This window comes from Polypterus senegalus, chromosome 13 (genome assembly GCF_016835505.1).
Source record: "Polypterus senegalus isolate Bchr_013 chromosome 13, ASM1683550v1, whole genome shotgun sequence".
NCBI classification, from domain to species: Eukaryota; Metazoa; Chordata; class Cladistia; order Polypteriformes; family Polypteridae; genus Polypterus; species Polypterus senegalus.
Genome location: NC_053166.1, coordinates 67,757,288 through 68,002,125, shown reverse-complemented (window position 1 = coordinate 68,002,125; position 244,838 = coordinate 67,757,288). Strand labels below are relative to the sequence as shown.

Below are 244,838 nucleotides of genomic sequence, written 5' to 3'. Positions count from 1 at the left end.
AACCTGTGGCTAAAAGAGTTCCAAGAGAGCGCCTCTTGGAGGGAATGGAGGAGATTTTTTATTATGGCATCCAATTTTGTCAATCCTCTTTTTCACAACATCTTCCTGTATGTCCAGGGTTAGTCAGGCTTTATTGATAACTTTGTCCAAGCATTGTGCATCTTTTGAACTTGAGTTACTTCCCAAGGAGGCAACAGTGTAGAACAATACATTGGCTACTTCAGACTGGTAAAACGTCCCCAGGAGCATGCTGCACAAATCAAATCAAAAGACCAGAGCCTCCTAAGGAAGTACAGTCTGTTCTGGGCCTTCTTGTACTGCATCACTGTGTTGTCAGACCAGTCCAGTTTTCTCTTTATGTTGAACCCCCATATATTTAGAGCTCTGCCCCACTTCCACATCCTCTCTTTGAATGGTGACTGGTCTCAGAGGCTCTTTGGCATGCTGGAAGTGCACCACCAACTCTTGTCCTGTCTTGTCTTGCTGATGTAGAGCTGTAGGTGGTTTTCCCTGCACCACAAGATAAAGTCCTCTACAAGCCTCCAGTACTCAGATTCATCTCTATTATTAATGCAAACTGTGGTGGAGGAGTGGCAAGCACTGGTATTGTACCGGAAGTCCATTGTGTAGAGGGTAAACAGGAGGAGGGACAGCACAGGTCCCTGAGGTACCCCAGTGTTACACACCATCATTTCCGACACATAGCCCTTAATCCTCACAAACTGCTCTCTGCTGGTCAGGTAGTGAATGATCCAGGAGATTGTGGAGGCAACAAGATGAATAGCCTTAAGTTTTTTTCCAAGTTGATGAGGCAAAATGGTGTTAAATGCATTGGAAAAATATTAAACATTATCCTGACTGTGGTGTTGGCTTTGTCCCCAGACTCATTCATTTATCCATCTAGTATGGGACTGTTTATCCATCAGTAAATGACTGTAGAAAATCCAGAACTGCAGGGCATTAGCAATTAGGAAAATATTTAACAACAACCAAGTTATATTAAAACAAGTCATCCAGAAATTAAAAGAAAGGAAATCAGGAAATTTTACGAAAAAGTCAGTGCCAGCTTGGCAGCAATGGTGCCCAGAGATGAAAGGCTATGTTGTATAATGTTGAGGGGGGGAGTGGAATGGTTCAGGAGGCAAAAGAAAAGAATTTGAATGTTGGCTGAGGCACTGTCTGTGCAGAGTTTGCACATTCTCCTTATGTTTTCATGTGTTGGATTAAATATTACGCAGAATTGACTTGGTCTAAATGTGTGCATGAGTGGACCCTCCAGTAAACTAGCATGTCCTCTGGGATTTGCCTTGAATATAAAGCTGCTGTGATAGGAACTGATGCTTCGTTAGGCTGAATAGTTCAAAGGTTTTTTTAAGAAATGGCAGTACAGCAGTCCCATATACTGTTGCCCACACCAACAGTGGTCTGGTTTTTGAAAAACCACCTTTACATTTTCTTTTAGGGATGATTATATTTAATTTAAGATGGACACATAAGATGGATGCTTATTTAACTTAGATCTGATAAACGAGTACTGCACTACCTGTTACAAAACAACAAAAATTAATAGTAGGTAAAACATTGGACAGCAGTCGCCACTGTAGAGATATTTACATCCACAGTAGATTAATAGCTCATTTCCTTAACATTTATTCCTTCTTTTTAATCACGTTTTCAATTTATAATCAAACACAACCAGAGTTCACTGCACTTTCCAATTGAATCTTAAATTTGGATAGAACACTGTTATAATACAAGAAAAAAATTTAAATTCCACAATGAGAATTCCATATTTTTAAGAAATGATAATGTGGAAAAATGTCTGTGTTCATACAGAGAAAAAATCCAGAAATGTATCTCATAAAATATCTTCTACTTTTAGGGTATTGATCTGGAAAACAGTAAAATCGCAAGGCACAGACTATTAATATGCTGCACTGACTGACTCCATTCATGTTAGGCCAATAATGGCTATGTGTGGAATGGACAGACATAATCAGTTTGCTAGTTCATTAATGTTACATTTTTACTGATGCAAATTTAGTCACAGGATTTGTTAAAATGAGCAATGCAAATTAACTAATATTTTTACACTCTGTAGCAAATTCAGTTGATAATATTTACACACCAATTGTTTTGTAAACTGTGTAGTAAAAGATAAATTCTGAGTCTGAGTGTCTAGGCCTATGAGTGTCCTGGATAAAAACCAAGATCCAGGCCTTTAATGACCTTTTGGGCACAGTCATCAGCAGTGTGTCTCTCTGTGGAGAGTGTGTCGACCTTGTTGAGAGGTTTACTTACCTTGGCAGTGGCATTCATGTCTCTGGTGACTCTTCCTATGAAGTCAGTAGATGGATTAGGAGAGCATAGGGGTCATGAGGTCACTGGAAAGGGGTGTGTGGCTCTCCCAATATCTTTGCAAAAGGACGAAGGTCCAAATCTTTAGAGTCCTGGTGTTTGCTGTTTTGCTGTATGGTTGTGAGACATGGATGCTAGCCAGTGCCTTAAGATGAAGACTGGACTCCTTCAGTACTATATCTCTTCAGAGAATTCTTGGGTACTGATGGTTTGACTTTGTGTTGAAAGAGCAGTTGGTCTTGGGGTCCCGAATGAGGAACATCACCTGCATTGTGAGGGAGCATCAGTTACGACACTACAGCCATATGGCACAATTCCAAGAGGGTGATCAGGCTCACAGGATCCTCATTGTTGAGGACCAGAATTTCTAGACAAGGCCCTTGTAACACCTGGCTGTGGCAGATAGATGGTCATTTCTGGAGGGTGGGACCAGACCGTATGTCTGCCTTGGTGTTTGCCAACCAGGATCCCGAGCTATTTCATTGTGTGGTGGGTGCGGCAACGCGCTGTACCAGTATATGCTCCCCGACCTGACCTGTGTATTATACATTATATTCTTGTATATTATATGGAAAAGTTAAAGGGCTCATCTGTCATTGTATCATTCTTCTGCTGCTACAGCCAATGACATCTTTCTCTGTTTACACAGAAACAATAAATGACATAGTTAGGGCAGATAACTATTAATACTTAAAATACAATTCTGATAAAAGTCTATGGACTGTGATCTGGTTACGTAAATTATATATATATACTAGGGGGCTTTGCCCCCTGCTCGCTTCGCTTGCCAACCACCGTTTTTGTTTTTCCGGATACACACTTTTCTTTGAATTGTTGCTATTTCATTAGTTTCACTTTTATTTCAGAACTTCTATAAAAGCAATATTTGGTATCTTTCAAGTCCCAATGTGCTGAATCTTTTTAATAAGATCAGTGAGACATGTGTTTAATGACTTTGTACCATAAGTCAGGATAGGTTTCTCTGTTTGGAATTTCAGCACAGACAAAACGATCTACATCATCAGAAGTTAATAATTTTTTTTGCAAAGTAAAACAAAAATGCATGTAAGGTAAATTCTGCCTTTTCGTTATTTCTCCGAGTAATAATTTCTCTTTCTTTGTGCTAATGCGATGTTTACTTTCTTTGTTTTGACCCTGTTGTTTTTTTCTGCTTTTATATTCTGTATCTTGCTCTGCATGTGTTTTACGCCTACGTTTTTTTTTGTCTTTCGAATTCCAGTTTTCATTATCTCTAACCTGCTCTGCATGTGTATAGCACCAACATTCGGATTGGACATACAGTACTTTTTTTTCAATACCACTTGTTCCGGGTTGATAATTACTGTACTTTCCTTATTTTTCTTTTTTGTCTCTCCAACGCTTTTGAGTCTCTTTTCTCTACGCTGCTTTCTTCTTCGCTTAGTCGTGTACATTTCATTTATAACGTATTGTCCTTCTACGCTTTATATGCACTGAGAACCCTGGATATGTGTGTGCTCAAAACCAAAACACGACTGAGTGTGTTACTACCCGTTCTCTTATTTGATATTAGTTGTTAGTAGGGCGTGTCTTGCAAGAATCTCATCTTCTACATCATCGCAAGACGGTCCTGGGTCAATCTCTTGGCACAAAGTCTCATGTTTAAGATGCCCGCGAGACGCTTCATGGCCAATCTCTTTAATCTCGCTGGTCTTTTAAGTGTCTTCCGTGATTTTCATGTGAAGATCACGTCTCGTCGCCCTAGTGTTTCTCTCCAGGATTTTTTTTATAATAGAGAGATATAGAGAGATATGTTCTTGCCTTCAGTTCTTTTGAATCTCTTGTATGTCAATTAAATGGACATATTCCTACTATCATTGTTTACCGGCCCCCTAAACCAAATAATGACTTTCTGAATGACTTTGCTGTTTTCCTTACACACTTTTCTACTGTTTCATCAAACATAATATTTCTGGGGGATTTCAATATACTGTACATATGGATAATATCAATGTCCCTATTACTAGAGACTTTACATCCTGCCTTGAGAGTTTTGGATTCCAGCAGCACACTGATGTTCCCACTCATTCCAAAGGACATATCTTGGACTTGATTTGCTGTTCTGGAGTTACCCCACTTGATTGCACTGCAGATGAACTCCCCATAACTGATCACTTTCTTATTTCATTCAATGTTAAACTTGCACTTTCCAACACTAATCTTTCCCGTCTCATGTCTTTCCATAATACAGTATTAAGAATATTAACTTAGACTCTCTTTTCTCTACTATTGATTCCCTTATAGACATTGATAATTTAGCCACTCCTGAAGAACTGGTCTCACACTATAACACTGGACTTAATGGTATTCTTAACTCTGTCGCTCCATTAAAAACTAGATCTGTTTCTTTCTCCTTTTCTGCTCTCTGGTTCACGCCTGAACTTTTGAAAGCCAAAGGCTGGCAACTTGAATGGTTATATAAAAAAACTGGACTCTTTGTTCACAAAGAGATGTACGAAAACCATATACTTTATTACAAGGACTGTATTGCCCAAACTAAATACAGTACAACTATTATACTCTCATTATTTCTTCCAATGAACGAAACATCAAGTCATTGTTTTCACTACTTAACAATATCACACAACTCCCGGAATTCTTTACCTTCTTACCTTTACTCAACTGAATTTTGCAATTCCCTTATGTCCTTTTTAATGAAAAAATCCAGAAGATTCACCAGTCTCTCTGTACGGATTCCTCCAGTACTGCATTTGAATTTCACCCACCAACTGATTCATTTTCCTCTTTTCAACTTCCTACCTTCTCAGAAATCTCGGATCTTGTCTGTAAGTCTAACCCATCCACCTGTCAATTGGACCCACTCCCTACAGTTCTGGTCAAAGCCTGCCTACCTTCTCTGGTTCCTCTTATTTTTGCTATAATCCACTCTTCTCTCACTACTGGTACTGTTCCTTCATCTTTTAAAACTGCTGCAATAACCCCAATACTGAAAAAACCTGGTGCCGAGCCGACTAATTTCAGTAATTTTCGTCCGATTTCTAATCTACCCTTCATTTCCAAAATTCTTGAAAAAATAGTGACTATTCAACTTCATTCTCATTTATCTCAAAATAATTTATGAACAGTTCCAGTCTGGTTTTCGTCCCCTCCACAGTACAGAAACTGCACTTATAAAAATTACTAATGACCCCCTTATGGCAGCTGATTCTGGTTTAATTACTATTCTCATCCTTCTTGATCTGAGTGCAGCCTTTGACACTATTTGTTACACTATTCTTCTCAATAGATTATCTTCGATTGGCATTACCCACACACCACTAGATTGGTTCAGATCCTACCTCTCTGGCCGCACTCAGTTTGTTCAGCTTAAAACTTTCACATCCTAACCCACCGCTGTTACCTCAAGTGTGCCCCAGGGCTCTGTCCTGGGGCCCCTCCTTTTCATTATTTACCTCCTTCCCCTTGGCAATATCTTTCGTAAATATAACATTAGCTTCCACTAGCAGACCTACTGTTTCCTTTCCACCCTCCTCCCTTACTGATTGCATAGCAAAAATCAAATCCTGGTTTTCTTCAAACGTTCTTAAATTAAATAGTGACAAAACTGAGGTTCTCCTCATTGGTACAAAATCAACATTTTCCAAAACTGATCATTTTTCATTTGTTATTGATAATTTCTCTGTCTCCCCTTCCCCACAGGTTAAGAATCTGAGTGTCATCCTTGACAGTACTTTATTCTTTCAGTCCCACATCAATAACATCTTCCAGGTCTGTATATTTCCACCTGCATAACATTAATCGTATTCGCCCCTCCCTCACTCCCCAAACCACTGCTATCCTTGTTCATAGCCTTGTCACTTCTCGTCTGGATTATTGCAATTCCCTTTTCTTTGGTCTTTCTTGCAGATCTCTTTATAAGCTTCATCTGGTCCAGAATTCAACTGCCCGCCTCATTACTAGAACCCCCTCTATTCACCATATCACTCCCGTTTTGCAGTGGCTTCATTGGCTTCCAGTTCAGTTCCGAATTCAATTCAAAATTCTCCTACTAACTTTTAAGGCTATCCACAACCTTGCCCCTCCATATCTGTCCGACCTCCTCCATGTTGCCATTCACTCCCATACCCTCAGATCCTCTTCCTTCATCCACTTGACTGTCCCCTTCATCCGTCTTACCACTATGGGGAGCAGAGCATTCAGTTGTTCTGCTCCTCAGCTTTGGAACTCACTACCACCTGAGCTTAGAAATATTGAATCATTTTCACTTTTCAAATCTAAACTTAAAACTCATTTGTTTAAGACTGTTTTTTCTCTTGATTACAATTGCTCTGTCTGATTTTAACTTCCGTATTTTTACTTTTGTTTATAATCTGTGTTTTGTCGATTGTTCAGTGTCCTTGAGTGTTTAGAAAGGAACCTACAAATAAATAAAATGTATTATTATTATTATTATTATTATTATTATAATAGATAATGATACTCTGACTACAAATAAATAGCTCCAAAATAAATGTATGTTTTCCATTATTGCAAACCATATTAAAATTTAGAGATATTTCAAAATACATTTAAAATATCTTAATTTCACTTATAGATATCTAATAATGCTTCTATTTCATTATGTCTTAAATGCATTTTCAGATATTTCAGATGTCTTTTTAAAGATATCTTTAAATGACTTCCTGGACAAATTTTTACAATTTTCCTGGGGTTAAAAAAGTGCTCGGGGGGGCTAAGGTGGAAGAAGCAAGACCAGAAGATGATTTTCTTAGTAGCAGGCAGGGACATTATCCCAGGAACTGGCAAAGGTCAATATGATAACAGGAAAATGATTGTGAAACTTGAGAAATCATTAGACAAAGAAAAAAAAAATGCCAGTGAGAAGTTCGGGACCAGAAAGCAGACCTAATAAATTTATCAAGTATAAAGAGAAAAGCCAAGCAAAATTACACCTTTTATTGGCTAACTAAAACGATTGCAATATGCAAGCTTTTGAGGCAACTCAGGCCCCCTCTTCAGGCAAGATGTAATCATTGATAATTGCTGAGAGCACAGGAATTGTGTCTGACAATAGCATTCACACAAATGAGAGGTGAGTGGACTGCGGGCGTGGTTAAATCTCTTGGCACAAAGTCTCGTCTCGTGGGACTTGGAAATTATCTCTCTGAAAAAGTCTTGTCTCATCCTAGGATTTTTTTTTATGTAATAGGGAGATATTTTAAAATACAAGGGTAATTATTTTTAGATGCCTGCACAGAACTGCACCATGCATTATATTTAAGGGCAAAGTGTGCCAAGTGTCTAAAATAACAGCAAAGCTGTCAATTTATGAGGTGCACAGCTAGCGTGAGTTTAGCATGAGGAATGGAAAACATGTGAGATGTCACATTGTGCGCAGAGAGATCTGTGAATTAATGCAGCACACTTGCAATGCATTCACGAACAAGGTAGGCATGACAGTGTATACCAATTCAAGAATAAACATTTAGTTTTCTTTGCATGTGTACTCATCTGTCATCAAAACATGTTTGATTCAATTCATGCAATTTTTTGTGTATGTAATTTGATACATGCACCAGCATTTCAGTAGTGCTCTACTCAAATAGTATTTTTTTTCTCCTAAAAGGTAGCTCTTTTATGGTGAAATACCACATAGCATTGGTTCTTTCATTTCTACAAAGAAAGACCACCATTTTTTCTAACATTTGCACTCTTAGTTGAGTTTGCTGTGGTTGTGAAAACTACTGCATATTTCACTAATAGCTTGACTGCTCCATCTACTATGTGGCCCTTCACATGTTCTCCCTTCCCCATATCAAATTTATTCTGGCTCTGTATTTCATAGTATGTAATAAACTTTACTATGCCAGTTGAAGTGAGTTTATGGTATTTTTTTTACCTAATAGAAATAACTGGCACACCGACAATTTTCAGATTTGTTTTGTCTTCCTTAAGCATAGTAAAACAATCTGAGTGATTATAAGTGTGACAATTTCCATTGATTATTTCATTTTTGTCTGCTGAGGAAAAACACCAGTTATGTCCAGTAATGTCAATAACAACAGCAGGAGAAGATTTGTTGAGGTAAAAAGGATAGGGAAATGAAGTGAAGTGCAAATCAGGAAAACGAGAGAGCAATTCACACTCTGGTACCAACATTGCAACAACACAGGCAATTGAAGTACAGTAATTTAGGAGCATGATATGCAAACTGAAAAAGATTTAAAAACACAACATAAATTTATGTTAGCTGTGATGCTTCTAGTGTTACTTTTTTCTTTCTCTGTACTTTTTGCAGTGTCCCTTCAAGGAGGGTACTATGGTACACAGTTTGAGAACCACTTCCGTAGAGAGCCAGAAATGCATGATGTAATGTGAGATATTGTGAGTGACCACATCTTATCTTGCATTTCTCTTATGTCTATCTGTGTGTAAGTGTGTTCTTGTTAGTTTGCAGGCACAAGCAAGTGACAATGCAGCCTGATATTAAACATATTATCTGAGGGTGGCATGGTGACACAGTGGTTAGTATTAATGGCTCGGCAATCAGGTCAGATTTTTGGCCAACATAATTTGACCAACATATTTGGCAAACACGTTCCTAGCCCTCAGGGACACTTAAAGGAATATTGCACCATTATAGTCCCCTCAAAACTAGTCCAGTTTCGCCTTTCCTATTGACTTTAATGCATTTTACCGAAATTCCCAAAATGTCTGTGTTTTTGGCAAACTCAAGGTAAAGAGAATTCAGTGGGTTTTGCTCATCACTAATCAATTGTTTAAATCTTTCTACACACACAGCCACACATACATCTGAGTATTGGGGAAACATGGTGACATATCATAATAGAACCCAGGCCCAGCGCCACTTGTAACTACAGCACCAGCATGCTGCCGTAATGTACTTTATTTAAATGAAACTCAAAATGATATACACCGCTGAATTTTATAACCAACTTGTAGGCACCAGCTCTCCCAAGTTCAGGATTACATCAGGAAAATTATTTGAGATTTGAGAACTAATCTTGGCCAGGAGAGCAATAATGATATTCAAAGTATGATTTTTTTGATAAGTACTGTCACTCATTTTTCATAATGTTAACATTATATGCTACTGTATTCCTTATTTTCTGTCATAATGGGAAGTTTGTAGTTGCACTACATATTAAAGGACTCCATTTCCCAAGTGCCTTGAGGGTATTACCCTTACTGGACATCTGCAACGGATGCTGGAGACAAGGGCAGGCGTGAACTTTGAAAGGGAGTCAACTAAGCAGCAAAGGACCCCTCCTTGTTCGTGTCTGCAATACCACCTGTGGTATGTCATTTTTATCCTGGATCGTCAAACCTGAAAGGATGTATGGACTGTCTTGAGCCTGCCTATCATGTGAGTAAGTGTTGGATTAGTCATCGTACTTCATGAGAGGGAGCGCTCCCCAGATCTCTTCACCCCTCACCGCATCAGGACTACCAGTAGGACTGTTTAATACATTACTTACAGAAGGCGCTTTCCTAGATTGTTATCTTTTCCTCTATTCCACTTCATACACTACCATTGAATTTGGACTGGGTCATGTTTATTGTTGTATTAGTATATAATACTGTCGTGGGGAAAAGTGAAGGTTAGCCGTTTGTTTGTTGTTTGCATTTTTGTTTCATTCAACATACCGTATACTTGTTTGATTTGCTGTGTGTGAGTGGGGCCAAGGCTGGGTGCGTTCCTGGGATCCCCACCCAAAAAAAAAATAATTCACCGTCCCTTCGATGGAGTGAATCGGAGTGGCACCGGACCACTACAAGGGAAATACTTATATCAAAAATGTGGAAATTTCCTTTAAATACAGAAGGTTAGAATAAACAAAGATAACTCAAAGCACAATAGAAAGGACAAAGACAAAACAAAATTAAACTTGCTGCCCATTTGAAATTTTCTACACAAATGGGATGACTTATTCTTGAACTAGTCTTGACTGCAGATTAAATTAAACTTCCCCTCATTTCACATCCAGCCTCAAAGTGCAAAGGCTACTCCTAAACAGATGTCTGTGGCTTTAGCACACACTAATGCTTATTGGTGTACCTGCACTTCTCTGAAAGTCGGAAAGGCCCAATTAGCCAGATATTTTCCAGCTATCCATTCACTTTAAGAGGCAACATTGTCCTTCTCAAAGTTCTTGACCAGTCCAACCATTCTGGCGCGGATTACGCGCATTGCCACACACACACCACATGACAAACCACCCAGATTGGAATACAAGTGCAGCCATGCAATGGGTGACACCTCAGCACCACACTGAACAGTGCAAGGCTTTTTTAAATGTATTTATTTTTAGAAACAGCGGCTGGAGTCCCAATCCTGTCACAAGAACCCACATTTTCCCTGCAAGCGCTGGATGCAGATTAATGTCATACCCAGGATGGACCAATTGCTATTTTGTAATTACATTTAAGTGTTCAGGACAACATGTTACTGTCTGTCAGCCAGGTCTCGTAACTTCTTGTTAGACCTACATTTCAGGTAAGTCACGTACACCAATATCTTCTTGGTCACCTACCCTCTATCAGGCTTTAGGCACAGGTCATTTCATTTCAAAAGGATAAGATCACAGCTTCTATTCCATTTGTCCTCTTAAGTGTTAAGAAAAATGGTGGAAAAATGCAAGTGCAAATAAAATGCAGACAGTGCTTTCTATTTGATTATTCTAAGACTACACTGCTCCACACATACACCATGGGCACATTGTTTTGCCTCCCTGCGCTGTTTCCATAATAGTCTAACACAGTACAGCAGTAAAACCAATTATATATTTTATGGTTCTCATTCACAACGAAGGAACAAGGTTAAAATTTAACCTGAAACACCATAATATACATGTATTAAGAAAACAAATGTATTTGAAGCCAAATAATTGAAAAAGGCATTCAAATTAACAAGACTAGTGTGTAGATTTAGTTTGTAGCATAAGTGGACTTTCTGCAGCTTTAACTTTGACAAAGCAATCAGCTGTGAGAGAAAGAATACATCATTCACAAAAGACTGTCTCAGTAATATTTTATATATGTGAAGTTGAATGCGGGTGTTTCACAATATTGACAAATAAAATGACATCACAGAACACATAGTAAAGGTAAACTTTATTCAAATTTAAAATAAATTCATGTGTGCAAGAGTGGTTAAAAAGATTGACCAGGGCGAAAACAAGTTCTACCATAGAAAAAAAAAATATATATATATGGTGTATATATACACATACTGGTATATATCAGCCTTACAGTAGTCCCACAAACTAGTTTCCACCAAATGGACCAGCAGAAATCTAGAACAATGTTTTATTTCACAAAAATACTGACATGCCTAACAGTTAAGTGTGGGCAGTGATAAATGGATACAGTAAAGAATCAAGGCTCCGAAATGGAGGATTGCGAGCAGTCAAGTAATATAAAAAGCATTGTTTAAGTTTCCAACTGATCTCCTAGTAGTTAATCAAGCATTTCTACACAGATGGTAAATGGGGTGAAGAGAAATACCTGTATATAAAAAGGACCCTTTTTGAAACTGCACATTAGTGCAAATAGCCTTACTTAGAATACTGTTGTAGCCACTTAGGTTAGAAATACATTGACTCATTCCTGAATTGTCTCAAACAGCCAATATTAACAAAAATGAAATAAAAAAATACAAGTGGGAAATCTGTCCTGATATGAAAATACTTTAATTCTGGACAAATTACTTTAAACAGACATTTTAGAAACAACCATTGTTGGGCCTTAAGGGTAAAGACACTAGGACAAAAAAAGGCCAAAAAAAAGAAAGGTCTTTAAAAATACAAGCAGCAGCAAAATATCCCAATAATCTTTATTTTTTACTTGACAATATTAAAAATCTTGATCATTTCCATCATTGCATCATCCTGCAAAAACATGATCGACTTTTCATTTACTCCCAATATTTTTTGTCCAACAACTTTCCCTTTTCTTACAAATCAGAATTTCATTCTAAAAGCTAAGGCATCAGTTTCAGACACCTTTGCCTTGAGCCAGGAGAAGGTGCAAAATGTCTTAGTATTTAAACAAGTCTTGAAACTTTCAGGTCACCTAACTTTCTAAATAAAAACATCACTGTTTTTATTTTTTGTTTTTACCCCCCATCACATTTTGTAAACTGTATGAAAAAATGCAACAAGGAACATAAAACATGAAGTGCTGTTCGGAAATATGTTTTGGTGGGGTGCTTGGATTAGAATTTGGTAGCTTGGTGATCAAGACCAGCTTAGTGCACTGTAGTTAAATTCTTTAAGCACATAGCATGCAAGACCACTCTGAAGTATTTGGGATTCCAAATGGAATAACAGGAGCAGAGGCGTACAATTAGCATAGTGAATGTAGGTGAGCAGTTTAACAAACAAAAAAAAAATGAAAAATGGAGATGGACTATCCACAGGGTCCAATACAACAGCATGGGGCGATTTAGGGTACAGAGACTTGATAGGGACTGCCAGGAATGTGTTCATCTCCCCACTTCACCACCAGGATGTAATCTCCTTTGTCCTTCAGGAGGTATGTGACGTTGTAGTTTCTGTTGCCTAGGTGCTTAACCACAATCTCTTCACATGGCACTTTAGGTCCATGCACACCAACCAACAGCATATTATTTCCTGAAACAAAGCACAAGTAAAACAAAAAGTTGAGCTTTCCATTACCAAAACTTCGGAATGATGCCTATCTAAATTTTACCACTATGATTCCTGCTATAAGTAGTATATCCCAGACTAGGTATGACTATTAAACTGACAATTGCTATTACGAAGCTGTCAAATATAGAAGCCTATTTTGGCCCACCAGTTACAGTACAAAGCTCTGACTAATCAACTAAACTGAAAAAAGTGAGAGGAAGAAAAAAAAAAAAAACTTCCCTAATATGTGTCCATTATACAGGTTAAAAAAAAAAAATAGGTCACAACTTAGCACAACAATTTTGTATACTGTATGAAAATTAAGTAGTCAGCCTACAGTTTTTGCAAAATGTAACAATGAATAAAATATAAACAATAAAACTGAAAAGTGAAAAATATATTCAGTATCATACAATTGTATATTTTTAATGGGAAAGTAGACAACAGTTATTCTGGGAGGAAAAAAATAAAAGTTAAACTGAACATTATGTTTTGGCTGTATAACAGCAGGTAGGTTAAGCTTATTTTTTCAGTGAAGGTATAACCTTGACAGATTTTTTTCCCTCCTTTATGCAGATGCAGCCCTTCACTAACCATCCATCCTTCAATGCAGAAATAAAGGGAAACGACAAAAAAAAGCATGATAGAAAGTATGATAGAGAGGGTTAAATTTCTGTGACAGTGCTACAAAGTTGTAAGATTTACTCTTAAAATTGGATTAGGTGCAAGCTATTTTGTAGTTATATATGCACTTAGCAAAATAAGTAGTAATACAGCCTAGCCACCCCCTAAGTGTGAGAAACATGGGGGTTGATGTTAATCTATCTGTTGTGGGGTCACTAAAGAGTAAGCATTGTTCAGAAACTTTTTGTGATGTATTATACCAGTTTGGTTCACTTGAATTGATCCTTTAGACCACAAGTACCTTATCAAGGATGCTATAAGTGAGAGATGAACCGTAACACTTTCAATAGTTAACATAAAAAGTCTGATATCCGCAACAGTTGACATCAAGGGGTAAGTGGCTAATCACAGAGGAAAACAAAGTCTCCTAAAAATGTATTTAGATTTATCTACTACCTGTAGATGGTAAAAACGACCACAAGATACTGCCATTCATTTTCTTTGCTGCATAGCATCAAATACAAACATTCATTCATCAAAAGAACGTCTGCAGAAGATGTTGTGTATTGATGACTCTGCACTGTCTAATGAGAATTTTGACGTGTCAGAAGGGACAATGGGAGTGGTAGTGAAAAAAATGCATCAGCAATGCAACACGAACTGAAAACAGTGTGTATTAGTGTTGCAATAAATTGGTTGCCTTGAATGGTATCACACGATTCCAAATTATCACATATAATTTATAATGTAATAATCAACAAAGTAATAAAAAAGCAGCAAACATTATTGCATTAAAAGTGAATTTTAAAATAGACACTAAGGTCTCCTCTCCCTCCATTTTGTTTTCATTTCTATGCCCTTGTTTCTGTTGGTCTTCTTACAAAAAACAATTTTCAAAATATGCAAAACTGTAGAAAAATTGTGCTGTAGATTTAAGTCAGAACTCAGGCTTCAGCCGGTTACATTTTAGTGGTGACAAAAATAAAGTGCTGAAAAGGAGAGAGTGAAATGCTTGCTTACTGTAAACAATGGCTACAGGTGAATAAACACATGCTAAATGTTATTTGACCTACAGACCATTTTATACTGCTAGCTGATTCAAGCTGCTGTCTAGAATTTTGTATCAGTGTGGAAAGAGACTGTCTCACCTGCTTTGCTGCAGTCAACACTGAAGCTGTTTTTCTGTCCCACTACTGCTTTACTGAGGCCAGGTCCTTTAGCCACTACCTGGCTAGCATCTGATGCACCTCTTATAAGAGCTCCCTGCTGCAGTGGAACTGCAGAACGAGAAACAGAGTCCACCAGGAATGAAGAAGTCTCATGCAGGCTGTGACTGCTTGCCAAGCGAGGACCTGCACAATACATGCAAAAGAAGAAAAAAAATGTTAGATACCCTTTCTTCTGACTCGGAAATGTAAAAAAATAAATATTCTCAGACTTAAGTGATATATATTATATATAAGCCACCAGGACTGGCATTTCTGAAAGTAGAAGGAAGATCTATAAAAAGGACATGATCATCATAAATTTCCCTCATACTAATTTTCTGAGCCCACTTATTCCTCTACAGGGTTGCAGGTAGCTAGAGCCTATCCTGACAGCACAAGGAATGTGACAAGTGAATAACCCTGAACTGGGCACTCAATATATCACAGGGCATATTAACATTCACTCTGGCTCATACTAGGCCAATTTACAGACAGGTTTAAACTTAACTTGTTTTAAGCAACACACTGTCCAGATTGAAACCCAAGTACGAAGCAATAGCAACACCAAGGCATATTCTTTATTAATATTTCCTATGAATGTGTTTATGGATAATTACAGTAACCAAACACCTTACATTTCTATTGTTCAGTTTTCCCCTTATAGAGAACTTGGTATACCAGAAGTACTTGACTCAAAAGCCTTACCTGTAATCTTAGCCTTGAAAGGACTACCAACAATGTGATATGGACCACCATATTTTATGGAAATCAGGTAATTGCCAGGAGCCATGGGTGTGTAAGTGACTCTGTAACCTTCCGGACATTCCTGACAGTCCATTTTGACCTTAGAGGGCCCATCAATTGTGACAGCAAGAGCCCCTGGTCCAGCAGCACTATTATTCACAATAAATTCACAAGGAGACCCTGTTCGACAAACGAGAAAATTTCAACAATGAGTGAACAGTGCACTTTTGTATTGTAAAATTTCTGATTTAGTGGAATACAAAATTTAAAGAGAAGCACAGGACAACACTATTTTCCCCACTCAAATCTAGTTAATATTCTACAGACTTAATCCCCACTACTAAAGACAGAAATCTGGAAATGCTTCAAGCCTGCAGACCTGTTGTTCCTCTTTCTAGTCCTGCTCCATATGCAGATACCATCCCAGGATCTCCTGATTGACCAATCTCTCCCACACGAATCTTAAAAGGGCTTCCAGGGATGTGTGATCCATTAAACTTTACATCAATTAAGTAGAGACCATTCTCACGGGGAATGAACCGCACTGCATATTTGTCTGAAACAGTCAAAGTTGATACATTCAGAAGGTGAATCTTAAAGGATAGAATTTTAACAAGTAAAAACACTCAAGAAAATGTTGTTAGTAGTCTGCATGTGACAATTCTGCTTATTGTGTCCAGTGCTTACAGATCCAACTAGTCCTGTAAAAGGTTAAAATGTGAAATAAAACTAAGGATTTTTCCAGGACAAATGCATTACTTTTGGGCATCAACACTTAAAATATTGAATTTTCTGCGGGAAACGCAAGGTTCACGTACCTTCATCAATCTCAGTTACACAGCATTCTTCTAATGCCCCAGATGGACTGTGCACTTTTGCATCAATTACACCCTTAGCACCATTAAGGCTCACCGCAAAGGAAGCGGGCTGGTTGACCTTTAACCCTGACTCCTAAAATGACAAACACTTTACATTCAAAACATTTCAAAATTTTCTAAACATTACATTTTCTATGGAATATACATACCCTCTCTCTCCACCGACTCCTACCAAGTGTAATTATGAACAATACAATAACCACAGTGTCAAACTTAAAGCAAGCAAATACATAAAAATTGAGGTTACCCTTATGAATAGCCACAAACAGATTACCTGCTTAGAGCTGCAGCCAGGTTTAATGAGGGAGGTTTAGGAAAATGCAAAGAACAAACAATGACCAGATAAAAATCCAAATGGTGCAACATCTCAGTCCATTAAAATTAGAACTGCAAATGTAAAAGGCTCAACATTTTCTTCACTGTAGTTTTAAAACTACCACTCTTTAAACCACAAGATTTGATATCCCTTATGAATCCAGTTGTGTTGTATGGTGTTTGATCTATAGTTCTATTTTACCATAATAGTTTATGGCCTTGAAATATGGTTATTTTGCTTAAAATGGGCAACCTTAATACATTCTTATTTCAACTATTGGTTTGAAATGGACTGCACTGGTGAAAAAGTACTATCATTTTAAGCTAAAAAAGCAGAGAAAATTCAAACTTTCTTTCATCCATAGGTCAGTACTCTACACAAATAATGACTGCAAAAATTTCCTTAAGACCTATTTGAAAAATGAATGAGAAACAAAACTTTTGAATAGGGGGACAGGTGGGGGGATTTTTATAATTCCAAGACAACAAAGACAAGACAACTCTCCCTCTCTAAACCATAGCTTCAGCTCTGGTAGTTCAGAAGAATCTGTTAAAAGCCTTTAGACAGAGACACGAGAAAAACACTGATCATTGTTCGACAGGCTGGTCCAAGTGACAAGACACTACTACCCAACAGTCAGCAGCAGACTTCTTGTGTGACAAACTAAACTGGTGTACTACTACAACTTTCTAACATTTTTTTAAGCCATTACCTACACTTTTTAAAAGGACATTCAACATTTTAATAGTACTACTACAAAATATTTCTTCCCAATCAACAGAACGTAAGCTACAGATCATAGACTGCATACATTTTAACAGTGGTAAAGAGTAGAGGACTGATATCTACAGTATTGAGAGAACACTGTATAAAATTTTTCAGATTAAATATATAATTAATGTTTTGTCATCTGCAAATTAAATATTTCTGCTGAGTAAACACAACAAATTTGCTAACATGCTGCACACTCAGCTTGACTGAACTGATTTAAATATGAGGCAACGTACACTGTTGCAATCTCAAAATTAAATAGAATTGGAATTCAATTAAAATTTAAGATTCATCATTGTGATGATTGCAATAAACATCCAAAGACTTTTTTCCATCCTCTACATGCACATTTGCATCTGTCCAGATCCAATCTTTCTAGCGCTCAAAATATTTTATATAAATTTCCAAAGTAGTTTGCTGTAATCTGTGAGCTAAAAACCATATATTGCTCCTCAAGTGAAGTCTGCTGCTGAGCTGGGTGGAGGAAGGCACTGTAGACCGGCAGGTGTCTTTCTCGATGCCTCACCTGAAGACTAGCAACAGTGAGCCGACGGGCATCATCAGAGGGAGATGCCACTGGAACAATGAAAGGGCTGTCTGGAATGTGCTCGTCATTAAACTTGATGGACACTTCATAGTCTCCTGTAAAATAAAAAGGCACATTTAATAGAAACCCCAGAAAAAAAAATACATAAAAAATGTATACAACAGTTGCAAAAACACCATGTCTTGATATCAATATAAAAAACATTCTTGAATAGTCACACATTCCAAGAAACAATCCGGGGATTAAAGAGATAAAATATCATAATTCATACACGAGAGACGTTCAAAACGTTTATGGACTTTTTTTTTTTTTTAAAAAGCTATTAAGAACTTCAAAAACAAATTACATCACTTTTCTACATAGTCACCTTCCTTTGCAATGCTATTTTCCCAGCGTCATACCAACTAGTATGACCATTTTCAAACATTTCAATCCACTCCCATACTGAGCATACATGTGGAGATGAATTTGTGCTCCCAGCACACCTTCTGCCCACCAAAAGCATTATGATATAAATTGCACCAATGAGGAACAGTGTTCTAAGTTTTGCAGCCATCTTCACCACAGGGTGACAACTCTTAAACTGCAAGGGCATTCAGCTTGCCAGACAGAACTAGCCACATGACACTCAGACACCACCAACTACTACTCCTTCCGCCTTCACCGTTTCCAACGAAAATATATAAAAGTGTGGAAACTTTTTGAACGTCCCTCGTAAATAAACTATGTGCCCATAAACTTCAAGTCTCCCTAAGTTTACAGTTGTGCAAGTATGGATACATTTGACATCAGTGACCAGAGTCTACAGTTAACTTGCCTGGTTCTTGAACAACATAGGAAACTCCACAAGAGCCATCCTTTCGGTCCTCAAATGCAATTTCTGCTTTGCTGGGTCCTTCAACAGCAATAGACAGGCCACCAGCGCCGGCTTCACGTGTCCAGATACTGAACTCCGCTGGGGAGTAACAAAAATACAGACTTTTAGTCATGAAAACTTGTCAAAAAGCCAGAAGTAAGAATTGATGTGTGGTTTATATGGTGTGGCATTTTCAATACCACATTATTATTATTATTATTATTATTATCAGGGTACAGAGGCTTACAAATCTACTAGACAGATTCAGAAGAAAATATGGCACACAATGTGTGACAAATAAAATTTGGCTAATGTTGCATTTTTTACAGGAGTCAGTATGAACTCCTTATAAAACACAAATGAATACTGAAACAAAGAAACAAAAAACAACTTCAATAATAGACTATTTTATTCAATGTAAAATCTGCATACTAATATTTTTAAATGGACAACTTTTTTTTCAAACAAATACCTGTTTAAATGATCAATTTATGGTCAGTCATATGACTAGTTTAATTGTATACGGTTGCTCTTTCTATAGAACCACTTCTTTATTTTCCTTATACACAAAAAAAAAAAAAATGTACTTTAAGGCTGATATGTACTTTAATTCATGCGTCCCTTTTTTAGTACCTAATGTATCCCCAGTGACATTTTATCTAGGATGCAAACGGCACAAAAGTAAATATCCATATTAAAAGGGACACAAGCAATTGTCAATTTACTAATTTATGCACCACCTACTGTAAGTTGTGATTATTTGGAGTTGTTTCTTTGTATAATTACCTGTGTCACAGTTACATTTATACAACATTGTTCTTCATACAAGGATGTCCAGGATATATATTTTTTTTCCATCCTTAATAGGTTATAATATGTAGTTTGTATGCAATAACTACAGTTGGTGGAACTATCTATATAAAATAAAACAAGGGCTAAAGTCAGAGCTGTTACCTGGAAATCCTGCCTCTGCCCGTTCAAGTCCTGGACCTCCTGCACGAACCTTATGGGCACCACCTTCTCCAAGAGGGCCCACTGTAAACTGGAAGGGGCTGCCGGGAACATGATGACCCTGATACTTGACGCTGACAGTGTGCACTCCCATCTCTGTAGGCACAAAGCGGATGCAGTAGGTGTTGTTCTCGCCTTCCATGATTTCAGCCTTGTGTATTTTCCCTGAAGGGCTGGTTACTTGAGCAGTCATCTCACTCACATCAATCTCTGAATTAGGAAAAAAATTACAAATTCATGGAGGAGACAGGAAGTAAGCAAGAATCAATTCGAAAAGAAAAAAAATAAGGTAAAACGGTTCACAAATTCTATGTAACTAAAAAAAAAAAAAACACTAAAATGAATATATGTCAAGAGTTCTTAAGGTTATAAATGATTATGATTAGTTTAGGATGAAAATTAAAAAGCAGCTTAAAAAAAAAAAAAGTCAAAAATCTTGCACTTAAAATGACATAAGGATATGAAAATAACCTGGAATTTTGAGGCTGAGGTCACATTGGCTTCCAACATTTGCTACTGATGCTGCCCTCCGTTTACGAGTGATGCTTTCCTTCATGCGTCCTTCGCCAGTCACCTTAACAGTGAATGCACTACCTGTAAGGAGATTTAAAACAAGTTGCTGGTTACCTAGAACACTTTTCAACCTTTAATATTTATCAAGTTATTTACTGTTAGGGGGGGCAGATTTGTAACAGGTAAACTCCCAATTCAATAAAAACAAAAACAAAAAAAAAAACAAAAACAAAACTAAAGCGTACCATTCTGCTATGGGACACAAAATACAGGTTTATCAAACAAGAGAATCTGACATTTAAATTTAGCATGCAGAGAGAGTTTGTTTGGACTGTCGAAAGAAACTCACCAGAACACAGGACAACATGCAAATAATTCACAGAGCCCAGTAATCACGAAACAATGTTACAGACTTCTCAGAATCCCAACAACTCTAGCATAATGCCCACAAAGAAAATGTCCCTTACATAGGTTTAAATAAAGAAATGTATTCCTTATAGTAAAACCGGAGAACTTTTAACTCCAGGGACTGAAATTTTTCAGTGCACCTATATTATTACACATTAAACAGTAAGGTTAGTCTAAATTGCTGACCTACACCAAGTCACTCTTACCTGGCACATGCTGATCTGCAAACTTTATGTTAATGATATAGTTTCCAGGTTCTGTTGGGCAGTATGTCACCTTGCATGTTCCATCTTCTTGGTCCTCTGTATTTATGTCCACTTTGCTGGGTCCCTCAATTGAAAGGCTAAGACCACCATAACCTGATGGAAAACAAAGTGATTGCAGTGGTTGAATTTAAAACTATAAATTGTTCAATAACTAGCATAGCAATTTCAGGAATTTTGACACTTTCTGAATCTATTTTATACCTTCAGGCAACAAACATTCGCTAAATGGATGAACACACTTAAGATGAGTACACTTCATTATCTGAGGGGATGACAGGGTAGCTGGTGGCTACCACTGCAACAATGGGCACAAGGAATAAAGCACAATTACAATTATAGTGTTTAAAAGCAGCTACATCTATTGATATGGTAAAAGAGCCATACCTGCTTCACGCGTGTCAATGATGAATTCTGCTGGTTCAAAGGTGCGTCCCTCTGTCAGGCCTGGGCCAGACACCCTAACACGGCTAGCATCACCAATTTCTGACTGACTTATCAAGACGCTGATAGGACTGCTGGGAAGATGGCGACCATTCTTCTTGATGTTTACTAGATGTTCTCCAATCTCTTTTGGAACAAAGGAGACCCCTGCAAGAAGCCCAGTATTTACATGTTTACCTCCTACCGGATTCAAATATTATTAAGTATTGGTAATCTCAACTCCTTTGGAAGCTAACAGAAATGGGCAAAAATCAAAGTCACAATTGACACAGTATTTATATACAATGAAATTAATTTTTTGATGCATCTGTGCTGCTCATCTATTTTAGAGAATGTGCCTGTACTCACCAACGTGACCATTTCTTAGCATTTTAAGTAGACAGGGTTCTTCACGTTTGGAGGGTGTGGTAACACTGGCGGTCAGCTGACTGAGATCTGCCTCGCCAATATCCAGTGGAATGTCAGCAGATGAGCCTACTTTGAGTTGGGACATTCTCATGGTATCATCTCCTACAGAGCATTAAGGACATTAAAGTCTTTGTAAGCCTCTGCCACAAACTTTATACATTCAAACAACAACAACATTTATTTATATAGCACATTTTCATACAAAAAGTAGCTCAAAGTACTTTACATAGTGAAGAAAAGAAAAATAAGACAAAATAAGAAATTAAAATAAGACAACATTAGTTAACATAGAAAAGGAGTAAGGTCAGATGGCCAGGGTGGACAGAAAAAAAAAAACTCCAGACGGCTGGAGAGAAAGAAAAAAAAAAACAAAAATCTGCAGGGGTTCCAGGCCACGGGACTGCCCAGTCCCCTCTGGGCATTCTACCTAACAAATGAAATAGTCCTCTTTGTAGTTAGGGTTATCATAGAGTCACTTGATGTTCAAAGGGAAAACCAGTGACCAGAAAAGGTAGAATGTATTTTCTCTCATTACTTTAAAACATATATTTTAATAAAGCAGATGGCTAAGAAATAATTTATGTTAATGTTAATTTAGTTATTTGTTCCAAAAATATTCATTACCATAAAAGTGCTAACACGACGTTTGTTTCACTGAAACATATGGCATTTAAGTTTGTTCAATTTGGAATACAATTAATCCCATATATCCCAGAAACAACACTAATTACAAACCACACTAGACCTCACCTACACAAAACAGAGCTAATTAGTAATACGTTATCCACTGTGTTATATAACCTCTTATTAAATAAAATAGGAGTTTAGCTGGGATACTGGCAGGGCAATGTGGAATACATTCTTAATTTCCACAGAAGCTGTGCATAGTTCTACACAAAAATAAAATAAATAAATTGGAGTACATATTAGGAGTCTACCAATTGAGCAGAATTAATCATCATCACATCAATGTTTTATTATAGGAAATAATAATTAGCTTATCACAAGACAGTCTAAACGTGTCTGAAATAATTCCAAACACTGCTGCAACAGGTTTTAAATTGAGAATAAATCCTTTGCTGTCAAAGGAATTGCTCAAAATTAATTAATTTTAGACAGCTCTTAAAACGTGCCTCAGTGAGGCTACAACTGCCTGGCATTGTTCATTTTAAACCACTCAAAAAGTGGGTATGACAGAACAATTGTGACCAGATTTGGATTCAGCACCTACAAGTCTACAAAGAATCCCTAAAATTTAACAGTAGCAAAAAAATCTGGAGATGGGGATTAGGTGTGTTTTGGAAAGACACCCAGTGATATAGCTGAAAGTCAGGTAGCACAATGCTACTGTTTGCTCTCAATCTATATAATGTTAATTTTACATTTTTTTTTTTTTAAAGAAAATCTCATTCTATTTTAATTATATTATCTGTGCCCACTGGAGTGAGGTAAAAAAAAATGTTGACCATTTGTTGATATCTTGTTTAATGCTTTCCATCAAACTGCTAAAGGTGAATTGAAAGAGATCTTGAAGCTTCCTTGTACTTCATTCTTCTAGCTTATAGCTGTGAATTAAATAACTATTTGCTAAGAATATAAATAATAAATGTTAAACTGTTGAGTTAACATTAGCTACACTGCATAAACTATAAACAAGAACAGAGAAAAAAAAACTTTAAATCACTGATGGGCACAGTTTGAACTTTGTAGATTTAAGCTTTTACCTGCCTTTCACAAACAAACAGTTTCAATTTTAAAATTAGTAATTAGTAAGATGTGAGCCGATATGGCTCAAAAGAAGAGTGGTTTAATGTTTACCTGTGATTTTAGAAACAAAAGGGCTTCCAGCGATATGTTTGTCATTGTACTTCACAAGAATGTTGTAATCGCCAGGAAGTACTGGCAGATAAGATACTGTACAAGTGCCATCTTGGTTATCAGTGCAACTGATGTCAGCTTTTGAAGGTCCTTCAATAGCCAAAGAAAGTCCACCTTAAAAGAAAAATGACTTAATATTAACACAGTTCTAGCAGGACAGTTTTATCCAGGCGAATGTCATACTTATGGATTGGCCTTGACTTACCTTCTCCTGCGTCTTTTGTGTTGACAGTGAAGACAGCTGGTTTGTTAACTGTGCCATGAATCAATCCAGGTCCATAAGCAGTTACATGACCACTATTCACATAATCAACATAGAACTGAAGAGGGCTTCCTAAATTAAAAAAAATAAAAATAAAAAAAAAAAAATAAAAAAAAAAGCATACTGTAGATTTACTGAGAAATACAATAAGCAGGTAACCAGTAAAATAAATAGTTGAATCAATCACTGAGATACTGTTATCTGGTGGACTCAAAGTATTGTTTGTAGTACTAGGGTGTTGTACCATGCTGGCCATTATGAATGTAAGGAGAAGTCAAGTAAAATGACACCTTGTATTGGCTAACTAAAAAAAATATTACAATATGCAAGCTTTTGAGATGTAATCTTCCCTGAAGGGGCCTGAGTTGCCTTGAAAGCTTGCATACTGTAATAATGTGTAGTTATCCAATAAAAAAAGGTGTCATTTTACTTGACTTCTCACTTTAAGCATTTGAAACTGATTTTTTCTGTTCATGTCCAAGTTAATTTTCACACCTCAACCTTCTGTAATGTATACTCCCTTAGATCTTTTTACTGAATAAATGGGACCATTTTGTTTCACATATTGTACAAGGTTTTACTCTATGACAATTCGGTCCGAACAATTAGAATAAATTTCATGACAGGTAAAAGATTTTCACAGAGACTACTTCACTTTGGTTTTCAAATGAAATCAACAAAAGAATCACAGGATTTGTGTATGAAACATTAAGACAATGTAATTTGATTCCTATCGATTTAAAACTAATGTAAAAGGGGACCCAGTGTCCACAATTTTATCAAAGGCATGGACAATTCTATAATCCAACATTTTGGAAATATCTTTATTTGTTTGGGCAAACGTCATACAAGGACAATCAATCTGCAAAAGATTATTACTTTGCATGCTAATTTTCATGTGCTTTAAAATACTGTCTTGCTGTACAGTATAGGTTGTATACAGTATGTTAGCTATGCAAGGTTTGCCATTTAATATGAAAGACTTCAGTTGTGTCCCTCAACAGAAAATGTTTATTATATACATTATTATACTATTATTATTACTATTATATATTATACTATTATAATATTATTATACTAATAAAAGGCAAAGCCCTCACTCACTCATCACTAATTCTCCAACTTCCCGTGTGGGTGGAAGGCTGAAATTTGGCAGGTTCATTCCTTACAGCTTCCTTACAAAAGTTGGGCAGGTTTTATATCGAAATTCTACGCGTAATGGTCATAACTGGAAGCTGTTTTCTCCATTTACTGTAATGGAGATGAGCTTGAACGCCGTGGGCGGAGTTTCGTGTGACATCATCACGCCTCCCACGTAATCACGCAGTACATAGAAAACCAGGAAGACCTCCAAAAGCGCTAAAGAAAACATGCATTATATAATTGAGAAGGCAGTGAAACAATAAGAAGCGGCGAGTGACATATACAACCATGTTCATGAGTTCTGCTACTTGAAACAAAGCACGATGTAAACCTACACTTTAAATTAAGTTCATAGACAGGCTGCGCTGGCGTTTGTAATTTAGTGCCTGCCCATATAAGGCCGTCCGTCAGCGGCAATCCAATAGCAAACTCCCACTAAATATTCACGGGTGAAGGACTGTGTTTATGGAGAGGAAGATGAGATGGTCAGGGTGGTGTTTGACACAAACTCAGCGAAACTGCGAGAGAAAGTTTTAAGTGCCAGGACTAAGGTAACATTAAATACAGCCATGGACATAGCACGAGATGGCACCAGCACAGCTGGGAACCTTCGATGCATGTACACCGGCGGCTCACGTGAACTGACGCGCGTGCACAGATAAAAGGCAACAGTTCCAAAGAGCGCTGAACAAAAACCGAATTACACAATTGAAAAGGCAGCAAAAAATATGAAGCGTCTGATAAGCATATTCATAAATCCAACTACTGCGGAAACAAAGCACACGGTGGAAAAAGTCAATGTCCCGCTAAAGGAAGACAGTGTAAAAAAACCCGTGCATGCAGTGTGTCAGGTCTCAGATAAAGAAGAAGGCGAGCTGTTTATTGATGCAGTAAGAAACGAATCGATGAAAGAAACCTGTCATCTTTACAACGATTGACAAACACGGAATGTAACTTGAACACAACACATCCTACAAATACGAGCCTGATTGAAAGAAATAATGATAATCAAATCCTTGATGACAGCAACACTCAGTAACACTCACAAAACAAATACTGTATATTGACAGTCATGTTACGTTATTTTTAAAATGTTCCCTTTTCTTTTTCTAGCTTTTTTAACACACTACTTCTCCGCTGCGATACGCGGGTATATATATATATGTATATATATATATTCCGATCTACATACTCGAATAATGGATACTTTATTCGCCATCAATGATTGTTTTGGTAAAGCCATACTCAGTGTATTCATTAGATGAGCGGTAAAAAGTAAGAGCGAGGGAGGATGCAGGCTGTAGTGCTTCGCGTCAACTCTATCTGAATTGCGCGATCACATTTCAAAAAATATATCTTTTCAAGTTCTATTTAGTCCATATTTGTCAAACTCAAGGGCCACATCCGGCCCGGCGTGTAATTATATCCAGCCCGCGAGATCATTTTATATACTGTATTATTGTTATTAATGGCCCAGGTATATGAAGTGCTGGTAACACAATAAACTACAGATCCCATAATGCAGCGCTTCAGCTGCCTTGCGAACTTACGCGTTAATCAAGTCTAGCTTATGATGCTGCAAGTTATTGCGGCTAGCTCACACGATGCTGGAGAGAAAAGTTCATTCTGAAAATAGAGCCTTTAAAACCGATGGGAGGCTGAGTATATGTTTACTGAACCCGTGTGTCTCATTTGTGGAGCTAATGTGGCTGTAATTACAGAATTTAATCTAAGACGGCACTATGAGACAAAACATCAGGGTAACCTGAATGCAATGCAGAAGATACAGAAAGCAGAAGAATTAAATAAGAATCTGACACTTCAGCGGACGTTTTACCGTGCACAATCACAAAGTGATTTCAAGTGAAAGCTGCTTTTATGGGAGACACAAATGCACCTTGCCCCACTTTCCCTGTTGCCAAGTAATGTTAAACCAAGTCGTCACTACGGTGTTCCCAAATCGCACTTTGCTGATAAACTGAGCGCACTGAGTTTGCGGGCGCTTTGGTGACTTTGAAGAACAAAAAGTCCGTCTACATGCGGCTCGAACCTTGTGCATGTTTGGTAGCACATATCTGTGTGAGAAGCTCTTCTCAGTGATAAAGACTAACAAAACAGCACACAGGAGTCGCCTCACTGATGAGCACCTGCAATCCATCCTGAGAATCTCCACAACACAGAACCTCACACCAAACATAAACGAACCTGTTGCCAAAAAAGATGCCAGGCGTCCAGCTCTAAAATGACATATGAGCAAAGACAACTGAATGATTTGATTTGTTATTGCTGAAAGGAACACATTTTATTTATATTTCCAGGTTTTGTTATGCAGCATGTTCATATTTGAATTTGTATAATTTTGACAGGATATATTTTTATGGAGAGCAAAATCTTTTGGGATATTTAAAATCTAAGTTTATTTTTATATAAAATTACATAAGAGTAAAGAAATTTGAATGTTTGTTCTTTTAATGTTTACTTTATTTCTAACTTGTATAATTTAGACAGGATATATTTTTATGGAGAGCAAAATATATAAGTTGTTTAAGGTTTGAGTTGATTTATTCAGGAATAATATTCCTGTCTGTTTTACCATTCCTACCAAAGATATTTCTGTCGACTAAATAAAAATTCCTTCTATTTAAAATTTAAATAGAACTTGAACAAATCGATAGTTCATAATATCCACGCAGACTTGCATGTAAGGCGGGAGTTATCCATTTTAACAAGCAGCGTATTGCACTGATCTGAAATAGCTGTGTGTGTGTGTGTGTATATATATATATATATATAAATAAAATCAGCATTTAATACAGAGTTTCTTTTGCTTCAAGAACAGCCGTTGGAGGCTTTATCACATTTGAGTTTTCCAGAAATTCAGCTTTAGCCTCCATTTGCATAGTCAAATCGAAGGCAGCTGATGAAGCGCACTTGTGAAACCACTCATCTAGTCAACACGGGTTTGATTTTGTCTTTAGTCATGGGGTGGGCTTATGTTCAAGAAAGCTAACAAATGAAAGCTCATTGGAAAGTGAAATGCATATAATGCAGTGGTGAGGAATAAGGAACACAAGGGCTTTTGACCTCACAAACCAAACACAAGCTTGACTGTATCGTGTTGTTTGTACCATGTTAAAATGGAAGGTAAAGGTAACTTAAAATTGCAGCTGAAACTACCATACCTTCGTATAGCATTGGCTCCATAAGGCAGCAAGTTATTGGCCATCAGAAAAAAAATGGCAAACTCGACTGTGCTGGAAGTTGGTCACACATTTGATAAATGTGACATACCTAGTGATTGATTTTCAGACATTTAAATTGACATGGCCCAGCAACGAGATGGGCAACTCAGTCAGCAAATCTGGCAAAATGTGACATAGGCCTTAAAGATATACTTATTCAGTTTTCTGTATAGCACATTGAAATCTTACCTAGTCTGATCATTTGGCTATTGAGGCAGTGGGGTTAAAATGCCAAAAAAAAAAAAAATCAGGAGTAATTCTTTAAAAAACCCATTAAATAGTTATCAGTTACACCATTTCCAAATTGCAATTATAGATTAGAAATAGTTTAAGGGGGAAGTTATTCAGAGTATATTTGTAGGGGGTTAGAAATCCACTCACTGTGGTAATTAAAAAATGTTACATATTAAATTGGATGGTTCTCCACCACATTTGTTATTTTCCAACTATCCTTACTGATAGTCCATTTGTTTTAATTATGTTTAAAAATTGTGATTGCTTTTAGTGGCCAAATTAAAAATGCTAGTAAAAATAACTGTCAGTCTAGATTCTTGCAATTTTAACAAAGTTTTAAAGTTGCGAACCACACTCTGAAAGCATGTTAGACTGAAACGTATACTAACTGATAGTGGTGAAGGCTGAACATTTGAAGTAGCGTTAAAGTAGTTAAGGTGTAAAACAATCTGTGCTGTTCAAATGTAGGCACCAAAGATATACCTAGCTTGACTATTTCTATGATCTTTTATGTAGATGAAAATGCTACCTGGAATATGCATTCCATCATATTTGATGTCCATCTCATGCAGACCAGCCTCGGTGGGGGCATACTTCACGGTTACTGTACCATCCTTGTTATCTGTGATATCTGGTTTGGCAATCTTACCCGAGGGCATTCTTACATCTCCTTAAATAAAAATGAAACCACAAGTTAGCTGATGTGAAAAGATTTATAAATGCTAATAAAACTAAAAATTGCCCTTCGATTTTTGACTAACCTGTAATTTCACCCTTTTTAATGGTGAAAGGAATAACTAGGTCAAAAGGCCGCAGTCCTGCCACATCTAGACCATTCATGCCCATGGAGCGGTCTGTAGCCTGCAAAATGAGAAAGAGGAGGAGAAACAGGACATGGGTTATTGATTACATTTACCTTAGGATTATTCTGAAGCCTTGCCCAAGTAGAAAATAAACTTCTTGACTCAGTGCTAGATGGAGTCTCTCCATAAACCCATTTTAGAAAACTTGTTTTATTTGACAATTTCAAGACAGTAGTTTATTCCTTAATAATGGTTGCTTATTTTTCCTCAATGCTCAATTTTTATTCCAAGTGTACTCTGAAAGGACAATTGAGTCAAGAAGTTGATCACCTACCAAGGGCCCATTAGGAGAATATGAATATCAAATAAGATTCCCGATGCTTCTAAGGAGATGGAAAATAGGTAGAGACAAATAAAGACAGACAAAAAAACAGTAACATGCGATGGGATTACCAACACCAGACACGAACAGTGATATAGACTACTTATTGATGACAGATATTAACCACTCCCAAAGCTGCAACTAAAGGAAAGCTTGCATGTAACAAATAATAAAATGAGGGAGGTGGGGTGGAAATTTGGGCGGGAAGAAAAAAAAAAAAAAAAAGCCCCAACTTTCCAAGGATCTCTCTCTAATGGCAGAAAAATCAGAGTTAAGAATCCTGAAACACAACCTGCAGACAGAATGGAAAGGAAATAGATAAAAGAAAAAAAAAAATAAAAGAAACTTAAGTTCTTCCATAGCTCAGCAAGTCTCCAATGTAAATGATACTACTACTTTCCTAAAGCAGAATTCACTGCAATAAACCACTCATTTGTTAATATCCAAATTGGGTAACAATCTTCAAAATGCAATGGAGAAATGTTCCCAGGGGCTTGGGAACAACCAAAAACACAGCAACCAAAATATACTACTTCTACAAGTAGTACTTTTATTCTAGAGATTTTACTACTCTCTGGGACTATCTTGTTTTAACAAATGATTGGATGGATGTTAGAGATTCATAAGCTTCACCCTTATATTTCGTAAGTTCATTCAGCAAAACAAGATGGATACAATTCCTGTTGTACTCAAAACCTTTGAAATATCTGACTTGTGAGTAATTCTGGCAACAGACAATACTGAACAAGCTGTAACAGCAAGGCTACTTATATGCTTTTTCATCTTCTCCTTTAAACTGGAATATTTTTACACTGTGGCATATAGTTTAATGATTCTTGCATTAGAGACAGAGTTCTTGTGGGTCAAAACCCTGTTGTTCCCCAAACCATAATGACTAAAGGATTAGCTGGAGCACTTCTGCATGCCCTTAGCTACTTTACAATGCTCTACACCCTTCCCCCTGCCTGGCTGAAGGAGAAAAAAAAAAAAACAAACAAGACAGATATGGTAATGTTTATGAAGACAGGTTGGCTGCTGATGACATGGAATAGGGAAGAAAAAAGAAAAGAAGTAATTTTTTAATCTGGTGTGTACCCAAGGCTGTCTGCTAGGTGAACCATAATTGGGGGCTTGTCTCTGCTGCAAGATCTGATCCGGTTCCTGGCTGTCCAGTGCCTACAGTGAAGCGGGAAAGACATGGTGAGTCTTCATACATAAAATGAATGAAAAATAAGTTAATCCACCTAAAATCAAAGAAAATGATCAAGTTGCAATAAATTGCAACATTAAAAAAGTCAATTAAATTAGGACATAAAGCTGTGTTATTCAAAGTTTTCTCTGCTGGGAGAAAGAAAAAAAAAAAGTTGACATCAGAACGAATTTAAAAGTACTTTCTCTGCAGTCTTTGCATCACCCTAGTAATGAAACTGAAGCAGAAAACGTCAAAATTAAAAAGGAACGATTGGCCCACACATCATTACACCAAACAAAAGCATGTTGGTAGGATTAATTTAAAACAAAACATTGGATATACAATAAAAAAAAAAAACAAACAAAAAAAAAAACACATATTTACATTCCACACACATGGTATATGAAAATAAAAAAATGTCAAAAACAATGGATGTTCGAACCAACAGGTACTGCCTCCCTCCGTTGGATGAAATATAAATAAAGAAGAAATAAATTCAATTGTAAATTGCTTAAATATGTATAATGTTCAACAACACTTACAGTAACTTGGAATGGACTGTTGGGAATGTGCTCCCCACCAAAACGCACGCAGATGACATATTTGCCAGGCTGGGGTGCAGTGTAGAAGATGTCAAAGGTGCCATCTGGATTCTCAACAACATCAACATCCACCTCTGTGCCATCAGGGGTGCAAACTGTACAAGTCACCTTCCCTTTGCCTGCTGCCTTGGCATCTACTGTGATAACAGTTTGTTCTCCAATCTGAATGGTAGGACCCACACCAGCACCTGGGAAGGAGGTGGGTGGAAAATATTGCAAAAAAAAAAAATATATATATATATATAAATAAAATAAAAATCATTGGACAATTCTGGGCAAAAATTCTGTTTCAAAGGCACCCACAAATCATCATCCTCATGCGATGAACATGACAATGCAGAGTCTGAATAAAAAGACTGTAACCCGGCATTCAGAAAATGGAAAGGAGAGAAGCTGGAATTGTAGGGTGATTAAGGCACTGGCATCAATGAGTGCCAGATGAGAAGAATGCTTAAGTTGGTGTGTGTATAGTATGCTGCTTCCTAATCACATTCCATTCAACCATAATAACCATTTCCAGGACAAAGCTTTTTTTTTTTTTATATATAAAAATATAAGTTTTGCTTATAAATAGGTCAGTAACAAAATGCTTTATATGAGCAAGGTTTATGTAATGCACCTTGCATCAAGAACAACTATGTACATAGTGCCCAAGTATTGCTCTATTAAAACTACAGCCATGAATCTCTGACAGCAAATAATGCTGCCATAGCTTATGTAGCCGAGTAGAAGGAACAAACAACAGCATTATATACCACCTGCCCATTATTTATGTCCAAGGCTGACAATACTTTGTTCTATCACAACAGAAGGGCCTCCTATGCCATCTACTGCTAGTACTAGTGTAATACTAGAAGACCAAGATAAGGATTGAGATGCGGCTAGGCAGGGTGGGAAGGACATAACTTACTGATACAGGGACAATGGGCTTAAAGTAATATTTCAGATCTCCGTTTGTCTTGTCCAGACAGCATCCCAAAAGCTAGCGCTCGGTAACAGTCATTTGGGAGCCAAAAAGTTAACTACTAACTAGAAGGTGTGACCAATAAGTAATAGGTACTTCACTGTAGGAGTAAGATTGGCCATTAATATGATGTCTTACGAATGTTTTGTTTAAAACTACAGCAGACATCCAGAAGAAGAGAGTCTTGGCCAAAATAAACAGATCAAAATGTTGGCAAAAATTAAAATGTTTTCTGTTGAATTATCTAGACAGCACTCTTCTTGAATGGTTTTCAGTAAATAGTTCTAATTGTGAAAGGGGACTTAACATACATTTTTAATCCTTGATATATCCTGCCCCCACAAATCTAAATAATTTTACATGCATGCATACATGATAGCAATTCTTTAAAAGGTGTTTTATTGCACTACTTGTGGTTTGAGGATGCTTCATAAAGGCTTTTGTGCCTTTATCCCAGTTTCAACTTCTTTCCAGTTTCCAGGCTACTGATGGGGAAATAAATAAAAGAGACAGTCCTGGCAACAGGTACATGCTTTCAATTAAATACACAGCAAGTGGGAATACATTCCCAGAGCCATGCAGCCAAACGGAATGCAGGTTGGTTAGTCAGTCACCATGGTTACAAGCCAAGAGAGGCAGGCAAAAAGACAACACAGCCAACAGTCAAGGAGAAGGGGGGAAAATAAGAATTCCTCAAACATTCTTCCCATCATTCCCTTCCCAACCAACCTGCCACCCCATTCTGAACAACCCAAAAAGGACTGGAAGTGTATTGTGAACTATTTGTAAAAGGCACTACTGTATATAGAATGCATGTTCTATGGGGGGAGTCTAAAAGGGTGCTGAAATCGTGCAATTCCCCCCAACAAATTGTAATAAAATGATACAGAATTGTTTCACTTTTTTTTTTTTTAAAAATCATAGGACAAATCTCCTAAACTGGTCATTGTATGGAACCAATCATCATACACAAGCGGAAGAATAATGCAATCTTTGTTTCTTTTTTCTTCATCTCAACAGCTTACCTAACCCTAACTCTCACCTAGCAGTTTGCGGAAAGCATAATTCATGCTCCATACATTAAGTCAATATGGAACACAGTCACAAGCAGATCTGAAGGCAACAATAGAGCATGTCTTAGGAACTGGGTGAACATAAGTTGACAATATTTGCTATCTAGAGTTAAAAGGTTTCTACATGGGCAGTACAGGTGAGTGCTGTTTTTCATTCACCAGATTCAAGGTTGAAGATTCTGTATTCATTTTTCTCCACCTTCACTTAAATTACTTGTTAGTGGAAGACCTTTGTGCAACTTATTTACAAAATCCAGACTCTATGCATTGGAGTACTCTTGTCCTGTAACAGACTTTCTCCTTTCTGAGCCTACCTCTCTCTTTATATGCTTTATGAAAAAGCTAATATGTGGAAATGGAACAATACTAGAAAGTTTAATGGGCTTAAGGACCTACTCATATGGGTGTACATGTGCACCCAACAGAGTATGTAAATGGACTCTTCTGCCCATGACCCTGAAGTGATTTAAGCCAGTTTGACAAAAGGATGGGTAGTTTGCTTAAACAAGTTATAAAAATTAAATTTCAATGTTTTTGACTCTTGAGCTCCATCTACCCTTCTCATGGATTGCTGGACAAATGAATTAAAAATCACAGACCTTAAAAACCACAAATATTACCAGATTTTGAAACGGAATACCTCCCAAAATAATCGGTTCGTTAAAAACGAGAGATGTTCCGGGGGAATTGAACTAATTAAATTCACTTGTAGCTAAAAGCCTAAAGTTAATGAATTTGAGGTGGAGGGGGACAAATAAGGATTGATGTTCATTCTTTATTAATAGAAATACTAAGGTTTCAAATTGAGGTATTTTGCAGAATCAGTAAAAACCATGTAAGAATGTTCACCATAAGTTATCAAAGCCTCAATGTTTCAAAATCCAACCACCCCCCATCACTCCAACAACCAAAACATAGATATTAAAAATGCATGTTAAAGTTATTTTGAAATGAGACTTTGCTTTATTCCTCATGGAAAATTAAAGCATCTTACCTAACCCGTGACCTCCAATTGAAACTGATGGTGAGGGAAAGAGAAAAAAAGCACAGAGCAGAAAGATTGTGAAATTACAAAATTAAAAAAAAAAATGTGCTCCAAATGAAATGATAAAAATAGGTGATTTTAAAGTGCACAGCAGAATGTGAACATGTCATTGTGAAGCGTGAATCCTTGTTAATTATTGATGTAATTCAACTTAGAGAACCAATAAAAAGAAAGGAGGGAGAGACTGGGGGGGGTCACTACACACATTCATAAACTCCACCCCCTTCACACATATAAGCACACAACATATCAACCACAGACTCTGGCATCCCATTAAAAGAATACATTGTTCAAGCATCATCCTAGTTTGGGACAGAATTTCAGCTTTTGTTGATGTAAAGGCTAAAATCAAGACAATTTTTTTTGTTATATGGCACACTGCATTAATGCCTGAGAGGAAATTGTCTTGTCTTTTCGCATGACCTAGATTTTTAACCCTTTTTCAATTTTAATAATAACCTGGCAACTAGCAATATTAAATGGAACTACTGTATCACTTTTAGGATTTTATTTTGAACTTTGACATAAAACTGTGCATCTGACAGCTGCTAGACAAAAAGTTAATGTCAGCATTTCAGATGAACTATTAGTTTGTTTTCTGTTTTAATGAGCATCTCAATTTTACATTTTTCAAATATGGAGAAACAATTCTAGTACTAATGTTTTAGAAGAATAAACAAAAAAGCCAGTTAGCCAAACCTATACATCTTTAAGGATGTGGGAACAAGACCAGCGTACCTGGAGAGAAACTTGTACAGATGCAAATAAGATATGCAAGCTCCAAATGGACCACAACTGGTTACGAGATTTAAACTCGGGGTGTTGGATCCATGAGGCAGCAATACTAACTAGATTGCCTACTAATGCTGTGGTGTTAGATACAAATTTCTACTTTAACAAGTTCAACAATATCTGAATAGATTTACTTTATTATTAAATACAAGCAAGCAAACCTGCTATGGTATGGGGTCTGCATCTGTGAACTGTGCTTATTGAAGTTCATTTGATGATGGCATAGTAATCGCCACAGGCACACAGCACAGTTATTTGAGGTGTTAATTGTGGTGTATTAATTGCAAAAGTATATAAAAAACAGTTTCTTAAAAGTTATCAAAAAAGTAGTTAATATCTGTGTTGTAATAAAAACCTGCATTTTGTACACTGACTGTGTGCAGGATTAGATATCCTAGACAAGATGAACTTTTAAATACCTTGAAATTTACTTTTAAAATTCTTTACCATTGCAAGTAGATCATATATTCTTCAATGTATAAGCATTTCTGCATTTTACAGAATCTACCATGTGAAAGAGCTGTTCTACATCAATAAGGAAAAAAATTAAAAGAAAATATGAAAAAGTTAAATTGTTAGTGGTTCCTCTACCAGTGCTGCAGGTAAAGTTCAAACTCTCAGGTTTTGAGCCACTACGCATTTTTTTTCTGCAACATATACTGTATAATCTAGACTGTTGATTCTTGATATACACTAAATATACTCTATTTTCCAGAACACTTTGCCGTGCACATAAACCCACCGGAGAAGATGTACTGCACAATTCTGATATATTACCTGTAACTGTGCACTTGCTGGCATCACCAGTAGGAAGTGCTCGGATTCGGTAAGGAGAATATGGGATTTCATCTCCTCCATATTTGATCAGGATAGTGTAACGACCAGTCATGTCAGGAACATATGACACTAGGTATGTACCATCCTGATTGTCTCGGATGTTTGCTTTTTTGGGCTTTCCTTCTGGGTCCTACACAAGAAAGGAGGTTCTATTACCAAAAAGAAATGTACATACACCACTGTCTTTAGTATATAACAGTGCTCATTTGTTATTCCCCCTCTGTGTACTGTATGTCATAATTGTTTTTCAAATCTACAGCAGTGTTTTAAAATAAACAAGGATACTAGAGCTTTGGATCTATAGAGAACACAAACCGTTATCTGCACAGCCAAGAGTCCCTCTCCTGCATCCTTTGCATCAATGGTGAACTCCACTGGCAGACTAGCAGTTACTCCAGTGGTGTTGAGTCCTGGGCCACTAGCTTTCACCTTGCTGGCATCGTGAGTGGGAAGAACCTTGAACTTGAATGGACTGAAAAGAAACAAAGGTAAAGTTATAAAGAAAGGATCAAACTATATAAACTTGAAACAAAAAAAAATGGCTACTGAGCTTTAACTGTGGTTTCGTCTAAGCGAAGCACAACTTTCCTGTTATTTAAAGGTTCAGTGAAAAAAGGTACGATTTAATAATCTTGTACAGCCCTCACAGAATTTGTTATGAAAAACTTATTCAGTACTGAACTGTCCTTTCACATAAAACTGGGCTAGGTCATCACCACTCAATCAATAGCACCACATTAATGCCCTGCAAACAAAAACTAAACTTCTATCAAATGCATTTTTTATTCTGTAATGGAAAAAGCAGTAGAAAGCTTGGCCAGTACATTAAAATCCTTCTAGGAAAAAAAAAGCAGCATAAAACCTTCAAAACACATACACACACCCAGTCCTACATACCTGCGTGGGATCTCCTCATCACCATAAAGAACATTAACGGAGTAGGGCCCTTCACGAGTTGGAACATAATTAACAGTGTGAGTCTGGTCTCCATTATCCACCACCTCCACTGGCTCTACCACACCTGTTTGCAGACACCAAACAAACATTTCTAATTTAAACTCACAGCACAACACAATCTAGCTGTGCTTTTGTGGGCACTCTAAATAGAGAAAAGTTGCCTCCCAATTAACACTACACAAAAGTTGAAAAACATACTCCTCCAGTTATATGAAAGTGCAGTGGTATTAAATCAAATTATGACAATAATGGGCCATGAACATGTCTAGGTGTGCCATTCTTGACTCTGATAATTTTCACCAATTCTGAGTAAATGTATACCTAAAAAAATGCTGCATTATACAGAGTTGGGGCGGAGGGGGTCATTTGCAGAAATAAAATCTCCACAGCAGGTACAGGTTATCCAATCTGGACATTAAAATTTTCAGATCACAAGTCTCAAAAGGAAATCTTCTGAACCTAGATTAAGTGTCAAATTTTAAACACAATTACCTTTAGGGCCTTGCACACGGACTTGCAGTGGAGCAACTCCTGCTTTACTGGCGTCTACTGTGAATGTCTGTGGGATGTTGGCACGCACATTGTTGCCCAAGCCTAGTCCTTGACACTTGACCTTGGTGGCATCAACAACATCATGGACTGGCACAGAGAAAGGGCTACCTGAGAGGCACAAGGCAGATGAACAAATTACAATAGAATATGGGCAATTCTATTTTGAGAAGATCTGTAACAATGCAGAAAAGCAATAGCCATTCAAAAACAAAATCACTCAACTCACCTCTAACTGGATGTCCACCATAGGTGATATTCAAGTTGTAAGTTCCTGGCTCGTATGGAATGTACTCCACTGAACAGCTTCCATCTTTGTTATCTGTACAGGACATCTTTGCTTCAGAGGGACCCTCAACTGCTAAGCCAAGACCACCTGTACCAGCACCCCTTTAGCCAAACGTGAGAAATGAATCGTACACGGAATGAAATAAGCAAGCAACAAACTACACAAAATGTTTTTGCAAAATAAACATTCCCTCCTTCCAAAATTAAAAGATTCTGCGCCTACTGCCAAAGTTTCATAATTTATAATAGGTTTCCTCCCATTTCAAATTGAAGACTGCTGACATAAGTGAATGGTATACCTAGAGCCAATGCAGTGCAAACAAAAACTGACTTTAAATGCAATGGTTTCATAACAGCAATCTTATATGTGGACATAAATCACAAGATGTCAGCACGTACTGTAGGAGTTAAAAGTTTCCTATATGTACAACACTTCCATTATATTATATTAAAATTTAAAATTATATATAAAAGAATGTTCACTGAGAACAATAATGCTACATCATAATGGGTCTACGTTTAGCTTTAATTTATTGGATTATAAACATTACATAATGCAAAGTGCAATCCACAGACACAAAGGCCACATTCGTATAGAAGTACATAACTGCCGAGGTGAAAGGTAACAACAGCCTGCCTTTGCCATAAGATGATTTACCTGGTCTCAACAGTGAACTTGTTGGGTTTGTTAGTGGTGCCACTCTGCAAGCCTGGCCCATGCACTCTTACTCTGGAGGGGTCACAGCCTTCAGTCACTGGTACCCGGAAGGGGCTATTGGGTACAGGTGCTTCATCATAAGCTACTTCCACAGAGTGAATGCCTTTGGTGTTGAAAAGGAAGATGTTTATCATCATCTGGTGTTGAACACAAACTCACAAATGTAGCCTAATTATTCAGGCATGTGTTACAGAGACCAAGAATTTTACACAACACTTCATTAGCAACATGTTCAGGACACCTAGTAGATGAAAGAAACTATCTGTATCATCTTATTTCTTCCACAAAGAAAGCCAGCTGCTTTCCAGTATACTACAAAATTATACTATTACAAGTATCTCTCTTAAATACAAGAACATTCTGTGAAAACTGGAATCAAAGGGGACAATTTATGTCAGTGTTGTAAGGGGCATCTAACAAAAAAAAAAAAAAAAAAAGAATACCTTGAACAGCCCATTAAAGAATGTTTTAGTATTTCAAAAGCAGAACTTCAACTTACCCTCCTCATAAGGGGTGTATTCCACCTGGTATATACCATCTCCAAGATCACGGATGAGGGCATCAGTGCGGTTGCCAGAGGGGTTGTTAATGCGGGTTTTGATGTGGTTGCCACCAGTTTTAGTTAAAGCACGTGCATCCACAGTGAAATCTGTTGTTGCCTCTCGATAAACTCCTAAGATAAACAGATATACAATTTTAAACTTGCTCAGTGTTAAAGATTATCAAGGTCAAGGACAATCTGACCACTTCTACAAAAGGATAGAATTCTTACTAAGAGACTAAAGGGCTCAAATGACATCAGTTTACCAAGTATTCAATCGACAATTTATGTACTAAGCCACTTATGATCTCATTAAGTAGAGTGAAATAAAAAACCACTGACCTTTTCCCTCAACACCTGGTCCAAACACCTTGACACCACTGGAGTCAATTGCAGGCTCCACAATGACACGAGTGGGAAAGTTGGGAACATCTTGCCCACCATATCGAATTGTGATGGTGTATACTCCAGGGTACAGTGGGATATATGTGATTGTGTATGTACCATCTCCATTATCCTGGATGTGTACCTCAGCCTCCATGCCATTGTCTGAAATGATCTCAATAGTCAACTCTGCAGGGCCAGCATTGGTGCAGTCAACGATGAATTTACCAGTCTCTCCAACTTTTGCATGCTCCAGACCAGGACCGGAGCAAAGCACCTATTGAAGCAGAAATGAAAGTATTTATTGGTGTTCACACATGGGAGTGCCATCCAAGATAAGGCGTTGGAAAAAATTCTTACTTTGCTAGGATCTGTAGGGGGTACTGCCTCAACAGGGAAGGGGCTTCCAGGCACAGGGACACCATCGTAAGCTAGTTCAACCTCATGTGGTCCTTGATCTCGTGGAATAAAACGCACCACACTGTTGTCTGGGCTCAGGCCTGGTTCAACCTTGCAAGGTACAGATTTGCCCAAGGGTCCAGTTATCTTAGCAGTAACCTTGCCCTGTCCACCAGCACCCTTAGATTTAACTGTGAATTCCTGGTCTTTGCCCACTTCTAACTCTGCAAAAAAATTAACAATTCATGTTCAGGTGAAATTTCCATTTTGTGTATATGTACTATAGATTCCTAGTAATATGCTAATGTAAAAGCAATATACTGTAGGCATAAACAAGTGTATTGATAAGATACCGCTAACTGTTATGACTTAACCAGGGTGGGTGGGGGGAAAAAATGAAGTTCCATAAAAAAAAATAATAATAATTGCTGTACCCACAACAATGATAGCAAAGTGCTCTATGGCTCCTGGACAAAATCATGCTGAAAAAGTTAAAACTCAGAGAGGCCGAGATCAGTAATGAAATATGGATTGTTAAACTTTGAAATAAGACACAATAAATGGATCATCTGTATGAAGTTACTTACTGTCTCCAAGGCCTGCTACCTTGATCTTGCTGAGGTCAAGTGCTGGTGCCACCCAGCAGAAAAGGGACTCTTTGGAATGGGGTCTCCTCCATAAGTTACATTTACTCCCATGCTTCCCTATTAACATCGACATTATTTGTTATTTCCTTAACTTCCAATACAGAAAATTAAACACACAAGGGTGCTCCATTTAGACTTAAAATCGTATGTATCTATTTTATAAAGTAATTTATAAAATGGAACTGCTCACCTGTTGCACTGGTGTGTACTTGACTGTATATGTACTATCATGATTATTGACAATCTCAAAATCTTTAACAGCTTCTCCTTTATTTTGCCCAGTGAACTGCACATCCAGTTTTGCTTTTCCTGCAGCCTTGGTGTTTACTGTGAAATGGGTTGGCTTGCACAGCTCAATGCCTATTTATAAAGAGCAAAACACCATTAGATAACCAGGAGTTGGTACATACTGTACTGACACTGTAAGGCATTAAAATATTTTTTTGGGTTAGGGAGTAAGATAAGGCAGTTCATGTATACTCCTACAGCATGCTTTAAATGTGCACTGCAGCTTCAATTAAGAAAGAGATAGACAAAGGTATTTGTAGGCAATAGATGGTTAAGTTGGGCATGGGATCAAATTCACATAAGCAGCAAGTTTGTATTTTCATATTGCTCATCAACACACATTTAACTAAAATTACTAAATAATGAGCAATATAATCACACGCCTCAAACTTTTAGTCTAAAAGGGGGATAGCTTTTGGCAAGGTTAAATGCCTCATCTATGAAGCTCTCATTATGAAGAAGTCTCTAATAGGAGACCTTTTGAACTTGGTTTTAGGAATTATTTTAACATGCATATCAATGTCACATTAACCTAGGTAAAAGAATTCCAAACATAAGCAAATGGTGGGTGGTGGCAGAGCTAAAACTACTTTTCCTTTTAAGTAAATCTAGAGTGTCAGGACACAGATGGTCTTCCCCCACACCCCTGCACACTCACCGCTTCTGTTTAGCCCTGGTCCTTCAGCTTTCACTTTGCTGGCATCGTGTGATGGATCCACTTTGACTCTGACCGGGCTCATGGGAATAGCCTAAAAAGAGAACAGTTCGAGAACCAAGTGTCATGCAAAATTAACATTTACATTTATTAGCATTACTTGGTACAAATTGTAAAACTTGGGTGTATTACATCTCCTACAAAAGGTATGTAAAACATGAATTACATGTTATTAGTTAATTTCTTCCACCTTTAGAAACTTTATATACTCCTGACTAAGGAAGTGAAGTGGATGCAATTGCTCATGAGGGGTCAGATTCAGATTTTCCTCTTTCAACAGTCTTTATGGGTTTGGTAGATACAGAATTGTAGCAGAAAGCCATTTACCCAGACAGTTTGCAAACATAAGTAGAAAAAGAAATAGCTAGAAACTAAAACAAGATATTGCTTGAAATCACAAACAAATCCAGATCAGAGTTTTGCACATTTTAAAGGTTGGATTTTCAGAATGACAGTTTCCAGGCCTACAACAGTCAGCTTGTGTGCATGGTTTTGGAGGCTGCATGGATTCAAAGTGTTATATATTGCTGCCTCACAATCTAGTGCCTGCTTGGGATTTCTTTCCCATGCTTAAAAAAAAAAAAAAAAATATGTGTGCATGGCAAGTTAACAGGCAACTCAAAACTGGCCTGATATATTAGTGAACAAGGGTCTTTTCAAGTGTGTACTCTGTTATGTGCATAACGCTGCAGGATAAACTCTGGCTTGCAGTGTTCCAGTAGTTCAGAAACATGGATGGATATTTTACCATTCAAATTCTACTATGAATATAAATTAACTTTCATAAAAGCACTGAACAATAAATAGATGCATTTTAAATTAGAGGAATTCGTACACCCAAATTTGAGTTTTTATAGTTCCTGTTTAAACTCTGATTGACTTGCAGGGTAAAGTGTTAAAACACCACATTCAGTATTACATTAAGCACCAGTCTAATGATGCAAACTAACTCATTCTTCATATCACCACCTAGTAACTTCACAGAATGCTTTCACTTTTTTGGCTGCTTGAAGTTTGATGATGTACTGTCCCAGAAACTGGTACACAGTTGGTAACTAAACTGGTTTACTGAGCCAGTAAATATGAAGACTAAGTGCAAAATGAAGCCGGTGTTATACATGAATTGACTTGAAATGGAAAACTTTATATTAACTATATTGTAAATTACCTATATATTTTCTTACGTGTGAAGTTTTTAAAAAAAAAAAAAAATCTTAGTTTAAAAACACCCAATAAAAAACCTCAGGAATTACTTTTTAAAATATTAAATCATGCTTTCTATCTGAAACAATTGCTAAGACTGCCTGACACTCCAGCTGGAGTTTTAACTAGAATCACTGTATAAATATTTCCCAACTTTCTCACTATTTTGTAGATAACAGGATAAGAATATGAAATGGATGAGGATATGGCAGGAATATTGTATTTATAAACAAAGTTTGTAGACTTACTTTGTCTGCAAATAGCACCATGATAGTGTAACTCCCAGCACCAGGGGGAGTATATTTTACTGTGAAAGTGTCATTGTCATTTCTGATGATGTCAAAGTCAATATCTGCCTCTGCCGGGCCAACAACCCCAGGAGCACACTTAATTCCAATGCTAATGTCTCCTGTAAGAAAAAGCACACAAGTTAACCCTGATGCAAGATCAGTAAAATACCACAAATCATCTAGATAGTCCCATTCATAAAAGTGGAATATAATACACAACTTCAGAATAGAAATGGGTTACCTTGCCCAGCTTCTGCACAGTCCACTGTGAAGTATGTAGGCTCATGTGCTTTCAAACCAGTCTTGGCCACACCAGGTCCAGATACTTTTACTTTGTTGGGGTGACTGCCAGCACCAACGTTCATCTGCAGGGACCAGAAAATCATTAGAAACAACTACTACTACGTACTACAAATATGTCATTCCTCTTCACACAGACATTTGACATTTAATAAAAATAAAAGCAACAGTACTGACTCTGAATGGGCTGTCGGGGATGTTCACACTTCCCCAGGATACCATGGCAGTGTGCTTCAATGGCTTGCGAGGAGTATAGGAGCAGCTGTATGTACCGTTTCCATTATCCTTTACCTGCACGTCAACTGGATTTCCTTCACCATCCTAAAAGGGAAAAAGGAACATATATAGATTTTACTACAAAAAAGCAACAGCACAGCCACAAGAACAAAAGCTAACATTAGCATGATTTGGAGAAGAATTTAAAAGAACCCTGCCAGGGGATTTGTGTTTTAGCATCAAAAAAAAATACAATTATACAACAACAAAAATCAAGTCACTGAAAGGCCATATTAAAAACAGCACCAGCAATACAACAGGCCCTAAATACCAGGCTGCAAAAGCATCTAGATTTACCTGTGCTTGAATCTTTAGAGGAGCTTTGCCTCCCTGCTTAGCATCCACAGTAAACTCTGCTGGCTTTCCAACAGCTAACCCAGTTTTCTCTAAACCAGGACCAAAAGCCTTAACCTGGAACAGAAAGAAAATGTTCAAATTGGTACATCTGAACAGAAGGATACATTTTTAAAAACTTAAACATTTTGCATGCTAAACTCTGAAAATTACAGGTCAGAAAAAACAAACACCACCACATCTTAGTGTGAACACCATGCTTGCCAAACCAATGAGTTACCTTATCAGGATAAAAGTCTTTGGGGGCTGCTTTGATATCTGCCATGAATGGGCTGTACTGTATATCTTCATTATTGCAGAGAACATGCACAGCATACTCTCCAGGCTCAGTGGGCCAGTAGCGGACGTCACAAGAACCATCACCTTTATCATCACACTCTATCTTTGCCTGTGATGGTCCTTCAACTGAGAAGCCTGAAAAAAAAAAATACAAGAATCACGATTTGAGAGCTACTCTCCAGTTGCTATGCCTGGTTTAACAACACTTAAAATCATACACTGTTTAAATATTGGAGCAGTTGATTTTAAATACAATTTATTTTTTTGATCATCTAAATTGCTAGGCAGTCTTACATTACTGTGACTATAAAAAACATAAGTCTTTTCCAAAACTCTGTCTAAATGAAGTACAGTTTATAAACCGAAACTTACCAAGTGTTCCAACATCATCACCAACAGCTTCCACCACAAAATCAGCCGATTTGCCAACGACTCCACCTTCAAGTCCAGGACCCCAAGCACGAACCTTCTGTGGGCCTGCTTCTGTACCCACTTTGACCTCAAATGGGCTTGTGGGAAGAAGTGCAGAGGTTAGTATTTCAGACTTAAAACAAAATGAGGACTCAGAGAAAAGTAGAGAAGGACCTCACCTGCGAGGAATTTGCTGGCCACCCCAGGTAATTGTAACAATGTAGTTCCCAGGAGTTTTTGGGTAATACTCATAAGCATAGACACCATCACCAAGATCTTTCTGCTTCACTGGCTCTTCTAGCCCCTCTGAAAAGAAAGCCTCTGTGAGTCCTCTGCCAAATACAGCACATGCACTACTGTTAAATACATGCATATATACATAAATTATGCAAAAGCTTGGGAAGGGAATTTAAACCACCAAGATACGTGTTATGAATAATCTAATCTCAAATATAATCTAGTGTTTAGACAGAGAAGACACTTCTGTCACACTGACTAGAAAACATCAAGACAATGTGTTGCCCACAGAGTCTTCAAGTTAACAGTCTACAAATCCAGTTGGTTCACTTACTCCTTTTTTTTGCTTAGAGGAAATCCAAAATGCTTACTTGGCCCTTTGATGGTAACTTTAAGGTCTCCAGTGCCAGCTCCTTTTGTGTACACCTTGAAATCTGCAGTCTCTTTAATACGAACACCCTTGGGTTGTAATCCACGACCTTTGGCACGACACAGTGATGGATTGCAAGCTGCAGGAGAGGAGACATACTGAAACTTGTTCTTTCAGTCACTTTATATTGAAAGTAAACAAGGAGGAAAAACAGCCATTACTACTGCTTGGTTTCATGAGAATGCAAATTCTTATAGTCACTCACAAGGCACGGCACAGCACAGCACAATGAGAATTACAAAATAAAGACTAATACAATAAAAATAAAAAACACCACACATACTGGGCAGTCTGCATGCATAAATCTCAAAAATATCAAAATGCACCGTTTTATAATTCTTCCCTTTTATGCTTTATCACATATTTTCAAATTGAAAGTAAACTGTCATCATGGCACAGAAATGCTTTTGATCAAAACATGATGCAGCAGAATACCAGTATTGCGATAATCAATGACACCTACAGAAAACAGTCGGTTGCTACTTTATAACGTTTATGGTAGAGTCTTTCAAACTGCCATTAGTCTGGTGTTGTCACTCCAAAATTTCAAATTCCTGGGAAGGTATGCAGCAGGTCAGAAGTATAACACTTCATCCATCTTTAAATTTATTCCAGTGATGATAGAGCACAGCAGGCTCCTATCTGAGGTGTACAAGACTGCTTGAAACTTGTGGTTTCATTTCAAATTCCCACTCTACATCTACATAAGTCCCATTTTATTTAAAGTTCTATATTAAAAAAAAAAAAAAAATCAGCACAATGTCTTGCTTTGTTACAGACCCTAGTGGATGAAACCCCTATACCATAGAGGTTAATATATGTAAAATGACTATACTAGTGCTCCTTGTTTAAATATAAATGAAACAGTGATTATGTGGAGGGTAATAATTTTTTTTTTTTTCCCAAAGAAAGGAAAAAAGAAGTGACATTCAAACATGTAAGGTTTGGATTAAGAAAAATGAAATACTACGGGGAACACATATCCCTCACCTTCCCAGGCATTCAAGCTCCAAGATTAAGAGGAAAGCAGTGATTGGAGCTGTTAGGAAGCCACATTCCTGGCTAAAACATTAAAAACATTCTACTTTAAGCATCAACTGATTAAATCAGAATCCCCAAGTCTGCCCATCACAAAAAATTGGATTGTACCTACATGTCAAAACAATGCAAGCAGGGGCATTGTTGTCTCTGTGACACTCGGTGTGCCGTTGCCAGCTACTAAGACAGGCAGTTCATAAAGTACTGCTTTGTTTATATTACTCCTCAGAGTACATTAACACAAGGCCTTAACAATTCTATCCTTTCCATTTACTTTGTAATCTTACTTGAGAAGGAATCTAACAAATTGTCCCATCAAATACATTACAACTTGTAGAAATGTATGAAGATGAAACCTACGTGCAGCCTAGAGGTTACAATGTTGAACTGAAAAGTACAATGCTGCTAATGAAATCTGTATCACAGATACACTACAGTCTACACAGCATTCAGAGAGTTGAGTGATGTTCATTTTGTGCTACACATCCCTGCTTGTAGATCACTACATAAAATTGATATATAGTAAGGCTGTTTAGAATGGTTTTTCAAATGCAGCTTCAGTCTGTTTGGAAGGTTCTGAAAAAAATAGAGTACGCCATTAATCCTAAAACTTCTGTAGAAAGCCCTCTCTACACCATAAGTCACTGCTCAATTCTGTGCCCAAGCAGCGATAAGCCAAAATGCCAACTTTTCAGGCTTCATAAATGTGGCACTGAAACTAGTGGACAGCATCCAAAGCCAATCTAGACTAACAACCTTTGTTTCTGATACAATACATTTCAGAGTGAGAAGCATGGCACATCACAGAAAGGTTTAAAAGTGAAACCAAACTATTTTCACTTTATGTCAGTATTCTCTAACCTACTCCATCTCTCTCTGAGCTCATAATAGGAGGCTCAAACCATACTTTCAAAACATATAAAGCCACCTATGAAATTCCTCATCTTCACAAGAGGCTCATTACACCTTTCATCAGTTTTTGGTAATAAAAAGCAACACACCACAAATGAGTTCTGTACTGAAAATGCATCACCCTTGCTCTTTTGTGCCATTATTCTGGAATAGTGCAACAGTGTGGTGGCAGCTCCTATTTTATTATAACAAGGCTTATTCGCCCTTTGCAAGTGGGGTTGCACCAATTATACCAACATTTGCCACTATAGGGCCATAAAAACTTTCATTTCACTTACTGTAGTAACGCTCATAAAACTAAACAGAAAAATGTGTTGACATAAACCCATTTACTTTGTACATTAAACAGCCACAGTTCCACTGACTCACTTGTACCTTTTCAGCTTGTCTTGTAGAAAATGTTTTGCTACGTCACTGCCCTTTTTAGTGTATACATTTTGTTTACAATAATTAACATAGGTTTGTCAAAATTGGCAGTTAACGTAAACCCAATATGTACATCAGGAAGTGGCAAGAGACAGTTGTACTCTGAGAAAACCCAAGCAACCCTGAGGACAGCATGCAAACTGAAATCAAACCATGGTCAGGAAGGTGACCCAAAAAAAAAGTCTCAAATTATATAGCTGTCAAGTTATCAAAAGACCAGTAAAGTCTAAGCTATATTAAAACAAAACACTGCCAGAGTAAAACCATGAGAAATATATATCACTTATCATAAACTTGGTGGGTTTACAGGTCACCACTTAGAAGGCTATCATCTGGTTTAGCAGCATAACTTAAAACTCCTATTAACAGAACCTTTGAGAAATGTACCATTTACATCAAGGGACAGGTGTAAGTATGCTGCTCTACAAATTCCATCAGGCATACAGTAAAGCACATACAAAAACATGCAGTGGGAGCAGAGAGAAGATACCGAAAACAGGAGAAGATCAGCAGCAGGACAGGGAAAGGCATCATCAAATAAAGGAAGTGACATCAGAAGAAGGTTAAAGCCACCCTTATTGGCTGTTGATACACAGTAGCCTAAAGAAGAACATGTTGAACAGAGTGAGAAAAAAAGACAAGTGATTAAATCAACAAGGAAAATGGCTTCTGCATGAACTGAGGTCTAAACCTGCATAAGTTGGCTGAATGGGTGATTACAACAGTGGCATAATATGGTTTTGGAAAATCTGATCTTCTCTTAACTCTGAGAAACAGTAAAAAGTCCAAAGAGAAAACAAAACCCTACAGTTTCCTAAAATATGTACCAATACACCGTCTCACGTTGCATTCATCCATCCTGGAAGCATAAGGCTCAAGCCTGGAACCAAAACTGAAAGGAACAACTACCCAGGATAGGATTCAACCAAAACAAGTCAGTTTTGAGTCACCAGTTAACCTCATACACAGATTTACAATGTACTTTTTATGCTTTCAGCACCCACCCAAATTCTTACCTTCCCCAATGGTCACAGTGAATGGACTCTTGGGAATTTGTGCACCACCAAAGTTGATTATGATGGTATGGGGGCCCTCCTGCTTTGGCTTATAGGTGCAGCGGTAGGTGCTGTTCCCTTTGTCCTCCACCTGACATTCAACGGTGTCCTTTTTGCCACTGGGATCAATAATCACTACTTCAACATCTCCTACCCCGGCACCTGAGATGGATTAGAGTGAAAGAAATGCTTTCTGATTAAAATGCCACTAACTTGATCTCATGAAATACTAAGGTAGTATTTTGCCCACATTTCAATATAGCAACAAAAAAGGCAAAAGGCAGACTGTTATATACCTGCAGTGAAGATTTCAAAGTAGGTAGTCTTGTTTGCAATGTTCCCACTAGGCTCAAGTCCTGGACCCTGGGCAGTCACCTTACTAGCGTCTCCCTGGGCCATACTGACATCAACCTCAAATGGGCTTTTGGAAATGTGTTGCCCAGCAAACAGTACTGTCACCTTATTGTGGGAGAGAAATATGTTAAACAGAACGAGACACAACCAGAACTTAAGCAGACAGAAGCTAAACCAAAAACGTACCTTGTGCGGGCCTGTAACTTTGGGAATATAATAGACGGAATATGTTCTGTTCTTGTCGTTATTGGCAGTGACCTTAGCCTAATAAAAAAGTACAAAAATTTCAAACTGGATTAAAAACTATTCTGCAAAATATAAAGATTAACAAAGATTTTACAGCCGTTTTCAACTAGGAGGACATTATTCCCTCATGATCCAAGTGAGAATACTACCTACAGATATGTATATGTTTTGAAATAATGGACTTTGAGCAATGTATAGTATGCTCTGTAATGCGATTAAAAATAAGTGGTCTTCAAAAGGAATATCGTTTGATACCTCCTCCTTATGTCCTGCAGGATCCTCTACATACACCAACACCTCTCCTAGACCAGCACTGATGGTTTCCACTGTAAACTCGGCACGCTTCATTACCATGTTTCCAGTTGGTTCAATACCTAACAAGAAACACACACACAAGACCAGTAAACATCAGGGGATTACCACAATTTCCTGTTACAGAACAGATGATATTTCACCACAATTTAAGTTTAGTTTATATGTAGATTTCATCCATATCTATTTAATTGCTATCCCCATACTTCATCTTTTTATTAGTTTGATCTGTAAAACGCTTTGTGTTTATCCATAATGTTATTGGTGTGAATTATGTAAAATGAAGATTAACAAGCAAGCAGCTTAAAGCCTTTCATATACCCTGTGCCAAAAGAAGTCTTGATGAAAACCAGAAAAGGCTAGCATTATCCTAAACGTTTTATTTCAACTCAAGTATAGGATGATCTCTTCACAAGCTTATGTTTAAAATATTGCCCGGTTTTAAATTGAGATAAAAACCTAAACCGCTGCGTCTAGCAAATCAGCTTCTGTTGCAATATTTTGACACTTATTGAACGTGGTCTACAAAGCACTAGTAAAATTTCTGTCTCAATATATTTAGAAGATAGACATTTGAACTGGACCAGCATCTAACAGTAAAAATATGACAGACTAAATATGGAAACTTGTCACATATGGTTTGAACAAAAGCATCACTGAATAGATAATGAAAATTAATAAAATATGACCGGAGCATTATAAAATATTTCAACTAAGTAATATTTAGTTCATCATACATTTCTGTTAGGAATTAAACATGTAAAAATGTTAAAGGTAACCGGTTTTAAGCGGTTTTGTCTGAAAAATAATTAAAATCCTCCGTATATAGACAGCCCGTGCTTTTAAAGAGGCTTCACTAATTATAAAGTGCTTTAAAATAGGTATATTCTATTACGCTGTGCTACCATATTCATTCATAATTGTATACTATTAAAATATGGAATTTACCACACAATAATGGAACGGTTTTGCATAGTAATGTAATCTGGAAACGCCCAACCAGCACAAAAACGATCAACATTGTTGTTTATTTGCAGTATGCCAGGACAATGTTCTGAAGTATAATTCTTACTTTTTTTAAAAATGCACAAAGACACCACCACCTCATGTTAAAATTTATACTGTACACTATAACACTGTATATGTATACAGTGACAATCCATTTAGTATAACATGTTAAATATTCAATAAATTATTAAAGTAAACCCTTCATGACTATGCAGGTTGTTACATGGTAGTGGTAAAACTATGATGGTTGTTTCCAAAAGTCGAATAAGAAATCCAAACTGTGCATGCTTAAAGATGAAACACAAAGTCTTGAATAGCAGTTGTTCAGTTTTCTCATACAACTTAAACTTACCTGGGCCATAGGCACGGGCTTTCTTGGGGTTGAGCTTGGGGCGCAGGGGAGCACCTGGCTTTAGTTTGGCTTTAGGGAACTGAGATAAGTAGGTCATCACAGAGTGTTCATCTACATTGGGGTCCACAATTTCTTCAGGGGTGATCACCTGATTAGGCAAGATAAAGTGAACCAAGTAAAGATTTTATCCATCCAGATTATACACATGCAAACAAATGATATATACTGTTCAAAAAAATTAAAGGAACACTTTTTAATCAGGAGTATAGCATCAAGTGAATGAAACGTCTGGGATATTGATCTGGTCAGTTAAGTAGCAGAGGGGGGTGTTAATTTCAATAACACCAAAGAAATTGAAACTGATTAACAGGTGCACTAGAGGGGCAACAATGAGACGACCCCCAAAACAGGAATGGTTTTACAGGTGGAGGTCACTGACATTTACCCCACCCCCCCCAGTTTTGCATTTGGCTATGGTCATTGTCACTACTTGTAGCATGAGGTGATACCTGGACTGTACAGAGGTTGCACAGGTAGTCCAGGATGGCACATCAATACATGCCATTGCCAGAAGGTTGGCTGTGTCTCCCAGCACAGTCTCAAGGGCATGAAGGAGATTTCAGGAAAGAGGCAGTTACTCTAGGAGAGCTGGACAGGGCCGTAGAAGGTCCTTAAACCATCAGCAGAACTGGTATCTGCTCCTTTGGGCAAGGAGGTACAGGATGAACAATGCCAGAGCCCTACAAAATGACCTCCAGCAGGCCACTGGTGTGAATGTCTCTGACCAAACAATCAGGCCCTCGGGCCACCCTCAGGCTGTTTCTGACATCCTCTAGTGGGCCCTGTGCTCACTGCCCAGCACCATGGAGCTCTACTGGAATTTACCACAGAAAACCAGAATTGGCAGGTCCACCACTGGCGACCTGTTCTTTTCACAGATGAGCAGGTTCACCCTGAGCACGTGACAGACGTGAAAGGGTCTGGAGAAGCCATGAAGAATATCATGCGGCCTGTAACAACGTTCAGCACGACTGGTTTGGTGGAGGGCCAGTGATGGTCTGGGGAGGCATATCCATGGAGGGATGTACAGACCTCTACAGGCTAGACAACAGTACCTTGCCTGCCATTAGGTATCCGGATGAAATCCTTGGACCCATTGTCAGACCCTGTGCTGGTGCAGAGAGTTCTGGTTTCCTCCTGGTGCACGACAATACCCGGCCTCATTTGGCGAGAGTATGCAGGCAGTACCTGGAGGATTAAGTAATTGATAACATTGACTGCCCATTCCCCCCCAAGCTTGCCTGACCTAAATTGAATAGAACACCTCTGGGACATTATGTTTTGGTCCATCCGACGCCACCAGGTTGCACCTCAGATTGTCCAGGTGCTCAGTGATGGATGGTGTCCTGGAGGGGATCTCCTCCCAGATCTGGACCAGGGCGTTTTCTCATTAGACATACAAGAACATGGAGGGGAAATACAAACTACCGAGTATGATTTTGAGTCGCTGCAATGAAATTTCTGCAAAATGGACTAGCCTGCCTCATTTTTTTCACTTGATTTTCCTGGGTGTCTTTGAATTCAGCCCTCTGTACGTTGATAATTTTCATTTCCATCAAACAATGTGGCATCCTTTCGTGCCTAACACATTACCCAGTCCATATTATTATAGATATCCACATTTTTTTTCCCGCCCCATTGAGATCTGATGTGTTTTCAAAGTGTTCGTTAAAATTTTTTTGAGTAGTTTTTATTTTTTTTTTATTTAAAAATGAAGACTTGACATATACTTAAAAGTTGTTTTTTTTTTGTCATAAGTTCATTTTTTCTCACTTTAAGGTTATGGGACATCTTTTTCCAATTGTGTTAAAGGTGGTGAGTTAGGATACTTTCTGTTGAGCAAGATAAGATGGCATTGCTAGAAATGTAGTGCAATTTATCAATCACACTGTTTAGTCGTTCTCCCATTCTCGGATCCTCTCCCCCCGATTAAAGGGTCACTAGGAACAAGAGGCTCATGCCACTAACTGTAGGAAATCCTCTTGCATATTTGCATATCCATCAACCTGCTTAACTCAGTTCAAGGTCACAGGGGCTGAAGTTCATGCAAGCAGCATCAAGGATAAAGTAGGAACCCACCATGGACAGGGCACCAGCCCATCGCATGGCACTTGTGCACATTCACACAAGTACAACTGCCACAGGGTCAATTTGTGGTTGTCATTCAGCCTGACTTCGCACTATTTTTGGTGGAATACAGAACCTTATGTTGGACAAAAACTATAACACCCAGAGAAGAATCCCAAAACACACACAAGGAGCATCTGTAAAGTTTACATAGACGGTGTCTAGTCCAGGTCTTGAATCCAGGACTCTGCTTTTTTTTTTCTACAGGATTTTCTTGGGCGTTGCAGACTGTACACAGTATAATCAAATGACAGCTCCTACAGCTTTGAGGCACCATCATAATAGCACAGCTATTTTCCCCAAAAATGGTTTCACACGTATAGCTTATGGTAAAACGTCAGTGGCTGTGCCATGTTGGTATGTGGTGGGAATATACTATTGAATTCCTGAAAGATGGGGCTAAGCCCCTGCATGAGGCATTTGTGGAGAATGAAAATAAACATTGCTGCCAGATAGATCAGATGTTTAGTATTCCTGCTCTTGCATCATAATATTAAAAGACTAGCAGCAGATTCTTACTGACAATGTCTTGTTGATGTCTTAGACAGGCAGTAATACTAATATACCAATGATGGTGGCACTGACCAAAATACAGGTGACAGACCTGGAGGTGGCAGAGTTAAAGACGCTAAGATTTGCATTGGGTGTGACGAGGATGGATAGTATTATAAATGAGAACATTAGAGGATCAGCTCAGGTTCAGCAGTTTGGACATAAAGTCAGAGAGGTGAGATTTTGTTGGTCTGGACATGTGCAGAGGAGAGATGCTGGGTATATTAGGAAGAGAGTGTTAAAGATAGAGCTGCCAGGCAAGAGGAAGGCCTAAGAGAAGGTTTATGGATATGGCGAGAGAACATGCAGGCGACGGGTGTGACACAGCAAAATGTAGAGGGCAGAAAAGATATGGAACAAGATGATCCATTGTGGCAACCCCTAACAGAAGCAGCTGGAAGTAGTAGTAATACTAATACTACACATTATTCCTCTTGCACACACATTTCTGTCAGACTGAAACCCACAGTATGTCTGCACAAACTGATTAACAAGCCAGGAAACTACTATGCGCAAGCAGTCAGTATTCAGTTTTTTCAATTTGGCATCTAAAAATAAACAGGCTTTATGTTACCGAAAACAAGTTTGTATCGTATGGTGGGCTGTTCCATCAAGGGTTTTCTCCAGCTCTTAAGGCGGCTGGTGAAAATAGAAAGGGTACAGAATATTTACTGCATATGTTGCTATTGCACTAATTAGCAAATGGCAATTAGATTAATTAGCACGTCTCTCCTTTCAGTTTTTCATTCTTACTATTGGAATAAGATGAATAACTGTTTAGTGGAAGGGTCTTGCAGCACTGCCTGGCTGCTTTAAGTCCAAGGTTAGATCAAACTGTAGGTGAACAGTGTCCATGCTTCATAACATTTAAAACATCCTGACCTGTGGGATGCCCAGCCAGTCATCAGCCTGCTGCATGGCTTCACGAGCGTTGTCAACTGGTTTAGTCTGATCCCATGAATCCCAATCAGGACACAGGCCTGCCAAAAAATAAACAGATAAATAAATAAAGTACAGGGTTATGAGCAGAGCTTTAAGAACCAGAGATCAAATTATACAATTCTCTGTGTGATGGCCATGTGAAAAATTTTCCTAACAGAGAAAGGCATACTGTTACTAAATTATAAAAAGACTGAAGACAACCATTACATATACCCAATTTAAAAAAAAAAAAAAAAAAGAAAAAAAACGTATGCATAAAAGATAATTCATAGTACCCACAAAGAACAGAATATCCTGGCCTAATCACACCAGCAGTTTAAGATTTTGGGACCTTAAGTGTTCATATGATGGAAAATAAATGGCTCAGCTGCCCAAAATTGTAATCTCTTCTGCATAAAGACAAACACAGTTTTCATGGGTTGTGTCAATCAGGACAATCACCTTTGTCTACATTTGTTTATGGTCAAAGCACATCAAGTATTGTAAATTAGGGGTCACAAAGAAAGAATTTTCAGGGATTGTACAAGTGGCAGTGTAGTTTTGAGTATTCACTGATAAATCTTTAGCAAAATTTGAGTACGCTTTGGATATACCTGGAGCACAGCTGTCCACGAGGGCCCCAAGTGCTCGGCCAGACTGCCAGTCCTTGCTGAAGTTGGTAATAGGCAGCTGCGGCAGCTTGTTCTGGATCCAGCCCAGAAGCCTTTGCTTTGGAGTCTGCTTCTTAACCTCCTCATCTTCTTCCTCATCCCACATAGGCATGGAAATGGAGTAATGCAAGATGAGGGTCCATATCAAGCCAAGGATCAGCTTCAGGTTCCCGTCTACTATGGCTTTAGAGTCTGAAAGGAAATAAGGACTGGCATCAGTGTGCAGTATTCAAGTTAAAAAAATGACATGCAAGCTTAAAACATTTCAATAAAGCCCCATATATAATACATGATCAGATACTGTTAGGAAAAGGTCTGGAATCCAGAAAAGATAGAACCCTTGGCAGTGTGGCAAAAAATACTGCATCTGAAAGGACTGCCAAGAATGCCAACCAAAGCCCAGAGTAGCTTTCCAAAGCACCACTCCCAACAAGCCCCAGGGCCTCCTTAGTAAAACAGATGCTTATCAAAATACTCATTCTGTTTTCCACAGATACGAGACGGCAACAAGAAATATTTATCAAGAGAATAATGAAAACAGCAGAATTTCAGTAGTCTAGCCAAACCAGCACTTAAAAAAGCAGGATTGCTTTTTCCTTCTTATGCATATGTTTAGGCAGACTATGATTTTTCTATGGGGTGGGTCTATGTCTGATAACTCCTAATAGCAAAACTTTATACTAAATTTCTTAATACTTTACTGTTTAAACACTATGTGAAGGCAACTGTCTTCCATATTATAGTAAAAAAAGAATACAGTACTTAAAACTTGACTAGCCAGATATAGTTCATGGTGCACCAAAAGTTACAGAAATGCATTCTTACACCAGAGTAGTTCCTGTTGTAATTTTTCTAGGCTCAACTTTCTTGGAACACTCCTGGACTTGGAAGAGTGACTTTCCAGTAGTGAAGTCTACTGTTAAAAGCCTGGATCACAATAACTAGAGTTTAAATTTTCTAACTTGACACATGTCCAGTTTTTTGGCTTGGGCTGAGAAGTCACGTTTTGTGCAAAGCACTGAAGAAGGGCACAGATAGGTGCTATAAATATTTTTTTCCTGTGGTCTTGGTGTTGCAGTGCAGAGATTCTAATAAAGTCCTGAAGCAGATGTCTAGAGAGGCCAAGAGTAAAACTGAGTTAAGGTTGTCTTCCAGACTTAAGCATCCGAGTTTAAATTCAAGAAGAATTTCCAGCAGCATTCCTCTTAGGACAGCCAAATTTATATTTACCACTAGTGATGAACAATAAAATAGTTAAAACATAAAATCTAGCAGCTTCCTTCTTCACTGTATCAGAGATTAAATGCTAATGTACATTTTACAGCAAACCATGATAAAATGATAAGCAGTCACAGCAGGCTATGCAAAGTCAATAGATCATTTTACTTTGATGCTTTGCTGAAATAGTGAGTTTTACTTGTCATCCTGTTCTTAAAATTAAGAGGCTCTGCATGGAAGATATGTTGACATGCATTCAAACTGCAGGATTATTTCTCTTCTCATCCAGCTCCAAAAGGGAGTAGGATCAAAAGAGGGTTAGGGGAAAAAAAAACTTCATGATGATGAACAGGCAACCCAGAATATCAGCTTCATATCCGACAGCATTCTGTGGGGGCCACAAGCACCTACACACACCGGTGACACTCTTCAAATCTCCATTATCTTATCAGCCACCTCTTAGCCCTGGAATTCAAAAAGAATTCTGCTATTCACGTTCTTGCAGAAGCCGCTTTCATAAACCAAAATGTCTGACCACTGCAAAGCATCCTGCAAGTCTATATTCAATATACTTGTGCCCTTGCCACTTTACCAGTTTCCTGAACAATAACAGCAGAAGCAGTGCAGACTGGCCAGGTACATTTATGGTGCCATCTTATACTGAACTAACCCATTTCTGGGGTAAAGACTAGCTCTTCTTGGTGGTAATCAGATGCACACAGATGTCATACTGTGATATTAACTTGTAAGCAACTAATGAGAATGTGCAGAATATACCATGTTATTCCAATAACTGGTTTAAAAAACAATAAGTAAAACAAGTTGTTCTGCCAATGCAGGTATTTCATTCAGAATTACAATAAGATGCACATGGCCAGGTGACCACAAGATATAGATGGATTTGTATATCTTGTGCTAATCAGTATACCTGGATAACATCAAAATACAGATTAATGTAGAGCATTAAACACGCAGAGCAAAAAGTGTTATATGTGTCGGTTTACTGCTGACTCCCAAATATCAGGAAGAACTGCTCTCACAATGTTGGGTATTGGAAATGCAGTTTGAAATGGTGAGCCATGACATCTTTCCGTAGTTTCAATTATTTTCCCTTTTAAGACGATCACAAGTTCATTCATTTACTGAGCTTCATCGGCTCACTCAGGGCTGCAGGAAGTCAGAGCTCATCCAGACATCACTGGCTTTTTAATGGGAACCAGCCCCACATAGAATTTGATAATGATGTTCAATCATCTAACTTTCACCAAGTTCCTTCAACTTTTAGTTCTTTGTACAGGGTTGTATCCTTAACTAGCCTATGTCTTAAGCTGGATAGGTGCAGCAAGTATATAAGCAAAGAAAAAAATATATATATGTAAGGCTTAAAACCCGAGGGCTGGCAGCTGAGAAGAAACTATGAAATAGCTACTTGATCAGCATCTGTATACAAAAACACTTTAGACTTCAAAACTATTATACAAATTAAAAAAGTTAAAGAAATTAACATTTATTAGGACAAATGTAAAACATTGTCAGGGAAACATTCTTCTAAATAGCCTCCGTTGCTGGGCTCTTGGAAGGTTACCTAATTCCATCCTTAACCTGCTTTAATCTAGGTAGACCCAAGCAGAAATTTAGACAAACTGGCCCAAGAAAATGGTAAAGCTCCAGGCAACCACTCTTGGCTGGACACCTTTCTTCTACAACAAAACCAAAACCTTCACCAGTTACCCTAGTGAAGCAAATACATGTATACGAATATTCAGTGGATAACCGTACCGGTTACAAGCAATGCCCTTTTCCAAAATTCTGCCATTTACCTAACCCATTAAAAGAAAAAAAAAAAATAAATATTCATGAAGACTTTTGAGTAGAGGTGGGGAAGGGAAACAGCAGTGAGCCACAAGATCCTTTGCCTCATACTTGAGAGAGGACGAATCCAGCAAAGAAGCAATCATGTTTCAGCCTTTAAGCCTATTACAGACTTGGCAGAAAAACCAAGGCAGAGCAGAGGAGGCCAAACTGATGGGAAAAGAGCGCCTCAGCTACAGAAGGGTGTGCCTTTCAGCTGTGAGTCACACACTGCCAAGTACAGGATTAGGCCTGTCAGCAATTCTTTTTCTAAGACATAAAACTTATAAGAAAGTTTGATTTTTAAAATGGGGGGCTCTCTCTTGTTTGGGAAGAGGTGGCCCATAGAGGAAGAGCATAAGAGAGATTTAAAACTATTTTTACATATACTTGTGTGTGGATATTTATTCATATACAAATACACAGAAAGTACTATATATCCAGACAGTTTATTTTATCTTATCTTGATTAAGCATCCATCACTGAACCCACTTAATTGAGTTCACTTTGGCCTATGGGTTAGAACTCAACCAGTAAGCACAAGCAACAATAAAAATCTGGACAGGGCACCCATCCATTTAACCATACAATCACTGGGCACAATAAAACTTACAAAGGGGAAGGTCATGGTATATCAAGAAACCACATATGGGGACAACTCATAAAACATTGCCCATTCTTATATCTAGCATTTGGATGTATGAGGCAGCACAGCTAAATTTGTGGCAAGAGGCAACCAGCACCAAACATACACTGGGAATCTGAGAGGTTACCATAATGCTTGTACACAAGCAGCAATAGCAGACGAATGAAAGAGCACCTACCATGCCTAATCGTAATTTTAGCCCATAGAGAAAATGAGTGCTCACTCCCTCCAAGTTAAGGCTTTTCATCACACCATCTTTGTTGAGCATGCAATTCATGATCAAATGGAACAACATGCAAGCCTGAACTGAAGCCAAGAAATGTTTCCTAGACTGTAGATGCTAGCTGGAAAGTGCTACGTGTCAGAATAAAGTATTTACAGCCAATAATCAACACAGCACTGGCCTGACCACTCTATATTTCTTAGACAATAAACAGTCAGCTTGATGCACAAACACTTAAAACTCCTGTTATTTTATTCACCCATTTCTCATTTGTTAAAAGCTACTTTATTGCAGTAGGGGAGACTTGGCTGACTTTTCTATTATTACATTATATGAAGAGGAGAAATGCAGTATGCTTTACATAGTAGTGGTGATGGGCCTTTTAATCTTAGGAAAACCAAGTAGGATAATCCACTAGCAATAAACTGGCTGGCAGACAAGTATCTGAAAGTGAAATGAAGTGGACATTGTCAAAGTAAAAACTAAAGTAAAAAAATTCCATCCAGCTTTTTAAAATTAAAACAAAAAGCGTAATGTCCCTCTCCTAATGATTAAATCACACTTTAATGACAAAGCTTTAAGACATTACTGTACATCAACAGAACCTACTAAATAGTAAACTACAGGTATAACAAAAAAGCGCCCAAACCCCAATGTCCTATACATCAAATCATACTCTTACTGTACTATTGCCGATTGAAAGGAAAAGCAGCATCCTTACATATGGCCGTTTTTTTTCCCCGTCTCAAGAGCCAGTAAGGGACAAAGGCCCTGATTCCAGGTTCATTACAGCCAACAGGCCTGTGCAACAGTGACCCAATTTTTCAAATATGTACTACACAAAACCAATTATCCAAATAAAATCCCACCTACCACCAGGGTAAGTAGCCAAAAAAAAAAAAACACACCCATAGACCTAGTGTTTCCAATAGTCGTGTCACCTGCATGATAGACAAGCCAAATCCAATTACTGAATGGCAAAGTGACCTTTAACAAAGCAACATCAATTATACCCACTGCTCTAATAGGATGTACTGAAACATCAGCAAGACCCCACAAAAATACATCTGGTTTGCAAGTCCATAAAAATCATCATTGTTAAGTGGCAATCTTCACTTTGATCTTTATTCTGATGATTTCAGCATCTCAAAGCATATCTGGTTTAGTGTCTTGCAACAATTTTGAATGGTGCACTTGAGAAAGGAAGGCTTCAACCCTTTCTCAAAGTACTGGTGTTGTAAGAGTCTGTTCAACGTAGAGGCCGACTTGGATCAAGACTTGATAGCTTAACGTGAATTAAATGTGAAAATGCGTGGTCGGTGAATGAAACCTGTGACTTTTTAATTCAATTAAGCCTATCCTGGCAGCTTTGGGCACAACTAAAGAACGACTCCAGGATGGGGTGTCAGTCCAGTGCCCAGACACACCAACAACAACATACATGGCTACTTTAGTGACCAATCCTAAAGAATTCTAACCTTGATCCTTGATCCATTAGAGTATAAATAGATAACAAGCTCCATAATAACTGTTATTGTGTTGCTACCCCAAACCATAACAAATAATGATCACTTTCAAATGAGGCCACAGTGCATTTCAATGAACTAAAATGAAGTTTCCAATTTTTCCATTATGAATGAACTTACCCTTTGCTTCTTTTTGCAGACTGCACATCGATGTCTCTTTTCCAACATCTGTGGTAATAAACATGCCTTTTGAATAACTAAGAATTTATTTATTCATCAGTTTAGTGTGTTAGTTCAAAACTGAAAGTTGAGGCTCTTGGCAGTTCCTATGGTATGAAAGCTGGGGGGTCAGGGAGGTGCAAGACTATGGAAGTGTAGCACTCGTGGAGAGCAGTCTGTGCCATGTGCATTATATTAATTTGTCCTCCACACACAATCTGCATGGGCTCCCCGCCTTACTGAAATTACCGATGATCTTGAGTAAATCTAAAACAGATCAAACAATGGCCGAGGTTCTTCTGTACAGTTTCAAAATACTGGCAATGGCAGTGGCAGGCTGGCACAGAACTCTGGTAGCACTTTTTCAAAAATTTTTGGTCATATCATGGATTGCTTAACTTCTATCTTTAGTTCTAAGCTTAACTTCTGCAAGGTAGAAAAAGTTGTTCCAAATTCAGAGGTAGAGCATTGCAAAGACCAAAGGGGAAGAAACATTTCAATGTACTTCCCAATGCATACTATTCATTTTAAAAAGTAATTTAATAAAGACAGCAATTCACTCATCAGTTACTTATGAGATCCTAAACTGAGCCATTTAACCTGAACATGCTAAGTTGTTGCACTGGATTTACAAGTCATCTGGTATTAAGGTGGCCAGTTTTAGTTATTTTTCATTCCAAACATTCATTTCCAAGATCCTTTTGACTCAAATTGAACAAATGCATCTAAGATAATCATTTAAAAAACTGACTTTCCTGTATTCAATTTGTGACCGTCATCTCACAAAGTCACTCTTGTGGTATTTCTCTTATTGTCTTTATAAAGCAGTTAACAATACAAACACAAATTACTCTATAAACTTACTTGGAAGCTGGACACGGTTATATAAATAATAATTTCGTGACTACTCGCATTCAGAAGGGCACCATAGAAGTGAGTGTAATGGACTAACACTATTAAGTGGAATTCCAGGAAAGTAGCTACTGTACTTCATTACTTATTCCTCTATTATTCTAAGCTTAGATATGTTAACATCAATTTTATAGATAGAGAAAGTGAAAATCGGGAGCAGGAATACTGAAAAGGAAAGGCTATTTTAGTCACTGCACTAAAAATTAAAGCTCTCAAAAAACATGACCATGCTCTCCCACTACCCAAGTAATTTTCTGTACCTACATATTGCATTACAGAGTCACAAGAGACAAGAATATATTCTGACAGCATTCATTGTACTGTAAAAGACCAACTCCTTTTCCCGATGACATCCTTATAGCACAAATATATGCTGCACTACGTCTGCATGCACTTCAGTTTAATATTTGACAGACAGCTTCCAGTATTAAGTTTCTTAGTGTGGAGGTTTGTATCCACTCAAGTTTTATTGAATGGCTACACTTTACTCTTAATGGCAATGGTGAATTAGCTTAACAATTAAAACTCAAAAGTATAAAACCAGTTTGGAAACAATGTTTTGTGTCCTTTTGTTGATTTGCCAAGGTTTGATTTAGAGATATGCATTCAATGGTGATATACAAGAATAGTATTTCTAGCTGATGCAATGGTGTTGGTCAAGACCATTAAAAACGTCAATTAAGGTGAAGGCAAATTTCATGCAAGCAATGTGTGAACATGGATACACACTAGATTTCTGAACTGGTCAAGTGGGCATGCTATGTATAAAAGCAACAAAGAAAAGCAAACTGTTCTTTCCGGTTAAGGGAACTTAATGCACAAACCTATCACTGTATCATCAGCTGAAATACTATTGGGTAGAGGGCAAGGCAAAACCACTTACCAAGTATATCTTTAAAGAAAGAAAAAAAGAAATTCAACTACTTCTGCCACTACATTAGTTGCATCAGAGTGAAGAGGGTAGTGTCCCACTGCCACTCACTGTAGGGCAGAGCATAGATGCCAAGAAAAGAACATGCAATGTAAATATTTGCTGCGAAGGGTGTTGCATGCATCTCTTAGGGAGAGCTCATGAAAAGAAAATGGAGTAGGAAGGAGAGAGAGAGAGAGAGAGAGAGAGAGAGAGAGAGAGAGAGAGAGAGAGAGAGAGAGAGAGAGAAAATAAAAAAAAAAAACCCACACACGTCTCACAGTGTTACAAGTTTAGCCATCTTAAGAGGACATCGATGGGATAGCAAAAACCACACGGTCCAGTTCCACCACTGCATGCTCAACATACATAATCAATCTCCCTAAATTACAAGGTATGGTTAGGCCAACAATAGCTTTTTAGTAGCATATTAAAAAAACACACCACTTTCCAAATACAGCATTGGTTTTTAAATTGTGCAATTAGTTAACGGACATCAAACAAGTTTAATACAGCCTTGCTATTATGGAGGGCTGAGAGAGATGGAGTGCTGCAAGCTGAAAGAGAGAATAATCCCAATTAAAGTAAGAAGCCTGCATATATGTCAGCAATGAAATACTGACATCAAGATAAAAGGAAAAGCTTTGAAATGTGCCACTCCTGCAAAGCACTCTGGGTGACTCAACGAGAGCAGGAAGTCGACATGCTGGCAATGACTAGACATAACTTTTACCCAAATCTTCTGAATGAAGAATACGACAAATGACCAAAATTAAGCCATGTGCTTGGTCTGTTAAACTGCAGTTTCAAAAAACTACACTTAAGCTAGAAACATGAACCTATTTCTAAAAACCTGATCCACAAATCAACAAGCTCACTTTTTAACCGCAGTTTTATAGCAGTTTGGCTTACCACAGACTCCCTGCAGACACTTCACAGTAAAGTTGCTTTATACAGTGGACTTCACTTAACATGGGTTAAAAATCTCATTATACAAAAATCACTCAGGTACAGGACAGCACCATAGTCAAAGCATACAATCATTAATTGCCAAGAAGGAACATCTGTAAAAGGATCAAATTTCATCGCACACTCTTTGAAATGACTCCCAGTACAAAAGGAAACATCTGCGACTTTAAATGTATATTGAAATACTGTTGTGCAAGGATAAGAGAAACAGTCCTGCATAACTGCCTGTATGAAACTGTGAGGGTTAACAGCAAGTGTGTTGGATTTTAAATTACAACACTGCCAGTTCACCTTCTTCACTCAGTGTGCAGACCTGAGCAGATCATTTAAGAGGGCAGTAATCCAGATGTAGGAGACATGGAACAACTTACAGAACAGTTAAGTACAGAAAAGCTCTGGATTAGAGTTTTTTTTCCACATGTACTGTATACTGTATAACTCGAGTATACAGTGAAATGTAGCTCAGTGATCAGCCTGTACTGTGGAATTAAATTAATAATTATATATTAAAAAGAGAAAATATCAAAAGCTGCAAATAGAGGTATAATTGCTAAATAATTAATAGTTGTAAAATAAAGTAAAAAAAAAAAAAAAAAAAACTGAGGAATGCCTGGCAAGATGACAGTTATTTTCATAGCCTAGGAAATTAAGTATTTTTGTTCTTAATTTGAGGCAATGCTGCTATATCTTAACTATTTAAACTGGCTGCTGAAACAGTGAAAGGAGATTATGTCATAACAGCTGCTTGGTAGTGCACCTTAAGGCATAGAGGCTCTGTAGGGATGGTACAGATATCCTCAAGATGTGCTCAACTCTACTGCACTGTGGTATTTTGAGCCATTTCCATACCAGGCAGTGACACATTAAATACAAAATTGGCAAATGGGTAGATTCACAGAACTTATGATAGTATGGTATGTCTCTTTTGATTAAAAAACAAAACTTTTCTCTCCTTCACAGCATTCTAATACACATTTGTTTTTTCATTGTCCTTCTGCCAAGCATGTATTGCCTTCATGGACATCCTTTACTTCACTAGTACAAAGCAGAGTTTTCTGTGAGCAAGGTTCAACATTTTTGCATAACCTCCCTGGTTCCTGTTTAAATGTAGCAGCTTAAAACAAAATTAATTTATATTACCCCACAACGATGTTCAATTTTTAAAGGCTAACAGAAATACAAATTTGAAGCAAGGCTTCCATTTTGTTTCTTGGGTTTACACACCACAGAGCTGCATTTCCAAATTATACATGTTATCATGTAACTGGCAAGCACCTGGTGCAACAGAGAACCATCTCAGTATTCAGTCATGAAGACTATGATTAGATTAAAAACATGTCAATTTTCCAACTAATTTCTCTAGTTCAGGGTTGAGGCTACCTATTCCTTAAGCAATGGGCAAGAGAAATAACTCCAGACAGAGCACCAACCAACTAAACAGCAAGCAGACTTACACACTAACTCACCCTCACCACTGGCACCTAAATATTAGCCTCCATTAAAGTTCTCCCCATCTCACATGCTCTGGGAAAAGACACCATTAAAAGAGAAAATGTACAAAGGTGTGGGTTGTATATCAGAATTATAGTAATATACTCGTATAAACAATTATTGATATGCTTTAACCATACTGGTAGAAATCATAGCTTAACTGCCAAAAAGTAAGATGTGACACTAAGGTTTCTGGATCAACAAGTGATATGAGGCCAATTTTGTCGATCTACTGGCACACCATAGACACAAATAAATGAATGGAGTGAAAGGCGTTAAAATATGTATTTCTTTGTTTATCCCTTCCTTCCTTTTCAGAAGTCATTGCTTATTCCTGTAACATAGGCCACAAAAGACATTTAACTTAAATGTGAGCCACATCAACAACAAAAAAAAGGGTATGTATTTAAATAGACACCCACATTAGTCATAAAAAGTAGTCATCTAAAGTGAAAACAAGAAAGGATAAGCTCCAAAGGTTTGGATTGGTAACACCTGAACATGAGAAAGAACTAAGATGAGAAAGGCTGTGTCCTGAAACTTAAAGTACAGGAGCTATGAAAATCTCACTTCCTACTTTTCATCTTTCTATGATGATTTGGGAGTTTCAGCCTGTAAAAAAGCAAGATTTTTAAAAATACAGTTTTAAGCAAAACAATGAGGCTTACAAAATACCTGGGGATGAGGTGGGCGAGGGATAATATGTATTATAGAAAAAAAAAATCCATCCTTTCTGGAAAGTGGTTAATTCTGTCACATAGAATCAAAATCTCAGTTTCACTTTGGGGCGTTGTAATGTAATACTAAAATTTCCAGTAATGGAACTATAACTTTGAAATACTCTGCATTTGCTGTGAGAATCAAATGAACAAAGGCTTTATGTTCTTCCAAACATGAAACATGCTCCTGTATAACAAGCCTTCTTTATAAGTTCTCTTCATTCGGCATTTTGAGAATTCACCCAAAAAAACATAATGAGTTTTCCATATGGACTCATATGCTACATTACACTTAAAGTCGGGCCGCACACCTCGGCAGGCCGAGTCTGCGGTCAGCACAAAAGCAGAGTTGCAGAAGCGTTTGGCCTCCGCCTTACTCCCCAATACCTCCTCAAATTTGCAGCTCTCTCTTGTGCATACCACAAGCCTCTCTGCCCCTCACTCAAACACAGCCTTTCCAGAGATTTTAGCCTTATAAGGACAGGAGATACTCTGGTTGGTAGAGCTCCGACACTCTAAGCTCAAGCTGCTGCAGCCTCAAATTACAGGAAGACATGGATAGTGGTAGAAAGAACCCATTGGAGTGGGGGAGTTGAGGGGAGGGAGGCGGGGTAAGGAAATCAGAAGAAGCACTGGTGTTTGACACAGGAGGATCAGAGAGGAGTCAATGAAAGGCATAAGTGGTGCAAGCTAGCATACACGGAAGGAAAAGAGGTCCTTAATATTCTGCTCCATCAAACCTAAGAAGTTATCCTGTTGTCTTTATTTTACCCAAGGTATTAATTACAGCCTTATATCCTGTAGATATAAAAATCAATCTATATTAACTAGTTAATTTGCATAGGTAGGCTGCAAAGAAACAATGTGTGTTGCAATGCACAACAATCTGAAAAGCAAAAGGAGCAAATACAGTAGCAGGCCCTTTCCAATCAAACAGAACCTGGAATTTGTAAGTCACATACTCTGAGCAGGGTATATATTCTTTTCTGATTATTAAAGCCAGAGATTAAATTGGCATCTGTTACCTGAAAGACCCAGCAATTACCATGCCAGAGTTACAATTTCAGACCACAGCTGTCGAGGAGAAGATTCACCATGCAGGATTAGACAAAGAAAATAGGGATGGGCACATCAGGAGTTAATCAGTAGACATTCTGGAGATTTTTGGAATCATACCAAAAATTTAAGAAATAGGACAAGTATCACCAATATGACTTTAGATGCATGCCCTACTCAAGCACTGCAAATGCTGAAGTATTATTTTGACAAATACAGTACAATACCCCAGTCTTCAACTAGCAAGAAAATAGTAACTTTTTGTAAGCATTTGCAACAGGAAAAAAATTAGTAATCTTTTCCTGTTTAAATATACCACAACTGGTAGAATATCTACACTAAATCACTTCTAGGTCATGAGCATTTTAAGCTAACCACCCTACTCTACCCACCTTGTTAAGAGCATCATGTTATAGTCTATTTCAAGATACCAAAAATATATGCAACCTGACAGGAAGGGTGTGGATTCAGAGTACGTAGACCTGCCTTGCACCTTGTGCTGGGTACACTTGTCAGCTATAAAAGAATTCTGAACCTTTAGTCAAAAAAATCTGTGGTCGTTGCTTATTGTATTTGAGTGAAGTACGACTCCAAATCCATGACAGGAAAGAAAAAAAAAAAAAAAGTTTGTTTCCAGGAAGTTCTATTTTATAGTGCCTCACTTTACAGACATTTTGAGTCAAAAGGTAGGTAGATAGATGGGTAAAAGATTAGAAATAAAGAAATACCCTTGGCACAAATGAACACTGGAAATGGGGTGTTGACAGTATGGTGCAAGACTCCACACCCTCATGTGTTCTGTGAAGTGCAAAACCATCCATGAAAAGAAAAAAGAAGACTTATTGCATACAGCAGCTATTGCACAAAAAAAAAAAAAAATCAGATCATTTCCTATAAAGGGGGGGTGTCTGTAGGCACAAAATCGCGTGCTTGTGGTTTACATGGCTGCCCACATGATGCCATGTGTGCTTTCTGTTCATCTCATCTGAAACCGCTATAAGGTGCCAGCCATCAGAATTCATGATCTTACCAGGGGATTTCTGAGAACTGTTAAAAAGGAGAGGGGAAAAAAAAAAACCAACACAACGTCTGCAGCCCTGGCACACTGCACAACCAGAGATGCAACATAAGTGGATATAGTGGGCTCCTCCACAGTTGGTCAGTTTAGAAATCTGTAGCACTGCCCAAGATTACCTTATGGCTTATCATGCTTACTCTTTTACAGTTTTTCTTTATTATACTTTTATACATTTAATTATACCTACACAAATCTATCCATGGTTTTGGACAGTGATGTATTTCAAGACTTTAGTCACTTCAACTGTCCACATTACTTTCATATAACTGTGAACAAAAGAGTAAGTATGAAAAAAATATGGACTCCATAGAAACAAAAAATTCATAGGTACAAAAAAAAAAAAAACAAAAACATGCATGCACTCAGATCATAGTTCACAAATATATCAGTACTAAGACACAGACAATATGTCAACTCCTCTAAATATGCAATACAAAACAAGGATTAAAAGTCATTTTCCCCCCCAATACTTTACTTGCAGCCTGCTTCAGCACTTTTCCAACTAATGGATGGACTTACTAAGCATAATCTGATACCATACACTAGATGTGCAGAGAGCTCAGTTGTGACAAAGTGATCAAATTAAGCCATTTAACACAACAAATGACGAAGTAAAGAATTTAGGCAGGAAAAGAGAAAACTGGACAACAGACAATCAGGTCTAGCTAAGCTTCAACAAATCACCTCCACTTGCATACCCAAGTACAGCCGACCTTTGCATTGCTTTTCAATCTGTGTTAGACATTTCCTGAGCTGTACACTCACTAATGACTGTTCCTCTAAAAGTCTGCGAAGTAGTCTGCCCCCAACCAAGTTTCCAGTGAGCCTGCTAATACCCTAAGGAGTACAGAAAACATGCAACTCAGAAGCTTGCATTGTTACCAACAGGATGTATAGGCTACAGGAAGAACTTGAAGGATGAAACTTGCATCAAATTATTACACTGGAAATGAATAAAAGGAGGCACATTACAAGGAGTCATGGAACAGAACCAGTCAGCTACAGCAAAGCCAAAAAATAAATCATTTAAAACACACACACGGCAGCATAACTGTCAAGTCTCGTATATTTGTACAGCTTATTAAACTAACAATTTTTCCACTTCCCAAAAGTGGGAAGGCAGAGGTTTAAAAGACAAACTACAAGTCATTCAGGATATAAAAACAGTTTTGGGGTGAAACATTTTGTTGATTTCATTGCCACAACATGGTTATGCCAAGTATGTTTCTGAACATTGAATATGTAGATTCTTGATCAACAGTACATCCAGATGGTCAACTATCAGTATACTTGGTGTGTCAAGAAGGTCTAACTTAGTTATACAATTTTCTAGAGTTGTACTTTTAATTTTACCCATATGGATCTCACACCTTTGACCACTCTGCCATCCTGGGTTGGCACATACCTTGTTCCTCCACATACCTCATGACCTTGATGGTATAATGGATACACTAAGAAAGAAAAATGCACACAAACTTTGTCACCACCTCCACTAATACTAATACTACTAATACTAATGATAAATAAAAAACTACTGTATAGGGTTTTGAAGAAAGTTATATTTGGTCAATCATGTCTAGACACAGGAGAGATGTGGCAAGCCACAATTAAAATCTAACTTGCATAAGAAGGTTGTACTTTAGTAGAACTCATGTCATCAGATTTTAATATATAACAAAGGCTTTTTTAGGACAGCCTTAATTTCCCAGCATGCTTATCTCCAACTTTGGACTCTTCTCAAATCCCACAAAGCACATTTTGAAGGAAAAAAATCCACTTTATTTATTTATTTATTTTTAATAAGCTTTAAGAATATTTCCAGGTTTTAGGCATCACTGCAAACCTGAAATTGAACCTTCCAGAGCTGCCCTGCTGAGAGAGGGAATTTGATCCCTATTTGAAGTCTACATGTTGCACACTGATTGCCAAGCTAAATAAACCACATCATTTACTTTGCATCCCTCACTCATTTATTCTCCATCCTTGGGGAGACATTGGCAAATAAAGACTCAGCAGGTATGTTATAATCCCAACTTAAGCACACAACTCCAAAGCACAAACTGGCCAATAAAGTCCTTATGACTGTGTAGATATCCAAGACCATTCTTCCATCATAACTAAACCTTCTAATATTACCCTATCCCCCATCCAGCATGATTTATAGTGTAGACAAAGAAAGGAAGGAACTTAAAACTGATGGACAAGTAAATTTGCTTGCACATCCACTTCCCTGAATTTCATTGCTCTGGTCCTGAATCTTGAAAAGCAAAGCCTTAACCCAGAAGCAATGTCAACAAGTCAAGAAACGGCCCATACTTAATGGAACACTAGTCCTCCATAGCAAGTACTCCAAAATACTTCACTACTTTCCCAGCCACCTCTAAGATGCCCAATAACTTAACACCATGTATTACAAATGTCACAAGTATTTATATGTATCAAAAATATATACATTACTGATCACTAGTCTACATGTGCAGAATGTAAGCACTTCAGAAATAAACATTCACTCCAGCCTTTAAAAGGGTTTGTTTTCCTCAGCCTTTAGAATTAAGATACAAATATGCTCATACAGATCAGGAAAACAAAACGACAGAAAAAAAAATCCAATGTTCGTCAAATCTCAAATTTACAGTGCAATGGACAGAGGAAACCAGAATATACAACACATCCTGGTTACTCAATAGGACAAAGCACCATATAATTAGAACTTATGGATTTATAAATGTTTGAATGTCTCTAGAAAAATACCAAATATTTGTATGATGCATCATAAACTCTGAAACTAGTGCAAACAGATGTTCAGTGTGCTTTCACGTATGGGTTTACATCTGACACAGAAACAAAGGAGAAGGCCCGAGTGGATTTTTAGTACATAAATTAATAACTGGATCACATTTCCCCAGGCAAATACTTTTAGTGTGTAGCCAGCATAAACAAACCACTTAGCATTAACGCTCCATCCCACGTCTACTTTGCATCCACATTTGGCATAAATTGGCTTTTGTGTTATGGCATCTGTCCAGTAGGACATTTTTATAAATGAAAGAAACAAAGAAAGGTAGCTTAAAACAAATTAAACTTACTTGGCACTAATTGCTAACTCAACATTGATCTAATAGGAGTGAGTGTGAGTGTAAATAGCAAGAGTGCCCTACAAAGATGTTCAGAATTGTTTCCCACTTTGCACCCAGTGTGGCAAAGACAGGTACAGGCTCTATGAGACCCTAAATTAAGCAGAAATAAGCAGCTATCAAAATGTATTGTGTGTAATAACTGCACACTATACTATTACTGGAGTTCAATATTGACTTGCCACACTTTTTTAAATATATTAGATCTGTAAAAATAGGACACTGGTTTGCATTGCCTCCTCACTGCACTCTGCTCCAGCCCAAATATTTTAAAGGGATCTAATGTTCTCCATTTGGGATTTGAGTAGAAACCACAGTAACCACAGAAGGAATAAAAACAACTTGGGTTAACTGGCAAACCTTAGATGACCTGTTAGGAGGATGCTGCCCTAATGGAGACTCTATTTAGGACTGATTCTGGCATTACCCAATTGCTGCCAGTATGGGCCTGGGTATGTTGAAAGCTTAGAATGTATTGATGGCCCAAGACCGAGAACATAAACCCACATCTTTGATCTACTAGTTTTCCCTGTATGATTGAACATTCCTTTTAACACAGGTTCATGTGTTATACAACTATTACCTTATTATATAATGACAGTATTTGGCACAAATAGCATCAGTTGTAATTGTTATTAAAGTTTACTCTAAATCCACAAAGAATAAGAGGTTTTACAAAATACATGTAACATTTTAAACCACTGATCTCCTCCCTTGACATTTTATACCAGCAGCATTACATCATCATAATACCTCGATGTGACTGTGACAGTCAAGTTAGAACTTTTCTTTATAATGTTCTTGCTTTATAGTCATTTTGGTGTGTTTTCTGACCAAAGTGTGTGTGTGTATTTATTTATTTACTTACTTATTTACGTATTTAATGAGCTTCTGTAAAAAAAAACTTTTTCCCCACAGAGGAAAATTTCTATATATTCATTCTCTAGTAAACAATTTTTAAAACTACTTGATTATAAATTATACCATTATCAAAAATTTAAAATCTAAATATATGTAATATTATACACAAATTGACATGCATTGTGCCATCATATAATACTTGAACATGAGAAACTCTGTATTATCAAAAAGTGTCATATAATAAATATTTTAGCTTGCTTAAAAGTCTATAAAAGACAAACCCATCAGAATATGGTACTGGAGGCTTTATAGGTCAGTTCATAATTTAGAAGTGTTGCATGCTTTTACGTAAATTGTTTCACATTAAATTATTTTATTCCAATAGACTTAATTAAAAAGAATACTACTTTTATACACAGTACAAATCACTAGAAATTGGAATAAAAGTCATGAAATTCAAAATATTTCCACTTTCATCAAGACATCAAGGGTTCTCAGATTTGAGTGTGTCCACATACACATTTTTTTTTTTGTGCAGTTTACCACAAAGGCCTTCCACATTTCCTTTATTTCATTTTTGGCCACCAACATTTGCATGGAAAAAAGGGAGAATGGTCAAATCTACAATTGATTTTTACAATCTGGGCAGTAATAAATTTGGCATCCCATTACTTGTTCTCTATGTAACTTGTACACAATAAAGTAAAAGATTTCAAAGAAAAGAAAGCTTTATCAATTTGAATTCTTTCCTCAGTCAAAGGCTATGCATCCAGAATTAAGGTGTGGAGGTTAGTCCATTTAATCACATGAAAGCTGTTGAAGGCAAAAGGTGGATGCACTTAACTATAGCATGCAATTAAAAAAAAAAAAAAAAACACAACTAAGGCAAATAAAATGCATACCTACATGCACCACTCAGTGTATCCAGAGGTCTTCATTAAGGTCTTCTTAGCATATCATCCTTAATCTCTCACATCTTCTTGGACTGCATGTAGCCCTATTCTATTGATCTGCCCCAGCACCTTTCCCAATGGTTCACTGTAAGGTGCAGAATATATAAAACTGACCTCCAAGCAGTCTTCAGATTTACATTTCTAAGCTCTGTGTAACACTCTGAAACCCACATTTACAGTTTAGCACCAAACTTCTTTGCCCATTAAGTCAGTTTGTGCTTTAACTTTGTGAGCCGTAGTATACTTTATTTTGTATAGTATCAATAATAACCTCTGGAATTGAGGGATAACACAAATAAACTATTAATTAAGCACTCACAATTTTGAATTCATGCCAGTCAACAAATAGCAGGAACAACTGTCATTTAATTAGAGGACAAGTTCAGGTAGCTGCAGGGACTGTCAGAATTCTCATCTGAACAAGAAAATTGTCATTTGATGAAATTAGACAGAAATTCAGAACCACTGATCTGAAAACAAAACAAAAACTCTTTCAGGATCATTAAAGAATTACTGCCTCCTTGGAATATTAGGTAGGTCTCAATGGGAGGATACCCAGGAAATGCAAGTTTTTGTTTTTTTTTTTTTTTAAAAAGTTGACAGCACTTGGAAATTCCACATTTGCCCCATCCCAGACAGCTAGATTGCACTATTGCATCAATTTAATAGCAATATTCTACATGGACAAGAAGCTACTGGTTTGCTACTTGAGAATGATAAACCATCTTTGAACAGTACTCCTAAAAACACCAAGGCTGCAATTGCTACTAGATGTTTTCACCAAAACATGTGGAGAAAATTAAAATAGCTATCTGGGAATTCCATGCATTTCAGACATTACTTTCAAGGGACAAGGTCATGCCGACCACCTATGTGCTTGGAGGGTGTCTACAAAAGACAACACCAAGAATAAGCTTTAAATAAAAGGAAACCGCAAGACCAATTTTTGTAAAGGTAGTCGGTCATTTTAAATAAGACCATTCTACCACCCCTTAATGTCCCCTCGACAACCCTTACCCAAGGAAATGCCCATTCCCAAACCCCCTCTCCCCCCAAAGTAGCATTTGGAATGTTCTTTTAAAAAAAAAAAAAAAAAAGAAAATGTGTTTGCTGATTCATCATCCAACTTCTGTGGTTTGGAAAACATATCACTTCTATGCTGCTTACGTGCTGAAAAGCAAGAGGCCCCATCAATCCCATTCTTGATATACACGGAGGTGTAATTTGCATTTATGTGGCATCACATGAATTCTTTTCTATGATTTTCCCACACTATTTTTCCCCCAAACAGCGCATAGGAACAGTCAAAGCCCATGTGCTAAGGGGATTAGAAACTCTTACTTCCTCTTCCTACAGACAATTCCAGTGGCAGCATTTTTAAACATCTGTATCCCACTCTCAAGAGGGAGATGTGAAAATGTGTCGCCTCTCACACCTTTGTTCAGATGTCCTCCAATAAATTAACCATATGCAGGTCTTTATTCCCCCTAAACTTATGTATTGCAGAAATATTAAGGCTTGAAATTGCAGTACACAGCATTAACTCCTAATTTATGACTTTTGCATTTAAAAACTGTTAAAAACTAAATTGAAAATTAATTCTTAGAACATAGCCTTTTGCTACATTACCAAAATCAAGGATGCAACAACAAAGTCTTAGCAATAGAACTTTTTTGTGTGAGAGCTGCCATACTTTTTACAGCACAGGTTTTCAGCCATGGTGGCACAGTAAGGTCTAGGAGAACAAGCCCACAGTAATACAAAAAATATGTATACAAAATAATAACTGCACAACTCTGAAGCCATTTGTACACCAGCATATAACTACAGAGAAAGCACACAAACAAAGATGCATCATAAATTGGTGGACTTGGTGTTGCTTCTCCTTTGAAGTTATTCCTCTTGACTTTGTAACAAAACCTCCAAATGGAAAGCAGATAAATAACACCCGATGCAGAATCTGGCATCAGATAGTTTTGGGTTTCAGGTCATGACCATTTGCATGTGTTGTAGTACTTTATAGAATCTGCAGAGAAGTGCTTGGGGTTAATTTCTGACAGAAATAGGGCTCATTTGCCTTTTCTTAGGTGCCAGAAGGGCCGTATTCTGCCATGCTTATCCACCGTTTGGAGTCGCGTACCAGAAAAAAAATATTTATATAGATAAAATACATATACTATTCATTGTATGGTGCTCTCTGCTCTACAATTACTACTCTACATTAATATGCTAGTATAGTGCTGCCCATCAGATCCATTATAGATAACTATTTACATATATTAAAATTAATTTAAAGGTTGGAGGTGTAAAAATGTGTGTGGATAACAAGCCAACCACCCACCAAATACTACCATTCAGAATTCTTACTGCTCAATACCTCTATACTGAAACAGAACACAAGTCTACAAAAATGCAAAAGCCACAGTAGCACTACCTATTACCACTGAAAATAACCCTGGGCTGAAGCACAAGTCATCCTTTGACAGGTTAATAGAAGGCACTGGTGAAAAATAAGTAGAAATACATTGAAGGAGGAAAACCAGAACCATTTCCCCCATGCAACAGATCATATGACTCTCTAGCAACATATTTATGATAATAGCATAAACTGCAGGATGAGTTATTAGGACCGTTGAACTATTAGTCAGGCAAATTAGATAGTTAGACTGGTCTCCCCTTATTTGCAATTTTGTAATGGGTCTACAGGCTCTGGATGAAAACATTTAATGCTTCTGCCTATCTCATTTTATTTACTGATGAACAGTACAGAGAGGGACTTTTCCTGTGGATATTTTTGAACCTCAGGTCACCTTTCTGTGAACTGACTGCAAAAGGCAATCCTATACAGGGCTACACCAAGGGAAATGCATCCTGCTGTTAAGAAAACAGTGAAAAGGAATGCCGTCTTCACAATTCACAAGAGGAAGCAGCAGACCCTCTGCTTCCGAATGCAGCGCTCCCTACCATTAGAATTACACCCGCACCCACTCTGCTCTCCTTCCTGGCAATTATTTAGACTTATCATATGAAGAACTGCGAGTTTAGTTTTTGGGCCACTCTTTAAACTTTGATGCTAATGTTTTATTGAAAACAGAACAGTTGTAATTTACTATTCTGAGCCCATTAATTGAAAACTGAACCAACAGAAATTAACTTAAAAAAGCATTTGGCATGTGCACGCTGTTTGCATGTGGCTCAGGAGACATTAAGAAAACTGCAACACTCATTTTGCAACTAGATGGATCTAAAAGCTTCAAGACTCTTCTTAAATGTACCAGCCATTCCCACCACCATACAAGAGGTGTTAGGTGGTACTATAATGCAAAAAAAAGAAAATCAGCTAAGAGCTTGTCTTAGCAGAAGTTAAAAATGTACAGTTTTCTTGAACAGAGCCATCAGAAGAGCAAGAATGTTTTGCAGACGGCCGAGTAGTGTTAGTTTTAGGTGTGTCATAGCAAGCGGAAAAAGTAGGGCAGGTCTTTGTGAAAAACCACACCCAGCCTCAAGTGAGTCACCCAAGCCAAGCTGTACAGCTGAAAAATGCAGTGCATCTCACTTGTAAACTGAGCCTCTCCAGTGTTTGCACAACCTCACTGAAACATATTGCTGCATGCTCAGTAAAACAGTGTGTGCTGGCTGGTGTTCTATGTGAAAGACACCATATGAAAATGACGGACATTTTCCTCAGGTAATAGTTCAATCTGTGATGGAAACCAAGAACTTGCACACAGACTTTCAATTAATTAAAAAAAAAAAAAAAAAGCATCATCCAAAAATCATAGTATGCACATCCCAGGGTATGCATGGGGTAGATGGAAGGACTTGTCTCTATTCTACATCAAGAGCATCAGTAAATTGCTAGCAGCAGGATCTCAGAGCTTAATGGATAAACAAAGATATCTACTCACTCACCAACTGTCAACCTAAACAAATGAAAGTACAATTGCATTTACAAAATATTTTACATACGTAGAGATTTGCTCAGAGCTGCACAAAATACACAATATTCCTTTTTATTTCTGAGAAAACTAAATACAAGAACCTTCAACATACCCACTATTTTATTTTGTTACCAACTGCATATTAAGAAGAAAAATTAATGTAAAGAGTAACCAAATATTTAAAAACAGTCACACTTTCCACCATAAAACAGCAGCAACAATGCTAGTCAGTCACCTGACGGTAAAGGCACCTCGCAAATACACAATAAAAAAAGTAACAGTATTTACAATATTAGCAGTATTTAATACAATATTAAAAGCATACAAAAAAACTTCTTCCAGCCATATTCTCCACTCAGATATTCTAGGAAAAGGGAAACAGCAAACCAAAACTAATGCTTGCAGAATAAGACAAGGCTTGTAAGAATCAGGAATGTAATTCCACACCACCACCCACCACAAGGTCAAGGTTTATGGGGCAGCCTGATCACTGGTATCTTAAAAGAATAATACTAATTCTGCAAAATCTGTTACTACATCAACGTGCATTTCACATCTTGAAGTTTTTACTAACTGAACTTGTGCAACATATTCATTCACTTTCTAGGCCTGCATTTCCCAATTGGGGGCCACTGGCAGCCTTGCATTTATGGCACAAAGCATAAGCCGACAAAGGGAGGGACACACACACAGTGAATTTAGAGCCCTCAGTCAGCTTAAACATATCAAGTTCACAGACTAATAACTGGCATTTTCAGTTTCACACCACACCCATAACACTGTGGTCAAACATTGCATTACAACATATGGAAGCCACAAACAGGCTCCTGCCCAAAATGATGAATAGGACATTGTCATAGCAGATCATCTTTGTCACCTAAACTCCTATCTAAAGACCCAGATGCTTATTTTTGTGGGAACCACCAACATTACAGAAAACCTGGAGACAAGGCTGTAATTCCAAGTTTTCCCTGCAAACCAATGCCTTTGTGGATCTCTACTTGAGTACAGAGTTACAAGTTCTGTGTAGATGCACCACTGGACAAATTATGCTGCACATTGCCAAAGTGGCAGACTAATTGTCAGCAATATCAAAAATGACTTTAGAACATATTTTCAGACCACAAATGATGCACAATGGAGGTCAACTGAGGCAACAAACTGAAGATCATTTAACCATCAGTGTCTGTATGGTGCAATACCCACAGACAAAGAGGAGTGAACTAAACTGTCCTTTAGTTTAGCAAAGAGTGTCAGACTGCTTCATATCCTTGTACTACTACTTGGTTAATCTGTTTGGCAGTATCCTGCTATCAGTGGTTTACAATTTGAAAGTGTTAATGTACTTGGTATGCACAATATTGGGGTTCAGGAAATGTACTTCATGTTTCTAAACGAAAAGAACCATGGTAGTGAAGTCCGATCAAAATAACAGTGAGGACCCCTCGTTTTATTTGGGCTAATTGTACGTTTAGGTACCCATTTCTTATTACAGCAGAGACACATATTAAATATACAAAAGAAAAAAAAAGTTCCAGCACTTGTTTATTCAAAAACATTCTCCATTAACTACACTGACAACCACACAGAAGCAGATTCCTGACTTCTGATGTAATAGCTCACTGCCGAATTAAAAAGGTGCCACGGCAAAGCAAGAAAAGTAACAGAGGTGGGCGGGGCAAACTTGGGTTAATTAGAAACACAATTAAGTGTTCTCCAGATCCTATCCAATAAGTGGCCATGTTTAGATTAAAATTCCCCGCTTGGGGCTTGCGTTTCCCACTGCTTTCATTTTTCTCCCCCTTTCTCCTGCTGCAATCCTTTGTTTCGTGATAGAATGTCTGAAACTGAAAACCGGTCATTTGTGGTTTTATAGTTTCTTCAAAGCGGCCAATTTCGCGAATGGTCTCTGAAGGAAAAAAAAAGTAAGGAGGGTGCTTTTGGGTGAACCAGTTTACAAAGTCAACCCCATGCGGGGCGCACACACACCCCGACAGCCCCCCAAGGTGCAGAGGCAGACTCGCGAATAACCACAAGCGCACGAAAGGATCCGCCCCGCATACTTCTGGGCAAGTTTCGGAAAACTCAGACTGGAAAAGCGGGGGATGAAGGGATCTGGACTCACTTATACTGACTCTGATGATACAAACCCAAAAAGGTCGATATACACAAAAGGAATGTTAGGGGAATAGTTTAAAATGATGGCAAGTGTGTATCTAGAGGTATTTTAAACAAAAACGTGCGCAGTGCTTAAAAAATGAATTGTTCAATTCATACCGAGAGGCTCACAGGAGCCCCCCTTTCTCTCTCTGCCTCCCTCCCCTCTGTGCGGCGATCCCAACAATGAGGGCTCGACAAGTCACTGTCAACTCAGATTACAAAAAAGAAACGTAAAACTGGGTCTAGGCAAATAGGGGGAGCCTCTCAACGCAGTTTACGGCACCCAATGTTAGAGCTGTGCAAAAGCTCAAAAAGAAGACACCAATGAAATCTACTTAAGCAGCATTCACACACCATACCACACATCTAAAGAACCTGCCAGCATTACTTTCAACAGGATTTCCAAAAACAAAGACGACAAATGCTATATATATATATATATAATAGCAATCTTGACAGTTTCAAAGTATAGTTTTTTAAGAATGAATCTATTACGAAACCCCGGCAACTGCTACATACGATTAAAACCATGCGCACACCGGGCCACGCCGGTCATGCCGCACTTACAACGCCCAAATGAATTGATAAGCAGGGTCCTAATTCACACTTTCCTTAAGGAAAGGAAAAAACAAACGGAAAACGTCAGTGGAGTAGCCGCCCCTATATGAGTAAAGCAACAAACTTAATTCATTAAGCAACTGGATACAAATGCAAGATTTTCTCCCTACAAAGGTTTGTATTTAAGTTGCAAGACAACGTGCAAATATGAGAGCCCCCTATTTCTTACCTATAGACACCAACTTGATATTTTCTCGGTCCAAAAACTCCAATGCCACGGACACGTTCTCCAGCTGCATCTGCCTGAAGGTGGGGCGCTGGTTGTACTTGCGGAACATCTTCTTCTGGCTCAGCACCTCTAGCAGCGCGATGAGCCGCAGCCCGTCACTTAGGTCGGTCTGCAGGTTGGCGATACGCTTGTTGACACATTTCAGGTGTTCGTTGCACCAGCGGGTGAACGTGTTTTGCTGGATCTTCTTCCAAGGGGCATCCTCGGCGAGGTCCTTCTCTGTAGCGGGCATCTCGGCGTCCTTGTCTGTGTTCGCAGCAGCAGCAGCAGGGCTGGCGGCGCTCGACTGGTTCAGCCGTGGGTGTGTACTACTCATTTTAAAGGCTCTGGTAGGTTGGGGGCTGTAACACTTCCTCAAAACTCACTGAAGTCTAAGAAAAAGGAGGGAGAGAGAGAGAGAGAGACAGAGAAGGGATTTAAAGTCGTAGTCGCAACATTCCACATTTACAGACGCTCAACTTACTTTGAACGTTTCCACGTCTTTCAGTCGTGCCACAATAAAAAAAAAACATACAGTCACTGAAAAAAAGGTTATTAAAGGAAATGATCAAAAAAGAAATCCTAGTTTGAGTTAAAATAAACGTTATTACTACAGTTCTATGAGTTGAATTTTTAAGAACAGATTTATAATTAAAGTTAAACAATTCATCCAGCTAACACGTTGCTATAAACTAAAACACCTGTATTTCTTTTAATGGCCAGTGCTTTTCACTTTTAAGAGTATTGAATCTACTAAACGTATTGTGAATTGGCTTTGTGCTGAAAAAAAAACAACAGAAATTTTCTAAGTTTTACACTTATTTTAAGATTTTACAATAACTTAGGCCAGGCCCAGCTCCAGGGGTCATTTAGCAGGGCTAAGCCCCCTCCCCGCCCATATCATTGTCAAGCTCCCACATCCACTATGTCAGATATAATGTTAGTTGCTGGATTTTTGGGATTTCATCACATCATGCCTCCTTCCAAGTATTTCAGATGCCAGGGATGATTTAGACTGGGTGGCACAGCAGTTAGCATTGGTGCCTCAAACTATCAGTATCAGATGCTGCTTTGTGCCCACAGCTGCTGGACTAGGCCCTGCCCTCTGTGACAATGAAATGAATTGGTTTCAATCCCAGATGGTCAGGCAGGATTTAGACACTGGCTTGCCTCCCAGGTGGAGTGTTGTAGGTGTGCATAGGCAGTAGAACTAGTATAAATTGTATTCTTTTGCTTTTGTACAATGCCTTTTAAGGGTATGTTCATCATAAAACAAAGACTGGCAGCAGGGATAGGCTCCAATAGTCTCATGACCCTATAATTGGACAAGAAGTATTTAGAATGGAAGAACTGATTGCTTGATAGGGTACCAACTCTTCAAAATCCTGTAAAGTACCTTCAGAAAAATGGAAGAATACCTAACATCCAAATCTAAGTCAAAGAGACAAAACTAGTGGAAAAATGACTCCTACTGCAAACTAAATGCCACAGATTTTTTTGGCAAGAATAAAACACCCTGATGTGATTTAATATCAATGCAAAATACAACTTTGTGGTGGAGATACGTATTTCACATAAACATGGAATATGAAAGCTGTAACTAACATCCATTCCATCTGTCCATGTTTAAACTTGGAAGCACTGACCTCAAGGTGTGAACTAGCTTGACGATGTGCCAGGCTATTGCAGTGCCCCCTCACATACTTACCCTTACTAGCTAATATAGGGCCAATTTAGAATTCCCAAGTAATCTAACATGCACTTCTTTAGGAAAAACACTGGCAGAACTGAAGAAAAAAATCACTAAGATGAGAATGTGCAAACACCACACAGACAGGGATCAAGTTTATATTCTAACTCAGGATTATGGAGCTATGATGTAGCAAAGCTACTTCTTGTGCCACCATTAATGCTTTCCATCATTCAATTTTCAGACCATGCTTGTTTTATTTCACAACTGAAATAAGCCAGAGAAGACCTAAGCAGCTCTGCTGCCAGGCAAAAGCCAACTGTTGCCACACTCACTCCAGTTTTCCATGAACTTCCAACTCATATATCCCACATTTTAATATTCTACAAACTTATATAGCAGGATAGTAATAATAATAAAAATTGTTTATTTATATAGTATCTTTCCCATGCTCACGATGCTTAAGAAAAAAGATAAATGATGGATAAGTAGGTGTAGTTTATATTTTATTTGAAGTGTTAAGAGATTTCAGTGATGCATACACAAAAACATGAAATGTTTCAACACATTAAAATATTTTTTAAAGAATTCTCATCAAATACTTCAAATATACTTGTTTGTTTACTAATTAAATTTAATTTAATAAATGGCTGGTCATCAAACAATTCCTTTGATTAATTCAATTCACCAGTTTATTTTGTTTAAATGCTAAGGTCTAACACTTCAAAACACCTGCACTGTAGTGCTACCTCCTTTGTAAACCCCAGCACAACTTGTCATCTCCTTTGACTCATTCTCTAAAATTTGGGTATTTAATTGAAGATGGAGTTTTATGCTAGTGTTCCAAGTGGATGTATTCATTAAAAAGTAAGGACTGAAGTAAAGCCAGAAGAGATTTAGGCAGGTTATGCTAAAGATAATAAAATAAAAAGTAAAGGGTCAAATGGCATAGACATATTTTGGTGATGTGCATGTGAATTTTGTACTTGCATTATATTAGCAAACCATTAAGAATGGTTCTTTGCTTTACAAAGGAGGAAGAAGAAGAATTTCAAGTCACAGCATGATAAATCCTGTCAATTTCAAATGTTTTTTTTTTAATTGCACCAAGCCAGTCCTTGGAATGCGTCAAGATGTGACATGCATCTTGATGGATGTAGGTTCTGGTACTTGCAGCTTTCTTGCACAACAGTGGATCAGTTCTTCTTTGTATGCAAAACACATTCAATATAGGGAGTTGCACCTATTGAAAGGTGACTGGATTCTACACTATATATCAGCATGGTATCAAGCAACCTTGTAATGGATAAGTGAGTCTAAAAACTTAACTACAATCACAGAAATAGTTTACAATAATTTTCCAACATATAAAATTTTAGAGCTAAAGGAAATTTTCACTGTAACCAGCTGCACAAATCAACACGACAAAAAGGAGTACTCATTTGGGAGAAAGAATCCCAGACCGTCTTCCTAAGTAGAATTTTAACAGAGCCCTTTAAACAGATAAGGTTGATGCCAAAGACAGAAAACTATTCAGCTTTCAGTTTTCATCTCTAACACTAGGCCTCTTGTTTGCTCATTATGGTTAACATATACAAAAATAAATTATTTACTACATCAAACCAACACAAACTGGATCATACATGAATAAACATTTTAAACATATCTATAATACATAACCCAGACAGAGCCTAGTCCATTTCAAGAACCACAAGGAGTCCTCCAAACATTTATAAGTCTACAGTGGGTAGCACCACATTTAGCATTAATAGGAACAAATTAAATCCATACCCATAAAAATATGACGGGCAGACTAAAGATAGTTAAAGAATGGCATGTGTCATATTCTGTTCATGTTTGGAGCATCCCTGTAGCCCAAGGGAACGTTCACAACAACTAGTGAGCTTGTAATTGAATAGCTATCTTTGTTTTGCTGATATCCTCATTTTTTGTTATCGGTGCCTTTTTCTGGTTCTGGTGCTATTAGTCAACAATAGCATTATTTAGTTAGTTTTGTTTAATTTATTGCTTTCTGTATCTTCAGATAAACGACATATATTAAACAGAATAGAGATAAAGATTAGATGCAATCAGACAAATATTTATTTAGCAACAAGGCAATGAAAGGTGAACTAGAAACCGGAGTTAATTGTGCTCACTAGGAAGCATCTGTACTCCCTCTTCTATCCATTCCATGTTCAAACCTACCTACTACAGGGAATGTAGTTACCAGTTATCATTGCCATAAGAGAGGAACCAACCCTAGATAAGGTAAAACTCCATTATAGGGCACATTCACACACACACTCACAGCAATTTATTTAATAATAACCATTTAAAATAGCACACATGCCTTTGGGATATGAAAAGAAAACTGCCTACAGTGAACACAGTACCCAGGTATGGTTAGATCATGCAAACTATGCATAAACAGTGACTAGTTTGGGATCTGAGCACAGGACTCTAAGCTGTGAAGAAGAAGGACTATGCCACCATTCCCCCCCAAGCTTCCATGTTATGTTGCTTTGTTTGTGTCAGTTACTTATTCAAAATCTTTGTGTCCCTTTTCTCTTGAGGTGCACTGAGTGACAAGGCTGTGAAGTGGTTAGTGTTATTGTATAACAGATTGTTGGGTCTTTGTTTGATTTCCAACTTATGTGATGTTTGCATTCTCTTTCCTTTGTCCACATGATTTTTTTCAGATAGTGTAGGTTGCTCCCACATCATTTTGTTTAATCATTGACTCTAAATTTCCCCAGTGTTCACAAAAGTAACCCTGTAATGGACAGATGTCTAATTCAGGATTCCTGCTTTATCCTTGATGTTGTTAGGACAGGTCTTGCTATATTTGACTCTGTAATAGAAAAAGTAGAATCAGAAAAAAAATTGAACCGAAGCCTAGAAAGCCAGAGTGGTGTGGTACATCAAATAGCCCTGCCATCATAAAGCACTTGGGCAATGGGCTCAGGTCTGGCTGCAATGCCTTGTCTTTAAGCAGTATTTTGGGCTCAAAAGTGTAAGTCTGTTTGATAAGAATTGATCAAAATTTAATCCCTACATTTTCAAAACCACTTTTTTCCATTATAGGATGGTAGGTAGACAGAGATTCACAGTATCATAAAGGCAAGACAGGAAGTGAGTCTGGATAGAATGACTAATTATAAAAAAAATCCCTTTTTAAACTCTGATGTCTCAAAATGAGTGAAATATTAGAATTGGGCCTTCACCATTTTACTCTGGTGTCACTTTGTGGGAATATTTCTATAAGTTAAAAGTATGCCAATCAAAAATACGATAAACAAAATGGCACTTTCTTTAAAATATTGTGCTAGCAAAGTTTGAAATGTTTCATATACTTTTCCTTTTTTGAGTGGAATCTTAATAGAATTTTAGAATTTTAATGATGGCAAAATAAATCCACCTGGAATTTTACCATATTATTTTACCACAAAGATCCTGCGTGGAAGAGTTTCCAGAAGGTTAACTTAAATTTTTTTGTTCTTACGACATGTCCAAGAGAGATTTAACACAGTACCCCTCTTCATTTCCTTATTGCTAGATATGCTGCACCCCTACCATGCAGGGTCCAAGGCAGTGGCTTGGGAACTAAGTGGATTCAGTTGGTACCATAAGATGGGAGGTTCAAATTCCATTTTATGAAAAGTGCTTTTGGATGGTGTTCACCATAAAAAGATGCTTTATAAAATAAAAGGTTATGGATTTTATATTCCATCATTCCATTTGGCAGGTATTTATTTAAATTATGAAGTCTAAATGTTCTTTGTCCACTGCTAAGACTTATAACCTTTATAGAATGACTCACTACAGAGCTATGCCCCAACTTAAAATCCCAAAACATACTAAATTTAATTGTTTTTGTGCAGATGGCAAGATTTATCTAAAAGGGGCTTAGCACAGGAAATTACCTTGTCCATCATGAAGACTATTTTAGTTAGACTTAGCTGAAGCAAAAAAGCACATAAAACTAACTGTAGGCAGAACAAGATAAAAAATATATAGCAGGCCAATTCAATATCAAAAATCAATTAGCATTATATTATATTCATCTGAATGGCGGGTGATGACACCACAAATACTGAAATCTCTTTTTATGTATATGATGAAATATGTTAGCATGTAATTGTACATTTTAATTGAAGTCAAGATGACTTGTTTTCTTTTCTCTTTGTGGTTCTCATGTAACCAGAGTTTAGAAATGTTTCTTAAATTATGACTGTAGGTGGAACAAAGTCATAAGGTAACTTTAGCTCTATTATGTCTCAAGGTTCCATTCTTCTTTAATTATGAATATAAATATGTGTACCTGACCCTTTAGCATATAACCCTGTAAAGCTTTAAAAATCAAATACAAACCACTGGACTTTAAATTGTATTAGAAAGACCCCTTTAACTAGAAATAATGTTTCATAAAATTAGTTCTATGACAACCTGAGATTTACAAAAAAAGAAGGAAAAAAAGCAGAAATTAATTATATCCACTTAACAATGACAAAAAAGTTTGCTAATCGTCTGTCAGACTGCTTAGTAATTTTTGTCCAGATGGCAGGAGTCTGATTCATTTCCTCCCTCTGTATCAGCTGCAAATGGCCACACCCATGCAACAAAGCAACTAGAGCCCTGCAGTACCTTGTTACGCTTCTTTCAGAGGCATCCTCCTAGCATATATCAGGGACAACTAGTTCTCCGATTTCATGTAAATGGAAATATAGCTCCACTGCTCCAGTAAATTATCTTTGACTACTAGGCTACATTAATTCCCTAGTTTCTGTTTCTTCATCTCAAACAAATATACAAATCTGCTTCCTTTCTGCCTATTCAATTTCCAGACCTATCCTAGTTTCAGTATAATCTTTAAATAGTCAATCCTGATTTAATTTGATGCCATTTGTGATGCCAAAGCACTTTACATATAGCATACACTACAATAAAAATCATGAATTTGGACAACTTGCCTAATAAACCAGTAGTGGGATTTCCTCCTGCAGACTTTCTGGATTCTTGGTTAATAAGCCACTGCACCGCTTGCTACATGGATATACTGTACTTGCCATTTCTATTTTATTTGTACACACCCTAAGGCGAAAAGTATCTACAGCTACCCTTTCCCTGCTTCCTAAACCAGCTAATCCTTAGCTATAGTGCTTTCTAGATAGATAGATAGATAGATAGATAGATAGATAGATAGATAGATAGATAGATAGATAGATAGATAGATAGATAGATAGATAGATAGATAGATAGATATTTGTTCCTATGGTACATCTGGAAAATAATGATCAATAAGTCACATTTTTGATGTTTCTCAACCTGGCACTTTGGCATAACCCAATTGGCTTTCAGTTGTGTAAGATTCACTCCTCCCTTATGTTATTAGTCACTTCAGCCTGTCAGTGTTCTATTTGAGGTCCACACCCTCCTGCAAGGAGAGGATGACAGCATGACTTTATGATTTGTTGCTCTCTTTCTCATCTATCAACACTATGAATATTTAACAACCACTTTTGACTAGGATGCTGATCTGTTAGATTTGCATTGAGACATGCCCTAACTATACTGCAGGCAAAGTGACTATATTTTTGGATGAACGTAAACGAAATTGTACTTTCAGTTAATTCTTTCATTCTTTCTCTCCATATCTGCACATTTCACTAAAGGGCTGCAAATGCTACAGCAACATCACACACAAGGGAAGAATCAAAACTGCATTGAAAACTAATGTAGTCAATTTGATTAATTTTTTTTTATTAAAAGACTGGCATCCTTCACAATAAAATGGCACAGAGCACACAAATATTTAGTTTAAGTATTTGAAATCTGCTATTTAAATAACACAAGCTATTCTTTTTGTTATACTACCTTTAGTTTCAGACGTCTATGTCTAAACTAATTTAGGTAGATGCAGAAGCTGAGTAGGCCAGAGGGCAAATGGAAAGATAGTTTCAATTCTTATCTTTAAGCCAGAATAATGTCAGACTTTGTGGATGATGTGTAGAATAAAGCAGTCTGAAGACAATTCAATTTGTAAATCCATCCATTTCCCAACCAGTTGAATCCAAACACAGGGTCACAGGGGTTTGCAGGAACCAATCCCGGGCAGGGTGCCAACCCACCACAGGACACACACACCAAGCTAGGGACAATTTAGAATTGCCAATCCACCTATTCTGCATATCTTTGGACTGTGGGACCCGGAGGAAACCCACGCAGACAACATGCAAACTCCATGCAGGGAAGACCCAGGAAGCGAACCCGTGTCTCTTAACTGCAAGGCAGCAGCGCTACCACTGCACCATCTTGCCGCCCAATTTTTAAATCTATTTCATCAAAAGAAGTACTCTAAGTGTACTTGCTAACCATGGTTGTGCAACACCTACGCATTGCACATTAATTCCAATCACCAGCCCTTGTTGTGAAGTGGAAATCCCCCCATGACAAGCTGCCCATGTAGTTTTAATAAGACATTGGCCCAGTTTTAGAAATCACTGTAGAAATTACTTCACAAATGATGAGCAGATGGCATTATGGAGTTCATAAATAAAGTCAGTAAAATATTTAACATACTGACAAGCTTACTGATCACTTTAATGATAATACCACTCTTGTAAAGGACTCTTGTTTATATTACACAATTTAAAACAGCATATAAAACCAGTTTATGATGACTGTTAAGAAAGAGTGTAGTATTGCTCCCTCCTATCGCTTACAAGTCCAGATCAGTTTTGGGTCCATCTTCTTGTGGACTTTTTTCACTTTGAAACTCAAAGACATTCCATCAAGAGCTGTTTCCTACATTGGGCCTGATATGTATGGTATAAGTTCTGGCTCCCTACCACCAAGATTAGGAAAATGCATGTATAGAAAGTAAATGGATTGATAAATGAATAATTCTTCTAAAAATTATCTTTGTATTTACTATTCTGTTGTATTTTCTAAGTAAATACGTTTTACAGTATTTATTGAGTCAAGCAAAATGACACCTTTTATTGGCCAACTAAAAAGATTACAATACTCAGGCCCCTTCGAAGAAGAAGAGGCCTGAGTTGCCTCGAAAGCTTGCATATTGTAATCTTTTTAGTTAGCCAATAAAAGGTGTAATTTTGCTTGACTTTTCTCTATATTCATAATGGCTAACACGGTACAACACCCTAGTACTACAGTATTTCTTGAGTTACTGAGACTGAGAACATTTAACACTGTTGTAAGAGTGCAGCTAATAAAACAGCATGAGAGGGTGTCAGTCCTGCGTTACATCACCCTGACCTTTTCTGACTCTATCACCAGACAATTTTCATTGAAATTCTGTGCCTCAGCTTGCTGTAATCAGTTAGCTCAGCAACGTTACCTCCCACCCCGTCACAAAAGAATGCAAGTTGCCTCATAAAGCATCCTAACATGGGACACAGACTCACTGCAAAACAACAAGACTGTTTCAAACCACATCAAAGTCTTAGAAGGATTTACTCCCCTGTCTGCACATTACAACCCAATTAAAGCCTTTAAGAGCAAAAGTCTAATTCAAGATGTGACATTAGGGAAAGTAAAGAAAACAATCTGCCTTTCACTTCATGAAAACTCATTTCACACAAGATATGCTTTAAGTTTTTCCTTAAACAATAATTTAATACATTATTACACCTATTAAAAATTGCAGTATTGAAAACATGCATACAAATTTTGAGTACAGTTCTGGTGCACAGTGTAAAAATACCACAAAATGCCCTTTATAGCCTTTCATAATCTCTCCTGATTTTTATTTCTAGTCAGCTCAAACAAAATTGAATTTCTGCTGCTTAAGAGGTGACATGAAGGAAATGTTCAGAATTGTGAAAGTAATCAGTATGGTGGATCCAGACTTTTATTTTAAAATGAGCTATTTAACAAAGGCACAAATGAAAACAATTTGTAAAAAGTCAGAAAAATATTATTGCAACATAAGCTGAGGTGTCTCCCATTGTACAGCTGTGCTTGAGTTCTAATTTGGGATCCTGAGGTGGTTCATTGTGTGGTGGATGTGGCAATGCACCTTAACAGACTAAAGATACAAGGAACAGGCTATCAAATGATGGGATGGACCTTCAAAACTCAAACTGATGCCATTTTAAGGAAATTAGGCCTGATGCATTTCGTTTATTTTTATCGAAAATGTCCTAATGCCAAAATGCTTGTTTGAAATCAATTTATAGTTGCCAAACTCTGGAGAAACCATAGGCAGCCTCTTGCTCCATTGCTCATCATTACCGCACAGCCAGATATAACATAGCTGGTTTGAAACTGATATGTAGATTAACCTAAAATCTTTGAGATGTGGGAGAAAAAACACCTTAAGGCACATCCACACAGGCATGGGAAGAATGGGCTTGCTCGACATGGATTGTGACTCCAGAGAGAATCATGCTTATAATATATGAGCTGGGCAGCAGTTGGTTGGTTCTGTGGCCATTCCTGCTGAACAGGAGAGATGAATAATATGTGTTTACACAATCATATACCAAGTAAAGAAAGATTTTCTTTCAACAGTATTATTTTGGGACTCTCTTTGATTTGTGAATGAAGCATGGGTACCTCAACAAGAAAAATTCTCACATTTGCCTTGAGCGCTTAGATCATTCACTGTTTTGATTGCTATATCCCACAACCGCTCAAAATAACAAGTTTTGTTTGTGCTTCTGTGTGTTTGTTATGCATACTGTATGAGGTGATAGTATCTTTGTAGGCCACTGAAGTCTGAATTCTTCTGAGTTGTGCATAGTGTGGCGTAGCCACTGTAACTATAACTTATCAAATGAGATACTGTATGCCCTTGTCAACTGCATATCATTTACGAAATGTTAACTTTATTACTAGCGCTTAATCCACTCTTTTTGAAAAGATAAAGTTTTAACTGCTGTTAACATGGATTAAAATACGCAGTATGCTTATCCTTTTCATTTCTAAGTTGGCTAACATTTCAGATTAGCAGCAGCATCATGCACAATGTAGGAAACCAGACCTGGAAGGTTTACCAGTCCATTGCAGGACACATTCACACACACCCACACTTAATCACAATCATGTCATATTACAGCCAACAATCAACCTGACATGCATGCCCTTGGGATATAGTACCTTAAGTACTTAAAAGAAAGTCACACATACATGGAGACACAGCTACAAATCCTGGCAGAGAGTGACTAGGCTAACACTCGATTGTGCCACCATTTCACCATTATTTTAATTATATTAATTCAATATTAGTTTAATACTAGTACTACTAGTAATAGGTTCACTGTATTATAAAACAACTTGAATTTGGACACAAATTAAACCCTATAATTTCTGTTTTATGCTCTGAAAGTTCACATGGTGACAGATGTAACACATTCTTGGCACTACGCTGATGTTAAATTTCAAGTTAGTGCAGAAACAAAGAATATTTTCAGATCACAGAGAAACTTGTTAAGAAATGCCTCTGCAGAGTAAGGTTTTTATTTTATTTTATTTTTGCCCTTGAAAGTTGAAGTCACACCTCTGAGGTGCTCTCCTAACTCTGTGGCCTGAAGGTGGGACATTAATGCCAGAAAGACCACGCCCAGCAGCTATTCACTACAGACAGCAGAGGGCTTTCTTTGTTCTTGTACCAGGTGCTGTCTGCTGCTGGAAGGCAACATTCTGAGCCATAAAACACTGTGATCCCCAATAAACTCCAAGCATGTCTTATATTTTTTTGTAAAGGTATTAATGCAACTGAATTTCAAAAGGCTCTTTGAGTAGAATCATCATCTGCATATTATACATGCTTTTTGCAAAAGTGTTTCTGTGTGATGGTAGTTTAACAGTGGGGCAGATCTCCGTAAGATCAAGTCAATGATATGGTCTTGCAAAAAGTAAAGTACTCCCATGTACATCCTGAACAGACACAGGACTTGTTTAGAACCCACGTCTGCTTCCCTTTCAAAACAATAACAACACACCTGTGAATAGTATCAGTAGTACTAGTATTGTCAGACGTGTTGTGAATAGTTTGCTGCAATCCTTTTATTCAGATAGATTTCTGATTAATAAATCAGCAACCTCGACATACTCGGCAAACCAAGGATTTTGCTAAAAACTGTCAATTGCATTTGACAAAAGTACTTTTAGCTATTCTGCAGTTTCACTCACTGATCTGTTTTTTTAACAGTTATATCTTGTTCTCAGCTTACACCAGAAAGCGTATTTAGTCTGATTGCCCCATCTACTTTCTGGACCTCTTTTTATCTGTGACTCATACGAATGGGATGCCTATAACAGCATTCCTCTAGGTCATCAGCTGTCTTCTTTCTTTCTCTCACATATTGATTTCACTGTTTGTAGCTATTTCTCAAAATATTTTATTTGGGTTATTATAATTAAAACCAAGCACAAGGGAAGGTTACACCCTAAATTGGACACCACTCTTTTACAGAATATGGCATGTATCCTTTGGTACAGGTATTGTCAAACTAAATAATGCCATTTTAATTACAGCCACACTCCTAGTGAAAGGTTGCCTTGTTCCATGAAGCAAAGTACTTGATGGAACATACACATTTTCTCCTTTAAAAAAAAAGCTTCCAATGTAACTATAGGTCTGCAAGGAAATCAATATAAATTTTTAATTGTGAAATTTTCAGGATGGATTCAATTGCTTCTGGTCATGACAGATAATAAACATATATGATCAATGGGAATTACAAAGCAATCACATCAATATTTGTTAACAGAATTTTTCTTATGCTTTTCATTATCTGAATGAAGCATAACAAACTGTCAAGAGTCCTGGGTTTTAAGAGACGAAACAAAGCTGTGTAAACATGTATTTGAAGACCAACAGACAAACAGGCAGCCTAATCTTTGGCGTCTCTTACAGGTATGTTGATTATTAGTTTGGCTGTAATGTGGCTAGACACTGGCACAGTGGTCAGTATTGCCATTTCTTAACTCTAGAGGCCTGATACAATTTATAATACAATCACTGTGTATCTGTAGTTTATGCTTTCTTTGGGTGTGTCTTTAGTTTCCTCCCACATGTCAACTACATGAATGTTACAAACAGCCTATTTTTTATAGTGTTATATTGAACACCATTGCAAAGAGCATTACAATTGTAACTGCTAACAACTGGATCACAGACAGGTAAAGTGACAGGCTGAGCCAATGATGTGGATTTAATCACTTGGTGGAAAGACTAATGTCTAAGCCACTCTGCCTTACTCAGTATATGTTTCTGTATTAATATCTTCTGTTAAAAACTGCCATCCAGTCTAGGCCGGGTTCCTGACCTGAGGATAGAAATGTAATAATAGCTTGTGGTCCCCTTTCGGCCATTTACTACAAATTGCTGCTTCTGTAAATGGAGGATGAGTGGCCAGGATGAGTGTAAACACTGTAATCAAGGTGAATGTCCAGAAGAGATTAGTTGCTGTAAGCCTTGTAATGGATTGCCTAGTGGACAAATGAATTGTGAAAGAGTCACAAAAGACAGAGGTGGAGCCTTGGAGAGAAAGGACAGCCAGCACTAGTAGTGCAGAAATGATACTAAAGAAAAGATACCAACACCTCCAATAAAGAAATAACCCATGAGTGGATTATAGCTGCCTTGGAATATGTAAAGACAAGAATGCCTGCACAAGATGCAAACAGAGCAGATGCATGTAAGATTTGAAAAAGTCCACAAGGTAACCGACCCGGGGCGTAAACACTGGCAGGTATCTTTAAGAGGATGGGCAACAAGTGGTTTATAGTCATTCCAAAGAAACTGAAGTCTGTGGCAGAATGGACATTGGGCCACTGTAGTGTTCTTGGTATTGTTTTGGCAAAAACCATGACACTGGAAGTGACCAGCGATCAGAGTTTAAAGGCTATTGAAACATAATGGTTAGGTGATTTGAGCTGAAAGCTCTTCTGATGAAAAGAAAACAAAACATATACTTTGCTTTAAAAAATGTTATTGTTAGGACCTGCTTTCCTTTTCCTTCTGTTGAACTGGTAGTCCCTGCCCTAGTACTGTGTCACCCTTTTTTGCTTGTAATCCCTTATCACAGCTTATATTGAGGACCCTTACATTATAATAAAATAAAGGATGAAATCTTAGATACTGTATAGGATCAGTCAGTGTCAAAGTTAAGAGTATTATTTTTAGTCCTTGCAGTAAATGACTATTGTCACCATCCAATTTTTTTTACACATGATAAGCCTATGTTTACCAGTGAGGAATAATACTTCCATCCATCCATTTTCTAACCTGCTGAATCCGAACACAGGGTCACGGGGGTCTGCTGGAGCCAATCTTATATATCCTGGAATTACAAATCTATGAAAATAATCAAGACACCTTTTCCACTTCACTCCCCCATCTACTTTTCCAAACGTTCAGGTCATTTTCTTCAAAGACCAAGAGTTTGAGGGTTAACAGAGGAGAGAATGGCTGGAAATCTCCAGTGTGTGTGGTTATCTATTTGATTGCTGATAGATATCAAGGTTAGCTGTAAAGTGTGTACATATCTGAAATAGTGGAGGTATTACAAATATAATCTTGGCAAATTTTTAATATGCCTGTCCTGCTTCAAACCTTCTGTTTTAATTCCAGCTTGCTGACTCTGTGTGTGTGTAGAATCTGCAAATTTCCCACATGTCTGTGTGGGCTTTCACCATGTCTTTCAGGGAACTGGCACAATTAAAGAGATGACCCTTGTTTGATTCCTGTGCTGCCACAATTGGCCCCAACTTGTGCATTTCTGTTCAAGACTGGTATAATAATGGATAAATAGACACATCCATTCCCTAATACAAGATCTACTTTTTCAAGCCACTTTGTCTACTAAACAGTTATGATGTTTGGAGTCTATCCCTGCAGCCTCAGGTGTATGGTAGAAACAATTCTTGGATAGGACACCAGCCCACACTTTTCACAATTTTATACTGTTTAATATAGTACATGCTATATAAAGTATTATTCATTATCTTTTCACAATTCTGAGCAAAATATTTAAAAACAGAGAGATACAGTATATTGTGCTCCACATTAAAATTAAGAACATAATGGATGCTTATTACAAAAGTACACAAATAATTTGGCACTGTGAGAATCCTTTGTGTGACATTTTAGCTCATGAGTTAAGTTCCTTCGGTTATTATGCTCCACTGGCTATGGTTCCCCTCAGATCAGAGGTTTTCAATACTTATACACTATACAGAACAGATCCTTGTATGAAGTGTGCATTATATGCCAGAAAAGCCTCTTCTGCAAACAGTTACATTTTACTTACCTAAGATAAAAAGTCAGATAAGTGATTTAAAAATGTCAAACATTCATGCTAAATGCAGGCAGTCAGAACTGATTAAGAAAAGTGAATAAAACAATCACTCTCATGTTAAAGGACAAGTGTGTCATCAATTTTCATTTTGCTCAGCACATTCCTAAGTATTTCTGTTATCTTCCAGGTCACTCATGGTGTTAAATGATTTCCACAGCTACTCAGTCTCAGCCTGTAAGCCCCTCAGAGCTCTTTATGCTCCCCTATAAATCAGCATTCGTTTTATTTCACAAGTCTTGGCAGTCAAAGGACACCAATATGGGTCACTAGGGGGAGACTGGAGAATGCAAATGCGATCATTCAGTTGATTTTCATGGATTCTCAGAAAACATTAGTAAAATACATCACAGAGTTGCTAGATGTTAAGTACAAAGCACATAAAAGAAAATGTGCAATCAGATGCAGACATATATAGTTTTATTTAAAAAAATGACAGTTCCAAATCTCTTCTAAAACTGGCTCATCTCAGCATTTAACAAAGCCATTGTCTGCTATATACTATCCTGAAAGCTAATTAGTGTATACGTCTTGAATCAACCTGGCCAACAGTTTATCTCATACGAAAAATTTGAATTAAAGTAAAGACAGTGTAATGGTAGCTTCATACAGACAAACTTGAATCTTCTAAATACTAAGTTCTAATGCAAATAATAAATGTGAATTATGATAATATGGAATGCCGGCAGTCTGCTGCAATACACCTAGCCTTAGGAGGGTTAATCATCAGTCCATAGTACCCATCAGAGAGGGGTGCTGCAAGAATACCAGAAATAGGCTGGACCCATGAAAAAATGGTTCATTTGACAAATGACAGTTTAAGCCTGCTAAAAAAGCAGCTGTATTTTTTAAACAAACCAATAGAATTTCATTATGTACCCAAAATATCCACTATTCACTAGAACACAGTATAAAAAACTGCTTAGAAAACAGGCCAGGTTAGGGCTTCAGGTGGCACAAATCACACTTAAGAACAGTAACAAAGTAATGCAAAGTAATGTACAGATGTCACAAAACTGAGCAATCATTGTCCTACTTTTGGTCCATCTTAAAGGTGATTGCACCAGGGTGAAGGGGGCTAACACTCTGTTCAGAATCACTTAGCAGCTTTTTGAATTTATTTAGCCTGTTTATTTAACCTTCTCTCTCCCCCATCTCTGTCTCTGCAATTTCACTTTCCTCTAGCTTTGTTAGATATGAAATGCTGATAAAGCCATCATCTATCTGCTTAAGGGCTTATACTGTATACCTGAGGCCATAGAGAGATGTATTTGGAGGGTTGCCTGCGGGGATAGCTGCACTATAGCTGCCCCTGATGTGTTCCCTGAAGGTGTTACAGTGGAAATGTTGGCCTACTCGCAGATAAGATGCAGGTACTTTCATGCACAGGCCTGTTTACAGGCACAGGAACATCATTGCTTCTGTTGATTTTTACAGCAAAACTGCACAAATTCTTCCAAGGCTGCCAGCTCTAAGAAAATGCCAAGGCATACTTCACTTGGAAGTATTTTATGGCCATCCAGATTCAAACTGAATGTTGGGCACAAATACTGAGAATTATATTTTGTGTGCTTTCACTCTGAGTTTAATTAAATCACTCCATACCCTAATATTAACATAAACTGAGACAACATAGAATCATCACAATTTCATTGGCAGACACTTTTCAATGAAGGCCACATGTTATACATAAACAAATTTACATTGCTGAAAAAAAAAAACATCCGTTCAACCATCTAACTGTTTTCACATCCTCTTAATAGTCATGGAGTGTTGGATCCTATCCTGGCAGCACAAAGAACAAAACAGGAAATCTTGGAACATGAGAGAGCATCGTCATGAGGGTGGTTTTCTCAAGTCCATTCATTGCATTCCAGGTGTGTGAGGTCTGAAATTTCACCAAATGTAGTACACTTAGGTGCATATGCTGTGCCTGTTTAATCCATTTAATACAGCATTTCAAAAAGTGCAACATCTTTATTTAAAGCTGGTAAGATTTACTTTTTCTTAAAAAACTTAAACATTACTTTGGACTAGTGCAGACACATACAGCACTGGTATGCCAGTATGACAGCTCCATCCACCTATAGGAGGCATTGCTATTGGAACTGCTGCTCCCTCTGTTTCATTAATCACTTACAATATAGCAACCATGTACCAGCAGAACATTTTTATAACAAATCATATGAAACCTCCACAAGCACTTTATACTTTTTCTCTTAAATAGATGTAATTGTTCTTCTACAGCCCAGGCAGATGTTCATAAGTGAAGTGTGCTACAACCTCAATCTTAAGGGCAAGTGATGCTAATAAAAATATATACTAATAAAAGGCAAAGCCCTCACTCACTGACTGACTCATCACTAATTCTCTAACTTCCCATGTAGGTGGAAGGCTGAAATTTGGCAGGCTCATTCCTTACAACTTACTTACAAAAGTGGACATCGCAAGATCACACAAGAGAGCGGCTCATGTGAACTGACTGTGAACGCAGTACGTAGAGAACAAGGAAGAGCTCCAAAGAACGCTGGACAAAAAACGCATTACACAATTGAGAAGGCAGCAAAAGAATATGAAGCGAGTGACGCACAAGCATATTCATAAGTGCAGCTACTGCGGAAACAAAGCATGGTGTAAACCATAAGTTTAAATTAAGTTTATAGACACGCTGCTGCTGCCGTTTTTAAAATTGCTGGTGAAGGACTGTGCTTATGCAGACGAAATTGAGATGGTCAGGGATAGAATAGTGTTTGGCACAAACTCATCAAAAGTGTGACAGAAACCTTTAAGTGCCGGGTCTGAGCTAACATTAAATAATTGCTGGTGAAGGACTGTGCTTATGCAAACGAATAGAAAGCAAATGTTACGTTATTTTTAAAATGTTTCCTTTTCTTTTTCATAACTTCTTTAACACACTTCTTCTCTGCTGCGAAGCGCGGGTATTTTGCTAGTATATAATATACAGTATGTGTGTATGTGTCTGTGCGTCTGTTTGAAAACAATTGTAATATAGCTCTGGAACTATAGAGGGCCCTATACACATACAATATACTGAATAATGTGTGCTTGTTTAAAACTATAATTTTATAATTAATTGGCCCCTATTGCAGTGCGTAAAACACCAGTTGTCAACATTTTCAAAATGCATTCTTCTATTTTTTAACCTGCCTACCCAAAGCAATCCAAACTGGGAATCTATATTGACACTGGTAGAATAACTAGAAGAGCATGGAAACCCCTATACAGTACGTGACAGGTGGGATTCTAATTAGTCTGTGAGGTGAACTATTATGTCACCTTGATAGAGTTTAAGAAAATGCTAGTGGACACAGATGCAAAGTTGGGAAACAGAGCCCAAACTGTTGGTACGCATCTACTCTTTTACACACCTTGCAGTTATGAGATATTTATTTAATAATTACTTGCCGAGCAATTCTCAACAGGTCCAGAATTGTTAGTTCAGTGATTAAAACTGATAACCCAGTGGAGCATATCAGTTAAGCTGACTGAACAGCCTGAATGCCAGCCAGATAGCAGCTGTGCTGACGATCATGGGTTTAAGACAGCTTTGCAGATGCCACCAATTGTTTCACAAGATCAAAGCACAGCAAGTTTCCACAGAGGCCATGTAGATTTATTGGAAACAATTTCCTGGCATGAAGCTACAAATACGAACTAAGTAAAGACAAGAAAATGTTACATTTACAGTTTACAATTCTGTCATATTTGCAGAGTAAATAGTGCTGATGCCTTAATATCTTAAATGTGACTATTGGTTCAATCACTGACTGTGTGGCATTTACACATTCTCTTTGTGTTCATCTGTGGTTTTTCCAGACAATTTGTATTTCTTACAGATTTTGGTAGAATCACGTGTTAAGATAGCTGGTGACTCCAGACTGGCATGGAGTGAATGAGTGGGCACAGATATGCTACCTGTGATGCAATGGCATTGCATGTCTGGTTGGTTTCCTGCATTGTACCTTATTTTCCTAGGATAGCCTCTACCTCTTGAGGTATTATAATTAAAAGTAGGTGGCTCAAGAATATATATTAGATGGATTTTTGTTATACTATACAATGGCCATATTTCTCTGAGTTCCACTTCTAAAAATCATGTAATATTGGTGACTTTAAACTGAGCCCACATGAGTGAGTGTGAGTGTATGTATGAGTGTGCCTTCTACCCAGTTCAGTGAGGCTAGGCTTAGGCTCTCCTGGCTATCCTATACTAGATTATGAAAATTTGAAGATGAACACAGAAATGTACAGCACAATAACCCCATATGTCTTTATTAGGTTGTAAAATATTAGTGCCTTTAGGAAATATTTTCTAGTGTCTACTATAGTTTTAAAATGACTTGGCGGCACAGTGATTAGAAATAATGCATCACAGCTCTAGGGCCCTGAACTCAAATTTCAGCACAGTCCCTATGAATTTTACACATTCCTTATGTGTTCTCATGGAGTTTTTCTATAGGGATGTCAGTTTTCTTCCCATATCCTGAAGACATGCAGCTTATGTTCACAGGCAACTATAAATTGGTCTAGTATTAGCAGGCCACAGTATGCCCTGGTACCCAATCCATAGATGTTTTCTGTATTGCACCTAATGCAATCAGGATAGGCTCCAATAACCTCAGACTTTGCTTTAGAGTAATAAATTTTTGGTTCAGGTCAAGCTGACATCCTTGGTCAATTTTTATTATTTTTGTGGTCCCTGAAATCTTTGTAGGCCATAAGCCTAATCTATTTATTGGATCAGATGTCCCTGCTAAACTAACCAATAGTGAACCACAGAGGGCAAAAGCCACTTCGGCTAAAATGCCTCAAGCATCTCACAGATTGAAAGGAGTGTGACTAAATAAAAAATAGCTCACAAAGTGCTATGTACCGTATATGACATTTTTCTCCTTTCTCCACAGTCTCAGAGTTACTTACCTGGGAGAAGTTCGATGATGCCAGGCTCACTCCATTCACTGACTTGACCTTCCCCCAGAACACACCTTGATCTGCCTTTGACCACATGACAGCCACATCACTTTTTTTTTGCATTATTGTACTATAGTTGCAGCAACTTCATCACAATAAATAATTGCCCACTTGAGACCCCATTCTTTTATTCTATTTTATGTTTTTATATACCCTCTTTAATTCAATTAATGTGTGCAATAAAATTAATTATCACCTTAGAATCATTACATTTGCTATGCTACTTACCAAATTTTTTTTACTTCCGTCAAAATTAAAATATAGCAGAATTATATGTAGACCTAATAGCAGAATTGCCCACCTTGTCCTTTTCTAACAGCGCACTGCACATGTTTTGCCATATTGAAATGTATATTTGAGACATAATAGTTTAAGGTGATGAAACATCCATCCCTTCATTTAGTAAAAAGAATTCAATGTAAAGCCAACAGTGCCATCAAAGACTCATGAGAACTGACTTTTCATCCATCATCTCTTTTTACCAGGTACTATTGAACTAACTTACATTGGCATCACCACTATTATACAGGCAAAGCTGTGTATTTATTTTTGAGCCATTTTTCCAGGTTAGTGGGTGTCCAATATCAGTTTAAAAAACAGGGAACAGTCAAGGCCATCAAGCTAGCAGACTGAGAAGGGAGGCTCTGCAATGAGTGTCTTAAGTACCCTGAAGCTGCAAAAATCCCTCTGGTCATACTCTGTTTTCAAAGCTTACCAAAAACAAACTATTGATCCTTAGAAATACGATAAATATTGCATAATTCACATTTTGGTAAATGGCTGTTTATTCTATGATAAATACCATCTAAATGGGTGCTGCCCCATACTTTCTCAAAACCTTTAGTACATTTACTGTTTCTGTACAATGGGTACAGCCAATCCATTTAAATAAAATCATAGTAGAATCGTGGCAAATGTACATATGTTCTTTCCAAACCACTTCTTCATAAGTGGCTAAATGAACATTTCAATAGGCAGTACTTTGTTGGCTAGTCTTGTAATTTTTTCACTATAAACAATGCACTCTTTTCAAATATATCACCTTTCCCTATGTCAGTCTGACCCAGTCTTAAATTATCATGCAAACAATGTCATCGGTGCAAAGTAACAATTCAGAAAGCTTGGGAGAGTGGGGATGGGGTATATAGACAATTAGAGCTTGATCACAAAAATCTCTGAAGATGAGCCCATGGGAAAAATAAATTGCCATCTATCTATCTATCTATCTATCTATCTATCTATCTATCTATCTATCTATCTATCTATCTATCTATCTATCTATCTATCTATCTATCTATCTATCTAAGGAAGGGCGGAACAGACTGTTTTTTCTTAGAAGGCCACACTCCTTTAATGTGGATAGTGACCTCCTTGACATATTCTACAACTTTGTGATGGCCAGTGCAATTTTCTATGTTGTTCTGTGTTGGGCTGGTCCTTCATTATTTGAGAGGCCCACCAAATCAACAAACTGATTTAGAAGTTATGGAGCACATGCTCAGCCTACTGGAGGTAGTAGTAGTGGAGAGAATGAAGACAAAACCGATGAACATCATGAAAAATGCTGCACATCCTCTCTCTGACACACTGAGTACTTTCAGCCAGCAAATCATTCAATCATTCAAGTAATGTAACTGGGGCTCCTTTATACCAACAGCAATATGCTTGTATAATGCCTGACTGTGACTGTAACTGCTAAGTCACAAGTTTTCTTTTTTTTTAGTTACTCCTGTTTATATTTGAGATGGGTTTGTTTTTTCTCACAGTATCATATTATGTATTTATTTTGTAAATAGCCAAAATTTCCCCTGGGTTCAAATACATTTCTATCTATCTATCTATCTATCTATCTATCTATCTATCTATCTATCTATCTATCTATCTATCTATCTATCTATCTATCTATCTATCTATCTATCTACACACTCCCACATATGATTTTTATAGCTAATGACAGCATATGTTAAAATGTACCAAAGAGTCCAAGGTTATTTGATAAAGAAAAAAAATGCAACATTTGAGATGGTCCTTTGAATAGGATGTGCAAACTGCTGACATCAGTTGCCTACCTCTACATCAATTCATTTTCTGTCTTGTTAAGTATTATCCCATGAGCCAAGTGAGATGAAGAGAAGTGTGAAGCAATCAAAGCTCCATTATTTTGTATAGCCCCCTTTCATAGTGAGAGCTGGCTGCATAGGATTTTTTAGACAGAAAACTTGCAGGTTAAATAATGTTTTCAGTGAAATGGGACAGGGAATTAACCCGTTTCTTTATTTATTAGGCTACAATGCCTACCTGATAGGTAAGACTGACTGCACTTAAATATGAATGAGCTGGTTATGATCCAGTTTTTTCCATATTTACACTTTTTACCCAAACAGACACAAATACACACACTCCTGTATCTGTCAAGCTCTTTAGTGGTACCATGACTACCATCATGCACAATATGCAGCTAGTTGACTTAAGTTTCAGTGTTGGTATCTGGCATGTAAGAAAATCAATCAAGGCCTGTTTTATGTTGAAATTGAAAAAACAGAAGTTACAATATCATAATGGCTTAGCTGATTTCTGCTAAATTTGGCATGCAATATGCTTATGGGACCTTCACAAATCATCAAAGGTTCAACACCATATCTGTAGAAACAGCAAAGCAATGGTGGAACTTTTGATGAATGGGCCTACCTTATTCTGTGTGAAAAACAAATCCTTAATTAAAGTTTGTTTGAGTAATGAATATTACACAAAGTTTACCTTAACCACTGTTTCAATCAGCAGAAGAGTCAGATCATTGGTATGTTTGTAGTGTACACAGCAGTGTGTCTGTCTGAAATATTGCAGGATAAAATGGCTAAGAGGGGTAGATGCAAGACATACGGAGAGATGCCAAACTGAGAAGGCACTTGCACAGCAACACAATTACAGTTACTGAGAGTTACTGAGTTACTGACTTGCCTGCTGGGTCCCCTGACCAGAAACGAGTCAAACATGTATAGGATATTGCCATAAATATGGCATAACTGAACAAGAATTTACAGACTTGAAATGACAAGGAAAAATATTTAAAATCTCGAAGACTCAATGCCATGTTGTGTTCATAAGTGATCATACTACTTACTCAATTTCTTGCAGTAAAACTTTGAAAACCTGTTTCACAACTTTGTGTATGTTAACATTTGTACTGCATTTCATGGAAATCAGAGGACAATTTTATGACATAGAAGTTTCAGATTTTGTTAAAGATATATGCCAGGAATGTGTGTATGTTACTACGATATTATCAGATATTCTGCATTAGAAATCTGAAAATTCTGGCACTAATGATACTTTATCTATCCGGCGCAGTCCAATTAGATATGCTCACAGAATAAGGGGTGTGAAGAGTTTGGCAAAAAAAAAGCCCAGCTTCAAGACTTCAGTATGGCACACCGCCCTATAAACTGTGGCTGTCGGTGTGATCTCAGGGTGCAGATGTGGATAACAAAAAGTAAAATACATATCTTTATTTAGAAGTGGGTTATTCAGAAAAGTACTCAATAGCAAAAAAAACAATTGTTCTAGATAACAATTGTAGTCCAACAATCTAAAAAAGGCAGGTCAAAAAAATACTAGTATTAAAACACTAAAATGCTAAAAGGGATTGAATGGTAAAGTCCCTAAATACACAAAGCTAAAACAACAGCACCCTCTGACATCTCTCCCACTCCATTTTATTTCCTCCTGCCCATCCCATCATGTGACTGCTATGTACTCGTTTTAAGTGCTGCATAGCAACAAACACAAAAGGAAGCACAAACAGCAGAGAAAAAAGGAGGACTGGGGTGGAACCCCAGATGATTTCTCACGTAATGCTAATAATGCGCAGCATTTTCACTGTTGCTAAACTAGTTATCCAAAGAGTAAACGGGACATGTCAACTCCACAATAAAGAAATATACCCTGTCACTGTTATAAATTACTTCACAGTGCTATTGTAAATGTCACAGCAGTGTTTTTGTCTCGTTTCCAGAATGGTTCCATTGTTTTAGCAGACACCAAATATTTTTAAAATTCTCTGGTTTGCAGCTTCTGCCTTCTGCTCTATACTGTATATAACATAGGGCTTTACATCAGATGACTTACTGTTGTTCAAAAAACATAATCTGTTCCATTATACTAGTCCATCTTCTAATTATTTTGGGACATGTAAAAGGATGTTTCATTCAATCAATAAGTCAATGGAACTTAACCAAACAATCTCATTCTACAACACGACTGTTTCATTTTCTGTAGCACCCACTGGGTGTCCAGGAACCTTGGCTAGTAGAGTTCACTGTTGAACTAAACTTCTTGCACATATATTGTATGATTGTCCAACCCTTTAAAGAACATGATTAGCAAGACCAGTTAGAAGTTTTGGTATTATCTCAGCAACTTTTTTCCATGGCTTAAACGTTTTGTGCAATGAGGAGAGTGTATTCATATCAGGCATTATTACTCCAGGATCAGTGGTGTAACTGTGCCACATGAACACTGGAAAGCACATGTATGCCTGTTTATATGACAGGATGTGGCCTGGCAGGCTAGGCGGTACCTTTTTAAAACAAAACAACAGAAAGCACAAGCTGAAAATGCTGCATACATTACAAACAATCATATTGGAAAGCATAAAATGTGCATGAGATAATCAGTGACAAGACAAAGAAGGAATGTGTGCATTATGTCTGCAGTTAAAAATCGCTTGGGGTTTAATGTCCCTTCCCTAGAATAAGTGCAACTGCTCTGCAGCCTGCTAAACAAATCATGTTTACACAGGAAAGAGGAAGCCACTACAGGCGCAATCACTGATTACTTTGTAAAGAGCCTCACATTTATCATCTTCTCTAAAAGACTTGGAAAGAAAACTGAACTAAAAACAATGAAACAATTAAACACATGCATTAAAAGAAAGGAATAACTGCATGTTTTGTTTGAAGTAAAGATGAGGATGATCGTTTCTGAATGCAAAGATTGAGTTCTCAGCCTAAATCTGAGCATGCAGAATGAAGTAGCTGTGGGGTGAATTTAGGAGTCTAGGACAGAAGGTGGCATAATGCAGCATGTTCACTGACAGCAGCATGCCAGTGCTTCGGAGCTGCAAGAAGGGTACTTGTTTAATTTCAGTGCTTAGTTGGCAAGTGACACAGTATTCAACAGGATTCAATCATTTAGTCAGATAAAAAGTTGCCATATTGCATTTGGTATTCCACCTGTCAGGGTGTCAATCCTGGTAATTTAGATTATCTGAAATCTGACAAAAATGTTAAAATCAGAAAGCTGTTGAATGTGTGGCCAGATTCTGCTGCTGCTAAGCCAGAAAATGAAAATTAACTGTAAATAAGTACCATATGTGATAGAAGAAAAAAACTTTAACACACCTATTTTCCTAACCTATGTATTCCAATACAGGCTATTGGTGGGGCAAAGCCTATTTAAATTCATTATCTTCCTAGATTATTGTAAAATTAAAAGTATTTATTTCTAGGATCACTGGTGAACACACATGCAGCGATAATGCAGTACATGCTACAACAACACAGCACACACAATTTAGTGAATTAAGAAGCAGTAAATGATCTGAGTAGCATCAGATACAAAGCAGATATCAGTACTGGATGGGGGTCAGTCCATCACAAGTGCACAATCTCCCCATGCTTAATTGTAATGAACTTCTCCAGAATTGCCAGTTGTCTTTGGGATATAAATAAACACCAGAGTAAACTCAAACACACATGATTAGAACATGCAAACACCACCCAGAATTTGGAGTGCGTGTTTTAGAATTTGAACCAAAGGACAACAGAGCTGTGTGGTAGCAACAACAGCACTAAACATTGTGCTGTAATTCCATCCGTTTAACACATGATTTTCAAAATTCACAGTTGTACAATACAGAATAAATTAGCAGGATACAAAATGTCAGGATTCAACATAAGAGTTATGAAGTGGGCTGCAGATATCTCCTATTAATTAGGCCTAATTTAGCCTAAACTAAAATGAGGATCAAAAAAGATTTTTTTTCTCAAAGGCAGCTGACCTGCTCCTGTTAGGCAGATTAGAAATGTTCTGATTGTGTCACTTCGCATTATGTTACTAGGCTATCAATTGGTAGCATTAAAGAGCACACAAAAAGATCATTCTCAAACTGGCTTGATCCAATTCAGGGTTACAGGGTCTGGAGCTTATCTCAACAATATTGGGCACAAGGCAAGAACCAAACCTGGTTGAGATGCCAGTTCATCCCAGGGCCCATTTTGGTATACAATCACACTCAGACTTACACAGGGACAATTTGAAATCAACATTTTACTTAAAATGTTCATGAAAAAAAAAATGTAGATACCAAGAAAATATGCAAATTCCAAACAAACGATGAATGGGTATAGATTTCAAACCCTGGACCGTGAGGCAGAAGAGCTAAAAACTAAGCCAGGCAACCAAATTGATTGAATAATTAAACTAATGTCTAAAACAGTCATCCATCTGTTTTAATATCTTCTGAAATCAGTTCAGGGTTTCAGAGGGTCTGACCCTCTTTTAGTTGCAATGAGCAAAAAACAGAAACCAAACTTGGAAGTGGAGGTTGACATTGTAGGGCACACTCATTCACACACCCACACTCAATTATATTGAACAAATCTGGCCTTGCTAATGAACTTAATACACACAATGTTTTGTTATGGTGTGGGTCGGAAATTGCAGTTGCTGCAGAAAAGATCAATGCAGACAGGTAGAATGTCCAAACCCCAAACAGAGACTGAATGGGTCAGAATTTCAGCCCAGTACTCTAGACTGGTGGGAGACTTACTGACCACTGTGTAAATAAACAACCTTTATTTTAGAGCTTAGCAGAACCAGCCCTGACCCATTCATTGAAGGGGAGACTCACACATAGCTTATCAGGAATCACAAAATAAACTAAGTCTGAGTGAAGTTAGTGGAAACCGGGAGTGCTGCAGTAAACATGATAAAAATGTCAAACTCCATAGAGACTGCGACAGAAATGAACCTGTGCTTCTGGAGCTGTAAGACAGCAGTGCTAACCCTTACACCACCCTGTACAACATTACATTATGCAAATTAATATTTCCACTCATTCAGTAAAATCCAAAGGGCCACACTTGTTCATACTGCCTATTTGTTCCAAACTCTAATGCATTAGTATATTAGAATTTTCATTAGGAAAGTTTAATATGATGTATATACAAATTCATTAAATATTCAAGGTTGCTGACAAATGTGCAAGACATTGCTTTTTTAACTTGTTATCTCGAAGCATTCAGTAAATGAAAAAGAATCAATTTATCTATGTCTACCTAGCATAGTTGACAAACTGATAAGGAACTGACAAATCCCAGCAAAATGGAAAATCTATAAAGATGAGACACTACTTTAATGCGGCATGCAGTGAGACCTCCTCACACTGAAATGTATAGTGTCACCAGTCAATCTGGCAGTGTATTTTTGTACTGTGTGTGATATTTTGGAATGTGAAAGTACCTCATGCCCACCATGATGCTGTATGCCAACAACAATAATAGTCATTCAACCATTCTTCCATTTCCTAAATGTATTTCTTCCGTTACAGGAATAAAGCAGATAATGTTAATTAATGAATACATGTCAGGCTAACTGCGGTGGGTTGGCACCCTGCCCGGGATTGGTTCCTGCCTTGTGCCCTGTGTTGGCTGGGATTGGCTCCAGCAGACCCCCGTGACCCTGTATTCGGATTCAGCGGGTTAGAAAATGGATGGATGGATGGATGTCAGGCTAAATATTCAGTTCAGTAGGTAACCTTTGTGAAGTGAGAAATAGCTTGTAAACTCAAATCAGTTTGTAATCAGTTTTTGCGGTGTTGCACACCTTTACTTTTTTGGACAATACAGAATTCAAGGCAGCTCAGGTATTGGGACTTGTATAAAGGTGTCCCTATCGGTTAAAGGATGATCTTCAATTGAAACGCCGACACACCCTTGCCCATTCTTCATTACATAAACCTTCCATCTCTGGGCATTTGACTGACAAATTAGCTTTCTTCAGAAGTCATCTGACAACATAAGAAATGTTGCATTATCCACCCTATATGGTCAGACACAATTGTTGATTTATGTTTCTTCTGGTTTCCTTGTCTTTTTAGCTACTATTCTGTCTTTATCTAATAGGTGTGCTGTAATTCCCCTGCTGTGCATCTTGCAAATAGTTTGACAGCTACATATTTCTCTCCAGATCATTTACTCACGTCACAAGTGCGGGTGGTGATTGGTGTATTTTCAAAATGAAAGCACACAAAAAAGCTCTCCTGAGAAATAAGATGAACATCAATCCCCTTTGTTGCATTTAATAAAATTTTGGGTGCCTGATTGTTTTTAAAGGAATGACCTTTACTTCATATCTTTGTGACCTTGCATGTTGTTGTTACAGTGTTATTAAAGTAAGATGTTTCTGTTGTGCATTTAGCTTTGTGTAAACCTTATCAGTTAATACTGCCTGGTGCTTCTTGGATTTGAAATTGTTGAGTGGAGCCAAAGCAAATCTGTTTTTCATTACAAGAAACAAGTCTCCAACATACCTCTATTAGTCAGCCGAAATTTCACCATCATGGATTAAAACTCATAATCTGACATGTTGAGAAAGCAGACAAAATTAATGAGTGGTTGCAACTCTGATCTTTAATCATCAGGTTCTTGTGTCATTGTATCTATCACTTAAAAACTTTACTAAACCTTACATCTCATTATATGAAAAATTCTAGTGAAATAACTAGTATTATTTAAAGTGATAAACACTGAAATATTTAAAGGGTGGAATCTGAAATCATTATACATTTTTGACAAAAGATAAAATTTAAAGTATGCGGCTAAAATCAAAAATTATAAAAAATTTAGCTATTGTATAGAATAAGCTAAACGTGATATGATTTGAGCTAAAGGAAGTAAAAATGCTCAGATTAATCTGAAAACTGGCCATTTTCATACAGGGTGGTGAACAGTGAGCTTGGGAGTTGAACTGAACTACTGTCTTCACAGAATTATTAGATAGAAAAACACATAGATAGATAGATAGATAGATAGATAGATAGATAGATGGGGCATGTTCAAATATAGAGTACATACTGTACATACTGTACCAACTGTGCAACAGTCTTAATCAAATTAAGATGTTTCAAGTTTTCATTCACATTATGTAGGCACTGATTTTGTTTACTGTGGTGGGCTGGCGCCCTGCCCGGGGTTTGTTTCCTAACTTGCACCCTGTGTTGGCTGGGACTGGCTCCAGCAGACCCCCATGACCCTGTAGTTAGGATATAGTCGGTTGGATAATGAATAGATGGATGGACGGATGGAAGATTTTGTTTATTTAATTATGTTATTTGCTAAACTTGAATTAATCCTTATTAAATTCTTAATTGCTAAATTCACTGTAAAATGAGAATATCAGTAAATTCACCTGCAAGCGTGGCATGGCATGTATACACTTCTGAAGAAACTCTAAAACAAATAATCATTTCCATGTAACATTCTCTACAAAAATGATGAAGACTGATTGTCTGCCCCCCTTTCCTTCTTTTGACCACATTCTGTAGAGCTACACTGAGAGAAGGAAGACGTCAGGAAGAGGCACAGCAATGCCATCATGGGGGTGACAGTGGGGTGATGAGGCTGCTCCCAAACACTTGAGCAAAAAATTTCTTACACTTATGTGTTGTCAACTTACACATGGGCAAAAGTCATCAAGAAGGACATATCCTACTAGTTGTACTGTTTGAAGAATGCATAAAAACATCAGACATTTGACAAATAAGAGAAGATGATTCAGTCCACCATGGTTGTTTGGTTAGGAAATAGCTAAATTGTGCCAGTTTCTCAGACTGACAAATTCTTAAATGCCCAAACTGTTCTACACTGACAAGGTTTTTATTTTGTGTACAAAGTCTTCTGACATGCCACTTTCAACTGACATATCAGCAAGAGGACACCACCAACTACCACTGATACAGTACCCTCACACAAAAATATGGCACAGGTTTTCATACTGAAGATGTAAGACTGATTTAGTAAACTAATAAATTAAACCAACAATTTTAATTTATTTAGCTCTTTCTGTAATCCCTTAAAACCTGCCGTGAAAAAGTGGGTTAGAAAAATTAATTGAGTGATTCTTGTTTAGTTAAAAGAGCTTTTCTGAAGAATTGGGTTCTAGGTAATAGTTTTTTGACTGGTGTGGGGATGGAGATGTTTAGTGGTGGCAACAGAGAATAGATTCACGTGAGTAAAAATATGAGTTTTTTGTTTTCTATTTATTAAAATATTTAAACACATATGTATTTATATTTTTATGCATGTGTAAAAAAGGATTGTCGATTGTGGTTTTGGCCTGTTCGGCCAGCTGGGCCCACTTTGTTCCCCTTTAGAGATGGCTCTTATTGTCAACACCTACCTTTTAACATTATATAAGTACATTTTGTTACAACTTGAGTGCAAACAGATTAGGCAACTTGATCGTGCCACACAAAGAGGCAGAGGTAGGAACTGAATTGGCAGCTGATTTGTTTAAGCCTCAGTTTCCTAAACAGTTGACCAAACTGCACATCTCTGGATCAAAAAATGTAAACTGATTGAATTCTGTGAACACACAAGGTTATTTTATTATAATTTTGCCTTGCGAAATGCTCAGTGACTACTTTAGAAGATATTACCACCTCCACTGTCTGATTTATGTTAAATGTAACCATGATAAAAGAAAAATGATTTTATTTTAATATATACCAACATGCAGTAGCCTATTAGTTAATTTAATGTCCCGCTGAAAGTGCATCTCTGTGATTGAAATAAACGCAACCCATGAATTTTTGTTGATGATTACTTAATATAAGATAAGCAATCTGGCCCAAAATGGCTGAGAACTCCTGATTCAGAAGAAATCGCTGTTTAAAGATGGATTCGTAATGTTGTCACATTAAAATTCATAAAGCGGAAAAGCCCCATGAGTTCTAAACTGACGGTATTTCTTTCAGTAACTTAAAATTTAAAAAATCGACACATCTCGTTGCAGAGGAACCCCGCCCTCACTTCTCAGTAACACTTCGGCAGGCTCAGACCGCGAGCCTTTTAGTCAGAGCCAAAGACACCACGAACAGGTGGCTCACGTTTTTGTTGCAGAAATGAAACACAGAGATTTTGCACTCTCGTCTTCTCTCAGACTGTCGCACGCACTTCTTCTGCAGGAGGAGTGATCTCACTGACAACGAAATCAGATCTGTAGAGAGAAATTAGTCAACAGCTCTAAAAAATACTTTGTGACGCATTCAGAGCATAAAGTCGGTGAAATATCAGACGTTTTAGTAAAAGCAAAATAGAAATAACCCACATTTACTTTTGTAGATGTGAGCTAGTTGAAAGTACCGCTTAAAGGGAGATTTTTTTAACGCTGCGGCACAGAGGCGCAGTAGTTATGACTGTCTTTGTTGACCTTGGAATTTCTATCCTTTCCCATGTTAGCTTTCTCCGTATATTTTGATGAAATCCCCAGCCATAATCCCCAGCTGATTGGCCGGGGCCCTGAATACCTCTAATGGATAAAAGCGAATTCATAAATGACACGCATTTTATTTACATTAAAGATTTGCATAACAACCAGAAAATGCAGCGTAAACCGACATATGTTCTGTCTTCTTCTCAGCAGGTCTGGACACACTCAGTTGCAAGAGATCCATGATGTTATCTTATTCTTTATATAATCGGTCACTGCTGCCGATTCTTCATTACTCTAGAGCCCTGATTTCAAATCTCAGCCATACAAGTCACGGTTCTGTCTGTCTTGAACTTGAATAATCTCCCATGTCTACACCTCTTAACACAGCTTTTTCTACCACACCGCGATCAGGTTAATTGTCCCATAAGGGTGTACGTGGGTGTGTGCGTGAGTGTGCCCCGCGATGGCCTCTACCCCAGTCCAGGGGTTGGATCCTCCAGTGCCTCCCGCTTCTGTGAGCTTTATTGGGGGTTTGGCTCCAGAACACTGAAACGATTGCTGGATCAACCATTACTAAAAGCACTGAATAATATATATAATCTTCATTTCATCGCATGCAACCACACGGAGATATACACCTCTAGATTAATAATATCTTTTTTTTTTAAATTAGGACATTATTAATCGTTGCGTAAAAACATTTGTATACATACACACATGAAGAAAACACAACTGCACAGTAGACTTTACTAAATCGCAGGGATTATATTTCATATCAGGTTTTTACGGTCTTTTAACTTCCACATTTTATATCAAGCTTAAAAATATACTGTTATTAAAATAGTTCATATATATTAATTACATTAAGTTGCAACATATTTCACACGGAGCACTCACAAATAGAATGGGGAGTGATCGACAAGTTTTTTCCTATGAAAAGTCGTAACTAAACCGCAGGACGGTTAGTGGTCTGCATTTGATTTTTAAAATACCACCACCCACTTAAGAAACTCACCGCAGTACGGGACTTGGACCAAGTCTCAAACAAAAGAAAAGTATCCTGCACAAAGTTAAGATTAAAAGATGGTTAATTTATCTAACTGTATTATTTTTAAACATTTTCAGAGATAGATGTTACTGTAGAAGAACAGATCCAGTTTTTCCTCTTGTCAGTTTTTTCGTAAGAATTATATTTAACTGCTGGGGGTCTCTTGGGCTCTCGAAACCGCAAAAGTTTAATCATTGTGGTTTTTCCTTTTTTTCAGTTTTGGGAAAAAAAAATCAGCGAAACAACGCCAGTGGGCGCCATCCACACCTCTGCACAAGCCCTAGTGACCAAAGCACGAAACTCCCATGTTCACTTCGTACCTTTCTTTGCTAATTAAAACGATGCATCAACTGGATGCAATGCAACAGAAATGAGCCACAGGCGTGTTTGGTGCCAGTTGGGCCCCCCACGGAAATTTCAGGTTGTAATTTGCGGGCAGCTCACCAACAGACTAACAAAAAACTGGCAGTTGTTAGTTAAAAGAAAAGCCGACTTGCTGGAGTTTGACTTTTTTGTGTGTTACAGAGGGACAGCTCACTTTATGAGTGCACAAGTCAAAAGAGCTGCAGATAAATCTCCACCCATCACTCGTCTTGTTCATGGTAAGGACTTAAGTTAAAAACGCATTTAATTTCCGTAAAATAATAAATGTTTATTTGCAAACTGGCATACAAAAATACAGAGTCTAGTTCACAACGCTCTGAAGGAGGTCGACAGTAGAAAGGGAAGGCACATTCATTATTAGATATCTTTGCCAACATATTCCAGGTGTCTCTGTTCGGTCGGGTCCATGCCCACTGTGCCCACTGCTCGCCTGTGCAAGCATTTACGTTATCGTGGGTGGTTTAACCTATCATCTCGTATGTACGTACGTTAAGCCGTTATAATTTCGATTGTCATGCATGAAATATATGCAAAATAAAACATTTCCTTAGGTTATACACCGATCACGTTAAAATAAAAAAAAACAAAAAGTTAATACACAAGAGAACATTCAAAGCAATTTGGTGTTAGTAAAGCCGCACCGTTACCTTTATCTCTGCAAACAGGTAAAACAAACAACAGCCACCCTAAGTCAACTGTCAAACACACCAAAGTTCCAATACGGACCATTCTGACCCGTAAAGCAGACATGGAGCTCTTCCCGAGTAAAAATGCCTGACTTACTGGTGACAGGGTGCGCTGGTTCCTGCTTCCCCGGCAGCTTCGCTCTGGGAATGACTTTAAAGTCCTGTCTCCTCTCACGGCAACAGAAAGACACCCTCAGCCTAGCTCTCTCTCTCTCTCTCTCTATCTCTCTCTCACACACACACACTCTCTCTCTCGCTCACTCTATCTCTCTCTCCCTCTCTCTCTTACCCTCACTCCCTCTCGCTCTGCGCACAGTCTGCCCTTTCGGCTTATTTAAAAATCCTTAATTGGTAAAATATCAATGCGAGTTTTATTCCCCCCTTAGTTTAAGAAAGCTGACGCGAGTGGCGACCCCGCCTTTTTCAAGGTATGATGTCACCCCGTTCGGCTCTCACACAAATGCAAAGCGGAACAGAGCTAGAGATGCACACTCTTTTCCTTCACGACTCCCTCACACCCAGCTCGGGCTCTGACAGTGAAATAGGGTGTGCACTACACCCGCACTCATGGAGAAGGCAGCAGGGAGTTAAAAGGAGGAGGGGAGGGGGGTGTTGCATGGGTTTAGTGCAGGTTTCAGGGACTTGGTAGTGGGGATGTTTTATTTAAGTGTGTGGGTTCCAAGTTGCTCCATGCTTTGTTTTAGGGATAGCATTTATGCGACAGCAGGTTTGGTAAAAGCTTAAGTTCTGTTTAAATTTCAGATAATGTGAGGCAAATTTAAAGGTAGTGTGGGCCTCTGCGAGCAAGTGGTTCTCAGAAAACAAATGATGGAAGCAGCATACAGAAGGACCATACCTGAAGATGAAACCAAAGAGAATTCTTACATTTGTTTTAATAGAGTTCACCTGATGAAAACAGTGGTGAGTGTGGCATTATGCCCAAAGTGCTGCTGAATTCTAAGTTCAGCGTGAAACCTGTAAAAGTACATTACTGTTAACATTAGAATTCAGATTTGGGTGGAAGCCGGATCTATAGAGTGCAAAGGTTAGGGCTGAGTTTAGATTAGGATGAACAAACACTTTTTTTAAAAGTTGCAAAAGCGGTTCTTCAGAAGGATACCATAGTGGAGCCATTTAGTTTGGACTAAAATTGGAGGAATGTCAGACACTGAGGAAGCAGCTAAAACAATTCAAGAAGACTTGGATATGTTTCAGAACTTGAAGACTTTGAAAATGAAGTTTAACTTTGAAAAGTGCAAAGTGCTACATGTTGACAAAAAGAATGGCAATTATAAATACAAGATGGGATACATTGTCCTAAAGGAAGCAAGCTCTGAAAAGGGTTTAGGGGTTTACATTGACACAACATTTTCAATATCTAAGCAATGTGCAGAAGCTATTAAATTGGCAAATACAATTTTAGGTTATAACAAAAAAAGTAGAATATAAATCAAGGGACATTATATAATGCACTAGTGAGATTGCATCTGGAGTATTGTGTGCAGTTCTGGTCACCATACTACAAAAAGACAAAGCAGAACCTGAAGCTCTAAAGATACAAGCAACCAAGTACATCACAGAACTTAAGGACATGTTCTACTCCGATAGGAACAGATAATTAAACCTGTTTAGTTGCAGTGAGAGGAGATGGTGTGGGGACTTATTTAGGGTCTTCAAAATTCTCAAAGGCATTGATAAAGTAGATGTAGCAGAATTCTTTCAAATAAATTGTGAATTGTGTACTGGAGGACACAGTGAAAATTAAGGGGAAGTGCATTCAGAAATGAAGCCAGGAAGTACTTCTTTACTCAAAGATTTTTGGGAATCTGGAGCAAATTGTCGAGACATGCACTTGAAACAGAAACCCTGACAACCTTTAAGAAGTATCTTGATTAGATATTGGGACAAGTTTAGCTATTAGCTAAACAAATCAGCTTCTTGGACTGAATGTTTTTCACTTTTTTGTTAAATTTCTTAACTTCTTATGTTCATATGTAAAAGATCTATCCATATGAAGATTCCAGAAAGAACCTTTATTTATTCAGATCTGTTACACAAATAACCATGAATAGATGATAGCTGATTTGTGAAATATTATTTGGACTTCTTGCTACATGCAATAACACAGGAAATAACACCGTTTTCTTGATATGTCAGTATTCTGTTAGGTAGCCTACTAATCATTAAGATTTCTGTTTTGTCCACAACATATTAGGAACCTTTTCAAAACCATAAAAACAATTTCATATGCAATGATCCCTTAACAGAATGATTTTTTTATTTTTTGTCAAGTAGTGGTTCAATGAGAAACTACACAACACAGTAAACATCTATTGTACAACCATTAAGAGTGTAGGTTCAGGATTATTGACAATTTCCAGATGAGTTTATGGAGTTTCTTTTTTAGAGTTTGTATTCAATGCAGTAATTACTTAATGATTAAGACAAGATAAGGACTTTGTGAATAAACTTCCAAAGTTTCCTGGAGCTCAATATTAAGGTTTAAAAAGACGTGCTAGCTACAAGTGGCATCTTTGAATATATGGTCACTTTTTGCCCAGTTATGTTGCCATAGGTCAAGCCATACCTCTGCAACTGTGTTACTTGCCTTTGACCTTGACACCTGGATTATATTTGTCGCTGGCCACTCCTGGCACAAGAACTAGCCTCTGACCACCATCACCTTATTTTCAGTTGCATGACAAATACATTTACATCCTAGTAACCAATAGCCATTTTTTCTCATCTACTTATTTAATAAACAATCTTTAGAACTTCATGTTTTCCTTAACTATTAAGCCTTACATGGCACCCTGTTCAGAACTGATTCCTTTCTTATAGGTTTTCAATACTCACTGTCAGGTTCCAGCAACGATATTTTCATTTTATGCATTATTATTATTTGTTGTATGTTTGAGTAGAGTACTGTATATGCATTACAGTGACCAGTTTAAGGGAATATGGGAGCAAGGAAATCAGTGTGACACCTTGGCTTAGTGTTTTGTCCCTTTCACCCAGGGAGACCATAGACTACACAAAGAGGTCTGAACCCTTAAGCATTCCACCACCAGGTTTAGTTATTAATTTTTTGCTGTTTATTTTATGATTCTGTTATTTGAAATACTGTCTTCAGAATTCTATGCATATTAAAAAAAATGATGTATTTAATACAAACTACTTAAGATTAGTGACTGCCAGTCCAAAAGAATTCTAAAGGAGGCTAAAGTTATTAGTGTCAAAAGCTGAGCTTAAAACTAAAAATATACAGTAGCATTTGTTACATTGGAGGTATCAGAATATCATTTATAACATGACTGAAAACTGCTTTTGAACTGTGACTGGGGTTAAAGCTAGACCAAAATATTTGATAAACTTCAAGTTTTATGTTTTTGATAAGACTCAAATTCCAAGATTACAGTTTTCTTTTAGACTTTGTACATAATAAGTTTGATGTTGACTTATCATTCCTAAGAATACTCAGATTTAAACCTGATGTTTTCATAGGTCTTTTAATGGTCACTTTGAAAGAATCAGGCACAATGCCATTTAAGAAAGATTCATTAATTCAATTCAGATCAGGCTAAGCAAGTACTACAAATGAGTTTTTGGAAATGGATCTAAGGGAGGTTTCATTTTATAAATCAGTTGTAACATGTTTTTTTCTGTCGTTTATTTAAATTGAATATGCTGGTATTTTCAATTGGTGACTTGTTGTAATCTGGTAGTACTAGATAGATGATAGATAGATAGATAGATAGATAGATAGATAGATAGATAGTTAGATAGATAGATAGATAGATAGTTCTTTATTTGCCTCAGGGGGAGATTTTGCTTTTAAAGAAGCTCAGAAAAGTAGAAGAAACTTCTCACTTGGCTCATAATAAAAAAACAGTCACAATTAAGCATTATAAAGGAATATTTCCATCAGTAAGAAGAAGCCCAGTAAAGTTTCTTGACACACTTCTGCTGAATTATTATTTAGCCTAATTTCCACAGTGCTAGTGTGCAGTGGACAGGATGTGCAGCATTTTTCAAAATGTTCATAGGTTTTGTCTCACCTCCACTATTACCTCCAGTAGGCTGAGTATGTGCTCCATAACTCAGCTTGTTGATTTGGTGGGCCTCTCTTGAAATGAAGGACCAGCCCAGCACAGTACAACATGGGAAAATCACACTGGCCATCACAGAGTTATAGAATATGTAAAGGAAGTCACTACCCACATTAAAAAAGTGCAGTCACTTCCTTTCCTTATATAATTCCTTGGTATTATTAGATCAGACCAGCCTGTCATTGATATGAACCCCCACATATCTGTAACAGTGCAACCCCTCCACTTTCACTCCCTGAATAGTGACTGGATATTGAGGCTCTTTGGTGTGATGAAATTCAATAACCAGTTCCTTAATTTTGCTGATGCTTAGTTGCAAGCAATTCTATTTTCACCAAGAAACAAAGTTCTTCAGCTGACGTCTATACTTTGTCTCATTCCCCTTGTCAATATACCACATTAGTGGCAAAAGTATCAGAGAATGTCTGCAAGTGATATGACCTGGTGTGATATTTACCATACAAGGTGTAAAGAGTGAACAAAAAAAAGAGACAGGGCTGTTCCTTGTGCTGCTACAGTGCTACTGACTTGAGTTAACAAGCCTTACAAACTGTGATTTGCCAGACAGATGGCTCATTATACAGTTGGTCGTTAGTTCATCTACCTGTATTTTACTGAGCTTACCACTTAACTGGGGTTGCAGGATGATATTGAGGGCACAGAAGAAATAAAAAAAAATCACAGTTCTGCCAGCTTTGTCCAGATGGAAATATGCCTTCTTAATTAGGTTGTTGATTTGGTGGGTCTCACTTTACGTGAAAAATCTGGCTTGATATCACAGAGCTATACAACATGTAAAGGAATGCAGCCTCCATTTGGATAAAGAGAGTCTTTTATTTTCATTCATTTCCGGTTGTCCTGTGGTGTGTGTTTTGCATCACCACCACCTGATCGAGGTATTACAGCCACCTGTGATGCTTGGATGAAGGCAGTTGCCCCAGCATCGAATCCGCTGGAACAAAGCCTAGAAAAATTGAGGAATTATTTAAGCACATTTATGTTAGATAGAATGCTCAGTGTGGGGCTGGGTGGGCTTTTGGCTTTGGAACCTCTTGGAGATTTTGTTTTTTTCTCCAGTTTAATTGGAGTTTTTTGGTTGTGTTTTATTATATAAGAACACTACTTTTCTACTAATTATTTATCTACGTTATGTAAGCTCATGCAGATATACCTTTTGGTACTTATTTATTATAATTCTTACCTAATTTAATTTGTGTTTCTTTTCTTGTAACTATCTTTTTGACATATTGTGAAATACTCTGAGCTATATTCTGCTTATGAAAATGAACTATAGAAATAAATCTTACTGTTGTTGTTCTTAAACATTTGCTAGATATTGCAAGAATTCAAAATTGCCTGTGTAAAAGTAAAATTTAAGTATTGTTAATATTTACATTTTCAAAGTAGTAGTAATACTATGCATTGTGAAGAGCCTTGTTATACTGTATAATGCTTATAGTCCACACAGACTGGTAACTTTGAACTTTTTTGTTCGTTAAAATTTAAGAGAGCATGGGGTATCATTAAACCATCCATCCATCCATCCATCCATCCATTATCCAAGCTGCTATATCCTAACTACAGGGTCACGGGGGTCTGCTGGAGCCAATCTCAGCCAACATAGGGTGCAAGGCAGGAAACAAACCCTGGGCAGGGCGCCAGCCTACCACAGTCATTAAACCATGGCAAATGAATTTTTACTTTAATCACTTTCATTTCGAGACAAATTATTACATATAAATCTTGTTTCATGCTGAATTTTTTCTATGTATTGTATTTGCATCAAAACTGTGAGATGCTCTACATCCTAAGTCAGTACAGTGCATGACACTGACAAATATTATGCATCTGAGGGAAGATGATAACACCCTGTTCATAACATTTTCATCTATTATGGTCTGATATGGTTCTTCTGAGGTTTGATACTTTCACATTGTATAAAGAGAGATCTTTAACTTTCTGCATTCCTCTCAGTTCTTTTCTATTATTGTTTGCAAAAAAATTGTTACATAGAGCATTCACTTATGTACCGCACCCATCTTCTGTTCACTGTGCCTCCATGTTGTAAACATCTAAGGTCTATTAAAGATTGAACTACCAGGTACTAATCTGCAAGTGGGAGGTGCAAAGCTTTTTGGCCTTGTAGATTTTGTACTGACTTGATGAATGTGTTCAACGTTTTCTATTAACTACCTTTTTGGATGAACTGTTGGGGAATATTCATTTCTGTCCTTATGATGCATATTTGGACTACATTGATGTTTTATTTGTATGAGCATCACCACATAAAATTCCATGCAAAGTTTCTTTGCTACTTTCTATTGCACATCGTGTGATAGGCAGAATTGTGGCTGTGTGGCTATGGATCTGGAAGATTCCCAGTTCAAATCCCTTTACTGCCAGAGGGTGCTCTATTGGGCCCTTATCTTGCAAATTGCTTTGGATTCTGTACAATGGCCGACCCAGTGTTCTGACCCTGAAAAGTATTGTTAGGGATTATTGGCTCCAGCAGACCCCTGTGACCCTGTGTTCGGATTCAGCGGATTGGAAAATGGATGGATTAACATACTATAAAAAATAAAAAATAATCTGGTGATTTTAGCTGCACTTTACATGCATGTCTATTTAGTGTTAGCAAGGCAGGATCAAGACCCTTCAAGGGGCCCCAGGGTACTGAAGATCACAAGTCCCTTCTCACCTCACCTCACTACCCCCACTAGGCATCTATCTATCTATCTATCTATCTATCTATCTATCTATCTATCTATCTATCTATCTATCTATCTATCTATCTATCTATCTATCCAAATGAATGAGAAAGAAAATTGCAAAACACTTTAGGTGGGATGCAAGTTCATGAGAGGGCACACAACATGCACACACAGTCACTCTAATGATTCTAAGGGAATTTGTCTTATTATTTTTCATATTATTACATTACATTTTAAAAATCTTATTATAGTTTTCATTGCCATTTTGATTCCACATGGGTATTGCCATTTAGAGAGTTTCCTGTAAGGTATTGCCATATTGTTAACTGCAACGAGATGCAATTTTAGGTCAAATGACACCCATTGCAAGGCATATAACATCAACATGCCACCAGTAGAAAACACAGAGATGCACAAAGTTCAGTGTCCATGTTTCTGGATTCTTTACAATTCAAAACAAACAACTGCTCTTGTTTCTTTTTGTGATTAGGACTGGAACTTGTTACTAATGATTTGTAGTTCTTACATTTAACTTTCTGAATTTTGTCTAAGCTGACTTTTTGGTGATGAACCTCTGCCTCCTTTTTGTCTTAACGTTAAAAGTCTTATTTTTTTCTTTTTGTGCTTTTTTCAGTTGTCTTTTTTAGAACAATACAATTTCTTTTCTTGGATCACTAGAAAACACAAGATCAAGTATGAATCACCAATCAACCTATCTGCATATCTGGAATATGTGAGAAAACCAGATCACACAGAGCACACCGGGTTGAAGACACCGATACATGCAAACTCCACACAGACAGTCTCTGGCGCTGTAAGGAGGCATTGCTAACCTCTATGCCGGTATAATGCCCCTGTCAGGTACAACCTTTCTATTATTATAATAAACAATTTTAAAGATGTCTTTGATGATAAACTAAATAGAATAAAACTGCATTATGTGAAATTCATTTCTTGATAATAACCATGCCTCCCTTCTATACACCACTTTAATAATTACTATCGATTTATGAAAAAAATATATATTGTACAATAAATTTCTAAAATAAAAGCAGCTATCTGTTGTTTAGACCCAATTTTGGATAAACTGTTCAAAATTTTACAATACTTGCAGAGCTTGTGTTTTGTATAATTAAGAGTCTTATCCACCTTTAAGGTGTCAATTGTTGGAGCATTGTTCAAGAAAATAAACAACATTTAAACTTTAATAATCTTAAGAATTACTGACCAATTGTAAGTGTAGCTTTTTTTCTTTTTCGTCATGTCTCCATAGTCATATCTTGAAAACCACAACCTTTATGAAAAGCTCCAGTGTGATGTTTGTGTTGGTTACAAAGCAGAAACTGCTTTAAGTTTTTTTCTTAATTGTGTTCTATTATAATACAGTGCAGGGCATGCCTCATTCATTATGCTTTAAAGTTACACACAACTTTTGACATGATTGGCCTCAACGTGTTGTTACACTGGCTTTAAAATGCTGTTAAACTGTCAGACGCTGCTCTTAGGTTGTTTACATCTTACTTATTAAGCTGTTTCCAATATGTGCAGAAGTCAGATTTCTGCATTTACATATTTTGTCAACTAAGGTTTAGTACTGGAACTAATTTTATTTTGGCTCTCTACATGTTGCTCTTATCAGGAAACATTTTTGGTGCTAGTGACAGTCAAAGGAATGTATTGACAAAACTCAACGGTAATTATTAATGAATTGTTTTAATGTATTGACATAGTGACTGAATGTGAATTTCTTGTCCCTACCTTCAGAAAAACAGAACTTCAAATAGTAGTTTGCAATTCTTCAAATATCATTAATAAGTTTTAATTCTGAAAAGTGGAATTAGAGTTTATCCAAATACATGCAGAATTAAGGTGTTGTTGTTGTAACTCCTTTCAAAGCAGAGAAAATTCTCTAAAGTCTTTAAATTATTCTTTCAGTTTTCTCTGTTTATTTTTTATAATTAATTATCCATCCATCCATTATCCAATCTGCTATATCCTAACTACAGGGTCATGGAGGTCTGCTGGAGCCAGTCCCAGCCAGCACAGAGTGCAAGGCAGGAAACAAACCCCAGACAGGGCGCCAGCCCACCGCAGGGCACACACACACTCACACCCTCACACCAAGCATACTCTAGGGACAATTTAGGATCGCCAATCCACCTAACCTGCATGTCTTTGGACTGTGGGAGGAAACCGGAGCACCCAGAGGAAACCCACGCCGACATGGTGAGAACATGCAAACTCCATGCAGGGAACCCACAAGCGAACCCGGGTCACCTAACTGCGAGACAGCAGCGTTACCCACCATGCCACCCTATAATTAATTAATTTAATAAATGGAATGTTTAAATAATGAACTTGAATGATAGCAAATCAATCAAATAATAAAGAAAACAAAGAAAATAAAGAATGCAAGAAAATTAAACAAGAAAATACATTATCCAAATAATTAAATGAAAGAAAATTAGATTAGATAAACTTTATTAATCTCATGGGAAAATTCATGTATGTAAAAACAGCAGCAGAAACATAAAAATACAAGGATACAGACTCACGGGATAAATAATACAGCCAATCAATCAATCAATTGATAAGTAAATAAATAAATAACAATAAACTTATTGAGTACTGTAGGTGGAAGCATTATATTGCCTGATAGCAGTCGGCAGAAAGCCCCCAGAGGTGTTTCTTAGCATGCTGTGGTGGAATAAGCCTCTGGCTAAAAGTGCTAAAACTAAATAACTGTCAAATGAAGAAGCAAACAAATAAAGAAAATACAGCTAAGTTAGTATTATGCCTATACAGACAAATTGTCTTTTCAATGAAGATGTTCATTTTGAAGGGTGAAAGGCAACCAGGTAATGAATAAATTGACAGGACAAAGAGAATTGTCAAAGACACAAAGAGGTCAGAAAACAAGGAGAGTAAAAAATACCATGACCAAAAATCAAAAATATTAAACAAAATCATAGTCCACAGGCAAATTTCCTATCCAAACTATAAAAAACAGGTTATCATTAAATGCAAATGACAACAGATTTTTTTTTTAAGTTGTGCTGATCTAAGAGCTTGGATACCAGGAGGTGCATGCTGCCATTTTAAAAAGGAAATGGCCATCAAAAATGCATACAAAATGGCTGGAAATCATGAAGATAAAGACATGCTGGTAATGACTAAGGTAAAAAATGATTCACAGAATGACGCAGAAAAGATGCCGCGAAAATAATATAATGAATATAAAATAATAATAAAGATCTTGCAGAATATAACACGTAAATGACAAAAATATACATACAGTATATATGTTCATTAATGAAGTTTACAAGAGCCAGAAGGAAAATCCAGTAAGAATGTATGTCCAAAACCCATAACCCAAAAAAGAAAAAAAGATTCAGAGTGAAAAGTCCTTCATAGACGCAAAAACAAAGAAAAAAAAACCTCTTAAAGCTAGTAAGACGGGTGAAGAATGCAACACCTAATGCTTGTAAGTTCCATAGTATTGCTTTGTGCTGGCAAATACTGTTAATTAAATAAACTTCTCAAGTAATTGTGGCCCAAAGGCCGTGGTCTGAGAGTCTTAGTACATAACAAGCCTCGTCCCTACCAACAGAGAACAAAACTGTGTAATGTCCTGGGAAAAAAAGTGAAGAACATCAATTAAAATATTATCAAAACAAAGGGATAAAAATGATAAATAAAAATGTACATGAGGCGAGGCACTGCTAGTTTCATCCTGGTCCTGTCTGTTGCTGCAGCCTTCCTTGATCCACCCACACGCTAAAAGTGTTTTCCTGCTCCATTTCCACCTTCATATGTTTTTGAACTTGGAATGCCTGTGTATATCTGTAAACATTTACATTTTATTAATGATAATGGAAAAAATCTGTCACATATCTGTTTTACCTTTTGTCATTTTAATAGTTTTGAAATGATTATTTTCTAACTCTAATACTAACACTCATATTAGTTGCTGCAGTCAACATGCAGTTTCACACCAATCACACCAAAGTGTGTCATGCTGAAAGTGTCCTAACTAGTTGCTGTGTTGGTACATACTATATGGCCTGAAACAGTGAGGTGTAGCTTAAAAACAAATTATTCATGCAATTTCTATTACAATTATATAACAATGTAATAAAAATATTTGTAAAAGGCATATTGCACATCTTATTCCATTACTACCGCTTGCTGACAGTGCAAAAATTACATCAAGCTCCATAAAGTATTAAATTGGGTATTGTGTATTCCAAGGGACTACCATGGGGATGCAGGTTCCCAATGTGTACCCTTGGTCGCTACATTTCTCACTATCTAACAACATATTTCTCCATCGTAGAAACACAACATGATGTGTAGTTTCTAACCATGTAGAATAAAGCAATTCCAGCAAAAGAATAGGTTCACTTAAAATGAATTGAAGTTAACCTGCCAGTGCACCAAATGTGGAGAAATTATGTACTGTTGATGTGTTAGCCTCTTTGTTTAAAAGAACCAGCTAAATAAATAAATAAATTTAATGCAAATGTCAAGTTGTCCAAATATTTTCATCCCAAGAGTAGTGAAAAATAGCAAACCAGCCAACTTCCTGTCTTGGTATCTCCTTGTAATACCATAACATCTGCTGTTCTTACCAAGTCATTCTGAAGGTTATCACTTTGTTCTTTACCCAGAAGAGCAGCATTTGGCCTTGGGAAACAGTCCTTTATTTTGGAAGGGCCTGGATCAAAGGTTTACACTTGTCACACATCAATCCTTATACACATTTCCATACAAGACTTCTAGTGGAAGGTATACATTTGATATGTTCTTTCAAAAAAGTTTCCAGCATTTTGAAAGAAAGGCATTTGCAGTATAATATTATCCCCTTTCAGAATCCTCTTGGAACATAAAATAAGTGTGAATTTGCCAGCAAATGGAGTATAGAACTATTTATCCAATTTTCCATAGCAAGAATCTGCTTGAATTCTGTTCTGTTTCAACAGAATCACATACCTTCCTGACAACAGGAAATGTAAGAAAGAATGGGTGTCCATCCATTGCAGGGTACAAATACACAGTTACACTGTAGGTTAGTGAGAAAAACTGATACATGAAAGCAAACAAGACCATTTCTGGAAAATATATAAGAATATGGGAAGCATATGCACATTAAAGGAAAAAATACATGCTATCTGGATTTAGACATGGAACACATTGAACATGAGATGGTAATGCTGCCTGTTATGCTTTTGTAGCACTTTGAGCATAGAAAAGGTGCTATATAAATAAAAGTGTCAAATGTATCATCATCATACCTACAGCTCCTGACAACAAAAGTCATGAGGTTGCAGAAGTCTATCCCAATCACATTGTATACAAGCCATGAACAAACGCAAGGTGAATGTGAACTTCAGTTCATCTCAAGGCACATTGACATGCATACCCAACCTCGCCCATGATGGGCTCATTTAATTCCCATGGTTATCTTTGGATTATAGTATGAATTTAGTGTACTCAGAGAAGATCCAGCATACAAACTCCTTGCAGATAGGGGAATTTGAACCTGGATCCAGTCATCATCTATACTGAGTAGACTTGCTCTCCGTGTGCTTTTCTAGTTTTTTTTGCAGGGGCTCAGGATTCCTTCCCCTTTCCAATGATACATGGACTAGTTTGGATATGAATGTGGACAGGCCTGGTGATGAACTGGCATTCTGTCCACATTTAATCTCCCTGCCTTGCACAAAGTGTACAGAATAAGCAGGTTTGGAACATGAATGAAGTAAATGCTGAAGTTCAAGAATAAGTAGACATATTACCAGGCTTGAGGAATGTCACTACTCAGTTGTAAAAAAAAGCACATTCCTCATCCAGGTGGTGTAAAGAAGCCATTGTAATGTGGCGAATAGTAAACAGGTTTACTAATTATTTCCTCTGCATGAGTGATTTTATATATTAAACCATATATAGGTAACCATATCTCATAACAGACACAATGGCATTCAAGAACACCAACAGAAAAGCTGTCTTTACACTTGTTCAGTGCCAAAGGGTGTGAGTTATCAGTTTGCGGAAACCAACATGGAGAGAAGTGCTGACAAATTAAGAATTATGAGGGGAGTACATACTCCCAATGCCAGTAATTGTTTCAAAATGACTAACTGAAAGACAGAATGATTTTGTACAGGAATACCTTATCTGAGATAACAGGGTATGCAGTGATTAGCACTGGTGATTTGCAGCCTCAGGGACAGGGGTTTACATCTTCGCACAGTGGCTGACTTGTTTTGTCTCCCAATGTCTATTCTGTTTTTCTAGGGGTTCTCTGGTGTCCTCTCACATTCCAAAAATGTTACGATTTTATTAATTAGTGACTGTTATTTCAGCATGAGGGGTGGGCATAGGTGTTCCCTGCAATGGCTTGCCATTCCTTCTTGTGTGGGTTCAGACACAGCTCTTCAAGACCTTGTAGTGGAATGAGAGGGTTCAGAAACCTGAACAAAGCTGGCATTACTGTAAGGACTATGTTTTTTGATTTTTCTGGCCATCCCTATTAAGAAGTAAACTCAGAGATATGCAGGTGGATGAGCCTATGGTGTCCTGGATAATGGACAATCTGTCGGGCAGACAGTAGTTTGTGAGACTCAAGGATATGAATTTGAGCAACACTGGAGCCTCCCAAAGAACTGCTGTGTCTCCTTTTCTGTTTACTCTGTACACCTCAAACAATATATATAACACTATGTCATCTCACTTACAGAAATTTATAGATGATTCTGCGCTTATGGTGTACATTGATAAGAGGATGAGGCAGGGTTTAAATCTTCACACAGTGGCTATGTTTTTTCTCCCCACGTGAAGAAGTTTGTTTCTTGGTGCAAAGAGAACTTAATGTCAGCAAAACCAAGGAACTGGTTATTGACTTTTATCACACCAAAGAGTCCGGTCACTAATCAAGGAGTGGATGTGGTGGTTGTCCACATTAATTATGGGTTGGACTGCTCTTAGAACATAGAGGGACTATATAAGAAGGGGTAGAACAGACTCTTTTTCCATAGGAGACTGCATTCTCTAAATGTGGGAAGTGACATCCTTCACATCTTCTAAACCTCTGTGATATCCAGTGCAATGTTCTATGCTGTGGCATGCTGGGATGGTAACATCACCTCAAGAAAGGCCCACTGAATCAACATGGTAATTAAAATGACAATCTCAGTTATAGGATGCACTCTGGACCCCCTGGAGGTCTTAGCAAAATAGAGGATTAAAACAAAACTGGGTGCCTTTATGAACAATTCTGCTCATCCTCTCTCTGACTCCTTTATACCAACAGCAATACTTCTGCATAATAACTCACTGGAACTGTGACAGCCAAGTCAGAACTTTTCTTTTTAATTTTCTTGCTCTTATCATTACTGGTGTGTGTTTGGACCATAGTGCATTTATTTATTTATTTATTTATGTGTACCTATTTTTGCATTTATTTATTTAAATACCTTCTGTAAAAAGCTCATATTCTATCTATCTATCTATCTATCTATCTATCTATCTATCTATCTATCTATCTATCTATCTATCTATGTAAATGTCTGAAATGCCTTCAAGGCCGGCATTCCGTTGCACATCTTGTTCAAGGAAGTGATTGCAGCTACCCAATCTGTGTCCCCTGCCCAATATACATTGCAAATAAACGCTATTTTCGAAGTATGTTGAATTTTAAAATACTATCAGATGTCTAACACATATTTGTTATTTTATGACATTACATGATAGTTTTTTTTTCTTTGGGGTTATATTGAGGTCAGTTTTGTCTATATGAGGAAATAAATATATTTTTTAGTTTTACTTTGAAAGATATCAACTTTATAAACTCTGTAGCACATTTATGGAAAAGGAAGCAAATTTAATTTTGGTTTGCAATTTTTGGCTTGAACTTTTGCAAATTAAGAGTATGACAGCTAAGTTCATATTTTTGTTCCCTATTATATACTGCCTCTTGATCAAAGAGCTCATAAGGAAAGATACTTATAGAGGCAAACAAGCCCCCAATATCCAATCAAATGAGAACTCTGTATCATGTGTTGTAAAATGTAATTCTATATTCCTATATTCATTTTCATTTTTTCATCACATTGTTTTCTCATTCCCATTAAATCTATGCACAAGTAAGGTAAACTATTTTTTTTATCTTAATTGTTACAAGATGTTATTTAATGATTTTCAAAATGTAAATGTGTTCTTTTTGTGCTATGTGCTACTCCCACTTGCTCAAAGTGCTCCATTCTGCAGTCTGTACTGGAGGAAATGAGAAGTACTTTTAAACCTTTATTGATGACTTTGCTAACTGTATATCAGCTGTGCCCAGTGGAGGAGGAGCGACCAGCTGGCCTAGGTTATTCAAACTTCTATGATGTAGAAACTCATTACCATCAGACTTAACTATTTGATTTGCTTGCTCTTGTCTTCTGAACGTGTCCCTCCAAAGGTTTATTTTTCTCTTACTGAAGCAGTTTTAGAAGTTTTTTGTTTTCCTCTCCTCCATGACAGCTGGTCAGCTAATCACACTCTGGAATCTAGAACTCCATCTACATCCTAAATCTACCTAAACTACTATAGACTGTTTTATTCGCTTTTGTAACATCAGACAGCCTCTACTTAAAGTATTGTACACATAACTGTCAAATGCAGATATATACTCTATATTTACTTTTTTTATACTTATAATACTTATAATAATACAGTACTTATTTTTATATACTTGTAAATTAGAAGGCTCTTCTCTTTCCATCATTATTTATAATGCTTTTAATTAGGAAACAATATGAACCAGTTTCTGATAAGAGTGAAAGATTTTTTTTTTGCATTTTAGTTTGTTTTTCTATTTAGTACACTATTAGAAATTGTCATAATATTAATTAATGATAATGTTCAAGTAGTTAATCAGTTTTATTTTAAATTGCTTAGGTTTTGTTATTATTAAGTATTCTATTTGTAATCTAGAAGCCTCTACTGGCTGGTTCATGTACTGTATATGAAATGGCAAGGTGCTACTGTAAGTCAAATAATTTACCTCTTCAACTGCTGAATTCAAATTTGATTGCTTTACTTAAAAAAATACTGGAAGGACATGTGGGTGTCATCCTTGTAAATTCCAACAAGGTATACATTTGCATTGTTTAGAGAGTAATGTTAAAGTAAATTATTTAATTTTTCTAGGATCAAATGAGTAAAGTACTCCTGTTATAATTTGAAGGAAATAATTAAAAATTTCTATTGGATTACTTTCTTTGAGTAACTTCCCTAATACTGGCCTTGAGGTTTTGGTTTAACTGTCTTTAATTATATTTGTTGTTTTTTGTGACATGTGTTTTCCTAGTTTTACTTTTGGTAATAGCTCTAGAATTGTGCCTTTCCTCCCCCAGGTTTCTTTTGTTAGTGCTAGTAATTCCCTGGCGTGTATGTGTGTGTGTGTGTGTGTATATATATATATATATATATATATATATATATATATATATATATATATATATATATATATATATATATATATATATATAAAATATTGGCTCCTTATTTCTTATTTGGGTTAGTTAAATGCCCTCTGGTGCTGACATTAGATTTTATGACAGTACCGACAGGCTATTTAGAGCACTTATGGCCATTGAGTAGTTGCAGTAGCATTTACTTAGAGTTGTGTTCTTCTGTTCCTCTTTGTGTGTGTGTTTTTTTTATTTTGCTCAGTGACCTTTTGGCCTTTTTCTTTTGGATTCTTGATTTTTTGAACTTTGGTTCAACTTAAGGGTTTTGTTTATAGGGTTATGTATTTAAGCCAGGTGTCCTCCCTTGGCTGGGGTTCATATTCCTCTCTAATGTATTTCTTGTTCATTTTTGAGCCATTTATTTACGTTGGTATAGTTGATTATTTATTTTCATTGTGTTTATGTATCTTATGTTGTGTAAACTACGTTTTGTGGGTTGTTTCCCAACAGAGGGGGCATCTGCCCATCAACATAAGGAAATTATGTCAAACTTATAAAGGCACAGGCATCCCACAGTCCCTTGCTTTTCGTTCAAATGGGAGCTGATGAGTGTTGCTAGTGATTTTTCTGCTCCTTTTGTGTATTATCAAAATTTTTTACCCTTTTGCTTTTTTTTTTACCTCATTTTTCTAGAAATTTGCTTTGGGACTTGTTTGTTGAATTGCCTTTTGTTCTCAGGCAAACTCCTTTTTGCCTTTTGTGCTTCATGGAGTTTACTTTTGTTTAAGAACATTGTTTAATAATATTTTATTTTATAATCGTCTTTTTGATAGCTGGGGTTTTATGGTAATATCTCCCTGTAGTGAGCATGTCTAAAATTTTGTCGGACTTGGGAACTTACAAATTTCTTAACACTGGTATATATCTTTGCTATTTTGGTTCTCTTTTTAAGATTTTGCTTTTCTTTCTTAGCCTTTTTGTATTTTTTATTCTTGAATTTTGTAGTTTGATTCATGGTTTTGATTTTTTTTTTATTTAAAATTTGAATGTTTGGATTTTGCATCTCAGTTCAGTTATAACCATTTATTCAATTTAATGTAATTAATAAATTAAATAGTTAAATGTTTTGTTGGAGTAGCCAGGCTTTATGAAGGTTCCCTGACCATTTGGTTTTCATTTGAATAGTAAATCAGAGCAATAAACCTTTGTTTGAAGGGATCTTTAAGACATTTTTATTCATCTATAAATATCACTAAAGGAGTGTCATGAGTTTGAATCCAAAGCAGTGTGAAGTTTACACATTCCTCCCATGACCCTGTAGATTTTCCATAAGTACACCTGTTTTCATTTGGGACATGTACAGATTGTTTTATATATGTTGTATGAAGCAGATGATTAAAATATATGATGTTTTATCCTTTAATGGTAAACTTTTAGATGGTGAAAAATTTATTGCACTGAGCATAATTGCCAATGCTTGATAACCTTCATCAGTTATCCTTCAGTTTATAGACATGCTAAAATATTTATGTAGATTTTATCTTATAGGAATGATTTTAATGTCCAGTCACTTATTTGCTTCCTGCACCCACTGAGCAGAACCAGAGCCTATAACTGTGACAACAGGCAGAAGGCAAGAATCAATCCTGAACAGGAGGCCATCTCATCACAGGGTACACTCAAAGACACTGTGCCATGCACATCTTTGAGATCGGGAAAACAGGATTGCCTGGAGAAAAACCAACAGTGATAAAGAGAAAACACTTAAACTTTAAACAAATGGCATGCTAATAAGAATTTAAACCAATCATAGTGCTTCAACCCTTCACAGTCCTACTAAGAATGAGTACAGAACTCTGAACAGTGGAATATGTTCAGGTCTAGTTGTGCTTTATTCTGAGTTACACTTGTGCTTACCTCTGATTTAAGAAAAGAAGGCCATCACACACATACAATCACACAAAAGTAAAGCAGGAAAAAAAATAAATCAAGATTAGCTCTGTTTACTCATTCCAACATTTAAGAAAGTTAAACAATCCTCGTGTTTATTTACAGAAAAGTATCACAAATTTCCCTCTCGCCTCAGTTTAGTCCAAATAGAAAATATTTCACTCCTGTGTACTTTTTGTGTGTATTACTTTAAAGGGTGTAACTTTACCCCAGAGTTAAATAAATAAATGATATATATAAATTATATATAAATAATAAATACAATTCTTCTTTTCTGGATGATTTCTTTAATTTTCAGTGGTATAAATAATTAGTAGAATCAAAATGAGATTTGCTAGAACATGTACCAATGTAAAGTAACTGGCCTCATGTCTATTGTTTTCACTGCCTTTTAGCTGAATTCTCAAAACACTCACTATCTAGTTAGAGTTTATATATTCTCCCCATGTCTGTTTTTTTTTGGATACTTCACATTTGATCCACATGTGAATGTCATGCTCATTTGACTGAGGACTGATTAGGTTAAGAATAAATGCCCTACAATGACAGGCACCCATGAAAGAGCTGATTCCTGACTTGCTTGCTTCATCTATCAGGAAAATGATGAATTAACATTTACAACGTCAAGCAATAAGCATTTATAAACAATGAAATGGTGGATTTCATCCACTTTCCAAGCATGCTTGTTTGGGCCTGGACAGTACTTGGATGGGAGACCATCTAGAAAAAGTTTGGGTTTCTCCTGGAAGATGTGTTGGTGAGGCCATCGGTGGGTGTTCACTCTGTGGAGTGTGTGGATCCCAATGCCACAGTGGTGTGGTGTGGACACTGTGCTGAGAAAATGGTGCTATCCTTCAGATGAGACATAAAACTGAGGTCCTGACACTCTGTGGTCATAAAAGATCACTGAGCATCTTTTGAAAAGACTAGGGTTTATCCTGATGTTCTGGTTAAATTGCCCTCCACAACATTATGCATTTTGGCCCCCTAATCATCCACTCATAATTGGCTAACTTTCTCCCTCACCCCTTCACCACCTAAAGGCTAATGGCTGCTGTGATGCTGTGGCATCATCCAGGTCAGAGCTGCACATTGGTGGTGTTCACACATATTGTGCCATGCACAGTTGAACTCGTTCCTCTCTATGTAAAGTACTTTGAGTAGTGAGAAGAATGTTCAGTAAATGCTATTAGTAATAATTATTATTTTATTTAGTTCTGTGAGGACATAATTTATCGAGGATGCCAGTCCATCCAAGGATACAATCACACCCATGCCTATACTCATAACAGAGCAGCTTAATGTCATCAAATTATTTAATGTGCATGTATTATTATGTAGGAGAAAACTGGAGCACCCACACAGAAAGAGACACACTCCATACACACAGTAACCTGACGATGAGCTAATTCTAAGGGATTAGAGCTTTGAAGCACCAAAACTAACCACTGTGCCACCATGCTACCCAGTACACTTCCAGACTACTGTAATTATTTTGTACTAGTGGTTAGCAGTCTGAAGAGGAACCCATAGATGTCTATCACAGGGCACACTCACTTATATTAGAGCACTTTAGAGTCACCTCTTAACCTAACCTAACCTAACTGTCTTTCTGAGGAAAACCCCATAAAAACATAGGGAGAACATGTAAACTCCACATAGATACTTACTGGACTGCAGTTCAAACCCAGTCTTCTGCCCTCCCACAAGTGATATTATTCATGATGTGAGAAGTGTTTCCAAATTCTCTAGTTGAATATTTCATTAAATTTTTCTAGAAGGACAAACTTACTGTTCTTCAGTCTTCATTAGACTCAAATGCTGAATATTTATCGTTAGCCAATTTTGAATACTAGTAACTTCCTTTGAAAGTTTTAATAAATATCATGGGCTCTATCATAAAAAAAATGAATTTGATTGGAGGTATCCTCCCTTGTCTAATGTTAGCTGCTATTTCAAATTCCTTTCCCAAATCATTTCATTTGCACCCCACCAAAATAAGCATTTCAGGCATAAATACCGCAAGCGAAGAGGCCACAGGGTGCACTCACTTTGTAAAGTTTTTTAGCCTCCATGGAATCAGTCTGGATACTGATGGATAGTGCTCCCTTCTAATAAATCTTCCTTGCCCCAACCCTAAAGAATTTAAATTTTTTCTTTTATTACAATGATGCTTTGACAGGCTGGGCGATATCCACAACTTGTATTAGCTACTGTGCCTTGTTTTTCTTGATCAAGTAAGGTCAAGTTGAAACCATACAGAGCTTAAGGCAGGGCACCAGGAGTGTAAAAGAAATATATATCTTTGTGTAAATCGTAAATCCAAAACCCACAAACAAATAGCCTTACTTGTTAAGTATTGGCTTGTTATGATATACTTTTCAAAAAATGAAGATCTTTCACAATATGCAAAATACAATGCAGCTATTTAGGAAATTTGCTGTATTCCTGATTTCAAAAGTATCTCAAGCAACTTATTTTGCTTGCTTGTGCTGTTTGTTCCTTAACCAAACACCAATCTTTTGCAGGGCGCCACTGAGCCAGTGTCACCAGTCACCCTAACAGCATGTCTTTAGGATGTGTAAGGAAGTTAGAGTAGCTGAAGACAACCTACACAGACATGAGGAAAACATGCAGACCTTACATTGTGACAAGGGCTGGAGCTTTGAACAATATGTGCCACCTACTTATCAAAACTTAAAATAAAATATTAGTTTATTTCAAACTGTTATTGCTGTTATTACTAATTTATTTTTCAGTGCCCTATGAGGTCCATGTATTGGGAACATATTACCCTGTTGTGATATGCATCAGCGTGCCCTGTGATGGAGGGATGCCCAAGCCACAACTGCTTCTTTTACTTGCATCTGATGCTGTCAGCATAGGCCCATGAATTGGCTAAGCAGACTAGGAGACTGATGGATGGATGATTTATTAGTGAATGATTTATTTTTTTTTTTTAGTTTAGCACAAATTATCCTCCATAAGTGGGAAACCATGAAGCCCTTCTTCCCACAAAGGGTAGGGGAATCTGGAACAAATTATAGAGTCATGTAGTTGAAACAAAAGCACTGATGAGTTTAAAATATAAATGTATTAAATATTGGGAGAAATATTGGGCTCAAACCGTCCTGTTGATTTGCAGGCATTTTTAATATTCTGAAATAACGTCTATACTGTCACATGCAGTGTGTGATACTCTTTTCACTTTAATTTATACACTTTAATTGCCACTCATTGTCGTGATTAGACTCTCCACTGTGAAACATGACAACATTGTGTTGTAGGTAGACTGGGTCTGCAACACTGGAAGCCACAACTTTCCACAGAGAATCCACTCAGTCATCTAATGGAGGTTTAACTGCTGATTAAATACTGCAGGATACTTTTTTTATTTTTTTTTATTTTATTAATTTCATTGTAATCATTCCATACAAATAGATCAATTTTTACAAAAAATAGGATTGAAAACAAGTCACACCCCTACCCATGAGGGAGAGAGCATGGCCAACAGAGTAAAACTTAAGGCTTGTAAACATAGCTAAATTAATGAGTTTAAAAGGGCAATAGAGATGAATGGAGAAGAAAAAGAAATGTGGAGATAATTGCTTCCTCAATGCATTAAAAGCTTATTCTAAAATATTATTGATTAGATCCTGCCAGGTTTTGAAAAAATTCTGTACAGATCCTCTAACTGAATATTTGATTTTTTCCAATTTCAAATAGTATAAAACATTGGTTTCCCACTGACTTAAAAGAGGAGAATTAGGATTCTTCCAGTTTAGCAAAATAAGCCTGCATGCCAGAAGTGTAGTGAATGCAATCACAGTTTGTTTGTCCTTCTCCACTTTTGTCCCATCTGGAAGAACACCAAACACAGCTGTTAATGGGTTAGGAGGGATTTTGACACCAAGGCTGTCTGAAAGGCACTTAAAAATGTTGGTCCAAAATGATGTTAATTTGGTGCAGGCCCAAAACATGTGACCCAGTGATGCTGGGACTTGATTGCAGCGTTTGTAGGTTGGATCTTGCCCTGGAAACATTTTGGAGAGTTTTAGACGAGACAGATGTGCTCGATATATACTTTTGTGTTGAATAATTGTATGCTTTGCGTGTATGGAGCTCGAGTGAATTCTCTGCATTGCTATTTTCCTCTCCTTTTCAGATATATTGATTGAGAGATCTTTTTCCCATTGTCCTCTTGGATCTTTAAAACGGAGGGACTGCAAAATAATTTTGTACATTGCAGAAATGATGTCTAAGTCCTTGAAATTGACCAATATTTTTTCCGGCATGGAGGAGGGTACAAGATGAGGAAAAACGGGCAGGTTCTGTTTGACAAAGTTCCTAATTTGAAGATAGTGAAAGAAATGTGTGGCTGGAAAGTTAAATTTGGAATGTACTGCAGAATACTTTATATTATACAGTTCTGCAATTGACTAGAACTCCACCCAAGACTGGCCCCTGCCTTGCACTTGATCTTGTATGCATAGGCACAAAGATAAATTCAACTCTGGGCACATCATCAGTCTAACAGTAACCTAAATATGACCAATTTAGTGTGTCCAGTCTACTCATCATGCATGGTTCTGGGATCTGTGAGAAAAGCAGAGAGCGAGAGAAGCAGCACATATATGGCGAAAATGTGCACATTCCTCACAGATGCTGGTCCTCTGGAGCATCCCTTACCTGCCAGGCATTATACACTGACTGAGCAAATTATTAGGAATGCCGGTACACCTGATTATTCATGCAAGTATCTATCAGCCAATAATGGCTGCAGTGCAATGCATAATATCATACAGACATAGGTCAGAAGATTTGGCTATCATTCACATCAAACACCAGAATAGGGAAAAATGACAATTTCAATGATTTTAACTGTGTCATGATTGCTGGTGCCGGATGGCCTGTTTTCAGTATTTCTATAATTGCTGATCTTATGGGCTTTTCATGTATGACAGTCTCTAGAGTTTACTCAAAACGATGTAAAAAATCAAAAAAGCATCCAGTGAGTGGCAGTCCTCTAGATGGAAATACCTTGTTGATGAGAAAGGTCAGAGGAGAATGGCCAGGCTGATTCAAGCTGACAGAAAGGCTGCTGTAATTCTGATAACTACTCTGTACAACCGTGGAGAGCATGAAAGCATCATCAGAATATATAACACATCAAACTATGAGGAGCAAGAGCTACAACAGCAGAAGACCACATCAGGTTCCACTCCTGTCTGCCAGGAACAGAAGGCTGAAGCTGCATTGGGCACATGCTCACCAAAAATGGACAGTTAAAGACCGGAAAAACACAGATGGTGGGGTCAGAATATGACGCCAATGATTATATGCATCCAACCTGCCTCATGTCAACAGTCCAGGCTGGTGGTAGTGGTGGTGTACTGGTGTGGGGAATGTTTTCAAGGCTCACTTTGGGCCATGGCCTATTTGAGACCATGTGTTTCCCTTCATGGACACAATTTGTCCATCTTCTAATGGCTACTTTTAGCATGATAATACACTATGTCATAAAGTTATAACAAACTGGTTTTATGAACTTGGAAATGAGTTCAGTGTCCTTCAATGGCCCTTCTGGTCTTTCAGCTCAGAATCCAACAAAACACCTTAGGGATATGTTTGAACAGAAGAGTCACAGCATGAAAGTGCAGCTGACAAATCTGTAGAAACTGCGTGGTTCAATCATGTCAATGTGGACTGAAATATCAGAGGAATGTTTCCAACATCTTGTGGAATCCATATTATGAAGAACTGAGGCAGCTTTAAGAGCAGAAGGTGGCCCTACCTAGTATTAGTATAGCATTCCTAATAGTATATTCAGTAAGTGTACGCTATACATTAACTGTGCATTCATAAAATGGCTTAAGGCTCAATTGCAATTATATGTTTGTAACAGATAAATGAAGGTTTAAGGTTTATGGACGTGGTGAGAGAGGACATGCAGGTGATGGGTGGTACAGAACAAGATGCAGAGGACAGAAAGATATGGAAGAAGATGATCCGCTGTGGCAACCCCTAACGGGAGCAGCCGAAAGAAGAAGAAGAAGAACAGACAAGTGAATGTAGAAATTGCATGGAATGAATGGATTGTTCAAAGTATTCTACTGAGGAAGTAAGATATTTTCATACCTACACTTTTAAAATTATATTCTGCAAGCTAATATGAACATAGCAAGACAGCAGGTATAGATAAAGTGACGTGTTACTAAATATTCTGTGCAATAGTCTCAGAGGGAACCATAAGTGTTATTACTTCAGCTTTTCCTGCCTCCGTTTTGGTAAAAAAATTCTTTGGCTTCTACATTCACACTTCATTGCAGCTTCGTTATATTAAGGCAGAAGTGGATTCAGAAGGCACGGGCCCACTAATAATATTGGAATATAAATTGTAAACACAACCTGGATTTTCCATATAAGAGAAAAGAACTCAAAACAGCATGCTTTCAGAGGCATTGCATTTCTTTCTGAGAGGTGCAGATTAGGGCTAAAAAAATTGTAATTTTATAATTTGCTTTACATATAATATCATATTGCTCTGCGCTTTGAGATCTGTTAAAAATGTGTGCAAACTGGATTAATTTTACTATAAGAGAGCTAAAAGCTTTCCAAGTACTAATGACAGAAGAAGTTATTCTTGACATAACATTCTCAAACTCACCAAATCCAATTCAGGGCCTTGGGGGACTGAAGACTATCCCAGCAGCAGCATTGGGCACAAGGTGGGAACCATCTTTGGGAGGGGTACTAGTCCATTGCAGGGGCCACTCAAGCACACATCCATATGGACTCTCATCCTGGGCCAATTTATTGTTGCCTATTATTATTTGGAGATGTTAGCAGAAAATCGCAGTAACCAGGGGAAAACCCACACAGACGGGAGGAGAGTGTACAAACTCCACAAAGACAGTGGGTGAGCCTGGCATCCGAACCAGAACACTGTCACTCATGACTTCAACTAATATATATGCTGATAGGAAAACCAATATAAAATAACCTATCATTATTATTTCAGCTTCAAGGGGCTGACATTAACTGTATGATGCATTCTTTATAAAGCATCCATCTTCTAAGTTGATCTAAATCCATTAAGTAGTTCTCTTGTTTGTTAGCTAAGTGGATGTAAGATACGCCCTGAGGGCCCCGCCCCACTCCCCTCTGCCTGCTGCGTCTTTCTCAGATTTGCGCAAGTAAATCAATACCGCAAGCAAACTATGATACTTGGCGCAATGAGAGAAGTCGCAAAATCAACCGGAATGTTGAAGCAAAGTATAGAAAAAAATCTGATCTAAATCTGATAAGTAGTTCTCCCGTTCGCTAGCTAAGCAGGTGTAAGATATGTCCGAGGCTGACGTGTGAGGAGGGCGCTGCCCCTTTCCCCTTGGCCCGCTGCATGTCTCTTGAATTCGCGCGAATAAATCGGTACTGCAAGTGAACTATGATACTTAGCGTGAAGAGACAGGTCACAAAATCAACCAGAATGTTCAAGCAAAGTATAGAAAAAAATCCAATCTAAATCCGTTAAGCAGTTCTCTAGTGAAAAGCGGACAGACATACAGACATATGGGATGATAAACATGTTAATTAAAAAACAAGAGATCATATAAATATTTTTCTTAAATGAATGGGGAATTATTTGAGGTGATTAGTAGGAATCTTTTCATCTTTTTTTAAGTAATGATGACAATTGCTTCTAAAAGATTTGCTCTAAAAGTCAGTACCTTCCCATTCTCCTACCATTAAGAAAAAAATCATTTCCATCACCATACAACTGTCATTAAATTCATCCATTAGGGCTGGAAACAATGGCAGCAGATCACAGTATATGATTAAACTACAAAATACCCGCGCTTCGCAGCGGAGAAGTAGTGTGTTAAAGAAATTATGAAAAAAAAGGTAACATTTTAAAAATAACGTAACGTGATTGTCAATGTAATTGTCGTAGGCTTATTTTAGTATTGAGAATGATGAGTATGATTGCAAATGTTGTGTATGAGAAATACACATTTTTAGGATGTAAGGATCTCTTTGTAAACAACGCTTGCAGTTCTGCCCTCAGGCTTTAAAATGTCTGCAATGCTTACTCTTGAGCATACAACGTACAGTTGGCCATGTGAGAAGCAATCTTGTGTCAAGTCAATGCCGACCTTTTTTAGAGTCTGGCCATGTGACTCATTTATTATCATAGCTAGCAGACCATTACTGGAAATTGGAGGCGTTTGAATTGGAATGGGAAGTCAGAGGGTATGAGAGGGATGCTAGGAATAAATACATTATTCTCTGAGCCTGTTTCAGTGAAGACAGTTGCCTCAATGAGGTTCTTGTGAAGAGATTCGATCTAAAGCCTGGTGCCATTACAAAGTTTTGGTGGTTGTAAGTTTCATAGTAAAGCGGTGGAGTAAACGAAAAGGCAGGAGTCACCAGCAGGCAGACGTGAAGCAAGGCGAACAATAACAGGCTTGAAGTGGTGGAGTAAAGAAGGGAGCAGTGAGCACAAACAGCTAAGGACAGTAAGGAAGCTAGTAAGGAGGCACATGAGCACGGGATGTCGTTAATGTATATGGGCAGGGAGCCAACCACGTGGTAGGTGTGTGGACAGCGGCCGTGTGGAAAAAGGAAGGGGGACCTGGGGTGGCCCTTGTGTGTGAAATGGAAATAAGGAATGAAACCACCAAAAGGAGAGCTCAGTTCCTAAACTTCCTTATGGCGTAATGGTGAGAACCGCCAAAAAGAAGACGTTATTTTCAAAAGTTCATTACGGGGCACAACACGAAATGAAACATACTTAACATTTGTAAGTACAGTGTAAAAGATGAGCATGGAAAAACTGGAAGTAGCAGACATAGTAAGGAGGGGTTTCCCCTATCTATATATACAGTTTAGGGGGTACACCCGTTCCCCCCCCCTTGGGTGTTGTAATAGGACATGAAACATACCTAACTTTTATAAGTACACTGCAAGGAATGAGCACGCAAAATTTCAGCTTCCCACATATATGGAAAGTGGGAGAATTACTGATGAGTCAGTCAGGGCTTTGCCTTTTATATGTGTAGGTAGCAAAATACCCGCGCTTCGCAGCAGAGAAGTAGTTTGTTAAAGAAATTATGAAAAAGAAAAGGAAACATTTTAAAAATAACATAACCAGCGGTAAAGCAAGGAAGACTCCGCAATATGGACGGTTGGGTGCAAGTAGAAGGGGTGCCTGCTAACCTAAAAGGGCTATTCAGAGCTGACGGCTTTACTTGTCTGTTGTGGAGCGGGCGTCGGCCATGGATAGACGCTAACGTTGAGTCACCCGGGTGAGACGGACTTCATTCTTCAATAAAGGAACTGTCGCCGAGCCGGTGAGACCGCTTCTTTACATGTAAATTAAGTAAACGTGTCCGCGGCGCACATCAGGTTTGGTCACTGGATTAACTGCAGACTTCCCAGGCCGTGTGATTATAAACTTTTAAAAGAAAGTTCAGATAAGGGACTGGGGAACGTGTGGGGATTGTGTGTGACTGGGTGTCTAATTTATATGTGTATATAGTTGTAATATAGGTTAAGTACATGTGAATATATTTGCGCCTTTTATAAATAAGAGATTGTAATATAGGTTAAGTACATGTGAATATATTTGCGCCGTTTATAAATAAGAGATTTTTTCCGTTTGTTTACCTTGCTTTCTTTCTTTCCTGATTTCTTGCATTCTTTCGTTTTCGGCAGCGTCTGTATGAAGCTGTGGATTTGCCTGCGAGTATAATAAAGGAACTTTTGCCGAGCCGGTGAGAGCGCTTCTTGACATGTAAATTAAGTAAATGTGTCCGCTGCGCAAATCAGGATTGGTCGCTGGATTCACTGCAGACTTCCCAGGCCGTGTGATTATAAACTTTTATAAGAAAGTTCAGATAAAGGACTGGGGAACGTGTGGGGATTGTGTGTGTCTGGGAGTCTTAATTTATATGTGTATATAGTTGTAATATTGGTTAAGTACATGTGAATATATTTGTGGCGTTTATAAATAAGAGATTCTTTCCGTTTGTTTACCTTGCTTTCTTTCTTTCCTGCTTTCTTGCATTCTTTCGTTTTCGGCAGAGTCTCTATGAAGTTGTGGATTTGCCTGCGAGTATCTAGTGACAGCGTGTCTATTAACTTGTGGATTTTTCTGCGAGTATTTAGCGACAGCGTGTTGAAGTTGTATCTATAAAGATACAAGGGAGACATAGCTTTTTTTAATATCTGTATTAAAGAGCCTCCTTAAAATAATTTTAACGCTTTTTTATCTTCGTAGCTATTTTTTATCTGAAAAAAATTCAGAATTTTTGTTTTGCACGACGTGCCATCTTGAGGTTTTGAAAACCCATAGATTGAGCCTCCTGCTGCTTACCTCATAGAAAACAGTCACAACATTTCATTAATTTGGATGCATTAATACTTAAATATAATTGATTCATATATTATGTATTATTTTATTTGTTAATAAAATCCAATACATATGTGCATAAGTAATTCACTGGACAACACATTTTTTCAAAGGTTTTACTTCTTGAAATAACACAAATATATTTTCAGATCAACTGTATCAACTACTAATTTGGAATTCACTTATATTTAATTCAGCATGATGCCGACACATTGCATTTGTCCAATTGTGCTAAAACTAATTTGCTGCTGATTTTCATTTGTACTCAACATCTGATTTTTCTCATTTCAGCATCCAACAATAGCCGGCCAGCACCTATGGATTCCACTTGCCCTAATACCACTTGCCAATCATATAATTTCGTCACTGATCATCACTGATGCACCAAAGTTAGTAGATAAGAAGACCAAATATGAAAAAATGAATCTTTAGTAACATTTTACACTGTATGGTTGTTGTATGCTTGAAGAATGTTGTCATCCAACCAGACATAGTTTGGTGCTCTGTAGTTGGCAAGAAAACTCTTAATATCATTCTTGAATGCCTTCCATGGGATTTTCTCTCACCCCAATAGCAGAATATTGAACAGCTTGTCATTGAGGACATGTCTGGTTTGTGGACCAACAAAAACATCCTTCCTTAATCTTATCATCAGTTATTCATTGAAATATCTGTCTAAAAATACCAACATTCTTCAACTTCTTTTACTTTCTTGTTCATTACTTTCATGAAAGTTTTTATCAGCCCAAGTTTTAATGAAGAGGAGACAAAAGTATCTTTGTTGGGTCAACAAGAGGTTAATGTAAGGACAAACTTCAGCACGGCTGCCCCTTTCGCAAATGAAACAACAGTACTTGGTATACCCAAGCAGCAGTCTTAGTAGCAGTGCCACTACTTATACAACACAACAGATGTTCCAGTTGTAGTTGTTATACTGTGTATGTATACTTATAATAGTAGAAGAAATCACTAAAATAGGTAATTACGTGATAGGTTACACTCCAAAAGTGTTCAGAAAGCAAAATTCTTGTGGCCAAGTGAATAGATGGTATGATTATTTGGTGAATTAAAACACATCAGGTTCTGCAAAGGGTGTTAAACAGAGATGTCTCATTGTCATGAATCTACTGCCAATTGTCGGACCTTTAAGCTGGTGATCACAACATAAACAGGGCGATCATTCATTTAAATGATAAATAGGAATGAAATGACAATAAACAAGAATAACTGTATATTTTAGTAGGTACTGTAGGTTTCATGCCTGTTTTCCTGGTCCTTTTTTCAGAGGAGATGCTTAAAATGAAAAAACATGAATTTGAGTTTACTATGAAAATGTTTTCACTCTGTGGCCCATAAAACTGTAATTGCTGTGTCCTAACAGATCCAGATTGCTAGTTCCAAATTACTTGGTCAACGTCTGTTTGGAGATTATATATTTTTGCCATGTCTTCACTGTATTTTTGCTAGTGTGTTCAACACTCTTATGTGCATAACTTTGAGAATGTGAAAAGTAAACCCAAACTCCTGGTGAAAGACCACACAGACATGGAGGAGAACAATGAATGGGTGTTGGATTTAAATCCAAGAAGATAGATCTGTGAGGCAGCCTAATTAACCAGTGTAGGACATGACTGCATATTACACGGGGAAAAACATGAATGAAAAACGTGAACTGCTTATATCTTTACAGAAGACACAAAAACATTTTGAAAAAAATATTTATTTTAATATTTTTAAAAGCATCTGTTTTTGTTTTTCCTGATTACAGAAGAATGTATAATAACAACTGCTTGATAAGATGATGAATGATGTAAGTAAAGCATAAAGACATTTTAGGAAACAATAATGCAACAGAAAAGCAAAGTATAACCCTCTGGTATCCTGCAGATGATATTTCGGCTTTAAAAAAAACTTGAGGCATAAAGCAATATGTGCTGAATGTGTTAAGCAGGGCACATTAGCATGACTTTGCAAATAAACAACAGATAACTTTCCAGTTTTCCGAGTTTCTGCAAAGTAACACAATGTTAATTTGAATTTTACCACAACAGTATAAGGACTATGACAAGAATACGAATACATAAAGAAAAATGATTATGACCCCAGTAGAGCTGGTGGTTTATTGCTGAATATTATTTATATCAAGCAAAATACTGTATGTTATATATATTGTAGGTACACAGCAAAATTGTTGCATGTAAAATAATGAGAACAACCCAACTGGGATTCAATTTTATTGCTAGACAAACCATTACAAAATGACCTGCCATTTATTCAGTAAGTTTATATTGAGAAACATCAAATACAGAATAGAAGAATACTTCTAGTTGCTTCATCCTGTCTCCCTTCTATTTCCCAAATTAGGGATCACAGCAGTGCATATACATTTTAAATCTTTTTAAAAATTCTGCACCCATGAATCCAAGACCGCCTTTCTTAAAAGTAGTAAGAATGCATGCAAATACCTTTTAGTGCTGCACTATCACTTTTAATAATTCTGTGGCCTAACGTAAAATCTTCAGACCTGCTTAATTCAGTTCAGGGTTGCAGGATTCTGGAGCCAATCCTAGCAGTTTTGGAGGCAAGATGGCCCTGGGCAAAATGAGCCTACTAATGCACACACTCAATTTACAGATTGACAATTTGTCTTAGGTGTTGTAAGAGCAAGATCAGGGTGCCCAGAGGAAGTTCACACAGGCACAGTATGGAAGGTACAAAATATATCAACACAACAACCAGGCATGGCATTTGAATCCAGGATGATAGATACATGTGGCCCCATTAACATTCATGTGCCACCCTTAAGAATTACTGTACATGGAAATTTGAAAGTGCATGTGTAATTTTATAATTTACATCCCCAGAATACCTGCTACAAATGAATGTTATATTCGGACTCAGAATGGAAGGCAAGCAACCCTAATTCCCCTTTTCTTTAAGTGATTCTTGTTTTGTCTTCAGCAATTGATCTGTGGCCAACATTTAGGAAATCTGGTCCATTGTGTGTAGATTTTTAAGCGTGCCAACAAATTCAGCATGATTACTTCACAATTACTTGGTCATCATCTTATAGTATTCATAGGCCTAAAATCATTTTTCTCTACATCAGTGAATAGGCCAAATGTCTGCCATCAATACTACTACGTAACATGATTGTAACGATTTGAGTTATTGCTCACAAATAAAAGCCCATAAAAAATTCAAGAAAGATCAACAGCTTTGACTGTATGCACTGACCGTCTTGGAATATTTCATTTAGAGATTCCAGATAGTGCTGGTTATATAGATTTTAACCTTCCAGTTGTTAAATATTTACCCTGGAAATTGATTTGTTTGAGCACACAGCATATGCATTTATATTATGTAGAAGGCTGAGTCAAGCAGTGGTGTTGAGGCACTGACCTGAAGTCAGAGGGTGGTGACAACACCACCCTTCCTCTGTGACTGTTATACTAGTCAAAGTGTATAAATAAGCCATGCTCCAATGCTTAAAAGCTGTGTGAAAGTTGAATTGAAAGTCCTTGCTGCCCACAACATTACAGTAATGCACAAATGTATTTACCCAAAATGCCTGCAGTGGAAGCTAAATCCAGGTTATCTGAACTGTTACAACATGTACATTGCCAATTAGAGTTTGAACAGATTGAACAGAGTATTGTAGCTAGAAGGGCTAGAAGTCATTTTAAAACCATAATAGCATGCCCAGAAGTACCAATCAATTTGGTAAGTGCTCACTGCTCTTCTTGAGACATGCGATTAAAAAAATGAGGGCACCCCCTGGAGTGGCACAACTAGCTAGTAATAAGGTCTCATGCACAGTACACATGCATTTAATCAGGCCTTGAGAACATAAGAAAACCAAAAATGTGGATCCAAAATGTTTTAACCTCTTCATTGTTTCGTGTCCTTCTTCACTACTAGCTATAAATATACAATTTCTGAAGAATAAGGGTTAGCATACTGAAATAAAAACAGAGACAATTATGGTTCTGCCTCCAGGATGGGGTTGTCACCTATGAAACTAAGAAAATGGCCTTTTAAGCACTTAGACTTTATGGTTTGTCATTTCGTAATAGAAATGGAAGGGTAAGTAGATGAGTTTGCTCAGAAAGGGTGTCAGGTGGCTTTGTAATGCCTATAATGACTTCTGCACAGGGCCAATTTAACTGTACTAATTAGTCATAGCAGTAATCCTTATTAAAAATTGCAGTTATAGAGCTCTGTTCCATAGTAGAAAATACTGCTAGGTTTATTACTGTAACAACTTAAAAATTAATCAAGAAATTGGCTGAATGATGAACCACTTTGCACTCTCAAAATAGTAACAGTTCTGTAATGGCACTTTACTGAGTTGTGTGGATCTTTGGCAGATAAACATTTCATTCTGAGAGGGGTTCTTTATGTATGAAATTGGTTCTTTGAGCTTTGAAAAAGTTCCTAATATGCGGACCAAACAGAAATCTTTAAATTATAGTAGGCCTAGCAGGGTACTAACAGATCAAGAAAGACTTGAACTTAGCCTATGTGATTGCATGCAGCAATAGTTCTTTTAAAATTAGAAACTCTTTCTGTTACCATCTATTTATGGAGCCTGTTACAGTTCTAAATAAATAAAGCTTTTTTCTGGAACCTTCATATAGATGGTTCATTTGGTAACCAAAAACAGTTTCCTTAAGGCATTGCTCTGCAGAACCACTTTGGCACCTTTATTTTTAAGAGTGTATGTGCTGTTAGTTTTACCTCCATTTACCAGCAGCCCTTTTTAACTAAACAAGGATCTCCATCCATCCCTCCATTCATCCAAAAAAAATATATATTACTAGATGACAACACTAGTTACAGATGAATTCAGTATTCATGCAATCAACAAATGTTTCAGAAAATTCTACACATAAACCATTGGGCCAGAAAAGCATTGTTTCATGTTTTAGAGCTGCAAGAAATCCTGGAGGGAAGAAGCATCCAGCTGGTCAGTAGCCCACCAAAACAAGAGTGTTCCCAATAGGATGATCAGGCAAATCCTCAGGAAGGTTCGCAAGAAGCTGGAATTCTGGGGATATAGAAGAAGAGGTTATAGGTTACAATTTTCAATCTTTTTCAGATGTAAGAAGTTTTGTAGAGAAGATAAGCTTTAAAAATATGTCAACTCAGTATCAGTAAGCTTGGGACTTTATAAGGCCCACAGATGAGTTGAGAACAATTTCATTACAAGGAATAAAAGTCTCCAGACCACTGAAGAGAATATTGACTTAACATTAGCCTAATTCTACCATACTGTAAATATCCTAAGCACAAGGCTGCTTGCCCTCACTTCCCCAATTCATGATACATTGTTTCGGTTTTTCTGTAATGATTTTCCGATATTACACTTATCCTTCCTCTCTGCCAGTGAGTTTTTGCTTCAATTTACTCTGTTATAGTATGAATTTTAAAATTCTAGTGCAGTACTCATTTTTGAGCTTTTTGTGTAACTTTGTTTTAACTTGTTTTGCAATGTTTGCATTATTACTGTACTAGGGGGCTCTGCCCCTTGCTTGCTTTGCTCAACCCCCACCCCCCCAGGTTTGGTTTACCGGATATACAATTTAAAGAGATTTTTATTTTCATGGGAATTGTTACATATGCATTATTTTCACTTTTACCTTAAAACTTTTGTAAAAACAATACTTGTCCTTTATTTCCGGCCCTGGGTGTGGTTAAATCTCTTTCTCCCAGGATGTATAACGCTGCTTGCATTGTGAAGGGGGGGCGGCCGAACATACACTAAGGAGAAGCGGTTGGATCATCTGCTGGCTTGTTGCTGCTGCTGCTGGCGAGCTGCGTGTTCTGCTTGTTGCGCTGTGTGTCAATCATTTAAAAGCCTGTGCAGCAGCTGTCCTTTTGCCACTTTGCATCTCTGCCACTCGCGTTGTGAAGGGGGGGTTGGCTTTACACATGATAAGGAGAAGTGGTCAGATCATTGCAGGCTTGCTGCTGCTGCTTCTGGTGAGCTACGTGTTCTGCTTGTCGCGCTGTGCGTCGATCATTTAAAAGCCTGTACAGCAGCTGTCCTTTTGCCACTTCGCATCTCTGCCGCTCATTTTGGGGGGATGGTGAGGCTGAACACATGCTTAGGAGAAGCGGTTGGATCATCTGCTGGCTTGCTGCTGCTGGCAAGCTGCGTGTTCTGCTTGTCGCTTGTCATTGTTTTAAGAGCTAGGAGCACATGAAGTGTGTCTGCCAAAAAGTATTCCAACAACTGCTAGGTTAGATGTCCATGAACTTGTTTTAAATGTCTCACTGCCTTGTCTCACGTGACGTTAAAGTGCCTCTCGTGGGATGTCAAATTGTCTTCCGAAAAGATCATGTCTCATCTCCCAAGATTTTTTTTTTTATAATAGAGAGATATCAGCATTCTGGTGACGTTATTTTATGTTCTCTTTTGCATATGGTTGTTGCCATTTTGAGATATTTGTGTTGCCTGACCCTAACCCTAAGCCTAAGCCTACCCGTAGTATCTGAAGATCCTAACCTGTCTGGGAGACCAATGTAATGGAAAAACATGGGAAGACAACCTGCGAGGACTGTAGCCTCCACTTCCTTACACACTAGATGCACACCTGTAGAGCATGCTGGGAACTGTAATACCTTGTGGCAGCCCTGCTGGGTTCTGTGGGTGGCAGCAGAAGGAGCTGCAAGGATAAGTGGACCCTATTTTATGGGGCTTTCTCCTGACCCAGAAATGCTTTCTACATCCAATGTCCTAAAATCAGAAGTATTCCTGGGTCTTGAATAAAAGGAGCCACTCTGTTTCAAAAGGAAGACAGAGAGAAGAGAGTATTTGTGTATGGAATTCAACAAGAAATCTCTTTAAAGGTATTTTGTTGTAATTAACCTTTTATTTAAACCCAGGACTTGCGTCTTTGAGGTTGTGTCTGGAGTATGTGGCTCTGCTCCCTACAGATCACACCTTATATTCAGTTTCTTATGACAACATTTTGGGAGACTTAACCATATTTAGAAGGGCTACCAGTACAGTACAGTATCAGTAACCCTACCCCTAACCCTAACCCTGGCAACTTTCTGTTTTCCAAACCAATTGCTGTGGAAGTTCTCATCTCATCAGTAAGGTACTTTAACCTAAAAAAGAGCCTCCTGAAGGAGCTATTTTCATTTAAATCTTTGCCTATAGATCCATTTATTACAGCCATGTAGAGCACAATAGCAACACAAATTATTTTCTGTTTATTGAATTGAAAGGCTACACCATCAAGGTTTCCTCTTTAATAAGCAAGCAACTGTTAAAGTGCTTGATGTGAGAATGTAAAATAGGGAGGGATTAAGATCCTGAATTATTTCTCACTGGTGACATGTGGTTACAAAGCAGGATAGCCTGGACATGGCAGATAAAGCCATCTGGTAGTAACTAATGAACTGCAATAATGGAGAAGTAAGGAAAAAAGTATAGTCGATTATGAGCACCAAATGAAGAGAAACATTCATTACGGTATTAACATATCAAGATCCAGATCCCCACTGCAAACAGTGTATCTCTGTTTAGCTTTGCATTCATTTTGTATTACAAGTTTACAGAAATAGACAATGAGAATATTTTTGGGGAGAAAAATGTCCTATTAGATTTGTAAATGCTGTGTGAACACTACCCAATCTCTGATTTGCTTCATTCCCTGGAGAGATCAGGCAAGAGGCCAGGGGTCTCTTTAAATAGGGCCTAGATCCTCTAGCGGTTTGCTCCAAAAATGGGATGTGTTTCATACAAAGCAAATAAACAAGACAAGCATGATAACAACAGAGATTAGCTTCAGCTGTAGAATTCTCAGAGAAAACATTAGCTGTTATCCCCACTGTGTGCATCTGATCTTCAAGGGAAAGAAAAAATGACAAGAAAGGACTGGTCCAGCACTTATGCCATAACTAAATTTATGATTTTTCAGCTAACTGCATGGCACAGCTTATAAACACCATACAAAGAACCATTATGTAAAATTAAAAAAAGAAACATTTTAACAGTTATACATTATAAAGATGCAGTATGTGATTGCATAACATGTTTTTGAAAAAAATACCAGAAAAACGTTTTTTTATAACTAATCATACCACAACTATTATAGCAAATGGGTTAAAAGATAGCTGAAAGGGAGCATAGCATTTACTACATGTGTGCATCATAAGGAGTTTTTTTATATATACAGTATGCTTGAGCCAGTCAAGAAAGTCATTTCAATGCCCATTAAGGAAGCCTGTGCATACTACAATCTCATGAACTAATGAAGAAACAGTCGGTACTGAAACATTTACTTCCTCAAATCTAGGAAAGATGAGTGCATTTGATTAAAGCTAAAGAATGCATATACTTGCCTAACAGCATCTGTCATCTTAATAGCATTTCCAGCTTCCAAAAAGTTCTGTCTTAAGAATCAACCTCCTATTTTTAGTTCTCACATTGTCCCTATAAATGCTGCAATGTGAAGAAAGGGGTAGTGACTGACAGAGGATGCTATTGACTACTTACATGACCCTTCACGATTTTCAGAACAAAATCAAACAGGCTTATATTGTATCAACCTACCAACAGGAGGAGCTAGAACAAGTAAAGGGATTGGGGTATAGACACTGAAAAGACAGTAGGGGATAAGTGACAGTTGGACACTTGTTGCTCAATATACCAGAGGATGGCTGTGGGCTCCTTTCTATTGCTCATGATCTGCTGCTAGCACTTGTGAAAGACAGGCCACCATCCTATCTGGGAGATGACTGATCTTTAAAGCTAGAATATGTTTGGGGCTCAGAATTGCATGTGCCTGTGGCTGCTAAAAAGCTCTAAATGTATAGCCCCAAGACTTCTAAACAGCACATCTGACCCTGGAACATATTATTGGTATTTCCCCAGATGTGTTCTCAAGCTGGGTGTATAAAGCTAATACAGCATCACCTTTTTTAACAGTCCAGAAAGCTTGAGGTTGGGAGTGGAATCAGGGTTCATCAGGTGGCTGTAGAAGTTTAAAAAGCAGTCTATCATTCATCTGCATCCGTAATTCCATTGAGGTTATTTGTGCTTCCTAAGTCTGATTTAATGATGAAAGTTTAACCTATGACTTAATTTAACAAGATTAAATTAATGGAGTGGCTGTTTTTGATGATGGTTTTACTTTATTAAATTCGATACAGGCTCTGAAGGAACCATGTTATTTCTTCAAAACATAGCCAGCTAGAGTGTAGGAGGAGTGCTATAGTGATAAATCCAAGAAGACATTTGCCAATAGGTCCTCCATCAATGGATAACCCACATAATTTGATTTTCAAAGAGATCTTAGTAATATTCAGTTGTTCTAGGAGGCCAAAACTAATAAAATTCCTGGTGGAGCCAGAATCTATTAGAGCAAGAAATTCAATTGAACCCTGACAGCAGACTAGTAGTATGAAATCTCATGTTTCAGCCAGGGTTTATTTCCTAGGTAAATTACATGCTCCTTTTCTCTATTATTTTTGTTGTTCTTGAATTATTGTTTTTGTTTATATGTTACTTCTGTTGATATTATTGTTTACTATTTAGTACTTTTGCACTATATAAGTTGTGGCATCCGGCTGGGGACGCCCAGGAGGACCGGAGGAGGGCTTGTGCCTCCTCCAGACCACGAGGGGGCGTCCGCCCTGGTTATGTTGGGGACCCTCGGGTAAAGGGCTTGGAAGCCCAACCCTGTAGGGACCCGTGGCCACCGCCAGGCGGCGCCCTGGTGCCTGGATATACCTGGAGTCCAGCACTTCTGCCACACCAGGAAGTGCTGGGGGGAAGACGACAGGGGACACCCGGACAGCTTCCGGGTGCGCAGCCGGCACTTCCGCCACACTGGGGCGTGGCTACGGAGGAATGCCGGGAAGCAGCTGGAGCCCATCCGGGTTCCTATTTAAGGGGCCGCCTCCCTTCAGTCGATGGTGGATGTCGGATGGAAGTGGACAGAGCTGGAGAGAGGACTGGAGGCGGCCAGGAGAAAGGCATTGGAACTGTGAGGCCTGGACTTTGGGGAATCGGTGCAAGAGGCAGTGGGGTCTGTGGTGCACGTAATTGAACTGTGTAAATAGTGTAAATAAACAGTGTGTGGTGAACTGATGATGTCCGTCTGTGTGTGTGTCCGGGCCAGTGTCCACAAAGTATGAATACATTCTGTTATGTGTTGTTATACTAATTTTAGTACTGCCACATAGTGGATTTTTTTTTGTTACCTGTGCTGTCATTTTGTTTATGGGGCAGTACTTAACAGGGGCCCTTTGCCATGATGATTCATGTGTGGAAGTTAGGGCTTGCCACAGACACTGGCTTTGGCTCCACCAGAAGCTCTTAAAAAGGACTACATAGCTACAAGAAGAAGAAAGAAAGACAGTTATAAAGACTCTTTTCAACATCACACATTCATTTGAAAACAAAGGTATTGTCAGCAACTTCCTGAGCTGACAAAAGATCATCATTTTGAGAGATTTGTATTTGGAAAGGTGGACACCTCATGGGCCACATTCAGTGTACAGCTGGAGCAGTTGGAGAAGGATCATTTTTAAATTGTGGTGAACAGGAGTTTCCCAAAAATCCCGGTGAGGCAGTACCAGTTTATCATGTCGGGGATAGTGAGGGTTACAAAGGGTTTCACCTGCTTTGCTGGCTCTTTTGCATATTACGTTTACAATCGTTACGTACTAAACTGGACTTTTTTTATTGTTTTCACTGAACTTTCTGTTTCTGTGGGCCTATTGTAAGACATTAATTAAACAACAGACTCCTAGGGATTTGTGTTAATGGTTTTTTGGGGTGTGTGGGGATAGTTTGGTTGGATGTGCATTGTATGTTGTCTTGCTTTGTATCTTATTACAACAGTAAAAACATTAATTAGCTGTCTTGTTTTTTTTTTTTGTATATCATCAAGGGATTTTAGAGGGGTTGGAAAAACCAAGAATGAAGTACAGTGAGGCTGTTGCCGTTTTTTCGATCCTTTGTCTCAACCCTGCATAATGGCTTCATGAAGTATGTCTTCAATGTAATAACAAGCCATTTCACGTTTTACGTCCTCAGAGAGGTCACTATGACAAAGAGTCACTACACTAAAGTCTGGGCCTCTCATTCCAAGTCTGCAGCCAATGGTTTAAAATGTAATAAAATTCTCATTTGATGTATTGCCTTGCTGATAGTTAATAAGTTTCTTTGTGTCTAAACTATTTCATTTAGGCCGGTCAAAAATCATTGCTCACTTGCTTCAAACACATTTTGCTGCCCTTTGTATGGCGCATTCTTTGTTAGGCTGTTGGGACTTGATGTGCCTAGCAAAACAGCAAGGCGGGAACTGACACTGGACAGGGTGTTGCTTAAATATGAATTTTATAATATTGAAATGACACCTGGAGGAAATGGAAGCATGCTCAACTAGCAAAAGGTCAGTGCACAGATCAGCAAACACATTAGTTATAGGGCATGGTAATTAACTCATGGAATGAAACAAAGAAAAGTTCCAAAACCCAAGTGAAATACTAAGGCAGTAGAAACAGAAGGCTAATTCATATTTAAGACCTGAATCAATACATGGAGCCCTGTGAAATACATGCATTTTTTACATTTATTTTGATCTCTTTAGGGTTTTTATTATCAGGATTCCGATCATTTTAGTTTCAATTCAATTGACAAAATTTTATTTTTACTTTTTGTTTTGTAGTTGTTTCTGCAACGCATTTTGGATGATTGACGTGATTACAATTGCCATGGTAGTGATAGCAAGGAAGTGATACTATAAATATGGCAGCATTTCAGTATACACTATCCTTAGGTGGATAAACAATGTCTTGAAAATCCTTTGTGTAGTTAGCTCTAGCACTGAGTTTGGCTTTGACTTGCCTTTGGTCTTTGACTCATGATTCTTGTTTTGCCTTTTCGCTCCCTTTGCTTCGTATTTTGCCATCTCCCAGTTTTAACCTCTGCCTGTCCTAATGATCAAACTACATGTCACATCCTGGTCATAACAATCTGTGCCCTTGCTTGTGTATCTTAACAGCATGTTTGAAGTGCTCTTGATACTTTTTACCTGTTTTGGGAAGGAATTTATTTTTATATTTGCAAATAATATATTTCTCAAAATTTACATACTTGAATACTTATTGTTATTTAGGTGTCAAGTTGGGTGCATCTTAGTATGGCTTCTTCAGTTTTTTTTAGGTGATCAATCTTGCCCTTTTCAGTGTCTTCGAGATCCATTCCTTGTTAAATGCTCAGTTTTGCCCCATGGAGAGTAATGGACGATTGGCAGGTTTGGGTGGGGTGACTGAGGACAATCGTCACAGCAATGTCAACTGATTAATTAACCTGCGGCAACCCACCACAACCTACTTCACAAACCATCTCTATCAAACCATTACCATTAAATACATAACTAACTTGTCACCCAATGACAGCAGCCCACATTAAGGACCTTAAAAGATGCCTTAAAGACCTGAGGCTTTGGAGGGTCAAATACAGGTTCTTGGTGGGGGTTGTCAGAACCTCCATTGTTCACTATTGGGAGTGCAACCCAGTGTCCCTGTAGCATGAGCTGGGGCATCTGTAACCCCAGAAGCAAATCTAGTAGGGGTTTCACAACCAGAATACATTTAGGGTAAAGCCTCAACCTAAGTTGGGTGGACAGAGAGAAAATGGAAGAGAGATGGGAGTGCTTCGATTTATTTGAGAGTTGGGCAAACTGTCAAACTGCAGCAACAAGAAGAGAGTGGTTCAAGATCTGTATAAGTGGTCCACAGTGGCAGGAGAGTTTTGGTTTTTGATCTATGGTACTTTGTATTCTACTTTATGTGCACCCCTCCCTAGTAATTATTTTACACTGTTCCTCTGGGATTACAATTATATCACAGCACCTACAGTTAAGAATGAATGATTTCTCAAGATGCATTACCTTTCTTTTTATTGTATGAATCTGACTAGTTTAAATTGATTGAAGAAAGAAGAAAACAGACCTCTGGCTAGTTTAGGAGAACAAAGAATTTATCCTACTGCTTGAAAGTCGGCAGAAATATCAAATGCAGCAAGATTATTAGACTCCTGCAAATCAATCACTGCAATTATTTTCAGTGTTCTGTGCCACATTTCATATTTTTCTAATACTGCAGAGTGCTTTGCCAAGCAATCCTCATCGTAGCCCTAAAAGGAATAACAATGTGCGTGCTTATGAATTAACAGGTAAAATAAACCAGAGTTTTCATTACTTAAATAAACTTAATTTTATAATGCAACAGAAACTACTGAGGCTTCAAGACTTTATTTCAGTGTTGAGAGAGAGAGAGAGAAGTGGTAACGGGCCAGAGCTCCACAGAAGGAAATGTTTGCCACAAACCTGGGTGGGCATTCTTATGTTGGCATAGTAACCTGACTTCTGTAAAAAGATCTTGCCTGCCTCACAACTTTATTCTGGTAAAACAGCACCAGTCAAAAAGTGATAATGCACTAACAAATTAGGAAGTTATTATCCAGCGTCCCCAAAATGAGTGATAAAATGAACACAAGGAAAATTTATCAATTCTTTTACCAAAATCAGAATCAGAATCAAAACTATTTTTATATGCAAGTACTTAATGTAGAGGATTTTAACTGGGTAGCTGTGGAGCTGCTAATAACAGACCCAACATCACATACACATAACATAAATAACACATGTTAAACAACATGCATTGTAAACAGTTACAATTATTAAGAAGATGTGTGAATGAAAGCATGTGGGTGTGTAGCGTGTATGCACATGCATACACATACAAGGGTGCTATATGACATACATACCTTCATATATGAGAGAACACATGAATAAGTGAGGAAGAAAGACTAAATTGTTGGTTTGGAAGGGCTATGGCTCTGGGAAAGAAACTGTTTAGGTATCTATTAGTTTTAGTTTACCAGAGGGGACTTTTTGGAACAAGTGATGACCTGGTTAAGATGAGTCAAACCCACTTAATCCATGTTTGGGTTTATGAGGAGAGGGAACCGTTCCCCTCAGTGCCAGAAACGAGACAGGAAGCACTATAGAAACAATTGGGGGGAGGGGCTATTTTTAATTTGAAAATTTTGAAATCTGAAGAGATTCCAAAAAGTAGAATGTGTGTTTTTTATTCAGGCAAGGCGGATGCAGGAAGGAAAAAATGGGCAAGAATTTGCAAGTCTGGACAATTTCTGAAACTCAGGAGAGACCTTCATGATGTACCTTGTGTGAAGTTTGGCTTCATGTTGTGAACACACCGTGCAGCAGGTTTGAAAAATGATGCAATAAAGATATAGAGGAAAGGGTGGAGGGCTGCAGAAGCAAGGCATAAGTAGAGGTTAAACAGAAATGAATGATTTCTGTTAAAATGTAAGACTCCTCTCTCTCTAACACACTCTCTCTCCTCTTTCAACCCTCCTGTCATTTCTACTGACTGCTTCAGTCCAATTTAGGAAATTTCTTGTGGCCATTAACCTCTCCTTGACTCTTCCTTGCAATGTAAAACATTGCAAACATATGCCTGTTACTGGCCAGGACCCAGAATTCATCTATCGTGTTCACTGAAGAGTACTGTGAGCAGTGCCTTTGTCAGAAATACCATCAAGAAACTGTGAAGCTACTATATAAACAGAGATTACACAGCAGTGAGAAACCAGCACTGACCAAAAGATAGCAGTTACTGTATGTGATCAAATGGTCATCACCAAAAACTGGTAAAGAGGAGCAGAGAAGCCTGAGAGAAGCTGAAGACTTTCTAAGCAAGGGTCATGTTGCTCAGAGTATAAAGTGATGCAATGATGAACAATAGTAGCACCACCAAGTTAGTAAAAAGTGATAGAGTAATAAACTCAAGTGCTAAAGATGGGCCAGAGCAGTGTGTCTCATTGAGTATATGCAGCAGTCTTCTTGAGATTAGTGGCAGCTTACTAAACTGGAGAGGGTGGACTAAGGTAAAAAGTGATCCACCACCAGCCAATGGGATCTCCTCAAATTACTAAAGGGTCATATAGTATAAAAAATGGAGTGCTATTAACTACTTGCTAAAGACAGACAAGATTGTTCATATCCAATAGTCTACTAGACAAGAGTGGCTCAGGTGATAACTTATAAAACAAGATTGGTGTAGTCCATGACCTAAACTAATCTTCTTCTTTCGGCTGCTCCCATTAGGGGTTGCCACAGTGGATCATCTTCTTCCATATCTTTCTGTCCTCTGCATCTTGTTCTGTTACCCCCATCACGCATGTCCACTCTCACCACATCCATAAACCTTCGCTTAGGCCTTCCTCTTTTCCTCTTCCCTGGCAGCTCTATCCTTAGCATCCTTCTCCCAATATACCCAGCATCTACATTTACTTATCTGGCTGATGTCCATATCCAAGGTAACTTGCAAAATTTATCATACAGTTGGTTACATTTCTTTTTTTGGTTTTCCAAAAAGTGTGACAGCCAGAAAAAATAAGGAGTGTTACCACCCAATTACTAAAAATGGTGGTCTGCTAGACAAGAGGGATGTACCTGTTAAAATGCCTAGCCTACTGACTTAACATCTGTTCACCTCCCAGAAGCAACAGCTGTACGGTTGTTTCTGCCCTAGGGCAGTAAATACATGGGCTGAGCAAATACACCAAAGAATGACATTATCAACTGTTGACGAGACTCTTCTCTGCATGTGCATAACTATAAAGTGATTAAGACTATGAATGAATTGTATGTTCTGAGTTAATAATGTTCATGTGTTAATTTTCAGATGTAATTACACAGTTCATAATGAAGAATTGCCACATTTATACAGCAGCTTGTATGCCATTTTCAGGGAAAGGCTTAGTATAGAACAATATAAAAATATCATTGGATATCTATTTGACGTACACACTTCACATTATTATTTCGGCTTGAGTTTAAACCATTACTAGTTAGTTTGTTAATGTTATTGTAGTAAACGGAATGTTAATTTTTCAGTGGATATCAACATAGTTTCAGATGAGACAAGCCAGGTGACTTTAAGACAGGAATGGGGTGACTGGGGGAACCTGATTGACCGATGGATATAATCATTGTACCTCAGAGCTTCAGGTTTAAGGATTGTGTCCCTCTTCTCAGTATTTGCATTACACGTAGGATGCCTGCACAGGGTGTTTTAATTCATAGTGTGCACCTCATAAGCAGTTTGTGAGGTTCTCAAAGTCTATAGAGAGTACTGTAATGTGCAGATGTGTAAAAGCTGTAGAAATATATTCACTATCCTGATTTTTGCACATTACCCTTGAAAAAGGTCTCTTCTATTTAAGAAGAATAAAAATTTGATACCCAAATCTATGACACTATGAATGACGCTGATCACAACAATATTTTGTCATCATTTAACTCAGTTGGAGTCACCATTAATTTTACTGAATCAGCCCACAATCTAGGAGTTATCTTTGACTGTAGCATGTCATTTAAAGCGCATATTACTAATTTGTCCAAATCATGTTTCTTCCATCTTAAGAATGTTGGGAAATTAAGGTGCTTTCTAAATAAACAGGATTCTGAGAAATTAATTCATGCATTTATCTCTAGTAGGATTGACTACTGCAATGCTGTGTTCACTGGATGTTCAAATTGTTCTTTATACAGCCTCCAGTTAAACCAAAATGCTGCTGCAAGAATTATTACAAGAGCAAGAAAATATGAACACATAACTCCAGTTCTTAAATCCTTACACTGGCTCCCAGTTAAGTTTAGGGAAGATTTAAAAATCCTCCTTTTAACATATAAAGCATTCTGAACTTATCATGACTTACAAACCAGAGCGCACATTAAGATCTCAAGAAGCCCGTCTTCTTATGATTCCAAGAATTAATAAAATGACAGTGGGAGGTCGAGCTTTTTGTTACAGGACCCCTAAACTGTGGAATGGTCTTCCTGCTTCTGTAAGAGATGCCCCTTCGGTCTCAGCCTTTAAATCCTGGCTGAAGACTCACTACTTCAGTTTAGCATATCCTGACTAGAGCTACTGATTAACTGTACAGACTGCATCTCTGTTGTTAGTCATTAGCACTAAAACATAAGTAACATGATAGTTATAATTTGTTACTAACCCTCACCTATTCTGTTTCTCTTCTCAGTGCTCAAATGAGGCACTTGGTGTCACGGCCCACCTGCCAAGTTGTTTTGCCTGCCTAAGGTAAAGTCATCCCTGATGGAGGATCGCAGGAATCATGGGGTAGAGGGGTTCTTTCATCGGATTGGCTGTCCCAGTGCTGTTTCAGCTGTGGAATGGCCAAATGGGGGAGGCAGCTTGATGGCTGAGGTCTCCAGGACTCTAAACAAATCCAAATCATATTATTTGATTCTGCACCATACTTGTAAAATTTTTATTTTTATACTATATTGAGGATTTGTTCTGTTCTGTGTATTGTGTTGTAGTTAGCCCCTTCTTTTTGACATCCACTGTACGCCCAACCTATCTGGAAAGGGGTCTCTGTTTGAACTGCCTTTCTCAAGGTTTCTTCCATTTTTTCCCTACAAAGGTTTTTTTTGGGAGTTTTTCCTTGTCTTCTTAGAGAGTCAAGGCTGGTGGGCTGTCAAGAGGCATGGTCTGTTAAAGCCCATTGCGGCACTTCTTGTGTGATTTTATTTTGTATTGTATTGTATCTATTAATCAACAAGAATTCTAACTCTGAAATACAACAATAATGAAAGCCCTATGTTTAAAGAAGAAAGCATGTTTGTCACATAAAACAAAGAGATTGGAAAGGCCTTGACCACAAATGTAGAGAGCACAGCAAGAAGGAAACGGAGGAGCTGTAGAGCATCATCACAAATGACAGGGGTCAACTTTATCAAGTTAAAGCAGGCGGAAGATTTCTAAAAAGGAAAGAGGGAAGAGGTGGGTCTTCTTTAGTCCAATTGAGCAAGAAGGTAGAAAGTCCCAGAGAGTGGGAGCCAAAAAACTAAATCAGCACACACTAAATGTAGCAGCACTTAAAGACAATAAGAAAGTCAATGTTCAAATGTCATGGGTTTAAACTCTATAAGGTGCTGATGTTGACAGTTTTTAAGGTAAAAGCAGGAAAGTTTTATAGATGATTCGGTGTCAGAGAAGAAGCCAAAGTAGCTAAGCCAGCTGAGATTTAATGAAATCAACACATCACAGCCAAGTACAGTAAAGACTGAAGCAGCTGAATTATGAACCTTTAGTCTGCTGATACTCATTGAAGAGACCATTTCAGAATTCATAAGAGATAAAATGAAGGAAAAACAAAGGAATTCAGCATCAGTCAAAGAGCCCAAGACCTGCAAAAAATCTCCAGGAGATAGAAAGCAAAAAAGAAAGAGAAAAAGAAACTTTAATATGAGGATGATGAGTGTACAAGAGCCACTAGTAGAGAAGTTCACATTTATATGTCTGCTAGGTGACCTGGGAGGACAATAGACAGCTGCACCAGTAAAGGGGAGAGCAAAATGTGGCCTCGGTCTAATTATGAAAAGTTCCCCCAGATACGAATGGAAAGTGAACATAACAATTGTCTTGGGATGTGTCTGACTGTCTGCTAAAAGCGATAGTGAGAACAACAATGGAATGCAGGAGGCCACAAGATGTATAACATCTAAAAAAAACTAAGGTTAGGGTGCACATTCAATAGCAAAGATTGGGGAAGACTGACAGGAGACAACCACTTTCTGCTAAGGTGCAGATCTGCTAGGAGGCAAGATACTGTTGTCTCTCTCGTTGAATGAGAAGCTGAAATGCTGCTTGGAGACCAACCAAATGAAAACTGGTTACATGGTTTGGTGGCATTAATGTAACTACAGAAGGGCAGAATATCAACTGTACGAAACAACATGATCATAATTATTGTTGCATTTAGGCATATTTGAGAATGTGGTGAGGAAAATTCAGATATCAGTGCTTGTCTTGAGGTAGTTGAAGAGTAGAGGATCACATGCTATTGGTGAACTACAGGGTGGGCCATTTATATGGATACACCTTAATAAAATGGGAATGGTTGGTGATATTAACTTCCTGTTTGTGGCACATTAATATATGTGAGGGAGGAAACTTTTCAAGATGGATGGTGACCATGGTGGCCATTTGGAAGTCGTCCATTTTGGATCCAACTTTTGTTTTTTCAATAGGAAGAGGGTCATGTGACACATCAAACTTATTGGGGATTTCACAAGAAAAACAATGGTGTGCTTGGTTTTAACGTAACTTTATTCTTTCATGAGTTATTTACAAGTTTCTCTTTGTTTACAGCCATTGACATGTCGCAGAGGTTAACACGTGAGGAGCGGATAGAAATTGTGTTGATGTCTGGTGAACGCAGTAACCGGGTCATTGCAGCAGATTTCAATGCAAGACACCCTACGAGACCACCCATCTCCCATACTATAGTTAGCAAACTGCTTGCTAAGTTTCGTGAAACTGGTTCAGTGTTGGATTTGCCAAATTGTGGACGCATGAAAACTGTCGGCAGATATTAGCTACTCACAAATGGCACCCTTACAAACTCCAGCTACTGCAGTATCTCAACGAGGATGACCCAGATCGGCACACTGAATTTGCAGAATGGGCAAAACAAAAATTGGAACAGGACCCTCAGTTTATGCAGAAGATTTTGTTCAGTGATGAGGCAAACTTTTATGTGAATGGTGAAGTTAACAAACAAAACCACCGCTATTGGTCTGACACTAACCCACATTGGATAGATCCCTCCAAGACTGTTGGAATAAAAAAATTGATGGTATGGTATGGTATATGGGGTACAAAGATAGTGGGGCCATTCTTCATCATTGGAAACCTCAAGGCCACTGGATATGCGAAATTGCTACATGATGATGTGTTTCCCTCTTTATGCACTGAAGCTGGCACGTTCCCTGAGTTTTTCCAGCAAGATGGTGCTCCACCACATTAGGGTGTGTCAGGTCCGAGCATTCCTAGATGAACAGTTTCCTGGAAAGTGGATTGGTCGTCGTGGACCAGTTGAATGGCCCCCAAGGTCTCCCGATCTGACCCATTTAGACTTTTATCTTTGGGGTCATCTGAAGGCAATTGTCTATGCTGTGAAGATACGAGATGTGCTGCACCTGAAACTACGGATACTGGAAGCCTGTGCTAGCATTTCTCCTGCGGTGTTGCTATCAGTGTATGAAGAGTGGGAGAAGAGGGTTGCATTGACAATCCAACACAATGGGCAGCACATTGAACACATTTTATAAGTGGTCAGAAACTTGTAAATAACTCATGAAAGAATAAAGTTACATTAAAACCAAGCACACCATTGTTTTTCTTGTGAAATTCCCAATAAGTTTGATGTGTCAGATGACCCTCTTCATATTGAAAAAACAAAAGTTGGATCCAAAATGGGTGACTTCCAAATGGCCACCATGGTCACCAACCATCTTGAAAAGTTTCCCCCCTCACATATACTAATGTGCCACAAACAGGAAGTTAATATCACCAACTATTCCCATTTTATTAAGGTGTATCCATATAAATGGCCCACCCTGTAGTATATTTATATTGTGCAAGCTATACAACATCTACAATAAGTAAGAAATCACTTTAGAAATTGGTCAGAGCAGGGAAAATTATAATTATTAATCCATTTAGATGTAAGCCAAAAATACAAGGAGGAAAAGCTAGTTTACAGTGCCGGTCTTAATATAATTTGGCATCAGGGGGCTGTTGGATCAAGCAGAGTACATAGAAATTCCACTAAATGAGGCAACATTCAAGTGGGAAATAACTCCACAAAGTGGTTACTGCAAGCCAAATAATCCAAATTGCTGCTCAGTTGTAATTGGAAAAATAGGCAAATAAAGGAAAAGCACTAAAACTAGGAGATGAAAGTAAATAGGAATAAGGGAAAAAGTCACAAATCAAAATGTTTGTTAAACTGAATTTTTCAATGTAAAGTAAATAAGTACATAGCATACAGACAAAAATATCAAAGCTCTCAGTCATCTCAGCAAACTCTAAATAATGTACATCTCAAAATGACACCCGAAGGACCCTTCTATACCATTAACTTCACATAACTGTGCATTAAAAGTCTTCACTCTTGACCAGGTTACAACTGACTTGATCCCAGGAAGGTCAAACTCTTCCAAATCAAGAAGATGGACTAGACATCAATCCATATTCCCTCTTAAATCAAGCTCTGATGAGCCTCACACATACATAAATAATGAGGATGCGCTTAACTTCAAAGTTCACCCCTGTAATTTACAAATTCTGTCAACAAGGGTCCAAATTCATTTCAGAGGATAAACCCCCTCTTAACCATTTTCATTTTGAAAAACTGCTGCAGAACCATAGAAGAAACATGGCGTCTGGCCTTGTTTTGTGCTAAACTAAACCAAGGCAGTGGAAAACTATTTGAATACTAACAGAGAACAGGTTGCTTGGTTTGGGTAGATGTGGAATGAGGAGTTCATAAGTCTTTGCAAAATATAAATACAGCATAAGTCGATATGAGATATTTGGCCACAAAAGAGAATTGTGCAAAACGGAACAATTCTGCATGACAGGCCATATTGAATCAAGGTATGCCTGTAGTACTTGAGTCCAGTCTTGAACTTGAGATGTTTCTCTGTTGTCTTAGACTTGTATTGAACTTGTTAGTATTTGCACTCAGACTTGTCTTGGTCTTTGTCATTTGCTTCACCAAATGTGGTTTTTGGTTTTGTGATTAATTCTATTTAATTCTTGTAATTATTACTATCTGTCTGTAATAATTTCTTATTGCTACCTTTCATAGGCCTTGATATCTGGGAGAACCTACCACGCATGTGCACAACACTGTGGTTGATTGTTATAACCACAAGGGAATGATTCAGGATTGTTCTGATCAAGCATTTGTGAGAACTCTAGTGACAATTAGGGCAAGGCACAGCAACTACTTGTGACTTTGATTTTTGGTTAGCTTCTTGGTCTGATTTATTAAACTGTACTTTTGTGATCTGTCCCTAAAAGCACAGCAACTTGATCTGCCCCTCATTTGCTACAACAACTTCAGATTAATTTGTTTCAAAGGACATAGTCAGGATCCGCAGTGTTTGCAAACAAATAACATTAAACTGATTCAGATACTTTTCAGCCAAATATATATGAAGTTTATTGTCCATCACTATGAAGATTATTCGGTCATAAATAGTGATGAGGAAAACAATTAAGTTTTCTTCCCGTGGGGCAGTGTTTCTAATTTTGTATTTATAATTGCCTTTGCTTTTGCCAATGTGTAGCACTTTGCACACTTTTCTGTGTTAAACTGCATTTTCCAACTGTTTGCTGCTTTCTGAAGTTTATCGAAGTCTTTCTGAATTGTTTTCGCTGCCTCCTCATTATATGCTGTTCCTCCAATTGTAGGGTCATCTGTGAATTGCATACGTTTGCGAAGTATAGCAAATTCAATGTCATTAATACAACTTAGGAAAAGGAGTGGTCCAAGAACAGACACCTGAGGGAATCCCATGGTGATCTCACTCCACGAGGAGCATTCTCCTCTTATCTGTAATCTTTGTCTCCTGCTGGTTAACCAACTTGATATCCTTAGAAAGGAAAAACTATTCTACAATATACAGTAAGAATGACCTGACATTGCAGGATTAAAACATTAACAGACCATGAAATTAAATAAGAGCCATTATTGGTAAGGAGTATTTTCTAATTAAGCAATTGGTTTGCAACACAACCTGCAGCCACTGTGGCACTCCAGGACGCTGCTCATCCCTGGATCAATCCATCCTACCGTCCAGGTTTTAGATCCTCTTATCCATTCGAATTTTAGTACGACATTGGGCTTAAGACAAGACTCAAACCTGGAAGGTGGTATGCTAGTCTGTTGCAGGGCATTACTCATCAACCTGTTTTGATTTGTCAGTTTACCGCACAGGTAGAAAGTGACCAAAATGGGAGATGAACCCAGATCACTAGAGTTGTGAGCTAGATAGAAACACAGATTGATATTTTATTAACCTCACAGGAAATTGCATTACTACAACAAACTGTATAACGTAACAGCTGGCAGATATACACAGTGTAGAATAGTTCAAGTATAAACACTAAAAAGAAATAGTCCTTAATTTATTTAATATTAACCAACTTGTGAGTCGGTTCCAACTGCAAAAATATTTATTTATAAAAATGACTCGGTAGTATATACTTGTAGCTCTTTAGCAATGGTATTTAAAATGTAAAGAGCTGTATTAAATGATTAATAATTGATAGCTGTATCCAAAATGTGCATTACACAATTAAGTACTAAGTTGTGGTTGTCTCTAATGTGTAATGGCTTTCTCTTTCTCTTATAACAATGTGACACTGGGCTAACAAGCAGATTGTCTCTGTTAAGTAGCTGGGGGCTCATAATGATAAAGACAAGGGCTGCAACAACATCAAGAAAGATTTGTTTGTCTGGTTTTAGGATTCTGATTGGGAAATGCTTCTGGCAGAGGTCCAACTATTTGGCCTCAATCCTCGGATTTAGCAGACACGTTTGCTCATGAAAAGTTCAAAGCGAGTGCTGGATGGCTCATTGAATCTTGTTCCTCCACTGGAGCTGCACCAAGAGTAGATACAGGAGAAAATAAAAAGAATGTTCCTTAGGAAAGCTAAAAGATGTCAGTCTTGAGAAATTAACAAGCTTCAGTTCACAGGAATTTTTTTTATACCAAATAAAGTAGTACATGAGCTGAGTGGCTGTGTGATTGGGTGCTGAGATGGTGAGACCATTGACAGAGTCTATCATATGAAACCTTATAAAAACAAGTACTGAAGTGAAAAATAGCAATAATTTGTATACATTAAACTTTCATGATTATTTATCATGAACTATGGAAGCAAAAAATAAAGCTTGGTGCTTGTTTTAAATATATTACTACTGTCAGACGTTCCATCAATTCTGCCAGCAAGACTAGAGAATAGTCTATACTGCACTCTATTGCACCTTAGAAATGAAGATTTTGCTTCCTAGACACGTTTGGGTGTATCTTATGGATTTTGGCTTGCTGATCATAAAAACACCTTTAAATTTTACGATGACGTACAATTTTATTGCCAGCGCCTATGTTTGTGATTTCCTCTCACAATATATGTATGCATATACAGTGCAACATCTACAACTGGAACATATGTGCAGTTCTAAAAATAGTGACTCTGCTATTAAGAATGCAACTCGAAAATCCCAAGTACTGTTGTTTAATTTGCAAATGGGACAGCCATGCTAAATGATTTCATTACAATAGAAAGAACAGGACACTCCAAAAGTATTTGGTTACAGGGCTGAAAAGTGTGGCACATAAACCCACTGTCGAACCAACAAATGATTGTCTTCTCTTCATTTAAAACTTGGACTAATGAAAAATGTTTTGAAAGCAATGAACAAAGAAGTTGAGGCAGATATTTCCATGAATAAACTAATGGCAAGATTAAGGAAGGCATTTTTGTTGGTCCACAGATCAGATTAATGACAAGAGGGTCAAAGATCTGCTGGTTGTCTGGAGGAAATCACATGGAAGGCATGCTGTTTGTGAATTTTCTAGACGTCTACAGAGCAGCAAACTATGTCCAGCTGGATGACAACAGGCTTCAAGCACAGAAAACCATGAAGTGCAACATTTTGCTAAAGATTCTTTTTTTTTTTTGCATTCACACTTGGACTTCATCCTTGCTAATCTTGGTGCAGTGACTGACAAACATGGTGAAAAGTTTCACAAGGACATTGCAACAATTGACAAGTGGAATTAACTGTTGTTAGATACTAAATTGACAATCAGATACTAAGAACAACCTAAAAGCAGCAAGAAAACATTTTCAGCTCAGCTGAATTAATGCAATGTGTCAGTATCCTTAAGCCATTAAACATGCTAAATTCAATTAAAATTAATTAATCGCATGCTTTTCCAATTTCCTATGTGATGCAGTCAATCTGAAATTAAGTTAGTGTTCAGCTTCAAGCTATCATAAATCGTGAAACTTTTTCAGGAAGCAAAACTTTAATAAATTGTTATCCAGTGTTATTGAAATATACTTCTACCCTGCAGCTTTCCTGTACAGAATTATAGAATTTAGCTATTACACCATCTTCATGTGCCATAACTTCAGGTGCTGTTCTTTGCCATATCCTAACTCCACTATGGTCCATCCAGATTATATCTTTGCGCCTATATCAACCATATTGTGTTCCCATTCTCCCCGACTGGGCTGGCATGCAGTAGGCTTTGAAATTAATCAGGTAAATGCCAGGCGCACAGTAGTACTGAAATGCTGTATTTTGGTTTAAATCCTCTATGAGATATGTAATGGAGAAGCATTAAACATTTGCACCAAATGTAAACAACATCCAGATTTGGCTCCTGCCGTGTGTTCAGAAGCACTTCAAGGAAGCACTCTGGCTAACCAGGTCCTTGTATTGGAATATCCAGCTACAGAAAATGAATGAGAGGGTGAAAGCACATTTTAACATTTTCACTTAGTTTCTGCACATGCTGTATATAGTGAACAGTTTTCTCAGCTGATAATACATCCAACTGCCATGTAAACACTTTCCATTAAGAGTCGTGGGGAGCCAAAGTCACTAATTGGCCTAACATGTAAAACTTCAGATTGTGGGAAGAAACCCTGGCACCTGGCATAAAGCCCACATGGGCATGGGTAGAACAATTAAACTCCAACATCAAACCAGCCATCTGACAAGAAAAGTGTTGTCCTATGAGAATATCACACCCATGTGAAGTATAACATTACTCTGTATAAATAAAGATTCCTGTGATGGTCAAAACTAAATACGCAATGGATTAATTGATCAGTTTTTAAAGAAAAAGAGGAATGCTCAGCTTCTTTTACTGTAAGCCATGAAAATGTACATTCACCACACTAAAGTGCCCTCCAAGAGGGAGCCCATCACCTTCACGTCAAGGACAGCAGTGTAGTCTACATAAGAAAATTCCAACTGTCCGAGACAACAACACAAAGATAAAAGCCTGCTTAAAGTTATTAATAGCTACTGAGGAATTAAAAAATATATATTTTTGTTTTCCTTTCAGTGAGTGGATTACTTATATTTTAAAGGACCACCAATTAATGCATTATTCCTTCAATAAATATCCATCCATCAAATATTATACCTATTAATTCAGTGTAGTGTCACATTGGCTGGAAGCCATCCCACCAGCATCACCCACAAGGCTTGAACCAACAATCAACAGTGTGGCACCAGTATGCTATGCCATTGGGTATATTGATGTGTAGATCATATTCCGTCACTGGAGGCCATTAGATACAAGACAGAAGCCAACAATCAACTGCGTGCCACTATATCATCGGACATATTTATTTGTATGTTCATATTCAGTCACTGGAAGCAACAGATACAAAGCAGGGACCAAAAATCAACAGCGTGCCAATGTATTATTGGCTACATTTGTGTGTACATCATATTCAGTAAATGGAAGATACAAGGCAGGAACCAAACCTGGACAGGCTACCAGTCCATTGCCTCACAGTCACCCTAACTCATGTAAAGCTAATTTAGAATTGCCAACTTCACACTCACGTCTTTAGGATGTGGGAGGAAAACCAGAAAACCCTAAGAAAATTCCACACTGACACAGGTATAGCATACAAGCACCACATCCAAAAGGCAGTAGTGCTAACATTTCACCAAAACAAGTTTTAGAAACACTAGCATTACTATAAATCAGGACATTGATTAGCACATGTGATCAAGAATTACACTGCACTCTGTACACTTGATAATAATAACCCAATAAGCACATAACTGATAATACACTAGAACCAAATATGAAGTAGTAAGAATATAAAGATATTTTGGAAGGCTGAGCTGAGCTCATTTTTTTTAAGACAGGCATCTCACACCCCACCCCTGACTTCCTCCAAACTTCAAAGCATCTTCATCTGTGGTGAGTGTTGCCTGTATAGGAGTGCACATCTGCATCTGCTGGCTTAACCACTTTCTACTGGGCTTAGATGTTGCCTTTTCTTTATTTCAGATTTCTTGATACTTTTCAAAGAAAACAAAGTACTGAAAAATTAAGCAGTTGTCCAAGTCCTTTATGATTCACTTACATGAAAACCAGTGTGTAAAAGGTGAGGTTACCATTATGTTTTTTGTGCTTCATCCTGTGATTTTGATGCTTAGTTCACAAATACACCAACTCAAGAAATTACTCAGAATTATAATAGTCTTAATAGTCTTCTCGAGGTGCCTGATCTGACACTGTTCACATTTTCATACAAATTTTTCATAGTGGCTCTAAAATCCGTACTGACCCCAACTCTCTCTTCTGTTTCTTCTTCCGGTTTCTTTGTGGTGGCGGCCTGCACCACCACCACCTACTCAAAGCACCATGATGCACCAACATTGATGGACTGAAAGCCAGAAGTCTACGTGACCATCATCATCAGGTCCGTCCATGAAAACCATAAATACAAAGAGGACTGTTTGATTTATGTTAGGTAGATTGCACAGAGGGGACTGGGTGGTCTCGTGGTCTGGAACCCCTACAGATTTTATTTTTTTTCTCCAGCCTTTGGAGTTTTTTTTTTTGTTTTTCCTGTCCACCCTGGCCATCGGACCTTACTTATTCTATGTTAATGTTCTATGCTAAATTCTATTGCCTGGGATGTGTGGTCACCAGTAATGGTCTTGTTTATGACTTCAGGTGAGGTGCCAGACGGAGTAGGCAGTGGATGAGACAGAGAAGAGCATGTGGTACTACCTGGAAGGAGCCATGAAAGATTAGGGAAGGATTTGTGTTGGAGGGCAGTTGAGGTATGAAAACCCCCTGGGTCATTACAATATGTATCTATATTCCTCCTATGGTAAATTTACCTCTGATAACAAAGTTTCTTATATTAAACTGAAGTCCGGCTTTGTTAACTGAGGTATTACTATACAAGGCAGAATGAGGAGTTAAATCTTTGTGATTGATCTGTGACTTCCATGAATCACAGGAAAACAACTCAGATTTATACCACACAAAATAACAGGAAAATCAAATGAGACCCACTCTCTAAATTTATAAGAAATGCCATCTTATTTTCCACTAAATTAAAAAAGTTGGTTTAAAAATTTTTGGATTGTTGAATTCTGTAGATATATCAAAGGTTGGGGGCTTTTGGGGTTGGGGTGGTGCTGTTAAGGTATGCCATACATGACTCACTGACTTTTCCCAGCAGTGCTCTACCACACACACTTCCTGCCTGTTTTTTTAGAGAATAGAACTACGATTTATGCATGTGAGCGATTACTATCTAGTTCCAAGGCCTGCTAGTATCTGTTTGATTTAGTCTAAGCAGCTAAGCCAGAAGGTCACAACACTGATATTGGCTTCATGCTTGTATGCCAAGGAAAAAGCTTACTTGCTGCCAGAAATTCTGGGAACACTGAGTACTCGCATAAAGATGTTAAATGCCCAGCAGCCTTCTGGCAAGCTGCTGATTGGTTAATATACAAAAATACATTTTTACATTTTATTATTTAAAAATTTAAATACTAATTATAGTCTTTGAGCACCGGATTTTAAAACAGAACACTACAATAGGAGATATCATTAGTTAGATAGATAGATAGATAGATAGATAGATAGATAGATAGATAGATAGATAGATAGATAGATAGATAGATAGATAGATAGATAGATAGATAGATAGAAGTGTATTTGTCCCCAGGGGAAATTTTGTTATTTACAAAATAAATACATAATATGATATTGTGAGGGTGGCACGGTGGTGCAGTGGTAGCGCTGCTGCCTCACAGTTAGGAGACCTGGGTTCTCTTCCCGGGTCCTTCCTGCGTGGAGTTTGCATGTTCTCCCCATGTCTGCATGGGTTTCCTCCGGGCGCCCCGGTTTCCTCCCATAATCCAAAGACATGCAGGTTAGGTGGCCTGGCGATTCTAAATTGGCCCTAGTGTGTGCTTGGTGTGTGGGTGTATTTGTGTGTGTCCTGCGGTGGGTTGGCACCCTGCCCAGGATTGGTTCCTGCCTTGTGCCCTGTGTTGGCTGGGTTTGGCTCCAGCAGACCCCTGTATTCGGATTCAGCGGGTTAGAAAATGGATAAATGGATGATATTGTGAGAAAAAACAAACCTATTTCAAATATAAACAGGAATAACTAAAAAAAAGAAAACTTGTGACTTGGCAGTTACAGTCACAGTCAGGCATTATACAAGCATATTGCTGTTGGTATAAAGGAGCCCCAGTTACATTTCTTCAATGATTGAATGATTTGCTGGCTGAAAGTACTTAGTGTGTCAGAGAGAGGATGTGCAGCATTTTTCATGATGTTCATCGGTTTTGTCTTCATTCTCTCCACTACTACTACTACCTCCAGTAGGCTGAGCATGTGCTCCATAACTTCTTAATCAGTTTGTTGATTTGGTGGGCCTCTCAAAAAATGAAGGACCAGCTCAACACAGAACAACATAGAAAATTGCACTGGCCATCACAGAGTTGTAGAATATGTAAAGGAGGCCACTACCCCCATTAAAGGAGTGTGGCCTTCTAAGAAAATAAAACAGTCTGCTCTCCCCTTCCTTATATACAGTGCATCCAGAAAGTATTCACAGCTCATCACTTTTTCCACATTTTGTTATGTTACAGCCTTATTCCAAAATGGATTAAATTCATTTTTTTCCTCCGAATTCTACACACAACACCCCATAATGACAACATGAAAAAAGTTTACTTGAGGTTTTTGCAAATTTATTAAAAATAAAAAAATTGAGAACGCACATGTACATAAGTATTCACAGCCTTTGCCATGAAGCTCAAAGTTGAGCTCAGGTGCGTCCTGTTTCCCCTGATCATCCTTGAGATGTTTCTGCAGCTTAATTGGAGTCCACCTGTGGTAAATTCAGTTGATTGGACATGATTTGGAAAGGCACACACCTGTCTATATAAGGTCCCACAGTTGACAGTTCATGTCAGAGCACAAACCAAGCATGAAGTCAAAGGAATTGTCTGTGGACCTCCAAGACAGGATTGTCTCGAGGCACAAATCTGGGGTAGGTTACAAAAAAAGTACTGCTGCTTTGAAGGTCCCAATGAGCACAGTGGGCTCCATCATCCGTAAGTGGAAGAAGTTCAAAACCACCAGGACTCTTCCTAGAGCTGGCTGGCCATCTAAACTGAGCGATCGGGGGAGAAGGGCCTTAGTCAAGGAGGTGACCAAGAACCCGATGGTCACTCTGTCAGAGCTCCAGAGGTCGTCTGTTGAGAGAGGAGAACCTTCCAGAAGGACAACTATCTCTGCAGCAATCCACCAATCAGACCTGTATGGTATAGTGGCCAGACGGAAGCCACTCCTTAGTAAAAGGCACATGGCAGCCCACCTGGAGTTTGCCAAAAGGCACCTGAAGGACCCTCAGACCATGAGAAACACAATTCTCTGGTTTGATGAGACAAAGATTGAATTCTTTGGTGTGAATGGCAGGCGTCACATTTGGAGGAAACCAGGCACCGCTCATCACCAGGCCAATACCATCCCTACAGTGAAGCATGGTGGTGGCAGCATCATGCTGTGGGGATGTTTTTCAGCGGCAGGAACTGGGAGACTAGTCAGGATAAAGGGAAAGATGATTGCAGCAATGCACAGAGACATCCTGGATGATAACCTACTCCAGAGCGCCCTTGACCTCAAACTGGGAAGACAGTTCATCTTTCAGCAGGACAACGACCCGAAGCACAAGATATCAAAGGAGTGGCTTCAGAACAACTCTGTGAATGTCCTTGAGTGGCCCAACCAGAGCCCAGACTTGAATTCGATTGAACATCTCTGGAGAAATATTAAAATGGCTGTGCATCGACGCTTCCCATCAAACCTGATGGAGCTTGAGAGGTGCTGCAAAGAGGAATGGGCGAAACTGGCCAAGGATAGGTGTGCCAGGCTTGTGGCATCATATTCAAAATACTTGAGGCTGTAATTACTGCCAAAAGTGTAGCGACAAAGTATTGAGCAAAGGCTGTGAATACTTATGTACATGTGATTTCTCAGTTTTTTATTTTTAATAAATTTGCAAAAACCTCAAGTAAACTTTTCATTAATTCACGTTGTCATTATGGGGTGTTGTGTGTAGAATTCTGAGGAAAAAATGAATTTAATCCATTTTGGAATAAGGCTGTAATATAACAAAATGTGGAAAAAGTGATGCGCTGTGAATACTTTCCGGATGCACTGTAGCTACTCTGTGTTAATAGAGCCTGTCATTGATATGAACCCACACATATCTGTAACACTGCACCTCTTCCACTTTCACTCCCAGAATAGTGACCAGACACAGAGGCTCTTTGGTGCAAAGAAAGTCAATAACCAGTTAATTAGGCTTGCTGATGGTAATTTTCAAAGAATTCTTTCTATTGCAAGAAACACAGTTCTCCACTTGGCTCCTGTCTCATCCCCTACATCAATACACCCAATAAGTGAAGAATTATCCAAAAATGTTTGCAAGAGACATGACCTGGTGTTATATTTATAGTCTGAGGTGTACACAATGAAGAGGAAAGGTGACAGGACTGTTCCTTGTGGTGCTCCAGTGTTGCTCACATCCATGTTAGAGTCTCACAAATTGCAGTCTGCCCAAAAGACAGTCCACTATCCAGGACATCATAGGCTCATCCATATGCATATCTCTGGGTTTACCCCTTAACAGGGATGGCTAGATGGAATTAAAGGAGGAGGAGGAGGAGGTTTGGAACATGCTCTGATTACAGCGCATTGCCGGACCCACCTCATAGCAAACCACCCACATTGAGATCTGATTGCAGCCATGCAACGGGTTAAAGGCACTGCAGAATTTATAAAACACAATCCTCAAGGTGCTGCCAGCTTTATCCAGGTGAGAGAAGGCCTTGTGGTACAGATAGATAATTGCATCTTTAACTCCGGTCTTTGTCTGATTAGCAGACTGCAGTAGATCCCAGTGGTCTACCACAAGAGGATTCAAATAGCCCAGGAGCAGCCTCTCAAAGATCTTTATGATATGAGATGTTAGTGCCACTGGTCTCTAGTCATTAGGTGAAGAGGCGGCTGCCTTCTGCTGGCTGCCTATATCTCTTTATGTATCAAAATAATTATTAAGGAAATCCACTCTCGTGATACAAAGGTATGGAATGATTCTGTATCTATGGGTCTCCGTTGGAAGATTAAACAACAAGCTGAAAGAACTCTGGCTATCAGATACTATTATGGAGTGAGTGAGCTCAGGTGGCCAGGCTTTTCAAAAGGCAGTTCTTTCTTGATAAGGTAGAGGAGAAGGCCAAGAAAACCAGGAGCATCAAAAAATAGAGGCAAGTATACGATCTATCAGAAAAAATAAGAAGAATGTGCAAACTCCAAACACAAAGAAGAGCGAAGAGCATAGTAGCTTTAACTCAAACTGAAGTCCAAGTGACAGTCAAAATATCCATCAAATATCAATTTGCTTCCTCAATTGCAATGCCATAAAGAGCTGTCACTGGAAGATGCCTGCAGTTTCTATGGACTTAACCAAACACAAAAATGTATGTAAGTAGTTAATGAGTCACTTGATTATTTTTAAAATAAATTTGTCATGCATACATGACATTGTACATTCATACAAACAAATGGAAAAATAAAGTACAGCAAACCAATATAACCTTTCACCTTTATATTATTAGCTGCAAGGCTGTCTGACTGAAGACTGATTAACTTTGACGATTTTTTACAAAAAAGTCCATGTCTTATAGAGATTTATTGATGGTAATTAGTCAAATGACTGTTCTGTTAGAGATTTTTTTTATAATGAATTGCACCCTTGTACAACCTTATTCTTGTCCTTTATACTTTTGGAAGAGGCAGCATTTTTAGCACAAAGTACTGCTTATATATTGCGCTGCTTTACTCTTGATATGGCTGCTAGTAGTATCTTGTATGGTGCTGAATATTGCAGCACGTTTTCAGTAACCTTTACCAAATTTTGCCATTTCAACCATCATACTGTCTACTTACTGTATATTGCACATAGAGAGAATGGGTCAAGAAGTTTTCGCAGAGTGATCAGCTTTTCAATCACCCCTCTTAGGAGTGCCACTTTGGAGTGGTGGGATTGGAGTGAAGGGAGCCTCAGTGACAGTCACAACTGACCCTCATGAATAAATCATGACTTCACCTGAAACTGGGATGCTGGGACCCACTCCTTGATCCAGGCCTGGGAATGGCAGTAAATGATGAGCACATGGTGGTCATGTGACTAATGTAGTCGAATTGGGCTTAGCCTGAAAAGGTGTGTGGATTGAAGTTCAGATAAAATGCACGAATGAGCCTGGATCAACTGACCTTACTGCTGAAGACTGACTTTTGGAACATGGAACATATTTTGTGAAGAAGCCTAAGTACAGTGGCCAGACCACCTGCACTTTAGAACAGGTTATTTACATGAAGCTAAGCATATTTGGGCCCAGCCAGTACTTAGATTGGAGATCATCCATGGAAAGCTTTGTATGCTGAAAGAGGTGTTGGTGAGGTCAACAGGGGTTGCTTACCCTGTGGCGTGTGTGTGGATACCAATGTCCTAGTGCAGTGACAGGGACAGCATGCATAAAAAAATGGTGCCATCTTTTGGATTAACTGAGGTCTTGATTCTGTGGTCATAAAGGGTACTTTGACAACAGTAGGATGGCTAAAATTTCCATCACAGCCCCATTCTGTTCTGTCCCTCTAATCAGCTAACTATCCTTGTCACCCTTTCACTATTTACTAACTAATGAGTGGTGAGTGTACTGGTGCAAAATGTTTGCCGTCACATCATTTAGGTGGTTGGTACACATTGGTGGTGGTTGAAGTGGTTCCCCACTGTCTATGTAAAGTGCTTTAAATATCTAAAAAAACACTCTATAAATGTAATAAATTATTTTTATTTATTAATTATAAGTAAAGGATTAAATCCACATCTATTGTATTAGGTTGGATTATCTGGTTTTGCTAGCCCAACCTTTCTGACTGACACAGAAAAAAAGGTCTCTGCTACCTAAAGATTCAAACTATTTTTTTACAAATTGCATCAATTAAAGCAACTTTTCTAGGTAATGTTCTCTCTAGCCCCTATGATAAATAAAATTGGTCCCGCACTCTTGTCCCATAGAATGAATGTTAAATGAAATATTGTTACACATACAGAGGAAGAATATATTAATAAAAGTACTTTTTGCAATAGTGGGCAGCACATTGGCATTGCTGCCTCACAGTAAGGAGACCTGTGTTCATGTCCCGGGTCCTTGCTGAATGGAGTGTACATGTTCTCCCTGTGTCCTCGTGGGTTTCCTCCCACAGTCCAAAGACATGCAAGTTATTTGGATTGGCAATATCATATTGGCCCTAGTACAGTTTGGTTGGGGTGTGTGTGTGTGTGTGTGCGTGTTCACCCTGCAATGGACTGACAACCTGTCCAGGGCTTGATCTTGCCTTGCACCCTATGCTAGCTGGGATTAGCTCCAGCACTCACTGCGACTATCTTCAGGACAAAGTGGTTTAGAAAATGACTGATGGACTGACTTTTTGCAATATCTCTTTATACATTATGACAACAAAAATGAGATGACCTATTATGAATGTCAGCTATCAATAACAGGAAACAATATTTGTAATGAATGGTTATTTTTGTAACTAAATAATACAAAACAATCAGGTTGACTAGTGAGCAACATCCTTAATGGCAGTCCATTCTGGTATTGTGTCAGTTATGTCACAGTAATCTTGGCCTGGTGTCACAGATATCATAGATATTCCTTTAAATTAATTTTCATGCCTTGCTGGTAAAGACTGCTTGTGCTAAGGCTGGTTATACTATTTCATATCCCATCATAAAATGTTTTAATCAAGCATAAACATATTACTTAAATCTATCCTCCTAACTTACATTGCATATATTCTAATGGGAAAATTGATTTGTTTAAGGCCATTTTATTTAAAATTATTCAGGGCAGTAAAGAATGAAAGAGAGCCTGTGATTCAGCCACTAGGAAGGTAACTTGAACTGCCTGATTTGGTGATTCACAGATATGAAGACAGTTTTTATTCTAAATGTATGAAAAAGAACACTCCATCCTCCAAATTACAGAACAATATTCCTTTGTGGTTCTTTGCCTTTGAAGCTAGTGTTTGTGCTAGAAAAGAGTAATAGAAAAGAATAAAGATTATAAATAACTAGGCTGACCCGCCTTTTAAGGCGACTGACTTTTAAGTTGACCACTTCTTAAGGTAGTTCAATATGTAGATCAATTTGATATTTTATACAAACTCATTAATTTGGTTATATTACATTTGAGCGGTATTACTTTAATACTCGTAGTTTCTGTTATTTTTGTGATGAAATTTAAACTTTTTTTCTATATTGAGGTCGCCCTTTTGAACCCCCCTGATATTTACTACGCGGTGAGGTATTTGTACTCCATCAACATTAATTATTTCCAGAGACATAATTTTGTCTATTTTTCCAGCGCATCGCGCACAAAAGCAAGGGAACAATGGGAGCACCAGAACTCTGCTCACATCATGTCGCTTCGTACTGCAAGCTGCAAGTAGTAAGTCTGTGATAAGCGGAATACCGCTAAGCTTTCCACTCACGGGACGGAAGGACAATCCCGACCGCTTTTATATAGGAAGAAAGAAGAAGAAGATATCGCACAGTCTGGAGTAGAAAATCATTTTTACCTGGAAAAACGAAACTACAAATCCCATCGTGAATTGCAAAATGGACGGGCATGTGTGAAACTACGTGCCTGCGTAGCACTCACGGGATGGAAGGACAATCCAGACCGCTTTTATATAGAAGAATAGATCAGGAGAGGTAAATAAGTTAAAAGGAAATATAAAACTCATCAAACTCAAAATGTGAAGCTTAAAGTCAAAAGAGACAAAACAGAAGTCCAGGAGCTTAACTAAGAAGGCTTTCCCTATCTGAATTGTAGGTTAAAATGTTATTTTTAAAAGATTTATCCAGAAGCTTGGACAAATATCGGCAGACTGTTGACACAACCTGCAGCGGTGTCTTGATCATGTGATCGGCAATGAACTAAAAAACATACAATAACTAAAGATATTAATTCTTCTTCTTCTTCCTCTTCATCTTTTTTTACTTGTATGTGGGATTGATGTTCTTGATCAACCTTCTCCAAACAGCTCGTTCCTTAACCACCTCCCCAGTCAAGACTTTTTCCTTCAGTTCTTTTTCTACTTCATCCATCCACCTCCACTTAGGCCTCCGTCACTTTCTCTTCCTCTGTACTTCCAATCCCATCACTCTTTTGCCCACACATTTATTGTCTCTCCTCATCATATGTCAATACCACTTCAGTCTACTTTACAGTACTTTCTTGATATCTCTTCCACTTTTGTTGCGCTTTTGATTGTCTTATTTGTTATTCTGTGCTTTTTTGTAACTCCAGATATTCATCTAAACATTCTCATTTCTACCACATCTAACTTCTTCTCCTCCACTCCTTTTACTGCCCATGTCTCTGCTCCATACATCTTTGCTGGTCTCATGACTGTCTTAAAAACCTGACCTTTAACCTTTGCCTTAATTCTTCTATCACACAATACTCCTGAAACCTTCTTCCAATTGTGCCATCCATACTGCACTTTATGAGTTATTTCTGCATCCCATTTTCCAGTGGGTTACCACTTATCCTAGATATTCACTAACATAATTCAAAATTAAGTGATCAAGAAGTTGCTATGTTTTTAAGAGCTGATTCATCTGCTGCCCCAGCGATGTAGACCTCTGCCAACAAAAACTGTCCTTTTTGTGAACTTGAAGCCTCTTGGAGACTGATAGGATTACTCTCAAGTCATGTTAAACTGGACTGCATATGATGTGTGACTATTTTTTTTCTCATTTATGAAACCTGCCCTGAATTTTCACAGGAAAATTGTGAGGCTGTGGAAGCAGGGATGGATGCCATTTCACAAGGTTACTATCCAGAAAAGCAAGGAAATTACCAAGACTGTTTTGGGTGAGTCAGTGGAGAACAAAATAGACTGCGACTCAAAAATTGTTCAACCTTGTGTTGAATTCCATAAATTGCTTATTATCAGGGATGTTAGACCTTTTAGAAACTGTTTGTGCTCCTCCTACTGTGGTATGTGACAAAAAAGAAGCTTCTGAATATTACTGAGGATGCCCGCTATGAGCTTCTGAAGACAGAAGGTCATTCGCAGGAATAATTAAGTTCTGCACAGTCTCAGTTAAATCCTTACTCTATAACTTCTGCTAGTTTAAACAAGTGACCTGTGATCTGTCCTTTTTTTTTAATAGTATCAGATTAATGGTCTCTTCAGTGCAAGGTTGTTAGGAGAAATTGTAGTTACTTAGGTAGCACTGTCAATTAATACAAATTTTAAAGGATAAAGCAAATCTGAAACTGAAAAAAATGAAGGGTATGGCATACTAAATATGAAATAAAAGTTTAGAACTTTTAGAGTGTTTGGAAAAACTACTCAGAACCTTTTTATCAGCTCCTGCAAGTGTCTAGGACTGTCCCTCAAAATCTACAGAATTACAATCATTCTTCCAAGACTTCCCTGGTCGGGTGTTTGAGACCCTAGCAGTTACCATCTCTGGAGAAACTCTGGAAGTTGTTGATCATCCTGTATACCTTGGTAGTTATCTGTCTTAAAAGACAACCATGAAGAGGGAACTTCAACACTGAAGATGAAAAGCAACCTTAAATTTCATTGCTGCTGTCCTATACATTAACAAAATCTGAGTTACCTACCGATCTCTGTTGAGAAATCACCAGGGCTTCACTTCCTCTCTTAATGCCCATCTTTCCTGAGACAGTACTGTTGGGATGCAAGCTTAAGAAGATGGGAAGTACAAGCACTTAGTGCTACTACTTAGCCTGTAATAGATCAATCTGCGTAGTAATGATGAAGCTTTCTGCACAATAGTGAGCATCTTAAAGGTTCATTAGATGGAAGACTCTAGCCATAGGACATCCCCCAAAAAAGCAATATGATTCATCAAGTTCAAAGCACATGTGCCACTAGTTCTGTTTGTCACTTCTTGAGTAAATTTGACACATGGCGCCATTTACCTCTGCTGAGGAATAACTCATGATGTCTTCCCCCCCAAGCAGCTATCCTTAATGAAGAAGAAATTCTGGGACACAAACATAAAATATTTGGAATTACTAGCAGCAAGTTACATCCTTCAGTCAAATGAGAATGCCATCAACCAGTAACAGATCAGGCGGTTTAGCTATGAGGGATTCTGTTTAGTAGAGAACATCTCTAAGGTTTGTTGCATGCATGCTTCCAGATAGATGATCATCGTCACAAACAAACTCTCGCGAGGCTCCATCAGCAGTGTGCCTGGAGGATTCTCTTTATTAAGTGGGAAGTTTGCTGTACTGCTCCTGGCTTCTTCAACAAGGTAATGATTACCAGCATTGAAGCCGCAATCCTGTAGAATCAGCTCCTATAGTAGGGCCACTGCATCAGCATGTTCCTTGTCCCCAGACACTATTACCAGCTTAAAAAGGGTCTGAAAACCCAGAGTGGTGGGTCAAAGATACCCTTGAGGTCTTCCTTACAGAAGGCCATATCAATATCATTAGCCGAAAGACCATAACCAAGGGATATGCTCCAAGAGGCCATGTGATTAATAAAGTAGTTAATCATTTTGAGACCGACCACCTCTCTGATGAAGTGCACAAAAGGCTGTGACACAACGAGAGGAAGGAAGATCCAAGATTTATGGAAGCTGCTCCCAAACACAACCCCCTGTTCTTTATTAGAAGTATAATTTTCATGGGCATCATTTTCATTTTGGGTGAATAATGAATGCAATCAGCTATTTCTTATCAATGCTTGGGTGAAAGTCAGGCCATGACAGATTCCCTGAAGATCTGCACAAATTAAATGACATGCTGCAAGATTTAATTCTGGACAAATTCTAAAATTAGAAAAGCCACCGAACAGTATAAAGGAAGTTTTGCCACTTGCATATTTTGCAATATGTTTTAATCGAATGAAAAACAATTATCTCAGAACCCTTGGAACTCATTAGGAAATCTGTTGTTTAAGTTGGACAAGCTGCTGCTGGACTAACAAATTATAAACAAGATGAAACTGACACCCATTTCCTCCTCCCTTACACTTCCAGCTAAAAGGATCGTCTCCCATCATAGCTTAGCTTTCGAGCCTCTGCCTCCGAGCTCTGCTCTTCACTCCAGGACAATCTGTTTTGCTTTAAAAGGCAAAGCCAGATTTATTTATTTTTGAAAATGAATCAAAGCAATGGAATTTACAACCATGCAACTATCCATTTGAAAAGACTTTAAGAAATGTGGTTCTCTCCCCCGTCGTCTTTCCAGTCCCTTAAGGCTCTCCATCTCTCTCAAACTTTGCTTTTAAACATTTGGTTTGTTTTCCCTCTGGTCATTACCTTTCTAAATTTATAGTACATTTATTGACCCCAGGTTTCTTGTTTTGAGCAAGCTTGTTTATATTCACTTACAGATTTACACAGCTCAATTGGATTCATTAAAAAAAAAATACATATTTCAGAATGTAGGTAAGTGTACAATTGCTCCTTTTACGATGTTTAAACTTCTTTTACACTCTGAATTTAGAATGGTGTCAAATGGTAAATAGCCACTTTGTTGCCATTGTCAGAAAGGCTCATGAGGTTCACCCACACATTTTGATATTTGGTCTTTCTGAGAACACCACTAGTGGTCATGTGTGGGTAAATATGGGTGGAGAACTTTGGTGGAGCTGCTGCCTCTAAATCTTTAGTGCCTATTGGAAAGCATTAACAAACATTATAAGGACTCATCTGTTCCCAGTAAAGATGTACATTTGAAGTGGAGGGAGTGAATGCTGAGACAACCCCTGTGATTAGTAAGAGGTTAAAAGACTCACTGGAAGATAAAAGCTGTGAAGCTACTTGGAAAAGAGGAAGGATAATGAGAGAAACAATTCTGAGATACCTGGATGAAAGTGAGATAGCCACCTCTCACTCCACAGAAAGGTCCTGAGATCCATGATCTGACTCTTATTTTGATTTCTATTGAGTATTCTACTGTTAGATCCACCATTGTTACTAGGGAGGAGTGAAACAGGCAAGTTTTCATTTGCCCACAATTTTATAAAACTGGCACTAAAATTTTTCTCTTGCTAAGTATGAAACTTACTAAGAGTTTTGTTGAGGTTTGATTTGAAAGGAAAAGAAAGAATACTGCTCCCTAAAGTCTCATTCACTTCTGTGCTTTGCAAAGTGAAACATTGTGAAGTTCATTTCACTTGAATTGTTTAATTTATCACTAATTCTGACCCAAGCTTAACATATATACTCATAGATAAGATAGGTTGGGACTTGATTTTACCATATATTTTCTGGTATTTTATAATATTGGTCGTATAAGTCAAATGTGGAAAACGCACGCTATTGGTCCAAGAGATTATGATATGCTAAAGCCAACCTGAGAGAGTAACCACAGAGCACACTGCCTTTTTTTTCTCTGTATTGTGCCTATGTGACCACACGGTAATACCTAAACTATTCCGAAGCGACGTTTGCACCTTTATCATAAGAGCATCTCTTATCTACGATGGAGTGTTTAATCAGAAGAAAATATGAAGCTGGTTTTAAATTAAATGTCATTGAACTAGCGAAAGACATTGGTAAGTGCGCTGCTGCAACAAAATTTGATGTGTCTGAGAAACTGATGTGAGATTGGAGGAGGCAAAAAGATGTAAAAAAAAATTAAAGTGTCGCATTTTTAAAACAGGCGTCTGGGGGGTCTGATTTTATGATTGATTTTTTAGGTTTCAAGACCCGACTTATATATGAGTATATACGGTAGTTCTGCTTACACTGGAAAAGGAGGATATTGCTTCAGTGTAATCCACTGACAGGGAGGAAGTCCCGGATACAAGAAGTGTGAGCAGGAAAAATAAAAAAGCATACAATATCTTTTAAATCTAAATCCAAAAAGCAGAGTGAAAAGGAGCAGAAGGCAAAGCACTGAAGAAGCAAAGGTAGCCAAAAAAACCCATTAGAAAGGCAAAATCTAAAAACAAGCACTAAGACAAAACACTCAAGCTCTGATCTTGGAAGTAAACTTGACTAGGGACTTTTCATACTGACAAGAAGTACAGTTCTAGAACAAAGAGCACTAGTCTGGTTCCCTCTTTAATTTCTTCTTCATCATTTGACTTCGAAGTGATTAGTGTTGCTAATCAACAAATTAGACAAGGAGGGTCCAGGAAGAAACTGCAAGCCAAATGGATTCCTAATGTGACAGCGGCCTGCTAAATACAAGGTGGGGGGTTCTAAAATATTCTTAAAAAAACGTAATTATAAAACTCACAGCAATTCTTGTATAGTTATCTTCAAAATACACTCCTTGAGATTCGATTCATGTATCTCAGTGCTTCTCCTATTCCTGCAAACATTTCCTGAACTCATGTTTTGTTACCATGTCTAGAGCTTCCTGCAGTTAGTAACAGATCTTCTTTACTTCAGCTTTAATTTTAATTTTGGGAACAAAAAGAAATTGCATAGAGCAGAACTGGTGAATATAGAGGATGTGAAGCAACAACCACATTGTTTTTCATCAAAAACTCAATGCAGTGTGTGTAGGTGCATTGTCATGGTACAAAATTAAGTTTTACGTGCAACACTGCTCCAGACATTTCTTAACTATGCTTTCCTGTAGATGCCTTAACAGTTCAATGTAATGTTACAGACTAACATTCTGCCCACAGGAAACACTTTATGAGCAGTTCTGTCAATGTTGAAAAACACGATCATCATTGTCTCTTGAAAATCTGCCCTGGTGGCTTGGAGAAAAAAAAAACTGCTAAAGTCGCCTGCATGATTCTAGAATAAATGCCAGAAATACACTTTCGATCAGCTCAGCACAATGCCACTCGATGGACTGATCAACCAGACATTAGGCATACAATACCTAGCAGCACATTTGAGATCTACACCATACTATTGTGCTATTGACCAAATTTTTGGGTCCCCTTCAGTGACAGCTGGCTTAATATATGTTTTGGTTTTTTAAACACAATATGCAAAAGGATGATATCTCAGTTCTCCATTAATCATGTTGTTATTAACATTTAAAGGTGACTGTTTATATTTCCTATACTGGAATCTTCCAACAACACTTTTGATGATGTTCAGTTATACACTGCTATTTTTTCATTAAATATCAAAGTATCTCACATGACTGATGCTCTCTCTGTCTGATTGGTCCCCATCTCCAGACCTCCATGTCCTTCTGCTCTCCTCAAAATCCTCCTGCACTGCATGCCTTCCTGCATCCTGTATTCACTTACCAACATTATCTGTGGATACAGGATTGAAGGACCTCTTCTGGACTTATTTATCTGGCACACTCCAATACCATACTAAGATAAACAGTTATCTAATAGGAAATTATGACTGGTGACTGCCATATTCATGGCTTGTTCTTACTTTATTGGCTAAATTATTGCAATTATGAAAATGGATGTTAAATAATCAAAGGTATATTAAACAACAGAAAGGACACTATTAAGTTCATTTTCACATTTACTGAATGGGTGTGACATTCATTCTTTGCTTGACACACAAGTAAAAATGCACAAAGCCTTAGTCTGCTTCTTTACTGACTATGAACTATTCGTAGGTGGCATCATAGGTTTATAAGTCAGAAAAAAGAATACATCAATTGGTTCTTGAAAAGCTTAATGTCACCAGTCATTAAAAATTTGCCATCTTTATGAGGGTGTCTGAATCCTGAGACCACGTTCACCCTATGCTTTTTTAATGTAGCCCTTAAAGACATGCATGCTATCCCTGGAATTTAAAACTAATTTACTAGGTTGAGGTCATGTGCAAATGAAGGCTGACCCGACAATTTCCTAGTGTGATTCCTTGGAATTTACATTTTCAATTTATGTGTCAACCAACATGTAAGGTTAAGCATGTAAAATATCACAGCAGCCATACTTAAGATGTGACCCAAACAGAAAATTTGTTTGTCCTTCAGGAAAGAGTAAAATGTGTTCTTGCACACAACCACATTACAAAGATCCTGCATTATATGTGGTTAAGTCAGGCAAAGAAATTGCTTGCAAACTGAAAAATAGGTTGAATGTCTATACCTGTGGACCTTTCATGGAACTTCTAAGATTCCATCCTGCTTCACTCAGTGCCCACTACAGATCATCAGACGTGAAAATCATTGACCTAAGACACTACGGATTCACCTTTATATGCGTGATTGAGCAGCTCTTACTAAATCCATTGCACTGTCAGCCCTGTCATATAAACATATGGACATATTGGACATCTTTTTCTATTGATTCTGAAGCTTATGGACTTTTTCAGGAACATGGACTACCTATATTTACCCGTATGACCAGAGAAGCTAAGTTTACACTACTTTTTATTATAATTGCTATTCTGTTTTCTTGTTTAGCCATTTCTCCTTTGGACTAGCAAAATCTCCTGTTATCTGCTCCATGCAGACACACAGCTGAATATCTACTGTATATAATAATAGCCAATTTTTTGCATGCCCAGCAGCAACCTTCTGTTGGGTTTATTCAGAAATTTATGCCATCTATTGGAGTGTATTTTTTAATTAATTGCATTTTTTTTCCAATGGATGACACATCACAAACATTAGCACTGCAGTTGAGAATCCTGTATCAATTGTCATATAACTGAAGCAACAGTTGAATTGGCACTAACACTTCATTTAATTTATATATATGTAAGCCAAATACTACTGACTCACTCATCACGAAATCTCCCGAACCATGAGGAATGTAAGTTGCCCTTGGCCCATAGGTGCTCGCTAACAAACGGTTTAAAAAATTTCATAGTCCAAGCACGAATAGTTATAGTTTTTTAGACCCGTTTGTGTGTCTGTCTGAGAGAACTACTTAATTTTTTTTTCTATAATTTTCTTGAACATTCTGTTGATTTTGTGACTTTCACATCGCGCTAAGTATCATAGTTCACTTGCGGTACCCACTTATTAGTGTGAATCTGAGAGAGACTCATCGGGCTGAGGGGAGGGGGGTGGGGCCCTCCTCACTCATACGTATGCCTCAGGGCGTAACCTTAACTCCACTTCGTTAGCAAACGAGAGAACTACTTAACGGATTTAGATCTCTTTTTTTTTTTCTATAATTTGCTTGAACATTCCGGTTGATTTTCCGACTTCTCTCATTACGCTAAGAATCATAGTTTGTTTGCAGGAATGATATATTCATGCTAATCTGAGACAGAGGCTGTGGGCCGAGGGAAGGGGGAAGTGTGACGTCAGTAGTAGGGAGCTGGGCGGTCCCTCCTCACTGTCCTGTTTCACTAATACACGGGCAAAGCCACAGGGGATGGCTAGCTTAAATATAAAAATATAGGATATAAAAAAGAAAGATAGAGGGAGTACAAATTTTATTTGAGTCTATTAAACGTTTTGGTGATCTGCCCTCATTAATGTCGTAAAATGACAGCAGGAATAAATCATATAAATAAATAACAAATTCCATTAACAGCTGTAAAGAGAGCATGCTGGACTCCCCGGACCCATGTTTGAGACCCCTGTGGTCATACCATCAACTGCCTCACTCTGTGTGACAGTTAGTGTGCTCCAATGGGATTAATACTTTTATTATTAACACTATGAGCCTTTTGTGTCTCTATTTTTTTATTTAAAACTTCCTTTATTAGGCCATAGTGTCAATTTTTGAAAAATGCAATACATTTTATTAGTATACATGACAAGCGCCTTGGAATGAGCGTTTTAAGAACGGCACTCCTGAATGAGCGTGTCGTGAGTGATGTCGTAGGTATTGCAGGCTGTTGAACTAATTTCAGTTAGGTGACACCATGATTTTAAGTGTTGGCTCGGCTAGTATTATGTACTTATGCTTTGTTCAACTCACCTTGCTTGTCGTTTAGATTGCTGAGTCTAAGATTCTTGTGATTTTCTTTCTCCTTGACTCCATGAGTTTGTGACTTTGTTCTTGTATTTTATTCTTACTAGCTACAACCATTAGCCTAGCTTTCATGCTCTTATTTGTGATTTCTCGTATACTTAGATCTATTTGTAGCTAGAGATCCACAGAGGGAGAAAATGAGTCACGTATCTTAGAATAGTTTTTTATTCTTAAGCTTTTGACAACCTCCCAGGTGTCATCATCAGAGGAAAATGATTACACATTAAGGGAATCAAAGGCAATATACAGCTGATGAAGAATGGGGATGGGGGGAGAGGTTGTAAGGGGGGTTGGAGGTGGATTAGTAAGGTGGGGTTCGGAAGATGCACGTACCACACCCTCCCTTATCACTGTGGCATGTCAGAAAGTACAGTATGCGTCTTGTCCAGATCTGGGATCAAGATAGCACATAAACTGACAAACACTTTATGGACTGTCCTTTTCAATGCCAAAAACAAAAAGTTAACTGAGGGGACAAGAAATGCAGTTTACAGCATTCCATGCCGTGCTTGCCCAGCAGTATACATGGGACAAGCATCTAAAAGACTCACAACACGTATACAGGAACATCACAATACCATCAGAAGGAAAGACCACGGTAATGATTTACATACAAATAAGTTTCACTGGACACACTTTTAACTGAGATACTGTGAAAGTAAAATTCAGGGCCAAAGCTAAGAGTGGCAAAGAGCTAGCTGAATCGTGGGTGCCTAATGAAAATGCCATTAACAGGCACTTGGGCCTGAACCCAGCATATGCAGGCTTAAAAAGAAAAAACATCTAAATAATAAAAAAAGACTTTATGATCAACACCTTCCAAAACCCATCTTACTAAAAACTGGACCATATTTTGTGACTTGCTGTCTCTGCTTTAACATGGAGACACAGCATGTGCTCAAGTATTTCTCCTGCGCACTCCACCATTATTCCAATACCTAGCCTGGAAATTCAAGAAAGGAATATCAAGCATTTCAGAAACTTGTCTTGATCGCGTGATGTATGTTTCAGTGCACTCAGTGCCACTGCAGTAAGCAATCCATATAATTTTAAACAATCTGACGATGCTTAGGTCCATGTAACACTTATGTATTTGTCAGCGTTTTCAGAGAGACTGACAGTAAAGAAGAAAGAAGAACAGAAGAGAATTGCCCTAAGATTTGAGAACATATTGACAAATTTCTGTTCTCTGATTATGATCAGCATCAGTTGTACGGTTCCAGATTTCCCAATAAGCAAATGTCTGAGTCTCTGAAACAAACAGTGTGCATTTTGTGTAGACATATTATTGTCATAAGACAGACATTTAACAGCTCTAAGCTCTTATGTCTAAGATGATGTAGTATAGACAATATGTATGCTATTCTTGCTTTATTTTTATTTATACTCTATTGCTCATTTATATCTTGTGCCATCTCTGTTATGTTTATGTGTTTTGTGTTCACATCCTGGTAGCAAAAAGTGAAAGCAATTACACAGTATGGCCACACTTGCCATCATCTTACAGTCCGACTCCTGTCCTGTACAGTAATAAATAATCTGCAACCCCAAATCCAAACCCCTATACATGTGTCATTTACAGTCTTCACAGTCCTTAAACCACTGTGCAAATTGATACAGCAGACACTATATTATCTCACCTGAAACAAGCATGTTACAACCTGGACTGGTTTAAATCTTCTTCATTAATTCTGCTTAGTCCTATTACAGCATGCCTTCATCACCTTGAAGCCAAGAGGTAATCTGGCCTATCTCCATCCATCACCATACTGAAAATCAGATTAGCCGCTGGCATGAAGTTAAAAGCTGTCAGCAACTCGACAGCAAAGGCTACATTCTTTTGAACTTATCAAGCATAACCACAGCTATGACTAAGTTAAGCAAGTCTGGATCTGGAAGTGGTTCACACTTGACCAGATGTCAGCGGGTTGCTTTTGTTTATTTGGATTGGGATGTAACCAGAATAATTCAGATTCAACTATGAATTCATTCTAGAAACTGGCAGGACTTCTGAAGACATATCCAGGCTATCAGCTGTTAGTCTATGGTTTGTTCAGCTCTCATGAGTGCAATTAGTGCTCTTCATATGTTTAGCTGTGAGATGCAATTTGCTACTCACAAGAAATTTTTAAAGAAAGATGTATGTTGTCCTTTCTCTTTTTGGATCATGTTTAAACGAATTCAAGAAAGAATTGATTTATGGTCATCTATCCCAGTTGTCATTGTGTCAATTGTGAGTAGAACCTTAGACACAGCCCTAAGAGATCCTATCCATTGCTAAGATTTAGTTTTGCCTAAATCGTTCCCCTTCATCAGCTCACCATCTTTGTCCTGAGTCCACTGTGACTGCCTTAGATGTTGCACGCCTGAGGACAGTTCATTTTTTGTACCACTAAACCTCATGCTCCATTGTGTTGTGTAATCATATACTTCCTTGACTACTTCTGCTGTTTTTTGTAAAAAGCTACTGGACTTGGTTTGAGTCATCCCACCAAGGAACATTTTCTACAAAATTAGTTAAGATGTGCACGCAAACATTACGTAGAGCATAACACACATTTTTGGGAAAGGCTACGCATGTTTGCTTAATATAAGTCTGCACATGAAGTCTTTTAGTACCTAACAACCCTGAAGCATTAGGCAATTCTTTTCTTTAAGAGATGCCACCACCCCCCCACAGTCCCTCAAATGATTCCAATCTAACACTACCTTATAAGGAAAGCCAGCATTCCTGGAAGCCTTTTTAAATTCCCAAACAAATCCCAGCCTCTGCAGGGTTTGACCTTTTCCCCAAGAAAAGTGAAGTAATTACGTCATTCATAAATTCTCCAGAGGTGAGCAGGGGTCATGTGGATACAGTAGACTTTACGTTTCACTTTCTTTTCTTCTCTGAATGTGGGCTGCTGAGGATGCCCAACTGGATACGTGGGAGATGCCAGTACCTTTAAGCCATGGCAGGAGCTGGATGGTCTGTTTTTAAGCTCTTCACATTATATAGCAAAAACTAGTCTAGAATGTTTCACCTGGGTACTTAACTGTGAGGTGGAAATAACATGTTAAAAAGCTTTGTTTTTAATAAATATGTTTGCATGTCAGATATGGGTAAAACATTATTGCAATAATGTATACATTTAGGTTTTTCAAAAGTCTGGACCTGTGTACAAAGAAACTATTAACAATTTGGCTTTAACTAAAATGAGGAAAATAAGTTGAAAAAAATTTTAAAAGAAAACAAAAAAAAAATAGGAAAAGGCTTTGCTCTAAAAAAGTTTAACTGTTCAGAGTGCACAGAGAAGGATCAAGGAGACCTGCTGGCCAGTCAAACCGACATTTCCACAGTCTGCAGTTGATATCATTCAAAAAAGGAGTAATCCTAATTTGCTTGAAAAAACCACTGATGCTGAAAATGTACAATAAATAGCAGACCACCTCTCAGTGGTTATTGTGTCACACCATGGCTGTACTGTTCCAATAGCACAAATAATGATTTTTACCATACTCATTTTTACTCATCTCAGCCTTCAGTTGTTCTGTGGATTTCTGCAGTTACATCAGGGATAGGTAGGCAAAAATGAGATACGTGTAACTTTAAAAACAAGAAAAGTGACGTCTAAATACGGCAACATTGGCACAATAGCTAAAAGCAAAGCAAATCTGTGGTAAAAGGCAAGAATCAAAGTCATTGTACAAGTGCACTGAGTCAAAACACAAACTATGAAGGGCAGAAATAAGGGCCTAGGGAAAAATGGAGTTGGAGTAACGAAGGAAGAAGTCAGACCACACGAGACACAAAGCAACCAGGAATTCCAAAAACTACAGAAAGATGACAAGAATTTTAAAATATAGTATTGAATATTGGCCAAGTCCAATGGACGTCTGAAGACACTGTCGCCAGCCAATATGAAGTGCTACAAGCGGAAAGAGACTTGGTCAGCTGTGTGTCCCGCCACTCTGAGATTTCATGCAAGTGGACTTGAATGAAAAACTTTAAAGCTGTAAACTCTGATTCCATCACTGCCTCACAATTGTACCCTGACTATTTATTTCATCAGCCTGAATGTTTATGAATTTGCCTCATGGATGTTGCAGTGATTAGAATTACTAACTCACAGCTCCAGAGTCCTGGGTTCAAATACCAGTCTGGGCACTACAACAATAACAGTTTATTTCACGCATAGCCAAAAATCACACAAGAATGGCCCCAATGGGCTTTAACAGAGCCTGTTTTTTGACAGCCTCCAAGCCTTGACTCCCTAAGAAGACAAGGAAAGAAAACTCCCAAAAAATGAAAATCCTTGTAGGGCAAAAATGGAAGAAATCATGGGAAAGACATTTGAGAATGCCATGTAAGGTGGGTGCGCACTATTGGTGTAGCGTTTGCATGTTCTCCCTGTGTTCATGTTAGCTTTCTTTGTATCCTCTAGTTTTTCTCCCACATCCCAAAACGTGTATATTAGGCTAAATGATGATAGATAGATAGATAGATAGATAGATAGATAGATAGATAGATAGATAGATAGATAGATAGATAGATAGATAGATAGATAGATAGAACAAACTATGGGAGTAGCCTAAAAATGAACTGAATACATGTTCTGCTTTGCACACAGTGCTGCAGGGAAATACGCTAGGTACCCTGAGCCCAGTACTTGGAAAAAGCACATATGGAAATGAACTTATTTATTTCTAAACCTGTTTAATCACAAAGACGGACACCAGCCATTGGGCACATGCCAGGAAACAACAGTAGATAGTGCATTAGCCAATTAATAGTTTGTAATTGTGAAAATTTGCAGCACCAGGTCCCAAAAGATTTGGTGCAAAGGGGGATATTTATCATCGAAGGTTGCTTAAAACAATAAATAGACTGAGTAAGGGTGAAAGACTATCAAAAGAGGCTCATGGAATATTAGGAGCTTGCTTAGAAAAGTGTTTGAAGGATAAAACAAATCAGGAAAAGTAACAGTAATGCATTTACTGCACAGTGTATTTAAGTAATCACTTCATTAGATAGCATTGTGAACCCATTATGCTACCTTCACATGCTATGGGAGTTTTTGAAGCTCCCACTTGTGACCTCTCATCTTCCAGTTCCATTTCATTCTTAAGGTCCACATAAAAAAGCATTAGAAGATAGGCTTCATTTTGTCATGAATATAAAGAGTAAATGTAATAAAAGTGTACTGCATCCCTTCCAATACAATTCAACCACAAATGTCCCATTTCTCGGTGAGAAAGTCATTTTTTAATTTTATGTTATTAACTGAGGTTAAAGCTTGGCATTCTGTCACTTGGATAATTTGGAGGACATTGCCTTTGGAGGGTGTTCACAGGATATTTTCTAAGCATCACTCTGAAAGCACATAAATGCAGCATTAGCCTAGGTCCTCAGCCATTTACTGTACATTCCAGTGTGTTTGAGCTCAATAAAGGTACTGTTTTATCCTTCAAAAGATCCTACAGAAAACAGTCACTCATTCACCACTGTATTTTATTCTTCTGTCCATTTTTTAAACTCACATAACCAGTCAAGGGTACCTATATGAGGTAGCACAGGGCACAAAGCAGAAAGCAACTCACTCCATCAAAATTCACACATGCTGGACTATCAGGACAACTTTGTAATAAGGGATGAAAACCTGCACGGTTATGAGAAGAAAGTGCAAATTCCAAATAATCAGCCTCATCTCCAGCTTAATTTATTTTACCTGATTGTAGCTTTTGCTAAAATTCTTCTTATCACTTATTAAGCAAGGGAAGCACGGTGGCATAGTGGTAAAGCTGCTATCTCGCAGTAAAGACCTTTAGGTCCTGCCTGGGTGAAATCTGCATGTTCTCTTCATGTCTGCATGGGTTTCTTCTGATTGCTTCAGTTTCTTCCCACTGTCTAAATATCCACATTTTAGGTGGATTGGCTACGCTAAGAGTGTGTGAGTGAGATCACCCCATGATGGACTGTACAGAGTTTGTTCCTGCCTTGCACCCTATGCTGGCTGGGATGGTTCCAGCAGCCCCCAGAGTAACTGGGAATGTAGATTTACCTGCAGATTTTCAGGTATTATGTACAAAGAAATTCAGATCTTCAGAAAAATACACTTCATTCTAAGAGACTCGCGAGTTTCAAATTAAATACTTTTTCCAATAAATTGCACTCATCTGCATCAAAATTCTCACATCCCAAAACAACTGGATGTACTTTATAGATTTTGGCATGATAAAGTTTGCTTTATGGCATACTAGCTGTGCCCCGTGGCTCCCCCCGCGTATTAACGAAATAGGACAGTGAGGAGGGCCCCGCCCAGCTCCCCACTCCTGACGTCACGCTTCCCCCTCCCCTCAGCCTGCAGTCTCTGTCTCAGATTAGCATGAAAATATCGCTCCTGCAAGCGAGCCATGATTCTTAGAGCAATGAGAGAAGTCGCAAAATCAACCGGATTGTTCAAGCAAATTATAGAAAAAAACCCGATCTAAATCCGTTAAGTGGTTCTCTCGTGAAAAGCGGACAGACATAAAGACAGATGTTGGATTTTATATTTATAGAGAAGTCTTTTTCATGGTGAAAATAAGTATATTTTGAGCTGAAAACTGCCAGTCTTCCTCATTCTTAACATTAGTTGAGGCGGAAACAATCCAGATTAAGAATTTAGTACACAGTCATTGCTATCAATCAGTATTTTTCTCTCTCTTCTTATCCCTTTAAAATAGCCAGGAATTTATATTTAGAAAATTAGAAAGATGCCTTTTTAATTGTCCAGAAGAGAGAAAGTTGTTGTTTAAATGTTTTTCGACAGAAATATGCAAGGTCAGGTTGATCTATCCATGCAGATGGTAAAAGAATTTACACCATTCCTTTATTAAAAACAAAATGCCACAATTTTTTTGGGAACACAAAGGCGAAAAACTAAGATGAACTATCTGAGGAGCGTCTCTCTTCTTGCTTTGCACTCAGGTGTAACCTGTCTTTAAAAGTCAACTTCTTACATTCTGATTTGGAGCTTTTCCCTGAGACTGGGGGAGCGTTCTTTAATGGACGTGTGGAGGCGTTCCACTCGAACATCCCTTAGTGGAAAGTGGGGTGAGTCTGTGTTAGGAAACATCCAACATGGAACACCTTGAGAAGATTATAAGAGCAAAAAAGCTCCAAGTGACTACTTTTTGTTAATGATAATAATATTTAAAACAGTATTTGACATTCATAATTTTTTTAAGTCTTAAATTATTAGTGTAAAAATATTGTTTTTTTAAGGTTTTTTTTTTAAACTTCAATTTAAAAACTGAATGTGATAGAGCAATTCTTTTGCCAGTTTAGCATTCAGCGCCCTCAAGATATAAGAAAAGAAAATATTTTTTTTATTTTTTTGCGGACCAGTGTTGTTAAGCAAAGCTGGGGAACTGTCCATCTACATCCCACAGGAGGTATTATGCATATTTATATATCTTTTTAGGTGGAAGATGAGCCTCCATGAGACAGTATCATTGTTTTCCTTTTACGATAACATCAGGAACAACAATTTGATTTACTGTATATACTGTAGCTCCTTTCCTATGTTCAAATTGCCTAATACCTACAGTATATAAAAGACCAAAAAGGAGCAAATCTCAAGATAGCTCAATTAAAAGCACTGGATAGATACTATTATCAAAGTATTAAACACCAAATATAAAATAAAAAAGAAACACAATAAATTCTGTACTAGCACAGGCTAAGGATCTGCGCTGGTATCCCGAAGGTTGCCGGTTTGAATCCCCGTCACTGCCAAAAGAGATCCTATTCTGCTGGGCCCTTGAGAAAGGCACTTAACCTGCAATTGCTTCAGGGGCGCTGTACAATGGCTGACCCTGCGCTCTGACCCCAAGGGTTATGCGGGGGGGATTAACAACCATGACACTTGTCAGGGGCCCCGAGCTAGATAGGGGCCCGCCCTTTTTTGAGTTTTTCTTTTTTTCTGGAAAGGTCCATTATTAACACACATATTTGAAACACGAAAGGGGCCCGAACTCTGTCAGCTGCCTGGGACCCAGAATTTCCTAGGTGCGGGCCTGGGTTATGCGAAAACTAACAAATTCCTAATATGAGAAATTATATAAGGTGAAATAAAGAACAAAAAAAAAAAACAATAAACAGAAATAAAATACCCAGCACTAAATAAAAACAAACACGATTACACAGTTTGAGACTCCATGTTCCATTTAATGAATTCACCAGGACAATGGGGGTGAGTTAAGAGATGGGATACGAATGTCAGCTCAAACTGAATGCCATCCTGAATAAATGTGTTTGATTCAGCAGCTTGAATTACTTTGGGGATACCAGTCCATAATCTAGAGGTGAAGGCTCTGTCACCCACACAGCATTGTTTGGTTTAGTTTATAGCAAGAAGGCAGATAGGGCTTTAGTGGTGTAGAAGGTAGGCCATGTAAAACTTTATAGGTCAGCAACAGAATTTTATATTCGGTCCTATAAAACACAGGAGCCAATGAACAAAACGGGCATTATGCACTCAGTCAGAGTGAAGATATTGCTCCAGAGTTTTGAGTCGGGATAACAGATTAAAGGAGATAAAAAAGAACTGATGAATATGTGGTATTATTATTCTGGTAGTGTTTCAATAGTAATTATAAAGCTGTTTTCCACAGCTATTATCAGATTTTATTTTTCTATTTCCAGAAAGATCAGAGACACGTGCCCCTTCAGAGCCTATAGGCATGATGCCATTGTTTCACAGAGAACTCCATCACAAAGTACTTTGTAAGACACTCAACAATACAATGCAAGCCAGCACAAGATAAGAGGAGAAAATCAAACATAAACCCAAGATAACCCACAAAGCAATCCTGAGACTCTTTGTGGAACTGGAAAGCGTGTTGGCATCAAGTCAGAATGTTACATAGTGAAGTGTGTCTACACAGGAGTAAGAACTGCAAAATAAGCACTAGTATTGAAGGCACAAAAGTTTCAGTTGTAAAAGTAAGGAATGCCGTGTTACAAGATCTATAAAAAGAGCAACTTGGACAAACTGTGAATGCTGTAACCAACGGAGAGACAAAGACTAATTTTACACTGTCCTGTTGCCAGAAAGTCCATGCTACTTTAGGTCCTTGCCTTTTGTTTCACCCTTGTAGTTAACTAACCTATGAGCAGGTGTCCGTTCATGGACGTGGAGACCCCCTCATGGTGTTTGTAAAGATGAAAACAGCTGATAATGGTTTTTAGGTAAGACTTTAGGTACTGCAATAAACATCAATTACTCATTTACTAATATTTGACAAAACCTTAACAAGGGCTTCTTTGGATCTTCATAACACTTACAAAGCCTCAGTAAAGTGTTTCTTCATGTCTGCAATGTGACCTGAAAACAAACCATCACTTTGGAGTTGTCTGAGGTGGCTGAACTGAGACCCATTTCTCTTGAAATTACATATTTAGCATAAGCCTTATGAATTTACCTTCATAGCAACATGTCATAGCAAAATGATGACTAACAATCTACTGATGTTTTATAAGTGTTATGAAGGCCAGAAGATGCCTTTGTTACGGTCTTGTTACATAGAAGGGAATGAGTAAATAAATGTTTTTTTGCAGTACCTAAACTAAAGTGTTACCGGTTTTTAAAAATGAGTTTAAATGTTGAGAATATCAGTTGGGAAACAGGGAAGAAAAAGGCTGTGTAAGTGGAATGTCAATAAAATAGAATGAATGTAAACATGAGCAAAGTGAACAGACAAGGTTAAATTCAAAAACCAGGCCAAACAAAAGGTTAAAGTCTGATACAACCTTAACAACAAGTAGCATATACTGAAAAATGAAAAAGTAAAAAATCTGAAATATGAGAAAACAAGAAAAAAACATTTTGTAAAATCTACAAGTCAAGGCTGACTTGAAGAATAAATGTCTTCAAGTTTTTACAGGATGTATTGTGATGGAGTAACAGCCCATCCATGACTGGTACCTACCTTATGTCTGATACTACCTGGTTAGTCACCAATGTTTACACAAATCACAATGATGATAAATGGGTTTGTTAAAAAATGAACATGCACATACAGTATAACCTTCTAGCTGTGGAGAGTGTATTTAAAGAATGAAAGACCAGTTATACACTTCAACTCCTTTATGGAAACCAGATAAATGTGACATGCATGCTTCTATTTTTCTACAAACATGATTAGCTGATACATTTTTACACTTTTATTAAGAACAGCAAAAACATAAACTCTCACAAAACAAAAAAGTCACAATTTCTAAAGCCTTCATCTGGTTGAATGTTTTCAAAGGTGTTGGTCATTTAGAGACAGACAAAAAAATAACTACTACTACTATGGCTGACATGAAAACAGCCTCACATCTGCAGCTTTCCACATTCAAATTCTGACTCAGATACCATGTGGAATTGGCATGTTGTACTGCCCGATTTTCACACGATATCCAAAAAAGGTGTTTATAGTAAGAATTCTCTTTATTTTTCATTAATTTGATTTACACCTTCAACCAAGATGATGTACCAGACCAAGATACATTACAAATATTTCAGCGTATTCTTTACCATTTGAAATTAGACAGGTTATACAGTATGACTTGTACAATGGATGAGAGGCATTAAGAAAAGTACTTTAGTGACTAGAAGAAGAAACATACGTAAAAGGCAATACTGAAGCCAAGTGTTCGTCCCATCTTTTGTCTATACAAGAATCAGAAACAAGAAATTTTAATTGAGAGTTCACGTAATATAAATCTTTTGCCAGGAATCACAAACTAAACAAGTATGATAAATTTGTTTTTAAAGGTCAATCCACAATCTCGGATAACCAGGAATGGTGTTGCTATCCAGTAATGCCAGATAACAATACCATAGCCACTGTACACAAAGATTTAAGGTATGAAATATATTTAACAAACAGGAAAACTCCCTGTAGGAAAATACAAATATTAGATTTGGGATCTCCAATGTCAAAAACCATAAACAGAATCTAAACCTGCCATGAAAAGGTTCAGAAAAAGTCAGGAAATTTTTAAAAAGAAAGCAAATTATAACAACTTGCACACAGTGAGTCAGAGCTGGTGGTTTATCTGGAAAATATGTGTAATTTAGTTCCACAACACAGCCACATGGCCACATGGCTACTAAATATTAAAAATAATTGTTGTTGCCCAAAAACAACAAGCATATGATGCATCCAAGAGCACAGTCAGGTGTACATTATTGTTACAGTGGATTTATTAATTATATGACTCGCGTGAGTGAGTTGATGAGAGTTTAAGTGGTATAACAAATACTGAATACTCTACAGTTTTTTTTCCATACACCTAGAATATATTAGTATTAAGAAACCATCAGGAAAAGTATAAATTAAACAAAAGAAACATAAGTAAAGGAGTGAACAAGCGAGGACAATAAAACAGCAAATACTTTAAGAACACATTGTGGCAGACGGATGGCTGCTCAACCCGGCCGGGAAGCCCAAACTTGAGAAGGATGTGGGAAGGCAGCTACTGTGGGACAGTGCCTCCTCCAAGACGCCAGATGGCGAGTTCCCGGCAGCATAACGGTGCCCTGGATTCCCGTAGAGCACCATGGGATTTGGAATTTGGCTTCTCAGCCCTTCTGGATACCGTGGGTGCCGGCAGGAGACGCTGCCAGGGGACTATTACTATTGAGTCACGGGATGGAAGCCCCAAAGTACTCCTGGGCTGAAGAAAAATGCAAGTTCGTCATCTGAACTGTAAGTGCTGGCAAGTCACGTGAACAGAAGAGGAGAAGCACTTCCGGGTCAAGGACTATATAAAGGACTGCTGGAGACCCAGCCAGCGAGCCAGAGTTGGGAGGTAGAGTACAGAGCTTGCTAGGAGGTATGGAGGGGAGATTTGTGTCAATTTATTGTATTATTAGTATTGTATTGCCTGTTTATGGTGCCGGAGGTGCTTTTGGGCACTACTACAAGAAGAAACATAATTAAATACCTTCTTGGTGATTTTACCCTGTGTTCAGTGTGTCTGTATGTTGGGTTAAAAAAGGCAACAGTGACCTCTAGCGTCTTACAAGACTAAACCAACTACCCCTCTGGGCCTGCCTGTACAGGCCTTGGAACCTCTGACTACAATGAAGGGTAGCTCACAACTTACCCACCTTAAAGTACCAAATCCAAATGCCCTCCATCAATCACTTCCTTGTTCTACACTCAACTAGTCTCTCAACACAACAAACCTTTAAAATCTCACCCTGAGATCACTTCCCAGGTCATATGTGGGGCTAGGAACCCCACCATGAAAGTCCTAGGTTTATTTCCTACAAGTATAAGGTCCAGCTCTTGAAAAAAAGGTCCAAATACTCCTGATCACTCCCTGGTGGCATGTTCTCCTCAATATGCAGCAGAGACCTCTATATTCTCTCTAATGGCACCCTGTTGCTATATACCAACCAGGAGCATTTCTTGCATTCTTTCACCTGCCCCCACCCCCCACCATCCTTTTACTTCTGTGCCGATAGCGATAATTAGTTGCCAGGTATTCTATAATACCATACCAGGTGTAACTTTTCTGCATACTGTGTGACATTTCTACCAGTATGTGATCTTCCCTCCTTCCAATGACACATCTGAATGTCCTCTTTTAGTGGCACAGTGCCCCCTGTGTCTACAATTCCCCTATGTACCAGTGGAAACTTCTTACTAGACATAACATTATGGAATACTGTTAATGAGGAACTCATGATTTAAGGAAATGCCGTTGTGCAGAGGGATGGACATACAGTATGCTCCAGAATGTCATGTTTTAATGACTGAATGTAAGTGCACAACTTTGTTTCATCTTTTGTGAAATTATTGCAGCTGGATGTAGGGCAAAACTCAAGCAAGAGTTGATCGGAAGTCCCCACAAGTAGAGAGTAAGCCGGCTTCCTCTATCTCCAGTGAAACAACACCATATTTGTTGTTAAACATCAGCTTAATTACAGTTTATGGAAATCTGTGGCTTCCTATGGAAAAAAGTCCAGAAAGAAAAGATCTCAAAGTACATTCCTTAGACATCCAAAACAACTGCTTAAGAATAGAGGTTATCATGTTTAAAGGCAGCTGCAAAGGCATGGCATGGTCTGTGTCTACAGCTATTGTGCTCTTTGAATTCCAGGAAGACTTCCAATTGCTCATCTCATATTATTTGCTTGGTGGCTTAATGAGGAGACTCATAATGTTTATCGTGAGAAGACAGCCTGTATGAACATCCAGCAAAACATGACAATTACAGCACAGCTAAAATTATTTTCAGCTGCACAACAGAGATAATGGAATGTTTACAAGGGCGGGTGAAGAGCGAGGATGTTCCCCTGTCAAAAAGGAAAATCCCACTTCACACCCCTTTGTCATTTCTGTTCAAGTCACTGCCACACCCCTTGGATGTTTGAGTGTGGGTCAGACAGCTCTTTGGCCAAAAGGGATCTCCGCCAAAAAAAAAATAAATTAAATTAAATTTAAAAAATTACAACAATACATTTTGAAATACAGCATAAACACCCAGCTACTCACTGGCCATCATTAAGATGGCCAAACCCAATGAATAAACAGTTCAGGTCCAATGCCATAATAAGATGCATTGTATTTGTACAGTCTAATGCTTATTTTATTGATAAAATGATATTTTAATGGGCTTCTTAAACTCATTATAAACTACAAAGAAATCCATCTTGAGGAAAGTGTGCATTATTTGAAGGAAAAACTGAATGAATTTTGCCAGAACTTGAACTAAGTGCTTCATTTTCAGGCATTCAGTTAAGTGAAATGGACAAATCAGGTCTTACCAACTAGGGAAATGGAGGCAGTGTAAAGCCTTCTGTATGGACACTCTTCCATTTATTCTTATCTGCAACTGTGGTAATTTTCTTTTTTAACTAAGGCTTTATTAAATGATCTAATTACCAAATGTAGTCTGCTGCACTACTCTTAAATAAACAAGACAAAGTCATTCTGAAATGGTAAGGGGTACGTTTGCAGCTACAGAAGGAGACCTCCTACATGTACAGTAGCCTCTTTGGCTTCTTTTGCTGCTGTCAGTATTTCTCTTCTTGCCCTGGAAATGGTTAATAATCTTCAGGCTCCGATGATTTAACAACTGCGACATGAAGTCAGAACAGCTCTGCTCTCTCATTCCTGACCTCCCGGCATCCCACACACCAAATAAGGGCAAAATCCTCGAATTGCGGGCCTCTGACTCACACAGACTGCCAGGCACTGACGCTTAGTAGTTCCAGCAGAGCTCATCACTGTGGAGAGTCACAAAAAAAGATTTACAAAATTTGCAATGGCGCTCCATGTACAATACCCCTCCAAGTAGGAACATTCCAGCCTCCACTTTTTCATAAGAGCTGTCTGATCAGATCTCCAGATAAGGTTCTAAATCTGGTGGTGAGATCACCATACCACTAAATTCCACAATAAATGACGGGAGTGACTCTAGACACAACTATACTCACACACACACACACACTCTCTTCTGTTAATTAAAAACTCTAAAACTGAGCCTTGTGCTGCTATTGACTTGAGATGTACAGTACAAAGGCAGCGCCTAGGTGCGGTGTGTGAAAAAAACAGCAAAAACGGCCAAGGACGGCTCAAATTACATGATACAATTTTTCAGTTTTATATATCAGCAACTAAGTACAGCAAGTATCATATATCCGTCTATTCATCTAAATCAACTTCATCAGTTTCATGGTCATCATGCTATCAGCTGTCCCAGCTTCATTAATTAAAAGGCATTGACCAGTCCCCATGTAGGGTGCCAGTCCATCACTGGGCACTCACACACACCCCCCCACAGAACAGACCAATTTAAACTGCCAACAAGTGTTCAAACGGATTGAGAATTAGTCCACTTCTAATAGCGTGATTTTATTTTCTCAGTTCATAAAGTATACTGGCATGTGTACTGAATTCATGTAATTTATTTAAATTATCGGCCATCCTGGAGTTTTGTATTTTTTACCAAAAAGTCATTTTTCCACATGGCATCCAATAATGACCCACAGACCACCTAAGAAGTCATGGCTTGTATTTCTGAATTTAGCATACATGTGTATTTGCTTTTCTGAAATTGCTTTCAAAAGAGAGATATTTACTGTACTCATTCATTTATAAGTCCCTGTTTCTGGTTCTACCCAACCGACTTGTGAATCTACTTTAGTTGACCTCTTGCTGTTTCATTGCATTAGAATTTTTGCCATCTTGATACAGTTATTGATCAATCTGCTTACCAACCTTGGTCATTCTAATAATTTCCAGCCTCCTGTCCCTCTCCAAGAATATGTCACAATCATAAATTATTGGCCAATACCAAACTCTCAAAGAGTGCCCGGCAGTCAGTAGGTGGTAGCACATGAGGGTCCCTGACAGAATTGAAATAAGTAGGTAATCAGACTGTTTCATGGTACTCCAAAATTAAAGTTTACCACAAGACCATGATGAAATATCTTGTCCAACAGTAAAGGTTTTTTCACAAATTGATTCTTTCAATAATCAAACAATGTGGTTTTACTGCTTCAGTTACTCCTTCAATAAATTTCAGAACAGACATCTATCTGAGTGATATTGCAGGCCAAAACATCTGTAAAAATCTGTAAAATCTAATTCAAGGTCTGTCCAGCAGCATTGGGCAGAAGTTAGGGGCCAACACCGGACAGACATCCAGTCAATTATAGATTCCACTTACATCACAAGCATAACATTAGAAGAATTATAGTTTCAAAAATGCAACCAAAGAATTTCAGGAAAGCCATAACACAGATTCATAACAACCTGGCCCAGAGACCTATTATAAAATGGAGGACTGGAAGTAACATTAGCAGTTCATCTCAGAAACACAGAACTCTGTCATGCTATGGGTGTAGCTTATACATAAAAAGACTTGTGCTTACCCTTTATTGTGATTGGTATTCCTTATTTTTATGAGTATTTCTGAACCAATATTGATGATCTTTATATGCAGTTATAGGGTTTTTTGGTTTGCACAATTCATTTCTGACATTGGTTACTTTCTTCAATGTTTTCAGTGAGTTACAAATATTTAGAGTCATATTTTAACAAAATGTTTACTTTCATGCTTGTCACCATTTTAGTAGTGTGCAGATGTGAATTTCCCCTTGGGATTAATAAAGTATCTATCTATCTATCTATCTATCTATCTATCTATCCGATTGTTGGGGGTGTGGCCTCAGAAGCTGCAGCACTTGATGTCATTCACAAGAGGGATTAAAAATGTCACCTATGATGACCTTTCCTCATTTGAGTTTGTAATAAATTCAAAAAGAAATCTCTGTGGTTGTTGTTGTTCTGTTTATTAGCATTAATAAATAATTTTTTGATTCAAAATTGGCTTTTGATTTACAAGTAGGCTTTGACGTTGACCTTTATTTCCCCGGTAACCTACATTGTTCAAAGTTTGCCTCCTAATATGGCAAAGATAACATCAAGTAAGAGGATTTAAAGAAAAATGAACCAGGGGTTTCTGTGTGAATTAAAGAAGAATACGAACAGACCACTGCACTGATATTTAGAGTCTTTAGTAAGGAATAAAGATCATTTTAGCTGATTTTAAATTTCTAGTTTTAGCCATTTCTTTGAAGAAATAACAATGATTCTATGCAACAATGGAATCGATAAGGCATACCTACCTCATATGGTCAGTTGTGTGTCCCACTATGCACACAACATGCAAAAATAAGCAAATGTTTATTAAATGAAGAAATGTGAACAGAGAGCCCAAAAAACAATCATTAGAATGTTATGATAAAAAGAGGCTCCACAGTGGTGGAGATTATTGGAATTTATAAGAGAGGTGAAAAAAATTAAGAGTGAGTTATGCAAGATCTGTAGCTTAACAAATAAAGCATTCAACGGGCCAATTCTCATTTGAATGTGCTTCTTCAGTGGCTTTAGCTTAGACTAGACCTTACCTTGGATGCTCCTACTTTTCTAATATGGTAAGCCTTCTTCATTTTATCCTCTCTCATTTGCATCTCTTCCTCAAGGCTGCTCTCACTGTCACTGTTCCTGTGCAAAAACAGAAAGGACATAATTGGTTAATGCAGAAACTGAAACATCCATCAGGTCATCTTCTCAGCCTGGGAAAGCCCACTGATTAATAATCAAATTTTAACGGCTCATTTGAATTTTCTAAATTTATGACTGCCACTTTACACATATTAACAGCATGTTAATGGTAGCATAGTGTTGCTACTCTGTTGCTACCTCTGAGTGCCCATTCTAATTTATCAGTTCATGTGGCACTCCTCTGTTCAATGACTGCTCATTTTCAAAGATTTTGATGATGTCCTTGCACTTCCACACTTCCACACTGTCTTGCACAAGAGAAATTTGAGAGTAGCGTTCTCTTTCTATCATAGCTTCAGATGGTCTGCCTTCTACATATACTGCTAGCTGTAAATTTTGGTGGAGGTAGAATAATTTCATTAGGTTAGGCCCTTCAATTCCAGAAAAGGGAAATCTTAATGCTACAGCATTCAATGACATTCTAGAGGACTGTGTGCTTCTGATTTTGAGGCAGCAGTTTGGGGAAGGTCCTTTCTTATTTTATTCTTATGACAATGTTTCGATACATAAAGCAAGGTCCATACAGAAATGATATGCCAAGATTGGTGCAGAAGAACTTCCCTGCCCTGCACCATGTTCTGACTTCAACCCCGTTGAACACTTTTGGGAAGACCTGGAATGCTAACTGTAAGGCCAGCATCAGTGCCTGACCTCACTAATGCTCTTGTGGCTGAATGGAAGAGAATCCTCACATCCATGTTCCAAAATCTAGTGGAAAGCCTTCCTAGAAGAGTGGATATTGTTTTAACAGCAAATGGAGGGCCAACTCCATACTAACGTCCATGGTTTCAGAATTAGAAATTAGGGTGTGATGTCTGGTTGTCCACATAATTTTGACAAATGTAGTGTACTACATTCAAGATGGCCATAATAAATAAATCCTTCTATATAAAAGCGGTGGGGATTGTCCTTCTGTCCCGTGTGTGCTACGCAGGCGCGGAGTTTCACACACGCCCCGTCCATTTTACAATGCACGATGGGATTTGTAGTTTCGTTTTTCCAGGTAAAAGATGATTTTCTACTCCAGACTGTGCGATATCTTCTTCTTCTTTCTTACTATATAAAAGCGGTCGTGATTGTCCTTCCGTCCCGTGAGTGGAAAGCGTAGCGGTATTCCGCTTATCACAGACTTACTACTTGCAGCTTGCGGTACGAAGTGACATGATGGGAGCAGAGTTCTGGTGCTGCCATCGTTCCCTTGCTTTTGTGCGCTATGCGCTGGAAAAATAGACAAAATTATGTCTCTGGAAATAATTAATGTTGATGGAGTACAAATGCCTCACCTCGTAGTAAATATCAGGGGGGTTCAAAAGCGCGACCTCAATATAGAAAAAAAGTTGAAATTTCATCACAAAAATAACAGAAACTACGAGTATTAAAGTAATACCGCTCAAATGCAATATAACCAAATGAATGAGTTTGTATAAAATATCAAATTGATCTACATATTGAATTGCCTTAAGAAGTGGTCAACTTAAAAGTCGGTCGCCTTAAAAGGCGGGTGAGCCTAGTAATCTCAACAAAATCTGATGACTTATTTGAATTATCAATGATAAACCGAAGTCCCTTTATCATGTTTATGTACTGTATGTATCCAATGTATTTCTGCTTAAATGTAATTAAGCTGCTAAAATAAAGAATATTTTTTTAATTTTATACCATGGGCAGCTGGTAATTTTGATAAAATAGCAAAGACCCTCCCTCATGTTTGTCTCCTATGTTGCCATGACCTTCGTGTTGGACAGCTGGTGAATCAAAAATTGTCTTCAGTATCATGGGGAACACTTAAAAGAGTAGAAGACATTTCCAAAGTGTTCTAGCTGTTAGTTTATAAAACAATCATTGACATTTTCTGGCACTGATTTTGGGATTTCTGACTTCTAGAACCTGCCATTATGGACGTATTAGTTTAATTAAACACTTGTTTATTGTTCTGACCCTATTTTTTTTGCTAATTATAGACTGCACTGCCAAAAACATTTATTTTAACCCTGCCTTGTCTCTCATGTTAGGAGTCAAATGTGTTTCTATATAATGCAAAATGTCTGAGTCACATGTCTTATCACAGAGTGGCAGTGCTTGACACAAGGTGCCCCATGGACAAGGTTCCAGTCTATGGCCTAACCAATCTCACACTGGTACCAATTTAGAGTTCCCAGTTAATCTAACCTGTATGTGGGAGGAAATGTCAAGTATTAGGATGAAAACCTACACATGCTTGGGGAGAGCATGCAAATCCACATTCACAACAACTGTTCGGATCCTTCCAGATTATTTTTTTATTCATATTTTGGAAATGTATGCCATGTATTTTATTTATTATTTTTATTTTATTGCTACATCATTGCCAGTCATGTGGCCCATGTAGTGCAACACGTGATGTCATCATGCCCATCATCTCAGTTTTGGGATATTCTAAATGAGTGCTTGTTTATATTACACGGTGCCACCAAAAGGGCAAAGTAACACACTGTGGGTACTCTGTGGTCATCTACCTCCTTATATGGCTGAAAATAATCCAAAAGTTCATATTTAACAAATTACAGTAGGGAGAAAAATTTGTGTTACTGATCTCTTATGTCCAACTGAAAATTAATGGATTATTTGAGAAAAATTTAAAAAATTATGCTGAATTAATTCAATAAAAAATAAAATATTTAACATTTAAATGTAATGTAATAAAAACATAAAACATAATGTATATAAAATGTAAAAATACTTCTTTTTGCATAACATTTTTATCTTAAACTGTATACCACCCACATTAAATTTGTTTGCAAGTTTTGAGGTTTTTTTTGTTTTTTTTTACAATTTTACAGCTTTATTTTAGCTCATCCCACCTTACTGTTAATATTTCCCATTTCTTTCAGGCAGTGCTCACTACAAGGCCTTTTGCAGGTTCACTTACCTCTTGGAATCTTCTTTCACATTAGCACGTGTGACTGGATTTTGTTTTCGAAATCGAATCGCTTGTTTCTGTTTGGCGTAACCTATGATAAAGAAGACAAATTGTTAAATAAAGCTTAAGGTATACTGAAGCATGTTTACATCTATAGGTGTGTATGTATGAGTCATTTTCCTAATGGTATCAAGTACACAATACACAATTATTTCATTTGCACCTCATAATCTTTTTCTAAAACTGTAAAGAGACTAAATAGAATTCAAAGAACACCTTAAACATTACTAAGAAAGCTTTCAATTCTGGCAGCACAGTTTTCATACCAAGAGATGATTAGCAATGGAGTTTTAATGACACATACTGTACTAGCCAAATAAGCATACAGTATGTCTAAACATTTGGCCAATTTGTTTATACTGGTTTTTATGTCTGAAGAATATTCTGCATATGGTCATAGCCTTGGTAAAGAATTAAAGGGAGCCTTAGATGGAAAAGTGAAGGCCACCAAGCTGAAGCTTCCACAGTAGTGGCCACATTACCTGCCACTAGCAAATTGGGTTTTACACATGGTATCTGCTGTTCAGGCTGGAAAGACATGCTAGGGTCATGATGAATGGAGTTCGCAAACTGGTATGTACACCTCACAGACAGATAATCTATTTGATCTGTTGGATCCAAGTAGCTTCAACATGGGATATAATTTTGTGTGCCAGAAAAGATCATGCAAGAGGCATCATGACAGCTAACACCTATGTCACACATTTCCTGAAGACATTTGATTTCAAAGAACTCATAGGTTGTGCCGTCTTTGTTGGTCAATAAAAAAATAAATCTAGCTTGATCTCAAGTTTCTAAAAGACTCCAGTAATCATTTTGATGTAAATTAAGTGAGAAGGACTTCATTTTGGACATCTTTAGATTTTTAGGTGTATACCTTATTAAATACTAGCTGTTCCCTGTGGCTCCACCTGCGTATTAGTGAAACAGGACAAACTTTAAAAATCAATAAAAAAATTTAAAAATTTGTATTGAGAAGAATTTATATTGATAGCTTTTGTATCTGAGGGCCTCTTGAAATACAATAATTTTGGTTTTGCCATCAGGGGCGAGAATATAGCTGTGATCTCTTTGCCAAAAATGTAAAAAGTTTTGCAAGTATCTCTGGCCAAGCAGAAGGCAAGTACATTGCAACATCATCCAATTGTGCAGCTCTGATGGGAGAGCGTCCCCCACATGGGGAGAAGAGCAAATGGCCGTGAAATCTCTGCCAATGACCAGGTACCCTCTAAAACACACATAGCTGTGATCTCTCTCTCAAAAACGTTAAGCGTTACTCTTTAGCAATCTCTAGATGATAATGTCTGCTGAACAAATAGGTATTGCTAGCTAAGCTGAGGCAACGTACACTCCAACACGTGGTGAGAGGTATAGTGAATCAAATGGGGGCTGGTGCGTGAGTGAGGATGGCCCCGCCCGGCTCCCTACACCTGAGGTCCCTCCTCCTCCTCCCCTTGGCCCATAGCCTGTTTCTCGGAATAAATCTGTGCTGCAACCAAACTATAATACTTGATGTGAGAAGTTGCAAATTCAACTGGAATGTTCAAGCAAATTATAGAAAAAAACCCAATCTAAATCTGTGAAGTAGTTCTCTCATGAAAAGTGGACATACAGACAGACAGATGTTAGATTATATATACTGTATATAGAGATGTTACTACCCAAAAATTTGTAAATTCCATAATATATCATTTTACTCTTATCACCCACCCATAAGTGGTACGAATGGTAAATTCCACTTTCATGTAGTCTGTCCTTGTTTTCAGCTTTGCCCTTCCAAAGGAAAGTGCAACATCTCTGGGACTCACAAATCAGTCATCATCAGCAAGACATGTGTTACTGAGAGCAGCAATGTCAATTCTATAACAAGCTAGCTCCCTGGCTATAAAGGTTGATCATCTCTGGGATATCGCTGTCTCGTCTCTGTCCATAAGGATGCATATATTTTTTGTTTTGATCACATGAATGGGTTAGCTGCCAGCCATGGCCTACTGGCCATTTTGGGTGGTAATTTGGGGGGTAATTAGTAGGACAGGCATTGTCCCTTACTTGGTTGAACAATGCTATCCCTAAACAGGGCTGCCCAATCGTCTGGTATGCTGCCGAACACCCTTGCTGCCTTTATTCAAAGAAGAGCAACCACTCATCCACAGACCACCTACGAACAGGTCTGGGACTACAACTGCCAGTTGTAACCTCCACCTGTTGCTTTGCCCTTCTCCCTTCACTGCTGGACTTGGAAAACAACTCTGCACAGGAAATTATTTAAGTGGGTGTCTCATTGCCTAAGGACAATCTCACTCTCTCAGCTACAGATATTAGGAAAAAATAAAATCATAACAAATAGCAATCCTCTTGTAGGAGCTTTCAGAAAGGTGATAGAGTTTTTACCAGCTTGCCATCAGGGCTCCATCCTAAATTTTTTCTAGGGCTTTATTGCTTTAGTCTTAAGGTTATCACCAGCAAAGTAGCTGGGAGATGGAATGGAAATGTCTATTGTCCCATACAGACTCAAGGATCTGCTCACTGTCCACTTCAACAAGTTGACTGGGGAAATAAAAACACTGTTTAAAATGTCTTAGCAGCATTAATCTGTTCCTTCATACTACATACAGTGTAATATAAATAAATGTAAAGTATTACACATAGGAATTAAAAATGATTGATACACAATTGGAGGTGTGATGGACATCCAGGGGGGTTATGCCCCATAAGGACATCCTGTGGATGGAAGGACCGGAGGAGAACACACCTTCACAGCAATACTTCCCCCGGAGCACAACAGGGCAACCTCACTGGACTGCATTGGGAACACGGGCTTGGAGCTTGGAAGCTCAGTGCTATTGGGGCCTATGGTCTCCGCCAGGGGGTGCCTGTATAGTCCAGGAGCCCTGGACTGCAGCACTTCAACCACGGCCAGAAGTGCTGACGGAAAAGGATCGAGGTGCACCTGGAACACTTCCGGGTGCCTATGCAGCACTTCCGCCACTCTCGAGAGTGCTGCTGGATGCAGATCAGAGTGTACCTGGGATACTTCAGGGTGTAGTATTAAAGAGGCTGCCTCACTCTGTTCAGGGAGCCAAAGTTGGGAGGAGGTGAACAAAGCTTACAGAAATGGAGTAGAGGTGGCAGGAGAAAGAGAAAGTGAGAAGGGAAAAGGACTGACCAGTAATTGTGGATGATGGACCACTGTGATGTAGAGGCAACTAAAAGTAAAGAAAGTGTTGCTTAAGAACTTGTGGCTCCGGTTTTCTTCCAAAGATATGCAGATTTGGGGATTTGGTGACGCTAAAATTACGCTAGTGTATGTGAGTGCTTGTATTCACCTTGCGATGAGCTGATGCCTCTTCCAGGGATTGTTTCTGCCTCATGCCCAGTACTAGCTGGAATGGGTGCATCCCTGGATTGATGGACTTAATCATTAAACATCCTTTTCAGAGAGGATAAGGTGTCCTCAGAATTTAATGAATGTTACAGGTAATTCAAAAGACAGAAAAGCCGAACATTTTCTCACCATGATGATATCGTGCACTTCCACCTTGTAGAATCTTCCAGATTTACGTAAAGTACATGCACAAGTATGAACAGTAAAATGCTTGTGTAGCAGTAGCGTCCGCTGAAAGCATGCGTCACGTCACGTGAAGTATAAACCTGGCCTTAGAGGTTTAATGTAATGTCACTGATTAACAGTCTGTCCATGGGGAACAGCCTCTTCATGAGCAACTCAATGTCAAAAAACGTAGTCATTGTTCGCCCTTGTAAATCCGCCATGGTGAATTGGAGAAACAAAAATGCGCAAATCATGTGTATGATTGTAGAATAAATGTCAGAAATATGCACTCAATCAGTTCAGCACGATGCCACTCAGCAGAATGATTAACCCATCCATCCATCCATCCATTTCCTAACCCGCTGAATCCGAATACAGGGTCACGGGGGTCTGCTGGAGCCAATCCCAGCCAACACAGGGCACAAGGCAGGAACCAATTGTAACCCGATTGTAGTTATTCAAGAACTATACCCTACTCCTTCACCATTGACCAGTTCTGTGAATTTTTGGGTCCCCCTTGTATTCTTAAAATATATGAGACTGAAATGGAAAATTTTATTTGAGGTACAGAAATGATTTTCACCATTATTTTCTCTTAGTCTAGTCATTGGAAGCCTATATGTTTTATCACAGCCATCTTCCATTACATAGCTACAATTGTGCCAGCTAACAGATTACTAAACATCTAACAATTCCTGTATTCATGCCTGTAGAAACATTTCTTCAAAATAATAGAAAAAACATGACTTCCAGTCATCAGTGTAAACTTTTCCTAAGTTGTTTATTTTAACTTTCGTCAAACATGCTAGTGTTACGTCAATTAAATTTAGTGAAATTGCTCCACTCCTCATAAGAAAATCCAGAAGGATTTACTTTTATTAGTTATGGTTTTGGTTAGTGCTCCAGAGTCCTGAGTTCATATTCTAGCCTGATCACTGCATGTTATCTCCATATCCCTTGTATTTATTTCTCCAGCTCAATATGCCTCCCTCTTAAAACCCACTGTACACTTTCATTCTCTGATCACTCTCATTCCATATGGTAGATGGCTTCAGGCTGTTGAGATCAAGCCTATCAGGTGTCATAACAGTATTTAAATTTAACATCTAAACTCTATTGTGCTGGACTTGGATAAGGTGGGGTTCCAAACTAATTGCTTGTATTGATGTTTTATTTCTATGAATCCCACCAAACCAAATTCTTTGCAAATTTCGTACTATGGCAATTATAACAACTAAAAGTAGAGCAGAAATGGACATTATTCTGACTTGTAATTCTAAACTGGCCCAAACTGAACAAGTGTGCATGTAACAACGGCCCATCCAGACATTCATTCCTGCCTGGAAACTGATACTACTGGGTTAGACTCTGGCACCCATGTTGTAATAACAGGAAACATGAACTAATGAAGTGTCTTGTACAAGGAGAATTTAACTTACACTTACTTTATTATTTACTATTACTTTTATTTACTAGCAATGCTACCCATATAAGATGGGTTGAAAATTAAGTAATCAATGCAGACCTCAGCATTAACATTTGCAGTGCAATATGCAATGCTTATTTTTCTGTTATATGCCATTTGGTATGAGTTTTGTTAAAGCAGTGTTAATGTTTGTGATCTTATTACTAAAAGTTGTAAAATCTTTTTAAAGTGATAGAGACATAGCAACTAGGTGGACACACAAGTAAATACACTGACACTCATCCTTTTATTAAGGTGGATTGTGTCAATGATAAAGATGTGTACGGCTCATCTCAACTTTTAATAAGTTGAGAGTTAAAGATGCTAAGATTTCCATTGGGTGTGATGAGAAAGGATAGGATTAGGAACAAGTACATTACAGGGTCAGCTCAGGTTGGATGGTTGGGAGACAAAGTCAGAGAGGTGAGATTGCATTGGTTTGGGCATGTGCAGAGGAGAGATGCTGGGTATATTGGGAAAAGGATGTTAAGGATAGAGCTGCCAGGCAAGAGGAAAAGAGGATGGACTAAGAGAAGGTTTATGGATGTGGTGAAAGAAGACATGGAGGTGATGGGTGTGACAGAGCAAAATGTAGAGGACAGGAAGATATGGAGGAAGATGATCCGCTGTGGCGACCCCTAACAGGAGCAGCCGAAAGAAAAAGAAGAAGACGAAGAAGAAGTTCATGATGCTTAGTTGTTTTTAATTCATATAGTATTTAATAAACATGACTTTGTCTTAAGCCGGATAGCAATGACTACTAATGTTTATCAAGAATCCGTTTCAACCAGAATAAGGGGTAAGTTGGTCATTCTTGGGGAGCCTTGAATGTGAACCCCTGATGGCATGTGAGTCCATTTCACACATTACTCCTAAACCTTCTCCTAAAAAGTGTTTTGCATCCCTTCACTTTACAGGCTGCTGAAACAGACAAAATGGCAGAAGTAAATGAGAAAACTGAAATGAAGGAAGCATCTTCTTAAAGTGGGTGTCAGGACCAAGGATGGAGCTGGTGGGTTGTCGAAGTACAGGCGTTGTATAATTCTTGGGTGGAGAATTGGCGAAAGGGAGTAGTGGTGAGGTGATAAATAGCTACCAAGTGGGTTTGTACAGTTGTTGCTAAAGCTGTGGATGCCTTCAGGTGTCTCACTAGCATCCATTGTTGCTGCAATCATCATCTGTGTACTTTTCGTCTTAGTCATGGTTTTTACAGCAAAACTTTCCAAATACCCCTTAGCTGCCTACTTCTTCTGTTTCCTTTTTCTTTTCTCCCACCCACTGTAGTAATTTGCCCCATCTCTTCTTGTGTCCACCATTTTTTCAAGCTAGTTGTCCACAATAATTTGTAACTTGCAAATGGTGATAAATAATGGTGTTAAATAATGCATATGCTCTACTGCTCATTTTAGATTTCATTGTCAGTACTAGTAAATGTTTTGTGTTTCACTTTATTCAAATATTTTGACATATATATATTTATATTTTTATATGTGTGTAGAGGTATTGAGGACTGTGAAGTGGAAGGCTAGCAGGGGGTCCCCCAAATAGTCGAGCTCTGTGCACCCTCCTGTTTCACAAAGAGTGCTCTGAATGGAGAGTCAGGAAGAGAATGAAAGAGAAATAACATTTTTATCCTAATAAATTTAATTATTTTTCCTAAAACTTGGTTCTGGGGATCCCTAGTGAGTGACATCTTTTGTTCATTCTACTTTCCTTATCAGTAGGTGTTTAATGCCTGGTTAATCTAAAATACTTGTCTATGCATTCTGACAATGGATGATTAGCATATATAAATATTAAACAAGAACAGTAGTGTTATTAATCCAGCCATATATTATTAGCTCACATAATTAAGTCCAGTGTTTTCTGTACATATTTTAAAACCCTAAAGCTCGTGAAGTACAATCATAACGGCCAGTCATGGTGATGACATTATGCACAGCAGGCACAAGAAATTAATTTTTGTCCGCCCATTAATTACACTCTTTAGTTAGTTATTTATGTTATTTATGTATTTTATCCAGCCTTGAGATGAACTGGCACCCAATTCAGGATTTATTCTTAATTCTATCTGATTATTCCAATGCATCCATTGTTATAAACTGGATTACTTAGGTTTAAAAAATGGACATATAGATGAAATATATACATTTCACAGGATACTATTATTATATATAACTTATTGTTGGTATTATAAAAATAAATGTCAGAGGCAAGATGAATAGAAGTAATGAGAAAGAAATACAGAAATGTAAACAGCATAATAAATACACTGTAAGAGTACTGAATGACGTGTGGTTTAGGGATAGTCAGAAATATGATTAACACATACAGGTAAGAATTTATAACTATGCTCTGTGTATGTGACAACAATGACTAGCGATGAGGGAAACAGCAAGTTTTCATGCATATAGTGTTGCAAAATTGACACTAAAAGTTTGTTTCATAGGAGATTTCACAATTGCAAAATGTGAAACTCACCAAAAAGAGTTTTTTTTGGCTTTATGGTTTTTTTTGGAATGGAATACAAGAAATACTGCTCCATAAAGCCTCATTCACACTTTTAAGTTTTCCTGTGTCTAATTTAAACATTTTCTTTGTGTTTTTAAAACTATGACATACTGTATATTTTCCACATCAAGACGCACTAAAACACAATTGCACATATAACTGCTACCTTTATAAGAAAATCTCACTACACAACAGGTCTCCCATTACCAAAACCTGGTAACCACCCTTTCCCGATTCTTGATTCCTGCATTAGAGATGGAGGACACTCAATCTCCCATCTCTATATAAATAAAATGTATTATAATTATTATTATTATTACCAATAATGGTGTACTGCACAATAGCGGGTAGTGAATACATTTGACTTGCGCATTCATAGTTTTCATCCTCTTTCTCTGTACGCTTAGCATCCATTTGTTCAGAGGTTGATGCACCTGCTGCTTCCTGAGCAGCTTTTCTTTTCTCCCCGCTAGCGGCCCGCTTCTTCTCTTATTTCATTGGTATCTTATCACGTTAAAACTGTTTAAGTCAGTGTTTGTGTTGCAATTACTTAGTGCCTTTCCTTAATTTTTGACTTAAGCTGGCACTTAAGTCTTCAATCTGCCTCAAGAATGATTTAAGATATGAAGAGGTAGAGGAGAACAAAATCATAAATTGCAACCTCATAGTTAGCAAATAAGAAGTGTCTTCATGAGTATCTAATGTCACCACAGTATATACAGTTACTCCCATGGCCATCTCCCCAGCTTTAGATTGTATACCTAGAAATGACTTTATCTGACCTGAAACCTATAACAAATGGGAGATGTCCATGTGGTGGTACTTAGTAACCCAAAGACCAGAGATTCCCATTTATGTTTCATATAGGACTCAACTTTGTCACTGATGGTTCTCCTAAAATTCCTTAGGAGAAATAGCTTTCGTGAAACAGGAGGCATGAGATACAACTGAGGTAAAAGGAGTGAAAATGGAGAATTTGGTTTGAAAAGCATGTTATATTTTGTAAAATTTCTTTATGCTCCTGCATTAATTTCTTTCAAGACTTCATATATTTTACTTATTATTGGACTGATGCCTTTATCCAGGGTGTCTTAGACATTTGAGCTATGGTCTGATGCATTTCGTTTGGAAGATAAAATGACTTGCAATCACATTGTGTCAGTAGTGGGATTTAAACTCACCACCTTAGGGTTTGAAGTCCATAAGTCAAGTCAATTGTATTTATACAGCCTGTGGCATGCAGCTGGGGGTGGAGCCCAGCCGGGAATGCCCAGGAGTACCGGAGGAGGGCTTGTGCCTCCTCCAGACCACGAGGGGGCGACCGCCCTGGTTGTTTTGGGGGCCACGGGCAGAGGGCATGGAAGCCCAACCCTGTAGGGGCCCGTGGCCACCACCAGGCTGCGCCCAAGTGCCTGAAGAACCCTGGACCTCAGCACTTCTGCCACACCAGGAAGTGCTGGGGGTAAGAAGACTGGGAACACCCGGAGGGCTTCCGGGTGCGCAGCCGGCACTTCCGCCACACAGGGGTGTGTCCGCGGGGGATTGCCGGGAAGCAGCTGGAGCCCATCCGGGTTGGTATTTAAGGGGCCGCCTCCCTTCATTGACTAGCAAGAGTCAGGTGGCAGAGGACAGAGCTCGGAGAGAGGAGTGGAGGCGGCCAGAAGGAAGGCACTGTGAAGAGAGGCCTGGACTTTGGGGGATCGGTGCTGGAGGCACTGGGTTTGTGCACTGAACTTTTATGTAAATATTGTAAACAAAATGAGTGTTTTGGGTGTGAAACCGTTGTCCGCCTGTCTGTGTCCGAGTCCAGTTCCACAAGCCCATCCACAGCTTCCATAAATACACCTATACATATATATTATGCAGTATCTATCAAATAATATAAAAAATACACAAGATGTGTTTTGCCCTTATTGGGGCTCGTCAGATGTATATACCTTTGGGTCCCCTCACGGGGATCAAACCTTGCACATCAGTGCTTGAGGCTAAGCCTCTGATGATGCGCCATGATGGCTGTTTTGCTTATTCAACAGGGTGAAGATTGGAGTTTTACATTCTTAGGTCTGAAATGCAATCTGATTAATTGGGTGGTTACCTATCAGGTAGCACTTGTGGTTGGTTGCCAAGTCGGCAAACATCTACCACATCCTCTCAGTTTCAAGAAGCATATCATAGATATGTCATACAGTATCTGTCAAATAATACAAAGAGCACAAGACATGTGTTTCGCCCTTATTGAGGCTGACCAACCACAAGCATTACCGGGTAGGTAACCACTCAATTAATCAGATTGAGCTTCAGACCTAAGACTTAATACTCGGAACTTCACCCTGTCAAATAAGTGAACCACTCACCATGGCACATCGTCAGAGGTTTCACATCAGGCACTATTGTCTGAGGTTTGATCCCCATAAGGGGATGCAAAAGTATGTACACCTGATGAGCCCCAATAAGAGCAAAATGCATGCTGTATACTCTTTGTATTATTTGACAGATACCAAATAACATATCTATGATCTACTTCTCGCAACTCAGATGACGTGGCAGATTTGCCGGCTGGCTGACCAACCACAAGCTTTACCTTGTAAGTAACCACTCAATTAATCAGATTGCGTTTCAGACCTAAGAAAATGTATATAGTAAATAAAAACACCACAATTAATACTCACATGAGAGTTTAAAAAGCTAAGCTAGGTTTTCATGCAAGATATAAAAGTGATCAAAGTTGATGCTGATCTCATTTAAAAAGCTCAACTAATCCAAAGCTTAGGAGTGGCTAATGCAAAAGCATAGTCCTCTCTAAGCTTAAGTCTAGAACTCGGTACGACCAATAGCTTCTGGTCAGAGGATCTCAGTAATCGTGAAGGAGAGTAAGGGTATAAGAGGTCAGCAAGATTAAAGGGGGCTAAACCATTCATTGACAAACAGTAAAATTTTAAACTCAATCCTGTAATAAACAGGAAGCCAGTGAAAAGAAGCTAAGACTGGTGTCTGTTTTTGTGTGCCTGTTACAAGGCTGGCAGCAGCAGCATTCTTGACTTACAGTAGATAAGGAACAGATGACTGATTAACTCTGATGTATAATGAATTGCAATAGTCAAGCTCAGAAGAGACAAATACATGAATTAGTGTTTCAAAATCATGTACAGATAGAAAGGGCTTGGCCTTAGCTAATACCCTGTGCTGAGAGAAATAAGCTTTCACAAATTTGAGGGCAGTATTAAAAATCACACTAAGATTTTTTGCGTAGAGTTTACTGTAGGTTGTCAAAGGGCCAAGATTAATTGCAAGAGCACGAGTAAGATAAGAAGGTCCAAAACACAAAATCTTTGTTTTTTTTTCATTTATACTAAGAATGTAGTTTTTACCAGTATGCCACACTGCCTACCTTTTCTTCACAGTAATATTAATTAGAGCAACTAATAATATTGTTCAGAAGCAAGTACTACAGTTTTGTAATCATAGTAAAGTTTTATTACCACAAACAACTATCATACATTTCACCATGTATTACTGAGCGTCCAATACAAATACCTTCAAATTGCAGTAAAATGTCAAGACAAGGGTGGCACGGTAGCGCAGTGGGTAGCGCTGCTGCCTCGCAGTTAGGAGACCCAGGTTTGCTTCCCAGGTCCTCCCTGTGTGGGTTTCCTCCGGGTACTCCGGTTTCCTCCCACAGTCCAAAGACATGCAGGTTAGGTGCACTGGTGATCTTAAATTGTCCCTGGTGTGTGTGTGTGTGTGTGTGCACGCCCTGCAGTGGGCTGGCACCCTGCCTGGGGTTTGCTTCCTGCCTTGCACCCTGTGTTGGCTGGGATTGGCTCCAGCAGACCCCCGTGACCCTGTAGTTAGGATATAGCGGGTTGGGTGATGGATGGATGGATGTCAAGACATAAATTGGAAAATCTGAGCCCATTGTGTGACTTTGCTGAGATCTCTGATGAAGCTCAAGAGGAGACACTTGTACATATTTTTGTGGGTATTGTTTCCTCGGGAAAAATCTGAGAAGCATGAGACAAAAGAAAATATTTCCATTATTTTTACCTTATGGTGTTCCTGACAAAGGAATAAATAAAGGTGTCAAAACTGTAAATAAAGGAACAGGAAAAGCTAAAGAATGGAGGTCAGTCTCTGAAACATTGTAGCTGTGTGATTAACAAAGTCATTTTCTTATTTTAGTGTAAAAATAAGATTTATGTTTTCAGTGTTAGGGTGATTCTCTTTAAAGGACATTTAGTCTCCTTTTTTCTCCTAACAAGGTCCACACAATGTATACTTACAGGATTGACTGAGGGAATGTTGCGACTTCCTCTTGATACGATCAGTTATATCATCATACCTCTATGAGTTTACATTTTTTGAAGATATTTTGGTCTTCCTCCAGAAGACCTGTTTATACTTCCCATGAATCTGCTAGCACTGCGTCCCTATGGCAACTGAGTGGATAACAAGTAAACACACACATACACACACATTGAGGAATGGCCCACAGTGATAGAGCTGAGTCAGAAAAGGGGGACGAGCAGGAAATTCATTTCTATTGGTATAGTTACATAGTTGCGATTAAAGCAATTGGAACCTGTATAGCAAAGCTTCCCAATTATATGTTGTGTTTCTCTTCAGAGTAAGCTCCCCTGAACTTTATATGGTACATGCTGTTGGACATTCTTGTGAAGAGGCGGTTTAAAATATTAATAGCTGCAGTCTGTGTTTCTCCTTTTGGAAGTTTAGGTCTTGGAAAGAAGAAATACAAAGAATACAACCAAGGAAATTAGGAAGGAAGTTTCAGTGAAGTAATTTGTTTGTCTGCCAAATATTGCTTCCTAAAGTGGGCTGGGTGTGCAACAACTTTATCGTAATGCAGTATATGAAATGTTCAATCTTGAGTAATAATAAGTTGTTTTCTCATTCTTGTTAAAATGCCTTTTCAAATAATTATTTTACAGTCATATTCAGACAATTATTACTGAACTTATGCACTCTTTGAGAAACCCACTTTAAAGGGGTAATCTAGGAGCCATGGATTGCAAGGGGCAGACATCATTGAAAGGTGGTATATATAGTGCAGGAGGACGTTTCAAAAGAGACTCCCCAAAGTGAAAGAGACACAGAGGGATCCAAAGTGATTTTCAAAGTGATTTCTCTGTATACTGGTGTGAGAAGATAGGTGCTGCTAGGAGGCTTCAGACAATGTCAGACAAGGATTTCTCTATTACTTTAGTATATAAGGGCACCTCTAGAAACAGAGTTTTGGAGCAACCTAGAAGTGAGAATGCTAGAGGACAAGAAAACCAGCCAAGGCTAGGCATGACTAACAAAATACCCAAGGAGAAGGCAAGGTCATAAAAAAGTTGTCAATAGCAGTCCATCCTTTCTAGCTAACAAAGAAGGGATCATGATGTCTTTTAAGGGTTAACCCAGTATTTTCACATGGTCCCTGAAAGGGAGCAAGTGGCTTTGTGATTTCCTAAAACTACCATTCTTTTAAGACAGTGCAAGGCTCAGAGATGCAGTAACACCAGGACCCACCAGAGGGAGCTCTGACCTGGTGGTCTTAAACCATAAAGAGAGACATTTCTGATGTTTTTCTGAGGTTTGGCCTAGAAAATACATTTTAAAAAGTTTTACAAAAAAGATAAAAACGGTAGCTTAGAAGGAGAGACTAGTTATCAGAAGGTAAGAAAGTCAGGAAGCCAAATGACTAGACATTCAAAAGCAAAACCTTGGAAGGTAGATCTAGAATGTGATGCTGGAAAAAGAGATCATGAAAATTCCAAAAGGAACAGTTGAAGAGGTGGCTCAGAGGATGACTCAAGGGGAAAAGTATAAAAGAGTGGTCAAAAAACAAAACAAAGTTGTCAATACAAAGTCGAACAAATAAAATACCAAAACTCAAAAAAAAAGGGAAATTGTTAACCTTACACGTAACCGATTAGAAAGTTGAAACCAAAGCTCAGTCCAATCGAAGAATCATATTAAGGGAAATGAAAGCAAACGTCTGCGACAAGAAATCTTGATAGCACAGCTAAGATATGAACAAAGAGATTTTTCTTTGATTGCTTGCATAATTTACTTGAATAGTGATGCATCTGACATGCTGATTCTCATAGCATCCCACTGACAGTGTCAACCGTGGATCTACCAGAATCGCAAATCACTGCAATCACCACTTCATCATGATGAAAGCAATATAAAATGGCAACTCCCAGGGAAAAACAAAATGGAGATGGAAACAAAGCACAATATTCTCAAATAACTGAATGGAGTTTCTATAAAAAAAAAAACAAATGCAAAAATTAGATTCAGCACCCCAAAAAATCGTAATAGGAATTAACCATTAATAAAACAGGATAAAACAAGTGTAGAATAATATGCCAACATTCAGAATCATAAAAGAAGTTTAAAAAAATGATAATCAAAGCCAAAGTGTCAAATAAAAAGATTCCAAAAAACAACACACATTACAGAATTAGTAGGATGCTGACTAAACAAATCAGCCATATAAGTGGGTTAGGAAGACATATGTATGGATAGATGGATAGACGAACTAAATATATTATTGAGGCAGCTCACAAATCAAAGTTCTTATAACCAGAACCAAAATGCTAAACCCAAATACTAAACCAAAATTCAAAATAAAATGCTCTTTTCCAAATTAAAAAACAAACAAAAAATCTACTATGATTTATTTTCAATGAAATGCCCTTTGAAAGCAAAATATATGTGATTTTTTCTGGTTTTACCAAAGTTTTGACACAAGCAAATGCTTGCCAGCATCTTTTATAGGGGCTGTGGTTTACTCCCACAAATAAAATGACAATGCCTACGTGAAATGCAGAACAAAATAGTATCACCAATAGAAAAACACCTAACCAAATGGCAGTATGATGATGTCACAAAAGTACTATTAACAACACAAATAATAATATAAATTTACAAATTATAAAACAAATCAGGACAAAACAATTTGCGTAGTAGGACGTTTCTTTAACTGGTAATAATTTTGATATTTTCTGTTCTCTTTTTGCATCCTTCCTTTACATGCCATGTACTGTACATCAGTTTTGATATTCTGAATTCATTATTGAGAGTATAAAGGGATCCTAGGAGTTGCAGTGTTTGTTACCAATATGGCTAAAATGCACAACTTATTAGTAAAGTAGTTGAAGATCTACTTTACGATCAGACCTGATATGCATGGCTGACACCTTTTGTTTCACTTGAGAGATAATATCTGGAACATTTTCAGTTTCTACATTCAACTGTGATGCAGACTTCAACTAAGAATTTTACATTTCAAGTTCATATTTTTCTTCACTGCCATAGGGCGCAAGTTCTTTAGAATTTTTGGACAGAAGCACTTTCAATAATGGAAAAGTACAACATAAAAAGGCAACAGCAACATTTCAACAAGAAATGCTAAGACAATACACACAAAATATGTGTGTGTAGGGAATTGAAAAGAAATAGAAAATAATTTTTGTGTATGTATTATCAAAGAGGGGAAACTGAATGTGAACAAATCTTTTTTGTGCCTGCAGTATCGTCTGCTAAGTTGCAGGGTGTGAACAGATACTAAAAGAGATTGCTGGTTTCGGTGGACATTCAGCAATGTTTGATAGACAGCAGGCTCTGTCCTCTGATTTAATGTGCCTTGGGCATAATTTCTGCATGTTTTGTATTCCTCCCCTTGGTTGTACCAACATTTCTAGACACATGTTTCTATTTCAACAATGCCCTCCTGGTCAGGGCTATTAAACTTTCCTTTCTAGATGACCACATTTTAGGCAAAATCAGTGTACTCTATCTAGCAATAGTCTTCACGTAATTCAGATGGTGTTGAAGGGGTAATGTTTAGTGCTGTATTTGGGGTTCAGGAGTAAACTGGGTATGGTTTATACATGGAAGTTACCTATTCAAACACATTAAAAGCACATTGAATTGTTAGTTAGCACTGCCCTGCCATATGCTGTCTTGTAGATTTTGCACTGCATGGACTATCCTAAGTGTTATGAAATTACACCAAATGGGGAAGGCCAAAACCAAAAAAAAAATCTTTGCTAATACTAATCACCTTTTGAAAGTTTTGATAAGTAAGAAATAATACAAAATTCAAAATGACCAAAGTCTACAGTCAAAATTACAAATGTTGGAAAATACTCAGTATGAAAAGATAAAGGAATCCAAAAAAGAAAACAGCTGAAGATGTATGACAAAACTAGGGCTGAGTGGTGGCTCTGAGGCTAAGGATCTGCGCTGGTATCCCAAAGGTTGCTGGTTCAAATCCCCGTCACTGCCAAAAGAGATCCTACTCTTCTCTCCAACAAGGCCCTTAACCTTCAATTGCTCCAGGGGTGCCGTACAATGGCTGACCCTGCTCTCTGACCCCAAGGGGTATGCAAAAACTAGCAAAATCCTAATACGAGAAATTGCATAAGGCAAAATAAAGAACAAATAAAAAACAAATAAACTAGAGCGCCAAACCCAACATTTAAAGCAATAGTCAGAACTTCAAGAAAATTAACGTTCAATAACTACGAATATCAAAAGAAAGAACAGAAGAGGAGACAAACAAAAAAGCTGAGAGAGTGAGCTAATGCCACAGTAAGCAGTGGTGGCAGCAAGTTTCTTAAATGGGCTCTAAGGTAATTGTTGTTGTTCTGAGATGCCTAAATTGGCTACAGGAGAAAAAGAGAAAAAACAAGAAAAAAGTAAACCAAATCAAGAGTAGAGAATGGAGAAAAATTTCAACAATGGCAAAAAAACGAAAACAACAAGGAAACAGAAGTCGTAACACCTCACTTCAAGGTTAGCACTCTAATACGATTACATCTTGGGCTTAGGTTTAGTGAGCTCTTCAGTTCTCCAAAAAAGTGCATTCAATTATAGTCGCCCATTTAGGACAAAATATTGAATTTCTGAAACAGAAAAGAAAAATTCAAAAACTCAGGCAGCAGTGAGAAAACAACAAAAATCATATACAAAGATTATGAGGTGAGAGGAAAAGCAAGGCTCCAATCGAAGGCACACTTTTTGTCTATGTGTGCACAAAATTAATTGCCATTTAAACTAAGGATGTTCATTGAAAATCATGTGATGAAGGGATATCACCAAGCAACAAGACCAGACAAGAAAAACAGAGGCCAACATGTGGACCTGAATTATTCATTTGAAACCACATATAGACAGCATATTCTTACTTCAGAAATGCAATTTCCTCTTCATGGCAGAGAAAAATGAATAGATAGCTACACCCACTGAAACCACATGCTTAAATAGCAGCTGAAGTGCCCCTACTTTCTTGATATTTTGCAAAAAAATTCAACTGTGCAATGTCTAAAAAAGCTGACTTCCTATGTAACCAAGAAGCAGTAAAGATGTGGTTTTCTAAGGGTGGCAGACTCTGAAGGTAGATTGATCAACGGGACTGTCAGACTGAATAAGACGGTTGGAATCAAGATGGATGTTTTATTCTAAAGCTTGGAGAATGAATTAAAATATGTAATGAAGATTTTAAACAACTGTGTCATGAAACTTAAAATTGCGTAGGGTATCTGGTTATTTTGTAAAAACTGTGATAACAGTACCATAAATCAGAAATTACGAATGCTCTTGATTTCAACCTAGTATGACTGAATGAGTCCTAAAATAGACGAGCATCTCATCTGAAGTTGGGTACTATTATAATTCTTGTGTTTTTTATTTTTTTTAATGGTTATGATGATAACATCATCACAGTGCCATTTTAATACACCTTTTGTCACATACAGTATAGCAATGGCCTTATTGTCATTGACAATGATATCCACTGTAAATCTTTGTGTGTTGGTGTGAAACATGACTATGGCCATGACCTTTCTCGTCTTGATGACCTTTCTGCCTGATGCTTCTGCTTTATTCTTTCAATTTCTTTATTTTTACAGGTAAAGAAACTTCTCAGGAAGTTTATGGACTTGCCTTTTTCATTTAAATACTTGCTCTTCCCAGTTAACCCATTCAATTGCTGATTTAGCTCCGTGCTTGTGCTTTGCAATTTATGCCTCTCTATTTGTATCAATAGATGGACAGAAACTATTTATTATGAAAACATGCAAGCATATTGATGATGTGGAATTATCTGGAGTGCATTGGTACGAGAGACAGTGCCATGCACAAATTTGTGCAAGAACAACCTAACAAATGTGTCTAAAAAGTCCACAGTACTGAATAATAAATTAAAGCTCCAACATGATGTTTATCTGCATCCAGTCCTGCAAGCAGGTCCTCCAACTTACAGGGAGTTAGTGGTAGGATTGGCACTCCAGCCACCATAAAAAGCCACCCACTGTTCCAGTGTGGCACTGAGGCGTCACCCGCTGCATTCAGGTCCCAGTTCAGGTGGTTCACTGTGTGGTTAAACAAATTTAGAGCTGAAGTTTAGAAAGCAGCCTGGGGATTCAAAATGAATTACACTCGGCAGTGAATTCTTTCAAAATGTTTTGCTTTCTAAAAAGATTTTCGTGATTATGATAGATAGTTTCAAGCTGTCAGTTTCAGATTGACTGTATCACGTGGTAAATTAGAGAAATGTGGTATTAACTTGTCCTGCAGTGGGCTGGTGCCCTGCCCTAGATTTGTTCCTGCCTTGTGCCCTGTGTTGCTGGGATTGGATCCAGCAGACCCCCGTGACCCTGTGTTAGGATATAGCAGGTTGGAGAATGACTGACTGATATTAGCTTTTATCGAATTTAGCCTGTTTCATTTCAGTCCTGACACATTACATTAGTTCATTTGAACTAAAAATTTTGCAGCTGATTTTCATTAGTACTTAATATCTGAAGCATCTCATTTCAGTGTCCAACAATACTTAGCCAAGCGTTGATGGACTCCAATCGCCTTGAAATCGTTTTTCCTCTTTTCCATTGTTGCAATGCTCTGGTGAAAGATAATCAGGAAAGACACTGAAGTATGAAGCATTCAAAAAGCTTGTTCATGTTTGAGCACTTTCTATTTTCATTCATCAGAGTGCTTTCTGCAAGTTGTTCATTTAACAATATTTTAGTAAAAATACGTGTGTTTGGAACATTGTGAGCATACAAATCGATGACTTGACATGTGGATTATGCAGCACATGTAATGTGAAACATTTTTGATGTAGTTTGCCATTGTTCAGCATTGGTCACCATAGATGCTTATTCTATCAGAAACTTTGTTACGAAAAAATAACATTATTTTTCATTGCCACTATATTGGATAAATAACATTTAAACAAATATCATTTTTTGGTGGGATAGTCCTTTAATATACAGACAGGTTCTTGATGGTAGGTGAGGGCAAGAGGATAGAACAATATTGAAAGAAAGATCTATGAAAGGAGAGGCAAATCAATAAAAGCTAAGCAGTAGGTATCATGTTAGGAGAGGTCAGGTTAAAAATGATAATCAATGATCCACAGTAAGATGGATACCAGGCAATAGCTGACAGGGGATGAAATATGGGGATGAAAAGCATAATGCATGTAAAACTTGAGGAAGCACACTCAAATAACGAACTCATGGGGTTGTTTTCATTATACATCTATAGTATGTTCTGTTAATTTAACAGAAAAAGATCAGAGTTGCTGGCTGTGGCTGATATAAACCTCTTTGATAGGAGATTATCACATATAAGTCACACTGCGAAAAATTCAACAGATTATATTCCTTTAAAAAGAGGTACAATCAAACTCAGTGACTCTTGTCATTGTCTATCTACCTTATGTTAATGAAAATAAACATTTTTGTACTCCAAATTGGTATGTCTCTGTTCCCCATATATAGTTGTGTTAAGTTGATTTAACATAAAATGATCACATTTTTATGTTTATGTATATGAGGAGTCTTTTACCCCAAAAGTTGGTTATTTTTAACTACTGTATTTTTATCAATGTAAGAGCAGATGTGGAAGTATATGAGAGTACCTGGAAATGACTGTGAAGAAAAAAACAAACTACCAGTCTTAATGATGAGCGTATGTCTGACAAAAGATGATGACAGAGATATGAACTGAGACATAGTGGGCCACTCAGTGATAGTAAACATGTATGATTCAAGTCAGTCCAGCTCAGAATTTGTCACTCATCATTCATTGGTTACATGAGAGGAGCATGGACTGTTTCACCTTATCAAAAGCTGACGAGAGGAAAAAGTATTGGTATCTGAAGCAACCAGACCACCAAATCAAATTGACCCTATAGTGAATTGTTGGGGAAATGACAGGAAGATGGCAAATATGAGGTGAAATGGTAAGATCACATACTCCTGGAACCCGATACAGGCTTTGATCTAAAGTTCCCCAGTGAAAATAGTCTGACTGCTCAAAATCTTCAGAAGGCAGTTATTGCCTCCTTTTTACTTCTTCCTTGTTTACTTTGATATTTTATTTTTCATCATTAAAAATGATTTGCATATCTGTGTAGATTTAAAGCAGACATATGTACAAATGGCTCGCGGATGTTTTCGAGTTACCTGCATGACATCATTATGATCTAATCCATGAAGCTGCAGCTCTGGGCTGACAAGAGGAAACTTGCCATTTCCTCCTGTAGTCAGAAAAGGCAGCTGGGTGTGAATGGAGAAAGAAAGAAAGAAAGAAAGAAAGAAAGAAAGAAAGAAAGAAAGAAAGAAAGAAAATGATGACATGATTTTGCTGTGCCATAATAATCTCCTTGTCTCAGTGGTGCTGCTCCACATTTCTCCCTACTGTCGGCTACACTATTAAACATAGATACTGCAGTAATATCCTTCACTTTTTAAATGTTGTTGTATACAGAACATAATAGTGCTGCTGTCTCACAGATTCAGAGTCTGGAGTTTGAATTATATGACCTATCGTTGTATGTGCAGGCTCCCTGTATCTGTGCAGGTTTTCTTCCCACATTAGGCTACATGCATGGTGTGAGTAGAGACCTGTGATGGACTGATGGCCTTTCCAGCGCCTCGTTTCTTCAGTGCTGCCATTATTACCCTGACTCAGAGAAAATGTATCTGAGAATGTTGTTATTTTTGATTAGCATCACATTAAAGAGCTTGTAAGGCAGAACTACAGCTGAAGTGTTGGCAAATTATGAAAACTCTTATAGATGAATGTTCTCAGTTTTGGAATCTTCAGGAATGACTGAAGCAAAGCTGAAGTAGACATGAGGAGCAGTTCAGGGCAGATCAATGAATATTTATAATAAAAGCAAACACTGCCTATTACATGAACAATTATGCTCCAAATTCAGCCTATCAGCTGCAGACTTTTTTCTATGTGCAAATTACAAATCCTGTTAAAAGAAACCTGTCCAACTTTCAACATGGTGGAAAAGGGACCTGTCAATTGGCATCTCAGAAAAGGAGTGGAACTCAGCCATGCATAGAATACATTCCAGTTCTATATGGACTAAGCTTTCCATGATTTAACTAAAAGTCTTTCACCGATCACATTAACCTCCCTTAAAACTGTTCAAAATGTACCTAGGGCAAGACCCAACCTGCAAGCATTGATATCTGGCTCCAGCATCACTGAGCCACGTGTTTTGGTAAAGCACCAAATTAACATTGTTTTAGACCAAAATCTTTACATACTTGTTAAGCAGTTCACTCTAACTCAATTAACAATGATATTTGGTGCACTCCCCTGGCATTAAAGTGCATAGGGAGAAATCATTTGTATTAGTCTATGCCACACTGTTAGCATGCAGACTTGTTTTTCTCGATTGGAATAATCCAAATTCATCTTCTAGAACTCAGTACGTAACTGATGTTCTTGATTATTTCAAATTAGAACAAATCAGATTCTCCCTTAGAGGATATGTCTAAAACATTTTAAAAATTTGGCAAAATTTCATCAATAGTATTTTTGAAAAAGCATGCTTGGCCTGTGATTGACTCTCTAGTGTCATAGACTGTTTTATCATCTCTAAAAAAAAAGGTTTTGTTTCTTTTCTGTTCCATTTTATTCTTTTACACTTACTTATGGCTGGGGTACACTTTTTTTCAGCTGACATTTTTTCTTTGTATTTCTATTTTTTATTTTCTTTCATTGTAATAATTTGAAGTAAATGGTTCTATCTGGTATTTGATCTGTCAAATGCCACTGTAATGTTATGGTTTTTGGAAAAAGAAAAAAGAAACACGGACAAACAATGCTGTGAAATACGGGCTGACAGTCTATGGAACTGCTTCACACATTTAGAACAGACCAGGTGGTGGTGCTGAAGGCACTTCTCAAGATATAGAGTGTATTATACAAGATAAAGTTCTACCAAATTCAAAGGTTAAGAAATACAATAAGCAGAAGTACAATAAGCAGAAGACACCTCCCAATCAGTGACCACCACCACACCACCCACTACATACTGGGTATCTTAGTTGAATAACATGCACTAATGATGATTAAGGAATCCTTCCATGAGTCAATTCATCAAGACTGAGCTCACCAGCAGGCAAGCAACATCACTTCTGCTTATGATAAAAGACATGCATATTTTTAGATGCAAAGACACCAACACACATTCACCTTGATAGGGGATTATGGATAGAATAGATAGATAGATAGATAGATAGATAGATAGATAGATAGATAGATAGATAGATAGATAGATAGATAGATAGATAGATAGATAGAATTTTATTTGTCCCCAGGGTAAATTTGGCTTTTTACAGAAGATCCTTAAATAAATAAATACATAAATAGGTAGATATATGAATATTTTAAGATTGTTATAAATAATAAGAAAAATCTACTATATATATATATATATATATATATATATATATATATATATATATATATATATATATATATATATATAAAATCCTAAGCCTAAAAGTGCAGCGATTTTGTGCAATGATTTTATATTACTTTTTTGTGACGCTTTAAATCAGGCTTATTTTAAAAACTACATATACTGTATATGTTTGATATCATTCTTTTCAGAATTTATCGAACTTTACTGTGATGTTGTTAGATTTTCAGATTCTTATTCTGTTTTTAAATTATAACCTATAAAATATCAAGAACTCACATCCCATGAGGCAAGACTTTGCGCCAAGAGATTCAACCACACCCGAGGCTGGAAATAAAAGACAGAGTAGAACAGCTGCTGTACAGGCTTTTAAATGTTCAAAGCAGCTGATCAAGCAAAGAGGAGGTAGAAAAAAAACTGTATTTGTTTCCCATTCTATCACCGTTTAAGAGGGGATTCCGGAGGAGCAACCACATCTCCTTGGGGTGCATTCAGCACCCCTCTTCACAACACGAGATGCAGAGAGTGGCTGGAGGGGTTGGCAAGTGAAGCAAGCAGGGGGTGAACCCCCTAGTAATAATATAAGATTATTTGATTTTAGCTGAAACTACAGTATGTAAATTCAAAGCAATATACTAAACTAAATTGTAAACAAAAACTAATCTTACCTGAAACAAATAATTTGATCAAATGATAACACATTAGCATATGCACACTACATCAAAAAAGAGATAACCTGATACTGATGCATTAGCAACATTTAGATTTAACATAGCTAAGTTTTATACTGACTATGTGATTCAATTATTACCTTCAGCTAGTGATGAACTGAATGGTTTCAAAAACTGGATTTGCAGCAAACGTTTTGCTTTGAAAGAAAATTTGAAAAACAAGGGTGTTTTGCCACAAGCAATATGTGGACCAGTAGCACAGATATTTCATCTGATCCGCACACCTTTTTCTCCATGTTCAAAAGCATAGGGAAATGTACTCCAGTGCCGAGCAGGTGGTCTCTGATAGATAGCTCTTAACCGCAGGCACCTCAGAGGTGCTTCTCAACTGCTAACATCCACTGACCTGAGCCTCCAGAAGGATCTCAGCTTGTATTACATTACATACTTGGGGGACTTGAGCCCAAATGAGCAGTGCAAGGCATGGCTGCTGGTGAACACACAGGAACTTTATAAGGCAGATGAGAGTGTGTGGAGCCCCATGGAAGTCCACAGATGATTTTTGTGGCATTGAAGGACAGCTGAAAGCAGACAACAGTTTCAGCTGTGGAACAGTATTCCTTGCTTTCCACCTCAACCCAAACCTAATTTTAGCAAGTTTTATATTTCACAATTGCAAAATCACACCCAAAACGAATATTATGGGCAATTTCACAAAATTCTGTTTCAGAACAAAACCCTGCTGTTTTGCTCACCACTACCTGCAACCTTCACCATTTCTATTCTTTCTGGATGTCCATGGTGGCCCTTGGTCTGCCTCTTAGTAGTTATGTATTTTAAACTTATTTTCGTACAGCAGTTGCCCAAATTAAACTGTTGTTGACTACAGAATATTTTTTTCAGAATGAGGCAAAACAAAACTGGTTAGAATTTTGCCTTAAAACCATCCTGTATAAAGTGCAGGCATATATATGTGTATTTTATATATTACATTTTTATATCTTTATATTTCATTTTATTTTTCAGATTACATTTGTTATTATTTTATTGTGCACTGAGCTCAGCAGAGGAATAAATTGAAACTGAGCATTGTAAAACACAATGACAGTTCAACATCATGCTATGACTGTTGAATTTGAACCCCAGCTTGTCACGCCTTGGTCCTCTGATGCCTTTGATACTTGATCACACCTCTTGTCTACTGTTGGTTTCTCATGCCTTCAGAAAATTTCTAGTGAAACTGCAGGGTAATTGACAGTGGTGGGCCTGAGTTGGCACACAGGAAGGAGGTTAGGTAGCCGGCAGTCTGGTGCAGAAAAGCATTGTATCTCTCAACATCGACAAAATGAAAGAGATGATTGTGAACTTCAGAAAAGCCTGTCCTGCACATCAACGACTACTCTCTTCAGGTTGTCAAGAGTGAAACGTTTTTGGAGTGGTCATCATGAAGTACCTTATTTGGACCCTCAACTCTGCAAGCATAGCAAAAAAGGCAGTGGCACAGTGTTGTCACTTCCTGCAACACTTGAAAAGAGCCACAACCCTCCATCAAATCCTCTTCACATTTTACAGGGGCACTAAAGAGAGCATCCTGAGCCGTTGTAATACTACCTGGTATAGGAACCTCAGCACCTCAGATTGCAAAACCCTGCAGATGATAGTGAAGACAGCAAAGAAAACCATTGGGTGTCTCTCCCTTCTCTCCAAAACATTTATAAAAATGTTGCGTACAGAAGGCTTCACCATCATGGACACGCTCCACAGACCCCTCACATAGGCTATTTGTTCGTCTACCATCTAGCAAGCAATACTGACACATTTATGTCCACTCTGCCAGACTGTGTAACAGCTTCTGTCCTCACACTCAACAACTTGCTGAGTCCATGACCCACGTAACTATAAAGACATTCTGTCAGAAACACCTACTGTATATAAAGTATATATGCATGCAATTGTTAACTATTCCCAAATACAATAGAGACTACTTCCACTGCTGCTGCTGCTATGACTCTAGTAAAGCAAACACTTAGACTGCTGTATACCTGTACTTAAACAAATTTGACTTTTGATTTTCTGTTGTTTTTTTTTGTTTTTGTCATGTTGCTCTGTGGTCCTGGACACACATCATTTCATTTCTCTTTCTGTTCTGTATATGGTTGAGACATGACAAAAGAATCTGACTTGACTTGTTAACAATATGTTAATTAATATTCAAAATATATATTTTTTATTTATCTATGTGGGTACATAAAGTTGCAATTATATTTTATATATAGAATACAAGTATTTAATAAGTTTTCTATGACTGGCATTTCCTTATGTTATGATTAGGTTGTGATTGTGTTACTGTTTGCCCTGTATCAGATGGTCAAGCCCTCCCAGAGACAGCATGGCACAGGGTGGCTGAACATGCATATCTCTCAAAGCATCGACTGACTTTCTTCTTTGTCTTTCAATCTAGCTTTGGGGGTGTGACCTTTTGCTGTTGACAAGTCTAAGACAATGATAACACTTAATAACCAAGATGAGGCTGCATATGAGGGATGGCATGTCAGTTACAGGAATGTTTGTGTTGGAGCCCAACCCCGATAAGGAAAGAGAAAGTGAATGAAGAAAGACAACAGAGAGAAAGAAGAATATTAGATACACTAGTCTTACAGATAAGAGGATTCTGTGCTTACTGATATATAAAATAAATTTTAAAAACACACACACACACACACTTTTCTTATGCTTTTTTTCTTTGGAACCAAAACATGTAAAAATACAAAGCCATATAAGTAAAGAATTTTTATGTAAGATGTTTACATAAATAATGACACATACCTTATAAAAGCATACACACACTAAATTAATAGCTTGTGTTATGTAATCTGATTTTGCAATGAACATAGAAGTGAAAAGCAGTGCTACTTTTTGTTTAAACCTACTGTAAATAGTCATCTCTCAACAAAAACATATACTGTACATTTATATCAACAACTGCTTCAGGACTGGAAAGGAAAGTGTGGCACACGCCATTCAGGAGCCAAGGATAGTTTACAGAAAGCAAAACTGAATGGAAAAGCGTTTCAACTTTGATTAAGTGACTACATCTGTATGATTTATCTATTTATTTATTTATTTATTTATTTATTTTATCAGTTATCATGAGGCGTGCAAGAAGTGATTGTAGACTGAGGTCTTTTGTATAGTTTGAAAGGATCTGCTGGTTTCCATGGTCACAAAAGAGTCAAACATCTCTGATACGTTTGTCCCTGCATAATGATGGTAAGATTCGACACGACTCTATTTCACCCCAATTTGACATTATAATGGAACTCTAAGAACAACGCAACATGTGGTCACTTGATCCATCCATCCACTTATTTGTTCATCAATGCAGGAATCAATTCCACTTCTAGACATAACATAAAAAAGTACTTAAAAAATACAACCCTGTATGAGGTTTAGAGTGCATTCATTTCAGGATGCCACAGTGGTGTAAGTATAACCATGCAGCATATCAGACTTGCTCACACACATAGCTTTAAGTTTTTATTTATATGTACTTTGCACACCCACACAGTCAGACACAAAAGCTCTTGAATACGACCATTCATAAAAGGGGCTATGTAAATGGCATTGTTATCTGAAAAGTTTTTTTTTTTTTTATTATATTAGTTTTTCAACAAACTCAGGGGAGATTATATGTTGTTGCAAATTATGGATATAACAAATAATTAATGAAATATTTGCTCTCTCAATAGAGGCAGGAACTGATAAGCAGAAGAGGGCACCGATAATGGAGCTGTATATGTTTCCAGAGCACTTTCCTGTGGAGCAGGATGAGGATGCTATTTTAATGATAAGTCCCACATAATCAGCAGTTCTACTTTTAGGCCTGGTACATCTTCAAGGCAAAAAGGATATGTCTCTATCCTTGTTCTAAACACTCACCCCACTTTCTTCCATTACAGGGTTGTGAGGAGTTGGAACCTATCCTTGAATCATCAGGCTAAAAACTAGAAACACCAGTCCATTAGGCTAACTCTCAGGAATAATACCGAGTACCAGTCAACTTGATATGAGAGACATGGGACGTGTAAATGTATTAGATCGGCGTTTCCCAAACTCGGTCCTGGGGACCCCCTGTGGCTGCAGGTTTTTGTTCCAACCAGCTTCTGTTTTTAATTGAACTCCTTGGCTAATTAAGGGGACAGATATTTCCCAAGTTCTGTGTTTAGGGAACAATATAGAAATTAGAAAAGTAAGTTTGCTAAAAAGAAAAAATTTTAAATGTACCAAACAGTTGTAAAGGAATAATGTATTTTTTTTTCTTTTTAACAGTATTTTCATCTTGATTTTCATTCTACTTTTCAAGGTGTTCTAATTGTTTAATTAATCCATTATCTACTAATTAGTGGGTCTGACTCTAAAGTACTTGCAGCATTTGATTATTCAGTGTGTCTGTTGTGCTCGTTTTAAATTGTCATTATTAAGATACAACAATGGGGAAAAACTGCACACAGAAAAGGCAAAATATAATGAAATCAACAAAACAGAGTTAAGCATTTAAATCTATAGCAAAAGCAGAAATATTTATAAATGTCTTATAAATGTAAAAATCATGCTGCTATGCTTTTCTGAATGTCGAATAAAAGAAAAAAAAAATACCATCTAATTAAATGAGATCAGTGTTATCAGGTGTTGTCACTGATTAGGAATCAGTTGGAACAAAAACCTGCAGCCACAGGGGGTCCCAAGGACCGAGTTTGGGAAACACTGTATTAGAGTGTCCATGTGGATACTAGAAGAACTCAAAATAGGCTATAACTAGACTGGACATTAAACCTAGGTCTATGGTGTGATAATTAATACATTTTGTATATGTATTTTTTATTTTGTTTCACATTTTTAAGGTTCTGGATCATTGATTTGAAGTCTATATTTTAATATTTTTAATGTTTTGCCTTTATTGTTTACATGACACTCTAAGTATTGTCACATGACGAGGTCAGTCGCTTTAGAATGTCACAGGAAAAGATGCTTTGAGTATGGTGGTGTTCACTGTTTCGCTGTCTCTCAGTGCAGGGGTTCTCAAACTCGGTCCTGTGACTGCAGGTTTTTGTTCCAACCAGCCTCTGTTTTTAATTGGACTCCTGGGTTAATTAAGTGAAGTGTTGTTTCCCAAGTTCTATGTTTTGGGATCAATATAGAAATTAGAAAACTAAGTTTGGTAAAAAAAAAAAAAGTATTAAAATGTACTAAGCAGTTATATGTATTTTTTTCTTTTTAACAGTATTTTCATCTTGATTTTCCTTCTACTTTTCTAGGTGTTCTAATTATTTAATTAATCCGTTATTTACTACTTTGTGGGGCTGACACTAAAGTAATTGTAGCCTTTCACGACTGAGTGTTGTTTGCTTGGGTTTCTGCTCTGCTTGTTTTTCCATCCATCCATCCTCTTCCGCTTATCTGAAGTCGGGTTGCGGGGCAGCAGCTTAAGCAGAGAGGCCCAGACTTCCCTCTCCCCGGCCACTTCTTCCAGGAGAATCCCAAGGCGTTCCCAGGCCAGCCGGGAGACATAGTCCCTCCAGCGTGTCCTGGGTCTTCCCCGGGGCCTCCTCCCGTTGGACGTGCCCGGAACACCTCACCAGGGAGGCGTCCAGGAGGCATCCTGATCAGATGCCCGAGCCACCTCATCTGACTCCTCTCGATGCGGAGGAGCAGCGGCTCTACTCTGAGCCCCTCCCGGATGACTGAGCTTCTCACCCTATCTTTAAGGGAAAGCCCAGACACCCTGCGGAGGAAACTCATTTCAGCCACTTGTATTCGCGATCTCGTTCTTTCGGTCACTACCCATAGCTCATGACCATAGGTGAGGGTAGGAGCGTAGATCGACTGGTAAATTGAGAGCTTTGCCTTACGGCTCAGCTCCTTTTTCACCACGACAGACCGATGCAGAGCCCACATCACTGCGGATGCCGCACTGATCCGCCTGTCATCTCACGCTCCATTCTTCCCTCACTCGTGAACAAGACCCCGAGATACTTGAACTCCTCCACTTGGGGCAGGATCTCTCCTCCAACCCTGAGAGGGCACTCCACCCTTTTCCGCTGAGGACCATGTCTCGGATTTGGAGGTGCTGATTCTCATCCCAGCCGCTTCACACTCAGCTGCGAACCGATCCAGAGAGAGCTGAAGATCACGGCCTGATGAAGCAAACAGGACAACATCATCTGCAAAAAGCAGTGACCCAATCCTGAGTCCACCAAACCGGACCCCTTCAACACCCTGGCTGCGCCTAGAAATTCTGTCCATAAAAGTTATGAACAGAATCGGTGACAAAGGGCAGCCCTGGCGGAGTCCAACTCTCACTGGAAACGGGCTCGACTTACTGCCGGCAATGCGGACCAAGCTCTGACACCGTTGTACAGGGACCGAACAGCTCTTATCAGGGGTCCGTACCCCATACTCCCGAGCACCCCCACAGGATTCCCGAGGGACACGGTCAATGCCTTTTCCAAGTCCACAAAACACATGTAGACCGTCGGGCAAACTCCCATGCACCCTCCAGGACTCTGCTAAGGGTGAAGAGCTGGTCCACTGTTCCGCGACCAGGACTAAAACCACACTGTTCCTCCTGAATCCGAGGTTCACTATCCACGGACCCTCCTCTCCAGAACCCCGAATAGACTTTTCCAGGGAGGCTGAGGAGTGTGATCCCTCTATAGTTGGAACACACCCTCCGTCCCCTTTTAAAGAGGGGGTCTGCCAATCCAGAGGCACTGTCCCGATGTCCATGCGATGTTGCAGAGGCGTGTCAACCAAGACAGTCCTACAACATCCAGAGCCTTAAGGAACTCCGGCGATCTCATCCACCCCGGGCCCTGCCACCAAGGAGTTTTTGACCACCTCGGTGACTTCAGTCCCAGAGATGGGAGAGCCCACCTCAGAGTCCCCAGGCTCTGCTTCCTCATTGGAAGGCATGTTAGTGGGATTGAGGAGGTCTTGAAGTACTCCCCCACCGACCCACAACGTCCGAGTGAGGTCAGCAGCGCACCATCCCCACCATATACGGTGTTGACACTGCACTGCTTACCCCTCCTGAGACGCCGGACGGTGGACCAGAATCTCCTCGAAGCCGTCCAAAGTCGTTCTCCATGGCCTCTCCAAACTCCTCCCATGCCCGAAGTTTTTGCCTCAGCAACAACCGAAGCACCGTTCCGCTTGGCCTGCCGGTACCTATCAGCTGCCTCCAGAGACCCACAGGACAAAAAAGTCCTATAGGACTCCTTCTTCAGCTTGACGGCATCCCTCCCCGCCGGTGTCCACCAACGGGTTCGGGATTGCCGCCACAGGCACCGACCACCTTGCGGCCACAGCTCCGTCAGCCGCCTCAACAATAGAGGCACGGAACATGGCCCATTCGGACTCAATGTCCCCACCTCCCTCGGGGCGTGGTTGAAGTTCTGCCGAGGTGGGAGTTGAAGCTACTTCTGACAGGGGACTCTGCCAGCCGTTCCCAGCAGACCCTCACAACACGCTTGGGCCTACCAGGTCTGACCGCATCTTCCCCACCATCGGCCAACTCACCACCAGGTGGTGATCAGTTGACAGCTCCGCCCCTCTCTTCACCCAAGTGTCCAAGACATATGGCCGTAAGTCCAACGACACGACCACAAAGTCAATCATCGACCTGAGGCCTAGGGTGTCCTGGTGCCAAGTGCACATATGAACACCCTTATGCTTGAACATGGTGTTCGTTATGGACAATCCATGACGAGCACAGAAGTCCAATAACAAAACACCGCTCGGGTTCAGATCGGGGGGGCCATTCCTCCCAATCACGCCCTTCCAGGTCTCACTGTCATTGCCCACGTGAGCATTGAAGTCTCCCAGCAAAACGAGGGAATCCCCAGAAGGTATGCCCTCTAGCCCCCCCTCCAGAGACTCCAAAAAGGGTGGATACTCCAAACTGCTGTTGGGCGATACGCACAAACAACAGTCAGGACCCTTCCCCACCCGGCGGAGGGAGGCCACCCTCTCGTCCACGGGGTAAACCCCAATGCACAGGCTCCGAGTGGGGGCAATAAGTATGCCCACACCTGCTCGGCGCCTCTCACCGGGGGCAACTCCAGAGTGGTAGAGAGTCCAGCCCCTCTCAAGGAGATTGGTTCCAGAGTCCAAGCTGTGCGTCGAGGTGAGTCCGACTATATCTAGCCGGAACCTCTCACCTGCACACTAGCTCAGGCTCCTTCCCCTTCAGAGAGGTGACATTCCATGTCCCAAGAGCCAGTTTCTGCAGCCGAGGATCAGACCGCCAAGGTCCCCGCCTTCGGCCACCGCCCAACTCACACTGCACCCTGCTTGTTTTTAATTGTAATTATTAAGATTCAATGAAGGGAGCAAACTGCACAGAGAAAGGGCAAAATATAATAAAAAGAGAGTTAAGCATTTAAATCCATAGCAAAAACAGAAATATTTCTAAGTTTCTTATAAATGTAAAAATCATGCTGCTGTGCTTTTCTGAATGTAGAATAAAAGATAAATAATACCAGTTAATTAAATGAGCTCAATGCTATCAGGTGTTGTCACTGATTAGGAATCTGGTTGGAACAAAAACCTGCAGCCACATGGGTCCCCCAGGACCGAGTTTGAGAACCCCTGTCTCAGTGGATACTCTTTCAATTCTTTGAAGCCTATAAGTGATAGTTCATTTCAAATTCATGTAGTTCTAGGTTTTTTGACAAATTGTTGACTTTGACTTTCAATTCAGGTTTAGCATTTTGGTTTTGGTAGCACACTGTTTTTCCTTCTGGGTAACAACCCTGCCTGTCCTAAACTTTTCTTCTCTCAGCCCTTTTTAATCACAATTAGCACAAGTGATAACCATTATACCACCATGCTGTTTCCTACAAAACATACTGATTTGAATTAAAACAAAGGCTTTATTATATCTTCCTCAAACTTGTAATTCTAAGAGATACAGATGCCTTAGTAAAGTCAATGCCATACTGATATTGCCAGATCATCTTCTCCCAGTCTCCTAAACTCTCCACTAAATTGAGTCCTGCTATAGTGTTCCTTGTATTCCAGGAATGTAACATAAAACAGGCAGTACATCCATCCATTCATTTGCTGACTAAGTTATTTCTGAAGGTTGCACTAGATGTAAGCAAATTGCTTTCCAGTACTATTAAATTAGGAGTTTAAAGAAGACTTTGATGTGATAGTTAAACTAGATGAGACAGATTGGAACAACATTAGAATAAAATTGTCACACAAGATGTAAGCAAAGAGTAGACATCTACCTTATGGTAGCTTCAGTTTTCCAAATGAAAGGTCATTCTTACCTCGACTCTGGGTTTCTTTGTCATAGAGCCCAGGACCAATATTCTTTGGTGAAAACTGCATGAAATCATCGGGGTGAGACATGTCCATAGATTTCTGTTGCTCTAGATCTTCTTTTTTATGGCTCTGGGTGGCTTTATCATCATCTGTCAGATACTGATGCACGTTCTTGGGGCAACCAGGATCAGCTAAGAAGGTTGTCATCTCCAACAGTTCAAAGGATGAGGATGACAAAGTGACGTCTTTCAGGGCCAATTTTTCTTCATCTGATGACTTGCCTCCTTGCTGGGAATGAATGACATTGTTTCTTTCATTTTCCTTAGTTGGTAGCTGTTGGACATCTTTAAGGCCTACTAATTCAAGGCCAATCATTTCAATGTCATCATCATCATCATCATCTTGTTCTTGGCTGTCTTCATCACTGCAACCAGTAATCTCCACTGTCGGACATCTCATTGTCAGTAGAATGTTTGTTTCTTCTTCATTATCTTCAGATTCATCAATATTTTCATTAAGTGTTTCATTAGAAAACTCCAAGATTCCTGATGAAGAAAAGATTTCTGATTCATTGGGTTGTTGGTTGGATGAAAGCTCCAGCTTTTGCTTTTTCATCTTTTCCTGAGGATCATTTTTGATTCCATGTGGATTTGTTATATCATCCACTTTTATGTTGTTTACTGAAGTTGTGTCTTCAGTCTCCTCATAAAAAGAAGGAAAGGACTCAGAAGGACCATCCTTTTTCTGCTCTTCAAAGATTACACCAGTATCAAGAATGCAACATTCCTCATCCTGATCAATGGAATAATGATATTTGCTATCTTCTATCTCAAAACTGGTCCTCAGGTTTACAACCTCATCCAGCAGTTGTTCAGCTTTTACTTGTAGATCATCAGAGTATGTGTCCACACGTTGCTCCTTCATTTCATTACTACTATGCACAACCATTGATTTGGCGGTACTGGTAAAGCATTCTTTTAATCCTTCTTCACTTTGATAAACTTCTTGACTATCACTGGACACTTGCCCAGACTCCTCCTCCTCAGAAATGGCCTTCAAACATTTTCCTGAACTCATGTGAATATCTGTATGATGATGTCTTGGTAGATCAAAGTTAAAATTAGATTGTTCTAGATCTTGTAATATACCTTCTTCCTGTTTGCAGCGAACATCTTCATATAGCTGGCTACAGGCAGAATGTAGAATCTGTGTTATTTTTGATCCAAGATAATCGCACTCTTCTACCATAGTTATATAGTGACCATCATTCTTTAGTTGATGAAAGAGCTGCAAATCTGGTATGTGCTCAGCTTGCTCCTGTATGAATATACCACCATCTTCTTCTTCTCCCTCTTCTTCTTGTATTTCTTCTTCTCTTACTTTTTCTTCTTCTGTTTCTTCTTCTCCTCCCATTTCTTCTATTTCTTGCTCTCCTCCTTCTTCTTCCATTTCTTTTTCTCCTCTTACTTTTTCTCCTTCTGTTTCTTCTTCCCAGTTTTTTCTTCTTCTTCTTCTTCTTCTTCTTCTTCTTCTTCTTCTTCTTCTTCTTCCTCTTCTTCTTCTACTACTACTACTTCTCCCAATTCTTCTCCTTTATAATATTGTTCTCCTCCATCCTCCTCCCCCTCCTCCTCCTCCTCATCCTCTTCTTCCTCTTCTTCTTCTTCTTCTTCTTCTACACTGTAACCATGAACCAGCTCACTTGGCTTTCCTTCAAAATCTCTCTCCAAAGACCATTTGCTTTCAGTATCTAAGTTATATTTCTCTCTGTCCTCTTTTGACTTTAAATGAACTGACCAGTCACCTGTATCTTCACTATTCTGTTTCACTCTTATCTCTTTCTGAATTACCTCAGAATTAAGCTGCTCTTTCTCTTGACCATCTTCCTCCTTTAATTGCTGATTATTATTCATAAGATCATCATCACTGCTGTTCTCTGCTTCCCATTCAGGTGTGAATTCTCTGACATCAATTGAAGTCTTCACCTCTTCCCCAAGATTATTGTTGTTAAGAAGGTCATTGGTTTCACTGACATCCTCATCATCTTCTGAAGCCTCTTCTATATCATTCTGCTTTTTCAGAGTTAAAAGTTTAGAGAGGTCTCCTTCTTCACTTACACTTGTGAAGGCTTCATAGTCCAGCTCATCTTGGAGGTACTCTGAAAAAAAAAACATAATCAGGTTAGTGCTGAAAATCACTAAGTTCAACATCCATCAGATGTTGGACACCTTGAGAGCCAAAATGCATATTTGCACAACATGCTACATTACAATTTTCTTCACTTTAATTAAGGTCCTGTACTTGTAACAGCAAATGTTGCAGAAGAAGAAATTATAAATTAACATAATTTGCTCCTATAAACATAGATGAGTATTTTCTTATTGAATGACCCCCTTCGATTACCCAGTCTGTGTGGAGTTTCTCCCTGTGCTTCTGTTGGCTTGAGTGATGCATGTGCGTTATGTTAATTGCAGATTCTAAATGTAATGTTTTTGTGGAGTGAATGGGCCATTTCAAAGCTGATTCCTGCTTTCTGCCTGATGTTGTCAGGGAGGGTTCTACTCCCCTGAAATGGATTAAGAAGAGTTTGAAAATGCTATGGTATGTTACTTTCCAATTAAAAGAATAGTTTACTTTATGAAAAATTTTAAAATAAATTATCTGAAAGAAAATATCATTAATGTTTTGACATGTTGGTGAACAGAGGAAGCTGATTGATATTATTAAATTAACTTGGTTGACCTGCTTACCCGAGAAAACTCACAAGATACAAACATACATACAGTTTATCATTTTCATATTAAATCCAGAGTTATGATTACCCAAAGCCAATCCCAGTAGCACTGGGTGCAAGGTAGGAAACTGATCTGGACATGTAACCATTCAATCGCAGGTCACACACACTAGAATCAGCTTAGAGTCAACAGTTACCTAATTAACTTAACTATGGTGACAAAAAGAGAACATCCAGTTTCAAACAAGCAACAGCCTGGTGTAGAATCTGAGCTCAGCATGTTGGAACCAAAAGACAGCAATACTATCCACTACCCCTTTGTGCCTCTCCGAGATGAGAAAACATTACAGTTTATTTTTGAAGTGAAGCCCACACAGAGTGAAGCATTGTAACTCGAGAATGAAGTGGCAGCCTTATGATTTATACTCTAATACCTTGTCTACCAGACCACAGCACCTTCCTGAAATCAACAAGACATTGTGGGCGACAGGAGAAAAGAGCGCTTGATCTTTAATCTTCAATGCCCTTATTATTTTTTGTGTAAGCTGTTGGTGAACATACCCCTACTTTCTCTTTCATGTTTTTCACAATTCCCTGACTTAACACACTTTATCAGAGTAAGCCAGAGATTAAGTCATTGGCATGACATGCTGATATCAAGAAGCCCTGCAGTAGTGTCAGTCACTTATTAAGATAAGAACTCATCTGAAACAGTAAACAACACAAGTGCTTTAATATGCAGAAGCCCAGTTCTTCAAACACTAACAATCTCAGCTCTGGCTCTGGGACCAGCAAGATGGTTGTGGGCCCATTGTCTTTTAAACTTGCATGTTCTGCAGGTGAAAGACACTTTGACTGCATCCTTTTGAGCACCAGTGACATAAGACTTTTTGGTTGGTAATTTAGACAAAAATCAAGTGTAAACAACAACATTTATTTCTATAGTATCTATACTAATAAAAGGCAAAGCCCTCACTGACTGACTGACTGACTCACTCACTGACTGACTGACTGACTCACTCACTGACTGACTCACTGACTCATCACTAATTCTCCAACTTGCCGTGTAGAAGGCTGAAATTTGGCAGGTTCATTCCTTACAGCTTCCTTACAAAAGTTGGGCAGGTTTCATTTCGAAATTCTACGCATAATGGTCATAACTAGAAGCTATTTTTCTCCATTTACTGTAATGAAGTTGAGCTCGAAAGCCGTGGGGGGGCGGAGTTTCGTGTGACATCATCATACCTCCCACGTAATCACGCAGTACGTAGAAAACCAGGAAGAGCTCCAAAAACCGCTGAAGAAAACATACATTATATAATTAAGAAGGCAGCGAAACAGTTAGAAGCGAACGAGTGACATATAAAACCATAATCAGCGGCTCACATGAACAGGCACAGCGCGCAGACAAAAAGCAACAGTTCCAAAGAGTGCTGAACAAAAACTGAATTACACTGCTACGCTCAAATAGACAAACCACACGCCGTGGCGCAATAGTAGAGGCTTCGCCTCTAGCTCCGATGTTCGATTCCCGAGAGGGGATGCACTAAGTATGTACGCGCGCTTTACGATTCATTTTAGCCTCGCATCCCCTTGGTTTGAGACGTATGAAAAAATATGCGGTTAACGCAGAAAGACAGATCACCAATTGAAGCTTTATGAATAATGGATACTTTATTCACGATCAATGATTGTTTTGGTAAAGCCATACTCAGTGTATTCATTAGAAGAACGGTAAAAAAGTAACAGCGAGGGGAGGGTAACTTATTGAGGCACGCAGACAAAACCACAATAGCACCCAGGCTCGATGTACTGTAGTGCGCGTCAACTCGATCTGAATTGCGCAATCACATTTGAAAAAATATATCTTTTCAAGTTCAATTTAGTCCATATGTGTCAAACTCAAGGCCGGCAGGCCACATCCGGCCCGGCATGTAATTATATCCGGACCATGAGATCATTTTATATATTATTGTTATTAATGGCCCGGGATATGAAGCGCTGGTAACACAATAAACTACAGATCCCATAATGCAGCGCTTCAGCTGCCTTGTCGAACACTTACCGCGTTAATCAAGTCTAGCTTATGATGCTGCAAGTTATTGCGAAGCTAGCCCACCCGAT

General features: G+C 38.1%; 2 protein-coding genes and 1 long non-coding RNA gene across 4 annotated transcripts; 1 reads left to right on the top strand and 2 right to left on the bottom strand.

Annotated features, from left to right (window-relative positions):
* Positions 1-11,476: 11,476 nt before the first annotated feature.
* Positions 11,477-114,264, bottom strand: flna (filamin A, alpha (actin binding protein 280)). Its single transcript, XM_039775565.1, is given in 49 exon segments — positions 11,477-13,013; positions 14,804-15,007; positions 15,569-15,787; positions 15,987-16,163; positions 16,426-16,558; positions 18,099-18,214; positions 18,937-19,074; positions 19,930-20,196; positions 20,458-20,580; positions 21,114-21,266; positions 21,558-21,761; positions 21,963-22,124; positions 23,841-24,014; positions 24,106-24,234; positions 29,311-29,451; positions 29,543-29,642; positions 31,062-31,142; positions 31,701-31,948; positions 34,792-34,815; positions 36,412-36,601; positions 36,787-36,943; positions 37,369-37,492; positions 37,921-38,088; positions 38,207-38,367; positions 38,924-39,086; positions 39,483-39,656; positions 39,867-40,185; positions 40,269-40,531; positions 40,895-40,948; positions 40,951-41,011; positions 41,145-41,314; positions 41,901-41,991; positions 43,409-43,569; positions 43,692-43,815; positions 43,928-44,071; positions 44,324-44,437; positions 44,601-44,794; positions 45,032-45,168; positions 45,250-45,376; positions 45,679-45,816; positions 49,130-49,330; positions 49,465-49,627; positions 49,709-49,786; positions 50,024-50,142; positions 51,441-51,588; positions 55,062-55,159; positions 55,715-55,963; positions 80,366-80,796; positions 114,126-114,264. Coding segments are annotated over 48 exon segments (7,647 nt in total). The 5' UTR covers positions 80,742-80,796; positions 114,126-114,264; the 3' UTR covers positions 11,477-12,825.
* On the top strand, positions 113,315-159,826 carry LOC120542864. Of its 2 annotated transcripts, none has more exons than XR_005636245.1 (3): positions 113,315-113,560; positions 121,483-121,709; positions 159,772-159,826. It is a non-coding gene; the product is annotated as an uncharacterized LOC120542864 (long non-coding RNA). The 2 variants fall into 2 exon arrangements; XR_005636244.1 differs by lacking the exon at positions 159,772-159,826 and adding an exon at positions 142,959-144,351.
* Positions 144,372-241,404, bottom strand: LOC120542863. Its single transcript, XM_039775566.1, has 4 exons — positions 239,986-241,404; positions 207,651-207,732; positions 204,586-204,682; positions 144,372-147,717 (listed from the first exon to the last, which is right to left on the bottom strand). Exons 1-4 carry the CDS (start codon positions 241,391-241,393, stop codon positions 147,595-147,597), a joined length of 1,710 nt encoding a protein of 569 aa, XP_039631500.1. The 5' UTR covers positions 241,394-241,404; the 3' UTR covers positions 144,372-147,594.
* Positions 241,405-244,838: the final 3,434 nt, after the last annotated feature.

Excerpts from the sequence above, each read along its gene's own strand:
- LOC120542863 (XM_039775566.1), bottom strand. The coding sequence starts at position 241,393 with ATGGGAGGAGAAGAAGAAACAGAAGAAGAAAAAGTAAGAGAAGAAGAA. Across the intron at positions 207,733-239,985 it reads CAAAGAAACCCAGAGTCGAG|GTTACGCCAAACAGAAACAA; the intron begins GTAAGAATGACC and ends TCTTTATCATAG. Across the intron at positions 204,683-207,650 it reads GTGAAAGAAGATTCCAAGAG|GAACAGTGACAGTGAGAGCA; the intron begins GTAAGTGAACCT and ends GTTTTTGCACAG.